Raw genomic sequence first — 288,358 nt, forward strand, 5'->3', positions numbered from 1 at the left:
AAAGAAATGAGGAATATTTTTTTCCTAATGTTCCCTTTTTCAGAAAAAATCAAGTCTGAAGAGAAAAGATAAATGGGGGTAAATAAAACAGCAAAAAACTTTATTCACATTTACCTACAATTAAACTAAAGGTAAAAAAGAAGTGCTTTACATCGATTACAGTGCTATATTATTACCATTAATATTTTAGATTATATTCATTTTAGTGTATCAAGTGTCATGAGGAATCAACATGCCCCCCACAAGATTATCGTTAATTTAAGAAAGTTCTGAAAACATTTTAAATATTAATAAAAAATTTTCAAACTAGAAATTATAGGTCATGAGGTTCATTACCATTATTTTTAAGTTTCTTCATTTTCTCATATCTAATTTAATATTACCATCTTCAAAATATCGAAAATCCGAATCACTAATTGTTTTCAGTTATCTGCCAAGTAAAATAATTTTCAAATCATTAATAAGTTCCAAACATATTTTCTCTCCCTGTCTTGTATTCAAATATTCACAACCTGTGACATTATATAAAATATTTGCTTTTAGCTCACGAATATTTTTAAAGAAATTAGTATTGCTAGTGTTCTTGAGATTCTGAAGTAGAGCCTCCTTTTAAATAGATAAAATTTTTATTAATATTTTATTTTTATTTTAAATTGTTGATAATAATACATATTGTCCATATAGTAATGTATCTGTTCTATTTTCCAAAATAAATCTTTTATGATCTTATGGGGTCAGGCCTTTTTATTTACCTCAACTGAATAAATTTCATGCTTAATGCTTCTTATTAAATCCATGATTCTTTACTGTTCTCTATTGTTAAACAAACAATCTTCATAATCTTCTAAGCTTTTTTATTTTTAACAACATATTTGTTAACACTTTTCGATTTTTTCTCTTTTTTGTCACCAACTTTATAAGGATACCTTTTTGCTGTCAAACCACAAAATTCTTCCTTTTTTTCATTAAATTCATCTTTCAGTTTCCCATAAACTTTCTTACCTATACTATCTGTTGGAGCCAATCTCTTTGCTGCTGTGGCAACACCAGTTCCCATCAGATCTACAGAGTTGAGCACTGTCAGGCTTAGTTAGCCCTTGAATGGGTTGCTGAATGGGCTGCTGAGTGCTGCTGGTAAACAGGGCGCACTCAGCTCTTTTGAGGCCAACTGAGGTGCTACTTGATTGAGAATTAGCGGCATTGGTTATGAAAACTAACAATGGATGTGAGAGCAGAGTGCTGACCACATGCTCCTCTGTATCTGCATCTAGTGACACCTAAGGACTGAGGATGACATTGCAGCCAGTCAGCACTGTTGGCCCTTCAAGATCTGTTCAGACAGTGTTTGTTCCTTCGTTTGTTTATCATCTATTAGATAGTCACTAGCATCAAATTTATCTATCATCGATTTCATATCTTCTGAGAAATCTTCAGGATATTTATTGTATATGAAGTTGTCTGTGTTATGAACTACCAGTGGAAAACCTGTGTCAAATCTTCCATCACTATGTATTTCATAAACGTAGTCATCTTGGTGAGAAATTTTATGGTTAATATAAACTGCCTTGACCCAAACTTCTTCTTGATTGCATCTGAGCCAGAAATTGTGAAAATGATGAAAAAATTCATCATGGGCTGAAATATAATTTTAAACTTTTTGTGAGTATGGAATGCAGACCAAATGAAATAGTACAGAATTTATATTTCAAACAGAAAACTATACAATCAATAGAGAGAGAGACAGACAGACAGAGAGAGAGAGAGAGAGAGAGAGAGAGAGAGAGAGAGAGAGAGAGAGAGAGAGAGAGAGAGAGAGTTTATTAAAAGCATTTAAGAATGGTAAAAAATAAGTGTTATCAAAATTGTCGAATTTCACGCTTTGTGGTTCTGATTGGTCATTAAATCGAATGATCAGCTTGCAATTAGGAATTAATAGGTATGTTCCATTAATAGACACATCTTAAACTGTCTTTCCAGAAACAATAAGAAATAAGAAAGCTTCTATTAATGTAAAAAATAGTGGTCAGAGGCGTTTTCTATGGACTGTAAAATTTGCATTATATCTTGTAAATAAAAATGCGGATAGAGTGACAAAATATAGAAATTTTGGTTTTGATCTTGATCAGAAACTCTAATATTTTGTATTTCTGGCAGTGGCTGACAATATTCCAAAACTGGAAAGTAAAATTAATGTGTCTCTTAATGATTATTCAGTTGATGGAAAGTATCCCATGTATCCCTTAAAATAACAAGATCTAAAAGAGAGAATCATGTAAATCTCCTTTATTTTAAGAATGAAAGTAAATAGCACTGCTGTCGTATACAAAAATTGCCAAGGCTTGTTTCAAGTCAAATTACAAAACATGAATTTATATGTGATCTGCTTACTCAATCCAATAGTAAAGAAAAATTAGATAGTCACACACTTAATTAACAAGCCATTAAAAGTTTAATTGCCAAAGAAAGGTAAATACATAAGTTTTGAAAATTAATAGCATACTCCCAAATTTCCATTCGTTATTTATACTGATTTTGAGAGCTTGCTGTTGAAAATGGATATACAATGACACATCAAAAACATCAGCCAGGTGTTTTTTATTATATTAAATATATAAATGTACACTATAAGGAATGTATGGAAGAAGAGGTTGAAGAATTTGGAAGAATTTATTCTGAAATTCAAGAAATCATATCTTTACATCTGAAGAACAATTAACGATATGTCATTACTTACAAACAAAGAAAAAAGTTCGTCATCAAGATCATTTGACTGGAAAATATATAAATCCACTATCTAAGTGTTGTATTTTACAATTAAAACAGCCAAATTTTGTACCTATTTATCTAAATCATTTATTCAGATATGATTCATATTTGTTTGTAAAACAACTTGGTTATGATAGAAAGGATATAGATTTAATACCAAATAATGAAAACACATACATTACCAAATAATGAAATCAACGCATTAATTTTGGCAAGCAGATAGAAAATTTAAAGGTTAGGTTTATTAACATATTTAGATTTATGGCTTTGAAGTTTCATCAAATTCGAAAAGGATCAAATTTAAAACTATGAAAAGTCTTTGCCAGGAACTCTAGTAGGTGTAGTAATCAAGAAAGATGTCTATACCTATGATTACATGAATAGTTGGACGACAATTGAAGAAACACAGTTCCCATTGAGACAAAAATTGTACAATAAGCTGAATGATCATGAAATACATTATGAATATTTTAAACATGCACAACTAGTCTGAGAAAACATTAATATAAAAAATGTTGATAAATTGCATGCTTCATATCTGACAACTAATGATTTAGACCCCTCTTGATATTTTATGCTCCTGGGTTACCTTTTGATGGTATGCTGAAAGTGATTGGTTAACCACTTGAATGATGATTATGATGTGATTATAATGAGAAAAAAACGAATACCCAGGGGTATATATTAAAGATGCAAAAAAATATTAAAGCTAATAATAAATGTATGAAAGATTATGATGTAAAACGATATCGAATTATTTGGCATATTTAGAAGCAAATCATTTACATTTCTGGGCCATAAATCAATATTTACAATACAGAGAGTTTGAATTATCTGATCCAAAGTCATTTAATTCTACGAAAATAAATGAACCTTCTAATGCATCACCACTTGGACACATATTCGAATAAGATATAGAATATCCAAAAAATTTGCATCATTCACATAAAGATTTACCACTTGCTCCTGAAAATGAAATTGTAGCTGGAACTAAAGAAAGCAACTTATTGACTACTCTGGAAGGCAAGCATAATTCTATTGTTCACTATTGCTATCTTAAACAGTATCTGTCTCTAGGAATATAGATAACAAAAATACACAATGTTTTAAAATTTAAACAATCTGATTGACTAAAGAAATGTATGGACTTGAACCGAGAAATGAGAATGAAGGTAAAGAACGATTTTGGAAAAGATTTTTACAAATTGATGAATAATTCAGTATTTGGAACAACAATGGAAAATATAAGAAACAGAGTAAATATAAAATTACTTTCAGAAGGAGAAAAATGTGATAACTAGTAGCAAAGCTTTAAAGGGAGAACAATAGTTAACGAAAATCTTGGAGCTATATTTATGAAAAAAAGAAAAATTCCATTCAATAAGCCAATTTATATTATAATGAATATATCTGATTTATCTAAAGAATTGTTGTATGATATTAGCTCTAGAGTTATGGAACCAGAATATGGTGAGAAAATTGAACTTTGTTATGAAGATTCAGTAACAGATGATATAACAATAATACTGAAAAATAAAATTGATGGTAATGTAGAAATAAAAATATTAAACAATTAGCTATTCATTGGGAAGAAAGATATCACAGAAAAAAGTAACAATTAGTAACAAATACTTGGTTTGGCATCATAATGGTTTGTTAGATATAAACAAGATAGTAAGACATTAAACTACTTAAGAAATTTATAGAGTTCTTAAAAATAACTCTGTTGTTGAAGTTACAAAAGATCATTCACTCATTGGTAAGAGTCTTAACAAAGTCTATCATAAAAATGTGAAAATAGGAGATGAATTCTATCATTCATCTTGTGAAAATTAAAGACAATTACTGAAGAAAACTTTACCTCAGATTTCGCTAATACCATGTTCAGCATTAAAAATTGGTACAGAAAGATGAAAAAAATTGTTCTTGTATAGCTTTTTCTTTGGAGATAGATGTTGTGGAACATATTCAAATAAGGGGAAAACAAAATATTCTTACACACTCAAAAATAGATCAATGCACATAAACAATCTGTTGTGAAATCTATTAAATGACGTTTATGAAGATAATTTTAAGAAACCTGTCCACTTAGATCGAGTGGTGTATATAAAATTGTTTCTGTTGGAAATATAAAGAAGTATGTATAGAGTGTGCTAAATTTTATGAGAGCGGCCACAGTAAAATTATACCTGTAGAAATCTGAACTACAACTAAAGAAGAAATATATTGGTTGTGCTCTGGCTATTATCTGGCAGATGGAGCTACTCCTTGTAATCGAAAGTATAAAAATATCATGTTTGACACAAATGGAGAAAGGTTGTTTACAGCAGTTGCTATTTATTTCAAAGATTGGTACATAAATTTTCTATACGTTTTCCATTGACAGTTTCCATTGATAGCTTCATACACAATAAATATACTGAAGATATCTAAGAAGATATGAAATCGAGTATAGATAAATTTGATACTAATGACTATTCATCAGATAATATATACAATATTCCTCAAGTAAACAAGAAAGTTTAAGCAAAACTAAAAGATAGGTGTAATGGAAAAATAATGGGATAATATTGAGGTTGGACAGCAAATATGTATGCTTATAAAGTTGGTGACGAAATAGAGAAAAATTCGTAAGATGTCAAGAAGTGTGAAGGTAAACATAAAATAAACTTAGAAGATTATAAAGATTGTTTATTTAACAATAGGGCACAGAACTACGAATTTAATAAAAAGCATCAAGTGTGCAATTTATTCAGCAGAGGTAATTAAAAAATGCTCTGACTGCACAAAATGATTAACGATTTATTTTGGAAAATAGAATAGGTACACTACCATATAGAAAATACGCTTTATCATCACCAATATTAAATAAAATATTAATAAAAATTTTGTTTGTTTAACTGGAAGCTCTACTCAACAAGCTCAACAATGCTAGGAACACTAAGTTGTTTAAAAATATTAGTGAACTACAAGTAAATGTTTTATATAATATTTCTGGTTGTGAATATTTGAATAGTAGTCAAGGAGAGAAAATATGTTTGAAACTGAATAAGTAATGTAAAATTATATGTTATTTTCAAAAGTAATTAGTGATTGGGGTTTTTTGAAGATGGTAATATTACATTGAGCTACAAGGGAATGAAGGTACTTCAAAATAATGACAATGACTTTCATATTATAGAGTTTCTGGTCTGAAAATTTTATTAATATTTAAATTTTTTAAAAACCTTTTTTTAATTCATTGTAACCTGATTGGGGGTGGTGATTCCTCACAACATTTAATACGCCAAAATAAATAAAATCTAAAATATGAATGGATATAGTATAGCTCTGTGTAATGTATTTCTTTTTTACCTTTGGTTTAATTTTAGGAAAATGTGAATAATTTCATTTTGCTGTTTTATTTCATTCAATTTACCTTTTTCTTCGAACTTGATTTTTTCTGAAAAGGGGAATGTGAGAAACAAGCATACTCCTTATTTCTTTTCTTTTTTATTTTCCACCTATTTTATAATAAAATTTATATATTTTATAATTTTTATATGAATGAAAGTGAGTAACAAATTAAGGATTGTGATAGTAAACAGAAGTTTTAGGGTCAGGTTAACTTGTCTCTGTGAACCACCAAGCTATGTGTGCCTGAACCTGCAAATTCTATCTACTTGTCATCCATATAATTCTGTGGTACAGCTGCCACATCTGCAGCTCATGAAGTATATGCATATCATTCAATGATTGGGTCCAAATTCGCTTCCTTGAATGGAACTACATAGGGCCACTTTGACAATCTCAGGATAAATCCAGGGATAGCTAGCTGAAGAATGGGCTAATCACAGGTTAACTCAGAGTGTGCATTGTACAACACCATTTTGTTCCATGGTTAGTTATTTCTGGAATAGCATTCCCGTCCATTTAAATTGGCAACAACTGAAGAGCACTCTCGATATTTTCGCATATGTTATTTTGTATTTACTTTGTTGTCATCTGCCGAAATGGCGTGTCAAACACGAGTGACAAGCACTCCATGTTGCAAAAAAATTTTCATGAGGATATTTTGAGGCTGGTAGACACTGTAAATGAATTCAACAGTGTAGTGGAAAACACAAAGCCTGTTGCTGCAATCTCATTCAATGAATATATTAGTGCAAAAGGTTAACTTAGTTGGTAGGGTACTTATATTTATAACAATATAAAGATATGTCTTGAAATTTCTTGTTGACCAGGTGGGGGTCTTTCGAGATTTTTTAACAAAGCAAGGTAAAAAATACGCAAGTTTGCATTTACAAACAACTTCACATAGATCGGCAGAGCAGCTACAACATACGTTAGAAAGAAACACGTAAATATTATCCCCATAAAATGTAGCAGAGGTTACAGATTTGTGGCGCCCTATAGGTGGATTGTAAGTTCCAAATTATGTATGATGAAATACACGACTTGGTAAAGGTTACAAACAAAAGAGTGCCACAGTCAGTTCGATTCAGATGCAGTATTTCTACATTTGACGTTATTCCATCAAAAGTAGCTGTGTGACAGATGATGAATTGTAAAGCGGCACATAATATAGAAGCACCTGTGAAATGCAGTCTGCTTTGTGAAATAGTTGGTCCTTTCCATCTCTCCAAGAAACTGTGACAACACAGATATCATGGACATTGATTTGACTGAAAATTCTCAGTGATGTTACTGGCTAGTTTGCTGTTGTAGTTACGGCTTAGAGTGATTAATTCGTTACAGCAGCAGTGTGTATTCTACAGAAAGTACCCTTGCTAAATTTTTAAACACTATTTGTGCATCAATTTTTTCAGTTCTTGGCCATTTGTACATCCTGTTTCAGTGATGTGGTGATTATTAATTATATTTGTGTTGTGTGTGAAGAATAAGCAGCTATTATCTCTTTTATAATCCTGAGGTACAAATATATCTATGGCACATATCAAACTGGTGGATGTTATTTTAACTCGTCCTAAATGTTTGGGAAATGGAAACTATTTCATAAATAATTTTGGCTTATGACATTGTCTCTAGCACCTATATGTAATCTGGGAATTGTGTCTCTAGCAGATATATAATATGGGAGGGATGTGAAAGTAACTGAAGGCATGACACCTTCATTGTGTTCTCCCATATTTTCAATATTAATCTCAGATTAGAACTGCCACTTTTGTTTTCATAATAAAAATGCTTGTTTTTAATCTGCAGAGTTGCCGATATTGCCACTAAAAAAAGTAACTTTACATGAACCAGAGAAAGGAGGAAGAACTGCATCAGTTGAAAAAGTGCATTAAGCTCAAAATTAGGATAAGAAAATTAAAAGTAAGACAGATGGTTTGAGAATAAAAATATTTTGATCCACATACATTTGTTTATCTCATTTTCGTTTAATTACGCCTGTGTCATAAACATCCTTTTATTAATCCTGCTGGTTCTCCCCTTGCCAATACCAATGAAGTCTCCAGTGGACATAAGGAAATCATCAGAGGCAAAATATTTGATTGTCAGAAGTAGCTGGTTCATTAGTGAAACAGAGTCACTTCTGAAAGAAAGGAAAGAATGACATATGACTGTACAAGAGAAATATGAAAACATAACTTGCCAGCCACTCCTTCCACTGTTATGATTTTTTAGATTCAGTAACTAAGCATTCCTGTTAGCGGAAATGACATACATAGGGCTGTGGTTATGGGGATAATACTAACAACTGAGAAACACAACAGTTTTCTGCTATAGCTTTTTTTTTTTTAAAAAAAAAGAAAATGCTGACTTTCCTCTTAATCTTACTATATTCAACTCAGCCTGAATAAGCAAAAATAGTTCACAGACTTCAGTGAATAACGATAGATGGGAGGCAGTGTTGTTGTTCTGTAGCTTTAACGAGTCTGTTTCCTGATATTTTCACTAAAAGGTTGAAAGTTGTTGTGACACTGCTGCAGTGATTACAAAAAGGGGCATTCCCAAGAGAAAATAGAGTGGAACAATATTTTATGCTATTGACATAATATGGCTGAGTGAAATTAGGACACTCGTGTTTTATCACAACATTTTGCAACAGGAAAAACCGATTTTTTTCTAAAACAGAAAAACCTGTTAATGCAAACTGGTGTGGTTTTTCTGTTTGGTTGAGTCTATTATGGCTCCGTCTGCTAAATAAAACGAAACAGTGTTTTCCACTACTGCAGCAATTGTAGGCTAACACACGTCAGACAAAGAAGACTATTTTTGCACAAATAATCATTTTAACGTGCCTGATTTACATAAATAACACGACGGGTCTGACGAGGTACTGAAATAAAATGCATGTTAGTACAAATAAAAAGTATTGTTTAAGAGAACAGAGAAATAGTCTCATCTGTGCGTCATATGCTCCAATTTCTCAAGTACAAGATTGAGAAGACAAAGTATGGCGTCCTTTAATATGCGAAACGTGGTTATAAATTCGGAATCGGCGTCATCTCACTTTCCTCTCCTCTCTGTTTCTCGTGAACAGTTCAGCCAAAATATGGTAATCGTTGTCTGCATGTCAGTCTTCTGCCCTCCTGAATATTTGTTCTCCGGTTAAGCTGTCTAATCGGACAGAAATCGTTGGTTAAGTTGTCCCGAGTTTATTCTTCGGTCAAGCGTTATTCTGGGTTCCTACAACGCGTTTCTCGCGCTATTCCGAGAACAGAGCTTACCTGGCTGCTAACCGGAGATTGAACAACAGGCCCTATAGTAGAAAAACATATTAGTCCACCACAATTTGTTTATAAATAAGACTAACACATGACGTTGCAGTTTTTACTTATTTTATGATATTTTCTCTCGTGTGAAGGATTATGTCGCATTTTAAACGTAGAAGTGCATTCTTTACTAGGTTTTTTGTTTAGTTTATTCGTGAATATGGGTCTTATGTTCATGCAAGAAAGTTACACGCTTATCATAGCTTAAAGTAACGGGTCGGTTGCCATGACAGAGGGCAAGTAGGGTTTTTCCTTATGTTTGAAACGGGGTGATGATGGGGTGATGCACGTGCACTTGTAGGCAATCATACGTATGGAAATCCGGCTTTACGTTTTCACCAAAATCTCTGGTCAGAGATGCATCTCTTTTTCTTCTGCGTTTGCGTCAAACTGTGTTTTGTTGTTATGTTTGGGAGAAACTGAAAATTTTTAAATATACAAGTTCTTTACTAAACAATACGAAAATGGTGAGAGTAATATCGCAAGAAACCTTTAACGATGTGGTGAAGGAGAATATCCAAGAATTTTCAATGTCACCGGAGGAAGCTATTGAATCTGCTGTACAGGAATTCGAAGCTCAGGTATTGCCATGCCGCTGTATAGGCAGTAAGAATGTTATAAGTGCCATTTCCAGTTGTCAGAGCACACTATACAGTGTTATTGAAGTAAATATACAGTGTTATTGAAGTAAATGTTGTGTTTTTCCAATCTATAGTGAAATAAACTGTTACCTTTGTACCGACCGGCCACCTGTCCTTCACTTTTCTCAGCAAATACCTGTGTGTATTCATGTATCAGTATATATGACTTGAATGTATTAAGCTGACAGTTACTGTATCATTGTAAAGTGATCTTTGGGCCAGTAAATTACTGATACCCGACTCCAGGGTTTTAACCCAAGGTTTACAAGTATAGAATGCGTTTAGAGAAAAATATGAAACACGCCCTTCCTGCAGTTTTAAATGTATTATATGGTTTTTCTAACAAGGAAATGAATGTGAGCCTCGTTAAAAAAAAGTGATAGTAGCAGTAAGAATACTGTTTTATAACTGTGAAAGGTCTTTCCTGGCCTTGTGGTTGTTAGTTAAAGCAACCTCTCATTGCCCTAGGTGCAGGAATTGGCATAGACGTACAGTTTTAGTTTCACAGGCCCTCCTTTTTTAATTTGAGGAAGATAATTTTTTGGATTAACTGAAACAGTTTGTGCCTCGTAGCAAACTTCCAACCAGTAGGTCACCTCTAAACCTAATCTCATGCTGTACTACAGGTCAATATGTCCACACGTCTAAGATTTCCTATTCATGTTAGAATCGCCATATGTTTCTTCACCTTGAGGGTCCCTTGTTTTTGAAGTTACAGCAACAGATTGTTCAAATCCTCTTTCACAATAGACCTTCCTAGCATTGTCCCTTTGATGAAACAGTAGTAGCCAGGACACCATCAGCACATTTGTTGGAACTAGTGTAGCAGGGGATACAACCCGTCGGCTTTGGACTATGACGTCACAAGTCGCCAAACGAGAAGCGATTCTTCTTAGTGTTGTAGCTCCCTTCAGTAGCTGATAAGTGTTTTTTGGCTTTTAAAAAAAAAATCTCACGAGATAGAATAAACAGATCTACTTTATTAAGCAATCAGTAAAAAAACGAAACTGAAACATAACAGCAAAAGCGAAAATGGTAAACTGCTCTCTGGCGACTTGTGACGTCATTGTCCAAAGCCGACGGGTTGTATCCCCTGCTACACTAGACCCCATTTGCTTACCATCCATTTTCATTGTATTATTTGCTTTCTGTTGGGTCTCATCTTAAAATATCATATTTTGTCACCTCCACTACTTTTGGTTGTCTGAACTCAGTTATTTGAATGTCATACTGTGATCATGATTAAATTATTGTCTCCTCATCTTGGTTCTTGAATGAAATTAGGAGTGCTTTTGACTTTCCAGATTGAGAGTAAGGTTTTTTTTGTTCCCAAAGAGCCCAGATGGAATCCCAATTCAGTTTTAGAGAGAGTACTCCTCAACACTGGCCACATACTTGGGTGGGATTTATTGTGATTCCCTCACACAATGAAAAGTCCCAAGCGACTAGAAAAATCCGTAGGTGACTTCTGTGTATCATATAAACCACGGATGAAGGGCGACACCAGGCCCTATATTCCTAGATTTCTGGAAAATGGTTAACACAGTGCTACATTGTGGACTTAACAGAGATCCGAGTATGCTGAATAGGTTCTCAGATATGTGAGACTGTCAAAGAACTCATAAGTAATAGGACCCAGTACGCCGTCCTGGATGGCGAATATTCGTTGCAGACAAAGGTACTGTGTGGACTGCAACAAGGAAGTGTGATAGGGCTGCTCTTGTTTTGCACATGTATAAATGATCTGATGACTAGGGAGAGCAGCGACAACTGTTTCTATGACACTGTACAGTACGGGAAAGTGTCGATGTTAGTTGTCTATAGGAAGATGACTTGGACAGTATTTTTTTGGTATGATAGGCAACAGCTTGGCTCTAAATGTGTAAAAATGTAAATTAATGCAAATAAGTTAGAAAACAATCAGGTCGGTTTGAAGGAAGACATTGAGACCCTACAGAGGCATACTGCCTGATTTGTTACTGGTGGGTTTGATTGCCACATAAGTATTAGGTAAACACTCTGTAAACTCAAATGGGATTCCATGGCATGAAGAAGGATTTCTCATGAATCTTTATTGAGAAACTTCAGAGAACCAGCATTTGTGACAGACTGCAGCGTAATCCTGCTGCCACCAACATGTCAGTTCGTGTAAGGACTGTGAGTACAAGATAATAGAAATGAGGGCTTGTACAGAAGTACATGTAGGCCTACAATTGTATTTCCCTTGCTCCACTTGTGGAGTGTAATGGGAAAGGGAATGCTTAGCAGTAGTATAAGGTAAACTTCTGTCTGGTCAATAGTAGTGAATTAAGTTTTTGGAATGTGTGTTACTGTTTTTATTGTTGGTTTCAAGTTCAAGATTGACAAGAGATTATTTTGTTTTAAATCCATTGCAAAGCCAAAGTTAAAATGTCTGTGTAGAATCATCCTTCAGTTTATCTGCATTAATCTGTTGACTACCGATTCCAAGATTTTCAGTATGAATTTCAGTTCCCCAGTTGGTGTTGGTATTTCAGAAGGAACCATACTCTTTTTAAGAAAGTGTTTGTACTGTTTCCAGAAAGCAATGATAGCCTTTAGTTTTGTTTTTATTTATTTGTATTATTTCTCTGAGGCTTTTGGAAATGTCAGGAATAGTATTAATAATAATTCAACTTGTTGTATATGTATTATGTAAAAAATTGGTACATCTTATATTTATTTTGAAAATAATCAATTTTTGACAATATAATGTGGGGAATAGATAAAAAAACTCCACTGACCAAGTGGCGGCAGGAGAAAACACACACGCACACACACCAAAGGGTTTAACTTATGCAAGCTTTCGGAACCAATGGCTCCTTTTTCCAGCAGAAGAGTTGAAGGGGAAGGAAGAGGGGTGAAGGAAAATGGCTGGAGAGATTTAGGAAAAGGGGGACCATTGGGGAAGGTCACCCAGAACCCCAGGTCATGGAAGACTTACCGGATGGAACGAGAAGGAAAGAGATGAGATAAGAGAAATGAGAGCTTGTACGGAAGTATGTACTATATAATCATATTTTCCTTGCCCCATTTGCGGGTGGAATGGGAAATGGAATGCTTAGTACATGGTAAACTTTTATCTGGTCAGTAGTAGTGAATGAAGTTTTATTTTGTGTGTGTTGTCCTGTGACTGCTTGGTGAGTTGACTTTTATAGAATACACTAGGCTTCTCATCCATAATTATTTAAATAAATGATTTGAGAGAGATAAGAGATTTCTCTTTCTTTTTTGAAAAAAATCATTTTAATCATTATATACACAAAGAAAACTAAAGTAATCATCTGCTCAAGAAAAAAACCTTGAACAAAAGGAGCAATTGACAACTGCACACTGCCGCAATTAAGTATTTGGGCTGTTGTGGTTACAGTATTGATTTTATGTAGCAAAACAGAAGCATATTTATATTTGTAAATATCACAATGCAAAATAATATAAAATTCTTAACACACAGAGAACTAGCCTCAAATTATACAGAGCCATGCAAATTAGCCCTGATGTATAAATGAAATGAGGAGTATGTTAAATGAATCTTCCATTGTTTCTTGGTAGAGCAACATTATAATAAATTAAAAGCACAAGTTTGCTTTTGTTTTACAGTATTATTTTCACTTTCATTGTGTTAACTGGTTTTCAGCTTACAAGGCCATCATCAGACATTTACTTTTGTTCTGCAGTGTTCCTTTTATTATGTTAACCTGTTTTCGGCTTACAAGGCCATCTTCAGACATTTATAAAAGTAATACTGTAGAACAAAAGCAAACTTGCACTTTTCATGTGTTGAAATGAGAACTGTTGATAGAAAATGAGAGCAAGCAATGGATTGCAAAAATAACCAGTTCAATGTACGATATCATTACCACTGATGGTATTTAGAAATTGTCATAAAGACTGGCTGCTGTGTCAGGCAATGGCACTCACTGAATGGTTTGCCCTAGCAGATCCCATTCAAAGACCAGAACTATCAGGACTGACTGCTGATTTATAGACAAGTAGCTTCATCAAGTAAATGACATTGCTTCATGAGAACCATTGTTGTCTGCATCTACATTTGACCAATGACTGGCCAGTTGAATGCAGGATGCAGAAAAATTTTGTTGGCCAAACCAGTAGCCTTTATACTGCCCCCAGCCAGGTGTATTGCTGACGGAGGCATTGTCCTTTCCAGTACTCGACTGTGGAAATTTCACTTTGTGCTACACCATGTATCATTATGTCCAGCCACCAACAACAGAATGCAGCATTGTTTTCTCATGGCTTGGCATCAGCTTGAACCAGCGCTGTTTCATCACTCAGCTGCAGAAATAAGGCTACGGCATACCTACATATTATTCGGCTGGCCGTGAAGACCCACTTGCAGCTTAGGCTGCTTCATTCCTCCATGAGTTGGACATATTTGACCATTTCAGTGTGTTCCAAGTTGTGACTACTTGATGGTGGAGTCCTGCTCAGCTGGCAGGAAAATGTTATCTTGAGAGATCACTAGTGGACATTAAAAGTGATGTTCAGCACCTGGGTGTTAAGAAATATGTATTGGACACTGGATGAGGCCTTTGCGGAGATCCAGTAGGAAGTGCAGAAGATGGTTATACTTGATGAAGTTTGTAATGAATACCAGGTATTATGGGCCACTTACAATCGTCTAGGGGTGCAGTTACAACAGACCAAGGATCTGGTACTGCACATCTTGAGGAGACATACATTAGGGATGGATAGATGCAGTGGGAAGGACACCAAAGACTGTCTTCAGCACGGCTGGCACTAAAAATATAAGGCATGTGAATGACATGTTCATGCACTTGCAAGTACAAGCAGAAGGAATAGAACTGTGGCATATTACCCAGCTGGCTAATCTGGTAATTTGGAGTGTGGAGCATTGAATAACATTAGTTTATTGGAGGAGGAGGTGGGTTAATTAAGTTGCTGCATCTATCAAAAAAAAGTTTGATAGTCGAATGAGTAACTTTTAGTTTATGGACTGAAAGGCCATCGATAAAATCATACATGCACATGTGTTTATATATTCGTGCATCGTTGTTATGATTACTTCTGAAATGTGATTACAGCACATAGTTGATATGTTACTGGTAAATGGAGATATTAAGGGTAGTCGGCCTGTACACACTCTGTTTCACTGCTGTAATGAGTGTAGTATACAGCAGGGTATTTTTGGCTAAAGGGTAGTATTTCTAGAATAGCATCATTTATGTTCTTGTTATCTATTGTGGTGAAAGTCAACTGAAAGTAGAATTTTCTATAATGACTGTGGCTATCACCTTGTCTTTTAAGCCTAAGATGAACTGCAGTGATGACTGTACTTGAATGCCATCAGACAAGCTACAGTAGAACTCAGTATCTAAATAAACCAGGAAGCAGCCAGACTTGTGTTTATTGCAATAATTTCAGTGAACCCTTTAATTTTATTGTTCATTTCTCTGTGTATGTGAGGTACAGGATGTTACGTCAAATCATTGTAGCTTAATAACATTCAATACACTTTACAATAATATTTACTTAACACAGCAATGTATTATGATTTTCGATGCTCTTGTCATTGGCTTTCAGTGTTCAAATCATCTCAGCAAAACTGCGAAGATGTGCATGACAGTCTCCATAATGTAAAATATTTTGGACATCACCTTTCTTTACAATCGTCTACATTTTCCCTGTGAGCACAGCTGCATGTTTTTCTGATAGTCAGTTTGGGTGGTGCTAAGTTAACAAGGCTGGAGCCAATAGTTGATTAGTAGAACACGGATTGTTGTGCAAGTGAGAGTTATGATGTGACTGGAAAAGGGGACAGAAGTAGATGATCGTAAAATAGGTCAAATACAAGGCCTTTCTGGCAGATACATTTTATATTATGATAACTGCTGAGCATGTTGAAGTAGTTTTGATTAGAAGATTTGAACATAGAAAGGCCTGAACCTCAAAATAGAAAGCTGTATTACGTGGACATTGCTGTAAAATGTGTTGAAACTACTAAATCACAACTCTGCTCTAAGCTGACTGCCAGTGTCACAGATGTGTCACATGATAGTACGTCAACAGGAAACAACCGAATTAGCATGGTAGTGCAGAAACTACACTGAAGAGCAGAAGAAATTGGTACACCTGGCTGATATCGTGTAGGGCCACTGCGGGTGTGCTGAAGCGCAGCAACATGATGTGACATGTGCTCGACTAATGTCTGAAGTAGTGCTGAAGGGAATTCACACCATGAATCCTGCAGGGCTGTCCATAAATCTGTTAGAGTAGGAGTTGGTGGTGATCTCTTCTGAACAGCATGTTGCAAGGAATCCCATATATGCTCAACAATGTTCATGTCTGTGGAGTTTGGTGATCAGCAGAAGTGTTTAAACTCAGAAGGGTGTTCCTGAAGTCACTCTGTAGCAATTCTGGATGTTTGGGGTGACACATTGTCGTACTGGAATTGTCCAAGTCCGTCAGACTGCACAATGGACATGAATGGATGCAGGTGATCAGACAGGATGCTTACATTGTGTCACCTGTCACAATCATATGTAGACGTATCAGGGGTCCCATATTACTCCAACTGCACACGCCCCAAACTGTTACAGAACCTCCACCAGCTTGAACAGTCCCCTGTGGACATGCACTGTCCACGGATTCATGAGTTTGTCTCACTATCCGTACACATCCATCTGCTCGATACAATTTCAGATGAGAGTCGTCCGACCAGGCAACATGTTTCCAGTCATCAACAGTCCAATGTCACTGTTGACAGCTCCAGGTGAGGCGTAAAGCTTTGTGTCATGCAGTCATCAGGGGTACACGAGTCGGCCTTTTGTTCCAAAAGCCCATGTCAATGATGTTTCAGTGAATGGTTCTGATGCTGACACTTTTTGATGGCCCAGTATTGAAATCTGTAGCAATTTGCAGTTCTGTCATGTTGAACATTTCTCTTCAGTTGTTGGTCCTGTTCTTGCTGGATCTTGTTTTGGCCACAGCAATGTTGGAGATTTGATGTTTTACCAGAGTCTTGTATTCACGGTACACTCATGAAATTGTCATATGGGAAAATCTCCACTTCATCGCTACCTCGGAGATGCTGTCCCACATCGCTCATGCCACGACTATAACACCATGTTCAAACTCACTTAAATCTTGATAACTTGCCATTGTAGCAGCAGTAACTGATCTAACAACTGCACTGGACACTTGTTGTCTTTTATAGGCATTGCCGACTTCAGTTCCATATTCTGCCTGTTCACATATTTCTGTATTTGAATGTGCGTACTTATACTGGTTTCATTGGCGCTTCAGTGTAGTTCACTACTAGTTGTCAGTAGCCTTCTTCACTGAGTAGTATCTGTTGCTTCATAGAACACTTCATAGAATGGATGTGTGTGTGTTTATCACATATTTCAGAGTGAATATTTACCAACTTTCATGGTGACCACGTGATCTTTTAGTTAGAGATCAAGTTTTACCGTAGGGCTGTAAGACACTGCAAAGTGCTGGGATATCTTTATTAAGACTTTAGAGTACTTTCCTACCTCCTCGACTGTTGGGTCTTAATGAAGACTTTAATAATAGACTGCGAGAATGAATGGATTCCGGATGTGTTTCCAGAAGAAACTTGGGATGCAGTTGAGCACCTGGAAAGAGAAATAGTGCCTGGGGATGGTACGATACCTGTAGAAATGATAAAAAAAAGCAGGAGCCAGGAGATAGTCAAATAAAATTGGCACAGTTATTCACAAAATGTTTGTGTGAGCAGGTGATACCAGATAGTTGAAATAATGCTATAATTGTTGTAATCCACAATAAAGGGAGCAGGGAAGACACAAAGAACTACAGGCCAGCTAGTTTCTTGTCAGTTGTAGACAAGATTTTTTACACAAATTCTTACTGATTGAGGAAAAACTCCAGACGTCAAGTAGCCAAAATAATGAGGAGGCTGTAGAAGTGTACATAGTGCAATGAACCCATTCATTGATTATCAAGAAAATAATGAATGTCAGTTACCTCTTAATATGTGGTTTAGAATATGAAAAGGCATTTGATTCTGTCACTATAAAATCTCTGCTGACAGCTCTTTATGAGTACCAAGGAATAGAATCTGTCTACATCAGTGTTTTGGAGAATATTTACAAGAATGCTGTAGCTTCCATTTGATTACATCAAGAGATTTAAAAGTTGAGAAAGAAATTTAGGCATGATGATTCCATTTCACCAGTACTATTTTCAACAACCTTGGAAAGGGTCTTCAAATCGTTAAACTGGAATGAGAGAGGAACACACACAGATAGGTGTTATGTATACTGCCTTTGATTTGTGGATAACATATTTTGTTTCATATTCAGAGTAAGCTCGGCAAAGGGTGAAGGATGTGAACAGAGCAATTATTACAGTGGGCCCAAAGACTAATTATAGTAGGAACAAAATCATGTCACATCAGTATTATTGATTATGAAGTTATAGAAATAACAACAATATGATTCAGGATAGATTGCTACTCACCACGTAGAGGAGGCAGTAATCAGTAGACAGGCCCATTTAAAATTAGATTAAGCTATTGATAAAGTCTTCCTCCATATTTGGAATTGCTACTCAGCACTTCCTCTGTGTGGCAAATAGCAGTTTATCTTAATTCATGTTGTTGTTATTCCATCTTGGATTTTCTGAAGTTATAGACATAGTTGAAAGATTTGTATACTGAAGACAAGTGAAAACAATTAGATGGACACTTAAAGAAATAAATAGGAGATTAAAAATAGTTTGGAGTCCATTTGAGAAATGAAACCTGTATTAAGAAGTAAAATTCCAATGTGCTTTAAATGGAAACCATATAACCAAGATATACTGCCGGTAGCAAGTTATGGAAGAGAAAAATTGGCATTAAATGTGCAAACAATTAAAAAACTGAGGATAGCTCAGTGAGTAATGAAAAGATGTTTATCAGGCATAACAAGAAGAGAGAAGTAAAGACAAATAATTGCGTAAGATTTGAGTTTCAGGAACTGAAATGGAGATGTGCTGCACACACACTCACCTTCTACATACTTCCCAAAATTTCATAAACCTAACGGTTCTGGATGCCCCATTTTAGGTGCTCACTGTGTGCCCATGGAAAGAATATCATCTCTTGTTGACCAACTCCAACACGTTGCAAACCACTTATTTTTACCATCTCAAAGTCATCCCCACCCCATTACCTCATGAATATCTGCTTATCACTGTTGACACCACATCCCTATACAAGGTCCCCCATACCCATACCCTTGCACTGTTGAACACTATCTCAATCACTACCCCTTTCAAGATCATACCAACTCCAAACAAACCACCAAATTTTTTATACCTCTGGCAAACTGTAGCCTTACACATCTCTTTGGCATCAAAGATATACAAACATGTTCACAGCACAGTGTGACAAGGCAAGCGAGGATCTCTTTACTTCCTCTGTTGTTTTTCCGTCTGCCTTCTTAAATTCATTTTATTTTCATTTTTGCCTAATTACCATCAACATACATGAGTATAATCTGCATGTCGATAAAAGAGAAAGGTTGGCCCTCAGTCCTAAGGAATATAGCACCAGGTTAATTTTGTGCTTAGTTTTGTGTATGTAATTAATTTACAAATTTATATTGACCTTTCCTGCTTAATATCTTTTGCTACAAATCATTACAGGATGAAATCAGTAGTTGTTTTGTGACTTAGATTCTATTGTTGACTTAAAAACAAATATAAATTCTGTACTAATTATTAACATATGGAAGAAGAACTAATAGGATTCTTAAAGTATTTTTGGCTCTATTCGAAAACGTATTAGCAAAGCCAGTCCTTGATTAATTCCAAAGTAATTACCGGGTTTGTCAAAAGTATTGTATGTATAACTATATCTGTTAATTTCATTATTTAAACAAGTAATTCAGCCTAACCTAAAAAGAAGGAATTTTTCGACGTATTCAGTTATTTGAATGAGTTATGTTTTAATTATAATTTCTGTAACTTAAACATCTAAAAATGTATAGTTTCAGTGCATATTATTGTGAGGATATATTAAGCACCGATTTTTGGTCCCAAGACAGTCAGTCCACGGCCTATTGTCAGATGTGAAACACATATTGGTTAGATTAACAACAATGCATCAACTTAACAGTGGAATAAGTGTAACAAAAATAGGGTGTGTGTTAGAATAATTAATGAAAATCTCTGTTTAATTTATTTGAAGAATAGTGTCATATGTACTGTATTATTCTGTAAGAACTGTGTGGTTAGGTTTTTACTGCTCATAGATGTTCAACAGCAAACTATTGTAGCAGTATGCTGATGTTGCCTGCAACGTATTAATGAGGCTTATCAACATTTGCCAATGGTGAACTGGCCATATAATTGTGTATTATTGATGGGTTGTGAACAGTGAAGGTAAAGAACTGAAACACAATTGTGCAACTGTCAGCTACATCATTTACAGTAGTCAGTGTTGAACTTCCACCCCCACAGTTTTCAGCCAGCATAACAGTGCGGTACGTCGACACTGAGGACTATCAACGAAGAAATAAGTCAGGCGAATGTCACAACAGCCATGGGCACTCACAGGGCATCCTTCTGTGCCAACTTGTTTTTGTGCCATCTAGAGGAAATCTTTTTAACCATCCAAATCTAAAACCCTTTGTCTGGTTCATGTTCATTGATGATATCTCCATGATCTGGACTTAAGACCAAGACAGTCTATCCACTTTCCTCCACAGCCCCAACATCTTATTTTCTGTCCTCTTTACCTGGTCTCCTCAGCCCTGCGTGCCGCCTGCCTTGGCATTTCCTCCACTTCTCTGATACCGCTGTCCAAAACTTTGTTGCTATGAAGCCCACTAACCATCAACAGTGCTGCATTTTGATAATTTACATCCCATCTACACTAAAAAAATCTCTTCCTTGCAGTCTGCCCACTCATGGATGGTGCGTGCTAACCTATCCTGCAAACTAATTGCATATATGATATTTATAACGGGTGATCAAAGTCAGTATAAATTTGAAAACTTAATAAACCACAGAATAATGTAGATAGAGAGGTAAAAATTGACACACATGCATGGTATGTCATGGGGTTTTATTTGAACCACCCCATATTACTAGACGCATGAAAGATCTCTTGCTCACGTCGTTTGGTGGTGATCGTGTGCTCAGCCGCCACTTTCGTCATGCTTGGCCTCCCAGGTCCCCAGACCTCAGTCCGTGCGATTATTGGCTTTGGGGTTACCTGAAGTCGCAAGTGTATCGTGATCGACCGACATCTCTAGGGATGCTGAAAGACAACATCCGACGCCAGTGCCTCACCATAACTCCGGACATGCTTTACAGTGCTGTTCACAACATTATTTCTCGACTACAGCTATTGTTGAGGAATGATGGTGGACATATTGAGCATTTCCTGTAAAGAACATCATCTTTGCTTTGTCTTACTCTGTTATGGTAATTGTTGCTATTCTGATCAGATGAAGCGCCATCTGTCAGACATTTTTTTGAACTTTTGTATTTTTTTGGTTCTAATAAAACCCCATGTCATTCCAAGCATGTGTGTCAATTTGTACCTCTCTATCTACATTATTCTGTGATTTATTCAGTTTTCAAATTTATACTGACTTTTTGATCACCCGGTTTATTTCCCTAATCCTCTATCTGCCCCTCTAGAGTTCACTGCAAAAGAGCACTCCTCTCACAACCCATTATCATCCTAGATGGGAACTACATAACCATCTCCTTCTCTAGTGTTTCATCTACTGATTATTGTGCCACAATCCTCCCCATTCCTTCCCAAAATAATATTCCACTGCCCACTCAGTCTAAGGTATGCTCTAGTCCATCCTATGACCGAGTGAGATGGTGCATTGGTCAGCACACTGGATGCACTTTCAAGAGGATGACAGTTCAGATCAGCATCTGGCTGTCCAGATTTAGGTTTTCTGTGATTTCCGTAAATGGCTCCAGGCAAATGCCAGTATGGTTCCCTTTAAAAGGGCACAACCAATTTCCTTCCCCATTTTTTTTGTATTCTGAGCTTGTACTCCAATTCTCATGACTGTGCTGTCAGTGGGACTTAAACTTTAATCTTCCATCTTTATGTCACACTTACTCCCAACCCCTTGCCTCATGGGTTCTATTGCCACATGGGTTCTATCCCCATGGGAGGCCCAGGCTCTAAACCTGTCTGATGCTTTCACCCAGAACATCTTACTGCACTTTCATAAACAGGCTTATCCTATCCTATCAGAGGCAGGGGCACCTGTGAAAGCTTTTATGCTACGTACCAGCTGTGGTGTAATTTCTGCATTTTGTGTGGTTATGCATCAACTTATTGTCCACCAGAATAACTGCCAAACCGTGACAAGGAGCAAAGCTGACCAACCATTAGTGAAACAAGCTGCTGAGCACAACAATTTCATTAGCTAATTTACAGCCCATACTATCTGAATTCTTCCTCCCCCATACCAGCTTTTCTGAATTGCAAAAGTGGGAATTGTCCTTGCAATCCCTTAATCTTCCTGGATTCAAATCTCCCCTAGCCCTTGCCCCACATTCACATCCACATGCATCCCATGATCGTAACTTCACTCATCCCGTGCTGTTACCCTCATCTCCTCAGTTTCTCCTCGTCCTCTCTTCTACCTCCCTTCCCCAATTCACGGTCTACCCGACGGGAGGCCCTAGCCACACGACATTTCCATTTTTACTCTCCATGTGATTGTGTGCTGCTCACAACTTCCCGGCCTGCAGCCAGAACAAGCTGGTTGATGCCACATTCTTATCCTGTGCATCTGCCGTCTCTCTCCCCCCTATCCATCAGCCACTTTTCCCTGACTCTCATCTACACCTACATCATAGTCTGCAAGCACCTAATGGTGTGTGGCGGAGGGTATGTTCGGTACCACTATCTGATCTGTCCAACCCTGTTCCACTTGCGAATAGTGCGTGGGAAGAATGATTGTTGGTAAGCCTCTGTATTGTATGTGCGGGGGGGGGGGGGGGGGCAAGTAATGTGTTGTCTGACTACTCCTCAAAAGTGCTGTCCCAAAATTTCAATAGTAACATTCTCCGTGATGCACAATGTCTCTCTTGTAACGTCTGCCAGTGGAGTTTGTTTAGCATCTCCGTAATGCTCTCTTGCCAACTGAGTGATCCCATGACAAAACACGCCGCTCTTCATTCGGTCTTCTCTATCTCTTCTATCAGTCCTACTTGATAGGGATCCCAGATAGATGAACAATACTTAAGAATCAGGCAAACAAGTGCCTTATAAGCCACTTCTTTCATGGATAAGTTACGTTTCCTTAAGAGTCTTCCAATGAATCTGAGTCTGGTGTCTGCTTTTCCCACTGTCTGTTTTATGTGGTCATTCCACTTAAGGTTGCTCTGGATAGTAATGCCTAGATGTTTTACGGGAGGTGCTGTCTCCAATTGTTTGTCATCAATAGTGTAGCTGTACAATAGTGGATTTATTTTGTTATGTATGTGCAATATGTTACATTTATTTACATTAAGGGTCAACTACAAGAGCCTGCACCAATCATCAGTTCTCTGCAGGTTGTTTTGCAAATTCTTACTATCTTCTGGTGTTGCTTCTTTGGTATAGACAATTGCATCATCTGCGAATAGCCTTAAAGAGCATCTGATGCTTTCTACTAGATCGGAAAGACTTACCTTAGGGGGAAAAAAGGACAGGTATACACTCGCACTCACGCACATATCCATCCACACATACAGACACAAGCAGAAAATATGTCTGCTTGTGTCTGTATGTGTGGATGGATATGTGCGTGAGTGCGAGTGTATACCTGTCCTTTTTTCCCCCTAAGGTAAGTCTTTCCGCTCCCGGGATTGGAATGACTCCTTACCCTCTCCCTTAAAACCCACTTCCTTTCGTCTTCCCCTCTCCTTCCCTCTTTCCTGATGAGGCAACAGTTTGTTGCGAAAGCTTGAATTTTGTGTGTATGTTTGTGTTTGTTTGTGTGTCTATCGACCTGCCAGCGCTTTCGTTCGGTAAGTCACCTCATCTTTGTTTTTATATATAATTTTTCCCACGTGGAATGTTTCCCTCTATTATATTTCTACTAGATCATTTATATATATTGTGAACAGCAACGGTCCTATGTGGTACTTGTGGTACTCCATATATTACCTTTACATCTGTTGATTTTGTTCTATTAAGAGTGACGTGTTAAGGTCTGTCTGCAAGAAAGTCTTGAATCCAATCGCAAGTCTGTTCCAATACTCCTTAAGCTCGTATTTTTTTTTTCATTAAATGGCAATGTGGAATGGTGTCAAATGCCTTACTGAAATCAAGGAACATGGCATCAACCTGAACGCCGTTGTCCACTGCACTGTGGATCTCATGGAGGAACAGAGCGAGCTGAGTTTTGCAGGATCTCTGTTTGTGGAATCCAAGTTGATTTTTATAGAGGAGATGTTCATTTTCCAAAAATGTCATAATTCTTGAGCATAAAACATGTTCCATAATTCTTCAGCAGTTGGACATCAACGATATAAGTCTATAATTGTGTGAATCTGGCTTATGGCCTTTCTTAAAAATGGTAATGACCTGCGATTTTTTCCAGTCATTAGGTATCTTTCATTGCTCAAGCGATCTACGATAAATTACTGTTAGAAGGGGAGCAAGTTCTTTTGCATGATCTTTATAGAATCTTATAGGTATCTCATATAGTCCTGATGCCTTTCCGCTACTGAGCGATTGTAGCTGCTTTTCAGTTCTGCAATCGGTTATCTCAATGTCTGCCATTTTGATGTTTGCATGACGGTTGAAAGAAGGGGCAGTGTTATGATCTTATGCGGTGCAACAACTTTGAAGACGAATTCAGTATTTCGGCAGTCTCTCTCTTATCTTCCGTTTCGGTGCCAGTGTGGCCGCTGAGAGAATGAACAGATGATTTTGACCCACTTACTGATTTTACATACGACCAAAATGTCTTCGGGTTTTTACTCAGGTCGGTTGTCAATGTCTTACTTTTAAAATCATTGAACACTTCTCTCTTTGCTCTCCTTACGCTCATTTTCGCTTCGTTCAGGTTTTGTTTGTCAGCTAGGTTTTTACTTCTCTTGAATTTGAGATGAAGTACTCTTTGTTTATGTAGCTCTTTTCTAACGTGGCTATTAAACTATGGTGGATTTTTCCCATCCCTTAAAACATTACTTGGAACATACTTAGCTAGGGCATATTGAACGATGCCTTTGAATTTTTTCAATTTGTTCTCCACATCTTCATCCTCATCAACGAATATTTGATGCTGACTGCTGAGGTATTCAGAAATTTGTATCCTGTCACCCTTGCTGAGCAAATACCGGTATGTCTTCCTACCTTTCTCATCATTCCTTGTAGGACCCGTCATCATAGATGCTGTCGCAGCCTTATGATCACTGATACCTTCCTCTGCATTAACTGATTTGGTAAGTTCAGGTCTGTTTGTTGCCAGGAGGTCTAAGATGTTACCCTCTCGAGTTGGTTCTCTAACTATCTGCTTGTGATGAAGCAAATTGGGATAATTTTAATTCCCCTCTTGTTTTGCCATGTGCCTCCTTAAATTCGTTTTGTTACTTTGAACTATTTACCATTAGCATACATGAATATAATCTGCATTTTCATAAAAGAGAAAAGTTGGCCCTCAGTTTTAAAGAATATAACACCAGATCTAATTTCGTGCTGGGATTTATGTATGTAATTGATTTTGTAATTTATTTTTACTATGCCTAGTTAGTATCTTTCGTTATAGGGCAAAATCAGTAATTGTTTTTTAACTTGAATTATATTGCTGACATATAAACAAATTTAAATTCTATACTAATTATAAACATTTGAAAGATGAAATACTAGTAATTTTAAAGTATTTTTAGTCACAAGACAGTCAGTCCACGACCGAGTTTCAGACGAGGAACCTGTGTTGATTATGACGACAACATTGTATCAACTTAAGAGTGAAATAAGTGTTACACCAATAGGAATTGTGTTAAAGCAATAACAATGCCTGTTACATAAATACCTTTCTATTCTTCAAGAACTGTGAAATTTGTGGTGAGGTTTTTACTGCTCTTAGATGTTCAGTAGTAAACTATTGTAGCAGTATGTGGAGGTTTGCCTGCAAACTATTAATGATGCTTATCAAAAGTTTAACGATAGTGCACTGACCATATAACTGTGTATTATTAGGGGGTTGTGAAAAGTGAAATTAAAGTACTGTGAAACGCAACTGTGCACCTGTCGGCTAAATTATTTACAGTAGTCAGTGTTGGAATCCACAACCCATTTTTCAGCCAGTGTAGCAATGCAGTACGCCGACACCGTGGACAACAAATGAAGAAAATAAAGTAGGCAGAACTGCTACATGCTCAAGGGGATTTTTTGATAAGACGTTCAGAACAATGCCACATGAATACTTGTCTCTGGCACCAGTTTTGATAGCATAACACTCCCAATCCAATCTAAACCTCTTAAGTTGAAGTCAACCCCTATTACAATGGCATGATCAGGAAAATTACTAATAATGATCTGCAAGTTCTGTCTCAAGTGCTCTACAACTACAGATCCTGACACAGGTGGCCTGTAGAAGCATCTGATCACCATTTTTGACTGTTCTTTGATACTCAGTTATACCCAGATAATTCACATTCGGAATCTGTGATAACTTTGCTAGATTTTATTCAGGTTTTTACTGCAATAAAAACGCCGCCATAATTGGAGACTAACCTATCCTTACGATAAACATTCCTATCTGAAATTAGGATTTCGTTGTCGTTGACGTATGGTTTCAACCTGCTTTCTGTTCCCAATACTATCTGTTCATTATAACCTTCAGTAAGCGATACTAATTCTGGGACCTTTCCTTGCATGCTCCTGCAGTTTACTAAAATCATATTAATCTTTTCTCTATCTGATCTATGAGGAACAAGATTCTCTGAGTTCACTGTAGCTGATTTAACAGGCAAATCATCTTTGATCCCAAGGGAGCCCGTCTACAGATTCCATTCTCCCCGTGCCACTTCACCTGACACTATCCTTCAGCCCAGTTGAGCTGCATTGCCAGCAAATTGTTTTCATCTGGGACAGTGTAGCTCTGCATGTGTATGTGTACTTTATAGTTGTGAAGAAGGGTTTGTGCAAAAGCTATCAACGTTATTGGTCTTGTTTATGTGCCTATGGACAACTCTGCCCCTCTACGATTTGGTTCATTGTTATCTTTAATCCTTAAATTATTTATATCCCACTAAGGACTTCCCATTGCCAAGAAAGTACAGTTTTAGAAAGTGCTGTTAATGAACTTTTCATTGATAACAGTTAATGGTATTTAACCAATACTTCCTTGCTAAATGTTGAAGGCATAAACTACATACAGTTCAGAATTTCTAAGATGTTTCCTAGTGTATGTCTAAAATACACTAATAAAAAATAGAAGTTGTCACTTTTCTGAAACATTTGAAATTTGGCTCATAGGTGCCTACAGCCTTCCTCTGTAATGGTGCAGAGACATGACTACCTGCAACTGGCCAACACTTCAAACAGCAAGACGTCAAAAATGTGTGAAAAAAGAAAGGCCATAGATCAGAAGGTTTAAGGTGGGTTATTGATGTCACATTGGCACAAAATTTCACAGTAATTCTACCAAACACCATTGTAGACATGTCATATGATTGGAAGGTTGTTACACATCACTTTTCCCACATTTTACCCCCTTTTCTACATCTGCTGTGGAGCTCAGAATCGTGACCTCCAGAGTTGTAATCACTTGATTTTTTAATGCGTGGCCAAGGAAAACGTTTCAGACACACTGCCGCAAAGAAATGCCATGAAAGCCCTCAGGAGGTGGCATAAAAGGGTGTCAGTAAAAGACCCCTTTCATTGGGGCTTTGATTCCCACACCTTTTGCAGTTGAGAATGACATTCTGGAGTGCGATGAGAGCAGAACGATGTTCTCAACAATATTTGACGCTGCTGATATCCCATGGACGATTCAACCCTACTCTAAGGACATGATGGGGCTGCAACCTCATTGAATGTGAACTAACCTCTTTAGTGTGTAGTGCGACCACAATATTTTGCTGTGGTATACAAGGTGGAACCAGTTGGGGCGATTTCAAAGTGTTTGTCAAAATTTGAAATGTCTGAAGCTGCAAATGGTATTTAAGCTTTTTCCTGTTTTACGGAGGTATGCTACACTGAGATGTTCATGAATAATAAGGCAGAGAGTCCCCATAAGACCCCCTCCTCCTCCTCCTAGTTTGGCAACACTCTCAATGCCACCCATGCATCTTTGTTGAGTACATTACAAATGATGCTGTCAGAGACTCCGAGACCCATTCAACTAAGAGGTGTCTCTTGGCTGCTCTAGTGCCTGAAGGCAGGCAACCCCACCTAAGGGGTGTCAAAGGGATTGCATGCCCTGTGGCGTTAGAGCAGCCCCGAGGCACCACTCAGCTGAATGGGTATCTCTGACAGGTACATTTTTAACATGCTCAACAAAGGTGTATGTGGGGGGGCACCAAGGGTGTTGTTGCTGAGCTGGGGGTTGTTAGAGGGACCCTTTGCTGTTTTATTTGTGCATATCTCAATATTGCACCCCTCCATAGCCACAGGAGGGCACCAAACAGGATGGCTGAAAAAGCATAAACACTCTTTACTGCTTCTGATCACATTCAGATTTCGTCGAGTGCTTTTGAATGTTCCCTAGTGGTTCCACACCATACACCAGAGCAAAAAATTTTGGCCGCGCTACAACCAAGGGGGTCAGATTACATTTGATGGATTTGCAGCTCCACAATATCTTAATGTAGGGTTGAATTGTCCAGGGGTGTCAGCAGTGTTGAATGTTGCGAAGAACATCATACTGTTGCTCATCGCACTGTCAACTGTTGTTTTCGACTGCAGAAGGTGTGAGAATCAATGCCCCCAGGGAAGGTGTGGTTATGTTGATGCCCTTTGTCATCACCTGAGAGCTTTTCATGTCGATTCTGAGCGGTGTTGTGTCTGAAATATTTTCCTCAGCCATACATAAGAAAACCACATGACTCAAATGCTGAACGTCATTGTTTTGAACTCGATTGCAGAGGTGTCAAAAGAAAGGGTGAAATGCGGATAAGAGTTGTGATGACCTTCCAGTCATGTGACATATCCATAATGGTGAAATTTAGTCCCAATATGACATTATTAACCCACCTTAAACCTCACATGAACGTCTGAGCTGTGGCCATTTTTCACATGTTTTGACATCTTGCAGTTTGAAGTGTTGCTCAGTCTGAGGGTGAGTTGCAGGGCACCATGCTTTTGCACCATTGAGGAGAAAGGTTGTAGATACTACTGAGCCAATTTTCAAACTTATGCTTTTTTCCAGAATGAGATTTTCACTCTGCAGCGGAGTGTGTGCTGATATGAAACTTTCTGGCAGATTAAAACTGTGTGCCCGTCCGAGACCCAAACTCGGGACGGGGGGGACGAGATACTGGCAGAAGTAAAGCTGTGGGTACCGTGCGTGAGTCGTGATTCGGTAGCTCAGTTGGTAGAGCACTTGCCCGCGAAAGGCAAAGGTCCCGAGTTCGAGTCTCGGTCAGGCACACAGTTTTAATCTGCCAGGAAGTTTCTTATGCTTTTTTATTTTGAGCAGTGCATAATAAGCAGATGGGCAAGGTTAACAGCATTAAATTCAACTTGATAACAAATTCAGTTGTTGGATCATACCACAGAACTGTTAAAATGCCTAAATGTATCTTTATTTGCAATGTCAATGTTGTCAGGCATAGGTGATATAAAATCTGGTATACTTCACTTTCCTTCAGTCCATAATCTCATACTGTCAGGAGATGTGGTATAATACCCCAGAGAATTTCAGTAATTTTAGACTTTTAATCTGTGATAAAATGCTGTGTAGAGTTTTTTTTCTGGATGTGCATAACAAACGGTAGATTAACTCACTCAGTGCAGTGGAGATGCCCAGTTGTGTAGAACATTTCCTGATAATGAGGCTGACTACTATTTTTTTATGGGCCCTGCCTGCAGTTTATGTGCAGTTGATTCCCAGAAAAGAATCTCATAGCTAAGAACTGAGTGTACATGGGAGTGGTATTTGACAACAATACGCAAGGTAGTACAGATGGATGGGAGGAACCTAAGAACATAATGTGCTGCTGATATTAATCCCTAAAAGTTTTGTGTTTTCTGCTCTGTCTGTAGATGTATAATGAAACTCGTGCTATTTGTTTTCTTTATATTAACGATAATTTAGTCCATACTGCCCAATTGTAAACATACTTAGGGTTTAATTTGCTTTCTCAACTGGAAGTCGTAATATTTTTTCCGTGACTGTAATGTTCTTCTCTGTGTCTTATATTGCTTGGAAAGTCATTGACATATATTAAGAACAGAATTAATCCTAAGAAGCACTTATTTTGATGTGATGTTAGCCTGGTAATTGTTTTACAGAAAATTTGGCATTACCTGAAGCGTGAGCGCTCTCTGCCTTGTACACCCAATTTACGACATGGAGGTGACATTGAATGACAGGCAAGTTCTTTGATAAAAGGCTGTTAGATATTATCCTTTGTCAGAGGCAAGAGTGCGCCCTTCCCACACACATGCTACTACTGTCATCTCTGGCCAGTAAGGCCCGAATGTGGCTGTGTCTGAGGTATACAGTCTTCTTTACTGAGGGGCAAAGAAGAGGGGTGGGGCAAGGAGAGGATGTTATCACAAGGTAGGGGTGGGGGGGAACGCTGGTGGTGCCTATAGGAATGTGAAGGGATATGATGGGGACAGGATAGTGGGCTGTGGGGTGCTATTATGTGCGTGGGGGAGGGGGGGGGGGGGTGCTGTGCTGTGTGCTGAGGGGATGGGAGCTAGGGAGAGGAGAGAAGGAGAAAGAACTATGCAGGTTGCTGGCATACCAGATATTTCATTGTTTGATTTTACACTCTATTTACCAGATATGACTGGACCATTCATCACCTATTAGTCTTATACCTAGCACTTCTAGTCTGTTAAGTGATATTTTATGGTCAACAGTGCCAAAAGTCTTGGATGACTGTAAAAATATGGCTGTAACATAGACATACCTGCTGATGATGCGAGTACCAGTTTTGTAAAGCCTATTGCCTTCTGTTTCAGGTTCTTTGGCCGATGTTCATCTAATGATTTTACTGACGTTATGCCAGCACGAGTGGCTGGCATTGTCAAAGCTTCACCCTCCATTGCCGGTGGTGAACTGGAGCCAAGCTCGCGGCCACAGACTGTATGTACCTGGCATGCCAACGTCTGAGGGCTTCTCCACGGTCATTTCCGGTGCAGTCCTCCTCTTGCTACCTGTGACGGTCGTTCGCTGCAATAAGGGAAGCCAGGATCCGTTTACCTTAACGCTTTCCTCTTTCTTGTTGAAACTGTTCACGTGTTTTTGTATTTCTACAGCTTCTCTGAAAAAGCGTGTGTGATAGTGCTTCTCTACAGCCAGAACTTCCGTGTTGGCAAATTTTATTACGTGGTCGGTCTCACTCAGTGCATGCTCTGCCATGGCCGATTTCTTCACATGCCCCAACCTGCAATGTTGCTTATGTTCTTTGATCCTGGTGTTGATTGATTGTCCAGTCATTCCGACATAAACTTTTCCGCATGTGCATGGTATACGGTATATTCCCGACATTGCAAGTGGATCCCTTTTCTCCTTTGCCGATCCAAGACACTCTTTGATCTTCCTTGGTGGTTTGAAAATTGTCTTTATGCCGTGTTTGCGCAATATACGGCCGATTCTGTCCGTCACTCTGGGAATGTATGGCGGAAAGGCCGTACCCGACATTTCTTTTTCTGATTCCTTACTTCACCGAGTGTTTGGCTCTGTTACAGTTCTAATATAAATTGTGGTGTACCCACTGTTTATCAGAACACTTTCCAGGTGTTGCATTTCACATCTGAGGTGCTACGGCTCACATATTCGATCTGCTCTCATTACGAGTGTATTAATCATGCCTCTTTTCTGAATCGGGTGGTGGTTTGATAGTTTGTGCAGGTATCGGTCTGTGTGTGTCAGTTTTAAATATACACTGTGTCCCAGGTTTTTGCCATCCCTTGTGACCAGCACATCTAGGTATGGCAGTTTTTTGTTCTTTTCTGCTTCCATGGTAAATTTTATGTTGGCATGGAGGCAGTTCAAGTGTCTGAGGAAGCCACCGAGCTGTTCTTCACCATGGCTCCACACAACAAAAGTATCATCGACATATCTGTACCACACCTTAAGTTTGCAAGTCACCAAGTCCAGTGCCAGTGCTTCGAACTGTTCCATGAAGAAGTTGGCCACCACTGGACTAAGAGGACTATCCATGGCGACACCTTCCAGCTGTTCGTAGAAATCGCCATTCCATGTGAAGTAGCTCATGGTGAGACATGCATGGAAGAGCTTTGTGATGTCATGCGGGAAAAAGGAACTGATATGCTCCAGAGTGTCACTGAGTGGCACTTTTGTAAACAAAGAAACAACATCAAAGCTGACCAGGATGTCATTTGGTTCAAGTTTCATTTTCTTCAGCTTCTCAGTGAAATGTCCCAAGTCGTTTATGTATGTGTTGGTTTTCCCCACATGTGACTGGAGCAGAGAGGCCAAGTGTTTTGCCAGTTTATATGTTGGTGAGCCAAGAGCGCTAACAATCGGTCTCAGTGGTACGTTGTTCTTATGGATTTTGGGTAATCCATACAGCCAAAGTGGTAGGGCTTTTGTGTTGCGCAGGTTTCTCTGTATGTCCGCTGGCAGAGAAGACGCCTTGATTAATCGATTCGTATTCCATGTGATATGCTGCGTCAGATCTGTGCTTAGTTTCGGTACATCGTCTGATCTAATAGGTCTCGGATCTTTTGCTCATAATCTCCGGTCTTCATTACGATGGTCGCATTCCCCTTATCGGCCGGCAGTACCAATATACTCTAGTTGGTCTTGAGATTCTTAATGGCTTGTACCTCTTCTTTCTTCAGATTGCAAGCTGGTGGTTTCGCTCGGCACAGTATCCTGGCTGTTTCAGTGCGTATTTCCTTTGCCATTAGTGAAGGAAGGGTCTGAATGGCCGCTTCGGTGTTGGCAATGATGTCCTCCATAGGTATAGTTCTTGAGATGATAGCGAAATTTCCTCCTTTTTGAAGAACAGACACTTCCTCTTTGGTCCATTCTTGTTCAGTGAGGTTGACCACTGTGTGTGACATGTCGGGAATCGCCTTGTCGGTTTACTTCGAGCGTCTTTTATCTTTTTCTTCTGTCACTCGGTGCAGCACTCGAGTTCATTCTGCATGGTCCTGTGAGTGATGCTGTTGATCTTGTCCCAGTCATCTCGATGTATTCTGCTAATTAGTTGATAGAAAATGTCCAAAAGTTCCTGACCTGTTCTTGCCAAGTCTCTCCGTGTTGGCACACACAGACCAATACCTGCACAAACTATCAAACCATCACCCGAGCCAGAAAAGAGGCATGATTAATACACTTGTAATGCGAGCAGGACGAATATGTGAGCCGCAGCACCTCAGACATGAAATGCAACACTTGGAATGTGTTCTGTGTGTTCTGATGAGCAATGGGTACACCACAAATTATATTAGAAGTGTAACAGAGCCAAACACTCTGCAAAGTAAGGAATCAGAAAAAGAAATGTCTGGTACGGCCTTTCTGCCATATATTGCCTGAGTGACGGACAGAATCGGCCGTATATTGCTCAAACATGGCATTAAGACGACTTTCAAACTGACAAGGAAGATCAAAGAGTGTCTTAGATCGGCAAAGGAGAAAAGGGATCCACTTGCAATGTCGGGAATATACCATGCACATGCGGAAAAGTTTGTCGGAATGACTGGACGATCAAGCAACACCAGGATCAAAGAACATAAGTGACAGTGCAGGTTGGGGCAGGTGGAGAAATCGGCCATGGCAGAGCACGCACTGAGTGAGGCTGACCATGTAATAAAATTCACCGACAAGGAAGTGCTGGTTGTAGAGAAGCACTATCACAAACTCTTGTTCAGAGAAGCTGTAGAAATACAAAAACACGCAAACAGTTTCAACAAGAAAGAGGGAAGCGTTAAGATAAACGGATGCTGGCTTCCCGTGCTGCAGGGAACGACCGTCGCAGGTAGCAAGAGGAGAACCGCACTGGAAATGACCGTGGAGAAGCCCTCGGATGTTGGCGCGCCAGGTACATATAGTCTGTGGCTGCGAGCTCGGCTCCAGTTCACCACCGGCAATGGAGGGTGAAGCTTTGACAATGCCAGCCACTCGTGCTGGCGAAACGTCAGTAAAATCATTAGATGAGTGTCGGCTGAAGACCCGGAACAGAAGCCAATAGGCAGTTTGTCAACAAGTGGCCACAAAAGCCTTAACAATTTTATAAAGTCTGTTATGACTGGTGCTTTGTTGAGAGATTGTTTTGAGTAGGTAACTCATTAGCCTGTCCCACTTTGTAGACAGAGGCAGAATATACTTGTATGCTCATGACAATGTTCTTGTACATTGGAAAAAAATCGTACTGAGTATCTAGCAGCTGTAGTTTTCAGAATTATTCTCTAACTTTCCTGTAAGACTGATCTCTCAGGATGGTGAATGTGTCCTGTCACCACAGGACTTAATGAGAAAATTGTTTGGTTAATAGTTTCCAAGAGTAGAGAAATTTAATATGTAGTGGTAATGTTTTTAAACATCAGTGTTAATGGGTCAATCCTGTGGAACTTTTATACTGTCTTTTGTAAACACAATAGCAAATGAATAAAATATGAACAGTGTTCGAGATTAATTCTGTACGTATGTGTAAAATGTATTTTGTTGTCAAGCTGTGAATACTGTAGCATTTCCTTTGCTTTGTTTCTGTTGTAGTTCCTAGTCAGTTGTCTCTTGACCTAAACATGTTTAAACTTGAGTTTTAGTTTTGAAAAACAATTATAGAATAAATATATGTAAGTGTGATATAAAAATGATGGTATTGTGCATTCTTTAGTAATTCATACTTCTCTTTTTACAGGGTGTAGATTTGAGCAATGTAGTAAAAGAGCTCATGGAGAATACACCTGCAGATAGTTCCAAGAAGTCTTTATTGCATACAATTAGTCGCTTAAAAGGCCTTTTAAAAACAGATACAAAATTGCCTGAACTTTGCCAAGAACTATCAGAATTGAAAGCTGAATGTGACAAAGATCTTGCCCACAAAATTCTGGCTGGGAAAAATGGAGCCTATGATTTATTAATAAAAGTTTTGGAGTTGTATGAAACAAACAGGGATGTGACTCTTGTAACACTTGATGCTATGATCTCCTTAATGACTGGGCAACCTGATCTGTTAGATGAAAAAGGCACTAACTTGATAATCAAATTTCTGAAAGAGCATATTGACCTAGGCACACAACGCCAGGTTTTACAGTGGACGAAGCAGTGTTGTCTGAAACATGAAAATAACAGACAAAATATTTTTGATCATGATATAGTCAATATTTTAAAACAGTTTTTGGAAAATGGTGCATCTAGTGCTTTGTTGATAAGAGATGTATGTTCTGTCATCAAAGCTCTTGTTGTGGACGATGACATCAGGGTGGAATTTGGGAAGGCTCATGAGCATGCTAGAAGCTTTGCAAATGAAATTCTAACAATAATTGTGGACTTACTGAGAAGTGAGTGTGCCTTCATTTATTATTGTTTTTAATCCTAGCTCTCTCTCTCTCTCTCTCTCTCTCTCTCTCTGTGTGTGTGTGTGTGTGTGTGTGTGTGTGTGTGTGTGTGTTTGGTACTAGTATGGTAGAGGGAGAGGAGATCATACATTTGTTTTGAATTAACATTTTGGTTGACAGAAAAGTAGCAACAGATTTATTTATTTATTTATTTTTGCAAATATCTTATACTGTGTATTTATTTCTTTTACATTAATCATATTGTTGCCAGACTAGTTCCTTTGGAAAGCTATACATTGGTGGAACCACTGTTTCCACTCTGTGGAACATTCGTGCAAGCTTTCGACTTTAAGTTCTGCGATTATCCTCCTACATTGCGATCAACGATGTGAAAATGTTGGTCTTTCACAAGGTTTTTCAAAAGAATGACTTACTCTTACTGAGACATAGCTATTTGAGGGAACTGGAGTGCAATGAAACTCCATTTTTCTCATTCTTAAAAAAAAAAAAAGAAAAACAAGAAACCTGGTTGAGTGAAAAGGCCATGTGATGGGAATATTGTCATGGTAGAGCATTCAGATGTCTTCATTATGTGATATTGTCTGAGTCACAGTTTTTCTGAATGTTTTATTGACTTCATTGTAAACTGTTTGCTTCACAATTTACTACAGACACACAAACTATTTGTTAATGAGCCTCATACTGCTGATAAAATGCAAGTGAACGTGGGGCTGATTCCTGACTTACACATTTGAGCTTCTTCAGTCAAGGTGTTTGGACAGTGTGTTACCTTGAGTTTGTGTTTTGTTTCAAGATCATACCTAAGAAAGAATGATTCTGTACCAGTGATAGCAGCCCTGAAGAAATCACAGGCTGCCTTTTTTATTCTTCCAGAGAGGTTCTGCCACCCATTCCTCTAATTGTCTTTTGGTCCACTTTTTATGTCCCTTGGCACCATCTTGTAACAGATCTTTCTTGTGTCCAAAAATCTTGAGTTAAATTGTGAGAAGTGAAAAACAGTAAAAAAAATTTAACTTGATATTCACAAGCCTCAATGTTTGGAAAATGTATCAACATCACAAGACATCTTTACCATTCCATATTTTTATCAATTTTCTGTGTTGAAGGCTTTATGAATTCCAAAAGTGTTTTACACTATCAAAAAACTTTTGCTCTTAGTAAGGAATTTTACTCATTGCGTGACAGCATCAGTCAATCTCACAGATACAGCGAGCATGGCCAAAAATTTATGCCTTCCTCACACTACAAGTAATACAAGGTGGGAAAAGACTTTACGGGCCTTCATAGTACTCACCATTAGCTACAACAAGCTGTTGGAAACTGTCAGCAAATGCTTCTTGTGGAGTTGGTTGACATGCTGTGGTCACGTGGTGTTGGATATCTGCACAATTATAGGAGATGAGACCTGGTGTTACCAGGCTGGTCTGGAGACCAGGGGATAGTCAATGTCATGGTTTCATCATTTTTCCCACCTCCCAAAACAAAGTCATCTGTCAAAATCCAAGATCAAGACAATGTTAATTGTCCTTTATGACAGCGAGGGTTCGATCCATCATGAATTTCTATATGAGGGTGATAGTGAAGATAACGAACACCACGTCACTGACTGTCACTTGGTCTTTGGATTTTTTTGGTAGCACGAGGTCTCGTCTTCTTTAATGATGCAGATGTTCAACGATGTATAACCACGAGATTCCACAAGAAGCATTTCCTGAGAGTTTTAAAAAGCTTTACAACCAATGTCAGAAGTGTGTTGTAGCTAATGGTTATTATTTTGTAGGTCAGTAGAGCATTTTGTTTGTAACTCTTGTTTTCTTTATTTTCTGAGACCATTCACTGAACTTTTCAGAGGCACCTTACACATTAGTACACACAGGGGAGCGGGTGGTGAAGAAAAAGTGCACCATGAAGGAATTATCTGAATGAGCTGGAAGTGAGATATGTATACAGACAAACAAATGGTTACAGTCTCAGAAAAACTGGATGAGCTATTCAAGAAAAAGAGCTTCACAAATTGAGCAAGTCAGTAATGCGTTAGTCTACCTTGTGCTTTGGCTTGGCATTCATTGATAGAGTTGTTGGATGTACTCATGAGTGACGTCATGCCAAATTCTGTCCAACTGGTGGATTAGATCATGAAAATCCTGAGCTGGGTTGAGGACCCTGCCCATAATGCTCCAAAAATTCTTAATTGGGGAGAAACCTGCCAACCTTGCTGGCCAAGGTAGGGTTTGGCAAACGTGAAGACAAGCAGTAGAAACTTTTGTCATATGTGGACGGGCATTATCTTACTGAAATATAAGCCCAGGATAACTTGCCATGAAGAGCAATAAAAAGAGTTTAGAATATCTTCAATTTACCACTGTGCATAAGGATGCTGTGGACGACAACCAAGGAGGTCCTGCTATGAAAAGAAATGGTGCTCCTGATCACCACTCCTGGCTCTTGGGCTGTATGGGAGGCGACAATCAGGTTGGTATTCCATGTTGTCAATGTCGTCTCCAGACATGTCTTCGCCCTGGAATCTCATTGAATGGCGGATTGTCTTCAGTGATGTCCTGCTTCAAAATGAGCCCCGATGACCAGCAAACTCATTTCTAGAGATGCTCTAAATAGTAGTGGGATACCAACATGACTGCCATCCCTCATATGGCCCAACAGCTTAGGAGTGATGATTTGAGGTGCCATTTCTGTTCCATAGTAGGACTGCTTTGGTTGCCATCTGTGGCATCCTTACAGCACAGCGCTGCATTGACAATATTCTATGCCTCATTTTGTTGCCCTTCATTGCAAGCCATCTTAGGCTTACATTTCAGCAAGATAATGCCCGCCTGCATACAATAAAGAGTTTCTACTGACTGTCTTTGTTCTTGAGAAACCCTACCTGTCCAGAAGAACAGATACCTTGTATATATACTTAAGGCAATGACAGCCAATGATCTCTTCAGTGCAGATGCACAACAAGCTCAAACACTTAGGGGAATCGGCAAGATACCATGAATAATCAGGGTAATGAGCAGGAGCACTACATCAGCAATGTGTGGGTAAGTTGAGAATTTGGCTGTGAAGGTTGGCACGCTGGGTAGTCCATGCAGTTGTGTTAACCACTGTGTGTATTGTGTAGTGGTTAACACATCTGCCTAGTAAACAGGAGACCTGGGTACGAATCTTGGTCCAGCACAAATTTTCAACTTCCCTTTGATGAAAATTACTGTCCACTGGCAGCTAATGTCTTTAATTCCTGTGTGTCTTGAGTCAATAGAAAGCCAAACAACTTTGTACATAAGGGCCGGAGGTGGACCAATGCATTACTGACCTGCTCAGTTTATCAAGCTGTTTCTCCTGGATAAATTATCAGATTTTTCTGAAATTGTAATTGTTTGTTTGTCTGTACATGTACATCAAATCTACTGACTTCTGCCTCGTTTGGATAACTCCTTTGTGGTGTGAGTGTGGTTTCTTTTCCTTTTTTTCCCTTACACTGTATTTACAGAACTGATCAGTTACAAGATTTCCAGCACATCTTGGACTGCCTTTGATCTCTTCCTTCAGTAGTGAGCATTATTGAACAATGTTGATTCAGTATTCAGTTTGTGACCTAAATATGTAACAACCATACTTGCATTATTAAAAAATAAAACAAGTGATTGATGTGTATTAAGACAAGAACTGATCCAAGTACGAAACACTGAGAAATGTGTGAAGTTGCTGTGCTCCTATCTTTTCATATTGTGTAACAATGTAAAGTGACTTTCTGGTTTGTACAGCTTGAATAGAAGCTCCATCAACTGTACCACCTCTGTCATTCTGTGATTTATTGAACACTGTACGACAGTCTACACCAGCATTTCTTAATCTTTGCTATAAGTTAATGGCTTGTTACTATCCACACTTTTATTGTAAACCCCTGTTTTTTTCTGTAGTATGCTTTTACTGCTACTTTTATAGACTGATTATTTGCAACAGAAATGACAATTACCTAAAATAATATTTATGTGATTCAAAAACTAATTTCAAAATTAATCCAAAAGTCCTTAAAGCAACTTAAATTCAAAGTAATATAATAAGACAAAGTTTTGAAATTTAAATTTAAATAGATGATTGATATCATACGTGTTTTTGCAGATTTACTTAATATTGATCTTTATGGATGAAAGTTGAATTCTCGTGACGTGTCTGTTATTAAGTCTGTAGCCATATCTACTTTTTCTTCGACATAAGCTGAGAACACAGTTTCAAAGATATGTGGTTATAAATGGTGAAAAATACCAACAGACCTTTTGTGATGTGAGGATATTTCTCTTTAAAACTGCACTAGGATTCCACTAATAGCATTTGTTAAAATTTTTCTTTTAATGATGAACGAGATTTCAGTTCAGTAAAAGCTTTGTATTCTGCTGACATGTCAATGGTCGTGTATGCACAATAAATAAGTTTTTAATCATCAATTCACTTTCATTTTTAGTCTGTTGTTTGTTTGGAAAATACTAATAACAACTCCTCAAAACTTTCAGGTGTTGAATAACTTCTTCAATAAATGCCTCCCCTATTTCTACCCCTTCCTCTTTTAAAAAGCCTTTTGTTATTGGGAAGCAGTCAAACTCCTTAGAGCACATACGAATCATTCAAAATTCTGTATTTTTCTTGTAAGCAAGAATTTTCTCATTAGCAGTAAATACGAACGATTACTTGCTTGATTTGAATTGTTAAATGAATGTCTTTGATACTTCTATATCTACAGCTAAACTCTGAAAACCACCATGAAGTTCATGGCAGAGAGTACATTTCATTGTACCAGTTACTGGGGTTTCTTCCCAGTGATTCACATATAGAGTAATTAATTTAAGCTTGTCCTCACGATCCCAATGTGAGTGACATGTAGGTAGTTGTAGTATATTCATAGAGTCATTATTTGAAACCAGTTCTTGAAACTTTGTTAGTAGACTTTTTTGATATAGTTTATGTGTACATTCAAGATTTTGCCAGTTCAGTTTCTTTGCATCTCTGTGACACAGTCCCATGGGTCAAACAAACCTGTGACCATTCATGCTACCCTTCTCTATATATGTTCAATATCAACTGTTAATCTTATTTGGTATGGATCCCACATGTGTGAGCATTATTCTAGAATGGGTCACATGTGTGACTTGTGAGCAATCTCCTTTGTAGACTTATTGCACTTTCACAGGTAAACTGAAGTCTACCACCTGCTTTACCCACGAGAGAACGTAAGTGATAATTCCATTTCATCTTCCTACAAAATGTTACATCCAGGTATTTGTATTGGCCAATGACAGCTGTGATATCTTGATATTATAATCATAGGATACAACGTTTTTTTTCATTTTGTGAAATGCACAATTTTATATTTCTGAACATTTAAAGCAAGTTGCCAGTCTTTGCGCCAGTTTGAAATTTTATCAATATCTGATGGAATATTCATGTGGCTTCTTTCAGACAGCACTTCATTATAGATAACTGCTTCATCTCCAAAAAGTCTGAGGTTGCTATTAATATTGCAGACAACCTTACAGGTAGGGCAACCAGTGCTATGAGTACTCATCTTGTGTATTAATAAACCACTACAGCTGTATTTTGTTCTTTATTATTAGATCACTACTGATTTCATGGCACCAAAAGCCACATCTTCAGGTGAATATTTTTTAGTTTAGATGTTTTAATTATATGTTCACCTGAAGACATGGCTTACAGTGCCTCTAAACCGATACCAATAAATAACGAAAAACAAAATACAGCTGAAACAGTATATTGATATCCAAGATGACTATTAATATTGTCTGTGGGATCATTAATATACAATATAAACAGCAAGGGTCCCAATGCACTTCCCTGGGCCATGCTCGAAATTACTTTTACATCTGATAATGATTGCCCCATCTAAGATAACCTGCTGCATCCGCTGTATCAAAAAGTATTAAATCCAGTCACAAATTTCTTTTGATACCTCATATGATTAAACTTTTGACAGTAAGCATAGGTGTGGTTATGATTCAAATGCTCTTCAGAAATTAAGAAATATTTAATCTACCTGAATGCCTTGATTCAAAGCTTTTTGTATGTTAAGTAAGAAATATGTGAGCTGGGTTTCACATGATGGATGGTTTTGGAATCCATGATGGTTGGCATGGAGGAGGTCATTCTGTTTGAGATACCTCACTATGTTTGAGCTGAGAATATGTTCCAAGACCCTACAACAAATCGATGTCAGTGATATTGGATTGTAGCTTTGTGGATCACTTCTACTACCATTCTTGTAGAAGGGTGTGACTTGTGCTTTCTTCCACATACTAGGCAAGGTTTTTTGTTTGAGGGGTATCATGATAGTTACAAGAGGGGCTAACTCAGCCTCAAATTCAGTATAGAATCTGGTTGGGATTCCATCGGGCGCTAGAGCTTCTTTCAGTTGTTACGATTTTTAGCTGTTTCTCAAAATCACTGACACTAATACTTATTTCACTTATCTCTTCGGTGGTATGAGGATTAAATTGGGTTAGTTCTCATGGGCTTACCTTTGTGGAGGACCATTTGAAAACAGAATTAAGAGTTTCGGCCTTTGCTTTACTACCCAGAATCACAGTTCCTGTCTGATTCACTAAGGATTGGATACTTACTTTGTCATCACTAACAGTCTTTATGTATGACCAAAATTTCTGTGGGTTTTAGAGAGATTATTTGACAGTATTCTGCTGTGGTAATCATTGAAGGCTTCGTGCATTGCTCTCTTGACAGCCAAACACATGTCATTCAGCATCTCTTTGTCTAGTCCTATGCATTGTTTTAATCCTATCATGCAGCTGTCTCTTGTTTCTTTACATTCACTGTATGCCATGGAGATTCCCTTCCACTATGAACTGTTCTACTGGAAACGTATCTATCCAGAGCGTGGTCAACTATTCTTTTAAGCTTGAGGTATAGTTCCTCTACATTATCCTGCCCTGTTCTGGAAGTTTCAAGTTCCTCGTTGTGATATGGTGTTACTGATTTTTGTCTAGTTCACTGAATATATGTATATATCTTGTTTCAGTTATCCTTTGTACTTTAGTGATCATTGTTGCCACAACTGTGTCATGGTTACTGATACCAATTTTGATGTGGACATCCTCAAATAGCTCAGGTCTATTTGTTGCCATTAGATCCCATATACTTCCATCATGAATGCGGTTCTGAATTATCTGTTCTAGGTAGTTTTCAGAGAAGCCATTTAGTAATGTTTCACAGAATATCTTACATTGCTCACCACTAACAAAACTTATTTTCCCCGTTGATTGTTGGATGATTAAAGTATGATAGGGGATCTTATGTACAAACAAAATGAAGTTTTCTCTAAAGTTTTTTATTATAACAGAAGATGCAGAAGATGAGTCTGGTGGGAGATAAAACGATCCTGTTACCATTTTATGCCCACCCATGACACTGAGAAAGTGTGGTCGACAATGGAATGCAACACTGAACACTGGAAACAGGTTTATTATGAACACCTGCATACAACCAGAACAGAACTGAACTCCTGGATGGAGAGGGTGGCTATTTATACGAAAATTAATTATTCCAGGATATATAAACAAGAGAAATTTCCAGAAATGATAATTGCTAGATTACAAATAGTTGCTAGCAGTCAGGTATGAAGTAGCAACCCACAGCATGCCAGCCAATGACACAAACCACTGAGCCGCACTGCATGAACCACAGCTCACGGCGTTGCTCCCTCTCCTTGAGAAACGACGACTCACTGTTTCAGAAGTTCTTATTGATGCTGGTTACAGCACACCAGATATAGACCTTGTCAGTGGGTTTGACAGCGCTGATAGATGGTCGCGTTCTGCTCATGTCACATCCTTTTCACTATGATGAACATCGGAGATAGCACCTCCCATCGAAGCTTTGTGATTGTCGAGTCGGTCTCCAGTTTCCTTGAATGAGGAGACCTCGTCGTTGATCTTCCCATTGGAATGTAGTAGTAGGATTTCACACAGAGGACATGAACATCAGTCTGATATGAATGATTAACTAGAACTCTGATAACATCTGAACCTTCATGGAGAGGTAGACAGTTGCTCAACCAGAGAATTAAAAATGTCCTTTGCTGCCTTGATAAGAATCACAGAGGGCAGCATATTAAAATATGTCACAATAAAATTATTTTTACTAAATTGGACTCTTGAAAATGTTGGAGTCTTGAGATGTTATAATGCCCCCTAGGTAACTGCGGCATATGCTTCTGTTGCTGACATTCCTCACAGTGGCTTACATAGTGTCTAATGGATCGGTAGGGGCCTAGACAGTGATACCTGTGACTGATTCTGTGTAGAATCTTCACAACTCCCGTGACCAGATGTAGAGTGTCATGGAAATATTTCAGAATAGCAGGCCATAATGAGGTAGGATGTACAGCAACTATTTCTGCCCTATTGGATCATAGTCCACTGATACAATGTTCTGTTCATTAATTGGAATTCTTCTTTGCTCAGTTCCTCTTCCTTCAAGCCTTTTAAGGATTTCAGCAGTGCTGGATCTTCCCTCTGTTCAGCAGCAGTGTCATTTAATGCAGTGATGATTGAGATTTCATCCACACTACTGTGTTCTGCCAACAGATTCCTTGAAAACCAGTCAGCATCCTTGTGTTTGCATCCCCATTTGTGTTCCACTTTAATGTTGTATTGCTGAAATACTAATGCCCGTCTTGTCAGTTGACCCGACAAATCCTTCAGGCTTGACAGCCAGCATAGAGAATGGCGATTCTTCACAGTTACAGAGGGCTGAGTGGTGACACTTCCGCGTTAAATGAGGGTAGCTCCTGGGGAACCGTGAAGCATCGATAATGCCAGTAAATCATTATTACAATTCAGTTATTTATTCGCAATGTTTACAAGTTGTCATTCTTCTGCAACAGCCTTGGCTGTTGCTAATTCAGCTGCATGTTGCTAGCTGTCATCCGTCGAGTCAGCTCAGTGTTTGCACACCCAGGAGGTGAAGTCAGTGACCCTGGTGGCACAGTGGCTGACTGTGAGTGGGGGGGGGGGGGGGGCAGCTGCCTGGGGTGAAGTTGTTCTCATGCTGGCTGCACAGAGTGTACCCAGTCCCACTCTGAATTCTACAGTAACCCTCGATGACCCATCCATGATGTACCAGGCGTCAGTAGTTGTGTGGTCAGTTGATCTTCTCCCTTCAGCTGGTATGTTTCAGCACTCGAAGATGCCTGAGTCATGAACAGGAATGTGGATTTCAAGAGGCCCTATTGCTGGCTGCTGCTATGAAGTCGGGTATTGGCAGCACTCTGTAATATGGTGTTGTCAGAAGATAGCAAGTTCTCCATCAAGAAATGGTTGGCGGCAAGTAGCCTGAAGTTCATTTGGCGAAGGCCACCATCTTTCACTAGTTCATAGACTGTGCTGGAGCACGTAGGACATAGATTCACTTCAGTATCATAATCATGGAATCGAGTGCTACCACTGTGAATTCCACCAATCGGTCCCTTGCTAAGTGCTCTTGTGAAATAGATAAAGTTTCTTGCAACTTGCTATACAAGTTACCTGGTGTGCTTGTCTCGCTTCCTTTGGTTTTCCGTTTTCCATCCTCTTTTTCTGTTGAATTCTAGTTCCTTACTTGGCAGACAGTCCCATCAACCTGACTCACTTGCAACATAATGGCTCGCTTCCTGATTCCACCTCTCTCTTGCGTGACTTGAATTTGCATGAGGCAATATGGGTGAGTTTTAATAAATTCTTTTTCAATTTGTACCCCTTACTATTCTGTGCCTTAATACAATCGTGAATGGTTTGCCAAATAAATATGACCGTAACTCCTTGATGGCCAGAACAACTGCAAGGCACTCTTTCTAGATTGTAGAGTAGTTCATCTTGGAATTGGAGAGCATTCTGGTAGCGTAAGCTACCAACTTTTCAGCACCTTTCTGAATTTGTTCTAGAGCTGCATCTAAGCCATGACTGCTAGTTGTGGCCTGAAGTATTGGTTTTGCTTTTTTATCTTACATTGCTAGGACTGGAGATGTCACTGTCTCATGAAGGAGACTGGAAGATCACTTTCGCACAACGCTCCAGGAAAATTTGCTGTATCCTTGCAGTATTTTCTGCAAGGAATGTGTCTTGGTACAGAAGTCCTTAATCAATCATCAGTAATACAAGCACATTCTGAGAAAACTCGTCACATCACAAATGTGTCGAGGAGTCAGAAAATCTACTCTTATTTTACCTGGGTTGGGTGATTAAGACACATTCTTTCAAATTCGGGTAGAGGACTTCCGCCTGAACACAGTTCAACGTGACTATCAGAAGGCTTAGATGTTTCACAAATGTCTTCAAAAAAATGTCAGTGCCATCCAGATAGCAAAGACGTCTTGTCTATTCGAGGTGTTGAAGTAGGTTGTCCATCATACATTTGAAGATGATGGGAGCGTTACACGGTCCAAGCAGCATAACTTTGAACTCATATAGGGCATCAGGTGTTATGAAGGCTGTCATTTTCCTGTCAACCTTTCCAACCTTGATTGGTCTGCAGCCTGTCTGCATGTGCATAGTTGAGAAACACTTTGCCCCTTTTAAGCAAACTATAGAGTTCTCACTGCGTGGCAATGGTAAACATCTATTTCATGATGTTGTTCAGTTGACAGTCAATGCAGAAATGCCATATGCTTGTCCTTATGCTTCTCAAGAACCACAGGAGAAGGCCAAGTCTCAATGAAGGTTCAATGATGTCACCTTGCAGAATCTTCTCCACTTCCTCCTGGATTATGTGTCATTCAGCTGGCAACACTAAACGAGTACTCTCTAATCGGTGCATAATCCTCAGTGTTGATACGATGTTTTACCATGGGTTGCATGGTGTGTCTGTTGTCCTCTTTGGATTTGAAAGCATCCGAATATTGGCACAGAACGGATACACTCACCCATATAGCTTCTAGGTTATGCCAGATCCTATTGGTAGTTAGGTAGCAGCTTTCTCCCCAGTGTTGTCTGTAGCCGTAGCAGAGCAAATTTATTATCAGAGGCACTAAGCTGCCCTTCTCAGATTGATTAGGCTGTCCATATTGCGTGTACCTTTAGGAATGAGTTGTGGATGCATGTGTCAGTTAGTGATTCGAAGTTCTCTTTGGCCACCTGCAGTGCTTAGGACTGTAACTGGCACATAGATTTCTTTTGTGAGCCTGAGTAACTTTTTGAAACTAACAAAAGCTTCACAGTTTAACCAAGCATCTCAGTGACTGGAAAGTGCCTTGTTGATGATAGCAGGATAACGTCTTCAGCACCAAACAACTGCCAGAGTAACCTCAGTTCCGTGCGCATGTTGGAACTGCTTCATCATTGTGGAGCTCTGGTCTTCAACAGCCTATAACTGCTTGTAATGCCTGCAAGAAGGCCCATCTGAGAATAACAGTGTGATTACATTCCACTAAGTGACAAATTTGAATGACTGTATTCTATCATTGATAGCTATTTTTGCACCCCATGTTCCTATCAGCTAGATATATTTCCCATTTCTGACTTTCAGCACAATTGCTTTTGTATCACAGAACAGTCTTCTTTAGTGAATGACTACAAGCATTCAACATTACAGGAAAGAAAACTCCCAAGATGACTAGCACCCATGCAGATTGGCCATTGTTGATGGTAGTATTGAGAAGTATTGAGATTTCATAACAGCTTAGTAATTGTCTTCCTGGAGGATTTTCATCTCTGGTGGCCTCCTTTGCTAGGTGGTTACATCACCAAGTTTACTTGAATGTGGCGACCAAGCAAGTGGCTGGTACCTCTGTACGGCGATGGGGAATGGCTGTTAGGTGTTGCGGACTGACATTGTCCAGGTTATGGCAATGGGATTCGGCCCACAATTTGACTATTGATCATTTGCAGTTGACTGGTGTGAATGAAACTGTTGCGATGGTTGACATTCGGCATCAAACTTGTCATTAAAAATTATCCTCCTTTCTCTGCAGTAATGTACATGTCCAGGGTGCCCACAATGGAAACACAATGACCTGTTGTTTGTGTCCTCCAAATGTGTGTTCTTTTGCAGGAGATGGATGTATCGGAGTTAGTCGGTTGCTGTGTTGTTGTTTGATGGCTGTGCAATAAGTCTGAGCTGGCCAAGTCCATTCTTCCTGGTGCATTAGACTGGTTATGGAGGTTGGTGCTAAAGATTGACACACCTCTTCTTCAACATTGTGTATTATCTCGTGACAAGTGGGCCCAACAGTCATGGCTGCTATGTTTTACTTGCTTGGTCTGACTGTTATGGTTGCCATAAAGTGCTGCATCCCTTCTCTCCTACCTGACATATGAAAAGTGAAAGGTCGTGGTGGTCTCCCAGAACTGCCATACTGACAACATGTATGAGACGGTCATACGTTTTTCATCAGACCCTTTTCTGTTGCATTTCCTCAATGTGCTGGCACCACTGGATGAATTCTTTGCTGGGATGTGCCATCCAAGTAAAAGGACCCACTTGCAAAGCATATCATGTCAACTGCTCTGTTGTATTTGGCAACTCAGTTGCCTCCTTTCAACTGTTTCATTGGACCGTGACCTGCATCTCTGGAAAACACTGAGCGATGCCTGATACGCAGCTTACTTGTTGCTGTTGTGGAATCCAATAGGTATCATGAATATACATACCTTGGGCACTATATACTGCTTGTATTCTAGTTCCTATTTGTGTAGGCAACTGCTTTTACATTGCCTGATTAGTATCATGGTGATGTAGATGTTTTGAAGTACCCAACATTTCTACCAAACATTGTCGCATTGTAACCACACTCAAGTCCAAATCCAAAAGGAGGATTGTCGGCGAATTACAACACTTAGCACTTAAAGCATGTTTATTACAAACACCAACATACAACCAGAACAGAACTCACCCCTAGACAGAGAGTGCTGCTGTTTATACAAACACAGAAGATTCCAGAATATAAAAACATAATAACTTTCAAGAAACTTCCAGGATTGATAGTTACTAACTGACACCACGATTGGTTACACAAAATTTGTATCCTTCAACCACACTCTTTCCCACATTCTCTCTCTCTCTCTCTCTCTCTCTCTCTCTCTCTCACACACACACACACACACACACACACACACACACACACTGAAGTCATTAATGTTATACTCTGGAACCTATTGTTTACTATTGTTCATTACTGCTAAATTGATAGACCCAGTGGAAGATGTACCGAGGAAATCGCTTGCTGGATTTTTGACAGTAAGAAATGACCTATACTTGTGAGTAATGGGTGTGTGAGATCCCTAAGTAGACTAGATGACCAAATATATCTATACTAATAATAAAGTTGTGAAGCTGTCATGGCTGTCTTGAACATCCTTCACCAAAACTACTAGACAGAATTTCATGGAGTTTTTGCAGGTAACTTGAGCATAGCTTGTGTCACTGTATAGGTTTTAGTTAATCAGAATTGGGTCATAGGAAAAAAACATTGTGATTTTTTAAAGTTTTAGTAAAACTGTCTTGTCTGTCTGTCCATCTGTCATTTGTTGGAACACGCAAATCTCCAAAACTACTAGATGAATTTTCATGGGGTTTTCACTAGTAACTTGGGCATAGCTTTGGGCACAACTTAGGCATTATTTAATCAAAATTGGTTCACAGAGAAAAAGATATTGTGAGTTAAGGCTTTATCTAAAACCATTGTATCTGTCTGAACATGCTAATCTCTTTCATTGGGTTTTCATGGGTAACTTGAGCATAGCTTGGGGCACCATACAGACTTTATTTATTCAAAATAAGATCATAGAAAAAAAGATATTGTAATTGAAAATTTTGTCCGTACTAGTGTTATGAATGTGAAAGTGACTAACCCACTGAACTAATTTTGAGGAAATTTGGTAGGGAGGTAGCTTGAACCCTTTGGAAGAACATAGGCTGCTTTAGAAAGTGTGTAGTACAAGATACTTTTTGATTTGGAGAATATTGTGCGAATTAGGGAAAAAATTTACTCTTTGAAAAAGATATTTACTTTTTGCCATTTGATCTTTATCAGATTTGTGAAAATGCTTTTATTGGGTGATAGGTGCTTTGTGATATGATCCAATGTAAAGAATAATATGCTTATATGATCTTCAGTGTCCTTAATCCATACTACTACACTATTTGTTGCATAATATACACAATGTATAGTGTGTTGCTACTTCATTAGCACAGTGTGTAGATGCACACTCCTGCACATGCCCCGCTCTACACACTGCTCGACAGCGATGCTGCACATGCTGACACATTGTGCATTGGAACAGCTTGAGAGAGTGAGAATGGGGTGCACATCATTAGCTATGCTTATCCAAACAGGCAGACATGTGAGAGCAGCTGATGTTATTGCTTACTTACTCACTATCACTCATTGTAATGAAAAAACTACTGATATGCAAGCTCAGTTTCAAGTAACAGCTAGTGTAATAATAAATATGTGGAGAAGTTTGGATGAGAAGGGAAAGAAGGAAGTCAAATATATTAGAGTGTAACATCCCATTGATGATGAGGTCATTAGAGACAGTGCACAAAACCTGATGTTCAAAAGAATCATCCAAGAATCTACTTTATGCAGCTCAGGGAAATCATGAGAAGAGGGAAAGAGGACAGTCAAAGCCCAAATCAAAAGAGAGACACTGCTGATAACTAGACTTGACTTGACCCTCTGTATTTCTTTCTTTTGAAATTAAGTATTTGAGTGCACAATATTCTCCAGTTTTTACAAAAAAAGTGGTACAAATGCACATTTATGCCATGAGATGCACACCATAACTTACGTTGTGTGCAAGCATCAGCTATAAACATATCAGATGAATAGCGGAATGTGACTCATTGAGTGTATGTTATATCCTAAATGTCTGAACTACGACGTCGTGTTTGAGGTCATGCCAGATCATTGTCATATTGTGTAGTCATTGTAAGTAGATTTTATAGCTTATTGGTGGAAATCACACTTTTTTCAACCAGCATTAAGGAAATTTTTCAAAATTGTAATTACTTTATGTGACTGCAGACTGTTGTTGTTGTTGTTGTTGTTGTCTTCAGTCCTGAGACTAGTTTGATGCAGCTCTCCATGCTACTCTATCCTGCGCAAGCTTCTTCATCTCCCAGTACTTACTGCAACCTACATCCTTCTGAAACTGCTTAATGTATTCATCTCTTAGTCTCCCTCTACAATTTTTACCCTCCACGCTGCCCTCCAATTCTAAATTTGTGATCCCTTGATGCCCCAGAACATGTCCTACCAACCGGTCCCTTCTTCTTGTCAAGTTGTGCCACAAACTCCTCTTCTCCCCAATTCTATTCAATACCTCCTCATTAGTTACGTGATCTACCCATCTAATCTTCAGCATTCTTCTGTAGCACCACATTTCTATTCTCTTCCTGTCCAAACTATTTATCGTCCATGTTTCACTTCCATACATGGCTACACTCCATACAAATACTTTCAGAAACGACTTCCTGACACTTAAATCTATACTCGATGTTAACAAATTTCTCTTCGTCAGAAACGCTTTCCTTGCCATTGCCAGTCTACATTTTATATCCTCTCTACTTCGACCATCATCAGTTACTTTACTCCCCAAATAGCAAAACTCCTTTACCACTTTAAGTGTGTCATTTCCTAATCTAATTCCCTCAGCATCACCCGACTTAATTCGACTACATTCCATTATCCTCATTTTGATTTTGTTGATGTTCATCTTTCAAGACACTGTCCATTCCGTTCAACTGCTCTTCCAAGTCCTTTGCTGTCTCTGACAGAATTACAATGTCATCGGCGAACCTCAACGTTTTTATTTCTTCTTCATGGACTTTAATACCTACTTTGAATTTTTCTGTCGTTTCCTTTACTGCTTGCTCAATATACAGATTGAGTAGCATCGGGGAGAGGCTACAATCCTGTCTCACTCCCTTCCCAACCACTGCTTCCTTTCATGTCCCTCGACTCTTATAACTGCCATCTGGTTTCTGTACAAATTATAAATAGCCTTTTGCTCCCTGTATTTTACCCCTGCCACCTTCAGAATTTGAAAGAGAGTATTCCAGTCAACATTGTCAAAAGCTTTCTCTAAGTCTACAAATGATAGAAATGTAGGTTTGCCTTTCCTTAATCTATTTTCTAAGACAAGTTGTAGGGCCAGTATTGCCTCACGTGTTCCAACATTTCTGCGGAATCCAAACTGATCTTCGCCGAGGTCGGCCTCTACCAGTTTTTCCATTCATCTGTAAAGAATTCGCATTAGTATTTTGCAGCTGTGACTTATTAAACTGATAGTTCGGTAGTGTTCACATCTGTCAATACCTGCTTTCTTTGGAATTGGAATTATTATATTCTTCTTGAAGTCTGAGGGTATTTCGCCTGTTTCATACATCTTGCTCACCAGATGGTAGAATTTTGTCAGGACTAGCTTTCCCATGGCCGTCAGTAGTCCCAATGGAATGTTGTCTACTCCCGGCACCTTGTTTCGACTCAAGTCTTTCAGTGCTGTGTCAAACTCTTCACGCAGTGTCTTATCTCCCATTTCATCTTCATCTACATCCTCTTCCATTTTCATAATATTGTCCTCAAGTACATCGCCCTTGTATAGACCCTCTATATACTCCTTCCACCTTTCTACTTTCCCTTCTTTGCTTAGAACTGGGTTTCCATCAAAGCTCTTGATATTCATGCAAGTGGTTCTCCTTTCTCCAAAGGTCTCTTTAATTTTCCTGTAGGCAGTATCTATCTTACCCCTCGTGAGATAAGCCTCTACATCCTTACATTTGTCCTCTAGCCATCCCTGCTTAGCCATTTTGCACCTCCTGTCGATCTCATTTTTGAGACATTTGTATTCCCTTTTGCCTGCTTCATTTACTGCATTTTTATATTTTGTCCTTTCATCAATTAAATTCAATATATCTTCTGTTACCCAAGGATTTCTACTAGCCCTCGTCTTTTTACCTACTTGGTCCTCTGCTGCCTTCACTACTTCATCCCCCAGAGATACCCATTCTTCTTCTACTGTACTTCTTTCCCCCATTCCTGTCAATTGTTCCGTTATGCTCTCCCTGAAACTCTGTACAACCTCTGGTTTAGTCAGTTTATCCAGGTCCCATCTCCTTAAATTCCCACCTTTTTGTGGTTTCTTCAGTTTTAATCTACAGGTCATAACCAATAGATTGTGGTCAGAGTCCACATCTGCTCCTGGAAATGTCTTACAATTTAAAACCTGTTTCCTAAATCTCTGTCTTACCATTAGATAATCTATCTGAAACCTGTCAGTATCTCCAGGCTTCTTCCATGTATACAGCCTTCTTTTATGATTCTTAAACCAGGTGTTAGCTATGATTAAGTTGTGCTCTGTGCAAAATTCTTCCAGGTGGCTTCCTCTTTCATTTCTTAGCCCCAATCCATATTCGCCTACTACGTTTCCTTCTCTCCCTTTTCCTACTACCGAATTCCAGTCACCCATGACTATTAAATTTTTGTCACCCTTCACTATCTTAATAATTTCTTTTATTTCATCATACATTTCTTCAATTTCTTTGTCATCTGCAGAGCTAGTTGGCATATAAACTTATACTACTGTAGTAGGTGTGGGCTTCGTATCTATCTTGGCCACAATAATGCGTTCACTATGCTGTTTGTAGTAGCTTACCCGCATTCCTATTTTCCTATTCATTATTAAACTTACTCTTGCATTACCCCTATTTCATTTTGTGTTTATAACCCTGTAGTCACCTGACCAGAAGTCTTGTTCCTCCTGCCACCGAACTTCACTAATTCCCACTATATCTAACTTTAACCTATCCATTTCCCTTTTTAAATTTTCTAACCTACCTGTCCCTCTATGAACCATGGACCTTGCCGTTGGTGGGGAGGCTTGCGTGCCTCAGCGATACAGATGGCCGTACCGTAGGTGCAACCACAACGGAGGGGTATCTGTTGAGAGGCCAGACAAACATGTGGTTCCTGAAGAGGGGCAGCAGCCTTTTCAGTAGTTGCAGGGGCAACAGTCTGGATGATTGACTGATCTGGCCTTGTAACATTAACCAAAATGGCCTTGCTGTGCTGGTACTGCGAACGGCTGAAAGCAAGGGGAAACTACAGCCGTAATTTTTCCCGAGGACATGCAGCTTTACTGTATGATTAAATGCTGGTGGCGTCCTCTTGGGTAAAATATTCCGGAGGTAAAATAGTCCCCCATTCGGATCTCCGTGCGGGACTACTCAAGAGGACGTCGTTATCAGGAGAAAGAAAACTGGCATTCTACGGATCGGAGCGTGGAATGTCAGATCCCTTAATCGGGCAGGTAGGTTAGAAAATTTAAAAAAGGAAATGGATAGGTTAAAGTTAAATATAGTGGGAATTAGTGAAGTTCGGTGGCAGGAGGAACAAGACTTTTGGTCAGGTGATTACAGGGTTATAAATACAAAATCAAATAGGGGTAATGCAGGAGTAGGTTTAATAATGAATAAAAAAATAGGGGTGCGGGTCAGCTACTACAAACAGCATAGTGAACGCATTATTGTGGCCAAGATAGACACAAAGCCCATGCCTACTACAGTAGTACAAGTTTATATGCCAACTAGCTCTGCAGATGATGAAGAAATTGATGAAATGTATGACGAGATAAAAGAAATTATTCAGGTAGTGAAGGGAGACGAAAATTTAATAGTCATGGGTGACTGGAATTCGTCAGTAGGAAAAGGGAGAGAAGGAAACGTAGTAGGTGAATATGGATGGGGGGGAAGAAATGAAAGAGGAAGCCGCCTTGTAGAATTTTGCACAGAGCATAACTTAATCATAGCTAACACTTGGTTCAAGAATCATGAAAGAAGGTTGTATACCTGGAAGAATCCTGGAGATACTAAAAGGTATCAGATAGATTACATAATGGTAAGACAGAGATTTAGGAACCAGGTTTTAAATTGTAAGACATTTCCAGGGGCAGATGTGGATTCTGACCACAGTCTATTGGTTATGAACTGCAGATTGAAACTGAAGAAACTGCAAAAAGGCGGGAATTTAAGGAGATGGGACCTGGATAAACTGAAAGAACCAGAGGTTGTACAGAGGTTCAAGGAGACCATAAGGGAACAATTGACAGGAATGGGGGAAAGAAATACAGTAGAAGAAGAATGGGTAGCTCTGAGGGATGAAGTAGTGAAGAAGGCAGCAGAGGATCAAGTAGGTAAAAAGGCGAGGGCTAATAGAAATCCTTGGATAACAGAAGAAGTATTGAATTTAATTGATGAAAGGAGAAAATATAAAAATGCAGGAAATGAAGCAGGCAAAAAGGAATACAAAGGTCTCAAAAATGAGATCGACAGGAAGTGCAAAATGGCTAAGCAGGGATGGCTAGAGGACGAATGTAAGGATGTAGAGGCTTGTCTCACTAGGGCTAAGATAGATACTGCCTACAGGAAAATTAAAGAGACCTTTGGAGAGAAGAGAACCACTTGTATGAATATCAAGAGCTCAGGTGGCAACCCAGTTCTAAGCAAAGAAGGGAAGGCAGAAAGGTGGAAGGAGTATATAGAGGGTTTATACAAGGGTGATGTACTTGATGACAATATAATGGAAATGGAAGAGGATGTAGATGAAGATGAAATGGGAGATATGATACTGCGTGAAAAGTTTGACAGAGCACTGAAAGACCGGAGTCGAAACAAGGCCCCGGGAGTAGACAACATTCCATTAGAACTACTGATGGCCTTGGGAGAGCCAGTCCTGAGAAAACTCTACCATCTGGTGAGCAAGATGTATGTGACAGGCGATATACCCACAGACTTCAAGAAGAATATAATAATTCCAATCCCAAAGAAAGCAGGTGTTGACAGATGTGAAAATTACCGAACTATCAGTTTAATAAGTCATAGCTGCAAAATACCAACTCGAATTCTTTACAGACGAATGGAAAAACTGGTAGAAGCGGACCTAGGGGAAGATCAGTTTGGATTCCGTAGAAATGTTGGAACACGTAAGGCAATACTAACATTACGACTTATCTTAGAAGAAAGATTAAGAAAAGGCAAACCTACGTTTCTAGCACTTGTAGACTTAGAGAAAGCTTTTGACAACGTTAACTGGAATACTCTCTTTCAAATTCTGAAGGTGCCAGGGGTAAAATACAGGGAGCGAAAGGCTATTTACAATTTGTACAGAAACCAGAAGGCAGTTATAAGAGTCGAGGGGCATGAAAGGGAAGCAGTGGTTGGGAAAGGAGTGAGACAGGGTTGTAGCCTCTCCCCGATGTTATTCAATCTGTATATTGAGCAAGCAGTGAAGGAAACAAAAGAAAAATTCAGAGTAGGTATTAAAATCCATGGAGAAGAAATAAAAACATTGAGGTTCGCCGATGACATTGTAATTGTCAGAGACAGTAAAGGACTTGGAAGAGCAGTTGAACAGAATGGACAGTGTCTTGAAAGGAGGATATAAGATGAACATCAACAAAAGCAAAATGAGGATAATGGAATGTAGTCAAATTAAATCGGGTGATGCTGAGGGGATTAGATTAGGAAATGAGACACTTAAAGTAGTAAAGGAGTTTTGCTATTAGGGAGTAAAATAACTGTTTATGGTCGAAGTAGAGAGGACATAAAATGTAGACTGGCAATGGTAAGGAAAGCGTTTCTGAAGAAGAGAAATTTGTTAACATCGAGTATAGATTTAAGTGTCAGGAAGTCGTTTCTGAAAGTATTTGTATGGAGTGTAACCATGTATGGAAGTGAAACATGGACGATAAATAGTTTGGACAAGAAGAGAATAGAAGCTTTCGAAATGTGGTGCTACAGAAGAATGCTGAAGATAAGGTGGGTAGATCACGTAAGTAGTGAGGAGGTATTGAATAGGATTGGGGAGAAGAGAAGTTTGTGGCACAACTTGACTAGAAGAAGGGATCGGTTGGTAGGACATGTTTTGAGGCATCAAGGGATCACAAATTTAGCATTGGAGGGCAGCGTGGAGGGTAAAAATCGTAGAGGGAGACCAAGAGATCAATACACTAAGCAGATTCAGAAGGATGTAGGTTGCAGTAGGTACTGGGAGATGAAGAAGCTTTCACAGGATAAAGTAGCATGGAGAGCTGCATCAAACCAGTCTCAGAACTGAAGACCACAACAACAACAACAACCTACCTGCCCGATTAAGGGATCTGACATTACACGCTCCGATCCGTAGAGCCTGATAACGACATCCTCTTGAGTAGTCCCCGCCCAGAGATCCGAATGGGGGACTATTTTACCTCCGGAATATTTTACCCAAGAGGACGCCATCATCATTTAACCATACAGTAAAGCTGCATGCCCTCGCGAAAAATTACGGCCGTAGTTTCCCCTTGCTTTCAGCCGTTTGCAGTACTAGCACAGCAAGGCCGTTTTTGTTAGAGGGAGCTTTAACACAAAACATCTGCCAGGTCTCCAGTACTTTTTTTTTATTAGTAATATATTTTCTTGTTCTCTACTGTTTTAAGAATTATTTACAAAATATATATTTTTGAAAGGGCTGTACCATTTACAAAAATTAAGATAAAATGAAAATACTTTATTTCTTAACACTTATGATGCAAAGGTCTAATATATATTTTTTCCAGAGAAATTCACGACCACGAGTTGACATGACCTGGTGATTTGAGATGAACTCACCCTCAAGTCCTTTGAGAGTAGGATATGTTTTACAGTTTGCAACATGCCTCTTGATTTCATTTGGTATCTTCGAGTCTTGCTTATGTAAGCTAAAAGCTTGGACATTTCTGCTTTAGACTGTAATGCTTCTTCCAGTGCCAGTGGATCTAAGTGAGATTACTCTTTAGATTGATAAGAAACACACTTAGCCATCTTCTTAGGTTAAGTATTTTGGGAGATCGTCTCAGTGCAAAATTCATTGATGTGGCCCAAAATATTCATTAAGAATGAATAGTTTTGTGCTACTACCATAAGAGGTTACTTGTTTAAAGAGTCTTTAATTTATGATATGGCCACCAAATACCTCGATGTCGTGCACTCAAATAGTTCTATCATCATCATCATCATCATCATCATCATCATCATCATCATCTTTGATTCAACCGTCTCCAACCCTGTTTCTGTTATTTTATCCTCATTTTTCTCAACAAGTGAAATAAATATATGATTCTGTTCTTGTAAATTGGCATTGTTATACATCTTATACATTTTCTGCCCTGTTTTGTAAATAATTTGAAGACTGCGACTTCACTCTATTCTTTTGAACTATTATCCTTGATATTGATAAACTCTGGTAAACAGATTCAACAAAGCAGTGTATTGTGCTTTCTTCACATATATTCAGCAAGTATGTACTTGCTGCTCTCCATGCCCTACTTGTACTCATTACCCCTTGGAATGTGGCTGCAGCCCTACTCTTTACTGCCAGATATTCTTAGGTGTCAAAGATTGGGGTTCTTTTTTGACCATGCTGCCTCAGGAAGTGTTTTTTGCAGTGTCTTTGTAACTGATCTGTTGAGGGGATTGTTATGTTTTTTCTCATAAGTGATTTATAACAATGCATGTTGGTAACAATCCAAGGAAAAGTGGTGACAAGAATTGCCCCTTCCAACATTTTTTCTGCTGTAGTGCTCAGATTCTCTATTTTGTTCTGCATTGAGAAATAGTCATCTGAGTAAAACTGCATTTTTCATTAACTTCATATTTACAAAACTGTTTCAGTTTTCAGTGCATACAATACAAATCCTGCTGAAAGATCAAAACTGGCAGTGACATGTAGATAGATGAAAACTCTTTCATGAAAGCCCATTTACAAAGTTTCAAGGACCAGCTTTAAGTCAAGAGTTAGGAATTTACTACAGCATCCCATCCTGAATATTGCTCCCATAATGATTGCAAAGACAAGGGTAATGTAATTGCAATGCGCACACAGATGTTTAAGCTATTTTTCATTCTATGCTTCAGACTTGAATGGAATTGGATGAAGCTCTAAGAAAATGGTGCATCAGGTAGTAGCCTCTGCTTTGCATTTCACAGTGATTTTCAGAGTATAGGTGTAGTTGTAGTTTCTTGGAAGTTCAAATAATTTATGTTTCCTGATTCTTGTATATAACTGTGTTTAAGAAAACCATTTCTTAAGTTATCATTGATAAGAGTTAGAAAGTATCCTGGTTCTGTACTGCATGTCCAATGTCCCGGCTCACACAGATTCAAATGAAGTAATTTGTGATTCTCTTAGCTTGATAGAGTCTGCTTACCTTCTGAACATGGTACATAGTCATTGACAACCCCTTTGTAAGTCACACCTTTGGCCAAATCATTACCGCGCGAAGTGGCCGCACGGTTAGAGGCTCCATGTCACTAATCGTGCAGCCCCTCCCACCAGAGGTTCGAGTCCTCCCTCGGGCATGGGTGTGAGTGTTGTCCTTAGTGTTAAGTTAGTTTAAGTAGTGTGTAAGTCCAGGGATCGATGACCTCAGCAGTTTGGTCCCTTAGGAATTCATACACACACACACACACACACACACACACACACACACACACACACACACCAGATCATTACATTTCCATTGTATCAAAACAAGAATGTCTCTGCCATTTGCATTATGTGGTAGCATCACTTGAAAATGGTTCCAATTTGTTTCAGCTAGTAGATTTTATGGTCAATCTGATTTGCATATTACATTGATGAAAGCTGCTGCATTATCAAAAAGATTCCTCACTATGACATTAAAACATTGCCTGAAAACAGTGTTAACAGGTGGTGATTTGCAGCAAATGTTACATTTTGTTTCTTGCAGTTATGTTGTTCAGGTCGTCTCCGGTGGCAGGAATATTTGAATTTGCCAAACCAACCATCATTGGTTTGTGTTTGTCATGTGGCCCAGTATATTGACTATTGTTAAAATGATTCTTAGTAAGCATGTTCTCCTGGAGAGTCCAGAATCTTCATAGGCCTCTAACAACTTACTGCACACATTTTTGGCATTTGTAGCCTTCTGGGAATGCACATAAATGATGATGGACAAACAAAATTTGCATGTAAAATGATGGACAGATAAAATTGACTTTGCTTTTTCTGTGCATTCTGTTGTTTCGTCTGTAATCCCTCACATGATGCATTTCCATAATTACTAATGCTGCAGATACATCTTCATTGCAACTGTCACATGTTTTACATTTGAATAACAGAGCTTCTATGATACATGCTTTCCAGCTTCGAATGAATTGCTCTAATACAATGGAATAAGTATAATATGAGCATTAAAAGATAGAACACAATACAGACAACTTACAGAGAAAACATGCATAGTTTGGCAAATATGGGATTTCAGCTGGGCACGGAATTTAATTTCAAACAAGTTCTTAGTTTTTCTATGTGTCACACATTGTAGTAACCAAAATAAAAACAAGTATTTTTTTGTGTCTTAAACCTCTGCAACAAATCATAGAACATTTTACATAAATATACTTTCATGTTTGTGATATCCCACATTTGCTACAGAAATAACACTGTACTAAAATGAGTTGATGAGATGATATGCTAAAAATAAATTGGTAACTACTTTATTGCTTGTCCCTAAATCAATAGGTCAGATGTACCTGCTTCATTCAATCTTCCGACTGAATTTATATTCAAAGAATGTGATACACATATTTCTTAAAATTTTGTTAGCTTTGATGTTCACTGTCATGGTATTAATTGATAAAATAGGATATTCTTAATATTTTTCGATATCAATTGCTACCTAGTACCTATAACCCTCTCTCTATGAGTGGCTAATGGCTTTTGATGTTAATTTTTCCAGAATACCCAGATGATAAAGAAACACTTAGCAGTTTGTTTTCAACATTAAGTGCACTGGTAGTAACAAATGATTTCTGTCAACTAGTGGAGGAAGCTGGGGGACTTATATTTATTAATGATGTTATGGTCAATTTCCCAGATAGTGAGGTAAGCGGCTAGTTGATAATCATTTTTCATCATTTGGATGGAATGTAAATTTCTAAAAATAGTTGAAATTTGATTAGAAGTGTGTGTGTGTGTGTGTGTGTGTGTGTGTGTGTGTGTGTGTGTGTGTGAGAGAGAGAGAGAGAGAGAGAGAGAGAGAGAGAGAGAGAGAGAGAGGGAGGAGGAGGAGGAGAGATGAATTGAAAGTTGGAACTGGAGAGGGTTATGAAAAATGACTAGAAAGGGAAACAGGTTCAAAGGATGATGATTAGCAAAGATTTAGCCATGGGAGATAGTGTGAACAAAGGATCACTTCCCATCAGGGTAATTAAGAGTATCTGATCCATTTCTGGAGGGGGGAGGGGGAGGAGGAGGAGGAGGAGGAGGAGGAGAAGAAGAAGAAGAAGAAGAAGAAGAAGAGGGAGAGGGAGAGTCAGTCCAAACTATGGGTTTTGAAGCCATTGTTGAAGTTTTCTGTTTGATACAGGTACATAGATGAGCCAAAACTGTATAATCACTTGTTTAATAGTATGTTGGTCTGCCTTTGGATCACAATACAACAACAATTCCGTGTAGGATGGATTTGATGAATTCTCAATAGATTTCTGTAGGTATGTGGCACCAGATGTCTTCTCACAGGTTCACAATTTCTGTAAATTATGGGCCGATAGTTTGTGATCACAGAGTTGGCATTTGATAGCATGCTAGATGTGTTCCCTCAGATTCATGACGGCCATGGCATGAATGTGAGTTCACTGTCATACATGTCAAACCAGTGTAGAATGATTCTGGCCTTGTAATGCAGCTACCCTGATGTCCAGTGCCATCGCTGTTGCGGCATACATCATTGAGAAGGGATTGCGGGTGGTCAGCAATAATGTTCACATAGTCCACAGGTGCCATAGTGCATTTGATTACTACCACAGACCACTGGAAAACCAGATGAATATTTCTCATAGCATAACACTGTCACCACTAACCTGCGTCCATGGTGTGATGCCTGGATGATGGCATATCCTGACATGACCATAGACCTTCATGACCATTGACCTGGTGTAATGATGATGCATCTGGTCAGGCAACAAGTTTCTATTTATCTGTAGTCCAATCTTGCTAGTCACATGCCCACTACAGTCGTAACTTATCGTATCGTTCAGTACTTTGGAACGTGGAGGGGTTGACTGATGTGGAGTCCCCACGTTCACCAGTGTGCAGAACTGTGTGCTGTGAAACATTTGTGCCTAGTCCAGCATTGTACTTTGTCGTCAGATCTACCACATATCACTACCTTTTCTACTTAGAGTCTGATGTCTACTTTCCGTGATGAGGTGTGGATGTCCCCACATCTTGTTATCTGCTCATGTTTCAGCATCCTTCAACCAGTTTCTTTAGATGCACATTACTGTAGCACATGAACGACCAGTCAGCTGTGCCACTTCTGAGATGCTTGTTCCAAATTGTGAATCATAACAATCTGTCACCTGAGAAAGTCACTTACATCAGTGGGTTTCCCATTTGCTCCCTGTATTGTCGTGAGAATGATTCCACGTTAATCTCTGTTCTACTTACATACATTCCTTACCAATTGCACCTACAACATCACTGGGTGGCATTCATTCTCACAGATGGCAGTGGTCATAATGTTTTGGCTTATCATTGTATAAGAACATTGAGAATTTTGGATGGGTTAGGAGATGTACTTGGATAATTTAATTTTGAAGTGAGTAATCTAATGAAAAAGTGAATAGTTGTGAATATCTGTATGGCTGATAGGTGATATGGCTATTGGCACATATGACCATACCTTTGATCTGTTCAGAAATGCATGTGGAAAGATTGCAATAGGAGGTGGTGATTGAATGTACAGGACAGGTCTTACACTCAGGCCATCCACCAGTGAAAGTCTTATTGGGGCATGACTGAGTGCAGGAGTGGCATACTGATGAACTGTAATAATGCTTAGGTTAGTTAGGATTAGGGTTAGGGTTGGATTTTGGGTAAGGATATCTGTTATCTCAGGATTTGATTAGAAGTAATCAAAGCCTCTGTGGAAGAAGTAATTGAATTTCTTAAGTCTTGGGTGACAAACGGAATGTTACTAGTGTAGTTCAGAGTGTTGTGAGGCTATAGGTATAAATACACTGCTAGTCATTATAATTGCAACCTGTATTTATTTGTTTATTTGCTATTTTCTTTTAGTCTTTTATCTAGCTACAAGAACTGACCAAATGTTGCACATGACTTCATATATATGAATATAACTCATAATATTTTTACATAATTTCAAATGTGTCAGTACAACTATGCATTTAATGGAAAGAGATACACATAAAATAATTACTTAAAAGTAATATATATAATTTTAAAAATCTACGTATTACCTTTGGTATTCCCAAGTGTGTCATTATATTACACAATAGTGTGTTATATTCCTTCAAGACCTTCTGACAGATTGTAGTATATAAACAGCATGCATTTTTTTAAGATTTCCTGTTCACATTGTCCTTATGATGGGCTAAGTTTTGTCACCATTAAGACTGGCGAATTATTTGTCTGCTGTGTATAAAAATATTGTGTTTCTTGGAGTACATGAAATGAATTGTAGTCCATGTATTGCACAATATGAGTATCTGAGATGATGAAATAAGTCAAAGAGCACACTGTATTTTAGTATGAGATATTTAAAAGGCTTAAATTTATCAAATATTGTATCATTATGGTACTAATGTAAAGAATATTGTAGCCTAAAGCAATTATTTTAAGTATCCTTGCTAAGATCCTTTTCAGTGAAATAGAAGAATTTGGCCTATACAAAGATATTAGATTCCTTCATCTCCCATTTATCATCTACAAAATATTTACTAATGCTAAATATAAGTTGACTGACTGATTATTTGAGTTATCATGTTCTGTAGATCCTATCTTGAGAGCTAATTTTCAGTGATGTCGAATGAGTAAAGGTGTTCAGTAACAAAAGCAAAGCAGCTGTTAGAATTTAAATCTGTACATATTAACAATACACTGCCACCACACTGCCGTATGCTAGTTGTGTTTATCAAGTAAATTTAGTATAGTAAAATTGGAGGACATCAGCTACTTTGAAATAAGCTGCTGTTTCTCAAATTTAACAGTTGTTGATTTCGTCCAACTACTGGCTTCACATCTACATGCCTGCATTGGTATTCATCAAATAATAAGAATTATCTACTTTTTTAATATAGAGCCTTATTTAAAACGAACATAGGTATTAGTCTTGAAACTTTGAGACTCTTCAGTCCTTAATCTCGATAATCAGGTAACCTAAAGAAGTAGTAGCTTTTTTTTCTTGAAGATGTTTAGACCAGAATATAGAGCTCCACTTTGACCCTAGACAAAGAGATTGAGTCAGATGAAAATTGCTTTTAGGTCTTGCATTGCAGTTGTGTAAATCTCAGTACAACTGATTGTTATTGTTAACAGTAAATGCTATTATGGGGGTAAATTTAATGGATAATGAGTGTAAGAATTCCGAAGTCTTTGAAGAGGGCTCTAAAATGTGTGCAGTTATCCACTTTACTTAATTTTCTCCATATTCTTGAACATGAGATGTTGGATCCACAGCTGCAAATCTTTAATGCGAAGAGCTTACTCATCTTGTAACAGTTACTTTCCTTACTTTTTTATAAGCATGACTGGTTTTAAAACTGCAAAATTCATTTCAAAGAGCACTTGTGTTAGTCATAAATGCCTTTCACGTCATCTGCTGTGACTCAGCCAGTATTCGTAATGTCCAGGCTATAGATAAATCCTGCCAAAGCAAAAGGTGTGATGTATTTCCATACACAACATGAAATGGGATATGTGAGACGGGTGTCTGTGGAATGTTTTCGTTGCAGCCAGTGAGTAATGATTTTTATATCAAATAGAAAACAAGTCCTAGGTTGGTGCAACTGAAAAAATTAAATTAGGAGTCAAAAAGAGTGTAAATTAATCTTCATATTGCTGATGTTCGGTTAGAGTGGTGAAACAGTGGGACAAGTCACTCTCAAATATAAATCGTGCAGTGATGACAGAAAAAGTTTTGGAGAAAGTTCAAGTCAGGAAGTCTTGTGTCATTTTGTCAACAAATGTTGGGTCTGAATCCAGATTGCATCATTGAAATGTAAGAATATTTCGGCTTTTGGCATTTGAATGTTATGTAAGAACAAATGTAGAGGTGAATTGTATAATACTAATTAACTGAGTTTTATCTTCATGGAGTTATGTTCTGTCTATGCAACTAATTGAAGGTAGTGTGTTTATTGCCATACACATTTCACTTCCTTTATTTGAGAAGCATCTTCAGTGGCAATTTCCAGCACTGTTAACTCGTGCACGTGGTTCTGGAGATGTATTTGTTAGTTTCGATGCTTCAGCTCGCTGATTTCTGGCGTTCTTTCGCCCACATTTGACACATCACGTATATCACTTGCACTTTCATTTTTTGTGATCAACATATGTTTTATTATATCTTATACAGATATTGTATCTTATACAGAAAATCAGTTTATCACTTACAATAACCCAAATGGAGAGAGAGTCTGAGATGTAAAGGGCATTGACTGAACAGTTACAACTTATTTTGAAAGTCTTACTAACTCATTTGTTGATCACTAAATAGCAACAATTCCTCAGCCATAAACTGCAATGAAATAAATGAGTTTTGGACATCTGTCAGCTTAGTAGTCTTCCTTCTGTGGGTAGATCCAAAAATAAAATTACTCATTCTCACCATATTGGATAGTCTTATTTTCTGAGGATTATATTTTTTCTTGTATTCAAGACAGAAAATAGGAGACAGGAGAGAGGAAATATTCCACAGGAAGAGTAAAACAGTTTTTCCAGAAAAAGACTTACAACCTCTCATAGAAAACAGATCATAATGCAGAAGATAATGGTGTAAAATAAGTAGCTGATTATGGTATAGGAGTCCCAGTTTGTTGTTGTCGTCACTGCTGTAAAATAATTAGCTGATTATGGTAAAGGAAGTCCAATTTGTTGTCATTGCTTATTAATAGCAGAAGTTATTTTTAAGGAAATATAACAACTTATAGATAACATTGTTTAATTATTTTCTACTATGCATTGTATGAGAAAAATCTGAAAGTGGTTCTTCATGTTAACTTCTTGTCCTGTAAAGGAACTACTCAGGACCGCCTGAAAATGTGCTTCGAATATAAATCGCTCATCCTGAAAACAGTGGTATGAGACATTCGCATGCAAAGCAGCATATCTTACGATGAGGGACGTTTGGGTGATCACCTGTTTGAGGTCTAAGAGAGGAACTGTGGTAAATATGATGACTCGAAATACCAAAATAATAGGACCTAAAACATGCACATTTCAGTGCCTTACATATAAATATGTTCCCTTTTACTTAAAATAATTGTGATGCCTAAACAACAAAAATTTTCTACTGACCTGATGGTTTCCATCTTCAAAATGCAGGTATGGGTTTTCAGTGAAGTGCTCAAAGGAAAGTGGGATATAACAACATATGCATCTGACTAGAGCCACTTATTCATCCTCAACATAATTTTTGCATTCAAGCAGTCCAATATAAAACATCACACTAAATTTTAAAACAATGATTTTGATATGTCAATGTCATAACCTGCCTTTTGCCAAGCATATGGTAACATAAACTTATACTTCAGTGCACAAAATGGAGGCTGATGGGGACTGACTACATCTACATCTACATGATTACTCTGCAATTCACATTTAAGTGCTTGGCAGAGGGTTCACCGAACCACAATCATACTATCTCCCTCCCATTCCACTCCCGAACAGCGCGCCGGAAAAACGAACACCTAAACCTTTCTGTTCGAGCTCTGATTTCTCTTATTTTATTTTGATGATCATTCCTACCTATGTAGGTAGGGCTCAACAAAATATTTTTGCATTCGGAAGAGAAAGTTGGTGACTGAAATTGCGTAAATAGAACTTGCCGCGACGAAAAACGTCTTTGCTTTAATGACTTCCATTCCAACTCGCGTATCATGTCTCCCACACTCTCTTCCCTATTACGTGATAATACAAAACGAGCTGCTCTTTTTTGCACCCTTTCGATGTCCTCCGTCAATCCCACCTGGTAAGGATCCCACACCGCGCAGCAATATTCTAACAGAGGATGAACGAGTGTAGTGTAAGCTGTCTCTTTAGTGGACTTGTTGCATCTTCTAAGTGTCCTGCCAATGAAACGCAACCTTTGGCTCGCCTTCCCCACAATATTATCTATGTGGTCTTTCCAACTGAAGTTGTTCGTAATTTTAACACCCAGGTACTTAGTTGAATTGACAGCCTTCAGAATTGTACTATTTATTGAGTAATCGAATTCCAACGGATTTCTTTTGGAACTCATGTGGATCACCTCACACTTTTCGTTATTTAGCGTCGACTGCCACCTGCCACACCATACAGCAATCTTTTCTAAATCGCTTTGCAACTGATACTGGTCTTCGGATGACCTTACTAGATGGTAAATTACAGCATCATCCGCGAACAATCTAAGAGAACTGCTCAGATTGTCACCCAGGTCATTTATATAGATCAGGAACAGCAGAGATCCCAGGACGCTTCCCTGGGGAACACCTGATATCACTTCAGTTTTACTCGATGATTTGCCGTCTGTTACTACGAACTGCAACCTTCCTGACAGGAAATCACAAATCCAGTCGCACAACTGACATGATACCCCATAGGCCCGCAGCTTGATTAGAAGTCGCTTGTGAGGAACGGTGTCAAAAGCATTCCGGAAATCCAGAAATATGGAATCAACTTGAGATCCCCTGTCAATAGCGGCCATTACTTCGTGCGAATAAAGAGCTAGCTGCGTTGCACAAGAACGATGTTTTCTGAAAACATGCTGATTACGTATCAATAGGTCGTTCCCTTTGAGGTGATTCATAATTTTTGAATACAGTATATGCTCCAAAACCCTACTGCAAACCGACGTCAATGATATAGGTCTGTAGTTCAATGGATTACTCCTACTACCCTTCTTAAACACTGGTGCAACCTGCGCAATTTTCCAATCTGTAGGTACAGATCTATCGGTGAGTGAGCGGTTGTATATGATTGCTAAGTAGGGAGCTATTGTATCAGCGTAATCTGAAAGGAACCTAATCGGTATACAATCTGGACCTGAAGACTTGCCCATATCAAGCGATTTGAGTTGCTTCGCAACCCCTAAGGTATCTACTTCTAAGAAACATGCTAGCAGCTGTTCATGTTTCAAATTCTGGAATATTCCATTCGTCTTCCCTTGTGAAGGAATTTCAGAAAACTGCGTTCAATAACTCCGCTTTAGCGGCACAGTCGTCGGTAACAGTACCATCGGCACTGCGCAGCGAAGGTATTGACTGCGTCTTGCCGCTTGTGTACTTTACATACGACCAGAATTTCTTTGGATTTTCTACCAAATTTCTAGACAATGTTTCGTTGTGGAACCTATTAAAGGCAACTCGCATTGAAGTCTGTGCCAAATTTCGCGCGTCTGTAAATTTTAGCCAATCTTCGGGATTTCACGTTCTTCTGAACTTCGCATGCTTTTTCCGTTGCCTCTGCAACAGCGTTCAGACCTGTTTTGTGTACCATGGGGGATCAGTTCCATCTCTTACCAATTTATGAGGTATGAATCTCTCAATTGCTGTTGCCACTATATCTTTGAATTTGAGCCACATCTCGTCTACATTTGCATAGTCAGTTCGGAAGGAATGGAGATTGTCTCTTAGAAAGGCTTCTAGTGACACTTTATCTGCTTTTTTAAATGAAGTTATTTTGCGTTTGTTTCTGGTGGATTTGGAAGAAATGGTATTGAGCCTAGCTATAACGACCTTTTGATCACTAATCACTGTATCAGTCATAATGCTCTCTATTAGCTCTGGATTGTTTGTGGCTAAGAGGTCAAGTATGTTTTTGCAACCATTTACAATTCGCGTGGGTTCGTGTACTAACTGCTCGAAATAATTTTCGGAGAAAGAATTTAGGACAATCTCGGAAGATGTTTTCTGGCTACCACCGGTTTTGAACAAGTATTTTTGCCAACATATCGAGGGAAGGTTGAAGTTCCCACCAACTATAACCGTATGAGTGGGGTATTTATGTGTTACGAGACTCAAATTTTCTCTGAACTGTTCAGCAACTATATCATCGGAGTCTGGAGGTCGGTAGAAGGAGCCAATTAACAACTTAGTTCAGCTGTTAAGTATAACCTCCACCCATACCAATTCACACGGAGTATCTACTTCGACTTCATTACAAGGTAAACCACTACTGACAGACACAAGCACTCCACCACCAATTCTGCCTAATCTATCTTTCCTGAACACCGTCTGAGACTTTGTAAAAATTTCCGCAGAACTTATTTCAGGCTTTAGCCAGCTTTCTGTGCCTATAACAATTTCAGCTTGTGTGCTTTGTATTAGCGCTTGAAACTCAGGGACTTTCCCAGCACAACAACAACAATTTACAACTACAATTCTGAGTGTTCCTTGATCCAAGCACGTCCTGTGTTTGCAATGCACCCTTTGAGATTGCAGCCCACCCCGTACTTTAGTGTGGTTCTTCACATTGTAGTTTTACAGAAGCAATGATCTTTCTAGTGTAGAGCTTATATTGCCTAAGTAGTACACACCTAGGAGTTAGCAATATTTTGTTGTCTGTTGTGTGTTCTCAGTGTAGTTAATTGATGTTTTGACTCTTCACATTACCAACGTTCTCTCTTAGGCCTTCAATATGTGATAATTTTAAATGTATTTTATGAGAAAACATGCAATTCTGCATATAAATGGTTTACATCACTCTTTTTGGGATGAGCGATTTATAATCCAACCACATTTTCATGCAGTTGGTAACATTTGTCGTCACACACTTTGCTTCTTAGTGATCGACCAAAAAAATCAACAAGAAGTTAAACATTGTAATTTAGCTTGGGAATAATTCAGCCTCCCTCCCCTCCCTCCCCTCCCCTCCCCTCCCCTTCCTTCTCTCTCTGTCTCTCTCTCTCTCCCCCCCCCCTTCCCCCCCCCCTCTCCCCCTTCCCTCTCTCCCTCTTTCTCAAGTTGATGAGTTTTCCAGATGTACTGCATAAAAATTAAAATACCTGCTAAGTTGCAATATACTGATTCTTAAAGTTACATGTAACCATTGCTATATGATTTTGGTTATGGACAGAGTTAAACAGTGTAGGGTTTCTGTCCATTTGCGGAGTCCATGACTCGAAGTCCAGTAATCTCTAAGCTATAAAAATACTGCAGCAGCACTGAGACATTTGAGTGCTGCACAAGGTAAATAGAGCGAGCTGGGATAACATAAAGTGTATATTGTTTGAACAGCAAACATCATTCATGGATTTGGTAGCCATCATTGTAGATTCAGACACAACTTGTTGGTAACATTTCTGTGATTATTTATTTATTTGTTATTGCATGACGTACTGCCGGTTATGTAAGTTCTTCCCGTCCCTCTTTTTCCAATACCCACACAAACTTTTCTTCTTTTGCAACTGTAATTAATATTAATGTAATAAGTTGTGTACAAAGTCCACAAATTCTACAGCTGTTCAATAGTATACATCAATCAATTACTAAAGAAACTTAAAAAATAATATATACCAAGATGTATTGTTTTTAGAAACTGAAATATCCAGATGTAGTGGTTTATTTGTGGGGACGAGAATTGTGAAATCTTAAGATCTCACTGTTCTATAAGATAATTAACACAAGAAGTGTGTATCCATTTTTCATTAGTTTCTATCTTGCCTCTTTTGACAGAAAGTCCTTTGTATCATCTGTTCTGAGCACATTCACTTATTTTTGTTGAATCACACAATTGATAGCTTTTCTTTTATTGATTCAAGTCACAAAAACCAGTCACAGAAATCTAAATCACTCTACGTCCATAAATAGGGAACAGCTGCTACTGTTACTATGACTCTTAGGAAAAAAGTTCAGTGAGAAATGAAGCAGCTAATGTGACAATAAATGTGGAAATGGTACTCTTTTAATTTCTTGCAGCTGTGGACACTAATTACAAGGAATTTCACTAGGATGAAGTAGACAATCTGAAATACTGGTTATTTATCAGGAAATAGAATTTAAGATGTAATGTAAAATCTGTTGTTCACAGCTGAAGAGAAGTAATAATATTCAGTTTGATTTAATTTCTGATTTGCAGAAAATCAATCAGCAGTGTTTGTGGTTACTAAAAAATTTAGCTGGAAATGATGAGGTTAAAATGAAAATAATACGTAATGGAACTGCTCCATTAATTATTGGTGCAATGGAAAGACATAGGGTAAGTAGTTATTTGTTGCTACATTTGTAGGTGTGTGTGTTTTTAAAAGTTTTTCTTCTGTTTCCCATCATTTCTTTCCCTTTGTTTTTTCCTCTCTCTGCTATCTCTGATCTTTATTTTCATTTAACTCACCTCCTCCTGCACCATTCAGTTTTCACCCCATTTTTTCCACCACTCTTACTTTCTGACAGTATATTCCTTCATTCTTGTGTTTTTTATTGTTTTGCAACACTTTTTCCTGTTTCACCTTGAAAATTAAGATGCCACTCATTTCTTCATCTACATAGTTTCTTTATGAAAAACAGCTGATGTATTATCAATCTTGCTTTCCTGTAAAACATTCTCAGTTTCTGGTATTTTGGCTATGTGATTGTGTAATGTTGATGGAAATCAATGTGTAAACCACTGTTACAAATGGCCTTCTTCAGATTAATGCTATGTACTATGGCACTATGTCTGTGATAGATCAGCTCTAATTCTCATTATTTTGTCGGTGCTACTATTATGATTTGTATGTTTTGTGTATATATTTTGCACTTTTGGGTTTTCTGGAGACTGCTTATGCTTCTGTCACGCTTCCACCCAGCAAATTTTTTATTGTCCTCTGAAAAAGGGTACTTCTGGTCTAGAGTGTGAAAATAAAATCTTTTTCTTATGTGTTTGATATTATGTCAAGCAATGTTTACTGCCATTATTTGTGTATAATGTTGGGGTAAAATTTCAGTATAATTACTATGAGATTTTTAATATTTAAATATCGTAACTATTGACATTTAATAATATTTGTTTTTTTGGAACATTTAGGTAATTCTGACTGTATATAATTCAACAAATTCGGATAATAATTGACTGTTCTTGCTTCAACTTACTATTGTGTGGTTTATATAACTATATCACTAAGGTGGATAATAACAACAATATGGAAAGGACAAATTGCAATCACCATATAGAGGAGGTGTTGAGTCGCAGTCTGGCACATTGAAAAAGAATGCTAGAAACATTCAGCTTTCATACTACATCCTTCATCAGAAGTAGAAAACACATTCACAGTCGTACAAGCACAACTCACACATGCAGATGCTGTCATCTCCGGGCTCTAGTGATCGTGTGTTTCCATATATAACTACATATGTATCCAGGCTCCAGTAACCACTGCATAGTGTGTGATAGAGAGTATTTCCCATGTACAACATTGATTAGTCTAATCATATATTTGCAGTCAGTATATGAATGTTACATGTTGGGGGCTGCAGTATATTATACAGTTAATCTTGACTCTTGAAACTTTCTAAGAAGACTTTTGTAAGATAGTTGGTGATTGTCTTCAAACATCTGACTATTCAGACTTTTCAGCATTTATGTGCTGCTCTTCTGTGAGTCAAACAAAACTGTGAGGGAAATGGAAATACTTCATCTTAACGTGGCGAATTTTCAAGACACTACTGGTCTCGCATGCATTGAATAAATAATTACCAATCTTATTTTCTGATTTATTTGACATGAAAGTAACATGTCACCATGCACTGTTTTATACTATCTTCACAATTAATAAGTGACTGGACATAATGACACAGATGTGCTGAAACATATTTGGGCAATAATAAGATTAATTGTTTGCATAATCAGGCAGAAAATATTTCTGATAATTTTGTTTTTTTTTCTGTTATAGGTTTTTCTGTTTTTTCTGTTGTTTTTGTTATAACTAATTCTAACTGTTTGATGCCACACTTCATGTAAAATGTCTTTAGCATGTGTTTTCATAGTGAATGTCATGATAAAATACTTGGAATTCCCAGTTAAATGTAAGAAAGAGCCTTATGTCCCTAACATGCACTTGTAAATACATCATTTAAATACATAAGACAGAATCAAAGGTATCACTGTATTTCTCTTTTTGTAATAAATAAATAAGGAAGAAATCTTTCACTGGCGGAATCTGTGACATTTGAAGCATTCTTTACTATCCTTCGGGCTCTTGTGTCAGGAGAAAAGGATGCCAAACAAAGTACTGCTCCATATATTTTTATGTTCCAAAAACTTTTTGTTCCACTACTATAGGGCTTCAGTGTCTGAAATATGATATTTGATACCTATAGAGAAAAAAATTGCTTCATGATATGGATTGCTGGTGCAGCGTGACCCAAGGAATTCTTTGTGTGGTTGTGTTACATCCAGAGGTCTTCCTTCTGTAGTTCCTGCAGTGCAGCAAAATTCTCTTCAGTGACATGTGAAGATGGTCTTCTGCCTGAGCAGAGAGTATTTACCAGCATAAAGCTACCCCTTGGATCTCCAAACCACATGTATTTTATGTACCCAGTCTTCTCTGAGCACTGGAGACACTTGTCTAAAGCAGTGATTTACTGTAATCGTGGAAGAAAATTTTACTGTATAGCTACCTGTTGGTATTTATTCCTTGGTCAGTATTTATTCCTTTGATAGTAGCTGATTTACAGTTGTGGCAAACCGAAACTGACAGTCAGAACTGTTTGAGCTGTTCTCAGGTAGCACAGTTGGTAAGTGCTATCTTTAAAGGACAAAATTACTGGCCAGCACACATTTTTAAAATGTCATAAAAGCTCTGCTTCATGTACATGTGATAGTGTACTTTCCCTTTGCCAGTTAATTTTTTTTATCTCTTTCCTCATTTATATGTATATCCTCTTTTCCATTTACTTGCCACTGATTTTCACCTTGAAGTTTTTTTTTCCTTCTAGTCTTTTGGCTCTTAATTTTCTTCATCATTTTCATTTCAGTTATCCTCTCCTGCTCTCTCTCTCTCTCTCTCTCTCTCTCTCTCTCTCTCTCTGTCTGTCTGTCTGTCTGTCTGTCTGTCTGTCTATTTTCTGTAACACATTTCTCTCCCTCCCACTTTTCCTTCCCTCCCTCTTCTCGCTGCAGCTTTAACAAAAGACTAAAGGACTGTTACTGCATTCAAATGGATGTTGTTTTTCCAATGTAATGCCTTTTTAAACTGTCTTATTCAGTCTCCTGTCCTGATTTTTTTTTTTATTGTTACTAATAACTCACTTTGCGTAGTGGAAAATTTAATGTGGTTATTCAGATTAAGAGACCACAATTGTTGCTAATAATTATACCAATATTAATCACACTTCATTATTGTCGTTAAAACAGTAAACACAGGAAATGAGTTCACTATGCTGGATTTCTATTGCTAGTTGGACACTTCCCAAGATTCTGTGATATATTGGTGGATTATTTCCGCACATTCCAATAAAATGGCATTTGTAGTCGGTAGATGGACATTTATCAGTGCCAATGGTTTTCAGATGCCTACTAAGATCTTTTCTGGCACAGCTCCCAGTGTGCCAAGAACCACTGGATCCTTATCTCTGGTAAGTTTTTCAAGTTGTTTCTTGTCGGTTCTCATATCACTTTGGGTGACAATGTCAGTGATCCACACTTCGTTTTTCTCCACAATTGTGATGTTTGGATATTATATTCCATCATTCAGTTTGTATGAAGTTGAAAATCCCACAGTAATTTGGCTTGTTTTCTGCAACATTTTCTGGCTTGTGGTTCCACTGGTTCCTTGCCACCAGCAGATGGTACTTGTGATGTAAGTTCTTGTAGGTCTTCTTTTGTGTTATACCTTTGTGTCTCTCTGGTAATCTGTCTGAGCAGTTTTTTTCTGCAACAGCTCAAGATATGGTCAGTTGTTTCATAACCTTCTTTCCAGAGTCTGCACTTTGGGACCGTTCCTGATTTTATGAGTCTGGCTTTGACTGCAGTAGCTCTGACGGCTTGTTCCTGTGGAGCAAAAATCAATCTTTCTGTTCCCTTCCTTAGGGTTCTGTTGGTAAGCCATTACCTTGTCTTTTCTTCATCTATTTTGCCTTCAATCTTTCCTGAAAACTGCCCATGCAGTAATTTATTGTTCAGGCTGGCAGTATGGCATTGTTGTACAGCTTTCTGCCAACTTTTCTGGGTAAGCACAGCCTGTCAATTCTACCGTGAAGCATGGAGTGCATAGTGAATTATCATGAGTTTCTTGTTTTGCTTTCTAGATTATCTGGCTGTACCTTGTCCATTTCACAATGCATGTGGTTTATTTGATAATGAATATGGCCTTGGTTTTGAGTAACCTGATGGTATCGTTACTGTAGTTTGCTTTTCAGAATTTTCTGAGCATTTGGGTACGTTCATTGCTGGTCACATTTTTTACGTGCCCTTATTTGATTATGTCCTTCTGCAAAATGCCTAAGTATTTGTAGGCTTCTGGCTAGTGGCAATTAACGACTTTGCCATTTGGCATTTCACTGCCTCCACTTTCTGAGATTTTACCCTTTTTTAGTTCCAACGTGACACACTTGTCTAACAAGATCGCCCTGCAATCAGATTTTTTATATTTGTGACATGTGGCGTTCAGAACTCAAATATCAGTTACTCAGGGAGTTAAATGTAACTGTCAGATATTCTCAAGAAAATTTACTTTGCAGATTTCTGAGGAATTTTTCATTCACTGAAGTTAAGATGATTTTTACGATGGACCCTGTGGCTCACTTGGTAGCTTTGGAGAATGGCAGTTGGGCAATCAGTGAATCTCTGGTTTGAATCTCACTGTGGTCTTGCTTTATTGTTTATTTTCTTTGTTCAGTTCAAATACCTACATCATTTAAATATCAAATTCAACAAATGTGCCCCTCTGTGGTGTTGGGAGGGGGGGGGGGGGGGTTAGAATAGACCTGCAGCCCTTCCTTGCCTATTATAAGAGGTAACTAATAGGAGTCTTTTTTATTGGGTCGAGTTTTTTTTTACCGTAGTCTTGTGACTGTTCTTCAGACTGCTGACTGTTTTTGCTCTTTTCACTTTTTTAATGCTTTTTCCCTCACATTTTTTGGGTTTTTAAATTCCCATTTTTGGGTTTTACCTCCACTTTCCAAATTTACAAAACTGTGGACCATTTGGGGAAGGACACCTTACTGTGGTGCATTACCTCTCCACCATGCACTGTTATCTTCTGCACCTACCAATAAAGTGGATCTTCCTCTGCACGGTAGTCCGTCTGTTGTGGTGGGGTTATCATGTACCCTCTCGGCGGTAGCCATCTGACAATGCAGGCATTGCCTGCTGATGCATGAGCTGTGGCCTCCCCATGTCAGTCAAGAAGTAGGTGCCTGTCCACTTTGGGGTACCAAGACTTGGGGCAATGGCTACTGTGCCAAGTGGCCTTTGCCTTGGCAGGGCAGTGCTTATGGGGTGAGCCTCCCATCAGAGTGAGTGGCATCGGGACAGATGATAAGCAATGAAACGGATCACACTAATAGTGACCATGCCAAAATGGCTATCTCATCAGTCAAGAACAGTAATTTTAATGTAGAAGTTTATAATCCTACACGGCATTTCCGAAATTGACCATGTCTCAAGATGAGAGCCAGGCAAGGCGAAATTGAAGTAGACAGTTTACTAAGAGTTCTTGGTTTGGTCCTGCACTGTTGGTGGTTCTTTTGCTTCAGTGAAGCCAATATTTTCATTGAAAATATTGAAGATCAATTTGGAGCATTGCAGCAATAGAGAAGATGAGAAATGGATCTTTGCTGATCGAAACATCACATGCCAACCAATCACAGGCACTTCAGGCCTGCTTCAAGTTAGGAGATATATACCAGTCACCATTTCTCCTCATAACAAGTTCAATAGAATTCAAGCTGTTATCTACTATCAGGACCTAACATTATGAATTGATGAAGAGCTGCGTACTAATCTGGTGTGATGTGGGGAGTTTTTATCCTAGCCTTCGTCGGCAACATTTAACCTGAGAAAGTTAAGGTTGAGGTTTATAGGTGTGATGTCAGGCCTTACTTTCCTTGTCTGGTGAGATGTTTTAAGTGCCAAAGGTTCAGACGCATGTCCTTCCACTGTTCTAATGAGGCTAGATGTAGGACGTGTGGACAGGTGCCCCATGAGGGTAGCCCTTGTCCGGAACTGCACCCTCGTTGTTCACCACAATGCTCAGTGTTCAAAAGGGAGAAGAAGATTCACGAGTATAAAGCACTTGATCACCTGTCTTACCAAGATGCAAGGAAAAAGTTTGAAAGACTTCATGTTACTAATATAGCCTCCAATTTTGTTTGTGACTGTCGTGTCACAGTCCGCACTTCACACCATCACAAGATCTTGCACAACACCTCCTGGCCCTGGTCGTCCCCTACACCTATAGCACTGGTGGTTCCCACTCGATTGGTACAGCCAAGAGATGCCTAGTCATCCTGTGGTGTCAGGGATGAGGACACCTGTCAAGGTGGACCCCTCTCAAGACAAGGACCAACAGCCAAAGGCTGCAGCCCAAAGAAAAGTACAGTCCTCTTCGCTCCCAGATGTTAAAATGGGGAAATCTTCACAGAAATCGAAGTCTCAGTAGGATAAGAAGGTTAAGTAGAAAAATAAGCTACTTTCTGAGACTTTGGACGTTCTGGTCTCCAGTCCTGCAGCGATCAAGACTATGTACACGGACGATGGATCACACAATCAGGTGGACCATAAACTGGTAACAAGGTAATCACACCCATCTTTTCCATTCGTCACTTTCTCAGACCTGTTTCCAATGTGCTTTCAATGGAACTGGAATGGCTACTTTTGCTGTTTGTCCGAACTCATATCTTAAAGGCTACTTATGCAGTAATTGGCATAATGTTTCAGGAAACACGGTTTATGGCAACACACCTCCCTGCTCTGGAAAACTACCAAGCCTACTGTACCAATTGCATTAATGTCAAGAGAGTGTCTGGTGGGGTTTGTATCCTTGTACGCTCTGATTTTTTCAGTGAGCAAGTGCCCCTTACCACTGCACTAGAGGCCATGGCCGGTTTTTGTTTACCTGTCAGTTCAGATAACAGTATGTAATGTTTATCAGCCCCTAGACCAACCTTTCCATCATCATGAGCTGTTCGAGTTAGTGGCATAGCTCCCTGCCCCCTCCCTCTTATTGCGGGTCTTTAATGCCCATAATCCTCTGTGGGGCAGCAACACTAAGTCTCACAGGCCAAGTACTAGAACACCTCCTTTCAGAATTGGATGTCTGCCTTTTCAACAATGGAGTTCCAATCCATTTCAGTGTGGCCCACAGAACATTTTTAGCTATTGATCTCGCAGTTTGCACCCGAGTATCTTACCCCTGATTCAATGGTGTGTCGATAGTGATCTTTGTGTCAGCAACCATTTTCCTATGGTTCTCTCTCTCTCCACCCACAGACATCTAGAATGTGCTCCATGTTGGTCACTTCAGAAAGCTGATTGGCAGACTTTCTCCTCTGCAGCCACTTTTGCAGCCAGTCATGTGATGTATATCGACAAATTGGTACAGGGTACTATTGATGCTATTACCCATGCTGCAGCAGCAACAATACCTGACTCCTCTGGCTCATCCCGATGACTGCTGGTGCCATGGTGATCTGAAGATATAGCCACAACTATCAGGGAACACTGCAGGGCGCTTCAACGGCACGATCACCATTCGTCTACGCATAATTTAATAACATTCAAGAGACTCTGGGCGAAAGCGCGGTTTTTAATAAAGAAAAGGAAGCAGGAGTGTTGGGAGCAATATGTCTCAACTATGCGATTCCACACCCCATCGTCCCAACAATGGGCTAAACTCCTCCGCATTTGTGGCCATCCACCGCCCATAGCAGTTCCTGGAATCTTTGCCAATGGTAACATCTGCACTGATCCCATGGTACTTGCCGAATAATTTGCAGCACAGTCTGTTGAAGTAGCGGCTTCTAGTAATTACCATACTCTTTTCCTTAGCCAGAAACACCTATATTTCCATGCACACGGCTCTATCATAAATGGCACTTTTACTGAATGGGAGCTTTGCAGCACTTTGGCAGAGTGTCACTGTACGGCCCCTGGACCTGACAAAATCCACAACCAAATGCTCAGCCATCTTCATGCCAACAGCATGAAACATATCCTCAGGAATTTTAATCACATTTGGCAGGAGGGAGTATTTCCCTCTCAATGGCGGGAATGTATTATTATTGTTGTCCTGAAACTGGAAAAGGACCTACATATTGTAACTAAGTACCGGCTAATCTCTTTGGCAAGTGGGCTGTGTAAGCTACCGAACGAATGGTCAACCACCATCTTCGTTGGTGCCTTGAAGCCAGAGGGCACATATCATGATTCCAAAGTAGCGTTTGGGCTTTCTGGTCCACCACAGATCACCCGGCTAGTTTGAAATCTGCAGTGCGCTGTGCTGTGTTCTTTGACCTTTACAAGGCATATGATACCATATGGTGACGTCAAATCTTATCGACACTGAATGAGTGGAGTTACCAGGGCAGTTTACCTATTCTCATTCAGAATTTCCTAGCTCCTCGATTTTTTCAGTCCTAGGTAGGTTTGACTCTCAGCAACCAATATGTGCAGGAAACTGGAGTCTCTCTGGGATTCGTTCTGAAAGTAACGTTGTTTGCTATCGCCATCAATGGTATTGTAAATGCTGTGGGCCCCAAAGTCTATCCATCACTCTACATGCATCTTTGCCTGTACAGTGCCTCTGCATCACTGCACACTGCTGAGTGCCAACTTCAGGGAGCTGTCTGGAGAGTTCATGACTGGCCCCTGAATCACGGCTATCAATTTTCTCCTGCAAAATCATGAGTTATGCTTTTATGTTGACTCCGGACTGTGGACCTGTACCCAGCAGTTTATCTTGGTGACCAGTTATATCAAGTTGTTGCAACTTTCCAGTTCTTAGGTATATTTTATTTGGCCGCAAAGCTAACTTGGCTGCCGCATGTCCTCTGACTCAAGGCAACTTGGATGAAGGAGCTGAATGCTCTCTGTTTTCTTAGTTACTCCTTGTGGTTCGTGGACCGCACAGTTCTTCTGAGATTTTACAAAGTGCTGCTTTTATCCCGCTTGGACTATGGACGTGTTGCCTATGGGTCAGCAGCACTAGCTGTACTGGGCCTGCTGGACCCTGTTCACCACACTAGCGTGCTGTTGGCAATGGAAGCCTTGTGTATGAGCCCTGTTGACAGGCTCCTGGTGGAAGCTGGCATCCCATCACTACCAATTAGATGACAGTAGCTTCTGGCAAGTTACGCAGTCACAACCTGTCAGATGGCCACCCACATGTCACTCAACTCTGTTCCACAACCAGCTGTTGGTGCATCACGCAAAACTGGGAAGACCAGCTATGATCCCACTTGACATTCTACTGGAGGACCTCCAACAGTCTTCGTAGTCTGTGCTCCTAAAGCTCCCTCTCGACACCCCTCCCCATCCTCTGCCCATAGGCTGTACACTGTCCTGTGATATGGATAGACCACTTGTGTGGCCCCAAAAAGGATGCTGATCCTACCCTTCTCTGTCACCTGTTTCTTTCAGTCCTCCACAATTATTCTAATTCAGTATGTGTCTACTCAGATGGATCAAAAGTCAATAACAGGGTTGGTTATGCTTTTGCACAAGCAAGGGGACACGAGTGCCTGCAGGGTACTGCAGAGTTGGTTGTCACCTCTCAGGCATTGCGGTACATCAAATATCAGGCCACAATGAACTTTCTGATCTGTAGCAGTTCCACAAGTTGCTCAAAAGGCATATCTTGATGCTATCCCAAAAATCTTTTGGTTGCCAACATCCAGGACATACTGACTGACCTCTACAGCTCTGGAAAGGCAGTGACATCCATCTGGACACAAAACCATAAAGGCATTCCAGGAAATGAACTAATCAACCATTTGCTAAAGATGCAACTACAGGAGACCAACTTGATGTTGGGATGCTGGGCACAGATCTAAGATTACAACTTCAGTGCAATATTTTGAGGCTTTGGGAATTGGAGTGGTAGGCTGCTACAATGAAAAACAAGTTGAGAGTGAAAAAAGGGTTCACTAAGGTGTGGCATACATCTTTCAAGGCCTCTCAGAAAGGTGCCGTTGTGTTCTGCCAACTATGCATCAGTCACACAAGACCCACCCATGAGTTCCTTCTACATCAGGAGGATCTTCCTCACTGCAGTTGCAGTAGTCTACTGATGATAGCGCATGTTCTTGTTGAGTGCACACTGCTGGCTGATCTGGAGCACGCTCTCAGCTTGCTTACGTAACTAACCCTGATGCTTGCTGATGACGTAACGGCCACCACCAAAGTGTTGCATTTCCTGAGAGAGAGAGAGAGAGAGAGCGGATTTTACTCTAACCTATTGTACTCTTCCACTTCCAGTGCTTGGGGTGGTTGTGGGGGTGAGAGCCTCCTCCTGTAAAAGGTACTCACCAAGCAACTGCAGGTTACTTTCTTCCCCTGTCATCTTGTTGTGCCTTTAGACCCTCTTGTGCAAGATGCCGCCTGGGTTATCTTTATTTTCTTTTACCTACTGTCTTACAGTTACCATCACACCCTTTTAAACTCTTTGACTTGCTTATACAGCTTGAGCAGTCCAAGTCCCCATTTTCTTAGCATCTTACGTTTTCAGATGTTTCTCTCATGATAAGGAGGGAATGATGACCCAGTAGTTTTGTCCCTTTAAACACATAATCATCATAGAATGAAATTTTCAACCTACAGTGAAGTGTGCGCTGATATGAAACTTCCTGGCAGATTAAAATGGTGTGCCGGACCGAGACTTGAACTCGGGACCTTTGCCTTTCGCGGGCAAGTGCTCTACCAACTGAGCTACCCAAGCACGACTCACGCTCCGTCCTCACAATTTTAATTCCGCCAGTACCTCGTCTCCCACCTTCCAAACTTCACAGAAGCTCTCCTGCAAACTTTGCAGAACTAGTACTCCTGGAAGAAAGGGTATTGCGGAGACATGGCTTAGCCACAGCCTGGGGGATGTTTCTAGAATGAAATTTTCACTCTACAGCAGAGTGTGTGCTGATATGAAACTTTCTGGCAGATTAAAACAGTGTGCCCGACTGAGACTCGAACTCGGGACTTTTGCCTTTCGTGGGCAAGTGCTCTACCAACTGAGCTACCCAAGTACGACTCACGCCACATCCTCACAGCTTTAATTCCGCCAGTACCTCGTCTCCTACCTTCCAGACTTCACAGAAGCTCTCCTGCGAACCTTGCAGAACTAGTACTCCTGGAAGAAAGGATATTGCGGAGACATGGCTTAGCCGCAGCCTGGGGGATGTTTCTAGAATGAAATTTTCACTCTACAGCAGAGTGTGCGCTGATATGAAACTTCCTGGCAGATTAAAATGGTGTGCCAGACCAAGACTCGAACTCGGGACCTTTGCCTTTTGCAGGCAAGTGCTCTAGTGGGAGACGAGGTACTGGCGGAATTAAAGCTGTGAGGACGGGCTGTGAGTCGTGCTTGGGTAGCTCAGTTGGTAGAGCACTTGCTCGCGAAAGGCAAAGGTCTATCTGGTAAGAACCCCACATCACGCAGCAGTTCTCCAAAAGAGGACAGACAAACATAGTTTTGCAGTTGCTTTAGTAGATCTGTTACATCTTCTAAGTGTTCTGCCAGTAAAATGCAGTCTTTGGTTTACTTTCTGCACAACATTTTCTATTCTTCTTCTCAATTTAAGTTGTTCATAATTGTAATTCCTAGGTGTTAATTTGAATTTACGGCCTATAGATTCGATCAATTTATCGCGTAACTGAAGTTTAATGGATTCCTTTTAGAGTTCATGTGGATGATCTCACACTTTTCATCATTTAGGGTCAATTACCAATTTTTGCACCATGCAGATATCTTTTCTAAATCTTTTTGCAATTTATTTGGATGTTCTGATGACTTTATTAGATGATAAATACCATCATCTGCAAACAACCTAAGGTGGCTGCTCAGATTATGTCCGAAATTATTTATATAGATAAGGAACATCAGAGAACCTGTAATGCCACCATGGGGAATGCCAGAATTCACTCCTGTTTTACTCAGTGACTACCCTTCAGTCACTACAGACTGTGTCCTCTCTGACAGGAAATCACAAATCCAGTCATGTAACTGAGAAGATACTCCATAAGCACACAACTTGATTACAAGCTACTTGTGAGGTATGGTGTCAAAAGCCTTCTGGAAATCTAAAAATATGGAATCAATTTGAAATCCCTTGTCAATAGCACTCATCACTTCCTGCGAGTAAAGAGCTAGTTGTAATTCACAAGAATGATGTTTTCTAAATCAGTGTTCACTGTGTGTCAATAGACCATTCATTTCATGGTAATTCATAATGTTCGAAAACAGTATATGTTCCAAAATGCTGCTGCATATTGATATTAGTGATATGGGCCTGTAATTTAGTGGATTGCTTGTATTGCCTTTCTTTTTTTTGTAAAAAAAAATGATGTCTATAAATGTATTAATTAGCATATATTCGATGAATTTTTTTTATTTATATGATGTAGGTATTTGAATTGAAGCAAAAATAAAACAAAAAAAAAGACCACAGGGAGATCTGAACCAGAATCTATTGAGTACCTGTTTATCATTCTTCAGTGCTACTGAGTGAACCATGCAGCCTGTCATGAAAATCACCTTAATTTTAGTGTATATGAGTTCCTCGGAAAATGTCAATGTTGATTTTTGTTGAGAATTTTTGAGAGTTGCATGAGACTGCTTTGTGAGATTGAGTTCTAAACTTCACATACTAAAAAAGAAAAAAAATTACGAAAATCTGATTCCATGTGGATATCGTCGCTGAAGATTCAGACTGGATTTAAATTTCAAATTTTCCGTAGAGCTTCAGGTCTTCCATGTACATTAAGAAGGTTATTTATTATTACATGCATTTATTTCCACCAAAGTATTAAACAGTGCTGTACAGGAGAGTAATATTTACACTGTACTTTGTTTTTACAGAAATCGCCTTATGTAATACTTGCAGGAAATGCATGCATTGCTGCCCTGAGCTTAAGAAGTCCAGCAAATAGCAGAGCGCTGTGTGATGCCGGTGCAGCAGAAGCAGTTGTATATGGCATGAAGGCACATTTGGATAGAGTTGATTTGCAGGTAAGAAAAGTTTTTATGCAATTAGAAAATAAAAGCACTATGGAAAAGTTGATTTTGTATTCAAGCCAAAAGGTTTTGGCCCCAGAAAAGCAGCCATTTATGCCATCATTTAAAGTATTATGGGCACATTTGTGTTTTATGTATCTCAAAGGCTAAACACATGGAAAAAGAGCAAGTGTCAAGGTTTATTTCTCATATTTATTTTAGTTAGTTGATAGATTACAAACTTTGCAATAATGGTGGTAAAAAGTATAATAAGCCTTGAAAAAAGTGTGTGGTGGATTCTTGAGCAATTTTACATGTATATGTCTTTTGTATGGAAAATTTGAAGTATTCTGGCATGCAGAGAGTTATGTTGCATTCAGGCCGCCGATACCAGTTTCTTTCGTGCTTGTTTTGCCAGTGAAGTGTGTCTTCTCCAAACAAATATTGAAAACCCATGTTGGATGCTGTCTCATCATGAGCTTCATATGTAAATTGTAATTACAGCAGCAGTGTCTGTAGCAACAATGTTTATGACAAAAAATTGTAGCAGACTGCAGCCTCCCTGAATATGAATTTTCTTCAATCTGTTCCTACTGAGATATTTCTCCCTCTGACCCAGAATCATTGAAGTCTTCCTCTTCAGCTTCCAAAATTTCTTGCTCACTCAACAAACATGACATATCTGCAGCAGAAATACAGCAAAATGCTAAACCTAATAAATTCATGCACAAAACTCATGATAATCCAAGCACTTATAAGCTTAGTCAGTTATGACAACAGCTCTTTTAAAAGTAATTCTGGAAATCAGGCAGCACCTGTGAAGGTACAGACAGCACGATGTCTGTACATTGTTCTCATATGAAATGACTCCAGTTTTTGAGCGATACATGGCTCTTCTGTTGAGAAAATTTTGCCCGAGCTGTACTGGGGTGCGATATTTTGAACACGGTGTTGTGTCCCGAATTATGTTCGGGCTTCATCACCAAAGTGTTAATAACTGTTGGAGGACAGTGAAGTGGATTCCAAAAACCAGTATAACACTGCAATTTGAACCATAAACTGTCATGTAATCAAAATAAACCTTAGAAAGGTGGGCACTACAGTTATGTTCACATTATTAGACAACACAATTTTTATTTAGTTCAATTTATATTAATAGTTGTAGCACATTTTTGTGAAGGAACAGTGTGAAGAACTGAAATGGGGGTTATCAGTTAGTAGACAGTGAAGAGCAATTCTGGGAATGTCAGTTTTAAAGTGCAGAGCACTATGCATATCAGAACATAACGCTCATCTCATGGCTGTTGGTGTGAAACTGAAGCTCAGGTGGGTGAGTGTCATGGAGAAAAGATAAAGAAGAGGAAAATTTGGGTTCAAGCACATGAACTGTAAAACCAGGTTTACCAAAGAAACTACAAAGCATTTACATAACTATTATAGTATGGAATACTCCATATTCAAGCTGAAGAAGAATAGAGGCTTTAGGGTATTGTTCAAGAATAGGACAGCAGAGTCAAGAGAAGAATACCAGACAAAAAAGAAAGAAGAAAAAGAGTGATAGCAGAGGAGAGAAGTTGGGTAGAAGAGGGCTAGAATGATGTAGGAGGATGGTGAAGGTTCAGAAATGATCCTATTATTGTTAAAAGTAAGAAGCAGAATAATATGATGGACTATATTTGAATGGTGAATAAAAGTGGCCAAAATGTAGAAAATAAGGAGGCACTTAAGAGCATGTGGAGGGAGTATTTTGAAGAACTCTTGAACCCAAGTGGAGACATGGACAAGGAGGAAGGAATCAAGGAGAAAGATGAGGAACTGCAAATGGAAAAGTACTTAACATGGGAAGAAGTAGAAGATGCATTGAGAAAGATGAAAAGAGGAAAGGTACCAGGTTTGCATGAGCTGATTGCAGAAATCATGAGAACAGGAGAAGGGGTGGGGATAAAATGACTCCATTAAGTGATGAAAATTGTGTATGCTGTGTTGTCCAAACAAGACACAGCCAGGGCAAAAGCACCACAGTTGCAAAGATGTGAGCTGGTGCCAGTGTCGTAAAGACTTGCCACTTCCGCGAGTTCCACCAGTGCCGTGGGCGGCACTGAGGATGAAGATATTGACTTCGTCTCAGCCAATAGCCAGCCTATTACAATCTGCCAATGACCGGACGACAACGGATAGATGCCTACTTGGAGGATAGAAGAGCAGTTGTCACCCACTTGGTTTTAGAACATTGTCCAGGGCTGACTTAGACAGGGAATGTCGTTTAGTGAACTTTTAGAAGTGAACAGATTGCTGTTGTAAATTGCATTTGCTATGTACTGTGAAGTTTGCCTATGATTATTTGCACCTAACCATTGAGGGCCATTTATGTTTTATATTACATGCAGAGTTGCAGACTTCATTACTCAACAAGTCACAAAGATAAGCAAAACTTTTTAAATCATTTGTGTGACTTTGTTACTAATTTGTTGGAGTGTTTTGGAACCTTAGTTCTCCTATCCTGTTACCTGACTCTGTGACATAGCTGTGTAAGAGTGGCAGGGAGAAATTGTCTTAGCGGTGTATTGCACCAGAAACTATTTCACGAACTCACAAACTCGGGCTCCCGTAACAACAGAGACAATTTGGCCTTCACAGCAGTAGCAATGAGCTCTTCAAAAAAATGTTGAGAGTAGGACCCCAGAAGGCTGGAAGAAGGGAATGATTGCCCAATCTTCAAGATTAGCACAGTTGTGCAAAGGCATAAGAGAATGTTCTGGAAATACGAATTTAGGCAAAAATAGAAGGAAGGATAAGAGAACAACATGGGTACAGAGTAGGAAGGTCCACAGTAGATCTAATTTTCACTAACGGCAGCTACAGGAATGCTACTATGAATATGTAATAGATCTACTGATGCTCTTCCTGAACAGTCAAGAAGCATATGGTAGTGTATGTAGAAACAACACATGGAAGTCCCTGGAGAACAGAGGAGTAGAAAAGCAGACTATAGGAAGGATAAGAGAAATGTGCAATGGGGGCGTGAGCTGCGTGAAAGTGGAAAGAGTGAGCTCATATTGGCTGGACCAGAAGAATCGCTCGAGACAGTGAAGTGCGCTTTCACCATTGCTCTTCATTATTGTGATGGATGAGATGATGATCAGTGTGGCACAAGTAATTGGTGAAGGGAAAATGGTTTGTGCAGACGATTTGATTATTTGAGGGAACAAGGAGAAGGAAGTGGAGGAGCAGTTGGACATAAGACATGACAATGAATAGTGCAAGGATGTGAGATGAAATTTGGCATAAGTAAGTGTGAAATGATCGCAACTAGGATAACAAATGGTGCAGAACGATTGAGGAATGCAGAGCATTTCAAGTATCTGGGAAGCAAGATACAAGCAACTAGGAAGAAATGACAGAAATAAATGAATGGGGGAAACAAGCAGAAGCATTCATCAGAAGCATGTTGAAAGCCTGATATGGGGGCAAGGATGTCTTTCAAACCAGCAAAAAGGCTGTGTATCAGCCACACTATGTTCCAATCCTAATATGTGCCTTGGATACCTGGGTAATGAAAAGAAGAGAGAGAAAACCAAAATACAACATAGTGAGTTGAAATTCTTGAGAAATAATACTGAAATGGCGAAGATGTGCAGGTTAAGCAATGAGAGAATCAAGGAATTAATGAAAGAGGAACAGTTGCAGGATAGGATAGAGGAATAAAGGCTTAGATGGCGTGGACATATTAAGTGAATGGACGTATTAAGTGAAGTAGGATAGCTAGAAAGATACACAAGATGAAAGGGAAGGGAAAAAGATCAGGAGAAAGACCAAGGGACAGGTGGCTGAAAGGAGTGAAGGACTGTGTGCAAAATAAAGAAGCAGTCTTGATCAAGGTGGAGATGGAAAGATGGTGGGAAGACAGATGATGATGGAGAGGCTTGTATTCTAGACAGACATTGGCAGTGGCTGGAAACTGTACAAGACAATGCTGATTTCATATTCAAGCAATAACAAGCCAGCAAATCAAACAAATGTGCTGGTTTAGAAAACCAGATATAATGTGTAACAATTTTGTCTGTTGCCACTCAAAAATTGATGGCCACAAAGTGGGTTGTTGAGCTATGTCAAAAGGAGGAGGAGGTCATGCTAACTTCTGCAAGACTCGTACACATGAGTACCTACTGTCACTGTGGAGGTTGATTTCATATCAACATCTTTATAAACTTCTGTTCTTTCCACTTCAGGAATTCCCGTACTCAAGGATTTCAGTTTTAACAGTTTGAGATGTTAATACAAAAATGTAGTAATACTTTCCCAGACGTGCAGGGTATACACAGAGAAGCAAATTACCACACCAGAAATAAAAAGAAAGAGCTACTTCATCTGCCATATACTAAACAGAAGAGGCTGCTTACCAAAGCTATCAGCAGAAAGCTCATTTTCTATGCAAGACTTGTCTTATCAAGCATAAAATATATGAATCAAGTTCAATTTATGGATGCTAAAATTTATTGATGTTGTGATTGTCACTGGATTTATATTGCTTGTGATATCTACATAGTAAAAATTTAGGGACTTATGTTATCTTCGGGGTGGATGACAGTAGGTCGGAATGGCTCCTCAAGACTTCAGCCGACAGCAGGTAATGATTTGCACATTAAGATTGGCATAATAGTAAGCGATACGTCATAGGAATGTGAAATACCCATTAATGATAATTTTTGAGTGTCCAGTTAAGCTGTTGGTTCCATTTCATGCACAATTCTTGGATTCCAGGCAGTGAACACATAACAGAAAAACTCACAGAACCTGGAGAAGATGACTGAGCCTGTCATCGAAATATTATGCATGAAATGGAAACAGCTCAGCTGAATACCTGGAAGACCACCATTAATCAATCATGCTGAGAAAACCTGAGAGATCACATGAATTACTGATGTGTGAGTGGATAATATGAGGCAGTATGATTTACTAAAATATTCTTTGACTCCATCCACTCCAACTCCATGAGCTACCTACTGAGCATTCCACCTCCGTAGTCAAGTGGTAACTACTGACTGCCATGTTGCTGATAGCACCATCTTCATTTAAGCCATACCTCTGGTCCTGACTTTGCTGATGCATACTTCATAACCACGGAAGTCATTGTTTTTGTTCTGAATCCGTAGTTTCCACTTATGGTGGAGTTTAACAATCTTTGCAGTAATATGGTACATAATAGGAAGATATTCCTATTCTTCTTGCAAAATTGTATTCACCACAAAGGTACAGAAACCTTTTCCTTCTCCAACCTTTGGCAGACCATAAATACAAGACTAGTTTACATAAAAATTATTTTATTATTAAAAGTTGTGGACACTTACAGTTCCTTTTGACATAATGACAGCAATGATTGAGACTGTTAGCATACCTGCGGCAAAGGTTTTAAATATCCTCTTCGTAAAATTTTGCCGCCAGTGAACTGAAATAAGTCTTGACACTGTCTTGAAGTGCCTTGTTAATTTTTAAGTGCTGCCCTCCTAGCCACTTCTTCAGTTCAGGGAAAAGATGGAAGCCACTCAGCAAAAGAAGAGCTATAATCTTATGTTAAAGGTTTAGCACAATAAATTAAGTATTTTAGTTAGAAACTGTGTGTATGTCTTGAGACAGTGGTAACTCAACATTTGCAAATACTCAGACTGTATTCATCCAGTATTTGAGAACAAGAGCACTTAATGACTTGCTACAATCTTTACAAAACGTTCACTCAAACACATCCCCCACAACAGAATGAAAGGAAGAAAGTTTATCATTTATTACATTTTCACAATTCATGCAGTAAAATTGCAGCATCAGGCAGGACGTTTTACTTTATTACTATTTACTACTAACTATATATTTCCAACACATTTTACCTACAGTACCTCCAAAATTATATAATTTTATGGTGCATAGTTTGGGAGGTAGCACATTTTATGCTCAAGAGTTCAATACTTTAAAAGAATTGGGCATGGGGGGAGGGGGGGGGGGGGAGAGTGGTGTCTACTGGTATGAGCTAAATTGATACTTTTGAGGGGAAAAGTTCCTTCTCTGATCTGCTGTCCAGTCTACATCTCATTGCACCCACTAAATATGCTTTGTCACATGAAAGTATTTGTGACACAATTGACTGGTTCTCTTGCATATATGTCGCCTACATGATGCCATCTGCCCATGATATCACAGATCAAGTGGCTGCAGCAAGATGTGAGCACAGGGTTGCAGTCCTGTTCCTGCAGATGCATAACAGTGCTCATCAGTGTGCATGGTAGTCCTGCGCTAAACTTAAACTTTATTGAAGCCTTACTAATTTCCTAATGACCCATCCTGCATAAATGATACTTTGAACTTGTTTGACCATATTGGCTGTTCCAGCTGTTCTCTTGCACCCTCACATCATCAGTCCCCGCTGCGGGTCTGGGGGTAGAATAGGCTCGAGGTAGTCCTGCCTGTCATAATAAGTGACTAAATGAAGTCTTATACGTTTCGGCCTTTATGTTATAGTCCCCTGTAGGGTTTGACTTCCATTTTTCAATATTTTCCCGAAGAGCGAACCAGTTGGGGGAGGACGCCTTACATGATGCATAGTGTCCATCATGTGCTGAGACCTCTCGCATCCTTTGTCAACGTGGATCTGCACTTCTGCTCATTCTCCAGCTGTTGGGCGGGGTCACCTTCCTGGGTGTGTTTTCCTCCATCCTCTGTGCAATATCATTTTCTGTGCTGTCAACGATAATGGACTTCTTAGCTTGTTTGTGCCTGATATCCAGCACGGTAGATGTAGATGTAGCCAGTCCGTTGTGGTGGGGCCACCATGTACCCTGTTAGTTGTAGCCCGCTGACCACACAGGGATTGCTCTGCTGATGCCTGCGCCATTAACTCCCCACATATGCCAAGGAGTACATGCGTGTCACCCTGGGGCATTGGGACTCCCGGCAATGGCCATCCTGCCAGGTGGCCTTTGCTGCGGCTGGGTGGCACTCTTGGGAGGGCCCCTGGTCAGAGTAGGTGGCATCAGGGCGGATGACATGCCATGAAGTATAGTATGTCATCTCTTGCTGGTGGTCAAACACAGCAGTCTCTAAGCAATCAAGGTCTAACTTCAATGCTAAGAAATACGATCCCAAATCCCCCCTCCCCCTGGACACACCAGGGGAGTAATGCCAGGCTCAAGATGGCAGTGAAGCTTATTCACCCTGGTACCTCATGTGTACGAGAGTTGGTAGGGAAACTTTCTTGTCGACAAAGTCTCACTTTTTTGTGGAGCATTTAGAGGACAAGTTTTGGGAGGTGGAGGGCTTGTTCAAAATGCAGTCAGGGTCGGTCTTGATCAAAACAGCATCCTCTACCCAGTTATGGGCACTACTTGCCTGTGACAAGATGGGGGATGTTTCTGTTTCCATCACATCCCATAAGAGCTTAAATATGGTCCAGAGTATCATATTTCACAGGGACCTTCTTTTGCAGTCTGATGATGAGCTGCACGCCAATTTAAAGCCAACTGTACTCGACAGAACAGAAGATGGTAGATCCACTGTCGTAGCGGTGGTGTAGGTTGACATCATATGCACAAGATATAGCCTCTCATATTTTTTCTTAACCTAGTGTAGGTCAGTCGGTTCAGGGTCTTGTATTCCATTATTTTTCTTTTTTTCTGGAGAGTCCTGCAGTCTGGCGAGCAAGGCAAATCGTGCTCTCCACAGCTGACACAGATGGGAGGCGGGGCACATGGAGTACTGGGATATGAAGGTTGTCCACAATCTCGACAGGTGACACTGGAAGTACAGCGGGAAGACATATGGCTCAACTTCCAGCATTTAAAGCACCGCATCAGGGGAGGGACATATGGTTGGGTAATGTGTCACCCTCGAAGGCCAAGATGAAGGCACTGGTGGCAACTTGATTATCCCTTGGACCCCAGTGGACATGCCTGATGAAATGGACAGCTTGCTGCTTTAAATTGGCGTGCAGCTCATCATCAGACTGCAAAAGAAGGTCCCTGTGAAATATGATACTCTGGACCATATTTAAGCTCTTATGGGATGTGATGGAAACAGAAACATCCCCCATCTTGTCACAGGCAAGTAGTGCCCATAACTGGGTAGAGGATGCTGTTTTGATCAAGACCGACCCTGACTGCATTTTGAACAAGCCCTCCACCTCCCAAAACTTGTCCTCTAAATGCTCCACAAAAAAGTGAGATTTTGTCGACAAGAAAGTTTCCCTACCAACTCTCGTACACATGAGGTACCAGGGTGAATAAGCTTCACTGCCATCTTTAGCCTGGCATTACTCCCCTGGTGTGTCCAGGGGGAGGGGGGAGGGGGGGGGGGGAGGGATTTGGGATCCCGACTTCCCAGCCGGAGAATTCTTCGGCTCCTCTTGCCAGGAAGGGATCCCTTGGGTCACTCCCTCCCCAGGTTCCTACCAGTGGCAAAGCTGACACCCGCCAGTGGCTGAAGCAACCACAGGTAGCTGGCCTTAGGGCTTCACAGTCCTCCTCAGTCCCTGAGACTGAATCAGTGAAGCCCTCCCAGCCGGACAAACCTAAGGAGCAGTGAGAGAAACGTACAAAGAAAAAGACCCCCAAGAACCAAGGCACTGTGGTGGCACCTACACCACCACTCTCTACAAGTTTTGTGTCTGAGGATGAGGTGGAGATTATGGCGTCCACTGAGGACCTAGATCTTGCTGGTCCCTCAGACACAATGAATGTCGATAGCACAGGTACTCATCTGGTGGCAGCAGGTGACCCTGAGACGTAGACTGCCTCATCGAGTGTTTCATGCCTTCCCAGTCTCACAATCACGTAATCCTCCAGTGGAATTGCAGCAGTTTTTTCCACCACTTGGCTGAGCTATGGCAACTGTTAAGCTTTACACCTGCTTTCTCCATTGCCCTCCAGGAAACCTGGTTCACGGCAATGTGGACCCCTGCCCTCTGCAGCTATAAGGGATATTACAGGAACAGTAGTGACTATAATAGAGTGTCAGGTAGAGCTTGCGTCTTTGTCCTGAGCTCAGTATGTAGTGAACCTGTGCCCCTTCAAACCCCTCTTGAAGCTGTGGCTGTCAGGATAAGGACGACACAGGAAATAACTGTCTGCAATGTATATCTTCCTCCACCCCTGAATGTATTGGTTGCACTGATTGATCAACTCCCTAAACCTTTCCTACTTTTGGGAGATTTTAATGCGCGTACCCCCGTGTGGGGTGGCGCCATGCTTACAGGCCCAAGGTAGGGAGATCGAAAATGTACTGTCACAACTCGACCTGTGCCTCTTAAATACCGGTGCCCCCACACATTTCAGTGTGCCACATGGCACACGTTTGGCCATTGATCTTCTTGGTTTGCAGTCCTAGCCTTCTCCCATCTATCCACTGGAGAGCATGTAACGACCTGTGTGGTAATGACCACTTCCCCATCTTCCTGTCACTCCACCAGTGTCATGCCCATGGACACCTACCCAGATAGGCTTTAAACAAGGCAGGCGGGAAGCCTTCACCTCTCCTGTCACCCCTGAATCTCCCCCACATGGTACCATCTATGTTGTCATTGAGCAGGTCACTACAATGATCATTTCTGCAGCTGCAAACGTGATCCCTTGTTCTTTAGAGTGCCCCCGGCAGAAGACAGTCCCTTGGTGGTCACTGGAAGTCGCTGAGGCAATTAAAGAGCATTGGTGAGCTCTACAGCGACATAAGCGCCACCCTTCCCTAGGGCACCTAATAGCCTTTAAGTGGCTCCATGCCTGCATTTGCCAGCTTATAAAACGATGGAAACAGGAGTGTAGGGAGAGGTATCTGTCGATCATTGGGTGCCATACATCACCTTCCCAAGCCTGGACGTAGACTAGACGTCTTTTTGGGTACCAGACCCAAACAGGTGCCCCTGGCGTTAATATCAGTGGTGTGTTATCTACCGATGCAAACACGATTGCCGAGCGCTTTGCTGAGTGCTATGCTCGAGCCTCTGCATCAGAGAACTACCCCCCAGCCTTTCGCACCCTCAAACGGGAGATGGAAAGGAAAGTCCTCTTGTTCACTACACGCCACAGTGAACCATATACCGCCCCATTTACAGAGTGGGAGCTCCTCAGTGCCCTTGCACATTGCCCCGACACAGCTCCTGGGCCGGATCGGATCCCCAGTCAGATGATTAAACATCTCTTGTCTGACTACAAGTGACACCTCTTCATCATCTTCAACTGGATCTGGTGCGATAGTGTCTTCCCATCACAATGGCGGGAGAGCACCATCATTCCGGTGCTCAAACCTGGTCAAAACCCACTTGATGTGGATTGCTACTGGCCCATTAGCCTCACCAACATTCTTTGTAAATTGATGGAATGTATGGTGTGTCATCGGTTGGGTTCGGTCGGGTCATGGAGTCACATGGCCTACTGGCTCCATGTCAGGGCGGCTTCTGCCAGGGTTACTCTACCACTGATAAACTTGTGTCCCTTGAGTCTGCCATCTGGACAGCATTTTCCAGATGCCAACATCTGGTTGCCTTCTACTTTGACTTACGTAAAGCATATGACACGACCTGGCGACATCATATCCTTGCCACATTATACGAGTGGGGCCTGTTCCCGATTTTTGGCCAAAACTTCCTGTCGCTCCGTACTTTCCGTGTCCAAGTCAGTGCTTCCCACAGTTCCCCCTCCGTATTCAGGAGAATGGCATTTCTCAGGGCTCCATATTGAGTGTGTCTCAATTTTTAGTGGCTATTAACAGTCTAGTAGCAGCTTCTCTGTATGCGGGTGACTTCTGCATTTGATACTGCTTCTCCAGTACTGGTGTTGCTGAGCAGTGCCTACATGGAGCCATTCACAAGGAGCAGTCATGGGCTCTAGCCTACGGCTTCCAGTTTTCAGCTGTGAAGTCGTGTGTCATGCATTTCTGTTGGCATTGCACCGCTCATTCAGAACCAGAACTTTACCTTAATGATGATCCACTCACTGTAGTGTAGACGTATTGGATCTTAGGACTGGTTTTCAGTGCCTGATTGACTTGGTTACCTAACCTTTGTCAGCTGAAGTGGAAGTGCTGGCAGCACCTCAACGCCCTCTGTTGCCTGAGCAACACCAACCGGGGTGCAGATCGCTCTACGCTGCTGCAGCTCTACGGAGCCCTTGTTCAATCCCGCCTTGAGTATGGGAGTGTGGTTTACAGATCGACGGTGCCCTCAGCATTGCTTTTACTCGACCCAGTGCACGACTGTGGTGTATGCCTAGTGACGGGAGCTTTTAGAACGAGTCCGGTGACCAGTGTCTTAGTGGAGGCCAGAGTCCCTCCATTGAAGGTTAGGCATGCGCAACTGCTCGCCAGTTATGTTGCACACGTTCGTAGTTCTCCTGTGCATCCGAATTACCATCTCCTTTTCTCAAGCACGGTGGTTCATCTCCCACATCGGTGGACCAGGTCAGGGCTTGCGATTGAGGTTCGCATCCGGTCCCTTCTGTCTGAACTGGGGTCCTTCTTGTTACCACCTCTCCTCGAGGTCCATTCACGTACACCTCCATGGTGTACACCTAGGTCGCAGATTCTTCTGGACCTTTTGCATGGACCCAAGGACTCCATTCACCCTGCATCTCTCCGCTATTACTTCCTCTCGATTCTCGACATGTACCAGGGCCACGAAGTGGTTTAAACCGGCAGCTCGTTGGCTGATGGTCATGTAGGTTTGCGTATGTTCATGGAGAACATACTGAACAGCACTACTTGCCAGATGGCTGCAGTGTTTTCACTGCAGAGCTGGCGGCCATATCTCTTCTGAGCACATCCACACCCACTCATGTCCGCGCTGGTGAGTCTTTTCTTCTGTGTACTGACTCCTTGAGCAGCCTACAAGCTATCGACCACTGCTACCCTCGCCATCCTCGCGTTCAGTGGTGTTTGTGTGGACCCCAGGACACTTTGGAATCCCAGGCAATGAACTTGCTGACAAGCTGGCCAAACAGGCTACGTGGAAACCGCTTCTGGAGATGGGCATCTCCGAAACTGACCTGCATTCTGTCTTACGCCACAGGGTTTTTCGGCTTCGTGAGATGGAGTGGTATAACAGTATGCACAACAAACTGCTTATCAGTAAGGAGACTACGAATGTGTGGAAGTCTTCCATGCGGTCCTCTCGCAGGGAATCAGTTGTCCTCTGCCAGCTCCGCATTGGCCGTATGTGGCTAACGCGTGGTTACCTCCTCCGTCGTGAGGACCCACCTTGGTGTCGCTGTGGCTCACAAATAATGACGGTCATCCACCTCTTGCTGGACTGCCTACTTTTAGCTGTTTTAGACTTTTAACTTTCCTAGTGCCCTACCTTTGGTGTTGGGCGACAATGCGTCAGCAGCGGCTTTATTTTCACATTTTTATTCATGAGGGTGGGTTTTATCATTTGATCTATGTTTTAACGTAATTTGTGCATTGTTGACGTGTGCTTTGTTTAGTGTGGAAAGAAGTCCTCAGTGTAAGAGAAATCATTCCGATCCTGCTGAATGTCAGACATTTAGTTGGAAAAGCCACCATGTCCAAGAGCTGCCCTATTTTCAAACATTTTTCCAGGTGTGACCCAGAAGACACTAGTGTGACAATTTTCTGTTGCTGCTGGAGAGAAGTAGCGTTTGAGTCAGTATTGTTCTTAACCATTTTGTTACATATTGCATTAAGTTTAGTAGGTGCTGCTTGTTTACTGGTGCAGAGCTTATCAGTTGATAAAATCAGTATTATATGTGACTGTTGCTGTTTGCCAGCAGTAACAAATAACCAAAATGTGATGGTATCAAGCAGTTCCCTTGAGAAAATATTGTGGGATACACAAAATGTGATGTGGCAGGAGACTTGAGAGCCATACATTGATTAGTGTTATACATAATGATCTTACTAAGACAAGCAGGTATGATGAGTAATTACAGTTTTTGTATGTGGAGGATACCAAGCCCAACACATCCCTGTGTTTCCTTCTAAGGCCTGTGATTTTCTGTTGGGGCTCTCTCTTGTAGTCAGAAATCCACAATAGCAAGGTACATATCATCAGGAGAAATCTGAGCAGCACCTGGGATTGGTGGCCATCACAACAGGCTATTTACCCAAACCACTGGACAATGTTATAATGACGATGGTAATGATGATAATGTCCACCTTTACTGAACCTGAAATAAGAGTCAGGTAAATTGCTTGCTGTATCTATTGTTGGGTAGCAATTTATATCAGTCACTGCCTGTATAATTTTTCTGGAGGTAAAACATATCTTTTTACAAAAAAAGACTTCAATCTCCATGTCTGTATTTAGGACACTTATTGTTACTACTATTGTTCTCACTTTGAATGTGAATATATTTTATAGTAACAGTTCACTTTTTCATGGTATTCTTTCTGCATGTAGTGTGTGCCTTATCTCATTCACATATTTTCTCTGGTTTCAGGTGAAAGGTTGTTGGGCAATTCGGAACATTGTGGCAAGAGAACGATCGCTGGCTCCTTTATTTCTTGAGATGGGTGTTGAAGAGCATCTGAATTCCATCATCAAAAAGCATGATAAAAGATGTGACTATGACGTAAAAGCTGCCCTGCGTGATTTGGGTTGTGAAGTTAAACTCATAGAACAGTGGACAGGAAAGGGAGGTGCTTTAAATTAATAATTTGCATGCAGACTTCCAAGTTGTGCTTCCTCATCGTAAATAACAACATCTATTTACATGAACATTTTGTAATTAACTCATTATATTAATGAATATTAATATAAAATCATTTGATTTTTGTGCTTGGTAAAACCAATAGCTCCGTGGCGAGTTGTTATATTGCTATATATTTTCTAACAACTGGTGCAGTCCCTTTGTGTGCTGGTACCTATTTTTGGAAGAATCACATTTGACTCTGCACTGGTGACTAAAAATTTTGTTTTTTAGCTATCTAATTTTGTTAATTAATTTTAATATAATACTGTTAACTGTGATTTGACATTGTTAACAATAAATGAAAAGCAATTTATAATGTTTACTTTTTTGTTTACATTTTCAGAAATTGTTTTTCTTTTTTGGTGAGTAGTCAGACAGATTGTGTTCAAAACATATAAAATTGTATGCTCCCTCATAACTAGCTGGATGGGCTAGTTCACACCTCCGTGAAGGGGAATAGCATACCACATGCGCTGCACTATTCAAATGAACCTTCAAATTGGTGCTTCCTACAGTTGTCATTGACTGATATTTATGCACTTCTTTCTAAGAGTGATTCAGATTTTGATAATCAATAAATACTTAAAATGTGAGCTTTAGAAGGAAAGGTAAATTTTACACTATTGGGCAACTAAAACATTTACAGTATGTGTAATAGAAGAGGAACATTATGTGACAGCTGTCAAAATAACAAAGTTGATGTAGTCAAAGAGAGAAATATGAGGACTATGAAGTAGGTTCTGAGGGAGAGAACAATGGTTCTAAGCCACAAGTAAGAGAAGAAACAAGGTAGACTGGAAGTAATTTAGAAGTAATAGGACTAAGAGCCAGTATACAACATCTAGAATAGTACTAGCTTTTGGTTGCTCAGAGATCAAAGATATGAGCTAACTGATAAACATGTAGCTGAGTACATATGTATATGAAGTATAAATTAAATTAGGACTGAAAAGAATGTGAAGAATATAGGTTTGGGGTGCAGTGGGGGAGGGGGGGCGGGGGGCAGGAGGCGGCAATGTTTACAAAGGAATGTTCAGATTACACAAGGTTGGATCACCAAACAATACTTCTTCCACATTAGTTTAGCAAGACACTGTTAGTATGCTTTAAAGCATGCAATAAAAATGTAGTGTAACTGTGCTGCTACTGGATTATGATGGCATATTCTTCATAACCATGATGATAAATGAAAGAATGTTTTCAGAACACAGCAGTTAATAATTGATTTGCTACTGCATCAAATATGGAGCTGAAGGGCATGCTGGCTTGTTTCGAGGAGTTAAATGCTATTCCAAAAATAGAGAGGTAAAATTAAAATACTAAGTTATTAGAAAATGAAGCAAGTACTAGTGAGAATAGAGACGGATAATGCCATTTTCAAATGAAAAAAGATTCAAAAATACCTTGTTTAAGGAAGTGGAGAAAGGCACAAATTAAGTCCAAATTGATGGTGACAGCCTGTATTTGTTGTAGAGACTAGGAAATATACAGAGTTATGAAGCATTGCTTTTTGTGGAGGGGGTTCGTATGAACTGAATTCATTTCACCTACAGAAATCCATACTGCCTTGCTCAGCAACAGGATATTTAATGTTGTCAGTGTTAAGACTGTGTCTGTAGACATTCATCCTAACTAATAGTAGTATTACTAGCATAAAATGCTATGCAAAATTTACATCTCACATTTGAACAGTGTCACAGGTCACATTTCCCTTGAGTCTAGTATGTGGAGTAGGAGTTCTTTATTTTAGGACACAATTTTTTTGTTTCTTATGTTGAAAAACTTTTCTTGTAGAAAGTGAAAATTGTGCTGTGGTGACTCATCATAATCAGGGGGTTGTTAAGTCCTAATGCCATATATCTCTACAAAGTTCTGTTTGACAATGAGTTGCTTTTTTGGGTGTAGGGACTTGCATCATCAGTGTAGTTCCCAGAAATGGAAAGCTTATCTGGGGATAAGAATAATACAATAGACAATGTGTAAAATAATTTAAAACACTACGAGATTGATTCTCATTAGCAGACCTCTTGTAAAGTAATGGGAACGAATGATTAGTAGAAGATAAATACTCTTTAGTGACAGATGTTATTGGGCTGCTGAAGGAAGTGACTGATCATTTGTGCCACTGACTATTAACACAGCAATATGTTTTGACTAAAACATGAATGTGAACACAGTCATAGTAAAATGTTAATAACAAAATAATATATAATGCAGAGCATAAAAGCAAAGCAGTCTGGGATGTCATAAAAAAGGAAACGGGAAGAGGCAAACAAACGCAGAATGACATACTGCTAAGGGAGGGGGATAAAGTAATAAATGACCCACAGCACTTAAAAACTATGTAAACGAGCATTTTTCAAGTACTGCAGAGAAGTTACAGCAAAAATTCCTCTAAACAAAACAACACCTGTAAATAATGTTGCACTAAACACAATGCTGTTACTTGCAACCACAGAGAATGAAGACAGTAAAACAATTCATAAACTAAAGTGTCAGTAGGCTTAGATGAAGTACCAGTGTGTGTACTGAAACAATGCATATAGATTATACAAGGCCCCTTAACAAAAAAATGGCTCTGAGCACTATGGGACTTAACTTCTAAGGTCATCAGTCCCCTAGAACTTAGAACTACTTAAACCTAACTAACCTAAGGACGTCACACACATCCATGCCCGAGGCAGGATTCGAACCTGCGACCGCAGCAGTCGCCCCTTAACAAGTATAATAAATGAATCCTTCACATCAGGGACATTTCCAGAGCAGTTAAAACAAGGAGGAGCTGTACCTTTGCTTAAGAAAGGTAATGCAGAAGACATAGAAAATTACCGGCCCATTTCCCTGCTGTCAGCATTCTCAAAAATAATATAAGCAATTATGAAAGACAGATTAACGAATTATCTGAATAAATACAATCTTTTAAGCAAATCACAGTTTGGTTGCCGAAGTGGCAGAAATATGGAGTCAGCCATAGTAGAATTCTCAAAAGTTGTACTTGAGGCTCTTGATAAAGATGAGTGTGTCACAGGCATATTTTTGGATCTTTCCAAGGCATTTGATACAGTCAACCACAAGATTTTATTAAATAAATTAGAAGCATTAGGAATAAGAGGGGTAGCTAATGACTGGTTTCGATCATACCTAACAGATAGGATAGAGATAACACATACTTTAAATAGATCTAAACATTTAGTAAAACACTTAATACATTAATATAATTAATGTAGGGGTTCCACAAGGTAGCATATTAGGACCAATACTGTTCCTGATATACATCAATGACTTTCCCAGTAGTGTTACTCATGGTGAAAAAATGCTCTTCACTGATGACAGCAATATTATAGTCACTGAGAAAACAAGAGAACTCCTTGCCGAGAAAGCAAATGAATCTCTCAAGGAAGTTTATGATTAGTCAATAAGTAATAAAGTGACATTGAACATGAAGAAAACTAATGCCCTGAATTTCAGTTTGAAGAGTAAAAATGAAAATGTTGAATTAAATGTAGATGGCACCTCTATAGACTGTGTAACAAATGCAACATTTCTAGGAATGAATATTGATTCTCAGTTGAAGTGGTGCGAACACACAAAGGTACTTGCAAACAGAAGGCCATCAGCATGTTATGCCCTTAGAATTCTATCATCAGTGTGTAACATGTAGTGTCTTTTAGTTACATATTATTCATATGTACACTCAATTCTTAGCTATGGCATTCTTTTTTGTGAACAAATGCACAAAATATGAAGACAATTTTCAAACTCCAGAGAAGAGTCATAAGAATAATTACCAAAAATAATAGTTGAGCTCATTGTAGAGATCTATTCAGAACACTGGGGATTTTAACTGCTCCATGTGAATTCATTTACCAGTCAGTTGTACACATTAAAAATAACATTGGTAATTACCGCGTAAACATCTCTGCCCGTGACCATGCAACAAGAGATAGACTCAACGTACATTTACCAAGAAAAAATAAACATAAAACTTAAAACAGCATTTTCTACCAAGGAATAAAACTACAATAAATTACCAAAAGAGATTAAAGAAATTGCAAAAATACACTTATTTAAAAAGGCAGTTAGAAAGTACCTGTTATGCAATACATTTTATACATTGAAGGATTACTGCTAAAACAGAGTAGGTGTTTGATAAAAAATATTTTACAAATAAATAATGATGATGATAATAATAATAATAATAATAATAATGATTATAAAATATCCAACATTCCACATAACACCTCCCCTTCTTTTTTCCTTTCTAAAAATACTTAACTATGTATAGCACAATACTAACACCTCTTCATCTTTCTGAGCTCAACATCTCACACATTATGGAGGGATGCTGACTCAGCTTTTCAGGATAGCAAATGGGAAGTTGTGGTACAGAAAATGGCCCAGAGATCACCATTGTGTGTGTGTGCGTGCGTGTAGTGAGTGAAGTATTATGAAATGTGTGTATAGTGTGTGCAGTGACTGATAGATATGAGTGAACAATGTGGCATTACATTATTTAATAAGTTATTTGTAAAAAGAAGTATTGTATACCAGGAGTAAATCTAATGATTGTCTCTAACTAGAAGTCTGTAAATATATGTGTATACGAATTAGCTTATTTCAGATTGATCTAAATTTGTAAATACTTTGACATGTCCTATATCCTTGTAAAAACAGATCTATGGATGAATAAAGCTGCTGCTGCTACTACTACTACTACTACTACTACTACCACTACTGTCTCAGCTTGTGTGTGTATCTTATTGCGGTATGTGAGTGAGCACTTCCTGTCTTCAGCTGAAACACTAGTATAAGTCAGTGTTGAATAGGAACATACCAGAAACAAACTAACTGCAGTGTTCACATGGCACTATCACTTAGCAGCACATCATTCACCAATGCAGCTGTCTAGAGATGAGATTTGTCTCTAAAATCTGGGAAGCATTACTAATGCCACCTGCATACGATAAAACGAAGGCAGGAGAATGTCGTCTACGTCTACATATGTCAAGCTGTCAAAGGACCTTTTCAAATAAATGTAGATTAATTAGATCATCAGTGCTGATCTCTGCTTACACCACTAGTCTGCCACAACAATATCGTGATGTTTTGCACACAAACATGTCATTCTGAATTTTTCATCCCAAAATGCAACTGTGTTGTCAGGCTCAGCGATAACTCGAGACTAGTTAGAGAATAAAAATATGGCTTCATTTGTGTGCTTTCCCTCCATGACATCACATCCATATAGTGTGTTTGACATTAAGGTGTCACACTATTAATGAGAAATACACCATTGGCCGTTGTCCTCACTGGGGAAAAAACTGATTTCCTTTGCTAGGAGCACTGTGTTTCTTTGAGTACTTTTTCTGGCTAGCCATTAACAGAAGGTAACAGGGCTCATGGGTGTTCTAGTCCTTTAGCATTTTCTGCTGTGTCCTATGCTTTGAAAGTGAATCCATAATTGTATGTGATGTTGTCATATGGTTTACAGTAATAGCATTATCTGCACATCACACTGTATTTGACCAACTCATACTCTACCAGTAGTTAGCAATAACACATATTGCAGATTCATAGTAGTGGCTATACTAGTATTGAAATAAGCACTAACATGTAACACTGTCACTCATTTCAAGAGCTCATGTCTTGTTTATCAAGACTAGTTAAGCCTCTTTGTGAAGTTATATTGCATGGCTATCTGTTAGTTGCACCAGGCATATTACTCTACCTGCATTGTATCCCAATGTCATGACTGACCCCATATGTGTTGCAGTTGTTGTAGTTGCAGACACTGTACTTGATAAAGTAAACAGATCCCAGTATGCTGCCATGAGATTCACTGCTTTGTCTTTAAATTTGAAAACTTCTCTTTTCTTTTCTTTGAAGGAATAGCACTAATTGTTAACACTTTATATGAAAAACTCTGACTGAGTCTGTAAGGTCATAATTAGATGCAACTAGAAAAATCTTTGCATATTTGCCAGTTTTCTTTTAATGTCATAACTCCTAATGTACTGAAACATTTCTTTACACTGTTCTACATGTAATAATTATTTTCTATATCATTGTGCAACTTTCTTATCTCCAGATTGTTCCTTCATTAGTTTTATGAGGAATACATGTTTTTTGTCAATGATGTTTCTTGAATCACTATTTTCTTTTTAGATGGAGGAACTATATTTCATTATGAGACTGACTATGATACTCTCTATCTTTGTCACTATTTCTGTTAATTTGTTTTATTTGACACTATAAGATAAAATTATCATGTCTATTAGTGAATGCATGAAATATGATCATGATATTTAATAGAATTGTGCATATTGAAGAATGACTACCAAGAGTTGGTGGAATGGTAAGACACTGAACTCTCACACAGGACAATGAAAGCTCAAATCCATGTCCATCCATTTGAATTTAGTTTTCCATGGTTCAATAAATCACTAAAAAGAAGTGTTGGATTGTCCCTTCAAAAATGAGACTGCCAATTTCTTTCCTTTTCGATCCTTCCCCAAGCCAGACTTGTCATCCGTTTTTAATGACTTCACCTTCCACAAGACACTAAACTTGAGTCTTACCTCTTCCTTGGAGGGAGGGAGAGAGAGAGAGAGAGAGAGAGAGAGAGAGAGAGAGAGGGTAGGGGGTGGAGGTAAATACTGCGAAGATAACATTTTATTACAAATTCATTTATTTATATTTCCATGCTGATAACATTTTACATTACTTTGTGTGTTAAAAATTACAGAATTACGGTTTTGAAGTGTTGCATAAAGGGAGAATACTTGAACTGGCATGCTTTATTATAAGAGGGGAATTTGATTTTGTAGAAAACTAAGAAAGGAAATGTCCAGTTGAGAACATTGTACATGCATTGATGATTGTACACCACAGTTTCATCTGCAGAAGACACACACGTCCGGTTTTAAGAGTTCCACCGATTCAGCAGAATGAGTAGTATTCATTTGTCTGCACGCACATTCACCAAGTAATGCACAGCAACTCGTGTTCATTTTGTCCACACTTGAGTCATAGTTGAGAATTGTGTAGCCCTCATCCAGGGGAATTTGCTTTCCGCTGCAGCTCCTGCTGGATCTGCAGGAAGGACTTGCCCTTGGTCTCAGGGAGCACAAGTAACACGAAGACAAAGCCGAGTGCACAGCAGACAGCGAATGCCCAGAAGGCGACATGCTCTCCCAACTCCGGTGCGTCGGCCACCACTTGGAAGAGCCGCACCACGGCAAACCCGTACAGGCCCAGAACAACTGTCATCAGGCACGTACCCACACCTTTCACCGATGGGTGCAGCAGCTCTGCTGGGACCACCCATGTCAGCGGCCCGATGCCCAGTGAGTTGAAAACCTAAACACACACACCAATTATCAGTTCCATCATCATGTTGCCTTCCTCTGCAGACAGCTGCTGTTTGACATAGCTCATTGAAAGTGAGTATCTTGTTAGAAGTTGACAATATTTCAGTCTGGTTGTATGACTGGAAGTAGATGTGGTATGGCCCTTTTCATTCCTTTATTCATCTACCACTGATGATGTACATGATATAGGTTTTAATGTGTGGACAGTAATACTTTAAAAAATAGACATTACATTTATCAAAAATTAGCAGTTTGGTTTAGGATATGACACTATTATGGAAATCTTGTTTTTCATAAACACAGATGCCAATGAATAGGTACTGCAAATAACTATCAAAGGAATGATATGATATGTTTCTCACTGCAACAGTTGCAAGAAATGTTTGAAACTAGGAGGGCTGGCTGTGGTCCTCCGTGCACAAACTGTGCTCTTGACTTTGATGACGACGTCCTTGATCACATGGAAGAGAACTTGAGGACAAGTACTTGAAACATTGCTCATACCGTATCTTCCTACAGCACACTGGTCACAACTAATTGCCTCCAAATAGTACAGTTGAAGTTTTACTAGTTGCTTTATTGAGAGGAGACAGGCTTTAATACTGAGAGATGGGACAATTAATAAGTTTTTTTAATTTGAAACGTGGCTGGGATGACACTGTTTGGAATTCTTACAATTGTTCTCACTGCTTTTTTGCCACATAACCACTGTTTTTGTAGGATTTTAATTTACATAGTAAGTAAATCACTCTTTATAGTATAATGCACATTTTGTCTGTGTGTGCATCCCATTTCAGTTTTGGGCCCAATTGAATTAATAGTAGTCTGACAGATTTCCACTCATTTATCTTTTCACTTTGTTTGTGGATGTAGTAATATATTGTTTAATATTTGATCCTTTTTTGTAGCCATTGTGTAAGCACATCCATCATTATCTGTGTTCTTTTCATTTCATCTGTATTGTGACTGGGTACTAGGACTGTATGATCAGCATATGTTACAGACTCAGAGGACAAAGAAGTAGGTGGTTCATTCATATATACACTCCTGGAAATGGAAAAAAGAACACATTGACACCGGTGTGTCAAACCCACCATACTTGCTCCGGACACTGCGAGAGGGCTGTACAAGCAATGATCACACGCACGGCACAGCGGACACACCAGGAACCGCGGTGTTGGCCATCGAATGGCGCTAGCTGCGCAGCATTTGTGCACCGCCGCCGTCAGTGTCAGCCAGTTTGCCGTGGCATACGGAGCTCCATCGCAGTCTTTAACACTGGTAGCATGCCGCGACAGCGTGGACGTGAACCGTATGTGCAGTTGACGGACTTTGAGCGGGGGCGTATAGTGGGCATGCGGGAGGCCGGGTGGACGTACCGCTGAATTGCTCAACACGTGGGGCGTGAGGTCTCCACAGTACATCGATGTTGTCGCCAGTGGTCAGCGGAAGGTGCACGTGCCCGTCGACCTGATACCGGACCGCAGCGACGCACGGATGCACGCCAAGACCGTAGGATCCTACGCAGTGCCATAGGGGACCGCACCGCCACTTCCCAGCAAATTAGGGACACTGTTGCTCCTGGGGTATCGGCGAGGACCATTCGCAACCGTCTCCATGAAGCTGGGCTACGGTCCCGCACACCGTTAGGCCGTCTTCCGCTCACGCCCCAACATTGTGCAGCCCGCCTCCAGTGGTGTCGCGACAGGCGTGAATGGAGGGACGAATGGAGACGTGTCGTCTTCAGCGATGAGAGTCGCTTCTGCCTTGGTGCCAATGATGGTCGTATGCGTGTTTGGCGCCGTGCAGGTGAGCGCCACAATCAGGACTGCACACGACCGAGGCACACAGGGCCAACACCCGGCATCATGGTGTGGGGAGCGATCTCCTACACTGGCCGTACACCACTGGTGATCGTCGAGGGGACACTGAATGGTGCACGGTACATCCAAACCGTCATCGAACCCATCGTTCTACCATTCCTAGACCGGCAAGGGAACTTGCTGTTCCAACAGGACAATGCACGTCCGCATGTATCCCGTGCCACCCAACGTGCTCTAGAAGGTGTAAGTCAACTACCCTGGCCAGCAAGATCTCCGGATCTGTCCCCCATTGAGCATGTTTGGGACTGGATGAAGCGTCGTCTCACGCGGTCTGCACGTCCAGTACGAACGCTGGTCCAACTGAGGCGCCAGGTGGAAATGGCATGGCAAGCCGTTCCACAGGACTACATCCAGCATCTCTACGATCGTCTCCATGGGAGAATAGCAGCCTGCATTGCTGCGAAAGGTGGATATACACTGTACTAGTGCCGACATTGTGCATGCTCTGTTGCCTGTGTCTATGTGCCTGTGGTTCTGTCAGTGTGATCACGTGATGTATCTGACCCCAGGAATGTGTCAATAAAGTTTCCCCTTCCTGGGACAATGAATTCACGGTGTTCTTATTTCAATTTCCAGGAGTGTATATAAGAAAGAGAAAAGGGCCCAGGATATAATCTTTAAGCATGCCTATATTAACAAGTAGGGCATTTGATCTACAATTATTTACAGTGACAGCATGTCTCCCATCTAACAGATGCGATTTGATTAATGATAATTCATTGACCTTGATTCCATATTCTTAAAATTTATATATTAAGACATAAAGTGATGTAGTGTCAATTACTTTGCTCAGATTGAGGAGCATAGCACAGGCAAAATAATGCTTTTCAAAGGATTCCAGATCATCTGCAACCAGAGATTTTACAGCTTCAATGGCATAAAACCATATAGCCTTAGCTTATTGTTCTCAAAGAAGCTGCATAGTCGCTCTTTTATGCTGTGTATTGTGGCCTTAGATGCAATTGGAATAAGGGACATTGACATTTTAACTGTGAGGACTGTTTTTGTCTCCTTCCTTATAAACTGGGACAACAGTTGTGTACTTGGAGCCATCAGTAACTTTTCCAACTTGAAACATGCAGTTTATAAGCTAAGGCAGAGGAAACAGTATAATGTCAATTAAATGTTTTAGGATATAATTTGATAAGCCATAGGTATTTTCACTCTGTAGCTTACCTAGTATGGAAACAGTTCTGTGTCCAATTTTTCAGCTAACCTGAGTGCACTTACGTCTTAAATCAGGTAGTCTTCTATTGTCCAAAGAACCTTCAGAATTTTCATATATTTTTGAAGTAGCAGATTTTCCCTGATTTGAACAGTTTATGAAGAAGTTATTTAGCAAACCTTAGGTGAAACTGAAGTCACATGCTTGTTTCTGTGTTTTGTGCTGTTTCTGTGTTTTCTGGGCTGCTTTGGATTTGTTGAGACTTTTCAATGAAGATATCATTGACTCTCCTGTTTGCTGCTTGCATTTCTGTCATGTATATATTTTTTGCTGTCCTATATCCCTGCTTCAAATAGGATAGCCAGCTTTTATCATTGTGTACAAGGCTAAAAGTTTTTCTCTGAGTTCCTTTAGGTAAGGAGTTCATGGATCACTTTGTATTCTCTTTTCTTCTTTTGATAGTGTGTTCTCAAACCCTATATAATATCTACATTCCACACATTAAAAAAAAAAAAAAAAATCTTTAAAATATTCACAGAATGAAAAACAATCACAATATACAAAATATCAACAACATTAACACATTTTTCAAAAATATTCAAAAATAAGCTTGAAATAATTATTGAAAATTGAGCTCGAAATAATTATCCAAAATTGGAAAATGTTAAAATGTGAAATTTGATCCTTTTTTCCAGAGTATTAAACAAAATTAAACACTGAACAGAATTAAATGACAAATCTTTAATTTTGACCATGTAAATAAATATAATAGTCCACACTGTAGTATTTTGTGGGAATGTTCTTTGTAATGAAACAGTAATAATATTGTCACAGAGGAAGCTGAGTAGAGACATGGTGTAGTTGTTATGATACTAAACTGTTGCACCGAGGGTCGTGAGTTCAAAACTCACCTGGACTGTAGAATTTTAATTTCTATATTCGGTTTGAGTATATTCTAGAAGTATCCGCAAATGTAAAGAATCATTGTACTGGAATGTTCTGTAGCTGTATATATACTGCATGTGTTCTGGCTGGAGGCAGTTTGCTCCGCACTCTTGTATGTGCAATTGCTGAATAAACCTTCGTTAACTGATGTTAGTGTTTGTCATTCAGCTACTTCCGCCTTCTTCTATGTGACATTATTCTAGTGGAGGCACTGGGTATTGGAACTTCTTATAGCACACAATATTGACGTCATAGTGGCTCCCATCAGGCCATGACAGAGCCGCCATTTACATGGCGAGAAACCTGAGTTCGAGCCATACTCAGCAGATCGCAATCTACCAGAGACAGAAGAAGAAGAGGACGTTACGATGGCAGCAACTGTGCCACCACATGAGACATCCTTTAGGGTTCTCTGGGGATGACGGCCAAGATCCAAACAAGTGGCTGATGGTATATGAGTGTATAGCCAAATTTAACAAATGGGATAACACCGTGTGTTTGGCTAATGTATTTTTCTACTTGGAGGGCACTGCCAAGCAATGGTATGAGAACAACAAGGAGAAGTTCACAAGCTGGGAAGCATTCCAGACGTAACTGCGCAAGTATTTCGGCGACACACAACAACAGAAGTGCAAGGCTGAAGATAAATTAAAGTGCAGTGCACAGCGTCCAGGAGAAACTAAAGCATCTTACATTCATGACATCGGGGAACTGTGTAAAATAGTGGATCCCAGAATGGAGGAAGAAGATAAGATTGCACATCTCATGAAGGGTGTTTCTTAGGACATGTATCGATCCCTACTCCCGAAGGAGGTTTCGACAGCAGATAACTTCATAAAATGGTGCCAGTGTATCGGGACAATGCATCGAAAAAGAATTACATGCAAGAAGTTTGAATGGCTTCCAAACGTCGTTTCGATATCTGTGATGGGGAAGCAACTGATTTTGCAAGTGTTCTTCTACAGACAGTGAGAGAGGAAGTTCAGAAGGCACTTTGTTTGCACAGCGAACAAAAAAACGGAGACGCTTCAAGAGATCGTAAGGTAGGAAGTGGAACAGACATTGAATGCAATCGCTCATCCTTCATTTCCCTTTAAAACGGTGAGAAAATCGAGACCCAAGCAGAGTTACATTCCTACAATGCCGCATGAGGAACCTGTTTGGGCACCAAGGAAGACTGACGTCTGGAGGACTCAGGATAACCAGCCAGTATGTTTCCACTGTGGACGACCGGGACTTGTGGTGCGCTTTGTCGAGAAAGGTGACGGATATTTGATGATGCCCGTGCCAGAAGATAGCAGACCGATCTTAGCCGACACCAACTCCGGAATGACGATGGTGAGCAAGATGTGGGTGGAGGACGACGTAGGTCACCATCGCCGCAAGCTAGCCGCTGGAGAGGATGCTCCCCAACACGTCAATCAAGGCCTCCATCACTGTTTAGAAGCTCCAGCCGATCACCTATCTGCCGCAACCTTGAAAACTAAAGGGTGGAACCTTCCTTGGAGGTGAGGTCACTGAAGAGAAAAATCCTCTGCTGTTGATCACTACAAAAATGATAGGAAACTACGTCGATATCCTCATGGATGGCCAACCAGCCCAAGCTCTTGTGGACTCTGGAGCATCATATTCAGTCATTCAGAGAAGTATCACCACCAGTTGCAGAAAACTGTATTCGTCGACAACAAAACATCTGTGCTGAAAGGTGGCTAATTGGAAATATGTAAGACCAACAGGAAGATCTACCATTCATGTGGGTATAAATGGTCTTACACAGCCCATAGTAGTGTAGTCATGACGTCATTCTCAAACGGGGCTTTTTGAAAGCTCCTCAGCCAATTGTGGATTGTGGTCACTTGAAGATTATGCTAGACGAGATGAGATACTGTGGACAGGAAGATGTGCATCTGAGTGTGTGGAGACTGTATGTGCTGGATGAAGTGATCATTCCTGCAGTCAGTGCTAGAAAGGTAACTGTCATGTGTCATTCCATGCAGCACCCCATGGATCTTGTAGTGGAATGTAAGAGAAGCATACTACTGGAGAATAACTTGGTCATCCCGGCCTCTGCCATCTCGTTTAAGAACAGATTCAGTGAATTGTGGATAGTTAACTGTTGCTGAGAACTGCAGATCCTTCCAAGACACTTGTGTAGCAAACGCTGAGTCATTAATTGCAGAGCTCCCATACCGAGTCTTTGGGTGAAATTAGCGCTACCACTATGAGACAAGATCTTCTAGCTTGACTATCACCAAATCTCACTAAGGAACAACAGAAGTAGCTACTTGCCATTTCTCAAGAGTTCTCTGAATGCTTCAATCCACAGGTGAAGAGGAAATTAGACAAATCGACAGTGAAGCACTGGATTAGCACTGGAGACCATCAACCAATAAACCAGAGAGCATACCATGTGTCAGTAACAGAACTTCAAATAATTTGCGATGAGGTAGAGAAAATGATGAAGAATGACATCATTCAGCCTTTGCAGAGCCCATGTTTGTCACCAGTGGTCCTCGTTAGGAAGAAGTATGGCAGTTGGCGCTTTTGTGTTGATTACAGGAAGCTTAATAAGATAACTAAAAAGAACATTTACCCTCTTCCACGAATTGACGATACACTATATTGTCCGAAGGGGGCTAAGTTTTTCTCAACCATGGACATGTATTCAGGATACTGGCAGATCGAAGTAGATTAGGCTGATCGTGAGAAAACTCCATTCGTCACTCCTGAGGCCCTGTATGAGCTTAAGGTAATGCCGTTTGATTTGTGTAATGCACCAGCAAGTTTTGAATGGATGATGGATAATCTTCTATGTCACTTGAAGTGGACGTTGTGTCTTTGTTATTTAGATGACATTATAGTGTTCTCAGAGAAATTTGATGAACATATAAAAAGACTGAGGGCCATTCTTAAGTGTCTCCAACAAGGCGGACTTAAACTTAACCCAATAAAATGTCTCTTTGGAGCAAAAGAAATCAAAATACTTGGACACCTTGTGTCAAACGAAGGTGTGCGGCCAGACCCAGAAAAGGTGAGAGCTATAACAGAATTTCCTATTCCTAAAAGTATTAGAGATGTGAGAAGCTTCCTCGGATTATATTCTTATTATCGTCGTCTTATTAAAGACTTTTGTATCAAAGCCAGGCCACTCCAAGAGTTGTTAAAAGCTGCTGCTAAATTTATCTGGGGTGGTGCTCAACAAGATTCTTTCAATGTGCTGCGAAAAGCTCTGACGTCTGACCCTGTACGAGGTCTGTATGATGAGAGAGCACCTACAGAACTACACACAGATGCCAGTAGGTATGAGATCGGTGCTGTTATGGTGCAAATTTCGGATGGAAAAGAGAAGGTTATAGCCTATGCTTCTAGGACACTTAACAAAAGCCAAGAGAAACTACTCAACTACAGAAGGAGAATGTCTTGCTGTGATCTGAGCCATGTGTAAATTTCGACAATATCTCTTTGGAAGGCCATTCTCAGTTCTTACAGACCACGATTCACTTTGTTGGTTGACAGGTCTTAAGGATCCAACAGGACAACTCGCCAGGTGGGCACTACATCTTAAAGAGTATGAGATTAGCATAGTGTACAAAAGTGGAAGAAAACACCAAGATGCCGACTGTCTCTCAAGGAACCCTGTGCAATACCATCAAGACTTTGAAGAAGACAGTGACTGTCTTGCTGCACTCCAGGATGTCTCTGCTGAGCAGAAGGACGATGCCAAGATATCTCAATTTATGCATGCCCTAAATCGGTCAGAGGATGTGAAAGGACAATTTAAGGCAGTTAATGGATTGCTTTGTAAGAAAAACTTCGATCCATTTGGAAAGAGGTGGCTACCAGTGATTCCTAAACATATGCACTTAGACATTCTACAAAAGTTCCATGACACACCTGAGGCCGGACATTTAGGATTTATTAAGCATACGATAGAATCTGCAAGAGATTTTTCTGGCCAGGTTTATTTAAGAGTTTCCGTCACTATGTGTCTCACTGTCAAGAGTGCCAGAGGAGAAAGGCAGTTCCTCAGAAACCACCTGGCCGATACATACCAATTCCACCAGCTGAAACGCTTTTCCACCATGTTGGGATTGACCTCCTTGGACAATTTCCAACATCTGCTAGTGGCAATAGATGGATTATTGTTTGCACTGATTATCTGACATGCAATGCCATTACAAAAGCCGTGAAAACAGCCAAAGCATCTGAGGTAGCCAAATTCATCATGGAAGGCATTGTATTAAAACACAGTGCCCCAATGTCGTTAATTACAGATTGAGGGAAAGTTTTTCAATTGAATCTTGTGACAGAGATAAACCCTCATCACGCAATGACTGCCTACCATCCGCAAAATAACGGGCTTACTGAATGCCATAATAAGACCTTGGCCAATATGCTATCAATGTTCGTCAATGTTGAGCAGAGCAACTGGGATGAGGTGCTACCTTTTGTGACATTTGCCTACAACACAGCTAAACAAGACGCCACAGTATTTACACCATTTTTCCTGGTGCATGGGCGTGAGGCGACTACGACGATGGACACTGTGTCTCGGTTACACCCTGATGACATGGACGAGGACTACATCGACCAGGTGTTAACCAGAGCTGAGGAAGCTCGGCAGTTAGGTCACCTTCGCACGCTGCAGGCTTAAGAAAACGATCGCCGAAGGTATGACGCAAGCCACCACCCTGTTGTCTACCAGCCTGGTGACCTCATCTGGATCTTCACTCCTTTTCGGAAGGTTGATCTCTCTGAGAAGCTTCTCAGGCACTACTTTGGACCTTATAAGGTTGTAAGACAGTTGTCTGATGTTACTTATGAAGTTGCAGATTTCGATCCTGGCACAAGACGACAAAAGATCAGAGATACGGTCCATGTCCTTTGAATGAAGCCCTACAAAGATTCTGCAACCCAGGGCATATTCAAAGCTCCGGTGACAGGCAACAAGCAGAAAGGTGATAAAGAGCGTAGCAGCAAAAGAAGTTCTAAGAAGATCACCGCCAGGGCAAGCACCAGTCATCGGGAGTTGGAGTATGCAGGACCGATGACTCATTCCCAGACTAAAGTGCGCGTCATATATCTTGGCGGCCGAGTTTAGGTTCGTTCTGCGCATCTGACGTCACAAAACACAGTCAGCCAATGAACAGAGAACGACGTTGCCAGATCTCGACAGCAGTGCAGAGCACGGACGAGTGTCTTCAGTTTTAGAAACGTTCAGTCATAAATAAAGTAATAGAACAAAAGCAATGTCTTGATAGCAGACTTTCTTTTACAGAAAGTTTGGAAAAAGCATTCTTTATACCAATTGCTTCATATTCTATTAATTAATTAAACCAAACAAGCAATAAGACTCCTAATTCAGGCGATAGCAAGGAAAGGTGTTTGTTTCAATCTCACGAACTGCTTTTTCGCAATAAAGAACAGCGGTAATTGTTTATTTCGTATTGTACTTCGACGAAGCGTGAGTAATTCATAGTCATACCAACAGTGTTTATAAGTAGTTGCATGAGGTGTTAGACTCCTTATGGAGATACACTGTTCGATGAGTTGAGGTAGCGAAACGGTGAAGGTGTTGGGCTGCCATGTGAAAGGTTATGAGTTCAAACCTTGTGCGGTGCTTAATATTTTCTTTATTTAAAAACAATATTGGAGTGCCTTACTTCATGAATTTTATTCGTTTGAATGAAATTTCTAGTGCTTTGCCTCTTCATTAACTTTTTCGCTGCTGCAGACACGTGCTCCCCGCATTCCGTGCTGTGCGCGATTTTGTCATCACTGCACTTCTCGCCTGTGCAGACACATGGTGTTCCCACTGCTTTGACACACTTATCATTCGATTTCACAAAAACTATTTGGCCAAAAAATTTGATTTTTACACGTCTTCTTGCCTGATACCTTCCCCACATAAATGACTTAATTTTGTTTTGATGTGCAGCATTAAATGTAGTAAACCATTGCACGAAATTTTGAAGAGTTTGCAGAGGTAAAAGTCCATAGCATATACTTTCCGTATGGTCGATTTTAGTTGCCACAATGTTGAGAATGAAATGTGGACAAGATACCTAAATGTCATATAATATTTACTGTATAACAATATCTCATTTAATTTAAGTACCACATATGTGTCGTCTGTAATATTGAGAAATATTCCGTCTTTCGCGACTGTAATAAAAGTTTTATATGCACACGGCGCGTTTGGCTTTATTTTAAAGCACTTCCATCGGTGAAAGGTATGGCACATACACAATGGTATTCATGTTCTATTTCTTGTTTTTGTTCCACAGTCGCAGTTTTACCAATGGTATTGAAATATATCCCTCTTCTGCAACTGTAATAAGCGACTTATTTAGACCAGACGCGTTTCTCTCTTTTGAAGCATCATAAGAGGACTGTATTTTGTGTCCTCCATTGCCAAGTCACCTTTCATAGTTTTGTGCTGCGGTAGCACAATATTCAACGTTTGTGTTGGCTCATCAGTGTTTTAGCAAATAAATGCTGTTTGTGTGTGCCACACACAAAATTATATTTGACTGACAGACGGTATATTCAAGTCCTAATGTTTTTGTAAGTCCACAGTTTTGTTTAATGTATTTTGTCTACTTCCTTTTGATTGATTGAAGTGCTTTAAAATAAAGCCAAACGTGCCCAATGTAAGTAAAACTTTTGTTACAGTCGCTAAAGGTGGAATATTTCTCAATATTACATACGACACTTATGTGGTACTTAAATTAAATGAAATATATAGGTATCTTGTCCACATTTCATTCTCAACATTGTGGCAACTAAAATCGACCATACGGAAAGTATACTCTATGGACTTGTACCTCTGCAAACTCCTCAAAATTTCGTGCAAAGGTTTACTATATTTAATGCTGCATAATAACTGCGTTGAACATCGAAACAAAATTAAGTCATTTATGGGGGGAAGGTATCAGTCAAGAAGATAGGTAAAAATCTAATTTTTGAGCCAAATAGTTTTTGTGGAATCGAATGATAAAGAGTGTCAAAGCAGTCGGAACACAATGTGTCTGCACAGGCGAGCAGTGCAGTGACAAAATCGCCCACAGCGCGGAATGCAGGGAGCACGTCTTTGTAGCAGCGAAAGGGTTAATGCGGCCGTGGTGGCTTTATTTCAAGAACTGCGCGCTCTCCCCTACACGTAAGCTTGCGAACTATGCTATACTATGGCGCTGCTTCTATTGGCGCGTGCGTCGTGTGCAACTGGCAACGCAGCAATCTCCAGCGTCTGGGCGGGCATGCGCGAGCCGCCAAGATAAAAGAATTGAACTATAGGAGGACGTAACACCGAGACGCTGTTCTCTTAAGGAGGGAGCAGTGTCACAGAAGAAGCTGAGTAGAGACGTGGTGTAGTTTTTACGATACTAAACTGTTGCACCGAGGGTCCTGAGTTCAATACTCACCTGGACTGTAGAATTTTAATTTTTATATTCGATTTGAGTACATTCTAGAAGTATCCACAAATGTAAAGAATCATTGTACTGGAATGTTTTGTAGCTGTATATATACTGTATGTGTTCTGGCCGGAGGCAGTTCGCTCAGCGCTCTTGTATGTGCAAGTGCTGAATAAACCTGTGTTAAGTGAAGTAAGTGTTCGTCATTCAGCTGCTTATACCTTCTTCTACATGACAATATATTTACAAGATGTTGGATATCTTGAAACTGATTCTATGGATATTGGTGAAAATTCAGATATGAAGATACTCTAACTTATTCCTAAAGAAATTCAGTTTGAAACCTACGTTTGAAATAATGAAGAAACTTCAAAATTGGTGAACAAACCTCATTGTTGTGTAGAACATCATGTATGTTTTAATTTAGGAAATGGCATAAGATAAACATAAAAATATTAAATGGTATTATGGAAGAAGGTAAAAAAGAATTAAAGAATTGCCAGAAATAACTCTCAAAACGTAGCTAGAATATATTGGTTTAATTTTTGCTAAACTTGGTTCAGACTTTAATATTATTATTACTGTTAAAAATGGTCTACATGAAAAAGATTCAACTGGCCAAAATTTTTGCACAATGCAATTTGATGGGGAAGGAAGTGTATCAACACAAACATGTCTTTCAAACATGAATAACTAGTCTTTTCCCTGTGGCTTTGCTTGCATGTGTGTTAAGAGACATATGTTGCACACATCTCTTCCTCTGCCCTCTTTGTCCATCTCCTGTGGCCCCTCTCTCTCTGACCACATCTTTCTCCCCCTCCCTCTGTCTGTATTCACCTTCCCCCCTCTCTCTTTCCATCTCCTCCTGTTTCCCTTTCTCTATCCGTCTCCCCCAACCCTATCCATCTCCTCCTTCCCCTTTATCTATCCTTCTCCTCCTTCCACCCTCTCTCTTTCCATCCCCTCCTGGTCCACTCCCTCCCTGTCCATCCCCTCCTACCTCCCGCTTGTCCGTCTCCTCCTCAGCTCATCTCAACTTTCCCCCAGATGTGCCCATCTGCACATGTGGCCACTGCAAAATAGGTTAATAAAGCAGGCGGATACTACTCACTCAACACACCTGTCATGCAGGGCAGACTGTATGTCAGGGGTTGGAAAAAATGGCTATTTGTCCAAACCTCTGTTCCTATGGAAGCTAGTGGAATTGAACAAGCAGATTTTAATATGTTAGTTACATATCTGCTTTATTGGTTTGATGCATAATTTCATACACACAACAGCTAGAGGATAATGTGATTGGACAGAGTTTGCAAAAAAATGGTTGTCTCATTTTCAGGAGGATCTTTAAGACATTAGTGACTCTCCGTATTTAGGAAGACATTTGGAGTTTGATGAAGCTCGTTTAAATGTGGTAATCCACAATGATTCACATCGTGATACTCAAGACCTGGCAAATGTTGTGAAATGTGATCATTCTACCATCGTGTGACATTTGTATGCAGTGGGGAAGATTCAGAAATCGGGTATATGGATACCACATGCTTTAAGCAAAAATCACAAAAACAGCAGGTGACCACATCTGCACCTCTTCTTGCTCGTCATCAATTGACTCGCGAATAACAATGACCATTCCTATCTTGTATCATTACTAGTGATGAGAAATGGTGTCTTTATGCTAACACAAGGAAAAGAAAGAAATGGTTGAGCCCAAACGAAGCAGCATCTCCTCATACTGGTTTCATTTGATATACAAGCTAAGCTGCAACCAGTGTGCTTCGTTCTACGTGGTTGTCATAACCAACAGGCTGTCTATCTGCATGGCCACTGACAAACTGTGGCTAAGAAACATCTGGACAATTCAGTTGCTGAGCATGCACACAATCTTTCAGTCAGAAGACCTTTTCCTAAAATAGACAACATACACACATACACTCTTGCAAACACAACTCACACACACATGACCACTGTTTCGGCCTGCCAGAGCCAGGTTGCGGGCAACTGCACTTGAAGGGAGAAGCAATCTGGGTGTTGGGGGTAGCTGGGGCTGGGACAGGGAGGGAGAGCAGGTACGAACAGGAGCAGGAGCATACAGGGACGAAATGGAGAGAGGGTATGGCAGCTAGGTGCATTCAGGAGGTTAGACAGCGGGAATGGTAAAGGAGGGAAGTAAAAAGATTGTGGATGCATCTGTGGAATAGGAGGCTGTGGAATAGGAGGCTGTGGAATAGGAGGCTGTGAAATGGGAACAGGGAAGGGAATAGATGGTGAAGGACAATGGCTAACGAAGGTTAAGGCCAGGAGGATTGCGGGAATTTAGGATACATTGTAGGGATAGTTCCCACCTGTGTAATTCAGAGATGCTGGTGTTTGTAGGAAGGATCCAGATGGCACAGGCTGTGAAGCAGTCCTTAAAATGAAGAATGTTGTGTTGGGCAATCTTTTTATTGTGCCTGTCTGTGAATCAACATCTTTGCTATGTGATGAGTAGCAAACTTTCCTTTTCAAATATTGTCATATATTCTCCTTCATTATTCACAACAGTCTGCCAATGCTTGGGTTACTTGTCAATTCCACAACTGTAGAAATCACATAGTTTTGAGGCAGAAACTCTTTGGGCCATGTTCAAAGTGCATTTTCATCCAGAAAGGAAATACTTGAGCATTGTTTGACAGGGATTGGAAAAGGTGAAAATCTGAGGGCAGAAGATCACGTGAATAAGGTGTGTGTGGAATGACTTCCCAACCCAACTCGTATACAGTGTTTTTTGTCTGTCTGTCAAATGTGAGAAGGTGTTATCATGCAGTAGCATCAATTCATGCAGTCTTCCAGGCCATTGTTCTTGGACTGTGTCTGCAAGAGTTCTCAGTTGTTGACAACAAATGTCAGCAGTGATGGTTACACTTTGGGAAGCAATTCATAGTACACCACACCATCCTTGTTCCACCAGATGTGTAACATTTAACATTATTTTTTGTAGATGCACGCAGGTCTTTGTATGAGGAGTTGCTGCATCATTTGGGTTGAACCATTCCTTTCTTTCCCCATGTTAGCATAAAGACACCATTTCTCATCAATAGTAATGATACAGGGTAAGAATTGTCGAGTTGTTCATGAGCCAATTGATGATGAGCAAACAGAGGTGCACATATGGCCAACTGCTGGTTTTTTTTGGTTTTGGTTAGAGCATGTGGTGCCCATGCACCCAATTTTTGAACGTTCCACATTGTAGGCAAACGTTGCACAATGGTGAAACGATCACAGTTCATCACATTTGCCAGTTCTCAAGTACCGTGACATGAATCATTCAAACCTGAAGGTCTTCCTGAATGTGCACAGTCACTAATGTCAAAATGATCCTTCTTAAAATGAGACAACCGTTTTCTTGTGAGTTCTGCCCAATGGTATTATCCTCAGACACGGTGCAAGTGTTTCTGGCTGCCTCTACTGTTGTCAACCCTCTGCTGAACTCAAACAGAAGAATAAGTTGAAAATGTTCTGATTTCTCCACTTGGCACACCATTTTCTAGCATCCAAAGCTCCACTCAGTATCTCCAAATGACAAAATGATGATATGTTACCTCAAATAGCAATAGTGAACTACAAATCCAAAATGACAGTTGATAAATGAACCCATAGCAACTGGACAACCAACATGCAAAACAAAGACTCTATGAAGTTACGCACCAATCCAATGTGAAATTAAGTAAGGTGATATTCTTGGAATAAAAGTTTACGTCGAAATCCAGTTATAGGAACTAAGGAAGGGGAAGAAGAGGAAAATGAAAAAGAAGAAAATCAAATAATTCAGAGCTATGCAAATTGAATAATAAAATAAAAGGAAGTCTGAGTTATTGCCCAGGTTCTGTATATTGACTATGAAAAAAGGATGAGTATAATGGATTACAAGAATTTATACACAAACGTTTAACTGTGCTTCATAAATAATTGGTTAGGTTTTGTTCCCAAAAGATTTAAAAATACACTCCTGGAAATTGAAATAAGAACACCGTGAATTCATTGTCCCAGGAAGGGGAAACTTTATTGACACATTCCTGGGGTCAGATACATCACATGATCACACTGACAGAACCACAGGCACATAGACACAGGCAACAGAGCATGCACAATGTCGGCACTAGTACAGTGTATATCCACCTTTCGCAGCAATGCAGGCTGCTATTCTCCCATGGAGACGATCGTAGAGATGCTGGATGTAGTCCTGTGGAACGGCTTGCCATGCCATTTCCACCTGGCGCCTCAGTTGGACCAGCGTTCGTGCTGGACGTGCAGACCGCGTGAGACGACGCTTCATCCAGTCCCAAACATGCTCAATGGGGGACAGATCCGGAGATCTTGCTGGCCAGGGTAGTTGACTTACACCTTCTAGAGCACGTTGGGTGGCACGGGATACATGCGGACGTGCATTGTCCTGTTGGAACAGCAAGTTCCCTTGCCGGTCTAGGAATGGTAGAACGATGGGTTCGATGACGGTTTGGATGTACCGTGCACCATTCAGTGTCCCCTCGACGATCACCAGTGGTGTACGGCCAGTGTAGGAGATCGCTCCCCACACCATGATGCCGGGTGTTGGCCCTGTGTGCCTCGGTCGTATGCAGTCCTGATTGTGGCGTTCACCTGCACGGCGCCAAACACGCATACGACCATCATTGGCACCAAGGCAGAAGCGACTCTCATCGCTGAAGACGACACGTCTCCATTCGTCCCTCCATTCACACCTGTCGCGACACCACTGGAGGCGGGCTGCACGATGTTGGGGCGTGAGCGGAAGACGGCCTAACGGTGTGCGGGACCGTAGCCCAGCTTCGTGGAGACGGTTGCGAATGGTCCTCGCCGATACCCCAGGAGCAACAGTGTCCCTAATTTGCTGGGAAGTGGCGGTGCGGTCCCCTACGGCACTGCGTAGGATCCTATGGTCTTGGCGTGCATCCGTGCGTCGCTGCGGTCCGGTCCCAGGTCGACGGGCACGTGCACGTTCCGCCGACCACTGGCGACAACATCGATGTACTGTGGAGACCTCACGCCCCACGTGTTGAGCAATTCGGCGGTACGTCCACCCGGCCTCCCGCATGCCCACTATACGCCCTCGCTCAAAGTCCGTCAACTGCACATACGGTTCACGTCCACGCTGTCGCGGCATGCTACCAGTGTTAAAGACTGCGATGGAGCTCCGTATGCCACGGCAAACTGGCTGACACTGGCGGCAGCGGTGCACAAATGCTGCGCAGCTAGCGCCATTCGACGGCCAACACCGCAGTTCCTGGTGTGTCCGCTGTGCCGTGCGTGTGATCATTGCTTGTACAGCTCTCTCGCAGTGTCCGGAGCAAGTATGGTGGGTCTGACACACCGGTGTCAATGTGTTCTTTTTTCCATTTCCAGGAGTGTACAACTGGAGCATATTGAAGACCTGCTGTAGATGCTTCCATGGTTCTTGAGTGTCATGCCATATCCAGTCATCAAAAGTCCACGGTATTTAGGTGGACAGCCATGCCGCCATCATCAGGTGGTGGTGATGGAATGAATTATATCCTGCGGCCCTGCAGTATGTGTACCTTCCAGTCCAGAGTTGAGGCTTCACCAGTTCTGCACAATGCTTGGTGGTGAGGCTGCCTGACACTGTTATGGTGGTGAGGAGAGTCTTTGTTGCCTTCCGTCTACCGTTCTAGTCACTTCTCACATCCAGGTGTCTTTTGCTTTGATGTAGACTAGTATTGGCTCCCATGACTTGCTAAATTCGAACCCAGCATCCCTTTTGATTAAATTGTCTGTCACATGAATTTCAACCGGTCCTTTGGAAATGCAGTCCCAAAATTTATTGTTGGTAGCCACAGCTTTGATTGCCACAGCAATGCCTCTGCGACGAGCATGGCGTCGTCGCTGGCAGCGCAGTGTACCTGTGTATCGCAGTTTGAAGGCGATTGATATTGACTTGGCTGGGCAGTTTAATAAACAGCAATTGATTGGAGGTCCAAATGTTTTTCGTGGACTCCATCTGAACTTTACTTGTGATGTACAAGCAGTGTCTGGAGGTAGTACGTGGTTGACACTTGCTGTTGTATGGGGCAATCAAGCAGATTATGGTGGCCTTGAAGCATTTCCAGATGCTAACATTTTGGCTTGGAAGACATGGAGTATAGCTGAGACTACAGGACTCTTGGCTAAACAGCCTTATGGTACTCTTGTTCCAAGCATGCCATTTGTTTTGACTACGAGAAGGAAGAAGAAATTAAATGCCGATGAGTACCTGTTTTTGCGGGCCAAAGTCGGCAATGGCAATTGTAAAATAAAGATCAACGGTGACTGTATGATTTATTATAGACAATTTTCAATGCAGTGCTCTGCTGTTGCAGACTAATGGGTTGCAGTAAGCTGGTGTGGTGCTCATATCTTATAAATCAGTCTTCAGTTGTGCAGATCATTTGTCAACTATAAGTTTTTCCTCATTTATGCAGAACCTGGTACAGCTTCGCTTGTTTGAAACCTAGTAAAGCACATGTTTGAAAATACCATGAGCAGACTAATGGCGTAGCCATGGGCAGCCTTCTCTTACTAGTTGTTCGCAAATCTACTCAGGAAATACTTAAAGGACAGAGCAATGGAAACTACTGAACTAAAACCTGTTTCAGATTCGATTCCATATAGAATGGGTGTACTTACCAACTGTGTGTATTTGAAATTGAGAAAATGCAGAGCAGTCAGTTACTAATAATCTGTTTATTTCAACCTCTGTGCATCTATCATAATTGTGGCAAGGTGCAAGTCAAATCATCACCACCACCATCATCATCGTCATCATTCATCTACACAAATAACCCCTATTGAATTATCCTTGCCAGTATTTCACTTCCACTGAACTGAAACACATGGATAGTTTAGCAGGGGCTATTTGTAGAGGCAAGTGGTAATGATGATTTCACTTGCATCTTACCACACTGATGATAGCAACACTGTGGTTGAAATCTAGATCTGCAATAAACAGGTTATTAGTGACTGATTGCTGTGTATTTTCTCAACTTTAAAACCTGTTCATTTATTTTGATTTGTCAACAATACTTTTGTCATTTGACCACAGGGAACCAAAAAATTTTTTAGAACATCTGAATTCTATCCACTACAGGTTACCTTGGATATAGAAAAAGACGGCACTCTTCCATTTATATTTCCATGTTTCCAGCTGCCAACATCCCTTGTGGAAGAATAGCATGCTCAGCTCTAGTGCACAGGGCATACTCCATCTTCCACAAGAATGGATAGAGCAACTGGCAGATTCAGATGGGCCTGCATCACAGGAGCCCCAGGAGTGACACAGATGAGAAGACTGCTTTCATGTCATTTGCTGGAAATGTGTCATCAGAGATTGACAGACTTCTGTTATAATAGTATCTGAAGACAGATATTTGGTACATGTAGGGATTGGCTGAGGTTTGTTTCTGGTGTGAAAATACTGCAAGAACTCCCATGTTCAATGGACATGGAGTTGCAAGAGCAGTTTCCTATAACCATATGTTTGCTATGCTGTTCTATGAAATTGTAGGGTGCTAGTTGAGGATTATGTGGAGAATGGAATCACTGCATGTTTTTGGTTTGGTAGTATGAATTTAGAAATTACCTGAAGGTAATCTAAGTCCTGCAGAGATGATGGTTGTATGTAACTGCTGACTTATTTATCGTCACCTAGAGGGTCAAGATAACCTTATTTAAACTACCCTGCTTGGCAAAAAAGTGAAGCATCCATATACATCTACATCGATACTCTACAAGTCACCATATGATGCGTGCTGGAGGGCACCCTGTATCACTACTAGTAATTTTCTTTCCTCTTCCACTCACAAATAGAGTGAGGGAAAAATGACTGCCCAAATGCTTCCATAGGAGCCTTATTTTCTGCTATCTTATCTTATGCACAATGTTTGTTGGTGGCAGTAGACTCATTCGGCAGTCAGCTTCAAATGACGGTTCTCTAAATTTTCTCAATAGTGTTCTCCAAAAAGAAGGTCACCTTCCCTCCAGAGATTCCCATTTGAGTTCCTGAAGCATCTCCATAACAGTTATGTGTTTTTGGAACTTACTGGTAACAAATCTAGAACCCTGCCTGTGATTTGCTTTGATGTCCTCCTTCAATCCGATCCCAAACACATGAGCTGTATTCAAGAATAGGTTGCACCAGTGTCCTATATGCAGTCTCCTTTACAGATGAACCACACTTTCCTAAGTTCTCCCAATAAGCTGAAGTCGACCATTCGCCTTCCCTACCATGCTTGTACCATTTCATATTGCTTTGCAATGTTACACCTAGATATTTAAATGATGTGACTGTGTCAAGCAGTGCACTACTAATGCTGTGTCCAAACATTACAGGTTTGGTTTTTTGTACTCATCCACATGAACTTACATTTTCCCACATTTAGAGCTAGCTGCCATTCATCACACCAACTAGAAATTTTGTCTACATCATCTTGTACCTTCCTACAGTCACTCAACTTCGACATCCTACCGTACACCACAGCATCATCAGCAAAGAAACACAGATTGCTGCCCACCCCATCTGCCAAATCATTTATGTATAGAGACAACAACAGAAGTCTTATCACACTTCCCTGGGTCACTCCTGATGATACAGTTGTCTCTGACATACTGGGTACTATAACTTAAGAAGCCTTTGAGCCATTCACATATCTGTGAAGTTATTCCATGTGATCATACCTTTGTTAGCAGCCTGCAATGGCGTGCTATGTCAAAATTTATAAGTATGGAATCTGCCTGTTGCCCTTCATCCATAGTTTGCAGTATATCATGTGAGAAAAGAGCAAACTGAGTTTCACACAAGTGATGATTTCTATAACTATGCTGATCAGTGTATGTATGCTTCTCAGTCTCAATCTTTCAGTTGTTTCTGTACACCAGAAAGGGAAGAGAAAAAGAAATGAAACTTAACAGGTTGGGAGGGTATGTGGTATTATTTTAACGATTACAAAATTTAGGCAAATTCACAAAGAACTGACAGCATCAACTCACTTATCAGTATGATGATGCACCTACTGTTGCCTTGATGCAAGCATTGATTTAGTTTGGAAGGATGTCATAAAGCTGTTGCATCGTCTCCTGAGGCAAGCTGCCCAACAACTGTTGTAATTGCTCCTTGAGGTCCTGGCTGCTGGCACTTGGACAGAGTTGGCATCCGAGCTGGTCCCACCTATCTTCAGTTGGGGAAAGATGTGAGGACACTGCTGGCCGTAGAAGTACCTCGACATCATACAGACAGTTGATAGAAAAACATGCCATGTGCATTGTCCCATTGAAAATGTCATCAAGATACTGCCACATGAGAGGGAACACATGAAGACACAGGATGTCCATGAGGAAATGTTGTGCCATCTACGTGTCCTCAGTCACTACCAACTGTGACCTGATATGGAACGCAATGGCTCCCCACATGTTTACACCTGGAGTAGCACTGCTTTGTCTCTCCATAACATTAGGATAGTGGGGCCTCTCCCCAGGTCACTGCCAAACTCACTGACAATAGTCATCATCCAAGTTAGTACAGAACCCTGAGTCAGTGCTGAACACAATGCAACACCATTCATAATAAGTCCATGCTTCCCAGTCATGGCACCACTACAACTGCAGCCATTTGCATTGTAGTGTTAATGGCTACCTATACATAGTACCATACATAGTCCAGCTGCAGCTAGCTTTTGACCAGAGGTGTAGGATGACACAGAATGTCTCAAGGAGTCCATTACTTGTTTTCGGATGGTGTGTATAGATGTGAAGGGGTTATGATGTGCTTGGTTGATCAGAACCTTGACAGAGAGTATGCCTGTTCTCGTGTTCCCATGCAGTCCAACACTGGGCCACTGTCACATCCGAATGCTCCAAAAATCTGCATACTTCATGATTTGACCTGCTGGCCAAAAGGCAAACGACAATGACACCCCTTTCAAACTTGTCATGTGCTGATTACGACGTCATCGATGAGTATGCAGCATCTCTGTGTTGTTCACACTGATCACTCATCCAACACTGTTGATGCCCCTCATGCACACTACTAGGCCAGGTAACAACACTAAACACAAACAACACTAGTGCTCTCTGGCGGACATTCCATCTGTTGCAAAGAACTGCAACTTTTGTCATTTATATACCCACTGATGGTTTGTATATGTATGAAGTTACATTTACATCTGACCATGTGTTCTTGGTGCTTGACTTTTTGCATTGGACAGTTTATTTTGTTAGTACCAAAGTGAAGGAGCCTGATCGGGGTCCGGCGATAAATTTCTCCTGCAATGGGATAGTTGTATAGTGAGACTGCATACTGTAACAACCATGGGCTACAATGATGAGCAAGTGATGAATACTCCCCAACATGACCTTGAGTTACCAGTGTGTCTAAACCAGTGGTCATCAAATGGTGAATCAAGCTTTCATGCAGCCCATGATTCTTAGCATATTTTATAGTAATATGCATCTAGCAACTAACACTAAAATCCAAAAACATCAACTAATGTTAAGAGATTCTTAAAAATGTAATTTTCCTGTTCAGTAACAAATAAAAATACCTACAGAGACACTGATATTTTAAAATATACTCAGATTCATTTGACATTGGAGAATTTGTCGATGAGATAAGTAAAGTTGGCTGCTTCCCTCAGGGCAGAGGGGTTAGAGAATGTCAGAGGAGGATGTTTTAATGTTCCTCTTTTTGTAGTAACAACTTGCAGGCATGTGCTACATTGTACTGATCTGCAGCTATGGTATAAATTTTGACATAGACGTAACATTGATTTGTGAATGTGCATTATGGGTATAGTGGTACATATTCATAGGTAGGAATGTTAAAGTAATTAAGGCTGTTGTAATGCTACACAGTGAGTAGAAGAAAACTGCCATATAATACATTCATCAAACTTTTATGATGGCGTTCGTATTCAGTAGTGCATTTAAATATAAGTACAAATACTAGTCTGTTATTAACCAAAGTTGTTCGTACACATAGTAAAACTAACTACACTTCACCAAGCAACTATAGTGTTGCATCTGTTAGATGACTGAGGTTGGCAGCAATCGGAAACAGACCAGAGTCAACACAAAGTGTATCGAATGGTGCTGACGTGTAGTGATGAGTATTTTGGGGCCATTGGCCAAAATTGTCACGTGCCTATTATAAAATAATTCTAGCAGTGACAAAAGTGTCCAATAATTTTAGATGTGGAATTTGAGAGCACTCTTCAAATTATAGGAACAAAGAGCTTTGCATGGGCAGATAAGATTACTTGATGCATTGTGTGTGTTTTCATTGTGACTGTAGTGTGATTAAAATGGCTTTTCACTTGATAGTTGTGTGCCTAGTATCTGATTGGGTCAACCATACTTTGCAGTCTAGCATATGAACTCTGTATAATTGCCGTCTGCCCAATGTGTGCTCTGTGGCAACTATCGCTTTGCATTGATAGGTGGCAATACAGAGCATCCTTTTTAGTGTATGTCAGGCAAGTAATTATAATCACACTGTAACCTGAAAACTGCCTCACATGATAGTCAAAGATTCCACATTTAGAAGATGCAATGAGGATTGCATGCACTTGAATAATCGCAAATATAGATGAGGTAGCCCAAAAGTACATTCCAAGGGGCATTAATTAATCATTTTCATTCTTAAATTGCAGAAAATAAGGCTCCAGACTATAGGCCAAACCCATAATTGTCCTTACGTAGCGATTCACATATGAAGGATACAGAAGAGAAGGGCCTCCTCACCTCTTTGTCATTTCCACTTGCAACTGCTTGGGTCATATTGCCATGGGAACCTAAGGGCAATGACTGTCTTCCACAGAGCTCTGTCCATTACTAATTGTTGCCACACCTCCAGATTAAATTCAGCCTTTCTCATTTTACCTCCTTGTTCTTTTCCTGTTTTTACTTAGCATAAAAGTCACTCACCTATTATGAAATGTTCCTTTGCAATTTTTCAAAGTGTGTCTAAAAGAATGCTAAAATATATGTGAATTGTTACATTCCTATATTCTTGTAATTTTCATTCTTTTCTTTACCTGTTTAACAAAAATATATAATCAAAATCTCGAAGTCTGAATCCTAGCTTTATCCATTACATAACAGTTACTCAGAACCTACTACCATTTTTATCAAGAACCACATACCTTGCAAGATGTCTTTTCTTATTTTCCATCCAACAGGAGAGGTCTTATCAGTACAGGAGTGTTTTCATGGACAGGCTCTGAGTTCATACCCCAACCAGGAAAATATCTTTTGCATTACATGTGAACCTAGGGAGAAGTCAGTGAGGATAATGACAAGAGTGGGGCACACAGTCTGTGCGCCAGCCCCATTGCCTCTCAGCTTTGTCATGTCAGTTGTGCATTAAGTTTTGGTTCTCCTGAGCATTCTTTGCACTGTGAATGTATTTGTGCTTGTTCTTGTAGTGATTGTCTTCATTAGAATAAATAATGTGTAGTGTACTGTCACAAATAGTAACTAAGAGGTAGATAAGTAAAGGAACAGAAGTTTCCAACAATAATGGGAAGCATAATTTTGTTTTATAAGTGAATGCAAAGAAACAAGTGCTATATTCTTAATATGCTGGGAAATGGTGGTAGGAATGAAGAGATACAATTTATTTTGCCACCACGCAAGTAAGAACACAGCACTTTTTCCTTTAGATTCAAATGGAAGCAAGGAAAGAACTGCTCATCTAAAATAATTTGTTGCCAACAGGTTCCTGTCAGTACTAGTTGGGCAAAATGAATGATATGAAGTATGTAATACAATATTCTTGCAAAAAATGTGTAGCCTGGTGGTGAATTAATGAAACAATGCATGATAAATGATTAATGGCAAATGTGAAACAAATACTAACAAAGAGATAGAGGGGCTGGCCAGTACTTACCTCACCTCAGTACAGCCGATAGATACTGGTACACAAAACAGAACAGAAAATTTACATTCCTAGCTTTCGGAACTTTGTTCCTTCATCAGGGAGGAGAGGGGAAAAAAAGGGAAGAAGGGAAAGTGGATTTAGTTACTCACAACCCAGGTTATGAAGCAACAGGGAAAGGTAAACAGGGAGGGTAGTAAGGATGGAGGCATGGTTGTCAGAAGGAAGCCAAAGATATTCTACTGTAAGTACTGTGCCAGCTTCAAACCAAAAAGGATTCATACAGAAGTAAAGAGGTATATAGTATAAAGATAAACACAACTATGTAGGAAGAAAAGATGCGTGAATGGCTAAAGAGGAGAGGGAAAAAGGAGAAGAGGGACTGGTGTTGGGTGGGAGAAGCCAAATGGCACGTATGGTGTAGCAGGTTCCTTGGTCCCTAGAATTTTGCTTGAGGGCATGCTCTGCTACTGGGTATTGGACATCTCCTAGGCAGACAGTTCATCTGTGCCCGTTCATGCGCTCAGCCAGTTTAGTTGTCATCATACCGATGTAAAAGGCTGTGCAGTGCAGGCATGTCAGCTGATAAATGACATGTGTTGTTTCACATGTGGCCCTGCCTTGAATTGTGTACGTTTTACCAGTAGTGGGGCTGGAGTAGGTGGTTGTGGGGGGATGCATGGGGCAGCTTTTGCAGCAGGGTCAGTTACAGGGGTAGGAACCGCTGGGTAGACAAGGTGGTCTGGGAATGGATGTTAACGGAAGTTAGGGGGGGGTGACGAAAGGCAACTCTGGGTGGTGTGGGGAGAATATTGTCAAGGGGTGATCTCATTTCAGGGCTTGACTTGAGAAAGTCATATCCCTGGTGGAGTGATTTGTTGATGTATTTGAGGCCAGGATAATACTGGGTGACAAGGGGGATGCTTCTGTGTGGTCTGGGTGCAGGAACATTGTTGTTGTTGGACGGGGAGGAATGTAATGCATGATAACCGTGTCTTAAACTTTCTTTCAATATTTCTCAAACAGTAAACAAATATTGTCTGAAATAAATGAGCTACTTGTCACCATCACACAGAATATATTTCAAAATATATGTTTGAGAGAGTAATTAGCAAAGTAAGAATATGCTAATGCTTCAGTCTTGCATGTGATCCCAGTACAGATATAGCTTGTATGGGTCAGATTTCACTATCTGTGTGTGACTGCACAAATGGCTGGATAGTGGAGGAAGACTTCATAGCAGTTATAGCCATGTGAGGTTGCACAAAAGATTGTGATTTTACGGATGCTGTTAGCGATTTGATAGGAAAAAAATGGCTAACCTCAGCAATTTGATATCATTGTGTACATACAGCTGTCCTTCAATGCAAGGTGTAAGCAATGGTTTGATAGCATTAAGAGGAAATGGGAGTTACCACATTTACTCTCCATTCACTACCTACTGCACCAAGAAAGTTTGGCATCTCAAGTTTCAAACAACAGATTGAAGGATGTAATGAAAACTGTCAAAGCATTATAAATTTCATTTGTACACATGAACTTATCACTGAAAATTTAGAGATCTACTGGAGGAATTGCAAGCTTGTTACGGTGATGATTTCCTACATAGTGCTAAGCAAAGGAAAAGAGCTGGAGTGATTTGTCAATTAAAAATCTGAAATTATTTTATTCTTACAACAAAGCAGTAAAAATTATGCTGAACTCAAACTTTTTTCTCTGATATTAGACAAAAATTCAACAAACTTTATTTGGAATTGCAAGAATTAAACAAGATAGCTGGGAAGTGACTAATAAAATATTTTGATCTGGAATCAAACTGCAGTTGTGCATATATGAACTTGAAGTATAAGATTTGTTTGATTTTCAAAACTCTTGCTATGCTCTGATCAGACTTAACTATCACTGAAAGTAATTACCAAGATTTGGCACCGAATTAGTAATAAAAAACGGATTTGCAGATGTCAGAATTATTTGAGACTGTTTTATTCTTGTGTAGAACCCTTGGCGAGTTGAACATGATGATCTTAAATTAATCTGCTAATTTGGGATTTGTAAAACTTATTTGATAAATGAAATAACTGAATTTCAGCAAGGCACACAGCTTAAGCTTTTAATATTTATAAAATATTGGGAAAAGCAGGAGTACACTGAATATTGGTGATGCATGCTTAGCAATTACAAAAATTTATGAGACTGTGTACCATTTACTTTAACACTATTTCGTTCAGCTTATCTTATTGAAGCTTCGTTTAGTGAACTACTTGAAAAGTAAATATTGTTATTGTTTGTCCAGTCATTTAGAAGAAGCAGTGAGGGCAGTATGCATTCCAAGAGAAGCAACTATAGATGAGATAGCCAAAAAAGTATATCAGAAGTCACATTAATTAACATTTTTGTTTTGGCGCTTAATTTTGCTTTTTGGTTAGAATTAATAAAAATCCAGGTTCATGAACAAACCTGTAGCTTTTTACATAGCCTTTGGCATGTGAAGAGTCTCAGTTTTTGTCATTTTGAAAGTTTGAGATTAATGCCATTGGAATAAAGTCAGTGTTGCTATTTGAATAATGTAAAATAAACTGAAGCTCCAAAGAAAGTGGTATAGGCATGCGTATTCAAATACAGAGATATACAGGATGTTACAAAAAGGTACGGCCAAACTTTCAGGAAACATTCCTCACACAGAAATAAAGAAAAGATGTTATGTGGACATGTGTCCTGAAACGCTTAATTTCCATGTTAAAGCTCATTTTAGTTTCGTCAGTCACCTATGCTCAATGGAGCACGTTATCATGATTTCATACAGGATACTCTACCTGTGCTGCTAGAACATGTGCCTTTACAAGTACGACACAACATGTGGTTCATGCATGATGGAGCTCCTGCACATTTCAGTCGAAGTGTTCGTACACTTCTCAACAACAGATTCGGTGACTGATGGATTGGTAGAGGCGGATCAATTCCATGGCCTCCACGCTCTCCTGACCTCAACCCTCTTGACTTTCATTTATGGGGGCATTTGAAAGCTCTTGTCTAATCAACCCCGGTACCAAATGTAGAGACTCTTCGTGCTTGTATTGTGGACGGCTGTGATGCAATACGCCATTCTCCAGGGCTGCATCAGCACATCAGGGATTCCATGCGACGGGGGGTGGATGCATGTATCCTCGCTAACGGAGGACATTTTGAACATTTCCTGTAACAAAGTGTTTGAAGTCACGCTGGTACGTTCTGTTGCTGTGTGTTTCCATTCCATGATTAACGCGATTTGAAGAGAAGTAACAAAATGAGCTCTAACATGGAAAGTAAGCATTTCCGGACACATTTCCACATAACATATTTTCTTTCTTTGTGTGTGAGGAATGTTTCCTGAAAGTTTGGCTGTACCTTTTTGTAACACCCTGTATAAACAGGCAGAATATGGTGCTGCAGTCGGCAATGCCTATATAAGAAAATAAGTGTCTGGTGCAGTTGTTAGATCGGTTACTGCTGCTACAATTGCAGGTTATCAAGAGTGAGTTTGAACGTGATGTTATATCAGTGCATGAGTGATGGGACACAGCATCTCCGAGGTAGCGATGAAGTGGGGCTTTCCCGCACAACTATTTCACGGGTGTACTGTTAATATCAAGAATCCAGCAAAACTTCAAATCTTTGGCTGGAAAAATATTGTGGAAGAATGGGACCAACAACAACTGAAGAGAATCATTCAACGTGACACAAGTACAACCCTTTCACAAATTGCTGCAGATTTCAATGCTGGGCCATCAACAAGTCTCAGCATGCGAACCATTCAATGAAACAACATTGATATGGGCTTACGGAGCCAAAGGCCTACTTGTTTACCCTTGATGACATTGGACTGTTGATGACTGGAAATACGTCACCTGGTCAGATGAGTCTCATTTAAAATTGTATTGAGATGATGGACGTGCATGGGTATGGACATAACCTCATGAATCCATGGACCCTGCATGTCAGCAGGGGACTGTTCCAGCTGGTGGAGGCTCTGTAATGATGTGGGGCATGTGCAGATGAAGTGATATGGGACTCCTGGTACATCTAGACACAACTCTGACAGGTGACACATAAGTAAGCATCCTGTCTGATCACCTGCATCCATTCACAGCCATTGTGCAATCTGATGGACTTGGGCAATTCCAGCAGGACAATGCAACACCCCACATATCCAGAATTGCTACAGAGTGGGTCCAGGAACACATTTCTGAGTTTAAATACTTCTGCCGGCCGCCAAACTCCCCAAACATGAATATTATTGATCATATTCGGGACGCCTTGCAATGTCCTATTCAGAAGAGATCTCCACCCTCTCGTATTCTTACAGATTTATGAACAGCCCTGCAGAATTCATGGTGTCAGTTCCCTCCAGCACTGCTTCAGACAGTAGTTGAGTCCATGTCATATCGTGTTGTGGCACTTCTGCTTGCTCGCGGGGGCCCTAGACAATATAGGCAGATGCAACAGTTTGTTTGTCTCTTCGGTATAGTTTTTTAAACTTGTAATCTTGCATAAAATTATTTTGAAATCAATGTCAGTGACAAAATGTGCTGATCCCAGACTTGTTTTTCATAGTGTCTCAACATGATCAAATGACTAATGAGTCCCTTTCTTTCCTGCACCCTTCACATGCTTCTGTCAAGTGACATGAACATTGTAAGCCTACACACAATAGCACTTTATGTTATTTTGTATGTTCGCAAACTTGGTAGCAGTCATTCTGTGAAATTCTGTCAGTGGCAAATCCTGTGGTTGGCTCACTCTACCACAACAGTTACTTTAGTCAGTGCCAGCACTCGATTACTGTGAATACGCCACTAAAAATCCAATTGTCAAATTCGCATGTGGTACTTTAAAATTCTTATTCCATGTGTTGGATGATTTTAATATCACAACATGGCTGATCATTGTCAGCAACTATACAATAATTTTATTTGGCAAAGGAGTCAGGTGCAGCCAAAAGTTGTGAATGGTAGATATTAATTCTTTTCTGGATTTGAATATACATTTCCATTTGTAACAGGGTTAATGTTCAATAGCTCCTGAAGAAGGATAACCTATGTACATCTCAAACCAGTAAAGAATAAACATATACCATTTGCAACTCTTGGCTGTACCTGATTTCTTCATTGAAGTCAAAATATGCTGGAGGAATTATAGAAGGCACATGATAAGTTGACCAATACCACACGGAGCGAAGCAGGATACAGGATCAGATTGATTTGTTGTTGCAGGGTGAAGGGGCACAATAGGGGGAATGTTTTCTTACTTATCTTTTAATGCAGACAACCCAGGGTGTGTTTGCTTAGTACTGGCTAGGTGCTATGGTATAAATTTAAAGTGGAAGTATAAATTAATGTACTTTTTCTAACAAATTAAAGTGATGTTTTACAGGTTTTACATTTAATTAATAGCTTTTCTCTTGCAGTATCAAAATTTGTAACATGTTCCAAATTTGTGTGTAGAAAGTGTAGTCACCATAATCATCAGTAGATGACAGACGTTTTGAACTGCAAGGTAAAGTTAATATCCCAGTGTGGGGTCACTATAATGTTTTGGCTGACTTTGAAAAGGAACTGAAAGTGGACAGTTGAATGCACAGGAACTGTTGTTTCATACCTATAAGAATGTGTTTTAAATTCAGATGTTGTACAGCAAGCCTTTCAACTGAACCAAACAGCCACTATGTTGATCCAAGTGTTTATGAAGCTAACATGTCATATTTGGTGCTTTTCATTGTTGTATTTGGGTATTACTAAAATTTACAGTTTAAATGATATACCATGTTAAAGATCTCTCCAAAACACATTCTTCATACATTTAGCTGTGCCAAAGTGTCGGTAAAAGTGATGTTTGATGATTAAATATTCTATAAATCTTGGTATTATTTAGTAGCTGATTAAGGAAAGGAAGTCTATAAACTTATTTTTGTTTAGAAAGCTCTTGGATCATAGTTCCAACTGGTCAATTTCACAATCTTCCTATCTCTGTACCACTAGCAACATAACCTCAAGTATGCTTAAGAACGAAAGTGATAAAAAAGCTGTATTAGCCAGCCAATAACACCAGGTACATTTTTTAATGTAGAAAATGATACATAACCTTGTCCCCCTGACATGGCACTTGTTGAGATGAATTATTAGTAAAAAAACTTGTAAAAACGTTTGTACTATCAGTGACATAGCTGCAAGAGGGCCTACAATTGAAATGCCAATATCTTATGTATTTTTATAAATATTACAGGCAATTGAGATGGTGGGATGAAATTGTAACACTTAATATGAGGGTCCACTGTCATGTTTCAGGCATCAACCATGCTTTAACCTATGAGTTACACAAGTAGTGCCAACTAATGAGCCACAAGTATTTTGTACTTTTGTAGACAATTTAGACGGGGAAAGAACATTGTGATAATTAATTTGACAGTCCATTGTGCCTTGGCCCAAGTAGGGTTCAAAGACTGAACTACAGTTGTTTTTGGGTGCCAGGTGGTAAACATGGAACAGGATGGCCACAACTCTGGGGTACGTACTGATTGGCTGTTTCATTCTAATGCCTAGTAAAATACTGGGCTTTGATTGGCTGTTTCATTTAAATGGCCAGTAAAATAGTGGGTTGTGACTCAGAGAGAAAAACATGTCTATGTTGGCTTACAAGCTCTCTGGTTGGGATATTTCCAAGAAAGTTGTGTTATTTAGGAGAGGAGAGGGGCAGGTAATGGAAGAGGGAGAGGGAGGGTGGATGTGACTTGGGGCATTTTGATGTTATACATTTGCTGTTGCCCCTGTATGTTGCAGTGCAAAGGTCAAAGGTCAGTTTGTATCTTGAATGCCCGTTGTGTTCCTACTGTAGTTAGCACAAATATGAACTTTTCGACTGTCACCTTCTAATTAGGCTCTACTTGACACCTATGTGCCATGGTTGTGGAATGTGGTAGATGTATGATAGAGAACTGGCACATTTTGCTGCTACTGTTATATAGTGTCGAACACACCAATATTGTCCAAGATGACAAGTGGAGCAGAATCTGCACTTTGATCTCCAACATGACATGACCTCAACTCTCTTGATTTTTCTGTCTTGGATCACCTAAAAAGTGGAAAGTATAGCACCTCTGTTGACACAGTTAAGAAGTGGAGCAATGAACTTGCTAGAGGAACAGGAAAGGGAAAGTGTGTTATGAGGTATCCTCCACTATGCACCTATTGTGTCTTTGAGTACGTGGAGAAATGTCTACCAGTGTGTGTTGAAATATGACAACTGCAGGATCGTGGCCCATCGAAAGTGTGTTTTACTGTGCCACGATATTACTACTCGTGTTGGTCTGGGTAGAAAAACTGTTATGTGAATATGGAATCAATGGATTCAGGAGGGCCGTAACAAACCTCATGCAGGATCTTAGCAGCCCCATGTGATTAGCACCAAAGAGGACAGACATAGTCTTCACTCGGCCAAGCTGGATCGTACAGATATAGTCATATACCAGGTATCAGGAAATGGGCGCATATCCTTACTGGCATTGTGACTTGTCTGTTGTACTACACACAGTCAGCATGGTGACAACTGTTGCAGAGTCGATTGACGTGGCAATAAAGAGGCGCAGTGTCAGAGGTACCCACCGACCACACTGGACACAGGGCTGGTACCATGACGTCCTGGTTCTGTGTACAGCATAATGATGGATGTATCAATGTGTGGAGGCTCTGAACATTGCCAGATTGCGTTCTTCATCGTCATTAGGGTCCGAAATTTGGCGTAATGGTCTGGGATGTCATTGCGTACACAACACAATCACCTTTGGCTCACACAGCCAGTAATTTGGACAGCAGCCATTACATGTTTGATGTGTTAAGTCCAGTAGCTGTGCACTATCTTCGAAGACTCTGTGGCATTGTCTTTCAACAAGACAATGCAAAAATACATTTTGTCCGCACTATGCTGACCTACAGGAGGTGGACAAAAATATGGGAACACCAAAAACACAAGACACTGTCATGCCCAGTAAGGTGTAGGAAAACTGTTGGCTTTCAAAACAACTTCCAGTCATCTCGGAATGGGTAAGTACAGGTCCTATATGGTTTTCAAGGCAATCCTTTTCCATTCTTCCTGTAAAATGGCGGCAAATTCATGTTACGACAATGGAGGTGGATAACTATCACTCGCCCTTCTCTTGAAAGGCTCAGTAACATTGAGAGATGGTGATTGCGACTGCCAGGGAAGATGAGACAAATGTGAGCTGTGTAAGCAGAGGGCATGTCGACCTGAACCAGAGCATCGCTTTGGGAAATAACAGTTGTATCATGGGCTGGACCTGATCAGCCAAAATGGGCACATAACCCTTGGCAGTAATGCTACCTTACAGAGGAACAATTGGGGTCATAGAATGCCATGATATGGGAGCCAAAATCATCATTGAATGACTGCTATGTTTCACTCTTGACAGCAAGCAGTCTGCATTGTAGGTTTGCGGCGGTTTACGCCAGACGTAAACTCGACCAGAACAATGTTGGCTCTGAGCACTATGGGACTCAACTTCTGAGGTCATTAGTCCCCTAGAACTTAGAACTAGTTAAACCTAAGGACATCACAAACATCCATGCCCGAGGCAGGATTCGAACCTTCGACCGTAGCGGTCTTGCGGTTCCAGACTGCAGCGCCTTTAACCGCACGGCCACTTCGGCCGGCCTGAACAATGTTCAACAAGACTTATTCGACCAAATGACTTTTTTCCATTGCTCCACTGATGTGTCGTTTTGGAATCCGCCCTGCAATTTGCAACTTATTGAGGTCCTTCCGTTTTGTCTTGATGCTGACAAGGTTCGAGAATGCGACATTCAGTTCTACAATGACTTTTGCGGCTGTTGTTCTCTTATTTTTCGTTACGATCCTTTTCACTGAGTGTCTGTCACGATCACTGAACACACACTTTAGCTAACGTTGTGATTTTTTCGCTTTCCCTGTATGCAGTACAAACATGCGATACGGTGGTTCTTGAAAAACCAAAAACGTCCGTTTACCTTGGATATTGATGCATCCAAAATACGAGCACCAGCAATCTGCTCACGTTCAAATTCACTTTCGTGCGACAAAATGCACTTACGACTACGCAGACACTTAACATTTGCGACGTTTTGAGGACATTTCACAGGTGCCCTCGTGGTCAAATACACCAGCGCCACCTGCAGGCTTGCCTAGTATCTGCATTTACGTTCAAGCGCGAATATCTCGCAGTTTCCATATTTTTGCCCAACCCCTGTACCTCGATACAGATGGTGTTTCGATGTAGCCCTCGTCAGCATGTTCTCCGAATCTCTCACCCACTGAAAACGTGTGTGTATGTGTTGTCGAGAGATGACACATTGCTACTCGCCAGCCACTACTATTGACGAACTATGACATACGAGTAGAATATTGAAGCATAGTGGAATGACGTATCTGCCATTCAAGCTCAGTCTAACTCGATGGCTAGCCAATTTACAGCCGCTTTTGTTAGAAGGGGTGGCAGTTCAATACTAAATTTCGCATCTTGTATACTACCAAATCACTTTCAGGTTTAACAATCCTACCATACTGTGCACACGCAATAGCTGGAATTCCGTTACTTATCCTTCGTGACGTTACAGTTTACAAGCACAACACTATACGTAAACGAATAACAGCCAGCAAACAACGTCTCAGCAACGCATTGTTGCTGCTATTTATGAAGGTAATCAGATTAATATAACGCTGTAAGACTACCGGTGTGGGTGAGTGGGTTAGCTCTTAGTTTTTAACTCGACCTTCGAGTAGCTCAGTCGGTTTTTCCGTTCTCTTCTCTGTGTTTCGAAGGTTGAACTTCAAAGCATTGCGTCGGTACAGTCAGTTTCTCTCAAATGTATGCTACATGTTTCCTATTAATGATAAAACTTTTAAAGGTATTTAGACTCAAAATGACCCTGTCAGGTAAGCAAGATTTTATCTACTGATAAACATTGCTCGACTAAAATTCTGATGGTAATCTAGCCTTCCTTTATCTCGGATACAAAGCATGTGGGAACACAGACTAATCACTACCTTGAAGTAACGAGGTTACACACATATCAAGAACAAAATATTATCTCGCTGCACGTGACTGACAAGACATTTAAATCGACTATGTTACTATCTTAGTCTCGGTACTTATATGAAACGTAATATTTATTTGAAATTGGCGCTTGAATTCTCACATTACTTCTCTGACATGCAACATATCTTATTCTTGCATGTGTTACACATATAGTGGTATGCTTTTTTTTAAATTTTTTTAAGTACCTCATTTTTGCAGGAGACAGCTCTGTTCAAAACTAGATATAAAATGGGTATTGCAGTAGCAGTCAGTTGTGGCGAGGTCAGTACTTACTGCTCTGGGCTGTCTTCCTGGGGCGTTAGTTGCTCATATCTTATCGCTTGTGTGGGCAGATGGAAACCATCGTGCGGTCATGGAAGAAAGACATCAAGTTCGATCTAGCATCAACAAGTGACAATGTGAGGGTAGGAATTGCAAGTGCCAGTCTCATAGGGCCACATACTTTAGCAGACATATAAATGGGCGTTGTTATTATGAACTACCGTGCGACAAACTATTTAAAGAACGTTAGCCTTGCAGAAAGACAACGGATATGATTTATGCACGTCGCGATACCACCACATTTCGTACGCCTTGTACGACGGTACCTAACAAAAATTTTGAATAGGTGATGGAATGGTCGAGAAGGTCAGGTGGCATGTCCTCTTACCCCTTCCCCCCTCCCCCCCCATCTTTCACCGTTTACTTGTCCTTAATTCCTGAGATTTAAGGCTATGGGAACATTTGAAAGCTTTGGTATATTCCATACCCGCAGTGCGTCACGTGTCTCATGTGTGTGACCAGATTAGAGGGCAGCCAGGTGTGTTCACAAGAGTTGGTGATTCTTTGAGAAAAAGGGCTGAAGAACGTGTAAATATTCCATCACTTATTCAAAATTTTTGTTAGGTACCGTCGTACAAGGCGTACGAAATGGGGTGGTATCGCGACATGCATAAATCATATCCGTTGTCTTTCTGCAAGGCTAACATTCTTTAAATAGTTTGTCGCACGGTAGTTCATAGTAACAACGCCCATTTATATGTCTGCTAAAGTATGTGGGATTGTAGTGGCGAGGACTGATGTCCTTTATTGATAGCTTCATGTATTTTATTGCTTAGTTTCTTTCTAACCAGTGGCGTGCGGGGGTGCTGATTAAAACGTATTCGATGTGTGTTATTACGCTAGTATGTCCCAGTTAAGCCCTTTTTCTTAATAAAACAGTCTGTTTCACTTCCTGTACGTTTTTAATTACAATGATATTTCAACTCCTGGCGTAATCAGATCTTTAACTAAACACAGGGGTCTTACCCAAAGAGGAGCAGTTTCCTGGGAAGAATGGGAAGGGAATATGCACCGTCAGTAAATTGAACACGTAGACCGAATAAGAAAGAATAATTATCCAGAAGACAGGCAAAGGGATGCGATTGTAGTAGTGTAGGATGAAGACTACATACGTAAGGCAGAAATTTTTCACAGTCGAATCATGGAAATATATTATTATACAAATATATTATTACACCGTTTATTGAAGCTCTGGTACCTGAAAATAGCCATGTTTTGTTAGTCGTGTTGGACTGATAATTCTTGTCAAATTCTCTCAAAAATATAATACTTAATCTTTTTGTTCTGGTAATTTCCAGTAGGACTTTGCCTTTCCCATACAATTCGCCTTAGTGCCCTTATCAGTCGACTCAGTCCCAATTCCGGAATATTCGTCTTTGTCTATAAAACCGTAGCATATTGCTCAACTGATAGTTTGGTTTTCAACATTTGGTAATGCTGGACATCATCTTCCACACCAGAAAAACTGTAAGAATCACATTCAGATTCTAATACCATTTCATTTTCTTGTTGAGGTTGCTTTGGCCCGGGCTAAGATAACCCCATATTTTGCAAAGATGTGCAGTGTTAAATATATTACCTAAATTGAAATTCACGCAAATAACAGTTTCTGACCTTGTTACCTAATACTGACGGAATGCAAAATTACACTCACTGTACTTTTAGCTTAACTGACGTGAACGTTATTGGGGAGTGATAGCTGTTAAAATATTTATGAACAACATTGAGTTCGGTGCTGCCAACACGATGTTATTTCATAGAATTCTCAACCTTCTAGATCATTATTTACACATAGTAAATGGATGCTGTCTTATTTGCTCCACGCTAATGACGTAATTTTAGCAACAAAAAATTAATATTTTTCTCTACCAGTGAGTTAAAGTTAACCACAAAGGGCCAAAGTAATCCCAGTAAATCAACATATATACTCCACAAGACACCATTTAGAGAATGGCGGACGTTACCATCTACCACTACTAGTCGTTCCCTTTCCTGTTCCATTTCCAAGTAGAGCAAGGGAAAGAAGACTGTGTCTATGTCTTAATACACAAAGGAATTACATACATGGCTGCGAGTGGCCATTGATTGAAATCAATGGGGGAAGGTGAAAATTTGTGCCGGACTGGGATTCGAACCTGGGTCTCTTGCTTACGAGGTCGATGCTCTGACACTGAGCTATCCGGACGCAGTGCTCATTATAACTGCACGGACTACCCTGGCACACCTCCCGTCAGACCTAAATTGTCAACTTCCCCACTTCCCCACTATCCTCATTACTAGCGGCATTTCACCGATTTCCGTCAGAGTTCGAGCATGATGTGCATCTGCACTGAAGAGATCATTGCCGTCTCACCTTAATTATGTCCGCTACTGGCCATTAAAATTGTTACACCACGAAGATGGCGTGTTACAGACGCGAAATTTAACCGACAGGAAGAACATGCTGTGATATCCTGGATCCCAACGTCCTCGTATCACTTGCAGTCGAGATGAGAGGCAATCGTGCAGCCACGTCTCGATCCCTGAGTCAACAGATGGAGACGTTTGCAAGACAACAACCATCTACACTAACAGTTCGACGGCGTTTGCAGCAGCATGGACTATCAGCTCGGAGACCATGGCTGCGGTTACCCTTGACGCTGCATCACAGACAGGAGCGCCTGCGGTGATGTACTCAACGACGAACCTGGGTGCACGAATGGCAAAACGTCATTTTTTCGGATGAATCCAGGTTCTGTTTACAGCATCATGATGGTCGCATCCGTCTTTGGCGACATCGCGGTGAACGCACATTGGAAGCGTGTATTCGTCATCACCATACTGACGTATCACCCGGCGTGATGGTATGGGGTGCCACTGGTTACACGTCTCGGTTACCTCTTGTTCGCATTGACGGCACTTTGAACAGTGGACGTTACAATTCGATGTGTTACGACCCGTGGCTCTACCCTTCATTCGATCCCTGCGAAACCCTACATTTCAGCAGGATAATGCACGACCGAATGTTGCAGGTCCTGTACGGGCCTTTCTGGATACAGAAAATGTTGGACTGCTGCTCTGGCCAGCACATTCTCCAGATCTCTCACCAATTGAAAACGTCTGGTCAATGGTGACTGAGCAACTGGCTCGCCGCAATAAGCCAGTCACTACTCTTGATGAACTGTGGTATCGTGTTGAAGCTGCATGGGCAGCTGTACCTGTACACGCCATCCAAGCTCTGTTTGACTCAATGCCCAGGCGTGTCAAGGGCGTTATTACGGCCAGAGGTGGTTGTTCTGGGTACTGATTTCTCAGGATCTATGCACCCAAATTGCGTGAAAATGTAATCTCATGTCAGTTCTAGTATAATATATTTGTCCAATGAATACCCGTTTATCATCTGCATTTCTTCTTGGTGTAGTAATTTTAATGCCCAGTAGTGTATATCTAAATTTTCTCAGTAACGTCTCGCGAAAAGATCGTAGTCCTCCGTTCACGGATTTCCAACTGAGTCTGAGCATTTCAATAATACTTATTTGTTGATCGAACCTACTGCTAATAAATCTAACAGCACGCCTCTAAATTGATTCGTTGTCTTTCTTTAAATCGACCTGGGAGGACCGAAACACTCGAGCAGCACTCAAGAATGGATCGCACTAGTGCTGTATTGCTCTATGCCTATTCTGTCTTATGGATGCACTACACATACTTAGAATTATCCGAATAAACCGAAGGCGACCACTCGCCCTCCGTACTACAGACTTTACATGCTCTTTACTGTTCATATTGCATTGCCTTGTCATGCCAAGATATTTGATTAGATGTGGCTGTGTCAACCAGCAGACCACTAATATTCGAACATTTCAAGACTGTTTTTCCTAGCCATCAGCATTAACTTCCATTTTTCTATATTTGAAGCAAATTGCCATTAATCACACCAAACAGATATTCTGTTTAAGGCATCCTGTATCCTCCAACAGTCACTCAACGACGAGACTTTCCCATTCTGTCACACTTCCCTGGGGCGCTCCAGACAATATCCTCGTGTCTGATGAACACTCGCAGTCCAATACAACGTACTGGATTCTATTACTTAAGAAGTGTTCGAGTCCCTCATGTATCTGAGAATCCATTCCGTATTCTCGGACCTTCGTTAACAGTTGGCAGCGGTACACCGTGCCAAACGTTTTTCGGAAATTTAGAAATATGAAATCTATCTGTTGGCGTTCGTCCATGGTTCGGAGGATACTGTGCGTGAAGAGAGAAAACTTAATTTCGCACGAGTGATGGTTTCTATATTCGTGCTGTTTTGTGAACAGAAGCTTTTCTCTCTCATCGAAATTTATTATATTGGAACTTAGAATATGCTCAAGACTTCTGCAGCAAACCGATGTTAAAGACAGCGGCCTGTAATTTCGCGGGTCTGCTCTTTTATCCTTCTTATATACAGGAGTCACCTGCGCTTTACCAACTGCTTGAGACTTTGCAGTGGACGAAACATTCACGATAGATGCAAGCAAAGTAACGATCCAGTGCTGTGGAGTACTATGTGAAATGGAACTTGGATTCCATCTGGACCTGGTGACATTTGTTTTCAACTCTTTCAGCTGCCTCTCGACGACAGGGATGTCTGTTTATATATGCTCCATACGGGAGTCTTTGCGACGATCAAGCGATGGTATGTCTGTACGATCCTCTTGCATGAATGATTTTTTAGACGTGAAATCGAAAGCTTTAGCATTCCATTTGATGCCTTGTACTCCCACACCAGACTGGTTGACGCGTGACTGTGCAGAAGCCTTCGACCCTTTCGGGACTTTACGTAGGGCCAGAATTTTCTCGTGTTCTGGGCAAGACCTTTTGCAAACGCATGCCGGTGGAAGTAGTATGTTTCGTGCTTTGAAGAATGCGATATTTTTAAATCTGAAATAGTGAATTTTGCAGGGACATGAATATCCACATTTCTGTTTCGATAGAAGTACGTCAGTTTTAGAGTGGCCTGTTGCAAAATATTTTCCTCAAAGTCCTTCGTATAAAAATGTCCCCTATCGCCAGTGGTAGCACACACCACTGATACTTAAGTAACATGCTCACAGTTACTTACAATCTAAATTGTGTGGGAACTAGCAGCACATAACACGCTCTAAAGTAGATTAAACGCTATAAACTCTACAAAATGTACGAAAGGATTCCACAAGCTTTGAGCAAAGAAACATGCCAGAGCACATCCGATATTACACAAAAACAGACCCTTCCCTAATAACAGCACCAAGGCTAACTACTTCACATTCTGCCTGGGAGATTCTTTCACTATCCTGCTTAGACACCAAAATTGATCGCTCCATGGATCCCAGTAAGCCTGAACGAAAGAATATACACTGATGAGCCGAAACATCATGATGTCAAATTATGTTAACTAAAGGTAGGGGGGAGAGAAAAGATAGGAAAGGGAACTACATCGGGACTTCACGCGGAATCAGCGGCGACGAGCGAAAATTTGTGCCGGACTGGGATTCGAACCCAGGATCTCATGCTTACTAGAAAGTTGCGTTAACCACTGCGCCACCCAGACGCAATATTTATCGCAATTGTGTAGACTATCTCGGCACGCCTCTTGGCCGACCCACATTCCCACCTAGCGCCACATACCTGCAGTCCCTGTCCATGTCCTTCATGCTTGCTATTTTGAGATTTCCGCAGAAGGTCGGACGTAAATGTGCCTCCGTACTGACGGTGGTGGACTCATTACCTATCGAAGTGAATCAGTTACATGAATATGAATGTCCGAAAGAACAGACACCATGCATTAACATAATTATGAACTCAGCCCCCCATGGCCGGCCGTGGTGGCCGAGCGGTTCTGGGCGCTTCAGTCCGGAACCGCGCGACTGCTACGGTCGCAGGTTCGAATCCTGCCTCGGGCATGGATATGTGTGATGTCCTTAGGTTAGTTTGGTTTAAGTAGCTCTCAGTTCTAGGGGACTGATGACCTCAGAAGTTAAGTCCCATAATTCTCACAGCCATTTGAACCATTTCAGCTCACCATGAGATTGAATTCCATCTGGTAGTGCTGCGGACAAGTGACCCAGTGAGGAAAGTGTAGGGTGTGTGGCGGATATAAGAGCAGATATTTCTATTGGTGACTGAGGATGGTATACTGAACAACATTACATCGCTATTTACGTCATCTGCAGACTAGCAGTTACAGCCATTACAACTTGTATGTTTTTAGACTGGGCAGTACCTCCAAGCAGGCAAGGCAAGTCCTAGCCATTAATGCTTATTTCTACAGTGCAGCAGATTAATCTATACTGACAGGCATAGTCCACTTAGGTGTGCAGTTATGACCGTGCAGAAAACATCAGGTCGTAAAGATTGTATAACATGTTTGTGGAAAGACCGTGCGAAACAGAGAAAAAGCAACCAACACATTGATGTTTGTTTATATTAAGGGACTACATATAAAAATAACTGAACTTATATCCATTATACCCTGTATAAGCTGAACAGAGGTGAATGGATTATCGTAAACCTATGTTCCTCAACTCACATCCAATACTAACTCTCACATTTCCCAAACCTTCATTTCTTCTTGGATTACCTTTGGATCCAGTACACAAACCGCAAAACCCAGTCCCAGCACTCAATGTCCTATTTGCTAATCACCAATCCAGGTCCCATACTGCACCACTACATCCGTAACCCACCTTCCATGCATCTTGATGGTTTGGTGCCTCTCTGTGGGAACTTGAGCCAACTCCTACTACCCAACGATGAAATCAGTCCCAAGATACGGACGGTGGACAGAAATATACAAACACCAAATACACAAACACATTAGCACACCTAATATCGTGTAGGAAAACCCTTGGCATTCAAAACAGCTTTCAGCCATCTCAGAATGGGTCAATATAGGTCATGTATGATTTTGAGTAGAATCTGATACCATTCTTCCGACAAAATAGCGACAAGTTCAGATGGTGGAGCTTCTGTCCAAAGTGGACCACAAAGGCTCAATAATATTGGGATCTGGTGATTGTGGTGACCAGAGGAGATACGAAAATTCATCCTTATGATCACAAAACCAAGCCTGGATGATGCGAGCTGTGTGAATGGGGGTCATGTCGTCATGGAACATAACATTACCATTAGGGAACCAATATCGTACCCTGGGCTACACCTGATCAGCCGGAATGGTCACGTAATTCTTGGCAGTAATGCGAGTTTGCAGAGTTCCAATGGGGCTATGGAATACCATGACACAGTTGGTCAAATCATAACCATAATCCCACCATTTTTCACTGTTTCACTCTTGGTAGCAAGCAGTCTAATTGTAGGCACAGCCTACGTCAGACGTAAATTGGAAACCATGTGAAACAAGACTCATCCGATCAAATGACTTTCTTCCATTGCTCGACAACCCAGGTTATATGACTTTGGGACCATGTTTTCCTGTTGCAGGCATTTGCATCACCGGTGTGTGATTTGTAAATTCCATTTCGCCCTGCAATTCTCAGATAATGGAGCTCCATTTGTGTTGTTCGTGTACTGATCGTGTGAGAGCACATTCAGTTCTGCAGTGACTTTTGCAGCTGCCTTCATCTTATTTTTCGCTCCAATCCTCTTCAACGATCGTCTGTCACAATCACTCAACACACACTTTTGTCCACGTTGTGACTTAGCGGGTGATGTTTCCCACTTTCCACGTATGCAGTTCAAGTCTTCGATACGGCGCCTCTTAAAACACCAAACACTTCAGCCACCTTGGTTACGAAAGCATCCACCATACAAGCACCTACAATTTGTCCGCCTTCGAATTCAATTACCTTCGACACAATGCAATCACAGCTACACAGAACACTGCTCTGACCATGACTGACACTTGCAACGTACCGAGGGCGTTGCACAGGTGTCAAATACAACAGCGCCACCCGCAGGCTTGGTTAGCGCCATTTTATCTTTAACCATGCATTTCTCGCGCTGTTTCCATATTTGTGTCCAACGCCTCTACACCCTTCATTCCAGCCCTAGTCACAATTCCCCAATTCACACCATCTTCCCTCTTTCCACCGGTCCCCATGCCCCATGACTTTTATTCGCTATCTACGGTACTACAACGCCCCATAATCATACTCACCATTATACTTACAATATGAACGTGATTATTTTCATGCATCACGAACACCACCATTATACCATACAAGCATTATTCTTATCAAAGATTACACAGGGTGTACCAAAAAGAATCGTCCGATTTGGCACGCTTGTATTTCTGAAACTAATAAACATATACAATGAATTTTGTTGTTTGATAAACGGGAATCTCAAAAAGTTTTTTTTCATACCTTTTCGTATGTAATCAGTATCCCCGCCTTTAGATTTCTGCGGACTCCTTGTGAAACTATGGCCGATGCGTTAGACTACTGTGTCAGCCATTCGGGGACGGCCCGCGATTTGTCTTTACACAAACAACATGTTTCTCCGGATTGTTCATGCAACCGTCTAATGCTCTGTGCTGTAGGAGGATCCACACCATACCTAGTACGAAAGTCACGCTGAAAATTATAACTGACCCACACGGCGTAAAACGTAGAACGCAAAACGCGTTCTGTTGTCCCGACACCATTTTTACTAGAACTGAAGTGGGCAAACACTTCTGTTACCTAGCGGGAACCATCTAAAGCTCGAGAGTTTGCTCTTTCCAACAGTACGTTGTGGATGCACATATCTCAAATAACATAATACACTACTGGCCATTAAAATTGCTACACCACGAAGATGACGTGCTACAGATGCGAAATTTAACCGACAGAAAGAAGATGCTGTGATATGCAAATGATTAGCTTTTCAGAGAATTCACACAAGATTGCCGCCGGTGGCGACACCTACAGCATGCTGACATGAGGAAAAGATTCCAACCGATTTCTTATACACAAACAGCAGTTGACCGGCGTTGCCTGGTGAAACGTTGTTGTGATGCCTCGTGTAAGGAGTAGAATCACGTTTCCGACTTTGATAAAGGTCGGATTGTAGCCTATCGCGATTGCGGTTTATCGTACCGCGACATTGCCGCTCGCGTTGTTCGAGATCCAGTGACTGTTAGCAGAATATGGAATCGGTGGGTTCAGGAGGGTAATACGGAACGCCGTGCTGGATCCCAACGGCCTCACTAGCAATCGAGATGACAGGTATCTTATCCGCATGGCTGTAACGGATCGTGCAGCCTCGTCTCGATCCCTGAGTCAACATATGGGGACACTTGCTAGACAACAACCATCTGCACGAACATTTCGACGACGTTTGCAGCAGCATGGACTCTCAGCTTGGAGACCGTGGCTGCGGTTACCCTTGACGCTGCATCACAGACAGGAGCGCCTGCGATGGTGTACTCAACAACGAACCTGGGTGCACGAATGGCAAAACGTCATTTTTTCGGATGAATCCAGGTTCTGTTTACAGCATCATGATGGTCGCATCCGTGTCTGGCGACATCGCGGTGAATGCACATTGGAAGCGTGTATTCGTCATCGCCATACTGGCTTATCACCCGGCGTGATGGTTTGGGGTGCCATTGGTTACACGTCTCGGTCACCTCTTGTTCGCATTGACGGTACTTTGAATAGTGGACGTTACATTTCAGATGTGTTACGACCCGTGGCTCTATCCTTCATTCTAACACTGCGAAACCCTACATTTCAGCAGGATAATGCACGACCGCATGTTGCAGGTCCTGTACGGGCCTTTCTGGATACAGAAAATGTTCGACTGCTGCCCTGGCCAGCACATTCTCCAGATCTCTCACCAATTAAAAACGTCTGGTCAATGGTGGCCGAGCAACTGGCTCGTCACAATACGCCAGTCACTACTCTTGATGAACTGTGGTATCGAGTTGAAGTTGCATGGGCAGCTGTACCTGTACACGCCATCCAAGCTGTGTTTGACTCAGTGCCCAGGCGTATCAAGGCTGTTATTACAGCCAGAGGTGGTTGTTCTGGGTACTGATTTCTCAGGATCTATGCACCCAAATTGCGTGAAAATGTAATCACATGTTATAGTATAATATATTTGTACAATGAATACCCGTTTATCATCTGCATTTCTTCTTGGTGTAGCAGTTTTAATGGCCAGTGGTGTAGTTACGATTTTTTAAAATCGGATGATTCTTTTTGCTACACCCTTTTGTGGTAGTGACGTTGGAGTGAGGCATGGGAGGTTGGGAGGGTATGGATAGCTGGGTTGGTGGTTCCATACGGGTATTACGTTAGGCTTTACTCTTCCTTTCCGTTTTATAAGGATACTGGAGGAGATGGGAAGGGGATGGAGGTTTAGGAATGTATGTAGTGTTCAAGAGCAGGAATGAGCCTTCGGGCACGCCAGCAGTAGGATAAAATATACAAGAGCAGGTATGGTTAATTTGGGTTGGATGTCAAGAAAGACAAGGCTACTTGATATTCGTTCATATAGTTGAGAGATGCTCATTTGTGATGTAGTTAGGACTGAAACGACATTGGATGTTGCAGTAGGTAGGTATGTTGCTTCTTAGTAATGGATATGTTGGCTGAAGATGTTTTTAACGGTTTTTCTAAGCACCGGAATGAGGCTAATGAGTTGGTACCATGAGGTGTGTGTGGATGGATTATCAGCTATTAGGTTTAAGTAGTACGAGCGGCGTTCAATAAGTACTGCAACACCTTTTTTTCTGAAAGCAGATTTTATTCAGGATTCCAATACATCATATTATTGCCCACTCTTATGGTTGCAAAACCCCATTTTTCAATATAGTCTCTGTTTAACTTGACAGTCTTATGCCTCGTTACTGGGAGAGCCTGTATGACCACATGCTACCAATCTACTGGTCTTGCTGCATCAGTAACTTCATTCCTGTACTTCTTCCCAAGGAGTGCACCCTTCATTGGACCAAATGGTTGGTCCTTTGATGCTCCTTATGGCGTTCTGTTAGGGTGCGAGGAACCAAACAGGCACAAATCTTTGAGTACCCCAACTGGCGAACGAGTGTGTCAGCACTACCAACAGAGACGTCCCGTTGAGCAACGAGATGTTTAACTGTGATCCGTCGAACACCTCGAATGCGAGGGCCCGCACGTTCCAACAATGCAGGAGTCAGAGCTGTATGCAGCCGGCCCGTACGCGGGATATCGGACAGGTTCGCACGACCTTGTTGCGACAACGACAGACGCTTCCACAACGACACACCGTGTCTTTTTCCACTGCCAGATGTCTGTACACATTATTCAAGCACCTATGAATATCTGAGATGCTCTGGTTTTGCGCCAATAGAAACTCAATGACAGCTCTCTGCTCGGAACGTATCTCCTTTACAGACGCCATTTTGAAGGCTACGTATAGCACCGCTACCAACCTAAACAATAGGTGCTGAGCAGGAATATTCTACTATGTCCCACAATAAATTCCGCTTTTAGTTTAAACGGAAACTGGCCGAGAAAAAACTTGTGGTGCATTACCTGTACTTATTAAACGCCCTTTGTAGTTTTGATGTTTTCCGCTACTGTAGAAAATAACCTGTGAATTGGATGATACTGCGAAGAGTGGAAAGAACTACACGATCGACTCTGGAATATTTCTTAAGCTGGCGTCAGTGATGATATTGTAACTAAATGATTGTGTTACGTCTTCAGCTGTTAAGGGTGTGTGGACTGTTGGGTAAGATCTGGAAGTTTGGTGTGAGAGGCGGGATACCTACACCGATGAGCCATTACGACTCCTTGCTTAATAGTTTACTGGTCCGTGCTTGGAACGCAGCTAAGCAGCTATTGTGAGTGGTATGGATGCGATGAATCCTTGGTAGGTTTTTCCGAATTATGTGGGACCAGATGTCTATGCATATGTCACACAATTCCCTTAAATTACCAAAGAACGCTCTTCAAGTGCTGTATTTACCTGAAATGTAATTTCTTGGTAGCTGTGCTGAAGTGATGCACTAAGCATGGAAACATATTCATGTTATAGTTAGCACTCCGTCTGCAGGCCACAAGGGGCCCATCGGGACCATCCGACCGCCGTGTCATCCTCAGATGAGGATGCAGATAGGAGGGGCGTGTGGTCAGCACACCGCTCTCCCGGTCGTTACAATGGTTTTCTTTGACCAGAACCGCTACTAGTCGGTCGAGTAGCTCCTCAATTGGCATCGTGAGGCTGGGTGCACCCCGAAAAATGGCAACAGCGTATGGTGGCCCGATGGCCACCCATCCAAGTGCCAGCCATGCCCGGCAGCGCTTAACTTCGGTGATATGATGGGAACCTGTGTATCCACTGTGGCAAGGCCGTTGCATGTTATAGTTACCTGTGTTAAAACATCTGCTATATTGTGTTGTTATTATTGTAAGAATCTGTGGTGCGCTGAAAGTGGATGTAATGGTGAGTTAATTTTAGAGGGAAGCAGTGGGAGGGGAGAGAGTTTGTTGCGAACTGTGACCCTCTCCAGATCCCCACACTTTATCCGGACCTGAACTTCCCACCTATGACATAAACACCACAGCTGCAATAACAAATGAAGATCACAGCGCACAAATGGTTTGTGTAACCAACTACCGAATGCTTTTGGAGTAACCTGATAATTATCTTTGGCTAATACTACGACTGATGAGCTAAACGAAAGTATGACCCACAAAACGGGCCCAAAACATTGTAACTCGGTAGACAAACTAGTTGCTGAGAGCTCCATCGTTAAACGAGTGATGAAGCCCCTTAGAGATACAGCAGGTAGGAAGGAAAGCCAGTGCTCACTCTGTTTGCTTGCCGGGCGGTGGGGGAGGGGGAGGGGGGCGTCACGTCCGAGATGTGGAGAAGACTCAGCCGGCAGTGACTGAGCACACAGGGTGCACTCAGTTGCAAATCGTGGCTCGTGTCAGCACGAATGACACCTGCCGCCTGGGTTCAGAGCCCATCCTCAGTTCCTAAAGGTGACTGGCTGCTTTGTTGAAGGCAACTAGCTTCGTACGTGGAGTGGAAGCAGAGCTAGCTAGCGTTTTGCAGCATCGTTCCCTGAACGAAACGTGCTCCTCTGGTTTGAAGCCGTGTGGAAGACTTAAACCAGAGGATCAGACGATTCTATGACTGTCTTAGATGCGGACTTCTCGACCTCTGTTATCGTATGTAAAATTGTAGGACCCCCTTAGCAGGTCAGGCTGTACATGTAGCTGGTAGAATTCACATGTGTGTTTTTAGGACAGAGAAATTTCTTCACAGCCTGATAAGATAGGTCCTAATTTCAGACAGGGAAGAATATGAGCCCCTTAATTAAAGAGAGCAGCATTGATCATGGCAGATTGCAGAAGAAGTTAATAAAGTATTAGTTAACCATAAGAGCGTCCATAGTTAGGTCCCAGATGTAGTCTTGTTTATAAACAGTAATAACATACACACATTACTACGGACAGAAACAGGATAATGTCGTAAGTTCCATGTGTCTTTTCGCCGATAATGCTGTTGTATACAGAGAAGTCATAAAGCTAAAAAACTGCAGCGAAATGCAGGAAGACCTGCAAAGTTTGGTAAACGTCTGCTCGTAAATAGGCAAAAAAGTTTGGTAAATGTCTGCTCGTAAATAGGCAAAAAGATCAATTATTGTATGATTACACGATAGCAGAACTCGAAACAGTCACACCAGTTAACTCCCCAGCAGTATGTGTAAGGAGCTATTTAAAGTGGAACGACCACATAAAATTATTCGGAGGTAAGGTGTACACCAGGCTGAGTTTTTTTGGAAGAGTCCTCCAGAAGTGTTGTCATTTCAGAAAAGCCTCTTCAGACCAATACTTAACTAATGTTTGTCATCTGGGATCGGTACTGGGTGGGACTGACAGAGGAGATAGAGAAAATCCAAAGAAGAGCAGCGCGTTTTGTTACACGTTCATTTAAGAGGGGCCTTCAGTAAGTACTCTACACATTTGTTTCTGAAAGCAGGTTGGTTTTATTCTAGATTCCAATACAGCATATTATTTCCCACTCATCTGACTACAAAACGCTATTTTTCAACACAGTCTCCATTCAATGCGACAGCCTTGCGCCCTTGCACTGGGGCGGCCTATATGCCCGCATGGTACCACTTTACTGGCTGACGTCGGAACCAGCGTCTTGCTGCATCAATGACCTCCCCGTCATCCATGAACTACTTCCCTTGGACTGCATCGGTCATTGAGCCAAACAGATGGAAGTTGGAAGGTGCGAGAGCGAGGCGGTTGGGTAGATGACGAAGAACAGTCCAATGAAGTTTTGTGAGCTCCTTTTGGGTGCGCAGACTTGTGTGAGGCCTCGCTTTGTCATGGGAAGGAGAAGTTCCTTGGCATTTTTGTGGCTACGAACATGCTTGAATGCAAATCTTCAATTTCCTGAAGTAGCAAAATACGCCTCAGAGTTGATCAATGCACCGTGAGGGAGAACATGAAACAGAATAACCCCTTCAGAGTCTCAGAAGACTGTCACCATGACTTGACCAGCCGAGGGTGCAGCATCGAACTTCTTCTTTGGAGAGCCGGCCGCTGTGGTCCAGCAGCTCTAGCGCTTCAGTCCAGAACCCTGCTGCTGCTACAGTCGCAGGTTCAAATCCTGCTTCAGGCATGGGTGTGTGTGATGTCCTTAGGTTAGTTAGATTTAAATAGTTCTAAGTCCAGGGGCTGACGACCTCAGATATCTTATAGTGCTTAGAACCATTTTTCTTTGGAGAAGTGGCGTGGCGTCACTCCATGGATTGCCGTTTCGTTTCCAGTTCGAAGCGATGAACCGATGTTTCATCTTCTGTTACGATGTTCGACAAAAAATTGTCAAGATCAGCCTTGTAACCTGCAAGAAATTCCGCACAGGTGGTCCTTTGTTTCTCTTTGCGGTCTTCTGCTAGGCTGCTGGTGAGCCCAGTGGGTACACGACTTTGAGTACCCCAACTGGTGGACGAACGTGTCAGCACTATCAACAGAGACGTCCATCTGAGCAGCGAGATGATTGTGACCCGTCCTTCACGTCGTATGAGAGTGTCAGCATGTGCCAACACTGCATGGGTGACAGCTGTGTGTGGCCATCTCTCAAACAGGAGATCGAACAGGTTTGTGGGAGCTTGTTGGGATGATGACAGACATCTCGGTCAACGACTCATCGTTCTTTTGTTCTCTGCCATGTCTCCTTAGAGGTTCCACAAGTGCTTATGAATATATACGATGCTCTGGTTTTCCGCCAAAAGAAAATCAATGTCAGTTCTCTGCTTGGAAAGCACCTCCGTTACAGACGCCGTTTTGAAGACTATATGGGGTGGTCCATTGATCATGACCGGGCCAAATATCTCACGAAATAAGCGTCAAACGAAAAAACTACAAAGAACGAAACTTGTCTAGCTTGAAGGGGGAAACCAGATGGCGCCATGGTTTGCCCGCTAGATGGCGCTGCCATGGGTCAAACGGATATCAACTGCGTTTTTTTAAATAGGAACCCCCATTTTTTATTACATATTCGTGTAGTGCGTAAAGAAATATGAATGTTTTAGTTGGACCACTTTTCTCGCTTTGTGACAGATTGCGCTGTAATAATCACAAACATATGGCTCACAATTTTAGACGAAAAGTTGGTAACAGGTAGGTTTTTAAAATTAAAACACAGAACGTAGGTACGTTTGAACATTTTATTTCGGTTGTTCCAATGTGATACACGTACCTTTGTGAACTTATCATTTCTGAGAATGCGTGCTGTTACAGCGTGATTACCTATGAATACCACAATAATGCAATAAATGCTCAAAATGATGTCCGTCAACCTCAATGCATTTGGCAATACGTGTAACGACATTCCTCTCAACAGCAAGTAGTTCGCCTTCCGTAATGTTCGCACATGCATTGACAATGCGCTGACGCACGTTGTCAGGCGTTGTCGGTGGATTACGATAGCAAATATCCTTCAACTTTCCCCACAGAAAGAAATCCGCGGACGTCAGATTCGGTGAACGTGCGGGCCATGGTATGGTGCTTCGACGACCAATCCACCTGTAAAGAAATATGCTATTCAATACCGCTTCAACCGCACACGAGCTATGTGCCGGACATCCGTTATGTTGGAAGTACATCGCCATTCTGTCATGTAGTGAAACATCTTGTAATAACATCGGTAGAACATTACGTAGGAAATCAACATACATTGCACCATTTAGATTGCCATCGACAAAATGGGGGCCAATTATCCTTTCTTCCCATAATGCCGCACCATACATTAAGCCGCCAAGGTCGCTGATGTTCCACTTGTCGCAGCCATCGTGGATTTTCCGTTGCCCAGTAGTGCATATTATGCCGGTTTACGTTACCGTTGTTGGTGTATGACGCTTCGTCACTAAGTAGAACGCGTGCAAAAAATCTGTCATCGTCCCGTAATTTCTCTTGTGCCCAGTGGCAGAACTGTACACGACGTTCACAGTCGTCGCCATGCAATTCCTGGTGCATAGAAATATGGTACGGGTGCAATCGATGTTGATGTAGCATTCTCAACACCGACGTTTTTGAGATTCCCGATTCTCGCGCAATTTGTCTGCTACTGATATGCGGATTAGCCGCGACAGCAACTAAAACACCTACTTGAGCATCATCATTTGTTGCAGGTCGTGGTTGACGTTTCGCATGTGGCTGAACACTTCCTGTTTCCTTAAATAACGTAACAATCCGGCGAACGGTCCGGACACTTGGATGATGTCGTCCAGGATACCGAACAGCATACATAGCACACGCGCATTGGGCATTTTGATCACAATGGCCATACATCAACACGATATCGACCTTTTCGGCAATTGGTAAACAGTCCATTTTAACACGAGTAATGTATCACGAGGCAAATACTGTCCGCGCTGGAGGAATGTTACGTGATACCACGTACATACGTTTGTGCCAATTCAGCGCCGTCTATCACAAAGCGAAAAAAGTGGTCCAACTAAAACATTCATATTTCTTTACGTACTACACGAATATGTAATAAAAAATGGGGGTTCCTATTTAAAAAAAACGCAGTTGATATCCGTTTGTCTTATGGCAGTGCCATCTAGCGGGCCGTCCATAACGCCATCTGGTTTCCCCCTTCAAGCTAGACAAGTTTCGTTCTTTGTAGTTTTTTCGTTTGATGCTTATTTCGTGAGATATTTGTCCCAGTCGCTATCAATGGACCACCCTGTATATAGCGCCGCCAACTATCGGAATTTCATGAAACTATGGGAGCTGAAGCGAGATTATTCCACGATGCCCCACAAGAAATTCTGCATTTTTTCAACCGAAATTAGCCGAGGAAAAAATGTGTTGCATTAATTATTGAACACCAGTTGTAATAGCTGTGTACTGAGGATCCTACAGAGAGTATTATGTGAGATGTGGAAAGAAGTCATAGATGCGAATTTAAGCGCAATGTAGTGAAATGGCTTGACACTAGTTAGGGCTATGGCATCTCAGTGCTAGTTCTAATTACAAAATAACGTGTGAACAACATAGGGCCCAAAATCGAACCTTGTGGTAACCAAGTCTGATTGCTTTTAATTCTGAGTGGCTCTTGTTACGCGACCGACACGGGACACGGGGCGTCAGACTCACCACGTAGACGACGAGAGCGCTGAGCGGCAGCCAACCCAAGGAGCTGACGTCGGCGCCGGTGTTGGCCAGGTAGAAGTAGGCGCCGACGGCGGCCAGCGAGACGGTGCAGCCGGCGCAGGAGACGAGCAGCATGGGCCGGCGGCCCGCGCGGTCCACCACCGCCGCCGCCACGGCACTCATCACAGTCTGCACCGCGCCCAGCACCATCGAGCTGACGGAAGCGTCCAGCGCGGCGCCGCTGCGCGCGAAGATGTCCGCCGCGTACGACACCAGCACCATCACGCCACTGGACGACTGCGGAAATGACGAGAAGGACCGGTTTTACGCCTGTGCTAGGAAGCCCAGAGCCGAGAGTGCTGAGAGGAAGGGGGGCACCCAGCGACCCTCTTAGCGTCTGCCGGCCGGGGTGGCCGAGCGGTTCTAGGCGCTAGTCTGGAACGGCGCGACCGCTACGGTCGCAGGTTCGAATCCTGCCTTGGGCATGGATGTGTGTTATGTTCTTAGGTGAGTTAGGTTTAAGTGGTTCTAAGTTCTAGGGGACCTCAGATGTCAAGTCCCATAGTGCTGAGAGCCATTTGAACAATTTGAACTGTCCTTCAGAGCAGTCACCAGCATTGTGTAGAACCCTTTGCCAGCGATGTGGAAGGCGTAGTATACCGTTAGCAGAGCCTGTTCTGTCGATGGTGCGAATGGATCGCTCTACTGCCTGTCGAATCTCTGGAACAGTTCTGAAGCGAATGCCACGAAGTGGTTCCTTCATCTTCGGAATCAAATCAAAGTCACAAGGACTTAAGTCCGGGGAGTATGGTGGATGGTACAGTACTTTCCAGTCCCATCGACAGAACAGAGCAGCCACAGCTTGCGCAGAAAGTCGCCGATTCTTTCCCAAAGCTGGTCGCCGGTGATGCTCCAAAAACGAACAGTAGTACTGTGCACTGACGGTCTGCCGTGGAGGAAAGTAATGCGTCAGGATAACACCATCACAGTTTAACAGGAGAATCACCATAATTTTCACCATACTGGGGCTCTGACGCACTTTCGACGCGGCGACCCATAGTGACGCCATTCGTTCGATTGGCGTTTCAGTTTTGGCTCGCACGATGTGGCCCATGTTTCATGCAGTGTTACGATATGGAGTAAGAAAGCCTCTCCTTCGCGCTCATAGCTCTCCAAATGCGTATGAGCAGCGTCGTAACGCATCCATTTCTGCATTTCCATCAAGTCATGCGGGACCAATCGTGATGCAATTTTTCCCATGGCCAGGTGTTCCTTCAGAATGCGAAGCACACTCGTATGCGCTAATCCGGTTTCGTGGGCGAGCTCACGAAATGTATGGCGTTGATCACTGTCCACTAACGCGGCAGCGGCATGCACTTCGTCTTCAGAGACGCTAGGACGACCTGTCCGATGCTTATCTGCCACAGTCTGCCGACCTTCGTTGAAGGCTTTTACCCAACGTGCCACTGTTATGTACAGCAATCCCGATTCCCCGCACGCCTCTTGAAGACTCTGATGACACTGTCTTGCTGTACGATCTCTGCCACATTCAATCTTGATCCTGTTTCGAAAACATAGTGACACCGTTACGCTAGACCGCTCGCTCACAAGTGACTGTGTTTCCCTCGATTGTGCGCACGCCGGTTACATGGGACGGGTGAGTCCATTTGCTCGGAGGTAAAGTAGGAATGTCAACAACGTGTGCTATCAGTGACAATAGTAGATTTCATTGCATAGTGTCTTCACAGCAGTGTTCCCACTATCTAAGTTCCAACCTACATATATTCGGTATATGTGGTTATACACCAAAAATGAAACACATTTGATAAAAAAAAAGAAAAAAAAGGAAGCCAGCGCAGCAGCCCATCACTAGCGTTTGACTGCATAGATCATGATAATCTCTGAGGAAATCCCAAGTTTTATGGAACTTATGGTTTCATACGCTGCTGGTTTGAAACATACTTGACAAAAGAATGTAAAAGGTTACGCTGAATAGATCAGATCATGCCGGAAAAGTAGAAAGTTTTAGTAGAGGGGGAAAAAATCACGAAGGGAGGGTCCAATTTTGGCTCCACTTATGTTCCTTACACACTGAAGCACCAAAGAAATTGACATAGGCATGCATATTCAAATAGAGAGATATGTGAACAGGCAGAATACGGCGTTGCCATCAGCAACGCCTATGTAAGACTACAACTGTTGTCGCAGTTGTTAGTTCGGTTACTACTGCTACAATGGCAGGTTAGCAAGATTTAAGTGAGCTTGAACGTCGTGTTACAATCGGCGCACCAGCGATGGGACACAGCATCTCCGAGGTAGCGATGAAGTCGTGATTTTCCTGTAAGACCACTTCACGAGTGTACAGTGAATATAAGGAATACGGCAAAACATCAGATCTCCGACATCGCTGCGGCCAGAAAAAGATATTGCAAGAACGGGACCAACGATGACCGGAGACAATCTTTCAACGTGACAGAAGTGCAACCCTTCCGCAAACTGCTGCAGATTTCTATGCTGGGCAACAAAAAGTGTCAGTGCGCGAACCATTCAACGAAACGTCATTGATGTGGGCTTTCGGAGCCGAAGACCCACTCGTGTACCCTTGATGACTGCACAGCTTTACGCCTTGTCTGGGCCTGTCAACACCGACATTGGACTGTTGATGACTGGAAACATGCTGCCTGGTTGGACGGGTTTCGTTTCAAATTGTATCAAACGAATGGACGTGTAAAACCTAATGAATCTATAGACCCTGCATGTCAGCAGGGGACTGTTCATGCTGGTGGAGGCTCTGTAATAAATTGGCGCGTATGCAGTTGGAGTGATATGGGACCCCTGATACGTCTAGTTACGACTCTGAGAGGTGACACGTACATGAGCATTCTGTCTGATCACCTGCATCCATTCATGTCCACTGTGCATTCAGACGGATTTGGACAGTTCCAGCAGGACAATGCGACACCCCCCACATTTGCTACAGAGTGGCTCCAGAAACACTCTTCTGAGTTTAAACACTTCCACTGGCCACCAAACTCCTCAGACATGAACATTATTGAGAATATCTGGGATGCCTTGCAACGCGCTGTTCAGAAGAGATCCCAACCTTCTCGTACTTTTACAGATTTATGGAGAGTCCTGCAGGATTCATGGTGTCAGTTCCCTCCAGCACTACTTCAGACACTAGTCGAGTTCATGCCACGTCGTGTTGCGGCAGTTCTGCGTAAGCTCGCGTGGGCCCTACACTATATTAGGCAGGTGTACCAGTTTCTTTGGCTGTTCAGTGTATCATTCAACAAAGAAACATTTGTATTTTTTGCGGAAAATATTAGAATTATAATAAATCCCATTAGAGAGAAAGCAACAGAAGAGCTGGTAAATGATATTTTCTCTAAAAATGGCCTATCCCTAAATTTTGAAAAAAACCTCACTACATTTATTTCTGTACAACATATAGAATCACACCAACAATTGATGTAGCCCATGAGCAAGAGACAGTAAATAGAGTAGAATGCTACAATTTTTTGCGTGTACATATTGATGAAAACTTGAAAAGGAAGAAGCATATTAATGAGCTTCTCGAACAATTAAGTTCAGCTACTTTTACTTTTTGTGTAATTGGTAATGTTCGAAACAAATGTGTCAGTACCCTGACATATTTTGTATATATATATTCAGTAACGTAGTATGGATTAATTTTCTGGTTTAACTCATCACTTAGGAAGTAGTATTGATTGTACAAAAGGGAGTAGGGAGAATAGCTGGTGTTTACCTACGGACATCAGGACGTCATGCAGATACCTTTTCAAGAACCATTTTAACTGCGGCGTCACAATGCATATTTTCGTTAAGGAAATTCGTCACAAATAATCCATCGCAATATGAAAAGTACAATGATGTCCATACCTACAGCACTAGACAAGAAAAGAAGATCTTTTTTATCCATTATTGAAGCTGTCAGTGTTTCAGAAAGGATTCAGTATACAGCAACAATAATTTTTGATCATTTGCCCAATAACATAAAATGTCTGACAGGTAGCGAAGCAAGTTTTAAGTCTAATTTAAAATCATTTTTCCCTGACAATTCCTCCTATGTTATTGACGAATTTCTACTAAAAAAAACTGGTAGCCAGTACGAAAAGTGTAGTTTCATGGGCAGGACTAAAAATAATAATTTGTTCATTAATGTTAACATTAATCATGTATATATATCCTGTAAATTGACTCGTCCCGCATTATTTCGATAAAAGAGCCAATCAAATGAGCTTTGGATCATGTAACTAATTAACTAACTAGCGTTTGGTTAATTTTTGAGTTCGGTTGGATGGCGAATGTTAATACCCCTGGTCGCAACTGCTGTACACTATCTAATGAAAAGGGTCCGGGCACGTATTAGTGGCCTTTATGACGACTTGAAATCTCTTGGAGACACTTTGAATGAGATGTCTAAATGTCTTTGGAGGAATGACAGTGCACCCTTTCTCAAGAGCCGAAACTAGAGAAGGTAGAGATGTCGGACGCTAGGGTCTGGAGCGAAAACAACGTTCCAACACATTCCAAAGGTGTTCGATTGGGTGGTGGGACTCTTGGGCGGCCAGTCTACTTCAGGAGAGTGCACCATCATGCTGATATAATCATCGTCTCCAAACTGTTCCTCTATTGTATGCGGTACAAAGTGCTTGTAAGAAGTCTTCATATCCTTCCACTTTTAGCATTTTCTTAAGCGTAATAAGGGGAGCACACACTAACCACGAGAAACATCCGCAATACCACAACGTCCTCTGTACTTCATTGCTGACATGACAGATGATGGGAGGTATTCGCCAAATCCATCAGATTGCCACTGGTTATAGCTTGATTCAACGTGACTTACGAGCAGCTGCTCGACCGTTGTCCCCCATTCCTTTTAACTCGCTACACACGGTCAGTGTGCTAGTGAACTGTTGGTAGCACTTCAGAACTCACGAGGGATTCCTTCCGCTGGTTTCATGCTATTTTTTTTATAATTAATCTCCTTCTCTGTCAGTACACTAGGTCTGCTTGGTCTTGGTTTAGCTGTGGTTGTTCCTTCGTGTTTCCACTGCATAATCACATTATCAGCAATTGACTTAGGCAACCTGAGATGGGGTGAACTGTGCGTGATAGATTTTGTTACTTATGTGACATCCAGTGTATAATTCATGCTCAAATTTACTGAGCTATCCTGACCGACAACATCTCTGTTAACAACAAACTCTGATGCTGATGTTGTCTGATGGACCTTGTCCTTGGTCGGATGTGTAAGGAGTTTGGGCAGATAGTTGTCGATTATTCTGTTCCTGTGAGATTGGTGATGATGACTCCTCGTTAGTGGATTTGCTTGAAGGTTATCTGAAAAATCGTAGAGAGACATGGATATCAATTCTTCTTCTTTGGTGGCTTCAATTTCATATCTGTCAGGGTGAAATAATCTGGTGGTGGTAGACTCTTCCAGAAGGACATGGCCGAGGAAGCAGTCAAGTTCTGGTGGTGATAAACTCTACTGTAAGAACCTGACTGCTTCATTGGTCATGTCCTTACAATCTCAGTCGGTGAAAATAGGATAGGAATTTATTAGTTCCAGATCTGCCCTTAGCATAAACTCCTGGGCCTCAAATTCCCAACTCAAGGTTTCACATTCCCATCGGAAATCGTAGGGTTGGTGTGGGAGATTAGGGATGTCTACAGCTCAAAGGGGTAGGGAAAGTCATAGTGTAGCTAAGCGCTATCACGAAGAGAGACGGTGATCTCGTTAAGCACCGTCATCATGATGTTCTTGTGTGGGAAGGGCAGGTTCTCAAACAACTACTCCTTTTCTTTTGTTCAGTCTTCGCCACCTCAGCTTTGGGAGAGGGGGCAGGTGAGACCGGTGTCTCCATACCTACAGCCACCTCCTCAGCCTACAGAATCTCTGAGGGGCTGGTGAGGCAGTCACATACATGCTGTCTGTCTGTGTGGCTGGTGCAGGTGTCTCCAGCTCTATGGCCACCATGTAAGCTGCTTGCGTTTCCTCATCGATCAGGATGGTAACCATCTGTGTTTCTGTGTCTACCCCCACCCCCCTCTTGGGGGGGGGGGGGGCGGGTGCCTTTTCTTCTGTTGTGTGAGGCACACGAGCTTGTGTCTTACGTAGGTGCTGCACCTGGCTGCACGCTTCGTTCAGTTCCGCCTTCAAGGTCGCCCTGTCCTCCGCCATGGCGGATCTGACTGCAGCAACTGCGTCGTCGGTGTCTTTCCACAACACTGCGCAGAAGTCACCGTTTTTTTCTTTGTGGCAGCGTGGCCTGGTTACCCCTCTTCGGCCAGGGGCGACATGGTGGGGGAGCGGGGCGACTGATGGCGTCCCTTTCTCGGTGATGCAGGGCACCGCAAACTCGTCATTTGCGACCTCGCTGGAGCGTCTCCTCCTCTTCGTCTTGTTGCCGCAGCTACAGTTCTTGATGTAACTCCAGCCGCGATGGTCTGCCAAGTGTGCACCACCGCAGTTGACCCACGGCACACGTTCGTCGCCTGTCTTGGTGCAGCTGTGGGTGTCATGTGCTTTCGCACACTTCATGCGTGCAACCTCATTTCTGCAATTCTCAGCGACGTGCCCAATTTGCTGACAGCGGTAGCACTGCTCTGATTTCATCTCTTTCTTCTTAGTTACCGACCAACTTGAGGCGGAACTCAACCACAGCAGCCAATTTGCCCCCCTCTTCTCTTCCAGGCACGTCGGATGTGTAGGCGAGCGAGGCGAGCGCCGCTGACAACACAGTACTGCCTGTCTCCTTTTATACAGGCGGGTATACCTCTCGTGAAATCTAGTGGTCAATTCCACATTACACAGAGAGGTCCCGATACTTTTGATCAGATCGTGCATGGTTGTGTTTCGCATCAATTCGCATACATTGATTCAGTTGTCATTGCTGCGCTTGTTAGCTATTGTTCTTTACAGCTACTTAAAGTGAAATTGTTAACAGAATTAATTGTGTTCAGACAATTGACGACTTTGCTGAAATTAAGTATCAACTAAAATTATTTCTGGGTGTTATGCTAACTTTCTGCATTAATGTTTATATACCTGATTTCACAGTAAAGTACTTCTTTTCTTTTTGTCAATAAGCTAAATTGGTCTATTTATTATTCTAAGGTGAAAATGGTTATTGAATTTCCTACCTATACAAACCCTTTTCATTCAAAACTCGACAGTATATAGAACAAGCTTGTTCCTGTCCTTGCTTCGGTATATTTTTCCTTTTTGCGAGAGAAAAATAGCTTCTAAGTGCAATTTACATGAAATATTTAAGTGATTTCCTCGATGACAACATTCTTGTAACATCTTAATTTTGCAGGGCAACAAAAAATGATGTGTGTATGTGTATGGATGGGTGGCGAGGGGGGGGGGGGAGGGGGGAGAGCTGTTGTGGTGCCAAATGCCTCCGGCCTAGTGCGCCACTGTCTGTAAATCTGGCTCTTATTACAAGTGATGGTCGTCAGTTCAACCTGCCCCAGAGTAGGGAATGCAAAAGTGCACTGCATCCGTGTGGCGAAGCTGTGTGAGCGGACCTCGTTCTGATCCAAGCATTCTACATCTACATCTACATCTACATTGATACTCCGCAAGCCACCCAGCGGTGTGTGGCGGAGGGCACTTTACGTGCCACTGTCATTACCTCCCTTTCCTGTTCCAGTCGCGTATGGTTCGCGGGAAGAACGACTGTCTGAAAGCCTCCGTGCGCGCTCTAATCTCTCTAATTTTACATTCGTGATCTCCTCGGGAAGTATAAGTAGGGGGAAGCAATATATTCGATACCTCATCCAGAAACGCACCCTCTCGAAACCTGGCGAGCAAGTTACACCGCGATGCAGAGCGCCTCTCTTGCAGAGTCTGCCACTTGAGTTTATTAAACATCTCCGTAACGCTATCATGGTTACCAAATAACCCGGTGACAAAACGCGCCGCTCTTCTTTGGATCTTCTCTATCTCCTCCGTCAACCCGACCTGGTACGGATCCCACACTGATGAGCAATACTCAAGTATAGGTCGAACGAGTGTTTTGTAAGCCACCTCCTTTGTGAAATAAGAACACCGTGAATTCATTGTCCCAGGAAGGGGAAACTTTATTGACACATTCCTGGGGTCAGATACATCACATGATCACACTGACAGAACCACAGGCACATAGACACAGGCAACAGAGCATGCACAATGTCGGCACTAGTACAGTGTATATCCACATTTCGCAGCAATGCAGGCTGCTATTCCCCCATGGAGACGATCGTAGAGATGCTGGATGTAGTCCTGTGGAACGGCTTGCCATGCCATTTCCGCCTGGCGCCTCAGTTGGACCAGCGTTCGTGCTGGACGTGCAGACCGCGTGAGACGACGCTTCATCCAGTCCCAAACATGCTCAATGGGGGACAGATCCGGAGATCTTGCTGGCCAGGGTAGTTGACTTACACCTTCTAGAGCACGTTGGGTGGCACGGGATACATGCAGACGTGCATTGTCCTGTTGGAACAGCAAGTTCCCTTGCCGGTCTAGGAATGGTAGAACGATGGGTTCGATGACGGTTTGTATGTACCGTGCACTATTCAGTGTCTCCTCGACGATCACCAGTGGTGTACGGCCAGTGTAGGAGATCGCTCCCCACACCATGATGCCGGGTGTTGGCCCTGTGTGTCTCGGTCGTATGCAGTCCTGATTGTGGCGCTCACCTGCACTGCGCCAAACACGCATACGACCATCATTGGCACCAAGGCAGAAGCGACTCTCATCGCTGAAGACGACACGTCTCCATTCGTCCCTCCATTCACGCCTGTCGCGACACCACTGGAGGCGGGCTGCACGATGTTGGGGCGTGAGCGGAAGACGGCCTAACGGTGTGCGGGACCGTAGCCCAGCTTCATGGAGACGGTTGCGAATGGTCCTCGCCGATACCCCAGGAACAACAGTGTCCCTAATTTGCTGGGAAGTGGCGGTGCGGTCCCCTACGGCACTGCGTAGGATCCTACGGTCTTGGCGTGCATCCGTGCGTCGCTGCGGTCCGGTCCCTGGTCGACGGGCACATGCACCTTCCGCCGACCACTGGCGACAACATCGATGTACTGTGGAGACCTCACGCCCCACGTGTTGAGCAATTCGGCGGTACGTCCACCCGGCCTCCCGCATGCCCACTATACGCCCTCGCTCAAAGTCCGTCAACTGCACATACGGTTCACGTCCACGCTGTCGCGGCATGCTACCAGTGTTGAAGACTGCGATGGAGCTCCGTATGCCACGGCAAACTGGCTGACACTGACGGCGGCGGTGCACAAATGCTGCGCAGCTAGCGCCATTCGACGGCCAACACCGCGGTTCCTGGTGTGTCCGCTGTGCCGTGCGTGTGATCATTGCTTGTACAGCCCTCTCGCAGTGTTCAGAGCAAGTATGGTGGGTCTGACACACCGGTGTCAATGTGTTCTTTTTTCCATTTCCAGGAGTGTATATTGTGAAAAGCAATGGTCCCATAACACTCCCCTGTGGCACGCCAGAGGTTACTTTAACGTCTGTAGACGTCTCTCCATTGATAACAACATGCTGTGTTCTGTTTGCTAAAAACTCTTCAATCCAGCCACACAGCTGGTCTGATATTCCGTAGGCTCTTACTTTGTTTATCAGGCGACAGTGCGGAACTGTATCGAAAGCCTTCCGGAAGTCAAGAAAAATAGCATCTACCTGGGAGCCTGTATCTAATATTTTCTGGGTCTCATGAACAAATAAGGCGAGTTGGGTCTCACACGATCGCTGTTTCCGGAATCCATGTTGATTCCTACATAGTAGATTCTGGGCTTCCAGAAATGACATGATACGCGAGCAAAAAAACATGTTCTAAAATTCTACAACAGATCGACGTAAGAGATATAGGTCTATAGTTTTGCGCATCTGCTCGACGACCCTTCTTGAAGACTGGGACTATCTGTGCTCTTTTCCAATCATTTGGAACCCCCCGTTCCTCTAGAGACTTGCGGTACACGGCTGTTAGAAGGGGGGCAAGTTCTTTCGCGTACTCTGTGTAGAATCGAATTGGTATCCCGTCAGGTCCAGTGGACTTTCCTCTATTGAGTGATTCCAGTTGCTTTTCTATTCCTTGGACACTTATTTCGATGTCAGCCATTTTTTCGTTTGTGCGAGGATTTAGAGAAGGAACTGCAGTGCGGTCTTCCTCTGTGAAACAGCTTTGGAAAAAGGTGTTTAGTATTTCAGCTTTACGCGTGTCATCCTCTGTTTCAATGCCAAGCATTACGGAGAAGTGATTGCAAAAATTATTATCTGAAAACAAAAACATGAGAGCATAGGAAATTAAATTTTAAGTAGAGCTTCTTTTTCATGAAACCTGATCCAAGATGGCGAACATGGCCAAAAAAATCCGCAAAGGTGCAAAAAATGGTTATGGTTAAACCATAAAAACTACATCTACGACCGAAAAATGTTGAATGAGAAAGTTGTGGGGGTTCAGATTTATCGATTGGTGTTTATAAGTATTGATTGCTTTCTTACATTTCGAGATATATCGAAAAGACCGTTAACATTCACGTTCCCATACTTGCTATTTACTGTAAGCGTAGTCCGCGGTAAATAAAAAAAATGTACTTGTAGGAAAAGTTACAAAATGTTAATTATTTTTCGAGATGTATCGATTTTTTGAACAAAAAGACACTCGATAATTCGCTAGATCTGCTCAGCGGATGACCCAACAGTAACGGTTTAAGGCTTACTTTCTTCACAAAGAGTTGCGCTTTGTGATATTAAATAATTTTTACGATTTTATTGAATGTAAGGATCAAAAAACGCCTTCAAAGAATTTGCATGTTCGAAGAAGGAACGTTGCTTCCAACTTTACAGACACTGTAACGTACGGTACACTGCACTAACGTAGAATCAAGAATGGCTGAGAGGCAATTAGTAAACAAGGCTGGCTAAAGAAGTGCGAATCAAGCTGCACTCCCCATTGACGTTAGAGTCTTTAAACGAAGAAGCAAATGGAGGATGTGAACTATGCCATTTCTCTGTCACATCTTGCGTACTTGCAAGCAGCGTACCATGCGGGGATTAGCACACTGGACACGCATTCTGAAGGACAACGGATCAGACTCGCATCCTCCTCGTTTATGTTTTCGGTGATTTACCTGAATAGCTTAAGGGAAATGCAGGGATGATTCTTTTGAAAGGTCACGACTGGTTTGCTTCTCCATTCTTCCTAATCCGAGATGGTGCTCCGTGTCTAATGACCTTGTCGTCCATGGGACCTTAAACACTAATCTCTTCTTCCTCCTCCAAGTAGCGTGGACAAAGACCGAATCAACTCTCAGAATTTCAGTGAGGAATCGCTTGAAATTCACTCAGATGCAGTGCTGACCCGAACACTAAATCGCTTTCTGCTTGTAAGGAGGAGGGTAGGGGTTTAATGCACCGTTCACATCATGATTATTAGGGCCACAGCGCTAGCTCGCACTAACGAGGGTATAAATCGGTAGTGACATTGTTGGAGGAACCACACATTCGTCAGAAATGATTCAGAAATCCTGCGGAAAAGTCTGAGTTCCATATGGCGCTTATAATCGTAGGTGCGTCTTTAGCAGACTAAGGAAGTACCTCCAGGCTGATTTTACTTTAAAACGTAGGTCTAAGAACTGCAGAACGGTGTTAAATCTTTGCCACGTCCACGTTATGAGTTCTGACGCGTGTTCAGTGCTGCTGCCAAGCGACTTCTTATTTCCCACACTGTCGTATCCACGCTGTATGTACCTATGCAATTTATTGCAAATGTCCATTTCGTCGTCTTTCGTTTTGGATAGTTTCCTCTCTTCGTTTCGGTTGATTTCCCTCCTGATGTTTGCATCTCAGAGTTATATTCACATCCCTTTCAGCTTGATGTCCTGAATCCGTGGTACAAGATCAGGATCGTGCTACAGAGGTTTGAGGAGCACTCACGTTGATGTCTTTACTACTATATTCATCTGATCTGCACCCGATGGGATGTCAGTTCCGCTCCCCCAATTTATGGCAATTTCGTAAAAATTAGGTTTCCACACTGCTCAATAAACCCACTAAGGGCTTTTCCAGTCCATGCCACGCAGAATCGTCGCTGTATTAGATACAAAAGGTGGACCAACACGCCATTAAGCAGGTAATGTTTTGGCTCATCAGTATTGATACTCTTTAAGTGTACACCTTGATCTTGGCTGCATTTTAACCATCCACACATTCAGATTCAGAACTGGCTCCAAAGTTACGTGACTACTTCACGAGGTGGGTTTGACAAGTATGGTAAAAAAGCAAGAAAAATGTTTGTTTTGTAAACAACTCATCTGAATTCTCGACGTAGTCTCCTTTGAGGGATATACACCTGGTCCAGCGATTCTTCAAATTTTTCATCCCATGGGAAAAATAGGTTTTGTTAACTGCAAAATTCTCGTTGACTGTAACTATCACTTCCTTATTTAATGAAAATTTCTTCCCAGCAAGCCAAAGTTTCAAGTTAGGGGACAGGAAGAAGTCTCTTCGGTATAAGTCTGGTGAATAGGGTGTATGAGGAAGTAATTCAAAGCCCAATTCATGCTCTTTCACTACTGTTATCGCTGATGTGTGGGATGATGCATTATCCTGGTGAAAGATCACGTCTTTGGGTGCCAACCTTTGTCTTTCTTCAGCCAGTGCAAGTTTCAAACGATCGAACAATGAAGCTTAATAGGGTCCAGTTATGGTTCTGCCATTTTCCAAGTAATCTATGAGGATTGTTCCTTGGAAATCCAACAGTGGTCATCACCTTACAAGCTGATAAAATGGTCTTTTCCCTCCTCAGTGCACTTTCACCAGCCTTGGTGCATTTTGTTGACTGCTGTTTTGACTGTTATGTATAATAATGAATCCAGCTTTCATCAACAGTCGTAAATCGGCCCAAAAAGTATTGTGGATTGCGATTAAACATCATCAAACGTTGTGTTGAATTGTTATGCCAGATGCGCTTTTGGTGGAGTGTGCAGTCGAGGCACCCACAGCGCATACAGCTTCTTCATAGCCAGTTCTCCGTGCAGGATGTCATGCACTCACTCAGTTGAGATGCCTGGAGTCTCAGCAATTTTACGAATTTACATCGGCGGTCTTACATTACCACATAATGGATCTTATTAATTGTTTCCTTTGAGTTGACCTCAACTGGACGGCTGGAATGCGCTTCGTCTCCTTTGCTTGTCAGGCCACGTTTGAATTCATTAATCCAAAAGTAAATTGACTTCAATGATGGTGGAGAAGCCGGGCGATCTTCATCAAATTCTGTTTTGATTTATGCGGCAATCCAAACCTTAAAAACGATAATGTTTAATGACGGCACAGAACTCGGTTTCCTCAATTTCCAGTCGCAGTCGACACACTGACCAATTCAAACGGCTGTCAACAATGAACTGTACGCTGCATATTATTGAAATTCTGAATGCAACCACTGCAATAATCAAGCTGACCAACCATGAAAATGCAACAAAAATGTTCCATTCTTTCATGGAAATGTACCACACTTATTAACCCACCCTCTTATAAAGTCCGATTTGCTCATAAGCGTCTTGCAGATTTTGAACGTCATTATCTTTCTAGTTCAGACATATGCAGTTCAAAAGTATCATAGATTTTCTACCCAGTATTCACAGGAAATGTTTCACTGAGAGAGGCAGAAACTATGTTACATTGGTTGACCAAGTCTGTTGAGGCAGTAAAGTTCCGATCACGTTATATTTACATGGGAGCAGTGTAAAAACTACTGCTATAACATTAATATTGGTCATTTGCCAAAAACACCAACGAGGCATTATATCACAGCAAATGCCCTAGAATGCGTTTTGGAATAAATACGTAAATGTGATCTCTCAGGTTTTCTCAGTGCGATTGATTAAAGTGTGCTTCCGGGTGTTACGCTGAATCTTTGTCTCCACTTTATGCACAATGCAAGCTGACAAACCCAGCATTACCCGGGTATTCATTCTGCCATTTTCCTATTTGAAACGAAAACAAAAAATGAACTGTGTTTGTTGTGAAGTATCGAAAAAAAATTATTTCCATATATTCGTGAAAACACCTTTGGAATTATGAAAAAGTTGTATAAAGAAATAAGCATAATGTAAAAATGTATAATTACAGTACGCAAATTAAGAAAAATGGTCCCAGACAGTTTATGTAAGCTGGGCGCAGCTGATTCGGGTCTCTGCAACACAATTTTGTAAACCTCTTTGTGGTCACGCCTCTTCATAGCTCGGTAGAGATGGTTACTGATTTCGCCTACAGCTGTTTGCGCTTCCAAGTTGAAAGCTCTCAAAAGCGCTTCCAGGTGTCAGGGTCTCCTTAAGTTGACTCGACTATACAAGTGTCTTAGTAGTATAGAATAAATATATTAAAATTTTGAGTATGATGTGCCGTTTTTCACGAAGTTCAGTGATTATGACGTCATGTCTCTTGAACTGTGTGTCATACAATGATATATTTGTGTAAGTACATTCAGCGACATTCATGGGTACTGTCTGCCAACTGTGTTGCGAATAGAGTTAGTAGCAAAGAAATAATAAATTTAAACATCATTCACAGTGCGGCAGTTTTTCATGCATCTCAGTGTCTACGACGTAATATCTCCAAAACTATGTGTGTTAACATGATGTACTTTTGTAGGTACACTTAGCAGCATATGTGGGAGTTACCTGTGAAATTTATTGCGAATCCAGTCAGTATTTTGGAAGTAATACATTTAAACGTAATGCATGATGCGGCGTTTTCCACGCATTTCACTGTTTATGACGTTATATCTGCTGAACTATGATAAATCGGTGGTTCTTATTCACACAGCGATTGTTGCCTGACAGTACATCTGCATCCACATGGATACTCTGCAAATCACATTTAAGTGCCTGGCAGAGGGTTCATTGAACCATCTCCACAATTCTCTATTATTCCAATCTCGTATAGCGCGCGGAAAGAATGAACATCTATATCTTTCCGTGCGAGCTCTTATTTCCCTTATTTTATCGTGGTGATCGTTCCTCCCTATGTAGGTCGGTGTCAACAAAATATTTTCGCATTCGGAGGAGAAAGTTGGTGATTCGAATTTCGTGAGAAGATTCCGTCGCAACGAAAAACGCCTTTCTTTTAACGATTTCCAGCCCAAATCCTGTATCATTTCTGTGACACTCTCTCCCATATTTCTCGATAATACAAAACGTGCTGCCTTTCTTGAACTTTTTCGACATACTCCATCAGTCCTATCTGGTAAGGATCCCACACCGCGCAGCAGTATTCTGAAAGAGGACGGGCAAGCGTAATGTAGGCAGTGTCCTTAGTAGGTCAACAGTATGAGATATGTGTATGAAGTTTGGCTGAAATCGGTCCAGTGAGTTAGGACAAGATGTGGAACATACACACACGCATACCCACACATATTTTTGCAATAAGTATGAATTTAGACGACTGGCCCAGTTGTCTTCTTTGGGTGCTGTAAGGTTTGTTGTTATGCGTACTCGCTGGTTGGACCCCTACCGACTATTGTTGGTCTCACACCGCTATTTATAGCCGGGTTCGATTCCCGGTGCCCACTACGATCTTTGATGCTCTTTCAGTTTTAAGAGCTCATACTGACATTGAATGAAACGCAGATTCTTTCAGCGACTGGTGGATATGATGGCCGACGAAATTTTGATAAACTCAGTGCCGGATCCCAGGCGTTATTTAAACAAACTGCAGTCCTTGTTTGTTAGCTTTTCTGACGTCTTAGTTTCGATAGACTCCTTAATAGCGCTGTCCCAGAAACTTGATGTTTGCACCACGATACTGATCTCATCGTATTTCATTAAATAACTATTCGAGATAGCGCTCAGCGACAGCTGATTTGATTGGCTGTTTTCTCGGGTATATTGCTCGTGTTTCTTGCATCTCTCCTCATCTTTTCTGATAATCTACCTCACGTAAGACATACCTCATTCTCATTGAATTAACACCACCCGCAGACAAACCCAAACAACCGTAACGTCATAACCAAGCGACGATCGTAATACAAAGCAGCCAACATCAAACGAATCGTTTGGCTCGTAAATTTAAAGATTTTTGTGTTGATACCTGAATGAGGTTATTTAACAAGGGAAACACATACCCGGTGGTCCACGCAAGCCGTCCTCTGGTAGTTTTATGTTTCCCATGTACGTCAGTGCAAGGAGGGTTGCCTCGTCACTGCTATCCAGAGGGGAAGTGTACGCACAAGCGAACCTCCACCGAGCTGTGCCCCCATCTGTGCGCGTTTTCCTCCTGGTTCCACTCTGGTCAGGTCGCGTGTGCGTCTGTTTGTAGTTCAAGTCAGGTCTTGCAATCAAACAGGTAACAACTGCAATGTACTCTAGCGAAGACTACACCGAAATGATACTGATCCACAGGGAGATGCCCCGCAATGCAGCTGAGGCCTGAAGGTTGGATTCACGACGTTTCACAACGCGACATCTACCTTCTACGCATGTTTTTAGACGTAGGGATATGTGTTTAAGAATCAAGGGAGCTGTCGTGGAAGACCAGTCAGCTACGCACCCGATGTTGCCTGGAAAGTTATTGAGTATTTTGGTGCACATCCCACACACTTACACGAAAATAACTAATAAGTACAGTGTAGTATAAACGAAAGTATTATCGTTATATTGCATTTAAGATGAAGTATTATTTGCACCTATAATAATAATAATAATAATACCAGGGCTGTCCGATCGGTCGCGAAATGGACACCACAGTGAAAACCCAATGAAGTTTAACACAGATGTGTTGGGTAGTGTCTCTAGTATGACCGTCGATCGCATCAAGACGCTCTTTTCAGTTGTGAGCGGACTGTGAGCGAGTAACGGTGCCTAGAACAACGATGTCTCCCGCCAAGTAGGTGGGCCTGCTGAGAGGCTTCGCCTTTATGAATGCAGCCCACCCAACACAACTGCCACACACTTCATTCTTCATAGCAATTCTCAGCCGCACTCTGCAGGGGCAGTGAAGACGCTCCTGCAGCCTTTTCGATGGGAAGCGTTTGATCACCCATAACACATCCCTAATTGGCTCGTCCTGAGTATCATCTCTGTTCACATGAAACGCTGGATACGAAGACAACACTTGGGCGCAGGATACCCGCTATAGAGCAGCGTAGAGAATTATCGGAAAGCACAGGTGGCTCCCTTCTATGACGATGGTGTTGAAAATGTGATATAACACTCCGACAAATGTCTAAGTCGGAGCGGCGAATGTGTAGAGAAGTATCTGGAAAGTGTAGCTAACTCTTGTAAATAAAGTGTTTCAGATTTTGTCTGTGGTTTCTATTTAGCGACCGATCGGAACTTACTTTCTGGACAACCCTCGTAATAATAATAATACCATGATAGTCATTATTATTAATAGTATGAAAGTCATTAGATCTCGCCCAGTAATACCTATTTCTCATCATAATTAGTACAAAGAAGTGCTGCGGCAGACCTGGCAATATCGAGATCTTTGGTACATAGCATTCTGGAGGAACGAAAATGGTATCCCTTTAAGCTTCACCTGCACTGCAGCTGTATGGAAACGATTTCAAAATTCGGGTATAGTTCTGCCGACGTCTCGGAAATGAAGTAGCCGTAAATCCGGATTTCATCAAGCAGATTTTATGGGGAGGTGAATGCTATTTCGCCAATGACGCCACTGTCAATAGACATAATCTACATTACTCGGTTCCTGCAGATCCTCACTGGCTATAACCACATCACAAGAAAGCGCACTGCTGTGTTAACGTATGGTGCGGAATTCTAGGAGACCACATCATTGGACCAGTTTATTTGGCTCCCAGACTAACTGGGTAGCCGTGTTTGCAATACCTACAGAATGAGGTGGATCTTGGGCATCTCCTAGAAGACATCCCACTTCAGTTAGCTGTGAGGCACTGGTTTCAGCACGATGGTGCACCAACTCATTCTTGTAGACTGGTTAGGGGATATCTGAACGGTGGATAGGTCGTGGTGGTTGAATTCGATGGCCAGCGAGACGCCTGATTTAACTAATGCCCTTGAATTTTTTCGTACGAGATTGTATCAAAGCCAGGGTTTACGAAACGGAAGCAGAAAATCCAGTTGTGTTTAAAAGAATGAATACGTCATGCTTGCGCTACAGAAATATTAAGAACTGTCCATGCTAATACTGAGAGGCGCTTATATCTATACACCCAACAAGGCGGACATGCGTTTGAACATTTGTATTGTGAATAATGCAATTATAAAATGGTTCAAATGGCTCTGAGCACTATGGGACTTAACATCTGAGGTCATCAGTCCCCTAGAACGTAGAACTACTTAAACCTAACTAACCTAAGGACATCGCACACATCCATGCCCGAGGCAGGATTCGAACCTGCGACCGTAGCGGTCGCGCGGTTCCAGATTGAAGCGCCTAGAACCCCTCGGCCACACTGGCCGGCCATGCAATTATAAAGATCTGCCAATCTATAACATAGGTTTAAAGAAACATCATTTATGATATTATATTCATTGTTCTTTACTACAGTGAAGGATATCATAGCATTTATATAATACTACCAATTTGGAAGCACGAGTTGGTGCATTGTGTGTTGTTAATAAATTATCTGTCATATACTGATGTGCCTTGAAACGGAAAATTAATATGCTCTGGTTTTTGTGCATATTGTGGTCAGGGACAATCACGCTTTTACACAGACACATCTCTCGAGCCCGGGAACCGAACACGGCTAGTCTTACGTTTAGCAGGGTCTCCGCTCTGTTGGCGTGTAGCCCCTTTACTGTTCTGCAGGCAAATCTTCCGGCGTCTGTGGTATCCGGGTTTAACTAACGTCAGTGGAGAACTGTGTGCGTGGTGCGCGTGGTAGAGGTGTTTGTGTGGCCATGTGAGAAAAAAAAAATAATTAAGAACGCATAACTGCGATTAATTTCGTACGTAGCATAAGTAACACGTCTAGCATATTTGCAAAGCTGGTGACGTCTTTAAAAAAATCCGTTATTTTCGTGTGCATGAACTGTTAGGGACATCTAGGGGCACTTTTAAATGTTCAGTAGTTCTTTAGCAAAAATCCACGTATTTCCAAATAATGTTTTTATACAAAAACACAGAGGCATGCACATCGCAATCGGTTGTATTCACTTAATAATCTATTATCAGCACAACTTCAAGAACAACTTCAGTTACTAGAATTTTGTTTCATGAAACTCCTTTTGAATATACGCCCCCTTTCAAATGATGAGACGTTAGCATGGAATATGTCTGTTGACATATGTATAAGTCATATCCCGAACTTTCGTTGGTCTGTATAGGTTAATTGCAATACATGCTACAAATTTAACGTACGTGGATTACTTCGTTTTCGTTAGCAGTAGTATCATATTCTTCACTTAACCTATATAGGTCAACTGAAGTACGGGATACAAATTTTACAGTTGTTGCTTTTTTCGTCTCCGTTACTATTAGCATTCTGTTCCTCCGTAGATATTAATACTAGCGAAGGTGAAAAGACATACGTTATATTATAGGTCAACTGAAGTGTGGGGTACTAATGCTAACGAAAACGAAGAAATCGACTTACGTAACATTGGCATCTTATACCTCAGCTGAACTGGACGAAAAGAAGTGACATATATAAAATTTGTGTCCTGTTCTTGAGTTCACTTATATAGGTCAAATGAAGAACGGGATACCTACCTCCGTAGGTCAACTGAGGTAAATGATACTAACGTTACATAGATCGCTTTTTTCGAGTTTGCTAGCACTAGTATCCTATTCTTCAGTTGACTTATGTAGATCAACTGAAGTAAGGGATACGAATTTTACGTATGTAAGTCTTTTCGCGTTGACTAGTACTCGTATGGACTCGAAAATATCGTAGTAATACTACTTCTAGCAAACGGGAAAAAAGCAATAACTGTAAAAGCTGTACTCCGTGCTGCATTTGAGAACCCAAACTTAACGCAGAACAACGTAGTACGACAAAGAAATACACGATAAATTCAGTACAACATAAAAATGAAAAAAAACTAAACTTACAGTACTCAAAGTCATTCGAAAAAAAAGGCTAGTCTTGCAAGACGTCAACAAAAATCACATGCCCACATACAAATACACAAGAAAGACAATATCACAAGAAAACACAAATACAGACATACATACAAACATATAAACCCAGAAGCTCACATCAACCAAATGAACTAAAATAATAAAATAAATACCCACATAAAAACATTACGTAAGATAAGAAACTGAAGAATGAGGCACCAACCCTAACAACTCCCAAACCAAAGCAACACTTTTCCTTGATTATTATTTACCCCACAACCCCAACCCCACCTGAAAATAACAAATTTTGCAGGGTACATGCGCCCAGACTTTTAAGAAAACATTCAAACGGGCAATAAGTATCGGGTACACTACGCTTCCATGAATATTTATCTAAATGGCTCTGTAGTGTCAAATGCGTCTTTTCTCCCTCCCTACAATAGATTGTATGGTTGACCAATAACCTTTTACACTACTGGAATAAGCCCCAGGTAATGTATATCTGAATTCATTATCATGATACACGACAAGATGCCGAAAACCTCTTTTCCCCAAATCCCTGTATCACGAAAACCCATCGGGAATAAGTAAAGAACCCTCTGCCACATGATCTTCAATTCATTTCAACGAAACTTTCTTCGTTCGGGTGGAAGTATATTATCACATTCTGGAGCTGAAATTACAGTCCCCAAAACCCATAATCCTACAGCAGTTTCCCCCTTCTTGTACTTGCCTCATCGATTTCGACGATAACACCTGGTCCCCCAAAGACTCCCTATACTTTATACACTGAAGTACCAAAGAAACTGGTATAGGCATGCGCATTCAAATAGAGAGATATGTAAACAGTCAGAATACGGCGTTGTGGCGGCAAAGCTTATATAAGACAACAAGCCTCTGGCGCAGTTGTTAGACCGGTTACTGCTGCTACAATGGCAGGTTATCAAGATTTAAGTGAGTTTGAACGTGGTGTTATAGTCGACGCACAAGCGATGGGACACAGCGTCTTCGAGATAGCGATGAAGTCGAGATTTTTCCCTACGACCATTTCACTAGTGTACCGTGAACATCAGGAGTCTGGTAAAACATCATATCTCTGACATCGCTGCAGCCGGAAAAAGATCCGCGTACTCTCACAGATTTATAAACAACCCTGCAGATTCATGGTGTCAGTTCCCTCCAGGACTACTTCAGACATTAGTCGAGTATATTCCACGTCAGATTGTGGTACTTCTGCGTAATCGCGGGTGTCCTACACGATGTTGGGCAGCTGTAGCAGTTTTCTTGGCTCTCCAGTGTATGTTGTTTGTTGTGGTCTTCAGTCCTGAGACTGGTTTGATGCAGCTCTCCATGCTACTCTATCCTGTGCAAGCTTTTTCATCTCCCAGTACCTACTGCAACCTACATCCTTCTGAATCTGCTTAGTGTATTCATCTCTTGGTCTCCCTCTACGATTTTTACCCTCCACGCTGCCCTCCAATACTAAATTGGTGATCCCTTGATGCCTCAGAACATGTCCTACCAACCGATCCCTTCTTCTGGTCAAGTTGTGCCACAAACTTCTCTCCTCCCCAATCCTATTCAATACTTCCTCATTAGTTATGTGATCTACCCATCTAATCTTCAGCATTCTTCTGTAGCACCACATTTCGAAAGCTTCTATTCTCTTCTTGTCCAAACTATTTATCGTCCATGTTTCACTTCCATACATGGCTACACTCCATACGAATACTTTCAGAAATTACTTCCTGACACTTAAATCTATACTGGATGTTAACAAATTTCTCTTCTTCAGAAACGCTTTCCTTGCCATTGCCAGCCTACATTTTATATCCTCTCTACTTCGACCATCATCAGTTATTTTGCTCCCCAAATAGCAAAACTCCTTTACTACTTTAAGTGCCTCATTTCCTAATCTAATTCCCTCAGCATCACCCGACTTAATTAGACTACATTCCATTATCCTTGTTTTGCTTTTGTTGATGTTCATCTTATATCCTCCTTTCAAGACACTGTCCATTCCATTCAACTGCTCTTCCAAGTCCTTTGCTGTCTCTGACAGAATTACAATGTCATCGGCGAACCTCAAAGTTTTTATTTCTTCTCCATGAATTTTAATACCTACCCCGAATTTTTCTTTTGTTTCCTTTACTGCTTGCTCAATATACAGATTGAACAACATCGGGGAGAGGCTACAACCCTGTCTTACTCCCTTCCCAACCACTGCCTCCCTTTCATGTCCCTCGACTCTTATAACTGCCATCTGGTTTCTGTACAAATTGTAAATAGCCTTTCGCTCCCTGTATTTTACCCCTGCCACCTTTAGAATTTGAAAGAGAGTATTCCAGTCAACATTGTCAAAAGCTTTCTCTAAGTCTACAAATGCTAGAAACGTAGGTTTGCCTTTCCTTAATCTTTCTTCTAAGATAAGTCGTAAGGTCAGTATTGCCTCACGTGTTCCAGTGTTTCTACGGAATCCAAACTGATCTTCCCCGAGGTTGGCTTCTACTAGTTTTTCCATTCGTCTGTAAAGAATTCGTGTTAGTATTTTGCAGCTGTGACTTATTAAGCTGATAGTTCGGTAATTTTCACATCTGTCAACACCTGCTTTCTTTGGGATTGTAATTATTATATTCTTCTTGAAGTCTGAGGGTATTTCGCCTGTTTCATACATCTTGCTCACCAGATGGTAGAGTTTTGTCAGGACTGGCTCTCCCACGGCCGTTAGTAGTTCCAATGGAATATTGTCTACTCCGGGGGCCTTGTTTCGACTCAGGTCTTTCAGTGCTCTGTCAAACTCTTCACGCAGTATCATATCTCCCATTTCATCTTCATCTACATCCTCTTCAATTTCCATAATATTGTCCTCAAGTACATCGCCCTTGTATAGACCCTCTATATACTCCTTCCACCTTTCTGCTTTCCCTTCTTTGCTTAGAACTGGGTTTCCATCTGAGCTCTTGATATTCATACAAGTCGTTCTCTTATCTCCAAAGGTCTCTTTAATTTTCCTGTAGGCGGTATCTATCTTACCCCTAGTGAGATAGGGCTCTACATCCTTACATTTGTCCTCTAGCCATCCCTGCTTAGCCATTTTGCACTTCCTGTCGATCTCATTTTTGAGACGTTTGTATTCCTTTTTGCCTGTTTCACTTACTGCATTTTTATATTTTCTCCTTTCGTCAATTAAATTCAATATTTCTTCTGTTACCCAAGGATTTCTACTAGCCCTCGTCTTTTTACCTACTTGATCCTCTGCTGCCTTCACTACTTCATCCCTCAAAGCTACCCATGCTTCTTCTACTGTATTTATTTCCCCCATTCCTGTCAATTGCTCCCTTATGCTCTCCCTGAATCTCTGTACAACCTCTGGTTCTTTTAGTTTATCCAGGTCCCATCTCCTTAAATACCCACCTTTTTGCAGTTTCTTCAGTTTTAATCTACAGGTCATAACCAATAGATTGTGGTCGGAGTCCACATCTGCCCCTGGAAATGTCTTACAATTTAAAACCTGGTTCCTAAATCTCTGTCTTACCATTATATAATCTATCTGATACCTTTTAGTATCTCCAGGGTTCTTCCATGTATACAGCCTTCTTTCATGATTCTTAAACCAAGTGTTAGTTATGATTATGTTGTGCTCTGTGCAAAATTCGACCAGGCGGCTTCCTCTTTCATTTCTGTCCCCCAATCCATATTCACCTACTATGTTTCCTTCTCTCCCTTTTCCTACACTCGAATTCCAGTCACCCATGACTATTAAATTTTCGTCTCCCTTCACAATCTGAATAATTTCTTTTATTTCATCATACATTTCTTCAATTTCTTCGTCATCTGCAGAGCTAGTTGGCATATAAACTTGTACTACTGTAGTAGGCGTGGGCTTCGTATCTATCTTGGCCACAATAATGCGTTCACTATGCTGTTTGTAGTAGCTTACCCGCATTCCTATTTTCCTATTCATTATTAAACCTACTCCTGCATTACCCCTATTTGATTTTGTGTTTATAACCCTGTAGTCACCTGACCAGAAGTCTTGTTCCTCCTGCCACCGAACTTCACTAATTCCCACTATATCTAACTTCAACCTATCCATTTCCCTTTTTAAATTTTCTAACCTACCTGCCCGATTAAGGGATCTGACATTCCACGCTCCGATCCTTAGAACGCCAGTTTTCTTTCTCCTGATAACGACATCCTCTTGAGTAGTCCCCGCCCGGAGATCCGAATGGGGGACTATTTTACCTCCGGAATATTTTACCCAAGAGGACGCCATCATCGTGTAATCATACAGTAAAGCTGCATGCCCTCGGGAAAAATTACGGCTGTAGTTTCCCCTTGCTTTCAGCCGTTCGCAGTACCAGCACAGCAAGGCCGTTTTGGTTATTGTTACAAGGCCAGATCAGTCAATCATCCAGACTGTTGCCCTTGCAACTACTGAAAAGGCTGTTGCCCCTCTTCAGGAACCACACGTTTGTCTGGCCTCTCAACAGATACCCCTCCGTTGTGGTTGCACCTACGGTACGGCTATCTGTATCGCTGAGGCACGCAAGCCTCCCCACCAACGGCAAGGTCCATGGTTCATGGGGGGAGGTCTCCAGTGTATATTCCCCACAAATTTTCGTACAAAACGAATACCAGTCTAAAACGGTACGCTCACTCACACGACAATCAGGCCTACAAAACCACACAGTATACCTTAAATACCAACAGTATGTACTTTTCATGGTTTCCCTCAAGGCCAGCTTCGATTTCTCAGACCATGTTCCTCATCTAATTGTACGCCTCCATATGAAGATATCTTAAGTACGACGAGCACACACTTCTCAGGCGCATATTTTCCCAGCACTCACGACATCGAACATAATCAGGAAGAAGACCACATAATTGCAAAAACTAAATGGTTGAGATCATATCTACGCCCAAAGCCTGCTTCAGGCCTTCCATATTCACAGATATAGATAAATCCATACCTACAAACGAAAATCAAAGAGTAAAAGTCACCGTAAATGAAAAACAAGTCTTCCGAATTATCTCAGACTCAATGAGAATGGAAATAAGTACGAATGAATTGAAAAGAAGAAATGATCTAAATGTATACAAAAGACAAAAATCTTACACAATGTCTAGCTCTTTCTTTTAGTAACACATTCATTTATTTCCATTTAAAATGATGGTGCTTATCCACAGAAGATAACAGATTTATTATCTATGGCTCGAAAATAAAGACATTACATCATCTTTAGGAAACTTGAACACTTGAACCTTGTTTTCTGCCATGTAATTTTCATTACCTTTTGGTACGCAACATTTTACGACCACAGTGAAGATGAAACTGCGTAACCGTATATTATGTTGCGTTAAACTCATGCAAACAACACTTAGCAACACACAATATGATTTCTGTGCTCTTAAATCACAATCCCGTAACGATCACATAGCATAACATGTTTTTATACGCAACACGTTGTTGATACAGTGTAAGACATCTGTCGACTTTCACCGCTTCTCGTAGACGTCACAACTTCAGATTCTTGCAGTTGTTCGGCCTTTCGATCTAGGTGGTGTTGATGGAATGCGATACTCACCCGGCTTTCGGAGACCTAGATCGTCTGTAAAATTACAAAGAATACTTTTTATCTTAGCTGAAAGGATGCCATGTATCGGCCGAGAGACTTTGCGTTTCACGGAATACCAGTGCGAACTCTGAAAAACAAAAAAAGCATCTAAGGGTGTAGTGGGCCCCCGGAATCGAACTCGTCTATAAATAACAGCGTGAGACGACCGTCTAATAAATACAGTCAGACCCTGTGGTGCGAAAGTTGTTACCTTTTGACAGCTGTAGCGACACTAGCGCTCCAAGGGGCGAGAAAGCAGACATTTAATGTGTCTTAAGGATAATATTTGCTTTTAATTATTTTCTGCTTAATTGACGGAATAGTTGTTATATTTTTGCGTTCCACGTGTTGGTAAGTTACCAAGAGTCATGAATTATTGTGAAATACATGTAAACACAGCTGAATCACACTGATTCAGTGACATAAGCTACAGCTCATTCATGAAGAAATACTTTCGAATATGTCTATATTTGCAGCTTATTCTGTTGAGAGCAAGAGAATACAAACACATCTCATGCATGGGAAGCATATATTTCTGTTGTTGTCTGTTGTTATTATCATAGGCACTTTCCCTGATACTTAAAACATTGTTATGGGGGCCAACGATTCGCCCATCCTTACACTTCACTCCACTTTCTAATATAGGAATATTTTTGAATATGTAATTATTTTTGTTTCATAAGTGAATGTGTTGGAGATTCTTGCCGCTTGTGGCTCAGATTTAGTAACAATTGTGGAATTTGCTTCTCCTGTATTGGGAAATAGTTTTATTGCTTATGGCGGTTTACTATTAAGTTTGTGTGGTTTTCTCTTAAGCTACAGTTGTGTTGACTTATTTGATACGTTAAATAATATAGCTATTACGTTCCATATAGGTTTCATTCGTTCCACATTGTCCGCCCCGATAGCTGAGGGCCGATTGTCCTTTGTAATAAAAGAACTGAGTAAAAGAATCAACGATCAACTTGAACGAATGACATGTGTTTCGTCCGCCCAGACCAAACGAAACGAACAACACCGAAAAAATTTAAAAATGTGATCAGCGTGACGGACTGCCGTCCTACAGGCCCAGGTTCGATTCCCGGCTGGGTCGGGGATTTTCTCCGCTCAGGGACTGGGTATAGTGCTGTCTTCATCATCATTTCATCCCCATCTGGAGCGCAGGTCGCCCAATGTGGCGTCGAATGTAATAAGATCTGCACCAAGGCGGCCGGACCTGTCCCGCAAGGGGCCTCCCGGGCAATGACGCCAAACGCTCATTACCATTTTCGTAACACATTCACTGCTTTGGCTGAAAAAGTAGCGAACAAAACTCTGTTTTGTTGAGTCGATGTACGCCGTCTTCCCGTAGAAAGTGAGGTGTCCTGGTGTTTACTAGCAACTTTTTGTTATTAAAGAAAAACGACATTATTCAGTAAATGTCTGTATGCTAGAAGAGAGTCTTGAATAAATTGTCCTGTAGTGTACGGTTTTGTATCTCCCAGTTCCTTAGGACACTAAGAAATCACAAATGTGGTGTAATTTTTTACGTATGACGATTTTTATAGAACTACATACACTCTGTTTTGTAAGAACTGTGTTACAAATCAATATAAACATTAGTACTCGCACTCGTCCTATTCAGAGGTGTTGTTTACTGGCCGCTTGGGGCGCTACTATCGCCGATGCTAACAAAAACGAGACGGAGAGTCGCGACTGTTACGTTAGACAGTTGTGAGACCAACAGTAGACGCGTTGGAGTCCTAGCAGTGAGTATACGTAACAGCAAAACTCGCAGCACCTGAAAAAGACGGCCGGGTCGAGATATTGTCAGAAAATGGAAACAACGACTGGGCAGAGCACCTAAATATAAGTAGATGTTGTATGATGGAACCATCAAGTAACTATAACCCATTCGCAACTGAAAGCCTCGTCCACCTTGGAGAGCCTATATTTTCGATTGTAAATGGATATGAACTGTTTGGTCTTTTCCTAACTTGGAGCAGTCTGCTGGATGTTGTAGCCATGGTTTTATCTTTGCCCCACTTATGAGCCTACTGCAGGGAAGGGTAGACGAATTTGCGCGGTTCACCTTCTGCAGAGTGGACAGCTCTCAGACCTCTAAATCCTTAGAATGATAAGTGGGAATATTATGGAAAAATCACAGTTGGCCCAGGTGGAATTTGAAGGTGGTGGGTGGCGACGTGAAGGGCATGCGGCCACCCTCTAATGCTAACATTGCCTAATCTAGAAATTAAGATGCCGAAGCCGTGAAGATACAGCATAAAGACTAGGAAAAAGAAGAGATGCTGGACAGTAAGGAGGAAAGATTAAACCTTTTATGATCATCTTTTAGCTCTAAACCAATCATATGTCGTAAAATATAAAGTTTTTCCTTGTGTTAAGAAAAGCAGAAAAATGCTCTACTGAAAATGGTAGAAATCAACAAACATATGAGACAGCTTAGTATTAACCATCGCAGTACCAAAAAGGGGGGGGGGGTGTTACTTTATACCCACCTTATGGAAATATTGTAATTTAGTCAGATTTTTATATTTTAAAGTTAAAGAAAAGTTTATCGTTTTTAATGAATTATTCTATCAGATTCAGTAAATGTTTAACAATTTTCAGTTTAACTTAATACAAAAAATTAAGTCTTAATAGTGACGTCACTTTCCACAATGAATGTCGTATTCAATATTTTCCAGATCAGGATCTTACTTCAAACATGAGTACCTCTTGAAAAAGTATGTTGTAAATAAAAGTCAACAACAATTAACGAAAGTTGCATTTTTTAAAATAAAGTAACCCCAGGTTGGTAGTACATGTTATGAAAATGCGTCTATATAGCTAAGATATTTTCAAGTTCTGAATCATTCTTAAACATGAGTGCCTCTTTAAAATGTCTGCTGTTAATATAAGTCAAAAACAATTAACGAATTTAGCTTTTTTAACTTATTTAGTTTGCACATAAAGTACCTCCTCCCCCACCTCCCCTTGGTAATGCGCCTTATGGAAAACGTGTTGATATTGCTGGGGCTAAGCAACCAAACTCAGTTTCCTTCTTCCCCATAGTAAAGTTTCAATTATAACTACCGGATTAAAATTATAAATTCAACTTCATATTTCATCAGTAAATATATCCGCACATAGAAACGATTGTTTCCTTTTTCAGTTAAAATGGTTCAAATGGCTCTGAGCACTATGGGACTTAGCTTCTGAGGTCATCAGTCTCCTAGAACTTAGAACTACTTAAACTTAACTAATCTAAGGACATCACACACATCCATGCCCGAGGCAGGATTCGAACCTGCGATCGTAGCGGTCGCGCGGTTCCAGACTGTAGCGCCTAGAACCGCTCGGCCACTCAAGCCGGCTTTTCAGTTGATGTATGTAATTAATTCTACATGTAATACCTTTTAGTATAAGTACTCCACACGGTATAATTTCTGTATTTTCTGTGCAGAGAATATCTAAGTCACTCGTTATTTTATCTGTATTTGCGAGATACGGTTTCCACCTGACGAAGGCATAAAAAGCCGAAAGCTGATTCGTGACTAAATAAAATTTTTCACTGCAAACGAATTTCGTACTTAATATCATTAAAATTTTGCTATTTGCTATCCTTTCTTCATTCCTTCTTGGTCCTGCAATGTATGTATGAAAGTTTCTAAGCTTTTCACCACACTTGTCTTGCAGTAGGCTGCTGAGTACCCTGGATAACGTCAGTAGGACACTTATCGATAATGTTTTCTTTTTTGAAACCCAAAACTAGAAAATAACTGTTTACCTAGTAACAAATGTTCTCTCTGATCATAAAGCATCATCAGGATAAATTGCCTAGTGCCTTACGGTAAGGATACTCCTGAGTGGACATCAGTTGGAATAATTAACAACACCAGGAGAAATGTTGTTAAGAATAGTTTACAAGAAATGACCTGGGATGAAATTTATAATGAATCAAATGCTAAAATAAAATTTAATCTATTCAATGAAAAATTCTTATCATAATTTGAAAATAGCTTCTCATGGATCATTAGACGGATTAAAGAATCTTGTGAAAGGAAAAGAGAAATTTGTCTTTTGGCAAGAACAAGTAGACACCCTGCAGTAGTTCAACACTACAAAAGCTACTTAAAATTACTACGAAAGATTATTACAAAATCAAGGAACAAGCATATAATATCAGAAATCAGTAATTCCAACAACAGATGTAAGGCTGTATGGAATGTAGTAAAACAAGAGATGGGATAACCAACCACAGAACAAGACAACATCACCACTGAACTCCATGGAAGGGCTGGAAATGATGAGTCACAGGTAGCAAATATATTTAATAATAATTTCTTTAATGTAGTGGGAACGATGGGGACAAACAGTTCAAGAGAAAAATAACAACGGTATGTTGAAAAAGGAACTCTCACAAAATCCAGTCATATGAATGTATCACCAGTTTCATCTTCTGAAATTAAGAAAATTATACATTCTCTCAAAGACAGAGGCTCATCTACTTTTGGTGCTTTTTCCAATAGAGTACTAAAGATTTTCTCCCATATAACAAGCCCAGTCTTATCTGAAATTTTTAATGCATTGCCAACTCAAGGCATTTTGCCAGAGACTGAAATATGCCACTGTTAATCCTATCTTTAAGAAAGGCTATTTCTTTCCCCCATTCCTTTCAATTATTCCCTTATGCTCTCCCTGAAACTCTGTACAACTTCTGGTATAGTCAGTTTATCCAGGTCCCATCTCCTTAAATTTCCACCTTTTTGCAGTTTCTTCAGTTTTAATCTACAGTTCATAATCAATAGATTGTGGTCAGAGTCCACATCTGCCCCTGGAAATGTCTTACAATTTAAAACCTGGTTCCTAAATCTCTGTCTTACCATTATATAATCTATCTGATACCTTCTAGTATCTCCAGGCTTCTTCCATGATTCTTGAACCAAGTGTTAGCTATGATTGAGTTATGCTCTGTGCAAAATTCTACCAGGCGGCTTCCTCTTTCATTTCTTACACCCAATCCATATTCACCTACTACGTTACCTTCTCTTCCTTTTTCCTACTATCGAATTCCAGTTACCCATGACTATTAAATTTTCGTCTCCATTCACTATCTGAATAATTTCTTTTATCTCATCATATAAACTTGTACTCCTGTAGTAGGCGTGGGCTTCGTGTCTATCTTGGCCACAATAATGCGTTCACTATGCTGTTTGTAATAGCTTACCCGCACTCTTATTTTTTTAATTAATTATTCAACCAATTCCTGCATTACCCCTATTTGATTTTGTATTTATAATCCTATATTCACCTGACCAGAAGTCTTGTCCCTCCTGCCACCGAACTTCACTAATTCCCACTATATCTAACTCTAACCTATCCATTTCCCTTTTTAAATTTTCTAACCTACCTGCCCGATTAAGGGATCTGTCATTCCATGCTCCGATCCGTAGAACGCCAGTTTTCTTTCTCCTGATAACGACATCCTCTTGAGTAGTCCCCGCCCGGAGATCCGAATGGGGGACTATTTTACCTCCGGAATATTTTACCCAAGAGGACGCCATCATCGTTTAACCATACAGTAAAGCTGCATGTCTTTGGGAAATATTATGGGTGTAGTTTCCCCTTGCTTTCAGCCGTTCGCAGTACCACAACAGCAAGGCCGTTTTGGTTAGTGTTACAAGGCCAGATCAGTCAACCATCCAGACTGTTGCCCCTACAACTACTGAAAAGGCTGTTGCCCCTCTTCAGGAACCACACGTTTGACTGGCCTCTCAACAGATACCCCTCCGTTGTGGTTGCACCTACGGTACGGCTATCTGTATCGCTGAGGCACGCAAGCCTCCCCACCAACGGCAAGGTCCATGGTTCTTGAGGGGGGGGATTTCACATTACTTATCTAAAACTCAACCGATGGATGTCGTATCTAAACAAAAGAATGCAGAAAGTTGCACTTCGTAATTCAACCTACGTAGTCCGGGGGACATTACTCTGACTGGAGAGAAGTCATGTATGGCGTTCCCCAGTGCCCAATCTTAGATCCACTGTAGTTCCTCATTTATGTAAACGACCTTCCGTCCAATACGGGACGAGCAGTATTAGTTCTTCTTGCAGACACCAGTATTCAATCCAAGCATGAATACAGAAACCGAAGAAACGGTAAACAAAGTTGTTGGTAGTATGACTGACGTTTTCTGCGAATGATCTCACCCACAACATATTCAGCTGTGCACGTGTAGGGGTATTACACAAATGATGAGTGGAACACATGGTGAGGAAATAACAAACAGGGTGGAAACTTCAAAATTCTTAAGTGTCCATATTGATGAGAATTTAAATTGGAAAGAAATACATACTGTAATTCCTAAAACAATTTAGTTCAGCCAAGTTTTCACTTAGAATCATTGCAAATCTTGGGGAGAGACAAATGAGTACGTCGCCATATTTTGCAGATTTTCATATGGAATAACGTTCTGTGATAACTCATCTCTAAGAAAGAAAGTCTCTATTGCTCTAAAACGTGCTGTGAGAATAATGATAATATGTGGTCTTCACCAAGGATCATCTTGTAGACATCTATTTAAGGAATGAGGAATTTGTTTCGTCATGAAGTTTGTTGTAAATAATTCACTGCAGTTCGAAAGGAACAATGATGTACATATTTACAACACCAGAAGGAAAAATGACATTCATATTCCACATTAAGTTTCTCTTTAACACAAGAAGATTTTATTTAGATCGCTTCTAAATCTGCATCTATATGTACATCTACATCTACATAGGTACTCCGCAAGCCACCTTAAGGTGCGTGGTGGAGCGTACGCTGTACCACTACTAGTCATTTCCCCTCCTGTTCCACTCGCAAATGGAGCGAGGGAAAAACGTCTGTACGCCTGCGTATGAGCCCTAATTACTCGTATCATATCTTCGTGGTCCTTACGCGCAATGCATGTTGGCGGGAGCAGAATCGTTCGGCATTCAGCTTCAAATGTCGGTTCTCTAAATTTTGTCAATGGTGTTTCCCGGAAAGAACACCGCCTTCCCTCAGGGAATCCCATTTCAGCTCCTGAGCCATCTCCATAACACTTACGTGTTGCTCGAACCTACTGGTAACAAATCTAGCAGCCCTCATCTGAATTGCTTCGATGTCTTACTTCATTACTTAGCCACTGATAAAATGTCTGACAGACAACAAAGTAAAGTTTGAACATAAACTGAGAAAGTTTGTCCTTGAGTGCTCCTTCTATTCAAAAAAATGTTCAAATGTGTGTGAAATCTTATGGGACTTAACTGCTAAGGTCATCAGTCCCTAAGCTTACACACTACTTAACCTAAATTATCCTAAGGACAAACACACACACCCATGCCCGACGGAGGAATCGAACCTCCGCCGGGACCAGCCGCTCAGTCCATGACGGCAGCGCTACAGACCGCGCGGCTAATCCCGCGCGGCAAAATGACTCGTTCCACATCATTACGATTTATTGTGCAAAATGATCCATCGAACATGAAACTACTTTCTTTCGTTAGTAGGAAATGTGACACCATCTCTACAATATTGGCACATATGGAAATGGTTGAAGAGTTTGCACAATAGTGTGGCTCGCTTACCTGCAGCAGGATGAAGCAGATGGAGTAGATGAGCGCTCTGCGGTGTGTGGGGTCCGTGAAGATGAGGGTGGGAGCCACGGAGGAGGACTTGTGCTCCTCCACCGTCTGCAGCACGCGCTTCATCTCCTGCTCGACGGCCTTGGGGTCGTCGGCCCCGCGCAGGCGCATCAGCGAGCGCTCGGCGTCGGCGTCGCAGCCGCGCATGGCCAGGAAGTAGGGCGACTCGGGCATCCAGAGGAACGAGGCGGCGAACGCGAGCGGCGGCGCCAGGCACGCCCACGCCAGCGTCGAGAACGACACGTACGCGCCCACCGCGTAGCAGTACAGCGTGCCCACGTTCAGCAGCACCTGCCGGCGTCCGCCACGTGAGTTGAAAGGTCCAGCTCCCAAAATTTGGTGGTTACCCAAGTCCGTGGACCGTGCCACTGGTCACCGGACCACGTAAATAGTCCACACAGTCAGTCCGAGGCAAAGGGTCTGGTACAAAAGAGGGAACTGGTCCTAGACCAGTGGTTTCCAACCTTTCTGAGACCACTACCCCTAAATGCAATTAGATGTTAGCCCCCCCCCCCCCTCACCACCTCTCCACCTGCATCATCGTCTTCAACATTGCCGTCCAAAAAAATTAGCAATGAAAAAGAATTTTCCCTGAACACTGTCATTTTAAAAAGGGCAAATGATAACAAATGACATCTAGTTTTAACTGAATTTTCCGCTGATGTTTGACAGCACACGTTAATACTATTCAAAAGAAAAACAATTCCCAATGCTCGTTGTCTGTTAGTTGGATTTTGTGTTGCAAGGTGAAAACGAAACTCCACTGCGGAACTTCATAGAACTTTTATAAGCTGGCCTCGGTGGAAGATCAGTTTGGATTCCGGGGAAATGTGGGCCAACGCGAGGCAAGAGTGACCCTATGAATTATCTTAGAACATAGGTTAAGGAAAGGCAAATCTACGTTTATAGCATTTGTAGACTTAGAGAAAGCTTTTGACAGTGTTGACTGGAATAGTCTCTTTGAGACTTTGGAGGTAGTAACGGTAAAATACAGAAAACAAAAGGCTGTTTGGAACTTGTACAGAAACCAGAGTCGAGGGGCTTGAAAAGGAAACAGAGATTGAGAATGGAGTGAGACAGGGTTATAACATATCCCCGATGTTATTCGATCGGCAAATTTAGCAAGCAGTAAAGAAAATCAAAGAGAAATGTGGAGAAGGGATTACAGTTCAGAGAGAAGATATAAAAACTGAGGTTTGCGGATGATACTGTAATTCTGCCAGAAACAGCAAATGACTCGTAAGAACACTTTAACAGAATGGCCAGTGTCTTGGAAGGTGGATATAAGATGATCATCAACAACAAAAGCAAGGCGAAGATGATGGAATGTAGTCGAATTAAATCAGGTGATGCTGCGGGAATTAGATTACGAAACGACGCACTTAAAGTGGTAGATGAGTTTTGCTATTTGGGGAGTAAAATAACGGATCACGGCAAAAGTACGGAGGATATAAAATGTAGACTAGCAATGGTAAGAAAAGCTTTCCTGAAGAAGGGAAATTTGTTAAACATTGAACATAGATGTAAGTGTTTGGAAGTCGTTTCTGAAAGTGTTTGTATGGAGTGAAGCCATCTGTGGAAGTGAAACATGGACGATAAACGGTTTAGACACGAAAAGAACAGAAGCTTGTGAAATGTCGTGCTCCAGAAGAATTCTGATGGTGGGATGGGTAGATCAGATGAGTAACGAGGAGGTACTGAATAGAACTGTGAAGAAAAGAAATTTGTTGCGCAATCTGACTAGAAGAAGGGATCGGTTGATAGGACATCAATGGGTCACCAATTTAGTATTCGAGAGAGGTGCGTGTGTGGGGTGGTGAGGGGGGAGCGAGGGGTAAAAATCGTAGAGGGAAACAAAGAGATGAATACATTAAGCAGATTCAGAAGGATGTAAGTTGCAGTAGTTGGCCGGCCGGTGTGGCCGAGTGGTTCTAGGCGCTTCAGTCTGGAACCGCACGACCGCTACGGTCGCAGGTTCGAATCCTGCCTCGGGCATGGATGTGTGTGATGTCGTTAGGCTAGTTAGGTTTAAGTAGTTCTAAGTTCTAGGGGACTGATGACCTCAGCTGTTAAGTCCCATAGTGCTCAGAGCCATTTGCAGTAGTTATTCGAAGATGAAGAGGATTGCACAGGGTAGAGTAGCGTGGAGAACTGCATCAAACCAGTCTTTAGACTAAAGAGGAAGAAAACAACAACAACAACAACAAAAGTTGTTTCATGACATTTACAGAGAAAGTATGGTGTTGACCTGGTAGTGTTACCACATGCTAATGTGTTTGGTTGTCCAGATATTCTTAGTGGGAATAGTTGCGTAAATCGGAGGGAAAAGAAGAGACATGCAGACTTTCTGGGTGATAGTGCATGAGGGAGGCAACACCTCACGTACTAAATTAACAGGTGTTGCAAGATGGGCTGTAGCAGACGGCGACTGACCTGGTAGAGCGTGGTGACGGCGCCGCGCAGGCGGTCCTCGGCGATCTCCCCGAGGTACATGGGCGTCGTCATGAAGGCGACGCCGACGCTGACACTGCCGAGGGCGCGGGCCACGAACAGGAGCGCGGCGTCCTGCGCGAGCGCGACCATCAGCCAGGAAGCGAGCAGCGGCGGCGCGCACAGCAGCAGGGCCGTCTTGCGGCCGAGGCGCTCTACGGCCACCACGGATGGCACCACGGCCACCGCCATGGCCAGCGACATGGTCGACACCAGCCACGACGCGTCCGCCGGCGACATCGGGATGTGCGACGACGCGCCTTGCAGGTATGGCAGCACTGGCGACGTCCAGCCGATGAACACGCCGCACGACATGTACATCAGCACCGCTGCAGCAACATCGTAGAAACATGTACATCAGCACCGCTGTGGCAACATGTGCATCAGCACCACTGCAGCAACATCGTGGCAATATGTACATCAGTACTGCTGTGGTAACATTGTGGCAACATGTAGCCTACATCAGCACCACTGTGGCAACATACACATCAGCATCACTGCAGCAACATCGTGGAAACATGTACATCAGAACCGCTGCAGCAACATTGTGGAAACATGTATGTCAGCACCGCTGCAGCAACATCATGGAAACATGTACATCAGCACCTCTGTGGCAACATCGTGGTACCATGTACATCAGCACCACTGTGGCAACATGTACATCAGCACCACTGCAGCAACATCGTGGCAATATGTACATCAGCACTGCTGTGGTAACATTGTGGCAACATGTAGCCTACATCAGCACCGCTGTGGCAACATGTACATCAGCACCGCTGTGGCAACATGTGCATCAGCACCACTGCAGCAACATCGTGGCAATATGTACATCAGTACTGCTGTGGTAACATTGTGGCAACATGTAGCCTACATCAGCACCACTGTGGCAACATACACATCAGCATCACTGCAGCAACATCGTGGAAACATGTACATCAGCACCGCTACAGCAACATTGTGGAAACATGTATGTCAGCACCGCTGCAGCAACATCATGGAAACATGTACATCAGCACCTCTGTGGCAACATCGTGGTACCATGTACATCAGCACCACTGTGGCAACATGTACATCAGCACCACTGCAGCAACATCGTGGCAATATGTACATCAGCACTGCTGTGGTAACATTGTGGCAACATGTAGCCTACATCAGCACCGCTGTGGCAACATGTACATCAGCACCGCTGTGGCAACATGTGCATCAGCACCACTGCAGCAACATCGTGGCAATATGTACATCAGTACTGCTGTGGTAACATTGTGGCAACATGTAGCCTACATCAGCACCACTGTGGCAACATACACATCAGCATCACTGCAGCAACATCGTGGAAACATGTACATCAGAACCGCTGCAGCAACATTGTGGAAACATGTATGTCAGCACCGCTGCAGCAACATCATGGAAACATGTACATCAGCACCTCTGTGGCAACATCGTGGTACCATGTACCTCAGCACCACTGTGGCAACATGTACATCAGCACCACTGCAGCAACATCGTGGCAATATGTACATCAGCACTGCTGTGGTAACATTGTGGCAACATGTAGCCTACATCAGCACCGCTGTGGCAACATGTACATCAGCACCGCTGTGGCAACATCATGGTAACATGTACATCAGCACTGCTGTGGCAACATGTACATCAGCACCACTGCAGCAACTTCGTGGCAATATGTACATCAGCACTGCTGTGGTAACATTGTGGCAACATGTAGCCTAAATCAGCACCACTATGGCAACATGTACATCAGCACCACTGCAGCAACATCGTGGCAGCATGTACATCAGCACCGCTGTGGCAACATTGTGGTACCATGTACATCAGCACTGCTCAGCGAACAATGTGGCAATGTGTGCATCACACCACTCTGGCAACAATGTGGCAACATGTACATCAGCACCGCTGCGGCAACAATGTGGCAATGTGTACATCAGCACCATTGCAGCAACAACATCCCAACGTGTATAGGCCGCACATGATATGGTGGCCAATGCACAGTGACCAGTTTCTGTCCAAAGTGCTGGACGAGTCGATTCATTTGTTCAGAAGGGGAGGCCGACAAGCATTTGCCACCTTTCGGGTGGTCGGCGATGACAGAATCGACGCACAGGGCCGGCAATCTTCCTCAAATGATTTTATAGAAACTATTCAGTAAAAAGATTCATTTTTACTTTACTTGTAACTTTATATCTCAGATTCATTATGATGTGCCCATCACTTCGCTAATGGTCATAGTTATTGGGATATTTACATAGAAGTAAGACACTTCCGGAAATTCAAAAAGTTTGCAATTAAAAATAGGGGTCGCTCAGATTTTGTGGGTGTATATTACTCAATATGTTGCAGCGTATGAAATTTAGCTAACATACTAAATATTTCTTTGGACTTGGTTGGATGTCTGTATCTATCTCGAAAAAATTGATCTAATGCAGCGCACTCATTTGAGATCGCACTGTGCCAGCGATAAAGCTAGTGTGAAAATACACAACATTCGTCATATTTCATAAACGGTTTCAAAAATGTAAATGAGATTTTGGCAAACGATAGCACACAAAGACGAGAGTATTTCGCTGTATATTATTAAGCAAAAATTAATTATCTGCCGTGTTATTCTTCAACGAAATAATAAAATTTTTAAAGGCAATCGATAGCTGGCGAAATGAGGAACTGCTAAGGGTTTTGGAGCAACGTAAGCGCAGTCATTACACGTTTATTTTGTACTGAGGATGTGCTTTTTCATAAGATGGTGACCTTACGTTTCTCCAGTTCATCACTTAATAAACTTAATAAACCACTATTTTAGAATTCTCTCGCAACTGCATCTGCTCAACATGTTAGTGAGTTGAGACTGTGTAAACTCCACTGAATTTTGAAAAAAGAAGCAAATTTTAACATGCCAACAAAATAAATGTGTAGGTTTTCCTGAAAATTCCTCACTCTTGACTCTTCTCTAAAAGTTGCAGATTGTTGACAAACCAGGCTAAAATAAATCGTTGCATTTCGGCGGAACAACCAAAGGAGAGGTAACAAATCTTTTTGAATGGTCGCCTTGCAAGCGTGGGTGTGGAAAAGCCCGCTTGATATATACCAAAAATGTTAGTGTAGACTTCAGTTTAGAATGGCATTTCCCCTGCGGCACTCTGAGCGACCACCCACCGCTGCCACTGTCCCCGTGCTTCCCCAGCCGACCGCGCATCTACCGGCCACGGTATTTTGCGCCCGCTACACATCAGCACCACTGCGGCTACAACGTTGCAACATGTGCATCACAACAATGTGGCGACGTGTACAGACTGACAACACCGTGCGCAATCTGGGAATGTTGTGTTCCCTGGTTGTGTAGACAGGCGTGCTCATCCCTTCCAGGTGCTCGGTCCAAGTTTCAGCTCCATACAGCCATCACATGACTTTTAAGAGCGTCGTCAGTGAAGTTGTGTTTTCGTTGCGTGTTACGAAAATGGAACAGCGGGATTTAGAGCAACGTTATGCCATTAATTTTTGTGTTAAACTTGGGGAATCCGCGAGTGTGGCCTTTGAAAAGTTGAAACTGGGCTTCCTTATCAACAGCGCTAGCTTTATGCTGCCATAAATGATTTTTCGAAGGCCTAGAAAACGTTGAAAATGAACTCTGCTCAGGGAGACCTTCATCTTCAAAAACCACGAAAACGTCGAACGTGTGTGTGCTCTTGTTAGATTGTTCCTCCAGGACAAACTCTGTCAACCAAGTGTTTTACAAAGATGTCCCTGAAAGGCTCAGGAAAAGGGTGAATGGTGTGAGACTGGACATTGCAGACAAGCGGATGCTGCATCATAACAACTCCCCATCTCAAACGGCCACTTTCATCACGGAGTTTTTAACCTCAAAAGGCATTCCTGTCCCCCTATTCACCTGATATGAGTCCTTATGCCTTTTTCTTTTCCCGAAATTGAAAAATGTCTTTAAAGGGCTTCTCTGGAGAACATTAAAAAGAATGTGACCAACATGTTGAAGGCCCTACCAGTTGCAACCTTTCAGCGCTGCTGCCAAGACTGGAAATGTTCCGCCGGTGTATAGCTGCCGAAAGGATCTACTTTGAAGGAGGCAATATTGTTGTGTGAAAAAATGTAACCTTTGGTAGATAAAAAAATCGTTCTCGTTACTTTTCTCACACACCTTGTGTAGCAGCCACTGATCGTCGGGCACCGACAGACGTCATCGACCGCCTGACGACACTGGGGGTCCGCCTAGGTGTACACGACTTGGTGTACCTTCGTCTTGTTTCTACTCTCGCGCTGAGAATCATAGCATGGGTTATTATTGTAGTTTGATTTTCTGCACGAAATTCACACAAAATATAAAAATGGATGTACCCATATATGTATCTACGTTCCACATGTCCTCCTAAGCCGTTGGACCGATTTCAACTAAACATGGTACCCATATCATTTACTGTCTGAAAACAATCGGTATGGGGGGGGGGGGGGGGGGGTAAGAACCACCCACTAAGAACCAACCACCTAACAAACAGGTGGGGATAGCGGTGAAAAAGCAGCGTAGTTCACGACGCGAGAATATCCATACTTTAATCACCCAGTGTTTGAGAACGAGAGCACTTAGAGACTTGTGACAAATTTAATACAGACATTACTGGCCATTAAAATTGCTACACGACGAAGATGACGTGCTACAGACGCGAAATTTGACCGACAGGAAGAAGATGCTGTGATAGGCAAATAATTACCTTTTCAAAGCATTCACACAAGGTTGGCGCCGGTGGTGACACCTACAACGTGCTGACATGAGGAAAGTTTCCAACCGATTTCTCATACACAAACAGCAGCTGACCGGCGTTTCCTGGCGAAACGTTGTCGTGATGCCTCGTCTAAGGAGGAGAAATGCGTACCATCACGTTTCCGACTTTGATAAAGGTCAGATTGTAGCCTATCGCGATTGCGGTTTGTCGTATCGCGACATTGCTGCTCGCGTTGGTCGGGATCCAATGACTGTTAGCAGAATATGGAGTCGGTGGGTTCAGGAGGGTAATACGGAACGCCGTGCTGGATCCCAACGGCCTCGTATCACTAGCAGTCGAGATGACAGGCATCTTATCCTCATGGCTGTAACGGATCGTGCAGCCACGTCTCGATGCCTGAGTCAACAGTTTGCAAGACAACAACCATCTGCACGAACAGTTCGGCGACGTTTGCAGTAGCATGGACTATCAGCTCGGAGACCATGGCTGCGGTTACCCTTGACGCTGCATCACAGGCAGGAGCGCCTGCGATGGTGTAGGCTACTCAACGACGAACCTGGGTGCACGAATGGCAAAACGTCATTTTTTCGGATGAATCCAGGTTCTGTTTACAGCATCATGATGGTCGCATCTGTGTTTGACGACATCGCGGTGAGCGCACATTGGAAGTGTGTATTCGTCATCGCCATACTGGCGTATCACCCGGCGTGATGGTAAGGGGTGCCATTGGTTACACGTCTCGGGCACCTCTTGTTCTCATTGACGGCACTTCGAACAGCGGACGTTACATTTCAGGTGTGTTACGACCCGTGGTTCTACCCTTCATTCGATACCTGCGAAACCCTACATTTCGGCAGGATAATGCACGACCGCATGTTGCAGGCCCTGTACGGGCCTTTCTGGATACAGAAAATGTTCGACTGCTGCCCTGGCCAGCACATTCTCCAGATCTCTCACCAATTGAAAACGTCTGGTCAATGGTGGCCGAGCAACTGGCTCGTCACAATACGCCAGTCACTATTCTTGATGAACTGTGGTATCGTGTTGAAGTTGCATGGGCAGCTGTACCTGTACACGCCATCCAAGCTCTGTTTGACTCAATGCCCTGGCGTATCAAGGCCGTTATTACGGCCAGAGGTGGTTGTTCTGGGTACTGATTTCTCAGGATCTATGCACCTAAATTGCGTGAAAATGTAATCACATGTCAGTTCTAGTGTAATATATTTGTCCAAGGATTACCCGTTTGTCATCTGCATTTCTTCTTGGTGTAGCAATTTTAATGGCCAGTAGTGTAATTTCAAGCCTTAACGAAATTTTTTCTGGCTGACGACGCCCACAAAATGATGAAAGGAGAAAAGTTTATCGCTTACTACGTTTTCGCTGTTCACACATAAAAATTGCGACATGCAGCATGACGTTTTAATTTATTACTGATTTACTGTTAACTGCATTCATGAAACATGTTGCAGACAATATACACGTATACCACTGAATGTGTCAGAAAAATTACATCCTTGTATGACTCTTAGTGCAAGAGATATGACGTCACAAACCCTGAGATACGTGAAAACTTACCGCACCATGCAACACGTTTCTACTTCTTTGCTACTAATTCTATTCACAACACTTTTCGTATACAGTAACCACATATGCCGTTCAATGTACCTACAAACATCTGTCAGTGTACGACCAATAATTCAGGAGATTCCAAATATGCCGCTGATTGTACCTTGAAATATATATCCTTATACGACACACATTTCAGGACATATTACGTCACAAACCCTGAGATCCGTGAGAGACTGCCGCATTATGTGTTACGTTTTCACTTTTTACGTCCTTACTACTAACTTTATTCACAATACATTCCGTGTACCTGCACATTTATATTATTGTACAGCACGTAGTTTAGAAGATACGACGTCATAAACATTGAGCTGCGTGAAAATGAAACTGCAGGACGAAATTATCTAGACATGGAGGTGAAATATGTGTACAAATACCCTTTAAATATGTGTGAAATATGTTAGAGATGAGCGTGTGTGGGCAAAGCTCATCCTGAATCCCTGGAACGATTTCAATCAAATTTGGTACGCCTATTAATTATAACTAGTATCGCTTGTGGTTGAAATTCGACATATTGCGTCAGAGGGCCTGATCTGTGATAAGAAATGTTATGTATCTTAAAGTGATATGCTCCATATAAAACTGTAAATAGCAAATGCTGCATTGTAGCTACGAGTATTCTTCAAATAATTCTTTGGTTTGTCATAAATTGTTCGATCATTTGAAGTGAGTCCTTGATATAGTGTGCTGGAAAATAAATCTTGTGTTAACGACAGTAAATTAATTTTTCCCTTATGACAGCACAATGTGAATGCCGTTGTATCGCGTGAAGTAACCTCAGATTCGAAATGATTTACATTACAAAATCTGCACTGCGAATTCATCAAACCGTAGTTATAACTCTCACAATAATTTGAAATTATGTTCATTGCACATTTTAATTTATTTTTCAAAACAGCAATAAGATTATCATTATCACCATGCGTACTGTTCCTGTTACTTTGTCTACACAAAAATTGTGTCTCTCTAGCTCTTCGTCTTTCAGTCCGACACGTTTGGTGTTCTTCTTCGAGGGATATCCTAGAACAAATTTCTATTGCTCACGATGAGCGAAATAAATTGTCGTTACGAAGGGTTACAACACTAAAGATACTCAGGGAAGGTGCAGAAAGCATTACTGAAAATATCTTTCAAATGTTTGACCGTCATGTTTAAGGCAACAGATTTATGTCGATCCAGAACGCAAAACTCGCAGATATGTCTCTATACACTACATAGAAACAATCTACTTATGAGAGAACATGCTACAACAGGTCTCAACATCAGTCTACCAACAATTAATCCAATGCGCACCTAAGCATCCTATGGCAATTAAATATCTTCACACAAATTGGGCACAACATTAGAGAAATGTCCAGGCAAAGATTTTACCCACAAATATGAGAGCTATATGACTAGATGTCATCACCGAAACCTACCTAACTTTACTTAAGAAATACAAAATCAAATTGATCTCCTCAGCCTTATGCGAAGTGTGTAGTGAAAACACGTGTATTTATGCAAGAAAACGATTAGTATTTAGAAGTCGGTAAGAAAAAAGCTCTCTATCACGAGAACATCTATAAATAAGTTAAAGGTCGACCCAGTTTTGCGACCACATTGGAAATATTTCCCTGACGCTAAACACAATGCGTTTCCGTGGCTTGTTGGACACATGACGTTCTTTCTCGCCAAACTCAAGGGGCCTGATGTATAGGAATTTATTGACTATTTGTCATTTCAATATTGGAGCCTTAAATCTCACATAGGAAGCAGACATAGACTTTCAGTGCACAATTATTTACGTGTGATTCTTGAGACATGTTACTGTCTGCGCATTCTGATGTGAATGTTTCCGCTATTTGGAGTATGTTTTTGTCTTATACCAGACGGAACCTCCACTTCTTCCAGATGTTCTTCACGTAAAGCTATTTTCCTATGAAGAGTAACAGGACGTGTACTCTGGACACAATCTGATTTATTGGCAAGACTACAACTCAAACTCAGGTTAGAACTCAGATTACAATTTAGCCGTTTCACAAGAACACCTCGTCTGAAAAATTTCTATCATCCGACTCTTCTCTTTCCTTCGTTCTACACTCTTTGGTCCGTGTTGTCAAAAACCACGGAACTTCTCCGGGTAGGAGCTCCTTGGCCCGACGCTGTAGACTCTGAGCGACTGCTTGCGATGGCTAAATCTCGTCAAAAGGGTGTCTTTCACCCCCGCACGACACCGCAGGAACACCTCAAACATAAAAATCCAGCCCCAACAAACCCAGAATCGTCTCAAAGCCTTAAATGACAATAATATTGCTGTTTAAACTTAGCTGAACGCCAATTATGAACGATCTCTCAATTACACTAACTGCTAAGGTTACAGGTGTTTTACAAAACCTCTGAAGTATTAACCAGTATATCTGTACCCTAACTCTAAGCTGACACTCGGCGCAGTTGCTAACGGGAGGGACTGGAAATGGAAAATGCCTTTACGGTCGCTGCCATCAGTCACCTCTTCGAGTGTCAACTTAGTTTGCGCTCACAGAAAGAAAGAACGACAACGATGGAGAGTACGAATTAATCAGTAGCTAAGCACCTGATGGAATGAGAAGTTTGAGAAAATCATTTTAAGTCACAAAGAAAAACGCCACACTGAGAACGCAACAGAAAAAAATATTTCTTTCGAGTAACTTTCTCTTCCTTTTTATTTGTTAAAATTTTTATCATTATTATTATGAACGTAAGAGAGGGAAATGATACGTTTCTCACATCCATAAACATTTGTTAAATCTTGTATTTCCTATTTCAGTTGGACAAAGTCAATTTTCCTGCTCTACAATATACCTGCTTTTTATTCTTAATATTCTTTACCTTCATGTGATTTTGTGGAACCCGTTGAAACAAAGCTTCTTGGTGATGATTCGGAATAATCTTACCATTTTATTATGAGTGCAAGTGATACAATTTACAAAGTCAAAAGTTCACCTACATGGGATCATTACATTAGCTTCCGTGAAAGAATCAATATAGTTTCGCTTGTTGTGATTTCCCCTCTCATATGCCAAGACAGAGATAAGATTACGCTACTTTATAAGCAGAGTTCTCAGCATTTATAAGACATTTCCGAGATTTGGGTGGTCTTCCGCTTCATGACACTGCATAAGCGCACTAGTTGTCACGGGAGCCTGTACTATAGACGATATCAGTTCTTACGGGACCTAAATATTGTTTTCAACTATTTTTCCAGTTTTCACCAACTTTCAGGTCTCATTACTTATTTCTGGTCTGTGTTAGCTGTCTTTTTATTCACCGTTTACAAAAAATTAGATATAATTCGCACTGGATGAATTAGCAGTAGCCACGTAACATCTTTAATGATGACTAGCAAAGACATAAATTTTTGTTTCCGCTGCTCGTTGCTGCCTCGAGGCAAAACAGTGTGAAATAACCACTTTAACAGACAAATCTTGTTAGTTTGTCATTTTGCCTCAATTTCTGTCGTTAACCTTAGCGAAGAGCCAAAACTGTTTGACAGGCAGCCTGCAAACCACTTCTCAGACTTTCATCGAAGCGTTCCTTCTGTTGTACTTAGAAAACTCATTTTAACGATCGATTGACAGCAAGTCCTGCAGTTCCACATTATGAGAATTCACATTATGATAATTTTTCTTGTATTCGTAAAGATTCTGCTTTTTAATATATACATATAGAGAAAACATGATGACACTAACGTGTTCAGTCAAACGTCCATATGCGGATTCCGGTTAAGCTAAATATTGTAGTGCAGACATCAATAAGAGATGCTTTTAACAGTTTCTCCAACGAAACTCTGTCTCGAAATTAGGCAGAAAATCCAAAGAGATTACTAAATACGGTTTCCCTAAACTTTTTCACCAAAGAACACACAGTAAATATTCGAGAGTTCGAATCAAGAAAAGCTGTCAGCATGAGTAACTTAGAAGTAGATATACTCGGTGTAGCGAAGCAACTTACGGCACTTCCAGTTCAGAATTTATACCAGTTAGGCTCTTTTCGGTGTATGCTGATATAATAGCTCCATATTTAGCAGTCATATATAACCTTTCGCTCGACGATAGAAAGCCCCGTACCTAAGGACTGGAAATTCACACATGTCACACCAATGCACGAGAACGGAGACAGAATAATCCACTGAATTACAGGCCTATAGGCCCGATACTGACGTCGTGTGAAGCAGTATTTTGGTATTTATACTATGTTCGAATATCGAAAATTACTTTGAAGAACACGATCTATTGACACATAGTCTGCACCGATTCAGAATCATCGTTCTTATGGAACACAACTGGCTCTTTGTTCACATGAAGTAGTGAATGTTATCGATAGAGGATTTCACATTAAATCTATACTTCTAGATTCCCAGAAGGATGTTGGCAGCTTTCCTGACAAGCGATTTCTAGCCTAATTGCGTGCCTATGGATTATCGTCGTTGTTGTGCAATTGGATCCTGATTTACTGTCAGACAGGTCATAGTTCGTAGTAACTAACGGAAAGTCATGTTCCTGCGCACCATACATGAATGCAACGAGAAGCCCTGTTAACAGGTTCAGTGGGAAATGATCTCTGCCATACACTTCGTAGTGGTTTGTAGAGTATAGATATAGATTTAGATGAGTGAAACACAAGTGAAATTTGGCGTTCCCCACGAATTGTTTCTGACCCTCTGCTGTTTCTAATCTTTATAAACGATTAAGGAGACAATCTGAGAAGCATTTCTAGATTGTTTGGGGATATTGCTATCAATTACCGTCTAATACAGAAGATTGAAACCAATAGCAAAATAATTCAGAATGGCTGTCCGCGGTGGCCGTGCGGTTCTAGGCGCTCCAGTCCGGAGCCGCGCTGCTGCTACGGTCGCAGGTTCGAATCCTGCCTCGGGCATGGGTGTGTTAGGTTTAAGTAGTTCTAAGTTCTAGGGGACTGATGACTACAGCAGTTGAGTCCCATAGTGCTCAGAGCCATTTGAATCATTGAATTCAGAATGGTGCGAAAACTGGCAGTCGATTTTGATCAATAAAAAGTGCGATGTCTCCCAAACAAACAGGAATCTGTCACGTTCCGATTATACGATAAATGGCACAAATTTAAAGGCTATCGATTGAACCAATTACCTAGGATTGCTATTACGACCAGCTTAAATTAGAACCATCATACAGAAAATGTTGTGGGGACGGCGAACCGAAGACTGTGTTTATTGAAGATGCAACAAATCCACCAATGAGACTGCATACGGAAAGCTCGTGCGATCTCTTATGGAGTATTGCTGCGCGGTATATGATTCTTACAAGATATTATTGACGTAGGATATCGAAAAACTTCAAAGATGAGAATCTTATTTAGTCTTATCGAGAAACAAGGGAGGGAGTGTCACGGTTATGATAAGCGAGTTGGGGGTGCCATTCATTAAACCAAGGGCGTTTTCCGTTGGGGTTACATCTTTTCACGGAATTTCAATCACCAACTTTCTCCAGTGAATTTAAAAGTGTATTTTGGCTTCCATCTATTTAGGGAGAAATGACCATCGTAATAAAATAACTAGAATCAGAGCTCGTACGGAAAGAATTAAATGTTTATTCAGGAGTTATGGCTGGTAGATAAATAAGATGTGGGTCTAGCGAACGGTGCGAACCATTGATGTACTATTTATGGTGTGATATCATATCTTACGTAGATGGCGTCTGCAACGCTGTTTTCGCGTGTTTTAGTTGTAGATATCGCACGAATGTTTTGCTGATAACATGTCTTTTATCGTAAAGCGCTGCGTGCTAGCTCGCATGACGGGAAAGTAAGCGAGTGCCGGTTGGACTCCGTGTGGCGGGTTAGCGACCGTAGGTGTAGTACATCAGCCGGCCTGAGAATCGTTTTTAGGCAGTTTTCCACGCTCATTTATGCAAATACTGGCTGGTCGCCAGTCTCTGCCGCATAAAAAAGTTTATATGGTTCAGAGACAGTCGGCCCATATGACTTTCCTTCCCTGTCTCAGGTTAACTGGCGGCTGTGGCCACGGAAAGGGAATCCGGCCACAAAGTTAATAACATATTAAATGTATATGTTCTGTCAATATTCATTGAAAAACTTGACTTCTGTCTCAACAGATGCCGAAAGTGACGACAGCTTGGCATCCTTAATGAATGTGGTGATGAACCTCTCATGGTGAAAAGCTTTCACCCTAAGCCTGCTACCAAGACGATGTTGTGGTTCTCATTTGACGGTTCACACCCTAGAGACTCTCACAAAGATGTCAATAGGTCGCGTCGAACAAGACCAATAACAAATCCACCACAGTTTCAAGGGCCTCCTGATCATCCTGAATACAACATAAGTTACTTTCTTTTGGTGAAGTACCATGTCCGCCAGTATCCAGGGAAGATTGTCGAAACCGATGGCAACGAGATTCGCGAGATTTAATTTAATACGACCAAAATGAAACTGTGCGGAAATTGAACCCCCTATTCACATAAACTAGCGCCCAGTTCCTAAATTCATGGTCGATTTAAAACAATGAGCTTATTCTATTTGAATAACTATAGGTAACTATAATACCAAGCAGTGTTTATTTTTCTAGAAGGATTCATTGTTTGTTCATACATTTAAGTTCATACTGTTTACATGTAAGAAAAAATTATTTTTGTTCAAATATTATTTCTTCAGAGGGATATTATTTTTTTAGGAACGTATTCCTTGAAAAGGAAGTTACCCCACGTTTTGCTACTATAATACGTATTTCTTTGAAAACTGCTGTGTTCTGTCTAAGTATTGCTATTCATATCTCGTTATGACAGCTTGCTCCTACGAGTATGCCAACTAACTCCACATCCAGGTTTATTTGGCATAATTGTAAACTTTTAGAAAAAGTGTCTTTGGAGTTACCTAAATAATAGATTAACAGATGGCTTTTAGATGATTTAGTAGTAAAAATGTTAATATGCTGCATTCACTAGAATTTCTCCGAGTACTGCAGCTAAAATAGAAAAATAAAAAACAAAAATCTATGTCAACTAGCCCCAGTCTCCCCTGCTAAATATTTATGGCCCAAACGACTTGTGTGGCATAGCTGTACAAAATTATGCACACAAACCTATCTCGTCAATCGATCTGTCTATTTGTGAAAACCATGTCAAAATCTTTAAAAAAGTTTCTGAAATTAGCCATCACGTACAAACAGTAAAACAGATTATGGAACTTTAAAAAATATATACCAGCAATTTCCCCACGGCTTTGTGCATATATATTCAACACATCTCCTCCTCCCCCTCTGTGTATCCACCTCTGCCTCTCTCTGTAAAACAGATTATGGAACTTTAAAAAATATATACCAGCAATTTCCCCACGGCTTTGTGCATATATATTCAACACATCTCCTCCTCCCCCTCTGTGTATCCACCTCTGCCTCTCTCTGTACGTCCATCTCATTCTCCCACCTCTATCCCTTGCTCCTCCTTCTTTGTGCCTCTTCATCTCTTCTTGTTCCTCTGTCTGTCCATTTCCTCAACCTACTCTCTCTCACCATATCTGCTTCTCACCTTCTCTGACCATATCCTCCTCCCCCCACTCCATCTCCACCTCTCACTCTTCCTTTTCCACTGTCCCACCACCACTCTACACCTTCCAGCTATCTGTCCATTTTCTTCTCTCCCTCGCTCTTTCCGTCCCCTCCCGTATCCATTCCAGTCTATCTGCAGCTATGCTCACTGCCATGTGTAACCCGTGCAGTATAGTTTAATAATGCAAGCCAATACTACTCCCACTGTCATGCAGGGCAACTATTCATCAAGGGCTTGAAAACAATTTATTTGCTGTTGGCATAAAGGTCACCATACAAAGTAGGTTGATAAAGCAGACCGATACTACTCCAACACATCTGTTATGCAGGGCGGTCTACTTGTTAGGGCCTGGAAAACTGTTTCTTGTGCTGACACACAGCTGCCCTGTATAGCTGGTTAATTTGGCAGGCTGATACTGTTCCCATGACAGGCCTGGAGAAACGTGTTTGAGGTTATAAATCCCACAGTGCTGACTCGCGAGGCCTGCTATATATAAGTGCATTAAGATTTCAGATTCATTTTCATGTTATGACTTGTAATTTTTAGAGTGATAGTCATCATAGAAGTAATGCTAGCATAAACTGTTCTCGCAACATGGATATTGGATGAAGGAGACATTGCTACACCAACATATCTCGATGTCGATGTCGAAAAAAATTAAAAAGTTTATTAGTTTATTGTACGACTAAGACCTATTGTGTACTAAACTCATGCTATACATGCTAGGCTGTATCACAGTGGGCACTGTTATAATGGATGATAGATAAAATGATCTCATACCATTATGGAGGATGATATCTCCTGTACTAATGCTTAACAGTTTGAATAGCTCAATCGTGAGATAGCTGGCAGCTTAAGCCACATCACCAAACTGTCTTTTATCTGACCTGCATTCCAACTTCTGAAAAAAATTGTTCTCTCTGTGAAATTTGTTTTTAAAATTTGCCCGAATAAAAAAAATGATATGTATAAACTAAATGTCGTTTTTTTCAAAAAAGGCAAACTACGCTAGAATTTCGTGGAAATATGAGGCATAAGAATAAAAGTTTTTTTGTTTATCTGGCCTTACGAGACTACTGTGCTTGCGAGGGTAAGTTTTTCTCGAATCGGAAATGTAATTAGTTCCTTTATAATTTTATAACAGTCTTGTCATTACCCTCATGTTAAACGAAATAAAATATTTTAAAGATCTAACCAACTAAGCTGGCCGAAGGGTAGGCACAAATTTAGACGCATATAGCACATGTGAAGTGACACATTACAGTGCGATGTGCACGTTCCATACATGCCGTGCGATCCTGCGCATATTGAGACACGTTGGACGTGTGTGTAATTCAGGCGCAGAGACGTGCACATGCCAGACACTGGTTACTCACTTACAAAATGACAATGTTTAACTCTCGAATTAGCTAGAGTTATTATTGTTACACATGTGTTCCGGATCACATCCGGATGCTAATGCTGAAGACGAAGTGTTGGTTTGTTCTTAAATGAATAAAAAATTTCAAACTCCAAATAAATGTATTTGGTTAGAAAGAAAAATCTGTGGACAATTTGAAACTATAAAGGAGATGAGGGGTGCGCCACACCTTGGTCTGCTCGTTCCCCCAGACCTCAGTCCCCTAAACTTTTGGTTATGGGGACACTTGAAGGAGTGGGTCTATGTCACGCCAATGAAAAAAAGGTTCAAATGGCTCTGAGCACTATGGGACTTAACTGCTGAGGTCATCAGTCCCCTAGAACTTAGAACTACTTAAACCTAACTAACCTAAGGACATCACACACATCCATGCCCGAGGCAGGATTCTAACCTGCGACCGTAGCGGCGCGCGGTTCCAGACAGTATCGCCTAGAACCGCTCGGCCACTCTGGCCGGCTCACGCCAATCAACGACGTACAGACGCTCTGGCTGTCTTGTGACAGCCAGAGCGAGAGCACCAGCAGCAGCGAGTACTGTTTGTATAAAGCGTTTATTTTGCATTTTGTTTACGACCTTCCACTAAGGAAGGGATTCTATTTGTGTTTATCTGCTCTGCATAGTAACTAACAGTTCTTGATAAAACTTTACGTAGTTTTCGTGTTAGATTTCTTAGTGTTTTCTTGATCGTTTAGAACAGTAAGCGCCCTAAAACCGTCTTTTGTTTGTTTCGCGGCAGTTAGCCACTAGTCACTTGAATCAGCAGTTGTCTTGTGACAGCCAGAGCGAGAGCACCAGCAGCAGCGAGTAGTTTGTATAAAGCGTTTATTTTGCATTTTGTTTACGACCTTCCACTAAGGAAGGGATTCTATTTGTGTTTATCTGCTCTGCATAGTAACTAACAGTTCTTGATAAAACTTTACGTAGTTTTCGTGTTAGATTTCTTAGTGTTTTCTTGATCGTTTAGAACAGAAAGCGCCCTAAAACCGTCTTTTGTTTGTTTCGCGGCCGTTAGCCACTAGTCACTTGAATCAGCAGTTGTCTTGTGACAGCCAGAGCGAGAGCACCAGCAGCAGCGAGTACTGTTTGTATAAAGCGTTTTTGTACTTATTTGCTGCGCTTAGCTTTTAAATAGTTTTTCTGGGAAAACCTAGCGTAGTTTTCGCGTCTCGTATTTCAGTGAGTGTTTCTTGATTATCAGAGTAGCTCATCAGAAGATTATCTTGGGAATTTGTCACCGTATAGAGTAGGGTAAACATAGTCATGTGTAGGGACTGTGGTTGTTGTGAGCGGACGCAAGGAGAATTGGCCACTCTTCGGGGGCAGGTGGAGGCTTTGTCTGTTAGGCTCATCGAGCTCGAGGCGCAGGCGTCGGCTCGTAGTGGCGTTGGGGCAACTGTGGTGAGACCTATGCCTACTTCGGTGGCCTTGGAATCACATGGAACCCCTGATGTCGCTGCGTCTTCCGGCAGTGAGCATCTTACCGGTCAGCCATCACTCCAGGGTGAATGGCGGACAGTGGTGGGCTCGCGCGTGCCTGGCCGAAAGGCGAAGGTGGGATCTGGCCGCGTGGCAGCTGCCTTACCCCTTTCCAACAGGTACGGGGTGCTTCCTAGTGGTGATGACATCGTTTCCGAGCCACCACAGGATGCCTCGCCTGTTGGGCCAGTGGCCGATTCTCCGGCAAGGTCCCGACAGTCACAGAGGGCGGGCCTATTAGTTATAGGGAGCTCCAACGTTAGGCGGGTTATGGAGCCCCTCAGGAAAATAGCGGGTAGGTCGGGGAAGACTGCCAGTGTGCACTCGGTGTGCTTGCCGGGGGGTCTCGTCCGTAATGTGGAGGAGGCCCTTCCGGCAGCTATTGAACGCACTGGGTGTGACCGGCTGCAGATAGTAGCACATGTCGGAACGAATGACGCCTGCCGCTTGGGTTCTGAGGCCATCCTTGGTTCCTTCCGGCGGCTGGCTGATTTGGTGAAGACAACCAGCATCGCACGCGGAGTGCAAGCTGAGCTTAATATCTGCAGCATAGTGCCCAGAGTCGATCGCGGTCCTCTGGTTTGGAGCCGTGTGGAGGGTCTAAACCAGAGGCTCAGACGACTCTGCGACTATAATGGTTGCAAATTCATCGACCTCCGTTATTGGGTGGAGAACTGTAGGGCCCCCCTAGACAGGTCAGGCGTGCACTACACACCGGAAGCAGCTACTAGGGTAGCAGAGTACGTGTGGCGTGCACACGGGGGTTTTTTAGGTTAGAGGGACCCCCCCTTGGGCGAAACGATAAAATACCTGACGGCTTACCAGAGAGGACATTATCATCGTTGATAAAGAACGTCCGTCCTCAGAGACCAAAAACAGGAAAAGTTAACGTAATATTGGTAAACTGCAGGAGTATCCAGGGCAAGGTTCCTGAATTAGTATCTCTTATTGAAGGAAATAGTGCGCATATAGTATTAGGAACGGAAAGTTGGTTAAAACCGGAAGTGAACAGTAACGAAATCCTAGACACAGAATGGAATATATACCGCAAGGATAGGATAAACGCCAATGGTGGAGGAGTATTTATAGCAGTAAAGAATTCAATAATATCCAGTGAAGTTATTAGCGAATGCGAATGTGAAATAATCTGGGTTAAGTTAAGTATCAAAGGTGGGTCAGATATGATAGTCGGATGCTTCTATAGACCACCTGCATCAGCAACCGTAGTAGTTGAGCGCCTCAGAGAGAACCTGCAGAACGTCGTGAAGAAGTTTCGTGATCATACTATTGTAATAGGGGGAGACTTCAATCTACCAGGTATAGAATGGGATAGTCACACAATCAGAACTGGAGCCAGGGACAGAGACTCTTGTGACATTATCCTGACTGCCTTGTCCGAGAATTACTTCGAGCAGATAGTTAGAGAACCAACTCGTGAAGCTAACGTTTTAGACCTCATAGCAAGAAATAGACCGGAACTTTTCGACTCCGTGAATGTAGAAGAGGGTATCAGTGATCATAAGTCAGTGGTTGTATCAATGACTACAAGTGTAATAAGAAATGCCAAGAAAGGAAGGAAAATATATTTGCTTAACAAGAGTGATAGGGCACAAATCGCAGAATATCTGAGTGACCACCATCAAACGTTCATTTCTGAGGAAGAGGATGTGGAACAAAAATGGAAAAAATTCAGAAATATCGTCCAGTACGCCTTAGATAAGTTCGTACCGACTAAGGTCCAAAGCGAGGAGAAAGATCCACCGTGGTATAACAATCATGTACGAAAGGTACTACGGAAACAAAGAAAGCTTCATCATAGGTTTAAGAGTAGTCGAATCATAGCTGATAAGGAAAAGCTGAACGAAGCGAAAAAGAGCGTAAAGAGAGCAATGAGAGAAGCATTCAACGAATTCGAACATAAAACATTGGCAAACAATCTAAACAAGAACCCTAAAAAGTTTTGGTCATATGTAAAATCGGTAAGCGGATCTAAATCCCCTATTCAGTCACTCGTTGACCACGATGGCACCGAAACAGAGGACGACCGAAGAAAGGCAGAAATACTGAATTCAGTGTTCCGAAACTGTTTCACTGCGGAAAATCGTAACACGGTCCCTGACTTCAGCCGTCGCACGGACGCCAAAATGGAAAATATTGAAATAAACGATATCGGAATTGAAAAACAACTGCTATCACTTAGTAGCGGAAAAGCATCCGGACCAGACGAGATACCCTTAATATTCTACAGTGATTATGCTAAAGAACTTGCCCCCTTTCTATCAGCAATTTATCGTAGATCGCTGGAAGAACGTAAAGTACCTAGCGACTGGAAGAAAGCGCAGGTCGTTCCCATTTTCAAGAAGGGTCATAAATCAGATGCGAATAATTATAGGCCTATTTCGCTTACGTCAATCTGTTGTAGAATAATGGAACATGTTTTGTGTTCTCGTATTATGACGTTCTTAGATAATACAAATCTCCTTCATCATAACCAACATGGATTCCGCAAACAGAGATCATGTGAAACTCAGCTCGCCCTATTTGCCCAAGAAATTCACAGTGCCGTAGGCACTGGCGAGCAGATTGATGCCGTATTCCTGGACTTCAGGAAGGCATTTGATACGGTTCCGCACTTACGTTTAGTGAAAAAAATACGAGCTTACGGAATATCGGACCAGGTTTGTGATTGGATTCAGGATTTCCTAGAAGAAAGAACACAACATGTCATTCTTAACGGTTCAAAATCTGCAGATGTAGAGGTAATTTCGGGAGTACCGCAGGGAAGCGTGATAGGACCTTTATTGTTTACAATATACATAAATGACTTGGTTGACAACATCGGTAGCTCCGTGAGGCTGTTTGCAGATGACACGGTTGTCTACAAGAAAGTAGCAACATCAGAAGACTCGTACGTACTCCAGGAGGACCTGCAGAGGATTAATGCATGGTGCGACAGCTGGCAGCTTTCCCTAAACGTAGATAAATGTAATATAATGCGCATACATAGGGGCAGAAATCCATTCCAGTACGATTATGCCATAGGTGGTAAATCATTGGAAGCGGTAACGACCGTAAAATACTTAGGAGTTACTATCCGGAGCGATCTGAAGTGGAATGATCACATAAAACAAATAGTGGGAAAAGCAGGCGCCAGGTTGAGATTCATAGGAAGAATTCTAAGAAAATGTGACTCATCGACGAAAGAAGTAGCTTACAAAACGCTTGTTCGTCCGATTCTTGAGTATTGCTCATCAGTATGGGACCCTTACCAGGTTGGATTAATAGAAGAGATAGACATGATCCAGCGAAAAGCAGCGCGATTCGTCATGGGGACATTTAGTCAGCGAGAGAGCGTTACGGAGATGCTGAACAAGCTCCAGTGGCGGACACTTCAAGAAAGGCGTTACGCAATACGGAGAGGTTTATTATCGAAATTACGAGAGAGCACATTCCGGGAAGAGATGGGCAACATATTACTACCGCCCACATATATCTCGCGTAATGATCACAACGAAAAGATCCGAGAAATTAGAGCAAATACGGAGACTTACAAGCAGTCGTTCTTCCCACGCACAATTCGTGAATGGAACAGGGAAGGGGGGATCAGATAGTTGTACAATAAGTACCCTCCGCCACACACCGTAAGGTGGCTCGCGGAGTATAGATGTAGATGTAGATGTATAGGGGCTCGTCTTCAATACGTGTCAGCAGGGTCAAACAACTGGGTACAGTTCAAAGAGTGGGTTATTCCTTACGCCGGAGGGCAGATGGTTGCAGTGTCATTAATGGGTACCACGTTGAAAACGCTTGCAACACGTGTGTTATTGCAGGAAGTGTGCGTTTCCGGAGACATGTTTATTGGACTTATCTCAGAAAGTATGCATTTACGGACTCATGTTTGTTGAACTTATTTTTCTTGTTTCGATGAGTGCTATCGCCTCTCAAAGTACTCGACATTTCTTTTCGAACACCCTGTATAATGTGCTAATGAAAAAAATATCGAGAGCTTAAATGACGAAAAACGAAACATTAATCGATGACAATAAAGTACTGTAACGAAGCAATATCCTTCAGACGGCCAGTACTACCACTGCCTACATGCGCGTTACCGAAGGAAGCATATGGAAGGACTGCTTTCCTCACGTCTCCCACAGCGCGAAACGACAACAAGCCCACAACTACACCACTCGACCACGCTCAAGCGCGTGTCGCGTTACCATCGCGTCGCGTCCCAATTTGTGCGGTCCCACTTGAGCCTATTAAGCTACAAAGATGTGCGTCGCCCTGCGCCGCGCCACACGCCTTAGGCTGCGTTCACAGCGCCACCGCAACGGTCGTCAGACGTCGTCGCCAGAGATCGCCAGACAACATCGGACGACAGCTTGGTCACTGTGCGTCAGATCTCATTCGTCAGTTTTTGGCGGAGTCGAGCACGTTAGGTTAGGTTAGAATGTAGTCTATTTATGAAGCAGGTAACATTTTAACTTCCATGGGTGAGGTGGACTCCATGACGCCTCTGCGCTTGGTGTCGAGTGCTGCAAAGAGGCGTTTGTTATTAACAAGATGCCGAATGAGCTATATCTGTCTCGAAAGGAACGTTTCGAGTACTATTCACTCTGTATTGAGTTACTGGAATCACCGGGCAAGTTTTAAGAAATACTCATGTAGCACGAAAATATATAGTTTAAATGATACAACGCACTAAGAATCTCTCCAAAATACGTTGTTCAGAGTATGCCCTATTATGCTACACTGGCGACTTCGGTGTAAAGGTTTTGCTACTGGGGTTATGAGCACATAATGGTTAATTTACGAGGTGAAAGTAGATGTTTCTATTATATGATGAACAGATAAAATTTGTGTGTGCGCAAGCAACTGTTATTTAATTAATGAAAAGTAGGTTTGTGGTTTTACAGCAGCTCACTTTTTTTCTAAAAACGGTGTATATTAAGGCAATACTGGAAATAGGTCTGTTCAGATAATCAGATTCTAGTACTAGGAACTTCACTGCTCTTTGAACACTCCCGCAGTGGATTTGAGAAAGGAAGTTCTGTTGCATTATTATTTCAGATTCAGTGTAGCGAGAATCATCTATATTACAGTGTCTTTTAGAGCACTTGCACAAAACTTAACTCTATACAGAATAAATTAAAAATTTCGTAGATTGAAAATATTATCTTTTAAATTAGTATTTAGGACATGGTACAGAACATCCAACATATCACACAAACACTTTGAAACTGTCATTTTTAGAACGCGATGTACGTCTAATCTTTGGAAAGATGTAATCACCAGATATCAAATATCAAAATGTCACTTTTAGTTTTACTGGAGCCAGAATTGTTTCTTTAATGTGAGTTCCGAATTTTTTCATAGAACTTAAATCATTCCTCTAGGCAGGCACTAGAGATTTGTTTTGCTGAATTTATTTGAAGCTGTGCAGACATTTTTCAGTTAACCTTTAATGACTGTTACTCAGCGAGTGTCACAGAGATACTGAAGAAATTGAACTGGAAGACTCTTGAAGATAAACGTAAACTCTCCCGAGAAATTCTATTAACATAATTTCCAGAACCCGCTTTAAATGGTGACTCTAGGTATATACTACAATCCATTACGTATCGCTCATACAGAGATCGTGAGAATACGATTAGAATAATTACTGGAAGCACAGAAGCATTCAAACAATCATTTTTCCCGCGCTCCATTACGTATCACTCATACAGAGATCGTGAGAATACGATTAGAATAATTACTGGAAGCACAGAAGCATTCAAACAATCATTTTTCCCGCGCTCCATACGTGAATGGAACAAGAAGAAACCCTAATAACTGGTACAATGGAGCGTACCCACTGCCATGCACCTCACGGTGGTTTGCAGAGTATGGATTTAGATGTAGATACGCTTGAAAGACAAACATAAAGTCTCGAGTAAGATACTTTGAATACCTAAGGCACCGTATAATGAAAAAAACATACATGTGCGACATTTGCAAATCACTTCATGGAACAGAATAACTAGCCTACTTGCATAAAAAGCTTCATAAGCAGTAACAATAATTTGTAGACAGCCATGTCCACCTACCAAAACCAAAAACGATCCACTAAAGTAACTTTAATCATAAGATACACCCCCCTTGACGCTTGAACAAACTATTTTTTGGGGTTATAATATACACTCCTGGAAATGGAAAAAAGAACACATTGACACCGGTGTGTCAGGCCCACCATACTTGCTCCGGACACTGCGAGAGGGCTGTACAAGCAATGATCACACGCACGGCACAGCGGACACACCAGGAACCGCGGTGTTGGCCGTCGAATGGCGCTAGCTGCGCAGCATTTGTGTACCGCCGCCGTCAGTGTCAGCCAGTTTTCCGTGGCATACGGAGCTCCATCGCAGTCTTTAACACTGGTAGCATGCCGCGACAGCGTGGACGTGAACCGTATGTGCAGTTGACGGACTTTGAGCGAGGGCGTATAGTGGGCATGCGGGAGGCCGGGTGGACGTACCGCCGAATTGCTCAACACGTGGGTCGTGAGGTCTTCACAGTACATCGATGTTGTCGCCAGTGGTCGGCGGAAGGTGCACGTGCCCGTCGACCTGGGACCGGACCGCAGCGACGCACGGATGCACGCCAAGACTGTAGGATCCTACGCAGTGCCGTAGGGGACCGCACCGCCACTTCCCAGCAAATTAGGGACACTGTTGCTCCTGGGGTATCGGCGAGGACCATTCGCAACCGTCTCCATGAAGCTGGGCTACGGTCCCGCACACCGTTAGGCCGTCTTCCGCTCACGCTCCAACATCGTGCAGCCCGCCTCCAGTGGTGTCGCGACAGGCGTGAATGGAGGGACGAATGGAGACGTGTCGTCTTCAGCGATGAGAGTCGCTTCTGCCTTGGTGCCAATGATGGTCGTATGCGTGTTTGGCGCCGTGCAGGTGAGCGCCACAATCAGGACTGCATACGACCGAGGCACACAGGGCCAACACCGGGCATCATGGTGTGGGGAGCGATCTCCTACACTGGCCGCACACCACTGGTGATCGTCGAGGGGACACTGAATAGTGCACGGTACATCCAAACCGTCATCGAACCCATCGTTCTACCATTCCTAGACCGGCAAGGGAACTTGCTGTTCCAACAGGACAATGCACGTCCGCATGTATCCCGTGCCACCCAACGTGCTCTAGAAGGTGTAAGTCAACTACCCTGGCCAGCAAGATCTCCGGATCTGTCCCCCATTGAGCATGTTTGGGACTGGATGAAGCGTCGTCTCACGCGGTCTGCACGTCCAGCACGAACGCTGGTCCAACTGAGGCGCCAGGTGGAAATGGCATGGCAAGCCGTTCCACAGGACTACATCCAGCATCTCTACGATCGTCTCCACGGGAGAATAGCAGCCTGCATTGCTGCGAAAGGTGGATATACACTGTACTAGTGCCGACATTGTGCATGCTCTGTTGCCTGTGTCTATGTGCCTGTGGTTCTGTAAGTGTGATCGTGTGATGTATCTGACCCCAGGAATGTGTCAATAAAGTTTCCCCTTCCTGGGACAATGAATTCACGGTGTTCTTATTTCAATTTCCAGGAGTGTACATCTAAAATTTCCAATAAAGTTTTTGCGTACTTGTGGTTTCCAATAAACCTGTGATTTCAGTCCATACATTCGAGCTATATCCCGATTATGATATTTTTTTATTCTCAAGACACCAAAACTAATCCTCTGACTAAACGTATCATTTTCCCACAGTCCATGTTTCACATCGTGTCGGCCATTAGGACCGAAAAACACCTGGTTTGAAATTCACCGATTGTCGGCCGAAATGTGAACGTTCGGGCGATGAGATCGGCTACATTGAGACCGCACCGTAGTGACGTACTGGTCTGAAAAAATCGACCGTCTTCCGACGATGTCGGTCGTCGGCGGACTCCACTGATACCGGTGCCACTGTGACCGTAGCCTTACGCGAGTTTCTATTGCGCCAGCCAAAGATGGCCAGAAGATAATCCAAACAAGGCGCACTGTAGGTGAGGTGGCTGTAGTAGGCCAATTTGAGGTTATTTCCCGGCGTGATGAACAGCAGGTGTTCGTCTCTACTATGGTAGATTAAAAACAGTTATCGTTTACACACTTTATATGAACATACTGCCAACCTGGCCAGGTTTTCAGCTCGGTTTTTCGGTCAAATAATCGATGAATAAACTCAGCACGCTAGACTTCGCTGCTGCCCACTAACTGAAAAATCTTCACTTCAGTCTGGTGTCGGGTTCATGTGCACTATACCATCGTAGAAAGGAGAGCGACGACACGAGTTCGCAAGTATAACCGAGAACTAGCGACATTACCACTGCTTACACAACTATTAGGCATGACGATTATTAGTTATCTATACACAGACCGATCGGGCAACAGTGAATATTGTTCCGTTTACATTAGACTGGTGCGTAAGTTCATAGCGCTTTTGTTTTGTCTGGTGGTATTCCGTTTGCTATGGGTTTATTTATCGATTATTTTCTTTTACTTGTGTTTCACTGTTGCTATTTGAGTTTACATGTTGACATTTTGCCATTTAGTGATAGTGAGTGTAGCTGTGGACGCTAGAAAAAGGAGTGCCAAGTGGACAAATCGGAAGTTTTCCGACATATTCTTCTGTTTTGAGTTAAATAGAGGAGTGATACCGACGGAGGCAGCCAGAAAAGTTTGCGCCGTGTATGGGGACAATGCCACTGGACAGGGCACGGCAAGAAAAGAGTTTTCTCGTTTTAAGGAGGATCGTTATGACATTAGCGACTCTTCGCGTTCAGGATTATCTGTGGGGTTTGATAAAGATCGTTTAAACGCATTAATCCACGCCACGGTACTCGAGAACTGGCAGATGTGATCACCTCACCATCGTGCAACATTTGCATGCAATGGGAAAGATTCAAAAATCGTGTGTGTGAGTACGCACATGCTCTAAGCTAAAATCTCAAAAATTAGCAGATGTATCTCTGCTTGCTCGTCATCAGTTGGCTCGTAAACAACATCGATCCTGTATCATTACTGTTGACGGGAAATGTCTTTATGATAACATAAAGAAAAGATAGGAATGGTGATCCCAAACAAAGCTGCAACTCCCCATACAAAGGCCTACTCACATCCACAAAAGAAAATGTGATGCATCTGGTGGAACAGCGATGGTATCGTGTACTACGAATTGGTTCCCCGAGGTGTAACCATCACTGCTGACATTTATTGTCAACGACTGAGACGTCTTGCAGGTGCAGTCCAAGAACAACGACTAGGAAGACGGCGTGAAGTGATTCTATTCCACGATAACGCCCGCCCGCATTCTGCTAGAATGACAAAAAACACTATACAGTAGTTAGGTTGGGAAATCATTCCACACCCACCTTATTCATCCGATATTGCGCCCTCAGATTTTCACCTTTTCCGCTCTCTGTACGATAACCTTAAAGGAACTGCCTTTCCAAATGAAAATGCGCCCTGAACATGCCTCGAATTGCTCTTCACGTTAAAACCACGTGATTTCTACAGTTACCCCAACATTGGCACACTGCTGTAAATAGCAAAGAAGAATACATTATTGATAACTAAACTCTCTGTTATGTGCATCTGCTGCGTTTATTAAACTTATGGGAAAAAGCTACGAACTTACGCGCCAATCCAGTATATACATATAAATACGAGGGATGGAACTTAAATAGTGGCAACTATTTATTCACAACCGATACAAAAGAGTTACATGTTTGCACCTGGTCCTGTACTTCAAAGTAGTCACCAGCGTTGTGTAGAACCCGTTGCCAGCGATGTGGAAAGCGTAGTATACCGTTAGCAGAGCCTGTTCTGTTGATGGTGCGAATGGAGCGGTTTAAAGTTATGGTGATTCTCGTGTACGACTGTGATGGTGTTATCCTAATGCATTACGTTCCTCCACGGCAGACCGTCAATGCACAGTATCACTGTTCGTTTTTGGAGCATCTTTGCAAAAGAAGCGGCGACACTTTCTGCGCAACCCACCCGACAATGCGCGGACGCATACCGCGGACGCATACAGCGCAAGCTGTGGCTGCTCTGTTTGACCGATGGGACTGGGAAGTACTGTACCACCTACCATGCTCCCCGGACTTAAGCCCTGGTGACTTTGATTTGATTCCAAAGATGAAGGAACCACTTCATGGCATTCTCTTCAGAACTGTTCCAGAGATTCGACAGGCCGTAGACCGCTCCATTCGCACCATCAACAGAACAGGCTCTGCTAACGGTATACTACGCTTTCCATATCGCTGGCAACGGGTTCTACACAACGCTGGTGACTACTCTGAAGTACAGGAACAGGCACATGTAACTCTTTTGTATAGGTTGTGAATAAATAGCTGCCACTATTTAAGTTCCAAACCTCGTATGTACAGCATGAGTCGCATAAGACGTAATAAACCTCTCAAATCATGATTCGTTACAGGTATCTAAACGACGTTTTCCGCAATTGATAGTATGCTGAGAGGCATGTAATATTTTGTATGGATAATGCTCTGAACTTTGGTATCAACGAAGATATTGAGACAAGTATGATCTTTTTAATGGAAACACAACTACAGAGATATGGCGCTTGATAGTACTGAAGTTGAAGCCTTTCGCAAAAGAATCCGGGACATGTACTAAAATCGGAAAGCTATCTGGCGAGAATCAGCTGAGGCAGTGTAAACACCGTCAGGAAGAGCTATCGTGACAGGTTCCGATGCAGAGGCCTACGCAACTAACCTAAGCCGGCCGCAGTGGCCACGCGGTTCTAGGCGCTACAGTCTGGAACAGCGTGACCGCTACGGTCGCAGATTCGAATCCTGCCTCGGGCATCGATGTGTGTGATGTCCTTAGGTTAGTTAGGTTTAAGTAGTTCTAAGTTCTAGGGGACTGATGACCTTAGAAGTGAAGTCCTATAGTGCTCAGAACCATTTTTTGAACTAACCTAAAATGTCATTTCCTAGACGACGTAGAAACAGGAACAGCTGTGGTTTTTGTATATGGCACTATGACATATGCCAGATTCTGGCACGTCAGATGGGGCTTAGGAAAAGTATTTGAAATATGTGTAAGTATCCAGGTTTTTGTGGGAACAGCTACAGTTGCGTCAGGCAGTTTTCCTTTTAAACCCCACCCCATCGCTGCTTGCTTGGCAAACCCAAAACAGAAACATCGGTCATTCATACTTCATAATCATAACCAGCCCTATTCACGGAAAAAAGAAACTACAGTATCAACTTTCCTAGATTCTAAAATAAAACTGATCTGTCTTTGCAGGAGACGCCTGAGTGCTTCTACTAGGTGAAACGCCTCCTGTCGGGCAAATGTGTCTGCAGACACTACTTAAAATTATGATTATACGGAACATACGTTAAATAAATTAAGCATGACTCACGACATGTCACCCACAAAATAAATACTCTTCTTAATGAAATGCAGTTTTGCACTTTACTTAGGCACGTAGAAAAATTGTTCACCACAATTTCAAGGCTCATTTGTAGTCTCTGTTCGAGAGATACAGGTAAAAGTATACTAGATGATATACCATTCCAGTCTGTGGCGATTCGACAGCACGCGTCACCTGGTGTATGATACTGTAAGGTGGCAACGGCCTTGCACCTTACATGAGTCCATTTAACGTGACACTTTAGGTTTTGTTGGAGTAATACTCTAAATTTCGGTGCAGGAAATCTATGTGGAAACGCATCGGCACGCGAGAATTCCGCGATTTTGTAATTATAAGATTTTGCGGAAAGGCAGTACGCTAGACAGAGCTCGGCTACGTCCCCGCCTAGACGCCGAAGGCCACAGCCTAACGGTATGAATGGTGAACTGGGGGATTTCTGTAATCTGTTTAGAGAGGCCACAGCGGTCGCCAACCTCTGAGGGACGTGCGGCTGCAGGTGTTCAAGCGTTTACCAAAACAGAGCACTGGATAACTGGACGGGCTTTGCTGTGCGTGCTCTCGCCCATGTCCCACTAATTTTACGCCTCATGTGGGGCAGGCCAGGAGTTCCGAATAACAAACTTTCAATGCAAGAATCTGTGTTCGCTACGACGGGGAATCTAGCCAGGAAAATCTCGAGTGGTCTCTTGGGAGAAAACTTCCAGTAAACGTGTTATTGCCCACAGGTGTGGTTCTTCCCAGCCAGCGAGGGCGGAGTTTATTTGTGAAATTTTGTAGAAATAAAAGAATTGTGGAAAAGAGTTCTATTCCCAGGGTGTACATTGGTCGGCACTGGAAAACTGGGTATTTTGAGAGCTTCTACTGATGTGATTCGCTCGGTAAAAGTTGAGGTGAGAAAAGAAAACTGAAGAGCGATCTTGCTGGACTCGCGGTAGAGGTCTTCCGTTCTGGGCTCTCGTACTGAGAGGATGTTAGCTAAGTCGTCTCCCCTCTTGGTCTTTCGTTCTGAGAGGACGTTAGTCGCGCCAGCTCATTGCTGACGGAAACATTGTCGCAATTAGAGAAGTTTACGGACAGCAGTCTGGTGTTCGAACACTGTAGGATTGTACTTTCCGAGACGCCACACGCCGATCGCACGGCCGCGCCTTCGCCGTCGGAGACCGCCGCTACGACAGGAATATTACGGTGAGATCGCTCCCGCTTCGGCCTGTGTTGGGAGTAACGTTAAATACACTCCTGGAAATGGAAAAAAGAACACATTGACACCGGTGTGTCAGGCCCACCATACTTGCTCCGGACACTGCGAGAGGGCTGTACAAGCAATGATCACACGCACGGCACAGCGGACACACCAGGAACCGCGGTGTTGGCCGTCGAATGGCGCTAGCTGCGCAGCATTTGTGCACCGCCGCCGTCAGTGTCAGCCAGTTTTCCGTGGCATACGGAGCTCCATCGCAGTCTTTAACACTGGTAGCATGCCGCGACAGTGTGGACGTGAACCGTATGTGCAGTTGACGGACTTTGAGCGAGGGCGTATAGTGGGCATGCGGGAGGCCGGGTGGACGTACCGCCGAATTGCTCAACACGTGGGGCGTGAGGTCACCACAGTACATCGATGTTGTCGCCAGTGGTCGGCAGAAGGTGCACGTGCCCGTCGACCTGGGACCGGACCGCAGCGACGCACGGATGCACGCCAAGACCGTAGGATCCTACGCAGTGCCGTAGGGGACCGCACCGCCACTTCCCAGCAAATTAGGGACACTGTTGCTCCTGGGGTATCGGCGAGGACCATTCGCAACCGTCTCCATGAAGCTGGGCTACGGTCCCGCACACCGTTAGGCCGTCTTCCGCTCACGCCCCAACATCGTGCAGCCCGCCTCCAGTGGTGTCGCGACAGGTGTGAATGGAGGGACGAATGGAGACGTGTCGTCTTCAGCGATGAGAGTCGCTTCTGCCTTGGTGTCAATGATGGACGTATGCGTGTTTGGCGCCGTGCAGGTGAGCGCCACAATCAGGACTGAATACGACCGAGGCACACAGGCCAACACCCGGCATCATGGTGTGGGGGGCGATCTCCTACACTGGCCGTACACCACTGGTGATCGTCGAGGGGACACTGAATAGTGCACGGTACATCCAAACCGTCATCGAACCCATCGTTCTACCATTCCTAGACCGGCAAGGGAACTTGCTGTTCCAACAGGACAATGCACGTCCGCATGTATCCCGTGCCACCCAACGTGCTCTAGAACGAGTAAGTCAACTACCCTGGCCAGCAAGATCTGCGGATCTGTCCCCCATTGAGCATGTTTGGGACTGGATGAAGCGTCGTCTCACGCGGTCTGCACGTCCAGCACGAACGCTGGTCCAACTGAGGCGCCAGGTGGAAATGGCATGGCAAGCCGTTCCACAGGACTACATCCAGCATCTCTACGATCGTCTCCACGGGAGAATAGCAGCCTGCATTGCTGCGAAAGGTGGATATACACTGTACTAGTGCCGACATTGTGCATGCTCTGTTGCCTGTGTCTATGTGCCTGTGGTTCTGTCAGTGTGATCGTATGATGTATCTGACCCCAGGAATGTGTCAATAAAGTTTCCCCTTCCTGGGACAATGAATTCACGGTGTTCTTATTTCAATTTCCAGGAGTGTAGTTGGATCAATTGCAATTGCTGTTTCCACAGAGGTTTCACAATACTTTGGAGTATAGTGGTTCTTCGTATATATGTTATAAGAGATCAGGTTTTGGAAGATTTTAACACAGTTACTGCCAATGCCAGTTAGGAGGACAATCTGTAAATTGTTCATTGTGTTTTATTCAGCATTGATCTGAGGATTATAATAAAATTATTGTGATTCAGTAGAGCCTTTACTTTCAGTAGTTGATCCTGGATTCACCCTTTTGTATTGCGAATACATAGAAAGAAGGATCCTTTACTGTATGATTATATGATAGCGGAACAAACACTGGTAGCAGTTACTTCTGTAAAGTATCTGGGAGTATGCGTGCGGAACGATTTGAAGTGGAATGATCATATAAAATTAATTGTTGGTAAGGCGGGTACCAGGTTGAGATTCATTGGGAGAGTGCTTAGAAAATGTAGTCCATCAACAAAGGAGGTGGCTTACAAAACACTCGTTCGACCTATACTTGAGTATTGCTCATCAGTGTGGGATCCGTACCAGATCGGTTTGACGGAGGAGATAGAGAAGATCCAAAGAAGAGCTGCGCGTTTCGTCACAGGGTTATTTGGTAACCGTGATAGCGTTACGGAGATGTTTAATAAACTCAAGTGGCAGACTCTGCAAGAGAGGCGCTCTGCATCGCGGTGTAGCTTGCTCGCCAGGTTTCGAGAGGGTGCGTTTCTGGATGAGGTATCGAATATATTGCTTCCCCCTACTTATACCTCCCGAGGAGATCACGAATGTAAAATTAGAGAGATTAGAGCGCGCACGGAGGCTTTCAGACAGTCGTTCTTCCCGCGAACCATACGCGACTGGAACAGGAAAGGGAGGTAATGACAGTGGCACGTAAAGTGCCCTCCGCCACACACCGTTGGGTGGCTTGCGGAGTATAAATATAGATGTAGATGTAGATGTAGATGTTTTGCTTTATTTTATTTTTGTGTATGTGTTTGATGTCACTGAACACCCTAAGTGTTCATGATCGTTCATGTTTAGAAGTAAAAATAGGTGTGATTTATCATCAACACTACCACCGCAGATTAACTAGGGGTGGCAGGGCCACATTTAAATCTAGCGTTATCCATTTTTGCTTACAGTTCCACTCCCAATTTCTCTGTAAGTTGTTTGTCAGGAGCGATCACACGCAAAAATCGGACAAGCAACGGGTGGGGTGTTACAATATTCATGATACACTGTGCCTTTCAGTGCTCCCCACAGAAAGAAATCAAGAACAGTCAAATCATGGGACTTGCCCGGCCTTTTTGTACTGCAGCATTCCGTCCTACCCAATGGTCACGAAACTTTTCATTCATTAGTTACGTTGCAACACGGAAGACTGAGATGGGCAGTCGTCGTGTTGGAACCTGTCGCTTATTCTGTGGTACCTGTTCTAGAGGAGCAGGTAGAATGTTGGAACGAAAGTGTACATACGTATTTCCATTTATCGACTCTGGGATGAAGTAAGGTTCAACAACGGAAATTCCTATGATGCCGCACCATACGTTTAAGCTCCACAGTCGTTGGTGTTGGTGTTGTGTCTGACGAAACCAGCGCGGATTTTCAGCTGCCCAGTAGCGCATGTTACATAAACTTACTATAACGTGGTTTGAAAACGTCGCTTCGTCGGCAAAGAGCACACGTTCGAAAAACGTGTAGTGGCGTCTCCGATTGCGTTTCAGAGCAAGCTGACAAAATTCTATACGATTTTCGGAAGCACGTCCTCCGAGTGCCTGATGTAGTGAAAGACGATAAGGGTGGAGCTTATGTCGATGCAAGATGCGAATGACTCTCTTCTGGTTGATCCCACTTTCCTTGGCTAAACATCACGTGCCACCATGCGGACTGATAAGCGTCGTAGCCAGAACAGCGTCTTCACGTGCTGTGAGTTGCAGTCTACGACCTCGTCCTCTGACGTTGAAGCTGCCTATTGGCACTAGGGAACTAATGATTCGTGGAAATGCCTGGCGCGACGGACAGCGACGATCAGCATAAACACTGCCGTACCTTTTTGACAGTATTTCTTTGACATTCGATGTATGAATGTAGCAAGTCTAACGTCTCCACATTGGTGTATGTTGTGTCTAGACAAGACAGCCTAGACACAATGAGAGGAAGCCGAAAGGCACGCGCTTAAAATCACGCAGGCTGGCGTGAGATCTGAAACAGGATACGTAATGAATGCTATAAAGAAAAGTACGTAGCTGCTTGAATATTTAACTTTAATCCACAATTGGTGAACATTGGTCTTGTTGATACAGTATTATCATCTCAATATGTCCGCCCCAGTAGCTGAGTGGTCAGCGTGACGGATTGCCGTCCTCTGGGCCCGGGTTCGATTCCCGGCTGGGTCGGAGATTTTCTCCGCTCAGGGACTGGGTGTTGTGTTGTGTTCATCATCATTTCATCCCCATCCGGCGTGCAGGTCGCCCAATGTGGCGCCGACTGTAATAAGACCTGCGATATGGCGGCCGGACCTGCCCCGCGAGGGGCCTCCCGGCCAATGACGCCAAACGCTCATCATCATCATCATCATCTCAATATAACTTGGTGATGGCGCCTTGCTAGGTCGTAGCAATTGACTTAGCTGAAGGCTATGCTAACTATCGTCTCGGCAAATGAGAGCGTATTTGTCAGTGTGGCGTCGCTAGCAAAGTCGGCTGTACAACTGAGGCGAGTGCTAGTACGTCTCTCTAGACCTGCCGTGTGGTGGCGCTCGGTCTGCGATCACTGACAGTGGCGACACGCGGGTCCGACTTATACTACCGGACCGCGGCCGATTTAAAAGCTACCACCTAGCAAGTGTGGTGTCTGGCGGTGACACCACAGTGTACATGTCTGCATGCAAGGAATGTTGAAACAGAAATGACCTTTCGAAAGACGACACAATACCTGCTAGTTCTGCAGTGCAGACACGTAAACAATCGGAAGGCTTGATACAACGGTGTATTAGTTGGCCGCAATATTATTGCACTGGAGCGTGAAGGCGTGTTTGTCGCTTTATTGTGAAATGGGGCGTAATAGGAATTGATAGTATATGCGCAACTGACATGAAAGCATTGACAGCATGATGGGTTTTCCTCAGTCACCGCTGTACTTGTTAACCGTTAACATCACGGCATGTTTCCGATAACGGCCAAGTGCTGCGATGTCGTGGTTGAGTATTGGTCGACCACAGTATTATTGCACCTGGAAGTGAGAGCGCCTTGGTCGACTTATCGTGAGTGATGTTTCTCGAAAACTCAATGAACCACTTGCTAGCATATGCATAATTGTCTCGAAATCGTTCACAATCTGATCCTTTTTCTTTAGTCACCACTGTACCTTTTTACTGTAACGTCACCGCGTTTTTCCGATGACGCTGCGGGAGTCCAAGTACAGCAACATCGTGGTCGGGTATTAGTAACCTGGAATGTGCTTGTTTACAACGCAAAAGCTGGTTCCGGCCAGTTTGCCTTTCAGGTTTACATTATTTTCAGTCTCAAAATTAGCTATCATTATATCACTGCACTCATCTTTTCAGGTGTCGTCAAAAAAGTACATCATTCTATTTAAAAATCATACTTACTTCAATATCTCCATCGATACAAGAGTTAAGACTCTTTATCAAATAACAAAAGTATGCACCCCTTCTATCATTTGCCGAAAATCTCTGTTCCATATTTGGAATCGTTCACGAAATAAAAGGGGTGTTACATCTTACGTGATTCATCCTAAGTTGTATTTACATGATACCTACGAGTACCGTTTTTTCAACCTCCGATACGCTATAAATAAAAGTTCATAGAAAACAATTATTTTATCACCAAAAGTTTTGTACACTTATGGTTACTTTTCAACATAATCACCGAAAAGATTGAGACATTTATCGTACCTGTGGACAAGCTTTGCAGTGCCTTCTTCAAAAAATGTTGCCGCCAATGATTTCAAATGAGCATTGACGTTGTTTTGAAGATCTTCGCTGGTTTGAAAGTTTTGCCCTCCTAGCCACATCTTCAGTTTAGGGAAAAGGTGAAAGTCGCTGGGTGCCAGGTCAAGACTGTACGGCGGATGATCGAAAATGTCCCATTGAAATTGTTCAAGGAGCTGCTGGGTTGTGCCAGCAGTGCGTGGACGAGCGTTGTCATGGATCAACACTATTTCTGAAGTCAGCATTCCTCTTCGTTTGTTTTGAATGGTTCTCCGCAAACGTCACAATAATCAGCTGCATTGATAGTGGTTCTGGGCTGCATAAACTTTACAAGCAACACACCTTTTTGGTCCCAAAACACGGTAGCCATAAACTTTCTGTTGTTGAATGTTTGTTTGAATTTTTTTTTGGCGAATTTGGATGCATCCATTGTTGTGATTGTCGTTTTGTTTCCGGTGTGCCATTTTGGGTCCAAGTTTCATCTCCAACAACAATTGATTTCAAAAAGTTCTCTCCTTCATCGTGATAACTGTCGAGGAAATTCAAAGCTGATGCCGTTTGGTGACTTTTGTAGCCATCCTTCAACATTTTTGGAACCCAGCGAGCACAAAGTTTTTTGTAGTCTAAATGTTCAGTAACGATAGAGTGTACGACAGATCTTGAAACTTCCGGACTTTCCATAGACAAAGCAGTTACGGTGAACCTACGATTTTCTCTAACCATTCTGTCAATTCGTTCAACAAGGTCAGCTGTAACGACAGACTTGCGTCCTTAGCCCCCTTCATCATGCACGTCACTTCGGCCATCTTTAAACTTTCGGCACCATTCACGCACAACACCATCGGTCATGAAGTTATCACTGGATCACTCGGATCATTCTCCGATGAATTTCTGTTGCACTATTCCCTTCTGTTTCCAGAAACGGAATTACACTTCGTAATTCACACGTGGCGTGAGCAACAATGACGGGAGCCATGTTTACGTGGCTGTAGTGCAACACAGACTGATGTCTTGAGGTCGGCAATAGCGGAGTGCGTACTGCGACTGTTGCGCGGTAGCCTACAGCGCATGTCCACTTTCTGCCGCTCGCGTAGCGCCTTCGTCTATATGTTTGAGTATGTATATAAATATATGCATGTGGTGTTGGGGGCGTTGTTGTTTGGGGGAGGAGACCAGACAGCGAGGTCATCGGTCTTAATCGGATTAGGGAAGGATGAGGAAGGATGTCGGCCGTGCCCTTTCAAAGGAACCATCCTGGCATTTGCCTGGAGCGATTTTGGAAAATCACGGAAAACCCAAATGAGGATGGCTGGATGCGAGATTGAACCATCGTCCTCCCGAATGCGAATCCAGTGTGCTAACCACTGCGTATATGCATGTGTATGTGTGTATTCACGTAAGTAAGTTTGTATTTACATGTATGTATGTACATGCATATTTGTAAGTATTTATGTATATACATATGTATGTAGGTATATATGTGTATATATGTACTAATGTATGTATATATGCATGTACATGTGTGTGTATACATATGTATATACATATTTATATTATGTGTAAGTATCTACAGGGTGATCTTTCCACTGTGTACAAACTCTAGTGATTGATTGATGAGAGTATACGGAACAAAAAAGGTCTAATGAACTTATGCCAAGAAATGCATGGTTTCCATATTAGAAACCATTTATTCATACATAATTTGTTACAGAGACTGCAGTCTAATAAGCACTGTGTCATGCAGTCACACAAAGTATGCAGGATTTTCTCCTAGAGAGTGGTACTGTTCATCATATTTCATGCCCTAGCGCGCTCTCCTGCCATCGTAGTTGGTAATGTTGTGTCCGATTCACTTCTGCTGACTCACCTTGTAGTGGATGTGATACAGCGCTGTACGCAGTGGTTCCGTATTCGAATCGAGAGCTTGCTGACACGGTGTTTACTTATGGAAAGGCAAATGGAAACGGGCAGCGGGCAGGAAGGCTGTATCAGGAGACCTGTCCCCACCAGCAACAACTACACCATTCGTTGTTAGCAACAGTGTTTCACTGTTTGTCCGAGACAGGGCGTTTTCAGAAAGCAGGAAGTCATGAAAGACATATCGGAAATTTTCGGACACCAGACTTGGAGGAAAATGTGATTAACGCTGTGGAAGGCGACTGCTGTGTCAGTACCAGGCAGTTCGTCCGCCAGTACATGATAAGCCAAACGACCATGTGGAACATCCACCATGGCAATTGTTACTACCATTATCACTTACAGCGTGTGCAAGGCTTACTAGCGACGACCTTCCACGTCGAGAGCAGTTTTTTCACTGGTTTTTTCACCAGACAACCACGATTCCGGGATTTGTGTCATCCATCCTATTCAAAGATGAGGCCACTTTTACACGGAGTGGTATCTTCAGCATCGAAAAGACTCATCTATGGGATATATGCAGATCCCCCATGGTATGGTGACATCGAATCTTCAGCATCGTTGCAGCCGAAATTTGTGGTCCAGATAACTGGCGACGTATTTTGGGAACAGCCTTCCTTCTATGTCGCATTATTGCTCGAACTATCGACGTTTCTTGTGGGTGACTTTGCCTCTCCTGCTGGAAGAAGTGCCAGTGATGATTCGAAGGGTTATGTGAATAGTACATGATGGTGCTCGAGCACACTTCACTGTTAATATCCAGACACCTCTCAATCGTGTCCTCCCTGTCGATGGATTGGACGAGGGGGTGCAATTACATGGCCTGCTCGTTCACTGGATCTCAACCCATGCGATTTCTTGTTGTGGGATCATCTAAAAATTATCGTGTGTGCAGAGCCCACTCCAGATGTGGAGACATTGGACCAGCGTGTTCATCCTGCTTTTGATGCTGTTCAGATGCAGCCTGGCCAATGTGAATGTGTGAGATAGAACATACTACAGCGCATACACATATGCGTTGAGGCACATGGAAACCATTTTCAACACATACTGTAACTGTGGCTGCATGGTACAGCTCGTATAAGACTGCAGTTTCTGTAACAATGTGTGATTGAATAAATGGTCCCTAGCGCAGAAAGCATGCATTTCCGGATATAAGTTCATTGTTCTGTATCCACTCATCGATCAACTACTAGAGTTTGTACATGGTGAAAAAAAATCACCCTGTATATGTGTAAGTAGATATTTATATAAGTATATACACTCTGACGTGGCGGAAATCATGGGATCCATTTTAATATCGTATCAGTCCTTCTTTTGTCTGGCGTTGTACAGGAGCTCGATGTGGCAGGGACTCAACAAGTCGTTGCAAATCTCCTGCAGAAATAATGACCCATGCTGACTCTATGGTCATCCATAACTGTTGCAGGTGCAGAATTTTGTGGACGAACTGACCTCTCGATTATGTCCCATAAATATTCGACGGATACACGTCGGGTGATCTGGGTAGCCAAATCATTCGCTCGAATTGTCCAGAACGTTCTTCAAACCAACCGCCCAGTGACTTGGCGAATTCTCACCCATAAAAATTCCATCGTTGTTTGGGAATATGAAGTCCATGAACGGCTGAAAATCATTTCTAAGTAGTAAGACTTAATCATTTCCTGTCAATTATTGGTTCAGCTGGATCAGAGGACCCAGTCCACACCAAGTAAACACACACATACAAAAAAAAAGGTTCAAATGGCTCTGAGCACTATGGGACTTAACTGCTGAGGTCATCAGTCCCCTAGAACTTAGAACTAATTAAACCTAACTAACCTAAGGACATCACACACATCCATGCCCGAGGCAGGATTCGAACCTGCGCCAGTAGCGGTCGCGCGGTTCCAAACTGTAGCGGCTAGAACCGCTCGGCCACAAAGGCCGGCTATGTAAACACAGCTCACACCATTATGAAGCCCCCACCAGCTTACACAGTGCCTTGTTGACAACTTGGGTCCATGGCTTCGTAGGGTCTGTGCCACACTTGAACCATACGATCAGCTCTTACCAACTGAAATCGGCACTCATATGACCAGGCCACGGTTTTCCACTCGTCTAGGGTGCATCTGATGTCACGAACCCAGAAGAGGCGCTGCAGGTGATGTCGTTGTGTTAGCAAAGGCTCTGGTGTCGATCGTCTGCTGCCATTGCCTATTAACGCCACATTTCGCTCGACTGTCCTAACGGATACAACCGTTCTACGTTCTACATTGATTTCTGCTGTTATTTCACGCAGTGTTGCTTGTCTGTTAGCACTGACAACACTATGCAAACGCCGCTGCTATCGGTCGTTAGGTGAAGGCCCTCGGCCACTGCGCTGTCCGTGGTGAGAGATAATGCGTGAAATGTGGTTTTCTCAGCACATTCTTGACACACTGGATCTCGAAATACTGATTTCCCTAGCGTTTTCCAATAGAAAAATGTCCTATGCGTCTGGCTCCAACTACCTATCCGCATTCAAAGTCTGGTAATTTCTGTCGTGCCACCATAATCACGTCGGAAACCTCTTGACGTGAATCACCTGCGTCAGACAGCTTCTCCACTGCACTGCTCTTTAATACCTCGTGTACGAGATACTACCGCCATCTGTATATGTGCATATCGCTAACTCATAAATTCAGTCACCTTAGAGTATATACATACAAACACAACCCTTAAAATTTCGTCTTACACCCTCCACAGTCTCACAGCTTCGTTAGAGGCCATCACATCCCGAGAGTTGGTCATTTTCGGCCTAAACTGCAACAACAAGATCATGCACTGAACTTATGTGCTACGTCACGACTTTACACTCCTGCACGCTTCAGTAAGAGAAAACGAGTCGTCGTATATGAAACGATCGCAGCGTCTCCTTCCCAGACTTGTCACAGTCGTGAAATTAACAGGGAGACTGGAGGAAACCGGAATAACACTGTCGTAACAGCAGGGCCTTGATTTCTAAGGCACGTGACCCTCAACAGTGGATTCGTGCTCGCTCCCTTTCTGATCTCTAGTGGAGGCCAGTGACGAGTGGTGTGGTTACGCACCTGAACTGGCAGCGGTGAACTGCATGAGTACCCCGCGCATGCGCGGCTCCATGTTTGCAGATGAGTGGCTGCGACGGCGGCCGGCTCGCGGCGAATACTGGCCCCAGCGCATAAGCTGCCGACCCAGCTGCCAACGGTTCCCCCACCACCCGCTTAGCTCCCGCGCTCCTTCTTATCGCACAGACCGAAGAAAACTACGAGCCCTAGTTCAGTCGCGGTATGTTTGACAACGTGTGGCGATAATCGAATACCTCTCAACGGTAGCACCTTACCGACGATATCTTCTGAAGCTGCCGCCAACGCAAACGTCAGTCTTGCGATTGGGTTTTTTCAAGCCCTCCTCATAGCGTCACAACGATTTTTAAAACTCGTTCTTTATTAGTCTTTACGTATTGCGTACGTTGTACTTCGTTGTCGAATGGATTTGAAGAGAGGAATGTTGCGTACTTCAAAAATCTATCACTCGTGTTAAATCTGTACTATAAAATTTCTTGTTTGACTGTTGGTGTATCGTACTCGTATTGGGTCAACAAGGCATTGGCATAATCATGTGTCTTAAACCTCACCAAATTAGCTTCTTCAAAGTGGGCATCAGATTTGTTGAATGACATTATTCCACAGGCTGTTGGACCTTTTCTTAGTCACACAGCTCTACCGCTATGGCAAAACAAAAGTAGCTTTCGCATGATACATCACTGCCAAGGAACATAGTTCGATAAAATTTAGCCTGTACATAGGAAGATCTGCTACAGTATAGTAAAGAAGGTAGCAGAAATGAGACGAACAGAAATGAGACTTTTGTCCACAGACATTAATTACACTGAATTCATGTAGATTAGTTCTTACACTGAAATGTCAAAGAAACTGGTATAGGCACGCGTATTCAAACACAGAAAAATGTAAACAGGCGCTGCTATCGGCAACGCCCATATAAAACAAGTGTCTGGCGCAGTTGTTAGATCGGTTACTGCTGCTACAATGACAGGTTATCAATAGTTAAGTATATAGTCGGCGCACGAGTGATGGGACACAGCATCTCCAAGGTCGAGATGAAGTGGGGATTTTCTCGTACGACCATTAGAGAAGTGTACCGCGAATATCAGGAAGCCGGTAAAACATCAAATCTCCGACGTCGCTGCTGCTGGAGAAAGATCCTGTAAGAACGGGACCGTCGGCGACTGAAGAGAGTCGTTTAAAGTGCCAGAAGTGCAATCCTCCCGCAAATTGTTGCAGATTTCAATGCTGGGCCTCAACAAGTATTAGCGTGTGAACAATTCAACGAAACATCATCATTATGGGCTTTCGGAGCGAAAGGTCCACTCGTACACCCTTGATGACTGCACGACACAAAGCTTTTCACGTCGACTGGACCCGTCAACACCGACATTGGACTGTTGATGACTGGAAACGTGTTACCTGGTAGGACGAGTCTCGTTTCAAATTGCATCAAGCGGATGGATGTGTACGGGTATGGAGACAACCTCATGAATCCGAGGACCCTGCATGTCAGCAGGGCACTGTTCAAGCTGGTGGAGGCTCTGTGATGGTGTGAGGTGTGTGCAGTGGGAGTGATATAACTAGATACGACTCTGACAGGTGACTCGTACGTAAGCATCCTGTCTGATCACCTGCATCCATTCGTGTCCATTGTGCTTTCCGACGGACTTGGGCAATTCCGGCAGGACAATGCGACACCGCTCCAGGAATACACCCTTTTGAGTTTAAAGACTTCCACTGGCCACCAAACTCACCAGACATGAACATTATTGAGTATATCTGGGATGCCTTGCAACGTGCTGTTCAGAAGAGATCACCACCCTCCTGCACTCTTACGGATTTAAGGACAGCCCTCCAGGATTCATGGTGTCATCTCCCTCCAGAACTACTTCAGACATTAGTCGAGTCCATGCCACGTCTTGTTCTTGCACTTCTGCGTGCTCGCAGGGGCCTACTCGATATTAGGTAGGTGCACCAGTTTCTTTGGCTCTTCATTGTATTTAAGCAAGAGAACTATTCCAATAAATAGGTTTAATATAGAATCCTATCTTGTTTCGTTGACAGATGATCTCCTTTTATTAATTATATACAGGGTGACAGGTTGAATCAGCCGCTCCCACCGCTGGGTTGTATGCAACCCACAAAGCTGTCAAATACCAAGAGCAAGATTCATATTCTCTACCTCGCTACACACAAATTATTAGTTCTGCAGAAAAAAAATGCAAAGGACCTTTTTGTGAGAAATGTAATATAGCTAAATTTTGTACTGTGATACGTTTGCGCTAGATGCTGTAGTTTTGGAGTTATTAAAAAAAAGTACAAAAGCGACCTTTAAATGCGATTTTCTTGAATAACTCGAAAACCCTGGCCACCAGCGAAAACGTATCCCAGTACAGAATGTAATTATATTAAATTTCCTACAAAAAGACTCAGTTCATTTTTTTTCTGTAGGACTAATAGTTCCCGTGTTGCGAGCGAGATAATATAAAAATCGTGCGCCTGATATTTGATGGCGTTGTCATCTGCACAAAACACAGCGGTAGGGAAGCTAATTCACCTTGTATAGCCACTGTGGTTGATCCATGACTCATCTTTCATCACGACCACCCTTTCCCAATTAGTATAATTCATCTCTCACAGTTTTAACTTAAGTACATGAATTTTTGGAAGTATGCGCATTACTGGTTATCATTAGCAATTGCTCGACTTTAAAGGGTTTGAATTTTGACATAGGGTAATCTTAAACATTAGTATGATCATCACCGCTTAACTTACCGCAATTCCTCCTTTCTACGAATCTATCAGAAGGTACATAGTGAAGAGAGAGACAACGTCTAAACTTACTCATAAGTCCAGTTAACTGATCACTTTATGGATTAAGAAGTCCTAATTAGTCACCACTGTTGTTGCCTTACCTTCAAGGTTTCCTGCGAATTACCTGAGTCGTACTGACATCAACCTATTAAAAAAGTCAGCAGAACAGCAAAAACGGTGAGAGCATTTTACCCAAAAAAGGTCTCAGTAAAGAAGTCATGTGTCGGTGTGCCAATTTTGCTCACAGTTGGTCGTAATCGCTTACCTTTCTTGTGGATCTTCGAAGGATCATACAATCTGTGTCAAATGGAGCTGTCTGCTCTTATTTCATTAAGGGCATGGATATGATGAGTTCTGTATGTTTTCAGTTGAAGGTTATTAGTTCAGTACTCAATTCAGAATTCAGCTGTTGTCTGGGAATCAAAGATCAGAATACAGCCATTTCAAAAAATATAACTTCTCCGTAGTAGGAAGAAAAAATTGAGTGATGGTTTAGTTCATAGATGCTTTGGAAAGAGTAATAGATGCTTTGGAATTTGAATATCGGTGGAGCTTTATTGGAGATGAAAGTAATGAAACGATTTCATTTGGCACTGTCTTCCTCTGGGGCGGTCTTATATGACGCCTCTTCCCTGCTGTGAATCTCAATCTGCGGTGCCCGGATGAGGCTTCTCTTGTGAGATGGAGGGAAAAGTGCACAGACGGGACGCGAACCGTGAACCTCAGTCTTTGTGCCGACCGCAGGGGTCGGGCAGTTGCTGAAGCACACTGCTTCGTGTGTGAGGACGCTTTACAAATTTCTATTGGTCCAAGCAGAACCCACTGAAGAAAAGCTGACGGTTTGGCTGGTGAGTGTACTGCAGAATGCTGCATCAAGTGCACATCCCTCAAACTTTTTTGGTGAAGTTGTGTTACATAGTACCAACAAGCAGTAGGACAACTTCATTGGTAGGTTTCATAATGCCAGTGAAGTGCTCAAACTGTTTGGCAAAATGAAAACTATTGTCCCCGACAGATTTGGCCAGTCTGCAAATATACCTTGAGGTGCAACGGCAGTTAGGTCACGTAGTCATCTTTCTGATGGACTACCCAGCTACTGAGATGCATATAATCACAGTGGATTTTCCACGATTATTTTGTAAGGCTTCTAGCTTATTTTTGGTATTCAATGAGAGTGATGTAAGTTTTTTATTCGATGAGTCATACTTAATATTTGTACCCTGGATACCTTTTTCAGGCAGATGTCCTTACTCAGTCGATATGCTACGCCATAGACGTTCTGAGTACATGCAATGTGATCTTTGGCTGTCAGTAGTGTAGTCGTTGCCTGTGTAGCATTGGAGAATATTAAGTGAGGGAGTCTGCTGAGAGGTCTGGGAATAACTAGCAGGACACAGAAATACAAACGCAGAAGATGTTAATTTTTGGAAATATGGTTTTGTAAAGATTGATTTTAGAAGTGTGAAAATATTCAGGTAACGTTGTCACTGGATTGCTTGATCGTTTTTTGATTTATGATATGTCTGACAAAATTAAATTTTCGGTGTGATTTTCCTTTACTGATTCTGGTCGTTTAGTTTGATAGTTGAGACGAGATTAAGAAAAATTACCTGGTGACGTGGCTTGACCTCAGAGTTATAGATTCACCAGTCCTTTACCACTTCATTAACTAATAACATAGCAGAGCTATATTTTTTCCGTAAGAAGTTAATTTTGTAAAGATTATTCTAATAGATAAAAGTGAATTTCATAACAAAATTCTTAAATGCTAGTCTCTTCTATATCATTCAGTAAACTCAGTTTCTTCCACCATCTCCTTACTACAGTTTTACTTTCTAATTGTGTGCCATCGCATTGCACTTCGCGGCACACAGTTGGTCAAGCCTAAAATATGGTTTATATACCATAGTTGTTTTATTTAGCTGGTTTGCTGCTGTGCAGCATTTTAACATTCACCTCTTTCGAGCAGAACCGAGTTTCTGCTGCCGCAAAGTAAGTCACGGAAGTTTTTTAGGGCCAGTTTAAGATTTGTGTTAGTACACAGAAAGATTATTTACACTCAAGAACTTCATTTCAAAATTATGATCAGGATCAGTTCAGTTAAAGCTTAGTCCAGATTTCATTTCTTTTGTCAGATATTCTTCTTCTTACAGTGCAGTGTTGTATGTTCGTGTGTGCATCATTCAGTGTTCGGAATTTTACTTGGCCAATTTTGGTACTTGTATTTGCAGGGAATTTTAACAGAAGCGTTTTGGGCATTTATTATTTCAAAGTTCAATTTGTAATTTTATGCAAAGTTTTTACTCTGTTCGTTCTATAAATTGATATAGCAAGACATGCGTTGTACCACTCGTCGCTCAACTACAGAATTTCACTAATATAGCTTCTTTAGAAAACAGGTTTAAGTTTTGTAATTATTTTAGTAAAAGTTAACTGGAATACAGTACAAATTTCAGACAGATTTTGCGACTCATTTCATCAGATAGCATTTATGTAAGCATACCGCTTGCGTTCCTCAGTTTACAGAACGTCCACATTACAATCCACACACGCACACACACACACACACACACACACACACACACACACACACACACACACACACACACACACACACAAACACATACACACGAAAGCAGAAATGGCAGACCTATATAAAAAAAGTTCACTGGTGTGAAGGAGTTGACTTAAGTTTCCTTTATAATGTATACAGATGTCAATTTAGTTTGTTATTAACGTTTCTGTTACTCTCTCTCACCAGTCAAGTAAGCCTGCAATATTTGCACTTGCCTTTTGTGCCCTACTAATGTTGTTTGTCAGCCTAATCTGATGCAAGACGCTGAGTGAGGTGGAGAAGTGCTAAAGAGGCTAGACTCGCGTTCGTGTGGAGCTGATTCATATCACCGTTCACCCACAGGGATTTAGGTTTTTCCTATTCTCGAAATGCTTCTTTAAGCAAGACCAAGGCTGATTCCTTTCCAAACATTAGCCAAACTGAGACTGTTCTTTGTTTCTAATGTCGTAGATGTAAACGGAACGTTCACATCGTCTTATTTTCTTTCGTGTCGCTCTTGTTATATTTATGCTAGATCTAAATCTTATGCTAAGTAGCCCATCTATTCACTTCAGGATATTTCGGCCAATGGTCCAATAAACTTTAGCACAGGTGTTTGACATCTAGGGGTACTACACTTTTGATAAGTGAGGAAATAATAAATATGTTGTAAACTTCAACATCCTGAGGTGTTCATATCGATGAGAATTTAAACTGTAAAAATGACATTTTGGAACGCCTAAAGCAGTTCAGGCACATTTGCACTCAGAATCATTGCAAATCTTGGGTGGAGGCAAATCAGTGAGCTGGCATATTTTGCATATTTTCATTCAATAAGAAAGAAAGTCTTCATTGCTGTAAGAGTAATATGTGGTGAACGCCCACGATCACCTTATCTGTTTGGAGAGATGTTTCATAGTATATTTATTCCCTCATGAAGTTTGTTGTAAATAATCCTCTGCAGTTAAAAAGAACACTGATGTACATAATTATAATCCCAGAAGGACAAATGACATTAATTATTCCACATTAAGATTGTCTTTAGCAGAAAAAGTTGTGCATAATGCTGCAACAAAAATGTTTTATTGCTTTCCCAGTGATATAAAACGTCTGATAGATAGCAAAGTAAAATCTGATCACAAACTAAAAAGGCTTCTCCTTTACGACTCCTTATATTCTGTAGAATAATTTCAATTACTGTAATGTGTAAAAGGAGGTGGGTAGAAAATACTAACCCACTTATGCAGACATTAAAAAGCTCTTGTAAATGTTTAGCATGTAGCCAAATCTAAAAACAAAATAAGTTACGCTGTGAATGTAAAGTAACTCGTTCCACATCACTATGATTTACCGCGCAAATGATCCACGAAACATGAAACTAATTAACTATGTTCCTTTCCGCTTTTATCCTTGTTCTGACTTCTTTTTCCTTTAACGCATCCAGTATGGAATCCCAGTTGGCACGGGAATCGTGAAGAGACGAAGAGCACTCTGGACGGCCATTACACTGACCACGGAGGAAACGAAACGTCCGGACTGCCAAGGGCCAGGAGGAGAGAATGAAGGCCCACGGGAAGGCGGAGTTGTTCGGTATTTCCCGGCCGGGAGTGCACGTCATGGTGACAGAGCCGCAGAAGCCGCAGAAGGTCACCTCACAGCGGCTGTGCTGAATACTCGCGGAAGCTGTGTGACTTAAACCTCACAAAAGTGTTCCTCTTTCTAGTTGGTGTGTGTACTCTGATGCCTCTAAACCAGACAAATTATATGAAACTTTTCGACAACTCTAAACTAAATTAATTATACGGAATTCTGCAATTTTTTCGAGGAGGAATCACAAAGTTTTGATCATCATTTCGAAAAAGTCAAGCTGAGACCGTGAAATTTGCTGGTGGTATTAGTATTCCTCTAGGTATTCAACCTTCAGTGCCGCAGACATTGCCAGCCACGGTGGCCGAGCGGTTCTAGGCGCTTCAGTCCGGAACCGTGCGACTGCTACGGTCGCAGGTTCGAATCCTGCCTCGGGCACGGTGTGTGTGACGTCCTTAGGTTAGTTAGGTTTAAGTAGTTCTAAGTTCTAGGGGACTGATGACCTCAGACGTTAAGTCCCATAGTGTTCAGAGCCATTTGAACCATTTTTAGACACAGACTTTCCCCAACAATAAATGACTCTTTGGAGATCTTGTTTGTAGAGGTCTGTAGTTTGGTTGTTTATGATACGTTACACCTTAAAAATCATTTCGTTTTCGTTCTGGAAATCACTGCCACGCAATGATTTCTTCAGCAGAAGAAGCAGAAAGAAATCATTCGGTGTCATACACGCAAAAATGGGTGATACAAAATTTGGGCTTAGAATTTGCTGGGGTGTTGATCGTGGAGCGAAAGCACCCTTTCGTACAACTTGCGGCGACATTTCGCCTTGACATCCTCTTGTAACCTTGTCAGGAGATATCTGTACAAGCGGCGTTTAATAAGTAATGCAACACTTCTTTTTTCTAGGTCAATTTCGGTTGAAAAAAAAATACAGAATTTGTAGTGGGGAATCGTGGAAGATTCTCGCTTCAGCTCCTATAGTTTCATGAAGTTCTGAAATGTTGGGGCGCTATACGTAACCTTCAAAATGACATCTGCAACGGACGTGCCTTCCAAGCAGAGAGCGATCATAGAGTTTCTTTTGGCGGGAAACCAGAGCATCGCAGATATTCCCGGGCGCTTGCACAAAAGCACGGCGAACCGCTGGGCAAGGCATCTGTCACTATCGCAGGGTTGCGCAGACCCGTCCGGTCTCACGCGAGCCGCCGGCCGCACTCAGCTGTGGCTCCTGCAGTGTTGGAACGTGCGGATACTTTCATTCGATGTGATCGAAGGATCACAATCAAACACCTCTCTTGACAACTGGACGTCTTTGCTGGCAGTGCTGACACACTCATCCAACAGATAGGGTCCTCGCCCCACAGCCTAGATCTCGCACCTTCCGACTTCCAGCTGTTTGCCTCAATGAAGGATACACTCCGTGGGAAGCAGAATGTGGAGGTTATTCATGCAGCAAGACGTTGGCTCCGACGTCGATCAGTAGAGTGGTACCCAGTAAGGTCGCGTAATGCTATCGCATAGAACGGAGATTATATTCAAAAATAGGGTTTTGTCTCCAAAGTACTGGGGAATAATATGGTGTACTGGAATCCTGAATAAAACCATAACATCAAGGTAGTCTCAAAAACTACACTGCATAACCTTGCCTGATTGTGGTTGGATCTTGGCCTTTGCGGCTGTCGTGAATCGACAGGTTTCCACTGCTGACTTTCCTCTTTTGTCTCGGGGTCATAGTGACATATCCAGCACCCGTCCATGGCGACTGGGAAGCTAAACATTTCATTTTTGCCGGACATATGTGCATCATTTCAGGTACTGCCTCGATTCGGCGTAACTCAATCGACGGTGACTTATGTTATTTTCAAAATGTCTTGCGAGATGCTGAAAACTGACCCATGTTTCATTTTCATTTTTCCACTATCGTTTTTACTGTGATGCGAAAGTCTTCGAGTCCATGACCTTACGATTCTCCACAGAGATACGCTCTGCCACTTTGTTCTTCGTCATTCAGACTTGTGACTACACTGAAAGTGTCTGTGACCACTGTGTCATACGATCGTGCATTGCTGTAGTACACGTCCACCGACTCAGCATTGGTTGTTGCTCAGAGGTGTGCATACTCCGCTTTTAAGCTGCGCACGCTTACCTCTTAGCTGAGCAGGCAAGTTGCTGCACGCTGCCAGCAGTGTGCCTTACTCCCAAACAAGCCAAGTTACGCCCAACCCAAGCAGACCAAAGGAATCTTGCCTGCCCGTCTTCCCGTTGTGCTACGCTACGTAACAGTTTATTCTGTACTTTTTTATTATAGTGCTACGAGCAGTATTCGGAAGTTGATGAAAAGTCATTTTTTGCCCGAGTATCACAAGACGAGGTTCAATCAAAATATTCATTTTGCGTCTTTGTAGGACAAAAATGGTGGATTTAATTTCTCTTTTCTTCCTTTTCGGCGTATTTCGGGATTATTTATTAATTCGATATGAGCGGATTTCTCTGCAGCTCCACCCTCCTTCAAATAGTACTGGCTGTTCTCAATTCGAACCATCATCAGGTCACCTCTGATCCATATTTTCTGTATTAGGCCATCTTTAAAAGTCGAGATCCTCTGGAACTAAGAATCTTAAGATGTCTATCATACTGCAACGCCAACTAAAGCACGGGTTTGGAAGTCTAGTTTCTATAACATTGGTGTGTTCCAGGCAAATATGACTCCAGTTATACCAGTTTCAATTATTTTTTGCAGGATGTGTATTCGGGTTCGCTGAATTCATCCTAAGTGGCCAAAACAGTTCATCCTCAGTACCCCAAATGCATTTTAACAAACAAAAAGTAGACTTTTTATATTATGTTAATCTAAAAAGTACATATCTGAAACAGACAGCTTTTCTTTCATACTTACTTGGAACCACGTTACATACCACGAGAATGTGGTTTTTAATATCCACAATGTTCTTTTTTCCCGTTTTAGTCAATGTGCTATATACTGCTAAATGGCGTCAAGTCCTTAGCACACATTTCCACACTCTTGTCGGACACTAAGTCTTATTCCTCTTTCCAAGTAATTATCGAGTCACGAAATTGCTGATCAAATTTACGAAAATATCATAACATACTAGAGGTTCCCGAATGCGTGTATAGTAACGTTTTACGCAAGTTGCTTTGAGGGACACTTACCAATTTGCTTGAAACTGCCTCATAAACACACGACAATTTTTCCCCTTCTGGACTTGGGCTCTGTTTCGTGACTGATATACTATGAGATCAAAAGCATCCGGACATCTGGCTGAAAATAACTTACAAGTTCGTGGCGTCCTGCATCGGTGATTCTGGAATTCAATATGGTGTTGACCCACCCTTAACCGAAGGGGTCGGTACTCGGCCCCTTGCTGTACTCCCTGTACACTGCCGACGCCCCGAAAGTGGCAGGAGTTGAACTGGCGCTGTACGCGGATGATACGGTCTGGGCTCATGGGCAACAAAATGGCGGCTGAAATTCAACGCCACGAAGAGCCAGGCAGTTGTCTTCACCCGAAGACTTCTGCCGCCAGGGCTTACGCCAGCCGAAATCCTGGGAGAACCTATCCTATGGAGTGGGACGGCGAAATACCTAGGGCTCACCCTAGACCGCAGGCTCACCTGGAAGCATCACAGCCGTGATGTGAAAGGGAGAGCAATAAGACGCCTTCGCGCCCTGTATCCGCTGCTAAACCCACAGTCATCATTGCCACCGCAACACGGCATCACGCTATACCTAACATTGGTCCACACACTGTTAGAATATGCGGCCGTGGTCTGGGGGAAAGCCGCAGATGCTCACATTGTGACTCTGCAGCGGATACAGAACAGCGCCCTGAAGACTGCCATGCATTTTCCGAGGCGCTACTCGATGCGCCAACTACACGAGGACACCAGGATCCTGCCTCTCCGAGATAGGATTCGCGCCGTCGCCAAGAAGTTCTACGAGAAAGAGGGACACTCCCGCAACCGGCTCATCCGTGGACTGAGCCAACAACCTCATCACAGGCCAACCACGCGTTGGCCTCACCTGATGAGGGATTAAGTTTTACTGATCCCCCATCAGAGTGCGTCTATCTCTTTTTCAGGCTCCACCAGCAAGGGCAAATCAACAAGAATGGTAAGATCTATTCTCTCCCCCCTAGGAACCGCAGGAATGACAAAATTTTGTCCAAATTGCACCATCTCGAGCCAAGGACAGGCTCGTCTTTTCAGCGTCAGCGACCCACCCTTAGCCTTGATGACAGCTTCCACTCTCGCAGGCATACGTTCAATCAGGTGCTGGAAGGTTTCTAGACGAATGACAGCCCATTCTTCACTGAGTGCTGCACTGAGGAGAGACATCGATGTCGGTCAGTGAGGCCTGGCACGAAGTCGGCGTTCCGAAACATCCCGAAGGTGTTTTATAGGATTCAGGTCAGGACTCTGTGGAGGCTAGTCCATTGCAGAGATGTTATTGTCGTGTAACCACTCCACCACAAGCCGTGTATTATGACCAGGTGCTCGATCGTGTTGAAAGGTGGAGTCGGCATCCCCGAATTGTTATTCAACAGTGGGAAGCAAGAAGGTACTTACATCAATATAGGCCTGTGCTGTGATAGTGCCTCGCAAAACAACAAGGGGTGCTAACCCCCTCTATGAAAAACACGACCACACCATGACACCACAGCCTCCGAATTATACTGTTGGCACTAAACACGCTGGCAGACGACGTTGATCGGGCATTCGCCATACACACACCCTGCCATCAGATAGCTACATTGTGTACCGTGATTCGTCCCTCCACTGTTCAATCGTACAACTTTTACGCTCCTTACACCAAACGAGGTGTCGTTTGGCATTTACCGGCGTGATGTGTGGCTTATGAGCACCCGCTCGATCATGAAATCCAAATTCTCTCACCTCCCGCCTAACGGTCATAGTACTTGCAGTGGATCCTCATACAGTTTGGAATTCCTGTGTGATGGTCTGGATGCCTATTACACATTACGACCCTCTTCAACTATAGGCGGTCTCTGTCACTCAACAGACGAGGTCGGCCTGTACACTTTTGTGCTGTACGTGTCCCTTCATGTTTCCACTTCACTATTACATCGGAAACAGTGGACCTAGGTATGTTTAGGAGTGTGGAAATCTCGGGCACAGACGTATGACACAAGTGACACCCAATCACCTGACCATGTTCGAAGTCCGTGAGTTCCGCCAAGTGCTCCATTCTGCTCTCTCACGATGTCTAATGACTACTGAGGTATTTGACATGGAGTACCTGGCAGTAGGTGGCAGCACAATGTACCTAATATGAAAAACGTCTGTTTTTGGGGGTGTCCGGATACTTTTGATCACATAGTGCATATATTCCCCAATTCTTAATTTCTTTTCAGTCTCCTTTAAGTTTGGATTATTTGTTTTGCTGCTCCCACCGTTAAGATAAATGAGCTGCAGTGAAACTACCTACGCAAACATATACGTGGCTAATAACGTTGAACTGATAGCGCAACCGTTGTCAGGTCCAGCAGGCTGAACGCGCCTGGTGAAGCTTGCCAGACTAGCTAAAAATCGAGATGCCCCGATTTAACCGCTGTACTTCAGTACACGTGTACTCTTGTATCTCCGTTGCAGCTCCGTGAGCTGCTTTAATGGATGCGGCGGAGATTAAGGGCAGACAGGCTGGAAGGAGAATTTCTACACTTCTGGTTGTTGCAGCGTTGTTCCTTTCGACTGCAGGAAACGAGTTCACGCAAGATACAGCACATTGATAACGCGCTGCGTCGTTTTGTTCTCTGTCCTGTAGCAGCGGTCTGCGTACTGTGGACGGGGGATTCGAGTAGTTGCAAACGAACAAAAAATTACTTAAATAACTTTATATTTTCGAGGTGACAGTTGAAACTGCATTACTACCCCTCTTAATGTATGAGGAACGTTCAATAACTAATGCAACACATTTTTTTTCTGAAAGGTTGGTTTTATTCAGGATTCCAATGCACCATATTATTCCACACTCCTTTGACTACAAAACCCTATTTTTGAACTTAATCTCCGTTCAATAAGACGGCCTCACACCACCTTTCTGGGAGGACCTGTATGCCCGCACAGTATCACTCTACTGATTGGTTGGTTGATTTGGAGGAGGGGACCAAACAGCGAGGTTATCGGTCCCATCGGATTAGGGAAGAATGAGGAAGGAAGTCGGCCGTGCCCTCTCAAAGGTACCATCCCGGCATTTGCCTGAAGCGATTGAGGGAAATTACGGAAAATGTAAAGCAGGACGGCCGGACGCGGGTTTGGACCACCGTCCTCCCGAATGCCAGTGCAGTGTGCTAACCACTGCGCCACCTTGCTCGGTATATCACTCTATTGGTCGACGTCGGAGCCATCGTTTTGCTGCATCAATAACCTAATCATCATCCAAATATGGCTGCCCATGGAGTTCATCCTTCACTGGGCGAAACATGGAAGTCGGAAGGTGCGAGATCCGGATTGTAGGGTGGATGAAGAAGAACAGTCCAGTAAAGTTATCCTCCTTTCGAGTGGACTGACTTGTGTTCTCATAGAGGAGAAACTAGTTTGCATTTTTGTGGCGGCCAACATATTGCAGGAGTCATATGTGTGTGCAGCCGGTCGGCACGCGAGGGATCGGACAGGTTTGCGTGATGTTGTTACGACGATGACAGACGCCTCGCCAAGCTACTCAGTTGCTCTGGTTTTCCGCCAAAAGAAACTCAACGACAACTCTCTCCATGGAACACATTTCCATTACAGACACCATTTTGAAGGTTACGCATAGCGCCGCCACCTATCGGAACTTCATGTAACTATAGGGATTTCAGAGGAAATATTCTACGGCTTCCCACATTAAATTCAGCATTTTTTTAAGCGATATTGGTCGAGAAAACAGGTGCATCACTTGTTGAACGCTCCTCGTAAGTGCAGCGTTGTTCACGTGACACCGAACTCAAACGATTATGTGTGTTATCGAAAGACTTCAAAGTGTCATTGTACTGTGACATTCGTCCTCTGCCTTCCTTCACCACTGCCTTGAAGGAAATTGAGTCAACATCCATTCTGCATGACTGCTATGTTGCGTTCGTATATCGTCGAGAGACAAGTATTATATTACATACAAACAGTGGCGAGAAAAATTCCCATCTAAATGCGCTACGCTCTTTTACTGTATTCAGAACATTCAGGTATGTCTTATTCATACTGCCAAAATTGCTGTATCACAAAATGGTTCAAATGGGTCTAAGCACTGGAGTTAACATCTGAAGCCATCAGTCCCCTACACTTAGAACTACGTAAACCTAATTAACCTAAGGACATCACATACATCCATGCCCGAGGCAGGATTCGAACCTGCGACCGTAGCAGCGCGTGGTTCCGGATTGATGTTCAGCCGAGAAGCCTAGCGCAACTGGCCACAGCACTAGAATCGGCATTGCTCCACATACACGTCTGTACTTTATTAAATCTCCATGACTCTCTTCCTACAATTCTCGTAGCGATCTGTGCTGGAAAAGTGGGTTATTCAGGCTTTTGACGGGTGGTCACATTAAGGTGACTGCGCAGGTTATTTACTTGTATGAAATTTTAAGACATTTGTTTTATAAATGATAGAGATAACTGCACCTTTTGACAGCTGTTCTGTAGGAATTTGTTCACAACTCTCTCTCCTCTTCGTTCAAATATTTTTAATTCATTTAAACTTTTACACGCAAATAAATTCTAGTTCATGTTTCATAACCATGCCTACAGGTGTTCTGGAGTAGTTTTTAATTTAATTTTGTATCGTTTATTCATTCAGACTGCAGTATTGCATGGCTGTCATCAAATAATACAATTTGATACAATTAAGGCCGTACAATCCAACAAAAAATTTTATATATATTTCATTATTTAAAGTAAAGAGTAATCTTTCTAAGGCATTCTGGGCAATAACTATACAATTCAGTTCAATAACAATAAATTAAAAGCAACGTACAATATGACTGACAGAGTAATGGGAGCAGAAAAGATTGCCGTGTAATTAAATAAAATTAATACCTGATGTAAATGATGATACTACATTATTTACTTGTAAATTAAAAAAAACCGCCTATTGCAGTAATAACTCACTTCGCAGAAGCAGTTTATCAGGAAATATCCGAAAACTATCACTGAACAAGTTTTTTTAATTCCTTTTATCGATTCAAGAAGCTTGTGTATGCAGTCTAATAACTGAGATATTCGCATGGGTTTGTGTGGTGGCTTTACTTCCTCTCATGTGGAAGTTGCTATATATCTTTGTATTGCAAGGATTAAGATCAGATTAAATTTTTAAATTATTCTCACTTAATTATGCTATTAATATACAGAGTGGTCCATTGATCATGACCGGACCAAGTATCTCACGAAATAAGCATCAAACGAAGAAACTGCAAAGGGCGAAACTTGTCTAGCTTGAAGGGGGAAACCAGATGGCGCTATCGTTGGCCCGCTAGATGGCGCTGCCATAGGTCAAACACATATCAACTGCGTTTTTTTAAAATAGGAACCCCCATTTTTATTACATATTCGTGTAGTACGTAAAGAAATATGAATGTTTTACTTGGATCACTTTTTTCGCTGTGTGATAGATGGCGCTGAAATAGTCACAAACATATGGCTCACAATTTTAGACGAACAGTTGGTAACAGGTAGGTTTTTAAAATTAAAATACAGAACGTAGGTACGGTTGAACATTTTATTTCGGATGTTCCAATTTGATACATGTACCTTTGTAAACTTGCCATTTCTGAGAACGCATGCTGTTACAACGTGATTACCTGTAAATACCACATTAATGCAATAAATGCTCAAAATGATGTCCGTCAACCTCAACGCATTTGGCAATACGTGTAACGACATTCCTCTCAACAACGTCGGCCGAGGTGGCCGAGCGGTTCTAGGCGTTACAGTCAGGAACCGCGCGACCGCTACGGTCGCAGGTTCGAATCCTGTCTCGGGAATGGATGCGTGTGATGTCCTTAGGTTAGTTAGGTTTAAGTAGTTCTAAGTTCTAGGGGACTGATGATCTTAGCAGTTAAGTCCCATAGTGCTCAGAGCCATTTCTCTCAACAGCGAGTAGTTTGCCTTCCGTAATGTTCGCACGTGCATTGACAATGCACTGACGCATGTTGTCAGGCGTTGTCGGTGAGTCACGATCTCAAATATCCGTCAACTTTCCCCACAGAAAGAAAGCCGGGGACGTCAGACCCGGTGAACATGCGGGCCATGGTGTGGTGCTTCGACGACCAATCCACCTGTCACGAAATATGCTATTTAATACCGCTTCAACCGCACGCAAGCTATGTGCTGGACATCCATCATGTTGGAAGTACATCGCCTTCTGTCATGCAGTGAAATATCTTGTAGTAACATCGGTAGAACATTACGTAGGAAATCAGCATACATTGCACCATTTAGATTGCCAAACCGCCAAGGTCGCTGATATTCCACTTGTCGGAGCCATCGTGGATTTTCCGTTGACCAATAGTGCATATTATGCCGTTTTACGTTACCGCTGTTGGTGAATGACGCTTCGTCGCTAAATAGAACGCGTGCAAAAAATCTGTCATCGTCCCGTAATTTCTCTTGTGCCCAGTGGCAGAACTGCACACGACGTTCAAAGTCGTCGCCATTCAATTCCTGGTGCATAGAAATGTGGCACGGGTGCAATCGATGTTGATGTAGCATTCTCAACACCAACGTTTTTGAGATTCCCGATTCTCGCGCAATTTGTCTGCTACTGATGTGCGGATTAGCCGCGACAGCAGCTAAAACACCTACTTGGGCATCATCATTTGTTGCAGGTCGTGGTTGACGTTTCACATGTGGCTGAACACTTGCTGTGTCCTTAAATAACGTAACTATCCGGCGAACGGTCCGGACACTTGGATGATGTCGTCCAGGATACCGAGCAGCATACATAGCACACGCCCGTTGGGCATTTTTATCACAATAGCCATACATCAACACGACTTGGACCTTTTCCGCAATTGATAAACGGTCCATTTTAACACGGGTAATGCATCACGAAGCAAATACCGTCCGCACTGACGAAATGTTACGTGATACCACGTAACTATACGTTTGTGGCTATTACAGCGCCATCTATCACAAAGCGAAAAAAGTGGTCCAACTAAAACATTTATATTTCTTTACGTACTACACGAATATGTAATAAAAATGGGGTTCCTATTTAAAAAAAACGCTGTTGATATCCGTTTGACCTATGGCAGCGCCATCTAACGAGCCAGCTATAGCGCCATCTAGTTTCCCCCTTCGAGCTTGACAAGTCTCGTTGTTTGTAGTTTTTTCGTTTGATGCTTATTTCGTGAGATATTTGGCCCGATCACTATCAATGGACCATCATGTAGAGATAAAAGGAAGTATGTTTATTTAAACAATTAGTTGTTTAGAGACTGTTAATCTGGAACTTTTTGTGACTATTCTGAAGCCCATTTTCGGAAGGTGGAAACCACTCTGAGTGTTTTTTTTTCTGTGTTACCCGAATCGATCACAGAAGTAACGGCGTAGTGGACATAAGAAAAACATTGGGCTCTACCGTTTCTATGGTGCATCTGTTTGTAATAAATCGTCATGCAAAGCAACTGAGTTCAGCTGATTTGTGAGACATAGAATGTGGAGCTTCCAGTTTAGGTTTGCGTTTAGATACAACCGCCAAAATTTTGTGGTCGTCACCCTCTCCGCTTAGTGATTCCTGTTACTGAGAACAAGTCCTAGCTGAGATTGCTATTTTGCTTACCTGAAATGAATGAAGTTACGTTTTGAAAGCTTTATACTTAGCAGAAATGAGTGATGCCAGTTTTGTTTATAATCCAGAACTCTGCTTGCAGCGTGTGGTAACGCCTGATCTAGTACTTCATTATTACACATGCGTCATCAACAAGCAATGTAATTTGCGTTATTTACAGTCATCCTGTATCTTTAACATAAAAACAGGAGGGCCGTAACACACTGCACTGTGGAATATTCACCGTATCTTGTTTGATGTGAATTTAATTACTTGTTTAAGACTGTTAGTCAAGATTATTTCTACTACATGTGCCTATTTTCAACATGAGACTGAAACTCTTTGTTATTATACTCTCCTTCCATTCTCATCTATTTTTCCAATAAGATATTGTATTTTATTGTATGAAATGCAAGTCCAAATTCATCCCTCCAGTGCAATAATTCTGTCAAGTTCGCTGATGTCTTCCGTGAATTGAACTGTAGCTGTTTCGTTCTTCCTACCTTCAGGAAAGCATGTTGAAGTGTAGGAGGAAGATTTTTTGATAATAAGTACCTATCGCTTTTGAGAAGATGACAGTCATTGCCCACTTCTAGACAATGTCATTGCTTGATTTTACACTTCAGTTTGGTGAGTATATTTACCCATTGTTTCTTCAGTTTGTAAATAGATTCCGTACAGTGAGTCCGCTAACTATTGTACTTATCAATCTTGTGATACCTTCATGCAGCTGAAAAATAGTTTGTGTGTCCTCCTAATTTGATCTCTAAATACATTCTGCCATAACTAAGAATCAAGTGTTGGTATGAATAGTATCTACCTTGGTATTGAGAACTAGTTCTGGATCTTAACCGTTACCGATTACCAGCCTTTATCCGCAGCTGCGCTCGCCTGGCAATAGTTTTTTTTATGATGAGTGGTGGTGGGGAAGTAAGCTGTAATTTATAAATATCTGGGCGTATAGTGGTGTATAGTGGCGTAGTAGTGCAGTGGGTATATGAATGAATGTTTATAGCGCCGATATATAGGTACACAATGAAGTGTTTTTATTTATTTGTAGTATGTTGAATCTTACTCAAAAATTACTAAAAGCTACAAGCATTTTTCTTTCAGGTGCAAGACCTTAAAACAGTTCAATAAACAACGTTTTCGGTCTCGCCTTCTTTTGCAAGGACGTACATGCTTTTGTGGTTTGGACACACTTGAGCACAATCTGATCGCATCAAGATTTCGCATTAAAATGACCGAGACAGTTTAGGAAAAGGCACTCCCGACAATTCCAAAGAGTTAAGAAACTCTATAGAGTAAGAGATGACTTGTTAAATGCCTATAATATTGTCGACAAAGAGATACTCTACAATATCTCCTTCTACTTATGAAATTTTCATTTATCTCTCCTACAGAATTCACGATGTAATGCAGTTATGCCATTAGCGTCTGTATTAGTACGATCTTCGTCGATTATCAGAAGAGAATCCGCATTTTGTGCTGGTTCCGTGTCACTGTGCAGTTGTACGCACATATTTGTTGTGAAACTAAATGTTTAAACGTGTTGCCGTACGCTACGTTTAACACCTTTAAAAATGCATCTACTTCATCTGCCGGTGTGCCGTTACCTATTAAGGGCAGATTCCGTTAAAATTGCCAACCAATAGTGTAACGATCCCTCATGCGATAGTTTGGTTGCTTTTAATACCTTGCATGGTACGAGATAGTTATGCAGTTGGTCATTTGTTACATATCGAAAATTCTCCCCGAATCAACAGCTCACTCTGCTGCAACATCCGTCCACGATCGTTATTTTTACTTATGTTACAAATAGGTGTTCCTTCATAAGCCAAGTTTAGCAGCAGCTGAAGAACTGAGTGCGCCGTTCACCCACCATGGTGTAGCGTAGCAACTATTCCAGCTACTGCATCAGCAACTCTTTTGCTTTTCCGAATTTGGGCTAAAAGCAAACCTAGAAGAAAAGTCTTACCAGTTCCTCGCAGTACATCTAAATGAGCAAACAGCTTTCACCGCTCTCAATTTGTTGTATAAAGTTGCTGAAAACTACCTTTTCTGGACTGAATTGCGGAACCTATTCCCTTGGTTTCTGTTGCAGCGAAATAAGGTCATAACTTATTTTTCATAGTAAATCACTACTAACTTACACAGTTCTAATTGCTCTACTCAATCCGGATTTTGATAAGTGGTTTCCTATTATTATTAAGTGGTCTTCCACATTCATGAGAGATTCGTTATAGATAAAATCATTGTATGTAACAGTAACGCCTTTAAATCTGATAATATACCTTTCGCCATGAAACGTCAGGAACGTCAATGTGTATGCGCCATCTGGTTCTGGTCGCCGCAGTAAACGTTCCACCTTGTCCTCAGAGACAGTCACGCCTCTCTTCCTGGGCCGCCAGGATGCATCGATCATGGGAGGAGATTTCAACTGCACGCAGGCACCCAAAGACCAACTACCACGTCACTCTCCGTGCGCGGCGTTAGCGACAATTCTCCAGCTCCTCATCCTAGTAGATTCTTGTAAGCATGTTCATGCCGATCGTCCGGGGTTTACACATTTCACTAGCCATTCTTCCAGTCAACTCGGTCGTGTTGACATCCATCGCATTATTGTCAGTGGGGTGCAGGCTGCTAAAGTCTGATCCACTGCGTTCTCTGGCCATGACGCACATATCTGCGCCATCAGTCTCTGCCGCCAAAGGGTGTGGCGCGACCGTGGACCACGGAAACTGAACACGATCCACCTTACTTCACCCGACCGTCGGCAACTCACCGAGATCATGTGGGCAGCTTGTCGCCGACGCCGTTGATGGCTATTAGTCTGCCCTGTCATAGTGGGTGTCCTGTGCAAAGCCTGCACTCATCAAGGCCTTGATTGCTGATGGAAGGGAGGTTGTAGCGCGGCGGCGATGGACTCAGGAATTCTATTTCACCATTCTCTGGGAATGTACTATATGCCGTATTCGCCAGAGCGCCAGGCGATGGCGAATCGTGCCAAGGCACAGCTCACGTCCCTGTCTCGAAGCCACCTTAAACGAGCTATGGTGAGGGCGCGCACACGTGATGGGTTGGTGCAAGAATGTCCATATGTGTGTCGTGTCATAGAGGAACGACGCCACCGTCTTAGGAATTTGATTAATGTTCTGACTACTGGTGACGGGCAGTGTTTTGATGTCAAACGGGATGTCGGGTCTGCCCTCCATGCACATTATGTTACGCTGTACTCTGAACAACGTCACAACCCTGCCAGCATTACGACGCTCTTCAGAATCTCCTTTGGCTCGGTTCCAGTGGATGCGACGATGGATCTGATTGCTAACTTCACGGAGGACGAAGTCCATGACGTGTACAGGCGGGTTTTACGAACAGGTCGCCTGGCCCTGACGGCCTCCCACTGGAGTTTTATCACACATTTCATTCCCTTCTGGAGCAAGTGTGCACGGGAATTTGTCAGGACCTTATGTCACCTTTCGTGCTAATTCCAGACGGTTTCCTCGATTGTTTCTCATTCCCATCCACAAGCCTCGGGGTACCTCACGGATATGCGATTACCGCCCCTTGATGTTACTCATCAGCGATACAAAGATCTGTTGGCTGCACGACTTAACAGCTCGGTATGTGGTTTCCCCCGAGCAAACTTCTTTGGAAGGTACCAATAACATCAGCACTGCCCTCTGCCGCTATCGAGACATAATCGCTCTTCCTCAAGCTTGTCGTATGCCTGGACTTTAGCCAGCTCTTGGCTTCAGTCGATCACGATTTCTTGGAAGGGGTGCTCCGCAATATGGGCTACTCTGACACCACCGTGGAAGTCGTAATGCGTCTCCTACGTGGAGCTACGTCTCGTGTACTCTACAATGGCCATATTACTCCTCCCATCTCGATCCGTCGACCAGTGCGTCAAGGCTGCCTCCCTACCAACAGTGCCACACGATTGTTTAATTTTTTCTTCCATTGTTAGAGCCCAATGATTCATTTTCTAACAACCGTTTTGCCTCACACTGACCATTTTGTTTTTTAAGATATCTGAAAGAGAGTGTCTCTTGCACATGGTGTAGCATCATTCTCAAGCAAAATTATTCCATGTTGCTGACATGCACCATATAGACTCTACCTAAAGATCTCCGGATTTAGCAGCAGGCCAAATGTGAACAGGGATTCCTTGAACTCGACTTTTCCAGCCCTTTCTTATTGTAATCCAGTTTTATACCTCGGTACCTCAACATATGGAAGAGTTTTTGCGAAATTGTCTCTTGCACAAAGATTAAAAAATGCAATCAGCGTTGTTTATAGGTAGCTTAATATTCGCCAACTAAAATAATTTTCATTAAAATACATCTTTTCACCATTCTATAAGTGAGCAATGAGGTGTGTCACGGTGAGATGTCTTTCGCGTAGCGGAAAATCTGAAAGCCGCCACACAGCTTCGTTGCTGCTGATAGAACGGCTGGACTTGCATGTGTGTACCTCAGCTACGGGACTTGCGAGGTCTCTCTCTCTCAATTTGAAAATAACTTGAACACTGCCTTTGTTTATATATTTAAAAATATATTTATACCACTCACTGAACTGCAAGCCTCCAAATTTATATGGGCACTAAAACAATTTTGACAAAATTGGAGAAACGGCGACCAACATATTATCGTCAATAACGTAACTGCCGTTCCGAAGGTTTATCACTGCAATTAGACTTTCGTCTTGTGCTTTTCGTCGGTACATTGTGTAAGACCTTCTTGTGAAGTCATTTTCGTGTATTGCGCATCTTTCAAACAAGGAGACTCAGGACTCAGACGCATGGACTATTCATCATATTTTTTACAATAATGTCGGGCAGTATCTTGGCAACGGTTAAATCAAGTATTTCTCTACTGATGATGTTATCAATTTGATTAGATCTCAATTTGTCTTTTAACCAAAGTAAAACACGTACATGTAGTAAACTGCTGTTGTGCCGTTCAATGGAATACATAAAACGAAGCACTTCTCTATATATTTTTCCCTTAGTTATAACTGACATTAGTTTCTTTACTTTTAACCTAAAAACTCTTGCAACTATGATATGCCTACCAATAACAGCCTGTCCTGGTAGTAATTCATCGACTACTTCCTTCCATGCTGGGTTGCATGTGAAAGTTATGAATAAATCAGGACGATTATGCGTGCGCACATGTTTTGGTTTACTCACGCAGGTAACGTGGACTATACACAAATGAAGAGTGTACAGTCACTATCTTTCCTGTAGTATCAGGATTTACATTTGGATCATTTTCCATTGCATCTTTAAGATGAATATAATTCTCTGCTGTCAACCTAGCTTGATTTAATGCTATTTGTCTGAGTCGTTCGCTTTCCACCTAAACATACATATTGACATAAAATGACTGGACAGTTAGTTGCTGGCATCGTGATATCATATAAAAATTATTTTCTCACATTGTCTTATGATAAGCATGAAAGTCGATATATGACACTTCCTTGTTTTTCAGGGTTAAGTCCATTATACGATATTTTAAAATCATGTCTTTCCCGCCCCTTGCTAAAAACAACGGGTACTCCAAAGCACCATAACACGAGGGTCGTCCACAAAGTAAGTTCCGTTTCTATATCTGTCCGCGGCAGCGCTACGATACGGAGTTCCGAGCAGGCACGGCAGTCAGTCTGACTCAAGGAGAAACGTGTACGCCATTTTCAGATCGCTCTTGCCGACGTATGCTTTGTAGTACTTCTTTATAATGTCAGCCGTAATTGAAAATACTGCCGCGTGTGAAATCAGATCTGTGATTCGTTTTCTAAACGCAAAGAAAGTTAAACCATAGGAAATTCATCGGCAAATCTGCGAGGTTTACTGACAAAATGCTATGAGTGATTCAACGGTTAGAAGATGGATCGGACTGTTCATTGAAGGACGTGATCAAGCGTACGAAGTGGACGCCCGTCTGTGGTTGCTGATGAAGTGGTTCACACAATTGAAGAGAAGATTAAGCACAACCGTAAATTTACACTTTGTGCCTTTGCTATGGAAGTTCCGCAAATCTCACGATCGCTGATTCATGAAATTGTTACAGAAAAACTGAAATTTTGAAAACTTTGTTCATGTTGGGTACGGTACCCAAAATTCTTACTGAACAACACAAAAAACAACGGATGGGCAGTGCACTTCAGATTTTGACACGCTACAATGAAGAAGGCGATGGTTTCCTTTCTCGGATAGTCACGGGGGATGAAACTTGGGTGTCGTACGACACCCCTGAAACAAAACGGCAATCAACGGAATGGGGGCACACTTCATCCTCAATTAAGGTTAAGCCTAAGCAAATCTTGACACCTCGAAAAGTCATGTGCACCGTTTTTTGGGACAGAAAAGGCATTTTGCTGATTGATTTCTTACCACGAGGCCAAACATTCTGATGTGTGCACATCGACCTAGCGATTATCGATACCGTCTGGCATAAAGTTTGCCCATATAGCGCGCGCCTGGGGCGAGGCACGGGAAAATAGAGTGAACACGGAGCCGCAAGGAGGCGTGAGTCGCGCATGCTCTATGTTTGGAAGCACGCTGGGCGGCAGTATAAGCTGGCAACACGTAGAACTGAGATTGTTGGTACTGGCGTTGGTGATTTCGACGTTCATTGGTTGACTGGACTCTGAGCGGACAGCCTTGTTTCTTCACACGACGGCATTGGAACCATGGATAGGGTTTCTTTTTTTTTGGGGGGGGGGGGACCAAAATTTCAGCCCATGAACTGGTGGTAACAACGTGATTTAATGTATTGCTGGCTCTTGTTGCCTCATTCGAAATTCTCGTCAGATACTTCAATCTGTGCTATGGGTATTGTCAACTGCCCGTCCTTAGTAGTGAAATGCCCGTGTTTTGATGGTTCATCAAGTGTGATAAAATTTTTTTTTAATTTTATTTACGGGACCAATTGGTTACTTGGAGGTTTCCAGGCCATAGTTTCAATTGTCATTATTGTCTGACCTGTATTCCCTGAAGCACATATGAACATGTTGTTGAGGCTTGTTGAATTAAAACCATGTGTTTGTGTGTTTTAGAAGCTTGTCTTGTTACTTTGTGTTCTCTCCCGTGTGTACAACGACCTGCCTGAGGAGACGGGCGAGCTGGGTCTGTTGATTGTTGGAGAGCAAGAGGGCTCGTACCGAGAGCGGCAGTTCATGTGTAATGAGAGGAAAACTGTGTAATCCTGCTTTAAGTATACGGCTTCGATTATAACCATTATCTCTTGATACATTTGTAGTTGAGTGAGTGGTGGCTTAATTTTAAAACCACGAGTGTTGAACTATTGCAGAAGTTAACTCTAAAGTCATTTACTTGTCAGTTTGAATTCGTTTTAGAGATATCAATATTTAATTAGAGTAATATTTTATGGGAAACTTTGTCTTAAAATTGTATGCTCTGTATTATTTTAAATAAGTACCAGGGTGAAACTTGCTCAGAGAGTTATATTGTAATAAAGTCAATCATGTTAGGTGATTGTAGCCTAGTCCTTTCATTAACTGAACCTTACCTGTGCTAGCGTAAAGTTGCGCAACACGATCAATGCACACGGTTACTGCGAGATCATTAAGAAATTGCGCCGCGCCAATACAGAACATGCGGCGATGATTACTGTCAAAAGGTGGTGTTTTTTCCACGATAATGCCCGACCTCTCACGGCGAATGTGACCAAACAACTCTTACGGGAATTTCACTGGGACGCGTTTGATCATCCTCCGTGCAGCCCGGACCTCGCTCCTGGCGGCTTTCACCTCTTCTTACACCCAAAATCTGCCCTTAGTAGTCAACACTTCAACGATGATGACGAGCTGACGGAACATGTTACCACATGGTTGAATACACAGGCGGCGACCTTCTATGAAGAAGGCACACAAAAACTTGTGGCACACTATGACAAGTGCCTACGAAATTTCGGAAGCTGTGTAGAAAAGTAATTTAACAGTTGTAGATTTTTGTACAATAAATATTTTTTCTGTATCTGTACACGTTTGTTTCATATAACCAAACGGAACTTAGTTTGTGGACATACCTCGTATTTAGGTGTATCAAACACCCCGGATAACCATCACTAGACTGCAGAAGGACATCGCGACATTCGAACTGTTCGCCCGTAACCAAAGCTGCTACTTCATTTATCAGTGGTGCTTTATATCGTATCTAGTGTTCCCCACTTGGCGTACTGTCTGGGTGGATCACTAGTCGCCGGCTACTGTGGTCGAGCGGTTCTAGGCGCTTCAATCCGGAACCGCGCTGCTGCCACGGTCGCAGGCTCGACTCCTGCCTCGGGCATGGAAGTGTGTGATGTCCTTAGGTTGGTTAGGTTTAAGTAGTTCTAAGTCGAGGGGACCTCAGATGTTAAGTCCCATAGTGCTTAGAGTCATTTGAACCATTTTTGATCATTAGTCTGTAAGCTTACCCTGTCACTTTCTCTTAAGCTGTTTTAAAAGTGGTTATTAAATGGGTTATGTTCATGCAACAGTCGAAGAATATGCAAAACTCTCTCTTTTTCGACGTCTTGGACATTATTACACCTACAGCGTGCTTCATTGGTTTCATCCTCTATAAAGTCTTTCTGTAGGAACTCACACTGATGATTATTTGGTGTAAGCAAAGGGCCAATACTATGGTAAATTTGACCTTGAATCGTAAAAGTAAGTGAAAAACCGGGCGTTTTGACTTCTGCATCCACACCAAACGAAGTCCTCTGAAACAACGCATTATATTTTCCAACTGTATTTAAAAACCACCTACGTTTATTGTATTCGTACAGAAATAGTTTTTATGGTTTCTTCTGGCTTACCAAGTACTGGAAGTGAGATATTGCCTCCACCGCAGCAAATACCAACCGTTTATTGCATCTATATCAACGCAATATAATGCCTATTTTTGTATCCTTTGTCCATAAGAACCCTTCGCCGTTCTACGAGTAAATGCATGACGTTTCTCTGTTTTTCGTACAGCCTTTCAATGACGCCGTCGTTGTGGGTCTCCAAGCGTCTCGGCAGCTGTAAGAGACATGTGACACTCAGCGTCTAAAATGTGACGGGCTTGTGACTTCTAATGTCTCTGTAGCCCTTAAAGCCGCAGGACTTTCTTCATCTAAGGTCTGGTGTATCTGTTCCGAGGTTTGTTACCTTCTAGTATGTAACAGCTCAAGCTCTGTTTTGATCTACATCCTAAATCGGACTTACATTTTCGAGGCATATCGGAATAGTTTTAAATTGGTTCTCGGTCTTACCGTTGGATTTTGTTGCTCTGGCTCTGTAAAAACTGTCCAGCTATGCCAGGTGGAGTAGTAGTTCAGTATCATGAACCGCGCTCCCAATAACATTAAAATTTCCCCTATGTATGTAAAGAATGACAGTGCTGGAAAAACTTTTACGTTATTTGATTTTCAAACAGCAGAGCAAAACTGAACGTACTTAGACAGTTCTCTCTTTACTTATTCTGATCATCACTAAACTGACACACAATATTTTAGCACAATGCACTCTGACTTTCAATAATCCCTACAAAAGAATGGCCCTGGTTAACAATAACCTATACCTTTCATGAATCACTTACCTCACAAAACTCTTCGTTATTCGAACTACTGCAATACAACGAGCGCCAATACTGCCGGCTAAATAAAAGTTTCTGTGACATCCAATCAAACAAATTTCCTTTTTCTGACGGACACACGTCCAGATCGTCCGCTCATAGTAACCTCTCAAAACACTGGCATCTCTCTCACCACATTCACCTTTACTGGCGGCTCACCTCCAACTGCCCAACGCTACACGCTGTTCACATCCAACTGCCCAACACTACTAACGAATATTCCAACAATGAATCCATCCAGCCACAGACTGCACGCAGCGCAGTCAGCGATTTTCATACAGAGAACTACGTGGCATTACCAACCTAAAAACCTAAACATTCTACTTACAACATTGGATTCGCACTACCATGGGATAATCTATAAACCTGTCACCGACCACCGCGCAACTGTCGTCAGCGTCCCAGTCATGTGTATCATATTTAAAAATATTAATATGGTTAAAAAGGTAATAAAACTTTCTATAGTAACGTATGCTGTTCCTCAGGGTTCAGGCTATCTCCGTATCAAATTTCATCGAAGCCGGTTCAATGGTTTAGTCGTGAAAACGCAACAAAGAAGGTTACTTTTACATTTAATAATATAGGAGACCTATGGAAGTATGGATTATACACGTTGAGGAGTATAAACATTGTATTCATTACGTTGAATCGTGTTACATAGAACATATCGACCAATAAACGCATTTACGCAAATATTATACAGTTAGAAAATCAGAGTGAATAGCTTTTTCGAACAATAAATATTTTGCTAATTCGCGTCATTTTCTTCAAATCAATAAATATTTTGTACTACACACTTTTTAAACTAGCTTATGTTCTTCCTTACGGTACAGACTATCTCCATACGAAATTTCATAGAAATCGATTCAGCGAGCTACTTGTGAAAAAGTAACAGACAGAACCACTTTCCCATTTATAATATTAGTATTTAAATTCATAGGCAATTGGACCAATTAGTATTTCAGCGTAAGAATACTTGAAATTCTCTGTAAATCTAATATTTTTAATCACTGTTTGTACTTGATCGGATTCGTTAGAAGGGTGAGTATATTTGTAACACTGTCATAACATCTATTTTTCTACATTGACCCATTTATAGTTTCATAGATATTGGATCATGACCGTTACTTTCTGCTATATATTTCAGTGTGTAAACTTAGGCTATTTGTTTGCTTCCAAACAGCACTTCTTAATTAGGTGTTCTATCACAACGTCATGAAATGCTCTTTGGTACATAGTGCACGACATGTAGCGATGTCTTTTAGAGACCTTGACTCACAAATCAATTGCAGCTGGGAGTTGTAGGGATTGTGAGTTGTAAATACTATCGCGTAAACATACTTCACACTTATACTGCGTAACCGAAAAATTCCCATCGTTGTCACTGTTAGGATTTTGTGGATGACATAGTTCGAGGCATTGGTGTCTTCACGTTCCAAATGTGTGTGTAAAGTTGTCAGTAAGACGTCAAATGTCTCTTAGCGCAGTCGTAGCTTTTCAAATAGTGTAATAAATATAAATATAAATTGGTTTTCTAACAGACCATGCGTTCAATACCTTCTATGTTGCAGATATTTTGGTAGTCGCTACCAAATTTAGATAAGAGTAGTGTGTGACTACAAACGCAATCTGTGATGTTTCAGAAAGCTCTTTGGTTAAGACTCTAGACTATTGCCCAGAGTAAAGGAGTTCAGATGCTCGTGCAGTCATTTTGTCTCACTTTTACTGCTATTTTCCTTGGCCACTTCAGGCAAATGCCGATGTGAATTAAAAACAGAGATAGGGACCATTAAAACAGAGATGGAAACAATGGAAACACGGTTAGATTCACGAATAGGGACATGTTTCAAAAACATGAAAGATGAATTAAAGAAAGAAATTAGAGAAGAAGTACAACCGATTTTGAATTCTCACAATAATAGATTAATTGCAGTAGAGATTAGACAAAGGGAACAGGATAGAGAACAGGAAGAAAGAGATCGTGTGATAGTACAGAAATTTTCAGAGTTAAAGTTACAACGTGCACACGATAAGGAAGAAATATTTGAGAGCATCGAGGAATCCGTACCAAATGACAGATTAAATAATATGAACAGTTAACTATTGAACAGTTAACTATTAAATGTGTCAATACTGAAACCCGAGTCGCGACACTTACGGAAAACGTAAATAAACAGAAAGAAAAAATAGGTGACTTATTGGAAAGAGTTGAGGAGATTTCAGATAAATTGACAAATCTTAGTTTACATGGGGACAGAGATTCGGATGATACAGCTCCATTACCATTTGCAGAAACCGAAGAGTACCAGAACATAAATAAGCATGTTGAAAATCAGGGAAAATTTAATGAACGCGTTAAAAGGGAAGTTGAGGCATTACGAAAGCAAGTCAAACAAATTGAAGGCGAAATCGTAGGAAAAGACAGCAGAAGAAATCTAGAATCACAGATAGCAGAGGGCTTTGAAGAAAATAATTTGTTTCATTTACGGGATGCAACAAGAGAGCGCCAGGCGCGCGAACTTGACAATAATCGACATTGGGACTGGGACAGACGCGGTAGGTCTTTGTCGCCACGAGGCGAGAACTTTGACTATAAACACTTTTTGACTGTTCGGAAATTTAAGATCTTCCGCAATTCTAAGAATGTCATACCTGTACATCCATGTTCATGGTTAGATCAATTTATGTACGCACTCCCACCAAATTGGCCACTAACTCACAAACTGGAATTTATGTGTGGATATTTAGAAAACGAACCGGCGACGCGGATGCGCGCACTCATTAGAGATTGTAATAATCTAAATGATTTTTATCATGCATTTCTATCGGTATACCTGTATTGGTCCGAAAACACGCAAGTCAGAGTCAAACATAGTCTGATTATGCAGCGTAATTTTAAACAGTCTGAGTTCCGCACGCCAGCAGAATATTTTGAAGACATGATTCGAAAGAATCAGTTCCTGTCCAACCCTTATAGCCCGACTGAATTAATTCGCATTTGTTTAACTAAGCTGCCACAATCCATAAGACAAATTGCTTTAGCCGGAAGATGTAAAGACGACATTGAGACTTTTAAGACTTTGCTACAAGAACTTGCGTATGACAACGACGACGGGACTTCTTGTAATTTTTTCAGTAACAGTAATTACAATAGATTTTCAGAGAAAAGGGATAGTGATCGGAACGGGCGTTATATGGGTAACTTTAAGAATGACAGACGAAGCAGACAGGACAATAGATATCAGCCTTATGACAATTAAAGACGTTCTAACAGAAATTACACAGACAATTATAATAACGGTAATTCCTACCGGAATGATCAATCATACGGAAACAGTAATTGGTATCACCAAGACAGAAATTATTCATACAGTAATAGAAATTCTTACTACAGAAATAACCAGGGTAGTAGGTCTAACAGTAATTTCAGAAGTGACAGTCGAAATTACACAAGAAGTAGTTATGCAGACAGACAGGAAAACAGAAATTTTAATAACAGACACAACGAAGAATTTGCATCTAACAGACAGGAGGGACCTAATTGGCATCCTCCACGTGACAGAACTTCAGAGAGACAAGTGCAAATAGTAGAAACTGATCCGCGAAATGACGCGAATAATCAAAGACGTGACGCAAACAATGGACAATGACTTGCAGCTTCGGCTTCTGGCAGCAATATAGACGGTTTAGAAAGTAATGACACTATGACTTTACACTACGTACTGTAATGGATCTGGGAGATGTTATTTTTTTTTACCGTATTTGTCGATACTGAATTGAAAATGTTTTCTTATATTTTTGTCAGAATTTATTATAATTTGTCTTATTATATGTTAATTTACTTCTGTTTTTGAGAGTAAAAGCATATTGATTACTATTAGAAAATGTATCGAAGAATAGCAAAGAAACTGATTGTGTAAAATATCTTTGACGTTGGAGTAGTCTTTGACTATAGTCAGTCCGAGTCGGAAGCTAACTCTTGGTGTGTGTTGACGGAAGAACAATGTGAAGGTCGCCGTCATAAATAATTTTGAATTATGTTACTATTATTTTTGTATTAACTAAAAAGAAGAAACTACATTTGAAGAAACTGTATTTGAAACACCAAAATGAGAGAAACACGCTGAACCACATCATTTTCTGCAGCCGACAACGATGCATTGTGGAATCATACTTAGACAACTGAAGCCAAGACTTGTATTTGCTTGCAAACGTCTAATGGAAAAGGTACTGTCACGAAATATGGCAAATTTAAGTTTATAAAAAATAGTGACCATATTTTCAACTTGTGTAATAGCCGGGATGCCATATTTCAACTGGGGACTGTAGCCGGGATATTGTGTTCACAAGATCTTCAACAGTGCTACGAGGAAGAAAATTTTTGTGTGTTAATACCAGTTTCTTCAGAATGTGTGTTACAGTGTTTGTGTTCATCGGGAAGTAAAAGTTTTGGAGAAGAAATGTTTCGGCAAAAAAAAAAATATAATTTTCGACAGAAGAAAATACTTCAAGAATTTTGGTCAACAATCACATGGATGGAAAACGTGGTTTTGCAACAGCAGAAGAGTGTTCCAGATAAGTCACGAAACCCTCGTATTTTGTTAAAACAATATTTTTATCTTGTTTTATATTGTTGTGTATAAATTTTTGTTCTTCACAATGACTTATGAGATTTTCGATAGTATTGTGCCTAAAGTAGAAAGTAGTAATCTAATAGACTTTGAACATCAGGACAGGCCAAATGAAACAGAAAGAACCGATCAATTTGATTTAAAAAATTTTCTTGTAAATTTCACGAAAGAAATTAAACAATCAGTTGACGACAATAAGACATACTGGGATGAAAAAATTGATAACATTTTGTTGCAAGTCCAAGCAGTCAATACCCAAGTGGGTGAGCTTTCGAACAGAGTTGGCAATGTTGAGGAAAAAATTGAATCTGTGGAAGCAAAAGTAAATGAAATTGATGCTAAATTGAGCGGTGAAATTAATACTGTAAAAAATGAGTTACTGGTAGATAGGGAAAGAAATTTAATTGATTTTAATGAGATAAAAGGGGAAATTAAAAATTTGGATGAGAATACAAAAGTTTTAGTTAAAAATGTACAACAAGAAACTGACAATCGTTTGGTTACTCTAGAAGAAAAAGTAGAATGCAATGATTTGGAAAACAAAAAATCTGTCAAAGAACTTAGCGAAAAAATTGAAAGTTTTGACATTGAATTTCAAAGCAAAAATTACAATGTCAACACGTGTAATCTTATATCTAATATTCCAGTGAAGCACTTTTCGGTAGATGGACCCTTACATCCCGTTGATTTTATGCAGTATTGTAAGGATTGTTTTTTACCTCACTCACCAGATGAAATAAAAATTAAATTTGTGAAAAAATTCTTGGAAGGGGAAGCTTTGACTTGGGCAAACCAGATTGTAACTTTGGGGATGACCTTTTCAGAATTTGAATAAAAATTTTTGGAAAAATTTTAGGATGATCTTAAACAAACTAGAATCAAAAGTGAATTTTTGAATGGGCGAAACTATAGAGAATCAGATGGGAACATGAAACAATTTTGCAAAAGTGAACTTCAAAAACTTATTCATTTAACAAAACCTTTGGATGACTTGATCAAAATTGATACCTTAAAGAGAAGATTGCCATCAGCAATGCAGTTGAGTTTAGTTCATTGTCCTGATAGTAATGTAGAGCAGTTTCTCAATTATATTGAAAAGTTTGATAGGGTAACAACAAGAACACACAGTGGGTTTACTCAGAAAGGTAATGGTCAAAATTGGGGAAATGACAACTTTCAAAAAAGGGAACAAAACAATTATCATGGTGTCAGTCAAAATTCAGGGGGTATAGCAATTTTGAAAAGAAGGACCATAATTTTTATCCAAAACAAGAACAACATTTTCGCGTTAATAATCAACAAAATAGAGAACACTTTAGGGATCAAAATCACAGAAATTTTGATAGAGGTCAGTACAATAGAAACTACCAACAATCAGGTAATGTTTGGCATAGGAATGGGATCAGAAATGTTGATCAGAGACATTGGCAGAACCATAATCAGCAGTTCAAACAGGAACCGGAAATAAAAGACGAGTAGACGCCCCCTTGAAGGTCCGCAAGGTTGAGGCAGAAGGTGAGCATGATGAAAGGACCAATGGATGTGACTATCATAAACCCAAACAGGTCAGTTCCAAACCTAAGCTGTCACATGAGGTCATTAGTTGTTACTTATTGAAGAAATTTCAAGAGAAAAATAATGATGATAACGATAACATTTTCAGTACACAAGAACATACAGTAGATAAAAGCAATTGTCATTCATTTAATTTAACAGAGTTTTACACTTGGGCAGAAAAGAAAAACACTTTGTTGGATGATGTAATTTGCAGTAGTTCAGAGATGTGTATGAATGAAAGCGAGAATGCATGCTGTGAGAATGAAAATGTTGGTGAAAGGGATCTGGTAACTTTAGAAAGGGGAAATAATATTTTGGGGGATAATTTGAATGTGTATGACCTGAATATGTGTAATGATAATGATGTTGTTGATAAAGTTAATAATGATGGTAATGGTATTGATGATGATGTTGAGGAAAGGTATTTCATTAGTTTAAATAGGGAGTTGGGTATACACATGGTTGAAAATGGATTAAATAGTGAGAATATTATAGAAATTCCCAGGGATGTTACCAGGATGAATAATACTCGCAATCTGGGTGTATGTAAAAGTATGAATTTAGATGTTGCTGGTAAAGAATCTGACTACACAAATAACGATGACACATGTATAACTTCTTACCTAAGTGAAACTTTTATAGATACTAATGATACACACACATTTCTTATGAATACATGGCTGAACAGTGAAACTATTTCTTTTGACAAGAACTTTAGAAAGATGCTTATTAATGTATGTGAAACTGTATGTCCTGAGTGGTGGAAAAAGATGAGATATTTTATTTTTGAAAAGCTGAAGGATAAGTACTTCAATAGTATTCAATGTGATTTGGATGAAAATTCTTGGCTATTTGAGATAATAGAGAGTACTAATGACAGTTTTGTATCTTTTGCAAATTTTATAACTGTGACAAATAATACATATAATGGTATACCATATGATTCTGATAAGTATAGGTTTGGGGAAATTGAAAGTGATTTATTACATGAGGATATAGGTTCTGAGAAAAGTGATCAATTTTGCAGTCCTTATATAAAAGTTCAAATTGGGTCATGGATTGGTAAATGTTTAATCGATACAGGAAGTGAGATTTCGGGAATATCTGAAAGGTTAAGCAAGAAATTGAAAGTGGGGAAAGATTATGTTGAACTGCCAGTTGTTGGGGTAAAGATAAAAGGTGCTACTGGGAAGAGCAGTAAATTGGTAAAAAGCCAGGCTTTAGTGACATTTTTAATTGAAGGCAAGTTGTTCACACATGGATGTTTAGTAATTCAGGAATTTAATGAGGATTTTCTTTTGGGTATGAATTGGATAGTAAAAGTAAATACAGCATTTGATTGGGTTGGAAGAAAACTTTTGATAGAAACTAGTGAAAGGGAATACATTCAGACAATTTTTGTGAACACACTTGGTGATCAGAGTAATGGAAATTTTGACAGTATCAATTTACTAAAAGAAAATAGATTGGAGAATATTGAAACTCATAGATTTGATACTGATGAAGTTGAATTTGGGAATTTAGTAAATTTGAAAATTTCAGAAACACAAAATTTATCTGGGGAGCAAAAACAACAGTTAGAAAATCTGCTGTGGGAATACAGTGATGTTTTTAGTGACATACCTGGTAGGGTAAAGGGTTACCAGTGTGAGCTTCAGGTAAAACCTCATGAACCATTTTTCATAAAACCATACACTATTGCAATATCAAAAAGACCTGCTGTTGAGAAAGAGCTGAAAAAGATGGAAGGATGTAATATAACAGAAAGCAGTATCAGTGCATATAATAATCCTCTAGTAGTAGTTTCGAAAAAAGATGGTGGAGTAAGATTGGTTTTGGACTCTAGACACTTAAACAAAATTTTGTTCAGACAGACAGACCATCCTGAAAATATTGATGAGTTACTCTATAAATTTACAGATATAAAATATATGTCAGGTTTGGATCTAACTTCGGGTTTTCAGCAAGTACCACTTTCGGTTAATTCTAGAAAATATACTGCTTTCTTGTACAATGGTAAGAGTTACCAATATTGTGTTCTGCCATTTGGGTTAAATTCTTCTGTTTCCGAATTTATAAGAGCTTTGGATCATGTACTGGGGCAAGAACTTGCGTCTAAACTGATAATCTATGTAGATGACATGTTGGTTACAGGGAAAAATTGGGAGGAACATTTTTTGATTTTGAGGTCAGTTTGTGAAAAACTTAGAAAAGGGGGGATGACATTGAAATTAGAGAAATGTAAATTTGCAGTTTCTGAATTAAAATTTTTGGGTCATGTTGTCACAGACAAGGGAATTTTGGCAGATCCAGAAAAAATTAAAGCAATTTCAGAAATTCCTATTCCTAAGACTAAAAAAACAATTAAAGTCGTTCTTTGGGTTATGCGGTTATTACCGAAAACATATAAGTGATCAGAGTCTGAATGCACCATGTTTAAGTCAGTTACTTAAGAAAAACACTGTTTGGGTTTGGGATAAAAGTTGTCAGGAAGAGTTTGATAAAATTAAGCAAGAGTTGAGGAAGCAACACTTATTACACAGACCTGATTTTAATTTACCATTTTGTTTGAACACTGATAGCAGTAATTATGGGCTTGGAGCAGAGTTATTTCAAGAAAGAGTAGAGTATGGAGTTAAGATACATTGTACCATAGCATTTGCAAGCAGAATGTTGCTCAAGCATGAGACAAGTCATAGAAAATCCACACCCTAATGCTTATCGTTTGGTGTATCCTAAGTCAAAGAAATTATTTGGTCTTAGGAATGTTGTCTCTTTAAAACTGTATAAACAGAAATCATAATTTCAAAAATTTAAATAATCTATTATCATCTAAAACAAAAGTCCTCCACTGGAATATGCTTGTTAGAACAAAACTACCTGTACAACCAAGTATGTATATTTGCATGTATAAATTAATAATTTGAAGTCACATGTTAATTGAAACTGATGAAAAAACACTGATGTAACAAATAATGAGAGAAAGATTTATTTTTACTTTTTTTTACAAAAAAAAAAGTCTCCCTAGTGAGCATTTCTGAATTTTTCTAATTTTGGAAGCTAAGTCTTCCCTGTGGGTGAAGGCATGCATGTGAGGACATGTATGCAAAGGTATAAGTTTCAAAACCAATTTTAGATAAAGCCTCATGATATATGAGCAATTTATTGTTGTTTATACTGATGTTGTGGGGAGCAAAAGTACTCTTCATAAAAATGTGACTTGTAGTAATATTGTAGTAGAGAGGCAAGTGTATATAAACAATTGCAAAAAATTTAGATAATACTGATGTATGAAAAAAGAAAATCATAAGCAAAAAAAAAATACAAAAACAAAAAAACCATGACTAATAAAAAAATATAAAAAATTAAAAAAATCAGAATTAAAAATATATATATATATATATATAAAAGGCAAATATAGAGAAAAACACATTACACTATATATGTCCAGTATCATTTTTACTGTACAATATGTAAGCATAATGAAATTAACATTAATATTTAAAAAAAATTAAATCTTATTCTTGGAAATGAGTTTTACCTTTCTATTATTTTCAATCTGTATGCTGTATGTTAAAATATTTCTCATGTATGTTTTATACCATGTATATTTGTCATGTCAAATAATTTCTTTACTTGAATTTTTTTGTGTATGAGATTGATGAGGAAGTATCATTGCAACAACAGCCAGTAACAAGTCCACAGATTCAAAGAGTCCAAATTTGGAAGAGGTTATCAGACTGCATCATTAGTGTACTAATTGTGTAATACAGATCCATCACTGAGTGTTGTCGGGATTTTGTTGTATATGTCCATAACAACAAAAGCCCTGGGGAGCAGTTGTAATGGATCTGGGAGATGTTATTTTTTTTACCGTATTTGTCGATACTGAATTGAAAATGTTTTCTTATATTTTTGTCAGAATTTATTATAATTTGTCTTATTATATGTTAATTTACTTCTGTTTTTGAGAGTAAAAGCATATTGATTACTATTAGAAAATGTATCGAAGAATAGCAAAGAAACTGATTGTGTAAAATAGCTTTGACGTTGGAGTAGTCTTTGACTATAGTCAGTCCGAGTCGGAAGCTAACTCTTGGTGTGTGTTGACGGAAGAACAATGTGAAGGACGCCATCATAAATAATTTTGAATTATGTTACTATTATTTTTGTATTAACTAAAAAGAAGAAACTACATTTGAAGAAACTGTATTTGAAACACCAAAATGAGAGAAACACGCTGAACCACATCATTTTCTGCAGCCGACAACGATGCATTGTGGAATCATACTTAGACAACTGAAGCCAAGACTTATATTTGCTTGCAAACGTCTAATGGAAAAGGTACTGTCACGAAATATGGCAAATTTAAGTTTATAAAAAATAGTGACCATATTTTCAACTTGTGTAATAGCCGGGATGCCATATTTCAGTACGCCTGGAAGACATGAGAGACATTTTGCTAGACGAAAAGGAAAATAATGTAGACGCATTTTTACATCCTGTTATTGAAGTATGTGTGGGTAAGAATAAGTTCACTGCAGTTTTAGATTCTGGGAGCCCACTGAATGTCATTAGTGAATCAGTTTTTAGTATATGTGTAAGAACTATCGCTTGTACTGTGTTACCTGTTTCTAAAACTACAATTCGAGGAGCGATTTCTGGAAAAAGTGTGGAAGTCAAACAACAGACCAACTTAAATTTCATTTGTCAAGGATACGAATTTTCTGCTAATTTTATTATTGTTCCATTACTCAGTACACAAATTATATTAGGTATGGAGTTTCTTAACACACATAAGGCAATTTTGAACTTTAAAGAAGGAAGTGTGAATTTGACTGTTGCCGGAATGCCGAAATGTTTGAAATTTTTCGAGTGTTTAGCAAGATCTGAATCAGATACAAAATGTTTAAGGTTTCTTACTTCTGATGTTTTCGTTGAGCATTATGACGACAGTGTGTTTATTCATGACAATGACAATAGATACAGAGATGTGATGGATGATATAATTAATAGTGAAGAATTAATTAATGAAAAGGTTAAGAAAGCTGAAGTGCCAGATGACGTTGCAAGAGAAGAGCTGCACCACATTTTGACTTCACATGCTACAGTGTTTAGTCATCACACAGGAACTATACAAGGCTTACAATATTTATTTAAAGTGAAAGAACACACACCATTTCGCGGGAAAACGTACGCTATTCCTTTGGCTTACAGATACAAGGTTAAGAATGAACTTCAGTACATGTTAGATCAGGGCATTATTGAGCCAGCAGTCATTCCTTATACCAGCCCATTACATGTCGTTCTTAAAAAGGATGGGTCAATTCGTTTGGTTCTGGATTCCAGACAGATAAATAAAATCATCATTCTTGAAACTAACCGCCCACAAAATTTAGATGAACTTCTTCAATATTTCCATGGAATTAAAGTTTTATCCACGATTGATATGCGCGCAAGTTTTTGGCAAATAGAACTCCACCCTGATTGTAGAAAACATACTGCCTTTTTAGCCTTTGGTAACTGTTACCAGTTTCGGAAATTACCATTTGGACTTACTGTATCTTCAGCAGCATTCATTCGTAGTTTAAACAAAATCTTACCTGTTTATATTCGTGGCAATATTACTTCGTATGTTGACGACATTCTTATTGCTAAACGTTCTTGGAGTGAACACAACAAAATTTTGGATTCATTATTACGTATCTTTGCAAGAGTTGGCATTACTGTGAACTTGGAAAAATCTGAATTTGGTCGTTCACAGGTGAAATTCCTCGGTCACGTTATTTCTACAGAAGGTATTCTTCCTGATCCAGAGAAACTAGATGCTATTCGTAACTATGCTGTTTCTACCACAAAACGTGATGTTCGTAGTTTCCTTGGTGTCTGTAATTTTCTTAGACGCTTTGTTAGATTGGACAATTTGGCCACACCTCGTTTTTGCGAACTATCTGGAAAGTTCTTTATAAACGGTAATCGGTCGACAACTCTGTTTGGTTAGTTTGTATTCCTCATTAGTGGGTCAATAAATTGATTTGTTACACACATTTCAGTTATGCACACTTTGGTCCCAGAAAATGCTTTCATAAATTACGAGAAAATTGCTACTTCAGTAATATGGAAAAACGTATTCGATCTGTTCTTGCCAAATGCAAATTATGTCAAAAGGCTAAGCCGCCAACTATTTCTCACAGAGCACCGTTGTTTCCTATCATTCCAGCGAAATTAAAGGAGATGGCTGCAGTCGATTTGTTCGGTCCAGTGGTTCGTTCTACTAAAGGTTTTGTGTACATTTTCGTAGCAGTGGAATTGACATCAAAATATGTGTGTTTTACACCTTTACGCAAAGCAACAGCTCGTTCAGTATCTAATGCTTTCATTAAACATTTTCTTAAAGAAGTGGGTCATGTTGATAAGGTTATATCAGATAATGGATCACAGTTACGCTCTAAAATTTGGCTTTGTACTCTACGGCGTCGTAAGATTAAACCAATTTTCATTTCACTTTTTCACCCTCAATCTAACGCTTCAGAGAGATGGATGAAGGAAATCAATAAATTGTGTCGTCTTTGTCATCAGAATCACAGAACGTGGGATCAGTATCTTCATATTTTTCAAAACATTCTGAATGAACTTCCTAATGACTCAACTTCTTTACCTCCTATACTGATATTAAAAAACAAAGCACCAACAAATTGCATTTCTGAAATCGTTCCTTTTCCGCCTTCACGGAAACTGCGGCATTCTGAAGTTGTCAACCTGGCTCTGCAAAATATTGCATCTGCGGCTGCTAAAAGAGAGAAATCAGCTAAACATCCTGGTCGTTTAAAAATCTTGTCAGTTGGTAAGAAGGTGTTAATTAAGTCTCATCGTTTGTCTCACAAAGGAAAAGGCTTGTGTCGCAAATTTTTTTTGCTTTATAACGATCCATATAGAGTTCGCAAAATTATTCATGATAACACTGTTGAAATAGAAACTCTTAAATCTCGACGCTCTAAGGGAATACATCATATATCTAACGTTAAAATTTTTGTGGAATGATATACTTTTGAAAAATTTTTGTGGAATGACATACTTGTGAGAAGCTAACAGCTACATGTAAACATGCAGAGAATACAAGGATACCGCGCTGTGTTTTGGCGGCGGCACATACTCAAAGCAACAGTCAAGTCTGCGCGCCGCACAAGGCAGTCGTTGACCGCAGACAATTACTTCCTACGTCACGCGCCTACAGCTGATCGAGCGCTCAGTGCGAATGCACTAACAGCAGTAAACAAATACACAGTTTAATTTCTCTGATTAAATTCAATATAAAGCTATAGTGACTTGATAAATTATGTTTTTAACGTTCAGTATTTTTCAGGATACGGTTGTATAAAATATTTAAGAACTTCAGGTAAATTCTGTGTGTGTCCAACGTTAAGAGGACTTGCTATCGAGAAAATTTCAGGAAGAATGTAATTTCGAAGAAGAAACTAATAAACTAAAAAGGCAACTATTAATTGAGTTTATTTTTCAGGAAACATATTTCCACTTAGGTACGTACTTTAGACGTAATTTGCTGCTCGCGATTACGTGATTTATACTTTGTGCTAAATTTTATGTTCTATGAATTTATTTGTGAAGCGACGTGCTTGCGTACATTTGCTGAATTTGACAATGTTTTATTAATGGACAGGGTTGTTACTTGTGTATATTATGCATCGCTTGGCTGCACTGCTTTTTCACTGATGTCATATTTTTTTTATTATGTGCCAGCTGTGCTTATTTATTTAAATTATAATTGTGACCAGATTAATTGTGCTGACATGGTTATGTATGTAGGTTACACTTTGTGATTTATCTGCTTGCGCCTTCATGTTTACTTATTAAGATTACATATGAACATTTATTTGCTTATGCTGATATGATGCTAATGACCTGTTTATTATGTAAGATATATATTTGCTGCTTTGCGTATGGATTGCATATTTACACGTTTCTGTTTGTTGTCATAATTACTCTTTAATTAGGTATATAGAAATGCTCACATACTGTGTATGAACATGGAGTTTAGGTCACACTATGGTATTAATTATAGATTATTCGCTTGGCAGAGCCTCGTTGTAGGAATTGTGCTGCATCCACTTGTTGACATTCTGTTCTCTACTGGTATATTTACTCGCTATTGCATGTTTTGCTTCCGCTCAGTGCCTTGTATTTTTAAGATAAGAAAATGAACTGCTATAATTCGACGAACGACATTAGTACAAGAAACTTCATAGAAGTCACATGAGCTGGAGGTTTTATGAAAGCTGTATAAATGTATGCTAATATGAAGGAAGCTAACGACATGACATACCAACATTAGGTTTAGACCATTGACAGTTATTACACTGCATTCTTCGTGAGCAATTGCAATAGGAAGTGACACTTGACACAAAAAATACTCCACATGTTTGCTTCTGCCATGATTCTTGAAGTGGTGTACACACTGTGAAATATTATGATCATTCACAATCCGTAATCGTACTTAATTACTGAGAGTTATTCGAGCTAAAGTCTTATTGAAGTATTAAGATTATGTGATGCTGATGATTATTGGAGTTTTGGTGGATAAGAGGTAAAGTAAGTGAGGAGCATATTTTTTTTGTTTGTTGGTTCATATGGAACAAGGAGGATGAAGATGGCAGACTAGAACACTAAAGTGGAAGGAAGATAGTCTACACACACACTTTGTTAAATCACTAAGCAGTATATACTTTTTTTTTTAGAGAGAGGAAGTATTTGCATATCTTGGCACACTGGCAGTTGTTCAGCAACCGTACATTTTGATCTGGCTTGGCAAACATTGGTCTTGACATGATGACTATGACGTTGACTAACTATTATTGACTGTTATACATTGCTGCCGCTACTACTTGATACACATGTCAAACATCAAACCTTTGACAGAATTGCATTTACACAGTTAACACTATTCAATTACACAGCAGTACTTAATGTGGATGAAAGATGAGTGAGTGTGTTTTGTGTGTTTTCCTTTCCTAATCCCAAATAATTAGTCCCAACCTATCTCCTAAATATTATTTTACTTGTTTGTTGTGGCTTGCACTGACACCCATAAATCTTATAGGTTTACTGGTATTTGTGTATTTGTAATAGTTAATATGACAATTATCTGATATCATTTGTGTGTTTATTATAATTTGTATTTTTAGTGTAAGAGCATTGAGAATAATTTTGTAAAAGCAATTGTGTGTGCATTCAAACTGTTGTTCACACCTGCACCAGTTCAACATTGATGTGTGACACTTAGAAATGTTTAATTTCTGCTGATGAACTGTCTGATTAGTGATAGTGAAAACCTGCACTTTTTCAACATAATGGGTGCCACTTAGAAATGATTAATTTCTGCTGATGAACTGTGTGATTAGGATAGTGAATATTATGGACTGTTACTTGCACTTTTTCTAGATGATTGGTGCCACTAGGACATGTTTAATTTCGGCTTATAAACTCTGATGAACAGTGTGATTAGCGATAGTGAATATTATGGACTGCTGTCTGCACCTGCTCAACATTGCTGGGTGCCACTGATGAAACTGTTTCTATTGACATAATGTCACTGTTGGTGTCTGCACTTGCTCAACATTACTGGGTGTCACTACTGGAACCGCTTCTATTGAAATGATGTCACTTGTTGGTGTCTGCACCTGTTCAACATTACTGGGTGCCACTGATTGACTGCTTCTCCTGAAATGATGTCACTTGTTGGTGTCTGCACCTGTTTAACATTACTAGGTGCCAATGATGGACTGCTTCTACTGACATAATGTCACTTGTTGGTGTCTGCACCTGTTCAACATTGCTGGGTGCCACTGATCGACTGCTTCTACTGACATAATGTCACTTGTTGGTGTCTGCACCTGTTCAACATTGATGGGTGCAACTGATGGAACTGCTTCTACTGAAATGATGTCACTTGTTGGTGTCTGGACCTACTCAACATTGCTGGGTGCCACTGATGGACTGCTTCTACTAAAATGATGTCACTTGTTGGTGTTTGCACCTTTTGACCATTGCTGGGTGCTACTGCTGGAACTATCAACTACTTGTTTTTTTTTTTAATCTTTGAAAGCATTTTATGTGAACATTTGTATAAACTGATTTTTGTGTATTATGTAAACTATTATGTAAAGTCACATGTATGAAAGAATTTGTATTGCTTACTGTATTTTATATATTAGGTTATTGAAAGGTCAGTGCAAAGCCAAAATTTTATCTAATTATGTGATATTTACGTATTAATATTATCTTTTATTTTTGTCTGTGTTTTTGTGGACGAATTTGGTGGTATTTTCACCACCAATGCTGGCAAAAATACCATCAAATTCTGGCCCGTGGAGGAGGGGCATATGAAAGGTGGCTACACTGAGCCACAGCGCCAGAGATTGCGCCAAAGAGTATTATTCCGCCGCCTCCACTGGCAGTGCTTGTCGAGAACTCGTAGTAGTCAGTGCTGGTCGAGAACTCGTAGTAGGGAGTGCTTGCTGAGATGTCGTAGTGAAAAGTTCTTGTCGAGAAGTCGTAGTGGAGAGTGTTTGTTCCATGTTTTATGCAGTTGTTTGATGGGATAGACAGCAGATGTTGTTCTAATGGAGATATTGTAATGATCAGAGTGCTTTTCGTCAATATATATGAAGGTAAAAGAAAAAAAAATTTCCTTTTCTTTTTATTATCTCAATGTCTTAAATAATGCGTCATTACAGGTTCAGTCAACAAAGCATCTGGCTTGTGTTCTTGTATTAGAGTGTAATTCTGGTTTTCTTGCGCAATTATAGTATTTCTATTTTTTTTAATTACTTCAGTATAAATGGTATTTAAAATTTCTTGTCTTGTTGAAGAAGAACCGTGCCAGATGTGTACGTTGAATCACACTCCCACACACAGAACAATTACACTTGTGTTTTGGTTTCGTAGGTTTTATAGTTGCTGGGGACTTAATTAATTAATTGTGTTAACGGAAATTTTCTTTCATTCTTTGTTGTTGATCTATGCAGTCAGATTGCGTACAAATACTAGTCAGGGCCAACCGTTTACGAGACTTCGTAATCGGACATACAACTAAATCAAAAATTTAAATTTATTTGCATTTTTTAAAATAATTAAGCCCCCATGCAACAGACAGTAGGAAAATCATGTGCCTGACAGATTCATGGGAAGAATCTTAACGGAAATGTAGTTCACCCACGAAAGAAGTGCCGTTCATGGCTCTTATTCGACCGATTCCTGAGTACTGTTCATCAATATGGAATTCTTAACAGGTAGAACTGATAGAAGAGATAAGGAAGATTGAATGAAGACCGGCGCGTTTCGTCACGGGATCGTTTGGACGGAGCAAGAGCTTTACAGAGATTTTCAACAAACTCTTGTGGCAGACTCTACAAGAGAGGCATTGTGCATCACGGATATTTCAAGAGCTTGCATTCCGGGAAGACTCGAACAAAGTATTATTTCTCTGACGTACATCTCGTAAAATGATCATGGTGAGAAAATTTGAGAAATTAGAGCTAATTCAGAGGCTTACCAACAATCATTCTTCCTACGCACCGTTCGCAAGCGGAATAGGGAAGCGGGAGATCAATTGGTGGTACCAGAAGTCCCCCCCCCCCCCCTCCCCCCGCCACACACCGTCAGGTGGCTTGAAGGGTACTGATGTGGATGTAGATATTTTCCTGAAGTAATTTAGGAAAAGGTAAATGAGGATGAGAATTAGCGCATCCACGCTTCCGAAAATAACAAGGTCAGTCAGTTTAAAACAGTGCAACTTTATTCGTTTTATCTTCAATGTACAACACTGTTTAGTTTATACATTCTTACAAAAAATGCTATTTCATAATGTAAAAAGATAGGCTTACCCGTACATTCATTTCTGCACAGAAATCACTACACACAATACATACACCGCCAGCTGACATGAGGACCATGACGATGAAGTTTTGTTTCCCCTCTGTGTACCCCAACTTCACATTTAATAGACAGAATAACTGAGTCAGTTTCCCTCGGTGATGATGAGCTCAGAAAGAGGTTGAGAGTTTTCTGTAATCCACTGCAGGTTTCTGGTGTAAAATTTTCGAAAAAAAATACATTGTAAATTTGTGTTGGGAAATGACGGAAATGCTTTATTACTGTTTACTGATGTCACACTATTTTAAATTCCTTGATGCTACCTAAGTAATCCTTCACTCCATAGATTGTATTGCTGCACAGGCATTTTTAACAGCCATTGTCGGAAACTAGTGATGGTAAAAAAGGGAATCACCGTCAGCTTATGACTCTTTCTCGGTGAGAAATGAATTTTAGGGAATGTGTCGCTCGCAGTATGAAGGGCGGGGCTACCTTCTATGCACTTCATACATTCTTGACAAATTACAGGTTTCTGTCTGATACAGAAGCGAGTAATCAAGGAAGTCAACATAGGGTGGTAGGGTTCGATTTCAAGGACGTAAATAATCTTCACAAAACGCAAATGTCTTCTTAAAAATGCATGAAAAAACTTACTACATACCATAGATGCAGAAAGCTTTCAATTGCCGTAATAATTATTTACAGAGTTTCACTATTCTAAGTCGTCCTTCATTTTGGAAATCCATATGCAAGCTCGGCAGCAGAGAAGGTGTACCCTTTCCCTTGATGCTTTCTTTTGTCATACCACAAACGATTTTGTGGTAGGAGGAGGAGAAATGGAAATAATCAAGTGGTTTCAAAAAGCTTCTCAAGTTTCTAACATCTATGATATCTATATGCAGCCTGAAGCGATGAATGAAAATTTATGCCAAGGCTAGTAATCGAAACCTGGTGCAATGCTCACTAGGCAGATGTACTAACCATTATGCCACCCTGGAACAACGGCTTTGTACAGCTGCCCATCTGTTCTAGCACTGCTCCCTCCTCAGTCCAAATTCCCATTGACGCCTCAGTCAACTTGCTTTTAATCAAATTAAACTGAAAAGGTCTCAAACATCTATGCTGTATCTACGCCTGTAACCTCCTCCTTTCTATCACGCTTATTGGATTGCGATATAATGAGCTTTATCACTTACGCTTACTGAAATTTTACAATGAGTAAGGCTATCGTCATTGAAGGAAAATAATACCGATTAGGAGAAGGAAAGTGTACAATAGACCCTTCTGAAGGAAGAATCTATTCTACAGGGGGGGGGGGGGGGGGGGGGAAGGAGTACTGATCAGGAAAAAAAGGATAATTAAATGTTCACCAGCTCACTATGGTAAAGAATATGCAAAATCCTATGAAAGGCAAGGGCAAAGAAAATTAAGCAAATAATCACTAACGTGGCAAAAGAAGGTTGTCACGCTTTTCTACAACATTTTACGAGAAAATAAATAAATCAGAAAGCACTGAGTTTGCAGGTTCCTTGTTCTGAAATACTCAATTTTGAAAGCAAAGTTAAATGAAGTTGCTGACTATGTAAATGACTGACTGTAGCTAAAACTTTGTTACATAAAAAAATGTCTTTCTGTAATCTCAGCGTAACGTAATGCAAAATTTAGAAAAAGGCAAGCAATTTACTTTTAATTATTGAGAGATCGAATTGAATTTACTTTAAGGAAATAATCAACTGACTAACTTTTAACAAAAGAAGTAATACATATCGAGCCAACAAAAGTCACTCGCTAAGCTAAATACAGAATAAATGAAGTTGTGCTTTGTTAATTTGTGCTGTATCTTTAGTTATTAGTTTTGCCAGTAAAATTTTACGATATTTTACATGAGTGAAGTTAATTCTCAAAATTGCAAATTAGCTAAGCCTCTGTTACGCAATACAAGAAGGAACAGTTTCTGAGGCAACAGTTACTGAGGCAGGAAATTTACACTGAAACTGGTTATTAGCAAACAAACAAAACTGGCAGTAAGTAGTTGATCAATTTTCATATTTTTACGACACTCGATGATTGCATGGAAAGGAAAGGGATCTTGTTTGGTAACAATGTCTGAGGACAATGACAACAAGATGCCCTAAAAGTTTTTTCTAATTGCAGGTTATTATTCGAGAGAGTTAAATGGTTCAAATGGCTCTGAGCTCTATGGAACTTAACATCTGAGGTCATCAGTCCCCTAGAACTTAGAACTATTTAACCTAACTAACCTAAGGACGTCACACACATCCATGCCCGAGGCAGGATTCGAACCTGCGACCGTAGCGGTAGCGCGGTTCCAGACTGACGAGCCTAGAAAACCACTCGGCCACACCGACCGGCCGAGAAAGTTAGTCATTAAAGTTTGTTAAAGAAATGCCACTGGGTAACGCCTGTACAATGTTAGTTATACTCTGTCGGTTAACAGTCAGTTAACATGTTTTAGCAAAATTGCTACACCAAGAAGAAATGTAGATGATAAAAGGGTATTCACTGGACAAATATATTATACTAGAACTGACATGTGATCACATTTTCACGCAATTTGGGTGCATAGATCCTGAGAAATCAGTACCCAGAACAACCACCTCTGGCCTTAATACGCCTGGGCATTGTGTCAAACACAGCTTGAATGCCGTGTACAGGTACAGCTGCTCATGCAGCTTCAACACGTTACCACAGTTCATCAAGAGTAGTGACTGGCGTATTGTGACGAGCCAGTTGCTCGGGCACCATTGACCAGACTTTTTCAATTGGTGAGAGATCTGCAGAATGTCGAACATTTTCTGTATCCAGAAAGGCCCGTACAGGACCTGCAACATGCGGTCGTGCATTATCCTGCTGAAATGTAGGGTTTTGCAGTGATCGAATGAAGGGTAGAGCCACGGGTCGTAACACATCTCAAATGTAGCGTCCACTGTTCAAAGTGCCGTCAATGCGAACAAGAGGTGGCCGAGACGTGTAATCAGTGGCACCCCATACCATCCCGACGAGGGATACGCCAGTAAGGCGATGACGAATACACGCTTCCAATGTGTGTTCACTGCGATGTCGCCAAACGCGGATGCGACCATCATGATGCTGTAAACAGAACCTGGATTCATCCGAAAAAATGACGTTTTGCCATTCGTGCACCCAGGTTCGTCGTTGAGTACACGATCACAAGTGCTCCTGTCTGTGATGCAGCGTCAAGGATATCGCAGCCATAGCCTCCGAGCTGGTAGTCCATGCTGCTGCATACATCGTCGAACTGTTCGTGCAGATGGTTGTTGTCTTGCAAACGTCCCCATCTGTTGACTCAGGGATCGAGACGTGGCTGCACAATCCGTTACAGCCATGCGGATAAGATGCCTGTCATCTCGACTGGTAGTGATATGGGGCCGTCGGGATCCAGCACGGCGTTCCGTATTACCCTCCTGAACCCACCGATTCCATATTCTGCTAGCAGTCTTTGGATCTCGACCAACGCGAGCGGCAATGTCGTGATACGACAAACCGCAATCGCGATAGGCTACAATCCGACCATTATCAAAGTCGGAAATGTGATGGTACGCGTTTCTCCTCCTTACACGAGGCATCGCAACAGTGTTTCACCAGGCAACGCCGGTCAACTGCTGCTTGTGTATGAGAAATCGGTTGGAAACTTCCCTCGTGTCAGCATGTTGTAGGTGTCGCCACCGGCGCCAACCTTGTGTGAATGCTCTGAAAAGCTAATCGTTTGCATATCACAGCATCATCTTCCTGTGGGTTAAATTTTGCGTCTGTAGCACGTAATCTTCGTGGTGTAGCAATTTTAGTGGCCAGTAGTGTATTAAACATAGTTTCTGTAATAAAGTTTACAGATGCAGAATTAGCAGTATATAAGAATTTATTGCCAGATTTTAACCGGCGAAAATCTTTGGACGACGCAGAAGTCATTTTCGGTGTTACACGCAGATTTAAGCGACGAATGAAAATTTGTACCAAAACTGAGACTGCTCAGGAGGCAGACGCACTAACCACTACGTCACTTTGCCTCAGTGGGTCTGCACAACTGCACAGACCAACCTAGCACACTTCCCTCCTCAATCGAAATAGAGTTGCCTAAGGCGTGACTGGGACTTTGGATTGAGAAGGGAGGCGTGCTAAGGTAGTTCGTGCAGTGTGCAAAGCCACTCTGCCAGGGTGGCCTAGTGGTTAACACATCTGCACACTGAGCAGGAGGTTCGGGTTTAAATCACAGCATTGGTGAAGATTTTCATTCGTCGCTTCAGTCTGAATGTATACATCAGACATGGAAATGTTACAGGTAGCGAAATTCTGTCGGTAAATTTGTAAATTCCGTCAAATATATGATAAGATAACTATTCACAGTTACGGGTGCGTCAGATGTATGGTTTAGAATCCATCTGTGGTATGCAACTCGTATGGAAAAAACCAGTAACTAAGAGAGATTTGATAAGCATAGCAAATCTGGGGAAATCCTTGCTGTCGCTGCTGTTAACAGATTGCAGGCGCTGCGGCGATACGGCTCAAGCAGCTAATCAGCTGAGAGTTGGTGGGCGACCTTCACCCACGCGGACCTGCAAAGGTGTCTTCCGTTGTACTTACGTTCGGTGGTGCCAGTAATTACGTACTGCTGTGGTCTGGCGACACTGCTCTCTTTCAGTGTATTTTCGATGTTTATATTTCAATGTATTTATGGCTTTGCATTTCTCCTTCGTTTAATGTCGAGTTAATGGGAATCGTGACTAATGACGTATTGTTTTTTTCATTTAAATCGGACCTTCGCAGTCAGGATCGGATTTATAGAAGGCGACGCCCCCACCAGAGACTTTTCTGTGTCTCCCAACCTCCCTCCCCCCTTCCTTTCCTTTGTTTTCGACTTTCATGACACTCTTCACAAATTTTCTTGTCACCAGTTCTGTTCTCTTCTACTTCCTCGGTTGCAATAGTTGCAAGCGCCATGCTAGAATCATAAGCCCCCGTCCGTAATGCCCCTACAGCACCTATAACACCAACAATATACACTCCTGGAAATGGAAAAAAGAACACATTGACACCGGTGTGTCAGACCCACCATACTTGCTCCGGACACTGCGAGAGGGCTGTACAAGCAATGATCACACGCACGGCACAGCGGACACACCAGGAACCGCGGTGTTGGCCGTCGACTGGCGCTAGCTGCGCAGCATTTGTGCACCGCCGCCGACAGTGTCAGCCAGTTTGCCGTGGCATACGGAGCTCCATCGCAGTCTTTAACACTGGTAGCATGCCGCGACAGCGTGGACGTGAACCGTATGTGCGCCGGCCGGAGTGGCCGAGCGGTTAAAGGCGCTACAGTCTGGAACCGCACGACCACTACGGTCGCAGGTTCGAATCCTGCCTCGGGCATGGATGTGTGTGATGTCCTTAGGTTAGTTAGGTTTAAGTAGTTCTAAGTTCTAGGGGACTTATGACCACAGCAGTTGAGTCCCATAGTGCTCAGAGCCATTTTTTTGAACCGTATGTGCAGTTGACGGACTTTGAGCGAGGGCGTACAGTGGGCATGCGGGAGGCCGGGTGGACGTACCGCCGAATTGCTCAACACGTGGGACGTGAGGTCTCCACAGTACATCGATGTCGTCGCCAGTGGTCGGCGGAAGGTGCACGTGCCCGTCGACCTGGGACCGGACCGCAGCGACGCACGGATGCACGCCAAGACCGTAGGATCCTACGCAGTGCCGTAGGGGACCGCACCGCCACTTCCCAGCAAATTAGGGACACTGTTGCTCCTGGGGTATCGGCGAGGACCATTCGCAACCGTCTTCATGAAGCTGGGCTACGGTCCCACACACCGTTAGGCCGTCTTCCGCTCACGCCCCAACATCGTGCAGCCCGCCTCCAGTGGTGTCGCGACAGGCGTGAATGGAGGGACGAAAGGAGACGTGTCATCTTCAGCGATGAGAGTCGCTTCTGCCTTGGTGCCAATGACGGTCGTATGCGTGTTTGGCGCCGTGCAGGTGAGCGCCACAATCAGGACTGCATACGACCGAGGCACACAGGGCCAACACCCGGCATCATGGTGTGGGGAGCGATCTCCTACACTGGCCGTACACCACTGGTGATCGTCGAGGGGACACTGAATAGTGCACGGTACATCCAAACCGTCATCGAACCCATCGTTCTACCATTCCTAGACCGGCAAGGGAACTTGCTGTTCCAACAGGACAATGCACGTCCGCATGTATCCCGTGGCACCCAACGTGCTCTAGATGGTGTAAGTCAACTACCCTGGCCAGCAAGATCTCCGGATCTGTCCCCCATTGAGCATGTTTGGGACTGGATGAAGCGTCGTCTCGCGCTGTCTGCACGTCCAGCACGAACGCTGGTCCAACTGAGGCGCCAGGTGGAAATGGCATGGCAAGCCGTTCCACAGGACTACATCCAGCATCTCTACGATCGTCTCCATGGGAGAATAGCAGCCTGCACTGCTGCGAAAGGTGGATATACACTGTACTAGTGCCGACATTGTGCATGCTCTGTTGCCTGTGTCTATGTGCCTGTGGTTCTGTCAGTGTGATCATGTGATGTATCTGACCCCAGGAATGTGTCAATAAAGTTTCCCCTTCCTGGGACAATGAATTCACGGTGTTCTTATTTCAATTTCCAGGAGTGTAGTTTGAACAGCATATTCTTCTTTCGTTCAATAGTTCGTTTCCTATTTTCTGTAGCACTTAGTTTCTACACAACTTTAGATGTTTTCAGTTTTCATATACTTTTTGTTACCCTACGAGATCAAGATTCGATATATGTAATCAGTAATGGAATGAATTAAAAGTAACTTGTCACTGAGCCCATACTTAAAAGTTATCTTTCTGCTTGTGATCATCTTTCTGCTCAGAGTTATCTTTCTGATGTGAAAAAGAGAACTACATCGGGTCGAGGGAAAGAACAAACTCGACTTATGTGCTGTCAGGTTTTGGATTAGAACGATAACGATACAAATCAGATCTATATGAGTTATTTACAGGAAGAAAAGAGAAGCGTAAATGCATTTTAATGTGAACTCATGCATTTAACATTAAAAGTTATAAACAAAAACGTTGGTATTATACTGAGAAATCATTTCGTAGAAAGTTCTTTTCGGCAAACTCATCAGTGCTATTTTATCCATGCTGAATCTTGTCCAACTTTGTGGATTTTACTAAATTGAGGATCGTCGAAGAAGAACACAGCCATCAACAAATGCACTACCCTTTGAAGAAAGTGAAACATTCAGAAGCAATGATCTGCAACACACCACGATAAAAGAACTCGTAGTAAAGCGGAACTATAATAGGTAATCTAAATGACAGAGAGGTGGCGTGTACGTAGGCCCATCAGCGCCCTCGTTTATGTGACCGGACAGGTCAATTTACGCAACGCTCAGTTGGGGCGGAGCCGTCTTACGAAGTGGAAGTGATCAAGTGCCTCCGTACGTCGCCGACATCACACTGTAGGATATCGGCATTTGCGTGTTTTAGAACAGGGCAGAAGGATTAATCTCTGGGAGGCGGGTCTGCCGTTCCGTAACATTCCGTTTGGTATAGGACAGCCATGCGGGATTAGCCGAGCGGTCAGGGGCGCTACAGTCATAGACTGTGCGGCTGGTCCCGGCGGTGGTTCGAGACCTCCCTCGGGCATGGGTGTGTGTGTTTGTCCTTAGGATAATTTAGGTTAAGTAGTGTGTAAGCTTAGGGACTGATGACCTTAGCAGTTAAGTCCCATAAGATTTCACACACATTTGAACATTTTTTGGTATACGGCACATTGCTTCAACAATGAGGCGTATGCGGAACCAGTGAAGAGAAGAGGGCCGACAGGATACAGGACGACACAGTGTGACCACAGGCGAGATGACCATGTTGTCCACTTGTCCGTATCAGCAAAAATAGCTTCGCCCACAGCGTTGGCGCGAAGTTAATGTGGACATGTCTGCGTCGACGGTTCGAAGCCGATTTCTGCGGGTGGACTGGTGGCACGCATGCCATTGCGTCGGCTTCCACTGACCAGAGCCCTCCAACGCCACAGACTGCAATGGGAACGTGAACGCTGACGCTGGTGTGCTGAGTGGCAAAATGCAGTGTTTTCGGACGAGCCCCTTTCAACTTATTCTACAGTGATAGCCGCATATGCGTTCGACACCGCCTTAGTGAAGGCTACAGACAGACTATATTGTTGAGCGCCATAGCGGATGAACTTATCTTAGAAGAAAGATTAAAGAAAGGCAAACCTACGTTTCTAGCATTTGTAGACTTATAGAAAGCATTTGACAATGTTGACTGGAATACTCTCTTTCAAATTCTGAACGTGGCAGGGGTAAAATACAGTGAGCGAAAGGCTATTTACAATTTATACAGAAAAAGCAGTGGTTGGGAAGTCCCCGATGCTATTCAATCTGTATATTGAGCAAGCAGTAAAGGAAACAAAAGAAAAGTTTGGAGTAGGCATTAAAATCCATGGAGAAGAAATAAAAATTTTGAGGTTCGCCGTTGACATTGTAATTCTGTCAGAGACAGCAAAGGACTTGCAAGAGCAGTTGAACGGAATGGACAGTGTCTTGAAAGGAGGGTATAAGATGAACATCAACAAAAGCAAAACGAGGATAATGGAATGTAGTCGAATTAAGTCGGGTGATGCCGAGGGAATTGGATTAGGAAATAAGACACTTAAAGTAGTAAATGAGTTTTGCTATTTGGGGAGCAAAATAACTGATGATGTTCGAAGTAGAGAGGATATAAAATGTAGACTGGCAATAGCAAGGAAAGCGTTTCTGAAGAAGAGAAATTTATTAACATCGAGTATTGATTTAAGTGTCAGGAAGTCGTTTCTAAAAGTATTTGTATGGAGTGTAGCCATGTATGGAAGTGAAACATGGACGATAAATGGTTTAGACAAGAAGAGAATAGAAGCTTTCGGAATGTTGTGCTACAGAAGAATGCTGAAGATTAGATGGGTAGATCACATAACTAATGAGGAGGTATTGAATAGAATTGGGGAGAAGAGGAGTTTGTGGCACAACTTGACTAGAAGAAGGGATCGGTTGGTAGGGCATGTTCTGAGGCATCAAGGGATCACCAATTTAGTACTGGAGGGCAGCGTGGAGGGTAAAAATCGTAGAGGGAGACCAAGAGACGAATACACTAAGCAGATTCAGAAGGATGTAGGCTACAGTAGGTACTGGGAGATGAAGAAACTTGCACAGGATAGAGTAGCATGGAGAGCTGCATCAAACCAGTCTCAGGACTGAAGACCACAACATCAACAACATAGCGGATAAAAGCCATGTGCGATGGTTTTGAGCTCCATTGCCTACAACAAACGATCTCGCTTCCTACGCTTTGAGGGCAATCTGCACTGCTACCACTTTATTAGGGAGATTTTGCAGTCAGAATTTCCACAGCCATAGTGCATGCACAGGTCTGTAATGCTAACCATTTGTGTAGTGTCATGTCCATAATCGGTGGAATTAATTTCATTGTGATCACATCTCTTGGTCTTGGTGTTTCACTTTTTCCAAACAGTCGTGTTTGTTTTCTTCTTTCAGAGCCTATCTGGTCTGGATGTTGGTGTCCACCATAGCTAAATCACTTTTGCTTCTTCGACAAAGTTTCTCTCTCTTATGTGATCTCCATGTCCTTAAGTTTCGGGCCAAGATGTTTTTCTTCTTTGTTGTCCTCTTTTAGCAGGTATCTTTCGTTGATAAACGTTCTGTAGTAGTTTATACCTGTTTCCATTCCTTATTAGATGGCCGAGAAACGGGAGTTTTCATTTTCTTTCTTCTCTTCACGGAGAATGTCTTTAGTAATCTAATCTTTCCATAGCATTCTTAGCATTCTCAGCAACATTTGAGATGCCTCAAGTCGTT

The 288,358-nt window shown here is 41.5% G+C and overlaps 2 protein-coding genes across 2 annotated transcripts; one reads left to right on the top strand and one right to left on the bottom strand.

Annotated features, from left to right (window-relative positions):
- The first annotated feature begins 9,841 nt into the window (after window positions 1–9,841).
- Window positions 9,842–97,929, top strand: LOC126480866 (armadillo repeat-containing protein 6 homolog). The gene is made up of 6 exons (XM_050104244.1): window positions 9,842–10,066; window positions 35,144–35,786; window positions 60,581–60,726; window positions 70,921–71,040; window positions 83,828–83,977; window positions 97,390–97,929. The coding sequence occupies exons 1-6, from the start codon at window positions 9,950–9,952 to the stop codon at window positions 97,600–97,602; spliced, it is 1,389 nt and encodes a 462-aa protein (XP_049960201.1). The 5' UTR covers window positions 9,842–9,949; the 3' UTR covers window positions 97,603–97,929.
- Window positions 97,930–104,353: 6,424 nt separating this feature from the next.
- On the bottom strand, window positions 104,354–233,101 carry LOC126481004 (facilitated trehalose transporter Tret1-like). The gene is made up of 5 exons (XM_050104458.1): window positions 233,018–233,101; window positions 193,122–193,507; window positions 190,632–190,979; window positions 157,338–157,631; window positions 104,354–105,000 (listed from the first exon to the last, which is right to left on the bottom strand). Exons 1-5 carry the CDS (start codon window positions 233,067–233,069, stop codon window positions 104,692–104,694), a joined length of 1,389 nt encoding a protein of 462 aa, XP_049960415.1. The 5' UTR covers window positions 233,070–233,101; the 3' UTR covers window positions 104,354–104,691.
- Between the last annotated feature and the right edge of the window lie 55,257 nt (window positions 233,102–288,358).

Source organism: Schistocerca serialis, chromosome 5 (assembly GCF_023864345.2).
Source record: "Schistocerca serialis cubense isolate TAMUIC-IGC-003099 chromosome 5, iqSchSeri2.2, whole genome shotgun sequence".
NCBI classification, from domain to species: domain Eukaryota; kingdom Metazoa; phylum Arthropoda; class Insecta; order Orthoptera; family Acrididae; genus Schistocerca; species Schistocerca serialis.

Excerpts from the sequence above, each read along its gene's own strand:
- LOC126480866 (XM_050104244.1), top strand. The coding sequence starts at position 9,950 with ATGGTGAGAGTAATATCGCAAGAAACCTTTAACGATGTGGTGAAGGAG. Across the intron at positions 35,787-60,580 it reads AATTGTGGACTTACTGAGAA|AATACCCAGATGATAAAGAA; the intron begins GTGAGTGTGCCT and ends TAATTTTTCCAG. Across the intron at positions 71,041-83,827 it reads GTGCAATGGAAAGACATAGG|AAATCGCCTTATGTAATACT; the intron begins GTAAGTAGTTAT and ends TTGTTTTTACAG.
- LOC126481004 (XM_050104458.1), bottom strand. The coding sequence starts at position 233,069 with ATGGAGCCGCGCATGCGCGGGGTACTCATGCAGTTCACCGCTGCCAGT. Across the intron at positions 193,508-233,017 it reads GTTCACCGCTGCCAGTTCAG|CGGTGCTGATGTACATGTCG; the intron begins GTGCGTAACCAC and ends ATGTTGCTGCAG. Across the intron at positions 190,980-193,121 it reads CCGTCACCACGCTCTACCAG|GTGCTGCTGAACGTGGGCAC; the intron begins GTCAGTCGCCGT and ends GGACGCCGGCAG.